The 271,996-nt window shown below is 49.8% G+C and overlaps 14 protein-coding genes, 10 long non-coding RNA genes and 1 pseudogene across 71 annotated transcripts; 11 read left to right on the top strand and 14 right to left on the bottom strand.

Moving 5' to 3' along the window:
* Positions 1 to 2,127: 2,127 nt before the first annotated feature.
* Positions 2,128 to 10,442, bottom strand: ZNF446 (zinc finger protein 446). Of its 5 annotated transcripts, XM_036100051.2 has the most exons (7): positions 8,087 to 10,442; positions 6,430 to 6,810; positions 6,151 to 6,352; positions 5,784 to 5,878; positions 4,102 to 4,186; positions 3,786 to 3,878; positions 2,128 to 3,644 (listed from the first exon to the last, which is right to left on the bottom strand). In XM_036100051.2, the coding sequence occupies exons 1-7, from the start codon at positions 8,123 to 8,125 to the stop codon at positions 3,118 to 3,120; spliced, it is 1,422 nt and encodes a 473-aa protein (XP_035955944.1). In that variant the 5' UTR covers positions 8,126 to 10,442; the 3' UTR covers positions 2,128 to 3,117. The 5 variants fall into 5 exon arrangements, with proteins under 5 accessions (XP_035955944.1, XP_035955942.1, XP_077919041.1 ...); XM_036100049.2 differs by having other exon boundaries at positions 6,430 to 10,442; XM_078062915.1 differs by having other exon boundaries at positions 2,128 to 3,529; positions 6,430 to 10,442.
* Positions 10,443 to 10,563: 121 nt separating this feature from the next.
* On the bottom strand, positions 10,564 to 16,356 carry ZNF324 (zinc finger protein 324). 10 transcript variants are annotated; one of them, XM_078062904.1, is made up of 7 exons: positions 15,916 to 16,355; positions 15,547 to 15,790; positions 14,857 to 14,916; positions 14,280 to 14,406; positions 13,827 to 13,943; positions 13,577 to 13,693; positions 10,564 to 13,311 (listed from the first exon to the last, which is right to left on the bottom strand). In XM_078062904.1, exons 4-7 carry the CDS (start codon positions 14,398 to 14,400, stop codon positions 11,858 to 11,860), a joined length of 1,809 nt encoding a protein of 602 aa, XP_077919030.1. In that variant the 5' UTR covers positions 14,401 to 14,406; positions 14,857 to 14,916; positions 15,547 to 15,790; positions 15,916 to 16,355; the 3' UTR covers positions 10,564 to 11,857. The 10 variants fall into 10 exon arrangements, with proteins under 10 accessions (XP_077919030.1, XP_077919031.1, XP_077919032.1 ...); XM_078062905.1 differs by having other exon boundaries at positions 14,857 to 14,938; positions 15,630 to 15,790; XM_078062906.1 differs by having other exon boundaries at positions 15,630 to 15,790.
* A 15,062-nt stretch (positions 16,357 to 31,418) lies between these two features.
* LOC118527866 (uncharacterized) lies at positions 31,419 to 35,329 on the top strand. The gene is made up of 4 exons (XR_004913323.2): positions 31,419 to 31,616; positions 33,582 to 33,748; positions 33,943 to 34,041; positions 34,899 to 35,329. It is a non-coding gene; the product is annotated as an uncharacterized LOC118527866 (long non-coding RNA).
* A 4,817-nt stretch (positions 35,330 to 40,146) lies between these two features.
* Positions 40,147 to 59,601, bottom strand: LOC144380240 (uncharacterized). The gene is made up of 2 exons (XR_013444209.1): positions 59,235 to 59,601; positions 40,147 to 41,821 (listed from the first exon to the last, which is right to left on the bottom strand). It is a non-coding gene; the product is annotated as an uncharacterized LOC144380240 (long non-coding RNA).
* Positions 41,074 to 47,855, top strand: LOC118524767 (uncharacterized). Its single transcript, XM_036075104.2, has 3 exons — positions 41,074 to 41,200; positions 43,461 to 43,587; positions 44,822 to 47,855. Exons 1-3 carry the CDS (start codon positions 41,162 to 41,164, stop codon positions 46,438 to 46,440), a joined length of 1,785 nt encoding a protein of 594 aa, XP_035930997.2. The 5' UTR covers positions 41,074 to 41,161; the 3' UTR covers positions 46,441 to 47,855.
* A 118-nt stretch (positions 59,602 to 59,719) lies between the features above and the next one.
* On the top strand, positions 59,720 to 67,609 carry ZNF132 (zinc finger protein 132). 3 transcript variants are annotated; one of them, XM_078062899.1, is made up of 4 exons: positions 59,720 to 60,318; positions 61,611 to 61,742; positions 62,749 to 62,917; positions 65,147 to 67,609. In XM_078062899.1, exons 2-4 carry the CDS (start codon positions 61,728 to 61,730, stop codon positions 67,075 to 67,077), a joined length of 2,115 nt encoding a protein of 704 aa, XP_077919025.1. In that variant the 5' UTR covers positions 59,720 to 60,318; positions 61,611 to 61,727; the 3' UTR covers positions 67,078 to 67,609. The 3 variants fall into 3 exon arrangements, with proteins under 3 accessions (XP_077919025.1, XP_077919023.1, XP_077919024.1); XM_078062897.1 differs by having other exon boundaries at positions 61,611 to 61,765; XM_078062898.1 differs by lacking the exon at positions 61,611 to 61,742.
* A 4,603-nt stretch (positions 67,610 to 72,212) lies between these two features.
* ZNF584 (zinc finger protein 584) lies at positions 72,213 to 85,646 on the bottom strand. 4 transcript variants are annotated; one of them, XM_036078649.2, is made up of 4 exons: positions 85,096 to 85,646; positions 84,069 to 84,195; positions 74,420 to 74,542; positions 72,213 to 73,809 (listed from the first exon to the last, which is right to left on the bottom strand). In XM_036078649.2, exons 1-4 carry the CDS (start codon positions 85,132 to 85,134, stop codon positions 72,803 to 72,805), a joined length of 1,296 nt encoding a protein of 431 aa, XP_035934542.1. In that variant the 5' UTR covers positions 85,135 to 85,646; the 3' UTR covers positions 72,213 to 72,802. The 4 variants fall into 4 exon arrangements, with proteins under 4 accessions (XP_035934542.1, XP_077919049.1, XP_035934622.1 ...); XM_078062923.1 differs by having other exon boundaries at positions 85,182 to 85,646; XM_036078729.2 differs by lacking the exon at positions 84,069 to 84,195.
* LOC118527644 (dnaJ homolog subfamily A member 1 pseudogene) lies at positions 74,745 to 78,778 on the top strand (annotated as a pseudogene).
* Positions 85,647 to 88,645: 2,999 nt separating the features above from the next.
* Positions 88,646 to 99,802, bottom strand: LOC118527820 (uncharacterized). Its single transcript, XR_004913286.2, has 3 exons — positions 99,152 to 99,802; positions 96,954 to 97,104; positions 88,646 to 93,268 (listed from the first exon to the last, which is right to left on the bottom strand). It is a non-coding gene; the product is annotated as an uncharacterized LOC118527820 (long non-coding RNA).
* A 3,896-nt stretch (positions 99,803 to 103,698) lies between these two features.
* Positions 103,699 to 108,525, bottom strand: RNF225 (ring finger protein 225). The gene is made up of 2 exons (XM_036079368.2): positions 108,243 to 108,525; positions 103,699 to 107,640 (listed from the first exon to the last, which is right to left on the bottom strand). The coding sequence occupies exon 2, from the start codon at positions 107,627 to 107,629 to the stop codon at positions 106,712 to 106,714; it is 918 nt and encodes a 305-aa protein (XP_035935261.2). The 5' UTR covers positions 107,630 to 107,640; positions 108,243 to 108,525; the 3' UTR covers positions 103,699 to 106,711.
* An 837-nt stretch (positions 108,526 to 109,362) lies between these two features.
* On the bottom strand, positions 109,363 to 115,420 carry RPS5 (ribosomal protein S5). The gene is made up of 6 exons (XM_036079683.2): positions 115,266 to 115,420; positions 114,394 to 114,502; positions 110,556 to 110,765; positions 110,269 to 110,397; positions 109,564 to 109,662; positions 109,363 to 109,482 (listed from the first exon to the last, which is right to left on the bottom strand). Exons 2-6 carry the CDS (start codon positions 114,499 to 114,501, stop codon positions 109,414 to 109,416), a joined length of 615 nt encoding a protein of 204 aa, XP_035935576.1. The 5' UTR covers position 114,502; positions 115,266 to 115,420; the 3' UTR covers positions 109,363 to 109,413.
* A 4,718-nt stretch (positions 115,421 to 120,138) lies between these two features.
* On the bottom strand, positions 120,139 to 123,580 carry LOC118527924 (uncharacterized). Its single transcript, XR_004913366.2, has 2 exons — positions 123,137 to 123,580; positions 120,139 to 120,393 (listed from the first exon to the last, which is right to left on the bottom strand). It is a non-coding gene; the product is annotated as an uncharacterized LOC118527924 (long non-coding RNA).
* A 66-nt stretch (positions 123,581 to 123,646) lies between these two features.
* On the top strand, positions 123,647 to 132,334 carry ZNF837 (zinc finger protein 837). Its single transcript, XM_036075489.2, has 2 exons — positions 123,647 to 123,732; positions 130,545 to 132,334. Exon 2 carries the CDS (start codon positions 130,585 to 130,587, stop codon positions 132,163 to 132,165), a length of 1,581 nt encoding a protein of 526 aa, XP_035931382.2. The 5' UTR covers positions 123,647 to 123,732; positions 130,545 to 130,584; the 3' UTR covers positions 132,166 to 132,334.
* LOC144380236 (uncharacterized) lies at positions 126,835 to 136,152 on the bottom strand. The gene is made up of 2 exons (XR_013444205.1): positions 136,018 to 136,152; positions 126,835 to 129,281 (listed from the first exon to the last, which is right to left on the bottom strand). It is a non-coding gene; the product is annotated as an uncharacterized LOC144380236 (long non-coding RNA).
* Positions 136,153 to 136,217: 65 nt separating this feature from the next.
* Positions 136,218 to 141,201, top strand: LOC118527188 (uncharacterized). The gene is made up of 5 exons (XR_013444200.1): positions 136,218 to 136,329; positions 138,099 to 138,259; positions 139,080 to 139,468; positions 139,784 to 139,880; positions 141,065 to 141,201. It is a non-coding gene; the product is annotated as an uncharacterized LOC118527188 (long non-coding RNA).
* Positions 141,202 to 147,160: 5,959 nt separating this feature from the next.
* A1BG (alpha-1-B glycoprotein) lies at positions 147,161 to 151,589 on the top strand. The gene is made up of 8 exons (XM_036078124.2): positions 147,161 to 147,251; positions 147,335 to 147,370; positions 147,463 to 147,741; positions 148,440 to 148,712; positions 148,984 to 149,277; positions 149,938 to 150,231; positions 150,735 to 151,034; positions 151,420 to 151,589. Exons 1-8 carry the CDS (start codon positions 147,218 to 147,220, stop codon positions 151,425 to 151,427), a joined length of 1,518 nt encoding a protein of 505 aa, XP_035934017.2. The 5' UTR covers positions 147,161 to 147,217; the 3' UTR covers positions 151,428 to 151,589.
* A 3,558-nt stretch (positions 151,590 to 155,147) lies between these two features.
* Positions 155,148 to 167,337, bottom strand: ZSCAN22 (zinc finger and SCAN domain containing 22). 3 transcript variants are annotated; one of them, XM_078062921.1, is made up of 4 exons: positions 167,046 to 167,337; positions 166,464 to 166,641; positions 162,659 to 163,165; positions 155,148 to 159,930 (listed from the first exon to the last, which is right to left on the bottom strand). In XM_078062921.1, exons 3-4 carry the CDS (start codon positions 163,056 to 163,058, stop codon positions 158,855 to 158,857), a joined length of 1,476 nt encoding a protein of 491 aa, XP_077919047.1. In that variant the 5' UTR covers positions 163,059 to 163,165; positions 166,464 to 166,641; positions 167,046 to 167,337; the 3' UTR covers positions 155,148 to 158,854. The 3 variants fall into 3 exon arrangements, with proteins under 3 accessions (XP_077919047.1, XP_035934170.2, XP_077919048.1); XM_036078277.2 differs by having other exon boundaries at positions 162,659 to 163,111; XM_078062922.1 differs by having other exon boundaries at positions 167,076 to 167,337.
* Positions 167,338 to 170,218: 2,881 nt separating this feature from the next.
* On the top strand, positions 170,219 to 175,576 carry LOC118527978 (uncharacterized). The gene is made up of 2 exons (XR_004913398.2): positions 170,219 to 170,646; positions 170,770 to 175,576. It is a non-coding gene; the product is annotated as an uncharacterized LOC118527978 (long non-coding RNA).
* Positions 175,577 to 176,683: 1,107 nt separating this feature from the next.
* Positions 176,684 to 187,971, bottom strand: LOC118526060 (uncharacterized). 11 transcript variants are annotated; one of them, XM_078062879.1, is made up of 6 exons: positions 187,591 to 187,681; positions 186,277 to 186,503; positions 183,309 to 183,385; positions 181,708 to 181,834; positions 181,312 to 181,401; positions 176,684 to 179,502 (listed from the first exon to the last, which is right to left on the bottom strand). In XM_078062879.1, exons 2-6 carry the CDS (start codon positions 186,443 to 186,445, stop codon positions 177,653 to 177,655), a joined length of 2,313 nt encoding a protein of 770 aa, XP_077919005.1. In that variant the 5' UTR covers positions 186,446 to 186,503; positions 187,591 to 187,681; the 3' UTR covers positions 176,684 to 177,652. The 11 variants fall into 11 exon arrangements, with proteins under 11 accessions (XP_077919005.1, XP_077919007.1, XP_077919004.1 ...); XM_078062881.1 differs by having other exon boundaries at positions 181,708 to 181,875; positions 187,560 to 187,646; XM_078062878.1 differs by having other exon boundaries at positions 187,560 to 187,646.
* An 879-nt stretch (positions 187,972 to 188,850) lies between these two features.
* On the bottom strand, positions 188,851 to 199,989 carry ZNF8 (zinc finger protein 8). Of its 3 annotated transcripts, none has more exons than XM_078062917.1 (4): positions 199,810 to 199,989; positions 195,123 to 197,021; positions 194,727 to 194,822; positions 188,851 to 192,989 (listed from the first exon to the last, which is right to left on the bottom strand). In XM_078062917.1, the coding sequence occupies exons 2-4, from the start codon at positions 195,256 to 195,258 to the stop codon at positions 191,548 to 191,550; spliced, it is 1,674 nt and encodes a 557-aa protein (XP_077919043.1). In that variant the 5' UTR covers positions 195,259 to 197,021; positions 199,810 to 199,989; the 3' UTR covers positions 188,851 to 191,547. The 3 variants fall into 3 exon arrangements, with proteins under 3 accessions (XP_077919043.1, XP_077919044.1, XP_035932601.1); XM_078062918.1 differs by having other exon boundaries at positions 195,123 to 195,350; XM_036076708.2 differs by having other exon boundaries at positions 195,123 to 195,249.
* A 32-nt stretch (positions 199,990 to 200,021) lies between these two features.
* On the top strand, positions 200,022 to 202,069 carry LOC118528083 (uncharacterized). The gene is made up of 3 exons (XR_004913454.2): positions 200,022 to 200,494; positions 200,824 to 200,897; positions 201,941 to 202,069. It is a non-coding gene; the product is annotated as an uncharacterized LOC118528083 (long non-coding RNA).
* ZNF544 (zinc finger protein 544) lies at positions 201,825 to 230,849 on the bottom strand. Of its 7 annotated transcripts, none has more exons than XM_036074206.2 (7): positions 230,267 to 230,745; positions 220,738 to 220,830; positions 218,792 to 218,918; positions 218,400 to 218,483; positions 214,971 to 215,158; positions 210,679 to 210,757; positions 201,825 to 202,082 (listed from the first exon to the last, which is right to left on the bottom strand). In XM_036074206.2, exons 2-6 carry the CDS (start codon positions 220,780 to 220,782, stop codon positions 210,722 to 210,724), a joined length of 480 nt encoding a protein of 159 aa, XP_035930099.1. In that variant the 5' UTR covers positions 220,783 to 220,830; positions 230,267 to 230,745; the 3' UTR covers positions 201,825 to 202,082; positions 210,679 to 210,721. The 7 variants fall into 7 exon arrangements, with proteins under 7 accessions (XP_035930099.1, XP_035930235.1, XP_035929589.1 ...); XM_036074342.2 differs by having other exon boundaries at positions 201,825 to 202,064; XM_036073696.2 differs by lacking the exons at positions 201,825 to 202,082; positions 210,679 to 210,757 and adding an exon at positions 225,672 to 225,780 and having other exon boundaries at positions 212,229 to 215,158.
* A 594-nt stretch (positions 230,850 to 231,443) lies between these two features.
* On the top strand, positions 231,444 to 232,747 carry LOC144380238 (uncharacterized). The gene is made up of 2 exons (XR_013444207.1): positions 231,444 to 231,583; positions 231,925 to 232,747. It is a non-coding gene; the product is annotated as an uncharacterized LOC144380238 (long non-coding RNA).
* An 11,208-nt stretch (positions 232,748 to 243,955) lies between these two features.
* Positions 243,956 to 267,629, bottom strand: ZNF274 (zinc finger protein 274). Of its 7 annotated transcripts, none has more exons than XM_036088400.2 (8): positions 267,304 to 267,629; positions 266,754 to 266,825; positions 265,909 to 266,035; positions 265,052 to 265,147; positions 250,243 to 250,725; positions 247,037 to 247,137; positions 245,738 to 245,885; positions 243,956 to 245,280 (listed from the first exon to the last, which is right to left on the bottom strand). In XM_036088400.2, exons 2-8 carry the CDS (start codon positions 266,784 to 266,786, stop codon positions 244,382 to 244,384), a joined length of 1,887 nt encoding a protein of 628 aa, XP_035944293.1. In that variant the 5' UTR covers positions 266,787 to 266,825; positions 267,304 to 267,629; the 3' UTR covers positions 243,956 to 244,381. The 7 variants fall into 7 exon arrangements, with proteins under 7 accessions (XP_035944293.1, XP_035944296.1, XP_077919026.1 ...); XM_036088403.2 differs by having other exon boundaries at positions 245,738 to 245,864; positions 267,304 to 267,627; XM_078062900.1 differs by lacking the exon at positions 267,304 to 267,629 and adding an exon at positions 266,952 to 267,289.
* On the top strand, positions 253,498 to 257,739 carry LOC118533243 (uncharacterized). 4 transcript variants are annotated; one of them, XR_013444202.1, is made up of 5 exons: positions 253,498 to 253,598; positions 253,720 to 253,748; positions 254,368 to 254,556; positions 256,194 to 256,441; positions 257,211 to 257,739. It is a non-coding gene; the product is annotated as an uncharacterized LOC118533243 (long non-coding RNA). The 4 variants fall into 4 exon arrangements; XR_013444204.1 differs by having other exon boundaries at positions 256,354 to 256,441; positions 257,211 to 257,738; XR_013444201.1 differs by lacking the exon at positions 257,211 to 257,739 and having other exon boundaries at positions 256,194 to 256,762.
* Positions 267,630 to 271,996: the final 4,367 nt, after the last annotated feature.

The following is a 271,996-nucleotide window of genomic DNA, read 5'->3' as shown; positions in this document are numbered from 1 at the left end:
CAGGGTTCCTAACCTCCCTCCACCCTCCATTACTGGCCAGCTTCTCACGCAGGGTCTCCTTCTGTGGCAGGCCCCGCCCACAAGTAAAGCACTGCTCAGGTCCCACTGTCTACAAGCCTAGCCCTACCCTACTGGGGCTGGATAGTGCCAGATGTGGGATGCGGGTTTCAAGATTCATTTTCTTTTTTTTTTGAAAGATTTTATTTATTTATTTGAGAGAGAGAGAATGACAGAGAGCACATGAGAGGGGGGAGGGTCAGAGGGAGAAGCAGACTCCCCACTGAGCAGGGAGCCCCATGCGGGACTCGATCCAGGGACTCCAGGATCATGACCTGAGCCGAAGGCAGTCGCTCAACCAACTGAGCCACCCAGGCGCCCAGCAGGTTTCAGACTCAAGTACACACCTCAGTTTGGCAGGAGCTTCCCCTTGGCCCGGGGGTTAGACACAAAGCACGTCTCTGGAAAAATGCTTCCCAGTACAAGGCAGATCGGGTAGAGGCTGAAGGAGGTCCCAGGCAAGGCAGGTACCAGCTGCGGAGGGTTTAGCCCTCCTGACAAGCCTGAGGAAATGAGGAGCCCTTTGGGGTGGGGGAAGGCCAGTAACAGGATCCCATTTATTTTTTTTATTTTTTTATTTTTTTATTTTTTTAAGATTTTATTTATTTGACAGAAAGAGACACAGCGAGAGAGGGGACACAAGCAGGGGGAGCGGGAGAGGGAGAAGCAGGCTTCCCGCGGAGCAGGGAGCCCAATGCGGGGTTCGATCCCAGGACCCTGGGATCATGACCCGAGCCGAAGGCAGACACTTAACAACTGAGCCACCCAGGTGCCCCTTGTTCCTTATTTTTAAAAATGTTATTGAAAAACACCATCACCATTTTATTCCACACTCCAATTCATCACTGGATGCAGCCGAGTTTTATATTTTTGGCCATGAGCAGTACTAAACCCATTAATAATACATGGTTGTATTGAGTTTTCTATGCTGTTTAACAAATTGCCACAAACTTAGTGGATTAAAACATCCATTTATTAGCTCACCGTTCTGTAGGTCAGACATCCGGGAGACATTGGCTGGGTTGTCTGCTCAGAGTATCACAAAGCTGAAATCAAAATGTTGGCTGGGCTAGGCTCTTATCTGGAAGACCTGGGAATTATCTGCTTCCAAGCCCATTCAAGTTGTTGGCAGATTGCAATACTTTGTGGTTGTAGGACTGAGGTCTCCGGTTTCTTTGCTGGCTGTTAGCCAGGGGTTGTTCTTACCTTCCAGAGGCCACAGTGTGACTCCCTCTATCTTCAAAGCCTGCAGTGGTGCATCAAATCTTTCTCATGCTTCAACTTTTTTTTTTACATTTCTTTTTTTTTTTTAATTTTTTTATTGTTATGTTAATCCCCATACATTACATCATTAGTTTTAGATATAGTGTTCCATGATTCATTGTTTGTGCATAACACCCAGTGCTCCATGCAGAACATGCCCTCCTCAATACCCACCACCAGGCTAACCCATCCTCCCACCCCCCTCCCCTCTAGAACCCTCAGTTTGTTTTTCAGAGTCCATTGTCTCTCATGGTTCTTCTCCCCCTCCGATTTCCCCCCCTTCATTTCAACTTTTTTTTTTTAAAAAGATTTTATTTATTTATTTTATTTGAGACAGAGAAAGAGAGAGGGAGAGAGAGCAAGAGCAGGTGGGAGGGGCAGAGGGAGAGGGAGAAGCAGACTCCCCACTGAGCGTGGAGCCCGATGTGGGGCTTGATCCCAGGACCCTGGGATCGTGACCTGAGCTGAAGGCAGACGCTTAACCGGCTGAGCCACCCAGGCGTCCCTAAAAAATATTTTCTGTTGGAGAACTGCTTGGTGTTGTGGGGGGAGGGGAAGACTTGGAATTGGCTCAAGGAATCCAGTGTTGTTTTAAGGCAAAAAGAAAACAAAAGTCCCATGCTCTCTAGATGCAACAATCCTACTTTGGGAGACTTAGTCTAAGGGAAATAGGCAGAGTCCCACCCCAAGTGTATGCCTGGGAGTGTGCATCACTGGTGATGCACTGGGTACCACGGGGGTGAACAATGAACTATCTGGGCTTGGTAGGAAATGACGCCGCTGGACAGAAAATGGAATTTTTACCCAGGCATTAAAATACATTTTTAATAACAGGGAAATGAGTGAGAAGAGCATGATATATACAGTAGCTCCCCAAGAAGATTTATAAAACGCCCCTACGTGTGACTCCTGGAATAGTCACTGGCATGAGACAGTGGAACTCGGGGTCATTTCCCTTACCTTTGCTCTCTTGTATATTTCAAATTTGTCTAAGTGATCACAGACTACTTTTAAATCACATGGCCCCAGTGACATCCGTTTGTGGGCCCTTCCTCAGAGGCCACCCTCCTTGTTCATCCATACTTGCAAAGGAAGTCCCCTTAGTGTCCACTCAAGCTGGGACTCAAGAGCTCAAAGGCCAAAGAGACCAAGGAATGACATGGTGACCGAGGAACAAAGGAGGCCAGGTGGCCAGGACTGCTGGCCCTTCTTGTGGGTCCAGCCGCCAGGCAGGAGTGGCACTGCTGATATTCTGACCAGCAGAAAGCAGAGATCAGAATTCTTATGCAGAAACTTCCCATTATAAAAGTGGAATTTTTAAAAAATCTCAAATGTGGAGGGTCATTAGTTTTCCATCTGCCTGCAAACAGAAGCAAAGCATGCTCTCCTGAGCTTTCAGCACCTTCCACACCAAGACATCAGGCCCAGAAGCTTCAGGAAGGGTGGAAAGGGGCAGTTTCTGAGCACCCACCTGGGGCCACGAAGGTCCCATCCCAGGGGTAGGGAGAGTCCTTGGCCTGTCAGCTTGCACCAGGTCGCAGCTGGGGATCTCAGAGCTGGGACGTCACCAGGCTTAGGCAGTGGGTTCGAAGCCAGGCCCCACCAGGCAGCTTCTTTTACTTACACCCAGGTGGCTGTTTTGGGGAGACTGAAATGGGGCAGGGGACCCTCCTGGGAACTCTGATTCACAGACAGAGGCTGAGCAGCCCCGGGTAGGCGGGAACCAGAGCCCCGGGAACCGTGTCCAGGCCCTGGAGGCTCCAAAGCCCCCAAGATGAGGCCGCCTTCTCGAGCCACTCATGGGGCTTCGGCCCGGTGGCTCTTCCTGTGGATGACCAGCTGGGACTTCCAGTCGAAGCCACGGCCGCAGTCTCCACAGAAGTGGCGCCGCTGGCCCGCGTGGCTCTTGCGGTGGATGACCAGCTGCGACTTCCAGCTGAAGCTGCGCCCACACTCCTCACATGCGTAGCTCCGGGGCCCTGGGAGCACGCGCCGCGGGTGCCGGGCTGTGCCTGGCTCCCGGGAACCCTGTGGCAGCTTCTGAGCACCCCCGATGGCCAGTACCGGGGCCCGTGTGCCCTGTCCATCTGCGTGCGTCCGGTGGTGGATGACAAAGACTGATTTCCAGTCAAAGCCTCGGCCACACAGCTCACAGGTGTAAGGCTTCCTCCGCGGGGCACCAGGCTCCAGCTCTGCTCCCAGCGTTGCTCTGGCAGACACAGAGGCCCCAGACGGGCCCTCCCAGGTGACAGACCCCGGGCCCCGGGGTGGCTGGGCGTCTGGGCAGTGGGGCGGACCCTCGCAGTGGCTCTCACTCTCATCTCCTGGGGGAAGGAGAGGTGGCAGTCCCAGGTAGCCCAGTGCCCTTCACATTGGCCCACCCTCTCCCGCCAGGTGTGTGGGGGCGGACAAGCTCCCACCCCACCAGAGAACAGGTGGCTCAGGTCGCACGGAGAAGCACTCACCTGGGTGGAGGCTTCTTCGACCCTCTGTCCCTGTACGCACGGCCCCTGGCCCCGACTCAGCCCGTGCCTCCGGCGGGGGGGCTGGTATCCCTGCTGGGGTGAGGGACAGTCAGGCAGCAGTCCTGGCATGGGGGTGGGTGAGGGGCTCTTACATACTAGGGGCAGGGTGGGGGCCCTGGTAGGTGACACGGTGCCCCCAGGTAACGAGCGGGACCTCGGGTGAGCACTGGGAGACGTGCACAGGGAAGGGCCGGGCAGTGAGCCCTACAGCCGGTGGCATGCAGACCCCAAAGGAGAGGTCATGGCTGGTCCTCACCCAGGGAGACCACCGTGCCATACTTCTCCAGCATCGCGTCCCAGTACAGTTCCTTCTGTGACGGGTCCAGTAGCCCCCATTCCTCCTGTGGGGATATGGCCCATCACCCTTGGTGCCTGTCCACCCCCCATTCTCCGCCCCGCCCTGCAGTGCCCTACCCTGCCCGTCTCCCCTAGTCACAACCTTACTAATTACTTGAGGGAGCAGGCAGATTACCTAAGGCTCTTTTGCTCGATAAGGATGAAGATGAAAAGGGTGTGTGAAAGTTGGGAAACAGGGCAGAGAGGAGCTGTCTTCCAGCTCACTGGGGGGATGCTGTTAGCACCTGTCCCCCTCAGAAGCCCCACTCCATAGTCTAGCCAGACACACTGGAGCTGAGAACCCCTTGATGGGTTCTGGGGGAAGCCTAGGTGGGGGCCCGATATGATTGTCCCCACCTCCTTGCCTTGAACAGTGTGCTGCATTGACAGCAAAAGGCCTGGGGACCCAAGGGGATCCAGCCACCTCTCCCCAAGCCTCTGGTTACAAAAGTAACAGAGATCCTCCTTGGGGGAGCTGCTGAAGGCCGTCAGCATTCCTAGATGTGGGGACCTAGCTGCGGGGAGGTTGAGGGCAGGAGGACTCACATTAGGAGGTGCAGCCAAGCATCCCAGGGTTCAGATGATGTGTGTGGGTGGGGCGGTGGGCTGGCTCCTGCCTGTTGCCAGAGGGTGAGCTCTGGTGGTCGAAGCAGGACCCTTGTGGACTTTACCAGGGGATCCACTCCCTGTCCCTGGCTTCTGCTCTCCTTGCCTCCCAAAATCCCATCATCTGGGGCTTTGCTGGGGTGGGAAAAATCATCCTGACAGACAAACCACTGGAGGTCCAGGCACAGGGAGGAGACAGCCACATGAAGTTACACCTGGAATGCTGTTGGCTGGAGATCAGGCGGCTTCGGAGGGTGTGGCCTGCCCACCCAGCTGTTTCCCACTGTGCCATCAGACCGTGGAGAGAGCCTGGAGGAATTTTTAGCCTCCAAGCACATCTCAACCAGCTCTTCCACCGGGAACGCTCCCCAGTGGAGTGGCTTAGGAGAAAAACTGCTGGGAGAGGACAGGAGCCCTGCTGTCCACACTCAGGAACCAAGCACTCCAGGTAGCAGGGGCCTCAGTGGAGCTTCCATGCCTCGCTGGCCACAATCCAGGGCTGGTTGGCCTTTGAGGAAAGCCCCAGGAAAGAGGAGGCTGCAGGTTATGGCCTAGCTATCTCCATTCTGATCTCTGGGGGGCTAGGGAGGCCAGACTGCTGTGTGGTGCTCACGCTTTCTTGCCAAGGTTCATCATCTTGACCCCTCCCCACGTGCACATGAGGGTTCAAATCCCCAAGTACCAGTTTAAGACTGCTGGGTGCTTCAAAATCCCCAATTTCTCTGTAAATGAGGAAGCCAACGCCTACCAGTTCCAGTCACTCCAAACCAGATCCCATGGCCTGAGGCCCAAATTTTCCCCCATTTTAGAGAGACCACCAGCCTGTCCCTGTCCTGCAGGACCTGCACGAGGGGCCCTGATACCAACTCCATTTCCAGGCAGCAAAGAGCACAAGAGCTACTAGCCAAGAGGCCTGAAAACCTGACAGAGCAGAGTGGCCACCAAGGACACACCCCTTTTACTGGGTGCCTGCACCTCCCTCCTGGGGCTGCTTACCTGAATCCTGGGTGGGTGGAAGGACGTGGAGGCTGGTTCCCGGTGTCCAGGGTGCCCCTCGCGGGACTGGGCTGGATTTGGGGGGTTGGAAGGTGCTAGGAAATGAGGCAGATGAGGGTCAGGGGCCGCTCCTGTGAGCCATGGCAGGTGAGCTGGTGTTGGTGCTGCAGCCCTGGCCGTCCTCCGCCAGGAGGCAGGAGGCTACTGTGTGTGCCAGTCACACGGCAGGCAGCCCACCAGTGCTTTCCTCCTGCCTCCTGGGGGCCCAGCTCTGCAGTCTGCAGTCCTTCCTGAGTCCCCATCCCATCTGGGGACGTTCACATTCCCTCCGGGAGCCCCCCAGACCTTGTGTGGCTCCCACTCTCACCCATCTCCTGCCCATCAGCATCTGGCTCCTCCTTCACACTGCAGCTAAGCTGGGCAGACTTCTCCATGTGGGTGTCCTGTGAGGCCTCCCCAGAGGTCGCCCTGAGGAGCTCCACTGTCCCTGAAGGGTGGGAGCTCCCCAAGGACTCCTCTGTCTTCTGTGCTGCCGGGAGCACCACTTGCTTCAGGATATGGGCTGTGATCTGAAGGGAAGAGGAAAGTCACAGGGGCTCTACTTTGGCTCCTGACCCTTCAAGAAGTCAACGTTGGCCACACTCACCCAGCCCAGCAGCTGCCCAGGGTCATGCTGCAGGCCCTCGACCAGGGCTACAGCCTCCTCAGGGCTGCCTGGCTGCTGGCCCCGCACCCAGGCCTGGATCTCCGGAGGCAGCGTGCCCAGGAACTGCTCCAGCACCAGCAGCTCCAGCATCTGCTCCTTGGAGTGCGCCTCGGGCCGCAGCCACTGGCAGCACAGCTCCCGGAGCCGGGCCAGGGCCTCCCGGGGACCCGCCACCTCCTGGTAGCAGAAGCCCCGGAAGCGCAGGCGTGCTGCCTCAGGCTCCTCCAGGATAGCCATGGGGTCCACAGAGGGCAGGCGTGGGGGGCCCAGTGGGGATGGCATTGTTGTACTGGGTGTCTTCTTGTAGCCAACAAGAGGGACCTGCAGGAAAGGAAGGGTCAGGGTGCGCGCTAAGAGGCCATGGCCAGAGTAGAGCAGACAGGCCCAGCCCAGGGGGCGGAGGCTGGTTGAGGGAGGACCCTGGCCCAGGGATGCATGAGGCTGGGAACGCTTCCTGGAGGGGTCACAGGAGCTGGCCGCTGACAGGAACTGAAGGCCGAAGGAAGCCTTGTGGATGAATGCTTTGGAGGCAAATTGTCCAGCGGAGCTTCCAGGAAACTGCAGGGGGTGATGAAGAGGTAGGCAAAAGGAGTCATCGCAGGCCTCCAGGGTCTGACTCATGAGCCAGGGAAAGTGACAGGCAGGAGGCCGAGGGACAGGCAGCCAGGGACTGGGTGAGGCCATCACCCCTGGTGAGCGGGGGCAGTGAAGGTGGGAAGAGGCAGCAGTAGGATACGGGGCCATGCTGGGCTATGGTGGGGTGCGGGCCCCATGATCTCCAGGACATCGGGACATGTTGACTCAAGTGGGCACCCGGGGACCCGGCTACAAGTATGAGGCACGTCTGTGCCACGGGTCGAGGCAGGGACTGTGGACGCGCTCGCTGACCACAGCGAACTGTGACTGACTCACACCGCCCGAACCAAGCGTGTGAAAAGCAAAACGAAACACAACAAAACTACGAGTTGCGGACACCGTGGCCCGACCGTCAAGAGGGTCTGGAATGAAACAAGGCCACCTGGGGGGCCCGTCAGAGCGGCTAGACCCGGCCTGAGCCCCCGGAGTCCGTCTCCCAAAAGGGAGGGGCAAGAGCAGCTCTCGCCAGAGGAAAGGGAACGCCGCGCTGGGTGGGAGGAAGGGCCGGGCTGAGGCTAGGAGGTGGAGCGCGCAGGGCACGTCGGGAGGTAGGCGGACACTCCGGAGTGCGGGAGCGCCGAGCGGCCGGGTTCCCGAGGAAGGAAAGAGCCGCGCGCCCCGCCCAGCCGAGCCCGCGCTCACCTCCGCCGCGGCGGGGGCGCCAGGAAGCCCCTCCGGGTAAGGGGCCCCGCCTTCCCGCCCCCCCGCGTTGCCATGGCGACTGCGCCCTGGCCAATCACGCGCCTGCTCGGCAGGACCCGCCCCCTCCCTTCGGACTACGTTTCCCGTGAGACTCAGCACGCAAGGACGGGCGCGGCCTCCGCCAGCGGACGCTCATTTCCAAAGGCCTCTCACGACTGAGAAGAGCTCCGGTCCTCTTAGGGAAATCTGAAGAGTCGCAGAGTTTGGGGGCTCCCTCCCCTCACGGGCGACCGCTCTTTGCATCCGACCCTAGACTCACCAACGGCCGTGATGGACGGTATGTTAGAATCCTGCGCATGTGCACAGTGGACCCGGCGCCTATTGGCAAGTGAGGTGAGGGGGGAGGAGCGTGACCTTACGGCCATTCAGAGCCAGCACCCCACCTAGGCCCCTCCCCAGCGCTCCTCTTGAGGCTTCGTTCTAGGCGCTGAGCAGGCCCCTTGGTAACCGCTAGAGGACGTCCGCCCGCCTCCCTCTGTTTCCAAGGAAACGGCCAGAGCGTCGCCCGGTCCTCCTGGGAGGCCGGAAGTGACGGCCTGTGTAGTGTAGTTCGGCGGAGACTCGCCTCCAGGTGGTCCCAGGAGGAAGCAGGGTCCGGACCCGGAAGTCCGGCCTAATCTGTGGACTTTCTCCGCCAACCCCGGGAAGGATTCCAGCGAGCATGCTGCTGGGGTCCTTCGTTCGACCTCTGCTGAGCGCCCTGCGGACATCGAGAACAAGGACCAGGGTGGGCACTCATTTACACAGGAGGAAACTGTCCCTTGATTTATATCCTCAGAGTCTCAGACATGTTTTCAGACGTCAGTACTGCGAAGTGAGGGATGAAGGTTTTTGTCCAGCTTATGGGACGCTGCTAACCTTTTACACTGGGTACCAGAACTAGTAACAGTTATCTTCAGTTTATCTCAGTAGGCAAGAATCACACTGTGGGAAGGGGTGCTTCGCTTCCAGAAATCAAGTAGCTGAACCGTGGCTCATTCAATCCTAAATTGCATATGCCTGTTTTGATTTCTTGTGATACCTACTAATACCTAGCTGCCAGCACTCAATGAAGAGCAGTGGTCTTACACACTGATTGGAAGCTCTGAGCATCTGCATGGCTGGGGCCTGTCAACTCTTCTATATGTCATCAGACTGAGCTGTTTTGTGTGTGTGCGTGTGGGAGGGGGGAGGACTTAGATCGTTTCTCTGGAACTGTATGGATTCCCCAGAAATGACTCTTCCACCATCCACTCTATGGGGAGAGCTAGTGCTCTAATAGCTTTGGTAGCTCTCCCCAAGTCATCTTTGTTTTAAGTCTCCTCTCCCAGGGGGCTATGCCTTCTGGAGTTCTGCAGTATAAGCCTGGTGGGACCTCAATCCACTTCCCCCAGTGCCAAATCAATATTTGGCTTTCTCTAAATCAGAGATAGATCCCACATCTGCATCTGCTTCCAGTTCCAGAATGCCATTGCTGTGGACCCGTTTCACCATCCTCTTTCTCGTGGGTTCATATTTTTAAACACTTTCATCTCTAGCTTCAGTGGGTTTTTGAACCAAATGAAATGCATGTGTTCACACCACCATCTTGCCCCAAAGAGCTCAAGGGCACTTTTACACTCAGCCTGTTCAGGATCAAGAGAAGGACTAGCCTGACAGGACAAGGCTCAACATGACCACAGAAGTTTAGGGGAGGGCAATGTAAGGCCCAAGAGAGGGGAAAGCAGGTGATTATGGTTACTGTTCTCATAAGACCGGAGTGTGGGCCACTGACCAATCCTAGGTACTGGGAGGGGTGGGTTTGAGAAGGGTAGAGGAAGTGAGGCATAGCAGGGGCCAAGCACACAGGTGAGAAAGAGCTCAATGAAGTGGGGAGGAGACTGGTGGGGAGATGGCATAGGACATCAGACCCAGGTCAAGGGGTCATGAGAGCTCCAGGAGCTTCAGTCCAAGATGCAGAAAAGGTTGTGTATGACTTGAGTACCCACTTGCTGTTTGACAGTTGCCTTTGCTCCTGAATCCCATGGGCTCCCAAGAGCTATCAGAGTGCGGGTTTGTCTGCATTTCACAGCTGTGCAGACTGAGAATGGCACCCTCATGATGCCATTCTAAGGGAAGGTAAGACGGGGGTGAGGCCAGAGTGTGTACCAGAGCAGAGGAGAAAGGATGAGTCCAGGAGGGTGAACAGTGGCTTGGAGACCTGTAGGGGACCAGAAGACCTGGCACAGAGGACCTGCATCTAAGGGTCTTTGGGAGTGGGTTCAGCAAGACTCCTCTCCTTGCAGGATTAGTGAGATTCCAGAATAAAAGAACTCTGGCACTGCTGGGAGGGAGTGAGAATGGGAGGGCGATAGGTCTGTGGGCGTAATGCAGGACACATAGCTGCCAAAGCTTGGGAGGTGGTGAACTAGAAGACCCATCAAACTGGAGTCAGGCTTTCTGGCCACTACTGGTGACCCCTGCCTAGAATCCCTGGCCTGGATGCACAAAGACTCATATCCAGATAGCTAAGTCCTAATTGGGGCCACCCCATGCAATCTACCCTGCCTAGATCTCCTGGGCTGACCGCACACCTCTGGCTGCCAAGGGGAGAACAGGTATCACAGAAAGTCAGTGGGCCTCAGACAGGCTACATATCTACCCTCTGGCCTCAAAGAGACATGGGTCAAAGCCAAGTCCCTGCAGCTCTGTGACAACACACACTGATGGCATGTCTGCAGTGTGCTAAGATGAAACAGGCATCAGACTGTTACCGTGCACGTTTGACAAGTTTTTATCAGGAAGCCTCTCTGGACTGTGCCATTAAACCCTTCTGAACCATGACCTGGAGGCTGGAAGGGGAGGCTGAGGCTGTGGACTTCCACAGTGCTGTGCAAGGATTTACACAATGTGCATCCATTCCAACTTCTAATTTTTGCTCTTTTTTTTTGTTCCCAAGTAAAGAGACCACTAACATCCCTGGGTGTGAGGACTGAGGTCAGGGTGGGCCCTGGTCTGCTCAGGGCCACAGGGAGAACCAAGGAGCCCCATGTGGTCTCCTCCAAACCTGTTGTTACGATCACCTCTCGTCAGGGCAGGGGGGATATAAAGGCTCCTGCAGCGGTACCTTTGGTAACAACGGGACGTGGCCAATGCTGAGGCTTGGATGAGAAACCGAATGAAAGAGCACGGCTCAAGAGCCATCATTCTTGATGTCTGTCTCCCTCTCCCCACCCCAGGGACCTCCACCTCTACTTGGCCCACCCACTGTGGGACCGCCATGTGCGGGCGGCCAGGCCTGGCATCACCCAGCTCTCACACTGGCAGACCCGAGCACAGCTGCCAGAGCCTGGGGGCAGACTGGTGAGCTGTCTGGATGCTGGGCTTGTGGCCTGGATTCGAGTCCTGGCTCTGCTGTGTACAACTCACATCCCCTCTCTCTGCCTCCGTTTCCTCATCTGAGAAGTGGGGATAGCAGTCACAGCAGCCGCCTCACAGGGCTGGCAACTGGCACACGTTGGCCCTTAGCAAGATCCTGCCTGTCAGAATCCCTCTGTAGGCCCGAATCTCTCTCCCTCTCTCGTCTGTTCTTTTCCCCAGAGGTGGAAGCTAAGACAGAGCCCAAGGTCAACACCAGACCCCCACATGACCTCCTACCCACTAGGTCCGCTCCCAGGAGGCCTCGGAGGAAGTGAGGTCTTGGAAGAATATCCTGAGGGTCGGCCTGGCGGCCAGTTTGTGCATGGACAGGGGAAACTCCTAGGACTGCCTCCCCAGCATTCCAGCAGTCCCCCTCCTCACCTGAGCACCCACAGTCATCACAGGCACGAAACGGCACTCTATTGCCAAGTCTCTGCCCTGCCAAAGTCCCAGCATCCAAATGGGGGGAATATCCCCCTGCTATTTCTGCAGCCTGACCACTTAGGGTTGGAGTGAGCCGTGGCTGAAATGGCAAACATCGTCACCGTGTGCAGATGGAACGACAGTGCACACACGGGTCCTTCTCCAAAGCGTGGATATGCAGGGAACGCGGGTGTTTTACGACAAGCCAGGGAAGGTTGGAGCTGTGACCTCAGGCTTCAGCAGGCTTCGAAACTGCGGCTGGACCTGAGGCAGGAGTGGACCCCGCTTCCCTCCCCAGTGAGCCCTCTGATGACACCACCGAAGAAGGCCTGGCCTGGGGGGTCAGGCCTGCCCCACGCCGGGGTCTGCGCACAGGTTTCTCTCCCGTGTGGATCCTCTGGTGGTGGAAGAGGGCCGGGCGCTCGCGGAAGGCGCGGCCACAATGTGCGCACACGAAGGGCTTCTCACCCGTGTGGATGCGTCGGTGGCTGAGCAACACCGCGCCCTTGGCAAAAGCCTTCCCGCAGTCCCCGCAGCGGAAGGGCCGCTCGCCCGTGTGCAGCAGCTGATGCTGCGTGAGGTTAGAGCTGTGGCTGAAGGCGCGGCCACACTGTGCGCAGGCGAAGGGCTTCTCGCCTGTGTGCACACGCTGGTGCTTGAAGAGTGAGGAACCCTGGCTGAAGGCGGCACCACAAAGGGCACAAGTATAAGGCTTCTCACCCGTGTGGGTGCGCTCATGCTGAATGAGGTGTGAGTTGCGGCAGAAACGGCGGCCACACTGGGCACACGCGTAGGGCCGCCCGCCTGCATGGATCTTGCGGTGCTGGCTGAGGTTGGAGCCGTGGCTGAAGGCCTTGCCACACTCACTGCAGCGGAAGGACTTCTCGGCTGTGTGGATGCGCTGGTGCCTCACCAGCGAGGAGCTGTGCCGGAAGGCCTTGCCACAGGCCGGGCACGCGTAGGGCGTCTCCCCGCTGTGGATGCGCTGGTGCTGCGTCAGGTGCGACGTCTGGCTGAAGGCCTTGCCGCACTGTGCGCACTCATACGGCCGCTCTCCGGTGTGCGTGCGCAGGTGCTTGAGCAGGTCCGAGCTCTTCACGAACACTTTGTTGCACGCCCTGCATTCGAAGGGCTTCTCCCCGGGAAGGAGGCCAGGGCCTGTGTGGAGGGCCTTGCCCAGCTGATCCCAGTTTGGGGGCTCCTGGCCAGCAGGGAGTCCATGAGGCTTGTGGCTAGCTGGACTCTTTCCTCCTTCCCCAGAGGTGAGACCAGACTCAAATTCTGGAATTTTGGGGAAAGCGCTTCCAGGCGCCTCCCGCCCATATGGCTTCTGGCCCCCACATGCCCTTAGCTGCTTGCCTGGCATGGGGTGGGTCACAAAGGCCTTCTCCCCCCTAGGTGGGTTGTCCTCGGCCATCCTCAGTGGGGAGGTCAGCCGCAGACTGACACTGGCCTCCCCACTGCCAGGACCTAGCAGGAGCCGTTCCCAGTAGATTACAGACACCCCTGTGGGTTTTTTCTCCTGAGAGGGGGAGGTGCCCCGCCAGCCGTCCAGGCTTCTCCCACGCTCACAGATGCCAGCGAAGGGGACCCTCGGAGGTGCTGGAGGGGAGCCATCATGGAAGGCCCCTGGCGGTTCTGCTTCTCCTGGAACAACCCTGTCGTATGCCAGATGACGGGAACCTGAAGGCACAGAAATGGTAGACCCTGGGTCATGCTGGCCGAGAGGGGATGGCCGGGGCAGGCCTAGTGGTCAGACAAAGGGGATGCCAAGGACTGGGTGTGCGAGCTGGGGAGAAAAGCAGCAGCCAGACCGGTGTATGTCATTCACTTCTGTCTCGGGGGACTCCTCCAGCCTGCTTTTGCTCCTCACACGGATGGCTACCTGCCGCTATAGGCTTTACTCACGAACTCTGTTTCCCCGCTGCCTCTCCCCTAGCATGGTCACCTCCATGAAAGCAGGACCAGGAGCGTCCTGGTAAAGGCTGTGCCCCGGTGCCTGGAATGGGGTCCCACGGGAGCTCCCCCTTGGTGGGCAAGCCAAGGCCAGAGCCTCCAGGAGGCGCTGATGATAGAAGGAGAACGGGAAGGAGTCAGGTGGGAGGCAGGAGATGACAGTGTCCGGGAAGGCAGGGAAAGGGGGACAGAAGCCTGGCCACTGGTGGGCCCAAGCTCACACCCTCTGAGTCCCCTCTCACCAGGGCTGGGCTTCCTGTGAGCAGTCCTGGCTGGTGTTGCAACTGTCCCACTGAGAACCCAGGGCTCCTCGCCACGCTCAAGCTGGACGACTACCCGGGGTCGTGAGGCAGAGAGGCCTGTGAGAAAAGACAAGCAAGTGAGGGGCCAGGCCCAGCCCAACAGAGGGCAGGAGTCAGGACTTTATGGGACGTAGATGGAGTCATCCGCGCACCCAAGAAGACCACACCACAGGGCAGGACTCACAGGAAAAGTGCAATGGTCCCTGTGAGGAATCCCTGTGAGGAGAACCGTGTTGGCAGCAGCAGATGAAAGGGGCCCAGGCTGAACACAGAGGTGCCATGGCGGCCCAGGGACACTCAGCCCGCTGGTGTGAGGCTGCTCATAGGCCAACAGGAGATATGGGCTCGGTGCTGGCAACAGCTGAGCTTCCCGCGGAAAACCCAGGGCCTTACCCAGCGAGGCCACAAGTGCGAAGTTCTCCAGCATCACGTGGCAGTACAAGGCCCTCTGGGCTGTGTCCAGGAGCTCCCACTCCTCGTGGGAGAAGTACACGGCCACATCCTCAAAGGCCATCAGGCCCTACAACAGCGGACAGGGGAAGATGGACACGATCTAAGCTATGGCTCTACGACCCAGGACCCACCTCCCTGTCCCAAAGGCTACCCTTCTCCATGTCCCTCAGAGGCTTACCTTCCTCCCCCTCACCCCCTCCTCCCCCAGGCTCTGCAACTCTGCAGACGAAACTTCCCTCTTCTCCCCTACACCCTACCTGTCCAGGGCACAGATGCCTGCTTGGCCTCCCCACTGGCCACTCACACCAGGCAGCCAGAGCAAGCTCACGGCCTTCAGATGGCTGCCACCCCAAGGGCAGGCCCAGGTGCCCACTCGTGCTCCAGCCTTTGCACAAACTGACCCTCCCCAGACATGCCCTTAACTGTTCCTGTAACGAGCAGTTGTACACAAGTCCCAGCTATGGACCCGCCAGGACCTGCCCAGGCCTGGAGGGACGCCCCCTTCTGCTGAACTTGCCTGACATCCCAAGGCTGCTCCTCCAGCATGAAGGACTGGCTGGCTGATCCCCTCCAGTCACTACAGGAGGGGGCCCAAGGATCTGGTGAGCACACAGGAAGCCAGTTTCCTCCTCCCTCCATAACCACGCCCACCCCACCCCACCCCACCCCCATTTCCCTGGCCAAAACCTTGCCTTAGGCCACTTGACTTCCTCCCAGAGCCCCAGGGGCTACCAGCCTGTCTTCACATCCCTGGAGTGCTACCCATCCCTGGCTGAGTCCGTAAGATTCCTTCCTCCTAAATGTGATTCCCAGGCCCTGCTGGCTCAGAGTATCAGGGCTGTGTCCTTGGACATCTGCAATTCCAGGTCCACGTGATACCTCCACTCCGGGACAGCACAGATTCCCTGATCTTACTCTGAAGCCTGCTTTCCCTTCAAATTCCGCAGTTCTGTTCTTCTGGGTGCTCAGGACAAAAAACTTGGGACTGTGCTCCACTCGGGCCACCCGCTCCCACGCCGCACCTGAGACATCAGATCTCTCCAGAATCCAACCACTTTCCCCATCTCCGCTGGCCCAGTCCCAGTGTGCCGCAGGTGCCGTCTTCGGCCACCCGGGCTGTGGCAGGGCCGGCCCCTGCACACGGCCACCCCCGCCCTGCGTCATTTCTCCGCCAAGCAAACCGTGGGATACTTTTAAAAACCCTAACTTAAAGCACGTCCAGTCTCTGTTCGAATCCTCCCACGGCTCCCGACACAACTCCTCAGCCTGCCATTTCTCTCCCGTGCTCACGTCCGGAAGCTCGGTTCCCGAAGCACCTAGGCTCCGTCTCCCCTCCCAGCTTTTGCACGTGCGGGACCCTCCGCCTGGAACTTCCTTCTACACCTCACTCCCTTGGCTGCCCGAAGCGGGGATCTCACACGCGCACGCTCCACTGGCCTGAACACCGGGGCCTGGAACGAACCGAGAGGGGAGACAAGACGTTCGGGTAAAGTGCCTCCCTGAGCCGAGACTCGGGTCCCTCCCGGAGGGATCTAGGTGGCTGGCGGGGGAGGGGGTCTTACGCTTCCTCTCTCACCTGCGCCGGGTCCGTCAGCGCCGCGGTCGCCATCAGAACCTGTACCTGGGGACGCGCAGAAAGCGACGGATACGCGGACGTCCCGGCTCCGGGCCTCAGTCTCTCCGTCCGACTAGCGCACAGACGCCCAGGACGCCGTCTCCCCTGCCGCCCGGGGGTCGGAGAGCACGTGACGCGGGGCACCGCCCCACAGCCCGCAGGGCGGCCCAGGCTACACCCGGAGAAACCGAGGCTCGGGGGGCGCGACCGTCGCCCGCGACCACGGCGTACGCTAGCGGCCCTCCGCTCGCGCCCTCGTCGCGGCCCTCGCCTCGGGTCTCCAAGGCTCCTGGAAGGCCGACCCGGACCCGCCGCGCTCCAGTCCCCAACACCCGTGCGGCCCCACGCCCCGCAGCAAAGTGACAGTCCCGGACGCCGGAAGTCCAGCCCCCGCAAGCCCTCATTGGCCCAATGCGCGCCGCGGACGCACGCGCGGCGCCTTCTGGGAAGCGTAGTTCCCGCCCGCTCTGCGGCCGGGTGGGCGGAGCCCTTTCCGACGTCCGTGGCAACGGCCAGGCGGCTCCGCGCAGCGCGCTGGGAAATGGAGTCCCGCGGGCGCGCCCCCGCTTTCGTGGGCCTGTGCGCCTGAGGTGGTGAGTCGCCTGGCTGGGCGTCCTGCGCTCGGGGTCCTGGGACCCCGGCCTGCACCCAAGCGGCCCCGAGGCTCAACGCTGGGCTCGCAGAAGCGGAAACCGCTGACGTCCCTGGAGGCGACCCCAGCCTGGGGCTTTAAGGACAAAGCCCAGTGGGAGGGGCGGGCTCAGACGGGTGTCGCTTCGGGAGCGAGCCCGGGAATGCCGACCCCAGCTCCACCTCTGGAGGCCTGTGCTCGGGTTTGGCCTCTCTGTGGCCTGTGAAGGGCTGACATCAGTTTTGCAGCCCCTACACCAAGAGGTGCAGGCCCCCAGCCTCAAGTTCTCTTGAGTCTGAATTGTTCTCTGAGACGTCCCTAAACCACCTGTTTTCCTTGCTAAAGCCGACCGCGCACAATGTACTTTCCCAGATTGGCTTGTCTTGGGTCGTCTGGGTGTTGCTGGCCCATCACGGTATCGACTCCTTCGTCCTTTTTCCCTGGGACAACCTGAGTGTCTGTCACACATAAAAGCCAAAGGAAAGGCAGTCTCAATGCACTCGGACGACCGCTGGCAGAGAATAAGAGTTTCCCTCCGTTGCCCCACGGTGACGGTTTCTGGTTTTTCAGGGTCCTTAATCTTCATACATAGGTGGTACAATAATGTTACCCAGTGCATGTTACCCACTGTTTTAAGGAAATATGGAATTAATTGTGTCAAGTTCGTTCATTCTTTCTGCCTGCCTTCCTCCCTTCCTCCCTCCTTATACATGCACCTATCTCAGCCATAACTGTCCTTAGAATGTGAATCCTCGAGATGCACGAGAGCACATCAATTTTGGAATATTCGTGTGTAAATATTGCTCACTTTGAAAGAAATTAAGAAAATCTAACATTAAACTTGTGATTTAATCAAAAGCTTAGAGACATTAATATTTCAAGCACTGAATGTTTGGAGACAGTTAATTTCTTTTTTTTTTTTTAAAGATTTTATTTATTTGAGAGAGAGAGAGATAGCAAGAGCAGGAACACAAGCAGGGGGAGTGGGAGAGGGAGAAGCAGGCTTCCCGCTGGGCAGGGAGCCCCATGCGGGGCTCGATCCCAGGACCCTGGGATCATGACCCGAGCCGAAGGCAGACACTTAAACGACTGAGCCACCCAGGCGCCCCGAGACACTTAATTTCTTAAAAACTTCTTATTTTAAAATTATCCCTATAATGTGTAATTAGACTAGAGGGATCTTGATTGCCTAATATTTAGAGAAAGGCTAATTGTTTGATAAATTCATAATTTAATGAATTGGAAATGAAATAAAAATGGCAACTTCCTCTGTACACAAAATAGCTCCATACCGCTGGCTGTGATCGCCCCCGAACAAGATTGCACTGCGGGGTGGGGCGTCATGGGGACTTGTGTGGGGTACGTGGTTGGACCCTAACCAACCTTTTGGACCTCTGTGAACCCTGTGTTCATCTGTAAAACAGATAGTAGTAAACACCTGCATTGTGCTGAATTGTGCTGAGCTCCGATCCCTTCCTTGGCTGGGCTGAGCCTACTGATGAGCCCATTGAAGGCACTCTTCATTACTACTAGTGTTTTTTCTTTCTAGCCTTAATTTTTTTTATCTTTCCTTAGATTTTCCATCTCTCTGCTTACATTATCCATCTATTTCTGCATTTTGTCTACTTCTTCCACTAGAGCCCTTAACATCTTTCTTAATCATGGTTATTTTACATCCTGTCTGATAGTTCCAATCTCTGTGTCATATGTGATCATTGTGTCATATGATTATCACTGTGACGATTGCTTTGTGTGTCCTCAGACTGTGTTTTTTCTTGCCTTTTGACATGCCTTGTCATTTGCTGTTGAAAGCCAGACATATGTTTGGTAACAGGAACTAAGGTAAACAGGAGGTTTGTGGGAGGTTTATGATAATATGGATAGGAGTAGGGCTGTACTTAATGTTTGCTGTAGCTATGGATGCTAGGGGCTTCAAATTCCTCTGGTGCCCTAGTTTTTGTCTCTTCTCTAGACTTTGTGCTCTGGTAAGTATTCTTCTTTTTTTTTTTTTTTTTTTTAAAGATTTTATTTATTTATTCGACAGAGAGAGACACAGCGAGAGAGGGAACACAAGCAGGGGGAGTGGGAGAGGGAGAAGCAGGCTTCCCGCTGAGCAGAGAGCCCGATGCGGGGCTCGATCCCAGGACCCTGGGATCATGACCTGAGCCGAAGGCAGACGCTTAACGACTGAGCCACCCAGGCGCCCCTGGTAAGTATTCTTCTTCAGAGACAGTCCATGTCTTGCATCTCCTTTAGCTGTAACCCACTGTTGTTACCCTGGAACTCCACTGATGTGGTGTAAAGGGTGAGAGGGAGAGGAGCATACTAAATCTTCCAATGAAATCTCAGTCTTTAGTGGAACTATGTCTCAGAAGCACATCTCCACTGCTGCAGTTTCCTTTGTTTCCTGACCCCAACTGCCTGCCCTGGCTACAGCATTCTCAATGTATTCCGGAGAAGGCCTAGCCCCTGTTGACTATGACCTCTCTCACTTAGGTGAGAGAAGGCTAGAGGGACCTGGAATGGGAGCAATGTCCTTCACCCAGCTGGAAATGGCTCTAGCAGCTTTACTCCTACTAGTATATGTCTTTGTAGGGAAAAGGCTCTGGGTATATTTCATAATGGTAATCTTTCTGGTCATATGACACCTCTTCTTCCTCTGCTCCATGCTAACAACTGAAAAACAGAGAAATGCCAGTTAACTGAGTGCAAATTGGACACAGCCAGGATGGAGTCCATGGAGTCACTGCCAAGGGGACAGGAATTAGGTTCACTGAGTGCCTCGATAGCCTAGACTGGGGGACCCTGTGCAGTGTGAGTACAAAGTGACATGGTAGGTCTCTTGCTCACTTATCTGTTTGGTAGATTCGGTGCAGCCTTAGCCTCTGGTGACAGGGGAACGCCACGCTGGGTCGCAGGTCTTGGCACTGGTTATACCTGGACTGCAACCCCTTAGAAAAAAACAAATGGCTGTCATCAAATAGCATGTTAACAAGACATTTCAAAGGCATGTGACCGAGTTAGGGCACATTAAGGGGAGTCTGGTATTGGAGGACCTGAGAGAAAGAGATGAGAGATGAGGGGAAAGGGTGAGAGATGAGGCCACAGAAGTTGGGCTGGGAATCAGGAGAGAAAAGGAGAATGGAAGGACATTCTGGAGTGTCCAGTGTTTAAAAAGACACAACAAACCCAAATGGAGTAATTTGCCCCCATCAAGACAGCAAACCAAGACACAATTGAACCAAAGTGCCTAAGTAATATAATATGTATAAGTTCCTTAATGTATATGCAAGCTCCCTGTCCCCATACCCTAATACACTGAATAAAAGTTTCGTAGGGCCTGGGTGGCTCAATCGGTTAAGCGTCTGACTCCTGATCTCGGCTCAGGTCATGATCTCAGGGTTGTGGGACTGAGTCCTGCATCAGGCTCCATGCTCAGCAGGGAGTCCACTTATCCCCCCCCCTCTCTCTCTGCTCCTCCCCTCACTCCTGCGCGCTCTCTCTCAAATTAAAAAAAAAAAAAAAAAAGAAGCTACGTGTACTAACCCCACTGGGAGACAGTGCTTTGAGAGCCATCTCCCTGGTTCCTTACTTGCTAGGAACATGTAATTAAAAGTTCTTTAACACTTCCTTGGGTTGTGTTCAATTTAATGCGCCCCAAGCCATGAACCCCCTCCACTTTGACAAGGGAGCATACTTGTGTACAATCAAACAGTGCAGGTGGGATCTTTGTGAAATGCAGGCAAGCCTCTTATCAGGGGATACGTTCTTACAGGCCTCACCATCCACAGCTAGGGAGATGCACGAATTATTCCCTCCCAACTCTGTGAGAGAAAGGTCTACACTGTTTCAAATTGGCAGCATCAAATGAGATGTTAGTAATTCTTCTGTATCTGGTGTTTCCAACCCACATGCTTCAAACTTGCATAAAATATTGCACATGTCCAGCTGGATGCAGAATGCAACATGGAGGCGCACACCTGGGTGCCTCAGTCAGTTAAGTATCTGACTTCAGCTCAGGTCATGATCTCGGGGGTCCTAGGATCAAGCCCCATGTTGGGCTCCCTTTCCCACTCTTCCTCTCTCTCAAATAAATAAATAAAATCTTTTTTAAAAATGCAACATGGAGGAAGAGGAGTCAGAGCTTAGGCCCAAGGTAGGTCAAGCTGACCTGAGTTTGCAGCTGGGTTCCTCTGACTAACCTGTGTGATCTTGGGCCCCGAGGTCCCCTGTCTGTGATTTAAGTTTCTTCACATCTACAGTACTGGACTCAGAATGCATAGTGTGGGGTTTTTGGGAGTATCAACATTCAGCTCCTGGCCCAGGCTGCCTTGCATTAATGTTGGGCACCTCTGTGACTTGTGGAAAACCCCACACCTGTCTTGGGCCACACCCCTAACAGTGTTACAGCCCTCCATACCTGGGAGTCAGAAAGTGCCTCTAGCCACCAGCATCCTCTCACACTCCATCCTAGCTCAGAGGGTTCATTCTTGACTGCTGCGGGAACCAGAACCTCACTTGCTCCTGCCCTACCTTTCATCTCTCAGGGCAGCTGGTTGTGTATTTCTTGGCTTGAAATTGTCAGGCAGTATTGGAATTTTCCTTCTGGTCACCAAGGATCCTACATTTAGATTCAGAGGGAGGTATAACCCACTGGCACTGTGCTAGTTCCTGCTGAGTACACTGAGGGACTTGAACGCATTTTCCTTCCGCAGGAGGAATTTATAATCACATTACTTCATCTTAGCAAAATAGAATAATGAGAAAGATTTTGCCTTGACGGAATATTGAATTTTGTAGTTCTGCGTAGACTGGTGCAGCTAGCCTCTTAAGCTGTGGCATACCCTCACTGTCTTATGAGGTTCAGTGTCTGCCTATCCTACAACTCAGCAATTCTTTTAGGGATTTATCCACAGGAAATGAAAGCACGTGACCACAAAATCCTGGTACATGAGGGGCACCTGGCTGGCTCAGTTAGCAGAGCATGTGAATCTTCAACTTGAGGTCACATTGGGTATAGAGATCACTTAAAAATAAAATCTTTTAAAAAATCTCTAAAAAATCCTGGTACATAATGTTCATAGCATCTTTATTCATAATAGCTAAGGCTGGAAACAGCTCTGATGGGTAACAACTGGTGAGTGGAATAAACATGTAGTATTTCCTACAATGAGGTACTACTCAGTAATAAATAATGGTATATGTTATAACATTGATGAATCTCCCAAAATTCTGGTGAGTGAAAGACCACACAAAACAGTCCATATGGTATAAATTATTCCATTTATATAATGTGCTAGAAAAGACAAAACTAACCTATGATGGCAGAAAGCAAGTCCTCAGTAGTTGTCTGACACATGGGTTGGAGGTGACTGAGTGGGAAGTAGCCCAAAGTGAACTGTAGATGTGATGAGAATGTTCAATATTTTAAGTGTGGCCATTTCATAGGTGTATACATTTGTAAAACTCACTTACACATTTCAAAGAGCATTTTGGGGCATTGGGCTGGCTTAGTCGGAAGAGCATCTGAATCTTGATCTCCAGGTCATGAGTTTGAGCCACATGTTGGGTGTAGAGATTACTTAAAAAAATTAGGAGCATTTGGGGCGCCTGGGTGGCTCAATCCATTAAGCATCCAACTCTTGATTTCAGTTCAGGTCATGAACTCAAGGTTGTGAGATCCAGCCGTGCATCTGGCTCTGTGCTCAGCAGGGAGTCTGCTGAAGATTCTTCTTCTCCCTCTGCCCATCTATATTGTATGGATGGAGGTTTCTATGATTTGTCCTGCATAACCCACCACCCTGACTTGCACAAACGCAGGCAGGCTAAAGAATGTTGTTTGTGAGACTTGTGCTGCATGAGTAACCTCGGGAGTCTGGGTAGTTGACATTAGCTGGCCTCCAGGTCAGAACTGGCCTTTCCGACCTGGACACTAAGAGCTATAAATTTTGCCTTGTATCTCCTCTGGCTCCGGGCTGGGCTGGCCCCCCAGAATGGAAGCTGGGAAGAGAGACAAGTATATGGCCCAGGCTCCCTGAAGATGTAAAGACATGATAACATAGAAATGCAGCCCACTTCAAACTGCACATAGGCAAACACATGTTTAACTTTAGACCCCATCATTTGCCCTGTAAATATGGCCGATTGGGATGGTCAGTTGAAAGTCTCACCTGAGGGGAGGACGCTCCGCTTAGGCCTCTCAATCGGAACTCCGGCATGGCTGTCTCCACGGGGCTTCCCCAGCTAATGAGGTTGGATGTTGTAAGTACCCAATTTGATGTAATTTGTCTTGTTCTACTTTACTGCTTACTATTGCCCTCATCTATGTGCAGATTTCCCTTCTTTCTGTTTCAATTAGATTTTTATAATATCAATAAAGTGCTTTCCCCCTTTGAAATTGGGAGTATGGCTGCTGTGGACCTTGTTTAGCACATCCTCCCCTCGCTCTCTCAAATAATAAATCTTTTTAAAAAAATTAAAAATTAGAATTTTATTGTATGTAAATTAACAATATTGACATAAATGATGCCAGCATTTATAAAATCAGGAGATTCTACATAAAAACCCATACCTCTGTCTTTTCTTGAACATCTGAATACAGAGCGACTGTGTGTTGATCCATTTCTCTCTTTCTCTATACATTGGGAGGGCCAGTCCTACCTCAGTACCAGGTAGAGCTGGAAAGCAACGGTGGCTACTAGTGCTAGGTCCATGCTCTCAGGCCAGAGTTACTGCCCTTGTGATGGCCACTGAGCAGAAGACTGAGGGAGGCAATGGGAATTTCAGTTATTTCCTCTTTCCTTCTTTCCCTCCCTCCCTCCTCACTCTCCTTTTTTTTCCTTCCTTCCTTTTTTCTTTCCCTTTTTCTTTCTCTTTCCTTCCTTCCTCCTTTTTCTTTCTTCCTTCCTTTTTCTTTCTTTTCTTTCTCTTTTTCCTCTTCTCTTTTCTTTCATAAAGTACACTCTATGTCCAACATGAGGCCTGAACTCACGATCCCAGTACCAAGAGTCACATGCTCTACTGACTGAGCCAGCCAGGTAACCCAGTTCTTTCCTCTTTATACACACAGGTCTACAGGTCCTGGAAGCTCTGCACACCCCATGCAGCACGACCATAGACAATGGAGCAGGTGAGTCCCTTTATTTTTTTAAAAAGATTTTATTTATTTATTTGACAGAGAGAGACAGCAAGAGAGGGAACACAAGCAAGGGGAGTGGGAGAGGGAGAAGCAGGTTTCCCACCGAAAAGGGAGCCCAATGTTGGACTCGATCCCAGGACCCCGGGGTCATGACCTGAGCTGAAGGCAGACGCTTAACCGACTGAGCCACCCAGGTGCCCCAGGTGAGTCGCTTTAAACAGACTATGTCCCCTCTAGTTTTTCAGGGACCCTCATCTCTCTGTAACTTCATGGTGCCCCCCCTTTTTAAAAAGATTATTTATTTCTTTATTTGAGAGAAAAAGAGAGAGAACACAAGCTGGGGGCACAGGGAGAGGGAGAAGCATACTCCCCACTGAGCAGGGAGTCCGATGTGGGGCTTGATCCCAGGATCATGATCTGAGCCGAAGGCAGATGCTTAACTGACTGAGCCACCCAGGCGCCCCTTCATGGTGTTTCTTTATTCACATATCTCACGCACCTGGCCCATGCAGGTCTTATATTGTGATACCTGCACATAGGGGTCCAGCCTCCCAGGGTTATGGGTCCTGGTCATGTCCCAGAAGTCAGCTTCTCCTCACTTCTGGGGAAATGAGAAATGCTCTAACAAGGAACCCACTTCTTTGTCATTTCTGACAATGGATCAACTACCCCCTTTCTCACAAAGAGCTCCAGGTTCCTAAGTCACTCTGACCTAAGGTCACAAATTTCAGCTTGTCGTGCTCTTCATATAGGAGGCCTAGGGGCAGTAATACAGTAATGTCACAACTGGGGAGGCATGCACTGCAATCCGCAGCTCCCCCCGAGGCAGATGTTACGGGGACCCCCAACAACACTTGCTCATTTTCATGCTGGCAGATCTCAATATCTCAACCTCTTCCTCATGATAAATAAAGCAATAGAGATTTTATTTTTTAAGTCATCTCTATATCCAGTGTGGAGCTTGAACTCACAACTCCAAGATCAAGAGTTACATTCTCTACTAACTGAGCCAGCCAGGCACCCGAGCAATGGAGATTTAAAATGATTTTTAAAAATAAGGCATTTATGGGACAGCTGGGTGGCTCAGTCAGTTAAGCTCTGCCTTTGGCTCAGGTCATGATCCCAGGGTCCTGGGATTGAGTCCCGCAGTGCGCTCCTTCCTCAGCAGGGACCCTGCTTCGCCCTCTGCCTGCCGTTCTCCCCTGCTTGTGCTGACAAACAAATAAATAAAATATTTTAAAAAATTAAAAATAAGGCATTTATTATCAGTCAAGAGTAGTCTGAGAAAGCTGGTTTGGGGGCGCCTGGGTGGCTCAGTCGTTAAGCGTCTGCCTTCGGCTCAGGTCATGATCCCAGGGTCCTGGGATCGAGCCCTGCATCAGGCTCCCTGCTCAGCGGGAAGCCTACTTCTCCCTCTCCCACTCCCCCTGCTTGTGTTCCCTCTCTCGCTGTTGTCTCTGTCAAATAAATAAATAAAATCTTTAAAAAAAAAAAAAAAAAAGCCTCTGACTCTTAGATCTCAGTTCAGGTTTTGATCTCAGGGTCCTAAGTTCAAGCCCCACATTGGGCTCCACACTAGGCATGGAGTCTACTAGAAAGAAAAAAGAAGAGAAGAGAAGAGAAAGAAAGGAAGAGGAAGGAAAAAGGAAAGCTTTCTTGTTTGAATGTTAACTCAGGGGAGCATGAAATTCATCACGGTATTACACACGGAGTTGACATCTATGAAGAAAGGAAACTTTCCCCAGAATCCCTCCAGAGACTCCTCAGGTCTCCTTGTCCAGAGCTGGCAGTGTCCATGCCTACCACAATCATGGATGATAGATATGAAACCCCACACCAGCTCAGGACAAGTGGGATTCCCTCCAGGGGAGCTCAGTTTCAGACTTTCCTGAGCAACACAGGCATGACTGCAGCACAATCCAGGTGTCACAGATGCTTGTCCAGATCCTGGCAGATCACAGACAACACAACCAGACAACAGAGGCTTTCCTGCTGCATTAAAGAGTCTGACTCCATTTCTGATGCTTGACTGCTGACTTCTAAACCTCATCTTCTCTTTCCCTTTTGGCTCCTTATATGGACAGGTTGACAGGCAAGTTTGCATGCTCCTTCTCCTTTGGCACTTTAAATGTCACAAATCTCCAGCCTCCATGCAGCAACTTTTCCCCAGCTCCTTCCCTTAGCCACCAAAGTCCAACCCACTCCCCCCGACCTGCTGCTCTGCCCAGTCAGCCTAGACCTGCTTGTGACTGTCCAGATCTCCCCAGGAGTCCTCTGTGTGAATAAACTTTCTCTTAAATTCTCTTGGTATGGGGCGCCTGGGTGGCTCAGTCAGTTAAGCGTCTGCCTTCGGCTCAGGTCATGATCCCAGGGTCCTGGGATCGAGCCCTGCATCAGGCTCCCTGTTCAGCGGGAAGCCTGCTTCTCCCTCTCCCACTCCCCCTGCTTGTGTTCCCTCTGTCACTGTGTGAGTCTAGTAGACTCCATGCCTGTGGGCATGTCAAATAAATAAATAAATAAAATCTTTAAAAATAAATAAATAAGTTCTCTTGGTGTATACAGCATCAGCTTCGGAACTAAATTTTGGTGGGGGTCCATGGCACGTGTGTGGGGTGACCACCAAACATCCACACGTAGATCACTTCCTCAGGGGAGTGGTCTGGTGCATAAGGTTTAACTGCTGCTGACAGTTACCTCATGAACGCTACTCATGCAGGGCTTATCCTAGCTGTGATTCCTTTCATACTGAGTGAAGCCACAGTGGTAAGCCATCCTTTTCTAGATTGACTGCACTCGTATGCCTTCCTCTCACGCACTGGAGCTGAGCAATGTGCCGCTTGGGCTGAAAGCTTTTTGACACTGACTGCACTCCTCAAGGCTTTATCTGGTGTGAACTCTGGTGTTTAATGAAATTAAATCTGTAGCTAAAGGCTTTCCCGCACTCGCTGCACTTGCAAGACCTTTCTTTCATGTGAGCTTTTTCATGGTGAGTAAGGGTGGAGGGCTGGCTAAGTTTGCCCACATTTAGTACACTTGTAAGGGCTTTCTCCAGCATGAACTCTATCATGCAGAACAAAGTAGACACTTTGGCTCAAGGTTTTACCACATTCTAAAAATATATATATATATTTTACTTATTTATTTGAGAGAGAGAGCACAAGCAGGAGAAAGGGGCGGGGGGGGGGCGGAGAAGCAGACTCCCTGCTGAGTAAGGAACCCGACGTGGGGCTCAATCCCAGGACCCTGAGAGCATGACGTGCACTGAAGGCAGATGCTTAACTGACTGAGCCACCCAGGTGCCCCAAGGCTCTGCCATATTTGGTGCACTCACAGGCCTTTCTTGTTTGCAGTATCTGGTGTGGAATTATGCGGAATTGGTGGCTGAAGGCTTTCCCACATTTGCCACATTCACATGGCCTTTCTTTGATGTAAACAATCTGGCGCTGAATAAGGGCTCGGGTTTCAGTAAAAGCTCTCCCACAACGGCTGCATTCATATGGCCCTCCTCCAGTGTGAACCTTCCGGTACTTCCTAAGGTTAGGCATGTGGCCAAGGCTTTCCCACATTGCTACACTCGGGGCCTTCCACCAGCTTGAACCTTCTGCTGCTGATTTAGAGTACAACTTTGGCAGAAAGCTTTTCTGCACTCCATGCACTTGTAAGGCCTTTTCCCAGAGTGAATTTTCTGATACTTTTTCAGTTTACAGGTGTGGCTGAAGGTCTTCCTACTCTCCTGACTTACATAGGATATTTCTCTAGTGTGAATTTTTTGGTGACTAACAAGCACTGATTTCTCCTTGCAGACATCTCTATTTGGTGGGCATCTACATAGCCTCTCTTCAGGGTGAGTCAGGTGGCTAAGGAGGGTGGAGCTCTTCAGGAAGGCTGTCCCCCAGTTGCTGCACTTGAAGGGCTTCTCTGCAGTGTGGACTTTGGGAACTGCCCAATATTGGGGCTGGGTGGGAAGGCCTTCCTGAGCTTGGTGCTCCTTAACGGCTTCCTATTACTGCGGGTGGGTGGGTGTTAGGTCATGGCTGTCTAGGACATCCTTACACGTGCACAGCTTTTCTGTAGTATGCGCTCATCACACGTGGGAGGATTCTCTCCATACTGAAGTCAACTGTTTCAGTTGAAGGTTTAAGTGGAACCAGAATTCTCTCCTGCATGCCCCACATGTGTGCAGTTTCTGCCCAGGTCTGTTTCCATGCTTCTCCAGGGACAAAGTCTCTGAAGACTTAACCACCTGGGTTACAGGGGTGGTGGACCTTCTGGCTAGAAGGACCAGCACTGGGAGTCCAGACCTGTGATACGATTTTTCTAGAGACATCTTGTTCCAACAGTGCCTCCTTATCTTCCCTTCCACATGAATTACCTGAAAATAGGGAAATGCCCTTTCTGTAGGTCATGGTACGTGGGTGAGGATGGATCCATCATTAAGTGGGGGCCAGGATCAGGGGGAAAAGAGCAAGTCCTGTTGGTACAGGCTCTGGCCAGACCAGTGCAAAATATCTCAACAGGGTCAAAGATTCAATGTGGCTGGCAGGATCTGCTGCTCACCCTCTGCAAACACAATGCAGCAGCGATGCTGGGACAGGCAAATGCTGCACAGAAAGAGCCCAGACACGGATGTAACATCCAGTCACTTCTTAGGATTAGGCTTCCAAGGATTATTTACCAATACATGAACATATCCTAACAGCTAAATAGAAGCTAACACTGGAGGACCCAGCATAGGGAGAGTAGTTACAAAATGAAACTTGAGGAAGGAGAGGTAGGAACTAGGCATCAGGAAGAGAAGGCAAGAGGACGGAATGTTCCAAAAGGTGTAAGAAGTTGGACTGAGGTTGGGACAATGACTTTGGCAACAGGACAGTGATGTGGTACAGGACCATGGCCAGCCACAATTCAACCTAGACCAGGCCTCAGCCCATACCTGAATTTCACTCAGCAAGGCCCACCTGTTCTGGGACTCTGTTGTAATGGCTAGAATTGCATCTTCCCAGCTAGATATCCAGGACTCCATGTCATGCTCTGGCAAAATGACCTTGTGGGATGGAGTGGCCACGAGTCCTGTGGAGGACAGGGCAGGTAAAGGGGCCTGCCCTGACTGTTGACCTTTCTGCGGAAGTCAAGAAGCTGGCTTCATCTTTAACATTAGTGAGGAGGAAGCAGGAAGGATGTCACAAAATGAAACTTTGAGAGGGGTTTTTCAGGAATAGCCAGGGGCTGCCCCTGGCCCTTTGTTCGATCTATCCCTTGCAAGGAATGACAACAGGACCCCCAGAGACTGGCAGTGGCAATTCTAAGGAAGTATCTGCTGGAGAAAGAAAGCAGAATCCATGGCACAGAGAGACTCTGTTATGGAGCCAAACCCAATGGCTTGTTGGAAAGATGGAGAGAACCCTGACCTTTCTTTCCAAGCCACCACAAACCTGGGGCAGCAAAGGTGCAGTGGCTCAGGGAGAGCATAAGTGAGTGCCCACAACTCTGAAAAAGAACACATAAAGAGAGGCAGGAGATTCACTCAGTAAGGCTGTGAACGTGAAGTCATCCAACATCACGTCCTGGTACAGGATCCTCTGGGCCAGTGAAGAGTCTCCACTCCTCCTGAGAGGTACATGGCCACATCCTTGGGTCACCAGGCCTTGCAGTGAGGGAGACAGCTGATCCTGCAGGGCACATGAGTGGATATCTTCGAGCCCCAGGCCTAGAACCCAGGGCACCTTGCTCTCTCCCCTGGCAACCCTCTCCCCTATAACACCTCTCAGACATAACCCCTAACTCCTCAGAAAGAACGCTAGTCTACCAACATCAGGGCCTTCTCCTTCTCCCAAGACCCACTGGCCACTGCATTGCAGCCGCTGCATCATAAAGTAGGAGGGGAAATGGTTATCATCCAATCTGTACATGCCCTACTTCCAGATGGTTCCCTGGACGTTCCCCACAGTGTGACCTATGATAAAAATAGCCCCAGGTTCACAAACTTGCCCCTAGGGCCCCAGCACCAAGCCCTTGTACTCACTGTTCTGCCTGACTCATGACAGACTCACCAGTTTGTGACAGCTCCTTTCTCACACCCCTAGGTCCTCTTCTTTCTTCTATGTCCTTGCATCAGCCCTCTCAACTCTCCCCAGGCCACTCTGCACATGGCAGCTAGTGACCCTGGAAATAATAGCCAAGATCCAATTTCCAGTTGATCTTGCAACTAAACCTCCAATGGCACTCGGGGCTAGGGGCTGCCCCTGGCCCTTTGTTCAAGGCCTTCCCCACCTGTCACTGTCCTCTGCTCCATCTCTCAGCTACAAACACCTGGATTCCCAAATACCCGTGGCCCTCTTACAGCTCTGCCTTTGCTTGTCTTAACCCCTTACCAGGTGTGTCCTACCTGTTCCACCACAGGATGGTCCTTCAGGCCCCACTAGCTCCACTATCACTGCGGATAACACATCCTAACCCCTGCACTTGCAGTAGATTGAACCATCATTCTATAGCAGCATGCCTACAAGGCCTGCAGTCCCACTGGGGAGCCTCAGGAGTGTGCGGAACCTCCCTGGACCCTTCCCTGTCACATGCTCTCACAATCTGTCCTCCCTGGGTCCACCATCTTCCAAGTCTGACCCAGAGCTCCCTCCCTGGTCTAGGGCTCATTACATGCCTGGACTATTGCTGAAGCCTCCTCTCTGGCCGCCCTGCTTTTGCCCTGGCCCCTCAGTCTGTTCACACACCAGCCAAAGAAACCAGTTAACAGCAGAGTAAGAATAAAGGGCCAGCGTTGAGTGTCCTTAAAGAAAGCCTAAGCTGCAGCCTGAATTCTCCTATCAGGTTCTCTTTCCTCACAAGATGTAAGAAGGATTTCGGGTTCCCTGAGGGCTCCCAGTTCAAGCTCACAAACAAGCCTCTGCAAGTCTCTGTCTCCAAGCATGAAAAACCCTTTCGAGCCCCTCCCCCTCTTTTTGGCAGCACACTGACCAGTAATGTGGGACACAAAGGCACAAAATGAGAGTGACTCCCATCATCCCAGACAAAGAAATGGAAACGGCAGGAATCCCACGGCACACTCACTCATTCACTAACGCTGGGGCTCCAGGAGCTTGGGGTTAGGGGTACTGCCCGGCTTCTGTAAGCAGGACCCTTCACTCTCCAAAGACTTCCGGTAGCGCCGCTGTTCCCATGGTAACCCGCTAGGGTCCGAGGAGAAGCCGCGCGCGCGCCCGTCAGGAATGGACCGCTGCGGGCAGCCAGCCCTCCGAGCCTCGGTCTCCCGCTCAGTGTGGTGGAAACACGCCCAAGGCGCCTCTCCTGGTCAGGTCACCGGGTTGGACGGGCTCTAGCGGAAATCCCGGCGGACATCCCCGAGGGCGGTCCGTTCTATTTCCGAGAAAACGAGGCTCGAGGAGTTGGGGATGGTTAGCTCGTAGGCCCCGCCCGCAGGCGCAGAGGCCCAGAAAAGAGCCGCCCCCACCTTCCACACTTCGAGCACCTCGAGCCCTGGATGCTGACGCCCTGTAGTTTCCAGAACGCGTCCCCAACCCAGGTTTCAGGGCCTCCGAGCCGGCGCACAGCAAGTCAAGAGAAAAACCTCAGGGCGACGCCGGAAGTTCCGCCCTTGCCCGGCGCGGTGCGCACGGATATGCCCCGCGCAGCGCAGCGTCTTCTGGGTAGTGTAGTTCACACCGTAAATCCTATTTCCGCGGGGACCGAGGTTCCGTGTCACCATGACGAAGACCAAGCGGCACCGCGAGGGATGTCGGGAATTGAGGTCCGGCGGGTAGGTTGGCCTAAGGCACGTCTGAGGCTCGCCAGCGGCATTGTCAGAAAGGACCAGGCCCTAGGCCAGACTGGGCCCATTCCGCCGGGTCCCCGTCCGAGACAGCACTGGTGGACTTGGCATGGGTAAGGGAAGGTCTCCCAAGCTCCGCCTAACGGGATTCCAAGCCCCAATGTCCTAAGAGCGAAACTGAGGGCGTCCTGCCTGGGGTCATCTTTTTCCCTCCAGGCTGGGACAGTGGGTGTGCGCACCCCATTTTTAGCGGTCTTGGAATGAAGCATGGAAGTTGTTCCAGGCAGAGGGACCTGCATGTGCAAAGCCTTGGAGGCCATCCAGAGAGGAAGGCATTAGGGAAACTTGAAGTCCATTACTTCTGGTGGGACCAGAAAGCTCCAGGGGAGGTTTCATGCTAGGCCTTTATTCTGAGGGCCCCATGAGCTGAGAAGATCTGTGAACAGAGGAGGGACCTGATCTAATTTGAGCAGCATACCTTTAGTTTCCATGTGCAGAAGTGATGGGGGACCAGATGGAGGTGGAGGTGGGTGAGGACAGAGGAAGGAGGCACTTGCAATTATGGAGGCAAGCGATGGTGGCAGCATGGACTAGGGTGGTGGTGGCAAAAGATGTAGGAGAAGTAGTCAGATTCTGGATCTCTTCTGCAGGCAGAGCCATCTGGATTTGCTGATGGATCAAAGAGGGGTGAGAAAGAGATGAGAGGTCCAGAAGGACTCCAGGTTTTTAGCCTGAGCAGTTGAAAGAATGGAACTGCCTTCCAGAGAAATGGGAAAGGGGAAAGAGGAGCAGGTCCCAAAGGAAAAGCAGGAGTTGGGATTGTGTCTGAGTTGCCTGGAGACATCTGAGTGGAAAGGTGATGTGGGCAAGACTCAGAGATCTGGTGTTTTTTTTGTTTTTTTTTTTTTTAAGATTTCATTCATTTATTTGACAGAGAGAGACACAGCGAGAGCGGGAACACAAGCAGTGGGAGTGGGAGAGGGAGAAGCGGGCTTCCCGCGGAGCAGGGACCTTGACGTGGGGCTCGATCCCAGGACCTTGGGACGCTTAACAGCTGAGCCACCCAGGTGCCCCGGATCTGGTGTTCTTGAGAAAGGTCTGGCTGGAAGTGTCCAAGGAGTGATGGGCTGAGGGCTTGGGCCAGGGTAAGGCCTGGGGACCAGATTTAGGAAGTAGGATCTAAGGGCCTTGGTTACAGACGACCACTGGATGGAGGGAAGGGACACTGAGGTTAGGACTGGAGAGCTAAGTGAAATTGGGCCCAGAATGGAGATTAAGGGTAATGATCACAGATGCAGTTGGAAGGAGGCTTGGCTTCACATAGATTTGCGGATACCAATTGCCTTTTGCCTACAATCCCTGTGGCTGCTATGTGCAGAGGGATCTCTAAGAAGCCTGGGGAAAAAAACAAAACAAAACATTGGAACAGATGAGGCAGGGCCCCAGGATTTGATAGAAGGACTGTCCAAAACCTATTAGGGCCAGCATAGGGGGCCCAGCATGGGATCAAGCCCTAGTGTGTCTCAGATGTGGAGTCCTGGGGGAATTCATTGAGTGTACTGGGGAGAGATTCCAGGGGGAGTATCAGGGAGGTGGCTGTTAAGACAAGGACTAGAGGCCTGGATCACACACCCAGAACTTACACCATAGTCAACTGCCCACATGCCGTTGTTGCAGGGTTTGGTGACCTTTGATGACATTGCTGTGGCTTCTCTCAGGAGGAGTAGGGGCCCTTGAGGGGCCAGAGGGGCCTGGTCCATGATGTGACTCTAAGGACATTCTTGGGTTCCCTGTGGGGGTGTTTTTGGACTTGGGGCTGGGCACCAGGCTTCGCTTGCTGACCATGATCTTGTTGGTAAATGTCTTTCCAACTCTGTCCAGTGGGTCTGCCTGTTGAGCCCATTGGGACCAAGGCCCTTCTGCATCTGGGTTTTACTCCCCTGACTCCAGTAGGAGGTTCCAGAGACTGTTCCTTGCCAAGCACTCCATACTTTCATGGTCATTGTTTAATGTATAATGTTATTTTTGCAAAATTTTTCTTGGATGTTTTATCTTGTGAGGTTCCATTTTATTTCCAGTCACATCTGTCATGCTTGCCCTGTGACCTGTTGTGGAACTCCAGTAGGGGTAACTGGACTCCTGTGTGGTCATCCAGCTGGAACATTGCAAGGAGCCCTAGCTGCTCACCTGGGTTGATATGACTCCACCATGGCAGGTTCCTGCAGGCATACAGAGTGTGAGCTAGGTATGGGAATGACTTCGGGGCTGGGTTAGGCTGGTGCTTGACCAGTGCGTCTAAGTCCAAAGCTGTATCTCATTCCTACCATCTTCTAGACCCAAACTGCCTCTCATATGACTCCTGAGAATTAGCTGTCTCCCACCCTCCTCGAGCCGAGCCTCCACATCTGACCCATTCTACTTTCCCACTGTTGCTTTCAGGTCCTTCAATTCAGCTTCTCCTTCCTGGTCAGCATAATCAAGCCCTCCCCCCGCCCCCTCCCCCCTTTTCAAGATGCTCACAACTGAATCCCTGAATCTGTGAGTATGTTACTTTATTTGGCAAGAGAGATGTCACACACACACACAAAGATGTTACAGATGTGATTAGATTAAGGATCTGAGAATGGGGATATTATTGTGGACTATTCATGTGGGTCCTAAATGGAATCACAAGCATTCTTAGAAGAGAGAAGCAAGAAGGTCAAAGGAAATCCAACACCTTTTCATGACAAAAACTCTCAGAGAACTAGCAATATAAGGAAATTTCTTCAACATGATAAAGGGCATCTGTGAAAAATCTGTAGCTAACATTGTACTTAATGGTGAAAGACAGAAAGCTTACCCACTAAGATAAGGAATGAAGCAAGGATGCTCACTTTCATCACTGCTATTTGATGTTGTACTGGAAGTTCTTGCCAGAGAAATCAGGTAAGAAACAGAAATAAAAGGCATCCTGATTGGAAAGGAGGAAGTAAAACTATCTCTATACACAAATGACGTGAAAATCCCAAAGAATCCATAAGAAAGCTACTGGAGCTAATAAACAAATTTAGCAAAGTTGTAGGGTACAGGATCAACACATAAAAATCTGTGTGTTCTCCTATATACCAACAATGTACAATCTGAAAAGGAAATTAAGAAAGCTATATTTACAATAACATCTAAAAGAATAAAATAGCTATAAGAATACATTGAAGCAAAGAGATGAAATACGTGTACACTGAAAACTAGAAAACATTACTGAGAGAAACTAAAAATAAAATAAATAAATAAATAAATAAATAAATAAGTGGAAAGTCATCCCATATTAATGGATAGGTAGACTTAATGTTGTTAAAATGTCAATGCTACCCAAAACTACAGATTCAATGCAATCCTCATCAAAATTCCAACAGCCTTCTTTTGCAGAAATGAAAAAAGCTGATCCTCAAATTCATATGAAACTGCAAAGGGACCCGAACAGCCAAAACAAACCTGAAAAAGAACAAAGTTGGAGCGGGGCACCTGGGTGGCTCAGTTGCTGGGCGTCTGCCTTCGGCTCGGGTCATGATCCCAGGGTCCTGGGATCGAGCCCCACGTCGGGCTCCCTGCACAGCAGGAAGCCTGCTTCTCCCTCTCCCCCTGCTTGTGTTCTGTCTCTCACTGTGTCTCTCTCTGTCAAATAAATAAAATCTTAAAAAAAAAAAAAAAAGAAAGTTGGAGCACTCACACTTTCTGATTTCAAAACTTACCACAAAGCTGTAGTAATCAAAACAGTGTGATAGTGGCATACAGATAGACATATACACCAATGGAATAGATTTGAAAATCCAGAAATAAACCTATACAAAACCTATACAACTATTGCTAATTGATTTTTTACAAGGGTGTCAATGCCATCCAATTGGTGTTGAATCTTCAAAAGATGGTGCTGAGACAACTGGATATCCTCATGCAAAATAATGAAGTTGTACCCCTAACTCACACCATATACAAAAAATTAACTAGGGGCGCCTGGGTGGCTCAGTCAGTTAAGCATCTGCCTTTGGCTCGGGTCATGATCCTGGGGTCCTGGGATTGAGCCCCGTGTTGGGCTCCCTGCTCAGCAGGGAGCCTGCTTCTCCCTCTCCCCCCTGCTCATGCTCTCTCTCACACTCCCTCTCCAATAAATAAAATCATTAAAAAAAGTTTTAAAAACAAAAAATTAACTCAAAATGAATCAACAACATAAATATAAGAGCTAAAACCATAAAATTCTTAGAAGAAAACATAAGGATAAATCTCAGTGACCTTTGATACGACCTTGGATTTGTGACACCAAAAGGTAAGTAACAAAATTTAAAAAAATAGATACACTGGGGGCACCTGGGTGGCTTAGTTGGTTAAGTGTCTGACTCTTGATTTTGGAGTAGGTCATGATCTCAGAGTTGTGAGATCGAGCCCCATGTCAGGCTCCACACTGGGCGGAGAGCCTGCTTAAGATTCTCTCTCTCCCTCTCCCTCTGTCCCTCCCCCTCCCTCTCTAAAATAAATTTTAAAAAAGATAAATTGGACTTCATCAAAATTTAAAATGTTTGTACATCAAAGGGTATTCATTACAAACACACTGAAAAACCAACCAATAGAATAGGAGAATATATTGGCAAATCATATATCTGATAAGGCTTACTATCCAGAATACATAAAGAACTTAATAACAACAAGATAAACAACCCAATTAAAAAATGGACAAAGAGGGGCGCCTGGGTGGCTCAGTTGGTTAAGCGACTGCCTTTGGCTCAGGTCATGATCATGGAGTCCCGGGATCGAGTCCCGCATCAGGCTCCCTGCTCAGTGGGGGGTCTGCTTCTCCCTCTGACCCTCTTCCCTCTCGTGCTCTCTGTCTCTCATTCTCTCTCTCTCAAATAAATAAATAAAATCTTAAAAAAAAAATGGACAAAGAACTTGAACAGACATTTCTCTAAACAAGATACTCATATGGCCAATAAGCACATGAAAAGATGCTCGACTCATTAGTCATTAGAGGAATGCAAATCAAAACATGAGATACCATTTCAAACCTACTAGGATTGCTATCATGAAAAAAGAAAAAGAAAAAGAATGGTTAGAATGTGGAAAAATGGGAACCTCATATGCTGCTGGATGGAATGTAAAATGGTGCAGCCATTATGGAAAATAGTTTGGCAGTTTCTCAAAAAGTTAAAGATAGAATTACCATATCACCCAGCAGTTTCACTCCTAGATACATACCCAAAGATTTGAAAACAGGGACTCAAAACAGATATTTGTATGCCAGTGTTCATTGCTCATTAATCATAATAGCTAAAAAGGTAGAAGCAACCCAAGAGTCCATGAGCAGATGAATGGACAAAATGTGTTATGTGCATACAATGGGATACTGTTCACCTATTAAAAGAATGAAGTACTGGTAAGTGTTACAACATGGATGAACCTTGAAAACATTATGCTAAGTGAAATAATCCAGACACAAAAGGACAAGAGTAGTTAAATGAAATCACTAGAATAGGCAAATTCATAGGGGTAGATAGTAGATTAGAAGTTACCAGGGGCCAGGGCAGGGGGGGATGGGGAGTTATTGTTTAATGGGTACAGAGTTGCTGTTTGGGTGATGGAAAACTTTTGGAAATAGGTAGTGGTGATGGTTTTAGAACATTATGAATGTAATTAACGTCATGGGATTGTACAATTAAAAATGGTTAAAATGACAAATATTGTGTTATATATATTTAACCACAATTTAAAAAAAATAGTAGTAATTATAATTTGAAATTACTTCCCCCTAAAAAAAAAAAAAGTTTTAGGTTCCTCTGCTATCTGAAAATTAAATGTCAGTGAAAAACCACATTTTTGTGGAAAAGAAAGTCAAAAGAGGAAGTAGGAGATGCAGCAACAGAAGCAAGAGGTTGTAGTGATTTTTTTTTTTAAATATTTTATTTATTTATTTGACAGAGAGAGAGAGCAAGAGAGGGGACACAAGCAGGGGGAGTGGGAGAGGGAGAAGCAGGCTTCCTGATGAGCAGGGAGCCTGATTCTGGGCTTGATCCCAGGACCCTGGGACCATGACCTGAGCCGAAGGCAGACGCTTAACGACTGAGCCACCCAGGCGCCACCCCCCTTTTTTTTTAAATATTTTATTTATTTATTTGACAGAGAGAGAGAGAGCAAGAGAGGGGACACAAGGAGGGGGAGTGGGAGAGGGAGAAGAGGTTGGAGTGATTGTGAGGAAGGAAGTCAAGAGCCAAGGAATGCATTCTTCCTCAATGAGCTGGAAAAGGTAATGAACAGATTCTCTCCTATAGCCTCAGAAGAAAACAGTATGGTAACACCTTGATTTTAGCCCAGCTAAGTTACTTTCACACTTCTGGCCTCTAGAATTGGAAGAGTAAATTTCTGTTGTTTTAAGCCACTCGGTTGGTTTATGGTAATTTGTTATGGCAGCAATAGGAAACTAGCACATTCCCTGCGTAGCTCATGTATCCTGAAATGCAGGATTTTAGAGGTGGGTGGGCATTTGTCCCCTCTGGGGATTTGGAGCCCTGGTATTACCAGCTTTCCACCCAATTTGGCACTCCTGTCACTAGCACTGAGGCCTGAGAGAATCCCATTTGCAGACAGGCTAGTGGGAGAAGCTGCCTCTCCTTTGCATGCACCTATCCTGTGGATTCGTCCGTGGGCAGGCACCCCTGTGCTGTGGCCTGGCTGGGCTCCCTTCTCACCCAAATATCAGTCTCTTTGCCCTGCCCTGGAGCCCATGGAATCATTCCTGAGTGTGCCAGACACACACTTGTGAAGAAGTACCCAACCCATGCCAAGGTCATCATGAAGCATGGAGTGGAGGAGGGGATGCTATCTGAGCGGAGTTTATCTGTACCACTGGGGTCACAGGCTAGGACCACCAGGCAGCCCTGAAAGCTGGAAAGCCTACCTCAGTGACACACATGCACATGTCTTCAAAGACACCTGGCTACACACCAGGGAAGCACCCTGGATGGAAGCCATGACATGGGTGACATGGGGAGAGGCTCCTAGTTCAGCTTGAGCCTCCACCAGTACTGGAAGCATCACAGTGGAAAGAAATGCTGCAGAAGGGGCGTGGGTGGGCCTCTTCTGATCCCAGCTTGCAGTGCCCACTCATGGAGCTGCCCTTTCCCTGCAGAGCATGGAGGTAAGTCCTCCTGACAGATATGACCTTTCAGCAGGACCCCTCCTCTGATAGGAAGAAGCCATGGGGCCCTAAGTGTATAGTGACCAGGAACTGACTTGCTCTGGCCAAGGAGACCTGCAGTGTGTCTATTGGCAGCTCAGGGAAAGCTGCCCAGCTTCATGGATGTGGTTAGGTCTGCACATGGCACCTGTAATGTTCTAAGGACCACTCCCTTTCTTACCTCAGACTGCTCTGGACTGTGTGAGAATAAAGACCAGGTTAATTACATCACCTTAAAGCTAGGGGTATGGCTGGGGAGGCAGGGAATAGAAATGAGTCACTGCCAGCATGCAGTGGTTCTCAGTGATGATAGCAACATCTGCTTCTGAGGACACAGTGGGAGGGCAGGGGGTGACACTCTGTGGCAGTGACCTTGCCTGCTGGGTTCTGGTCTCTCCATTCTCTATGATCTATACCCTGTCATTCTCACTGTAGGTCTTATGGTGGTGAGCCTGCCTACAGGGATTGTTTTTTCTGGACAGGCATAGAAAGATGGCTTCATCTTAATTCTCTCAATCTCTACTGCCTCCCTGTTCCACTGTTTATAAAATATTTTATTTATTTAGTTATGAGAGAGTGCGCTCGTGCAAGCAGGGAGAAGGGTGGAAGGACACAGGGGGAGGGAGTGGGAAAGGGAGAGAGAATCTTGAGCAGACTCCACGCTGAGCACGGAGCTCGATGTGGGGCTCGATCGCATGACCCCAAGATCATGACCTGAGCTGAAACCAAGAGGCAGATGCTTAACTCGCTGAATCACCCAGGTGCCCCCTCCCTGTTCCACTTTTAAGGACCTTTGTTATTACACTGTCCACCCACCCGCCACCTCAGATAATCCAGAATAATCTCCACATCTCAAGGTCAGCTGATTATCAACTTAATTCCATCTACCATTTAAGTTCCACCTTGCCATGTAATATAACTTATTTACATGTTCTGGAGATTAAGACCTGGACATCTTTAGCGTCATTATATTCTGCCTACCACAGTACAAGAATACACTTTTTAAAAAATTTGAACATTACCTATCAAGGATGAGTGCATTTTATTTTGTTTTATTTTTTATTTTTATTTTTATTTTTTTTAAAGATTTTATTTATTTATTTGACAGAGAGATAGTGACAGCAGGAACACAAGCAAGGGGAGTGGGAGAGGGAGAAGCAGGCTTCCCGCTGAGCAGGGAGCCCGATGCGGAACTCGATCCCAGGACCCTGGGATCACGACCTGAGCCAAAGGCAGATGCTTAACGACTGAGCCACCCAGGCGCCCCAAGGATGAGTGCATTTTATATTTTGATAGATGTCAACAATGATTCTCTAGAGAGGTGTTTCCAATTTACCCTCCCCTGGCAGTGCTGAGAGAGCCTTGGGATGATGATGATGAAGACAACAATAGCTCTCTTATTTATTTAGTAGTGTTAACCTTAAAAATAAAACAGTTACTTTACCAGCAAAAATCGGTTTATTTGGGAATAGGTGAGAATTACAATTCTGGACATGCAAGCTACAGCAAAACTGTAGGCAAGTCTAACAAAGGAGAAGAATGTTATTTTATTGAGAGGAAGGAGGAAGTTAGGAGGGGCTGTTCTGAAGGAAAGTCCATTGGAGAAGAGTTCAGGGTGATTAGTTTCTCATTGGCTGAGTTGCAGGGCCCATTCATTTCTTGTAGGAGATGCAATGTACATCTTTTCCTGTTGGGGCCTGTAATTGAGGATTTCTTTCCTGTTGAAGATTCTTCTGTTGGTAATTCTTGACTTCCAGTGGTACCAAGTGAGAGCTCCCCCTTTCACTCCATTTTAGTGAGGTTCCCCTTTACTAAGTTTCACAGCACTGTGTACCTGGCCCTGTGCTAAACACTTTTCATGAGGAAAGTTGTAGTATTTATCAAATTTCATTACTGGATTTTGAGTTAGAGCTTATTCTGGGAGAGCATCAGAATCCCCAAGAGGGACAAGGCACAGAACGTTCAGGCTCGTCCCAGAGTTTCTGACGGGGGAAAATGCAGACGTGAAGCTGTTCCCCAGGGGCCCCCTCAGGGCTGGTCCCTCTACTCCAGAATGCGGGTCACCCGCATCTCTGAGGGAGGAAATCTGGAGTAGCCCCTAAGAGGAAGCTAAAACACACCACCGCCATTCTTAATCTCGGGCTCCATTTCCCAGTACCCCTTGCGGTGCCACTTGGGCGTTGCCAAGGGGAACTTGCTGGCGCCCCCGGCCCGGCCTATGCGGGGCAGAAACTACATCGACCAGAAGGCTACGGGGAACGGCGGCGACCTATGAGCCAATCACAGCACAGAAGAGCTATTTCCTCCGGCTCCCGGGCTTCCGGCGTTTCCCTTGTGGACGTTCATTTTGCTCTTGACAGGTCGTTAAACAGCGCCCTTGGGGACCTGAGCTCTGGGTCGGGGCCGCTTTCCAGGCGCCTCCTTGGGACCCAGCCGGGGAGGACACTAAGGAGGATGAGATCAACTGCCGCGCTTCGTACCAGCCGATCTCCTGTAAGGGGGTTGTCCTCTTCCTCCGCACTCGCCCTCCGTCCCCGACTGAGGCGCCGATTGCGACGGGCGGCGGGCGGGCACCTGGCCCAGTAGAGGTGTAGGGATCGGCTGAGCACTCAGGGCCTGCCCGGGTCCGATGGCGGCGGCGGCGGCGGCGGGGCTGGTGGACCCGGCGCGGGTGAGTGGAGGGCGCCCGCCGCCCTCACTCACCGGATCCCCATGCACATGGTCCGGGGTCCACGACAGAGGGGAGTAGGGAGTCCCTGGACTCTTTTCCTCCACCTTCACTTCTCTTCCTTTGCTGCTGGGACCCTAGAATCACCCCGAGCCTGAGGTCCTGAGTCCTAGCCAGAGGTTATGTGGGAAGTTTCACAATTCTGGAATCCAGTGGGACAAGACGTGGAAAGCTGTTTCAGGCATAGGGACCGGGATGTGCAAATGCTTAGAGGAGGCTGAGCTGGGGGTATTCAGGGAACTACAGGTCTCCGTTATGTCTGGTGGGCAGGAATCAGGCCTGGAATGGCATCCTGGGGAGCTTGGCCTGAGGGTGGTGGGAGCCATGGAAGGTTTGGAGTAGAGGAGAAAGGTGATCTGACTCAGGTGTTCACAGGCTCCCTTTGGCTGCAGAGTGGAAAAGAGAGGTAGGGTGGGGTAGGGGGTGAGGTTGAGGGGGCAGAAAGGGAGGCCGGTAAGGATGCTCTTTTACTAGATCAGGTGGGTGATGGTGTCTTGGCCTGAGTGGTGACTGGAGTTGGGAAGAGTGGTTGGATTCTGGATCTGTCTTTTAAGCCAGCCAGATTTTATGATGTGCAGAGAAGTGGAAGAGGCAGGGATATCTCCATGGATTTTGGCCTCAGTTACTAGAAGGTGAAATTGAAGTGCGTCGACTGAGATGGGGAGGTTGCTGGGTCGAACAGGTTTCAGAGAAGATCAGGAAGCTGATTTTGACCCTGTCGAGGCTGAGATGTCCTAAAGACTTAGAGTTGGAGGTACTGAATGGGCAGCTGGACATGCAGGTCTAAGTTATGCTGAGGAATTCCGCTTGGAGACATCCAGTCAGCAGTAGTCAGCGTGTGAGCTGAGGTGGAGCTCTGGCTCAGATTGGAGAGGGGACATCTTCAGCTTATGGTGAAGGATGTCCTACAGGGGCAGCTGAGGACTGGGTGGCTGGCCTGGGTACTGGGCAGCGTTGGTGGGTGTCACAAGGTCAGATGAAGGGAGGAGGAGCCGCGAGAGAAGGTGTGTGTGAGAGGAGGGTCCAGAGAGTGACCAAGATCCCTGGGACAGAGGCTGAGGCATACTGGAGATGCAAGTAGCATGACAGCAGAATTGAGGCTCCTGTTTAGTCACCTCTATGGGCTCACCAGCATTTCTTGGCTACCCTCTGTGGGGCCTGAGGGTTTCAGTCAGGATGGCAGATTAGCTCAGTGGCAGTCAGCTGGGAGTGTTCCAGGCCTGGGGTGGGAGGTGGTGGGGCTGGGCTTTGTGCATCAGGAGGAAAGAGGAATGCTGAGGCTGGTGAGGGGGCAGCATGAATAAAGGCAGAGAGACCTGGAGGTCCCAGAAGTCTTTGTGGCCCAGCCTGGATGGCTAAGGGTTAAAGGTAGGAATAGGATCAGTTAGAGACACTGAAGGAAGGCTGGGTGCCACCTCTGGAAGTTGGGACTTCTGGAAGTCTGGGTCAGGGTGGGATCCTGGTTGACCTCATCAAGTTAGCCACATTTTGGACACCCATTTGCAGAGTGGTATGTAGGGTTGCTGGGAGGAAGAATGGGCCATGGGATGGTGGTGGGGTCTGGAGATGTGTGGTACAAAGATGGACGTGCACATGCAGAGGGAGTATGAACTGATGGACTGGAGTCCTGGTCCTGGGGGCCTATGCGAGATGAGCCCCAATTTGGTTGTTCTGGGAGGCAGGATCTGGGAAGCCAGGGGAATTGCCTGGTAGGAGGCAGTGAGGCCCCACAACCAGGCCCAGAACTTGTGGCAACTATCTGCCCACCTCCCTGCTGTGTGAAGGAGGACACAGTGATCAGTGGGACACAAGGAGACAATAGCACCCATGGCATTGGAGCTTAGGGAGAAGGGTGACCTAGGAATGTGTTGGCAGGGGTGATTTGGGGGTTAGAGACTACCCACCAGAAAGGTGGCAGCATGTAGGTCACAGGCCTAGGTCTGGATGGGTTCATCTTTGTATTTTTTTGTTAGTTTTTTTTGCTGCCCTGTGGTCTGGCTGACTTAGCTGTCCTCATCATGACAGGACTGGGGGACCTTTGAGGACGTGGCCGTATACTTCTCCCGTGAGGAGTGGGAGCTCCTTGATGAGACTCAGAGGCACCTGTACCACGATGTGATGCTGGAGAACTTGGCTCTTGTGGCCTCACTGGGTAAGGCCCTCCCACCCCCCTTCCTTTTCTCCCAGAACAGCTCTGTCTTCCTACAGCTGAGCATGGGTGCTGCTTCCTCCTTTGGGCTCTGTGCTGTGTGAGAGCTGGGGCACGGGCAGAGCCTGCTCCTTTCCCTGAGGGGCCCCAATACCTGCTTCCCTTTCTGGGGAAGGGCTCAGCACTGGGGGTCTCAGTCTGGCTGCCTGAGTTTGTCTAGATCAGTGGCACCTCTGTGCCCAGGTTCTTCCCCCCTTATTTATATCAGACATTTCCAGGAGCCTGGCTATGTCATGGACTACAGACACTGACGTGGTTATTACTCGTGGCGACCACTGGGCTCTTCCTGTGAGATGCTCCTCAGAGGCTTATTTTGTAACATTGAGTTTTCTTCCCAGTTGCAAAGATGACGTGAGCTCCCTCTGGTCTGCCACAGGGTAGGTTGCCCTTGGCTGGCCCAGCCACTCACCCACCCTGTCTTTTTCCCAGGACTTAAAACTTTCAACCCTGTGTGGTTGCTCACCCGGAAAAGGACAAAGAAGCCTAACAGGGTGGACATAACTCCATATACTGCAGGAGAGGCTGGGAGGGTGTCTGGCTCTAATGAGTGGGAGCTGGAGCAGAGGTGACATGGGCGCTGGGTTCACACTGTCCTGGGCACCTGCCCTGTATCCACTAGTGTTTGTTGCTGGGGCCAGTAGCCGGACCTTACTCCATTTTCCTTCCTCATTCTAGACACCACATTCTTGCCATTTCTACTTTGTCCCTGGACACTGCTCTGATCTCTGTGTCTTCCTCATTCCCCTCCACTCCTCCCTTTACAGGGATGTCCCACATTAGCCCACAGTCAATGTATTATGAGATGTGCACATATCCTCATATAGGCTTTAAGCACCAGATGCCTGGTTGCAGCTGGATTTTCCTGGGCTCATGCACACCACTCTGTGTCCCCTGTTCCTATCAGAGATCTGGGGCCTGCCTGTACTGGGTCCTGCTGAAAGCTGAGGAATTGCAGTTCCTGCCTCTCCTCCCAGCCGGAACCTTACACCTGTGTTCTCATGTGCTGAATCTTCACTTTCGGTGGTTTTCCTGGGCCCAGTACTGCACCACAAGCTCTACCTCACCCTGACTTGATCCTACAGACTCATTCCTAAATTTGTCAAATCCACATCTGTGAAGGGGCTGCCCACTCCCAACAAAGCCTATATACACTTCACCAGTATTTCTCTGCTTTCAGGTTGTTGGTGTGGAGTAGAGGAAGCCCCTCTTGAACAGAGTGTTTCTGTAGAAGGAGCACTCCATTTCAGGACCCCTAAAGCATGTCCTTCCACCCAGAAGGCCAACACCTGTGACATGTGTGGCCTGGTCTTGAAAGACATATTACACCTGGCTATGCATCAGGGAATATACCCTAGGCAGAAACCGTACAAGTGTGCGACATGCGGGAGAGGCTTCTGGCTCAGTACAAACTCTCACCAGCGCCAGAAGGAGCACAGTGGAGAAAAACGCTTCACAAGTAGCGAACGTGCTAAGGATGTCCTGGACAGCCATGACCTCCTGCAGCATCCGGCCACCCACAGCACACGGAAGCCACACAGGAGCACCACGCACAAGGAGGCCTTCCACCCCAACTCTAGCTTCCAGCAGCAGCAGAGAGTCCACGCCACGCAGAACCCCTTCAAGTGTAGCAACTGTGGGAAAGGCTTTCTAAAGGCCTTCATGCTCCTAGACCACCTGCTCACTCACTCCAAAGAGAGACCCTGCAGATGCCCAACACGGGGAAATGCCCCTAAAGAGAACTCCACCGTTGTTCATCCCCAAAAAAATCACACTGGAGAAACATCCCATGTGTGTACGGAATGTGGGAAGGCCTTCAGCCACCTTTTTAAACTGAGTACACATCAGAAAGCTCATGCTGGAAAACCGCATCACAGTTGCAGTGAATGCGGGAAAGCCTTCACCCGAAAACACTCCCTTGTTCAGCACCAGCGAGTTCACACTGGAGAACGGCCTTATGAGTGTGGCCAGTGTGGGAAGGCCTTCACTCGCAGCTTCCATGTTGTTCGGCATCAGAAAGTTCACAACACAGAGAGGCCTTACGAGTGCAGACAGTGCCGGAGAGTCTTTAGCTGCATCGCCAATTTTGTTGAGCACCAGAAAATACACACTGGGGAAAGGCCTTATGCGTGCACTGAATGTGGGAAAGCCTTCATTAACAGCTCTCATCTTGTTCGGCATCAGAAAGTTCACAACACAGAGAGGCCTTTTGAGTGCAGCGAATGTGGAAAAGCCTTCCGGCAAACATCCAAACTTATTCTGCATCAAAGGAGTCATACGGGAGAAAGGCCTTATAAATGCAAGCAGTGTGGGAAAGCCTTCAGTTGCCCCTCCAACCTTGTTCCACACCAGCGAATTCATACTGGAGAAAAGCCTTATGAGTGCTTGGAATGTGGAAAAGCCTTTAGTCAAAGCTCTGCCCTCATTCAGCACCAGAAGGTTCACACCAGAGAAAGGCCTTATGAGTGCAGTGAATGTGGAAAAGCCTTCAGCTATAGCTCGAACCTTGTTAAACACCAGAAAGTTCACACTGGAGAAAGGCCTTATGGGTGCAGCCAGTGTGGGAAAGCTTTCAGTGAGAGCTCCATCCTCAGTCAGCACCAGAGAGTTCACACTGGAGAAAAGCCTTATGAGTGTAACAAGTGTGGGAAAACTTTCCGCTACAGCTCAAACCTCTCTAAGCACCAGAAAGTTCATACTGGAGAAGAGCCACCTGAGTGCAGTGGACATAGGAATGCCTTCAGCCAGAGTTCCAGCCTCACTCGGCACCATGAAGGTCATACCAAAGAGAGGCCTTAGGAGTGTGGCAAATGTGGAAAACCACTAACTAACTGGGGCATTTTCTTGTTCACCTTAATAGAGTTCACTCCTGAGAAAACTTCTGTGAAAGGAACCTTTGTGAAGAAGCCATAAGCCAAAAATTGAAAAATACCCTAACACCCCTACCAGGAGATTGCCAGATACATGGGAAGCTTTCAGAAGCTACATCACACTTTCTAATCTGTCCAGGTGCTTTGCCAGATTATGTCACTGCCAGATGCCATCTCACTTCTACCAGCTGGCAGGTCCCCCCACAGCCTGTCATCTCAGCATACTCAGGGAAGGCTGATTTTGTGCTCTCTCATTCCCTGGAGGGAGACATGAGTGATGGGAGCTCTTTGGGGTGGCCTCATTTTCCATTTCTGCCCTGTCCCCAGTGGTTCAGGCATAGCCCTGACCTCTTTCTCTCCAGGGGGATCTGAATGGAGTCTGAGGACTTGCAGAAGTAGTTCCCTCTTTTGTGGGTATTGGGGTTTTTTTTGTTTTTTTAAGGTTTTATTTATTTATTTGACAGAGCAAGCACAAGTAGGGGGAGCAGCAGGCTCCCCTCTAAGCGGGGAGTGCAATGTGGGGCTCGATCCCATGACCCTGGGATCATGACCTGAGCTGAAGGCAGACGTCTCCAAATCACCCAACCCTGGAACTGCCTGTCCCCAGAGTGTGATAAAAAAGGAAGGCCTTCCCGTTGAAGCCATCTTTAATCTCCATCGTGTGCAGGGGGAGATGGAGAACAGAATTGGGCTCTAACAGGATAAAGAGGGAAAAAGGCCTTAGTGGGAGACCTCAACTTCACCAGCAAGATGGCACACAAGAGCTTGCAGTCTAGGCCCAAGGCCTTCTGGGACAGGCTGAAAGTCTCTGGGTTAAATCTTGTGTCCTGGATGCCAGAACGATCTGATAGGCCCAGAGCTTTGGACATTGGGTATTGCAATCTCTAGTCCTTCCTGGGCAGCAGGGGTTGGGTTCTTTGTTCCTGGGAATGTCCCACATTCTCCAGTAGAGTTGAAGGGCCACTGTCTCCTGGGACCTATCCATGAGTAAGGCCCCTGATGTCCAGGTTATCGCTGGATGTAAGATCTTCAGGGGCCAGGTAGAACCATAAGTGGGTACAGAAACACTGGTTTTGAAGTGAGGGAGTCAGTGAGACTGGCAAACAGAGGAGATGCTATGCTTCAGCCACATCATACCCACTCACAAGAATTGTGTTCAACTCCACATTCAGTAACAATCACATCAATGGCTTTCAATCAGCCATGGTAGAATTTATACCACAAAAAAATGAACAAACAATAGTTCTTTGAAAACAAACAAAAAACAACTGGAAAAAAAAAAAAAACACCCTGATATAGAGTGTTTGCCAAGTTTGTTGACACTGACTTTGGCCATAGGAGAAACTCAGCTCTGCAGATCTTAGGAAGTCCTGCATACTCCCATCTTGTCCTCTAGCACGAGTACACTGACCCTTTACGATGAGTATGCTGCTCACTGCTGGAGCAAATAACCTAACCTAATGGTGATGTGGATTCCTGTAGTCTCCCTGCGCTGGTCACTTCAAGGCCATCAATGTACAGGCAGGAACCCTGGGACTATAGTCCAGGACTTTTGTAGCTCAGCCAGTATTCTAGGTCAGTGTGGTGTCCATGGTCTTCATCATCTGCTGTTTTTTGCTGCCACTGAGACAAGGCTATCCCTGGGTACAGGGATCAGAGAGGATAGAATCAACATTTGATTTGCCCCCATTTTCTGGTTTTCCAAGAGTGAGAGATCCATATGCTTATGTGAAGCCTTTTGATTTTATAAATGTTGAAAACTTCTATACAAAATTTATAGGTATATAAGCAACCTATATATATGGGCTACACATGTGTTCCTGGTCCAACACTTGAAACAGTCAGAAAATAAGCAAATCAGCTGTCAGGAGCCCAGGGGTCCCCAGATATGAAGGCTTTTGGCACAGTGTTTACCCCACAGCATGTGGCAGGGGAGGTGGCACTGCTGATGCTACTCCACTCAGGACCCCCCAGTTCCCCGAGGCTGACCATGTGAGGGATGGCAGGATCCCAGGCAGGCTTGTGGTCAGCCAAGCATGTGGCAGGTCTGCCTAAGTGCTCCCTGCATCCCAAGGTATCATGGCACCCCCTGGACCTTCTGGGTATAATAATTGCCTTCCATTAACATGGGGGGCTTGGAGTTAGAACCAAAGTCCATTTGAACCTTGGGGTATCAGGCTTCCAAGAAAAGGGATCATGGATCATCAAGAGCTCAACTCCTTATACCCATGTGGCCAGATGTGGTTAGACAGACCTCAAAACACTGCTCCCAGTGCATGAATGAAGTCTTCTGTCTCCTACTCTCCTCACCAGGGATCTGCACACACCAACCAACTTATTGGAACCTCAGTATTTCCCTGGTGGTACCAGAACATAGCAAACAAAGGTCTGTTGGTTCTGAGTGTTTCATCTCTCCACAGTACCAACTTATGTGAAGCTCAAGTCCTCCCAGCTTGATGAAGTATACAGGGGTCCTCGGCCTGCTCAGGCTCTCCCTCCTGAGTGTAACAACTGCCTTGCACCAACATGGAAGGCCTGCTTGGGATTAGAGTTCAAGTCCAGCTGAGCCATGTGGAGCTCAGGCCTGCAAGCAAAGTAGAGCAGACACTCATCATGAGAACTCAATCCCTTTTATCCTGAATGGTCACCTGTGTGTAGACCTTGTAAAATGAATTCTTTTGGCAAAGAGTCCTTGATTTGGTGAAATGGCCCTGACTTGAACCTGACTTCTGCTCTCCCCATCAGGGCTCTGTGCAAGGCAGCTGGCTTGCTGTGTGTATGTACGTGTGTCTGTGTAGCTGGGCGTGGGCGTGTGCATGTGCTGGAGCATCTAAAACAAAGCCCTTGTGGCTCAGCGTCTATAAACTGGGGCTACTAATGTTCATCTTGATTCTACAGGAGGATTGTCCTGTGAACCAGCCACGGAAGAAGGCAGTGTAGAGTGATGGTCAGAAGCAGCCCTTCTGATCATTTGAGCCCTAGATCCACTTAGTCCCTGAAGCCAGATGCCAAGTGTACTTTTGGGTTCCATGTACCAAAATAGGCCAAGGCAATTCAATAGGGAAAAAGATAATCTTTTCAACCAATAGTGCTGGAACAACTGGATAGCCACATGTAACAAACCTCTAAGTTACCTCAAGTCATATGCAAAAGCTAACTCAAAATTCATCATAGACATAAAACTTAATAAAACTTCCAGAAGCACAGTAACCCTGGATTTGGTGGATTTCTTAAATATAACAAAAAGCATGACAAGAAAAAGATGAATCAATTGGATTTGATCAAAATTTTTAATTTTTGCTTTTCAATAGTCACATCAACAAAATGAAAATGCAAGCCACAGACTGGGAAAACTGTCTGCAAAAAAATTCTGACAAAGGACCTGAATCTAGAATATATGAAAAATTCATACACCTAATAAGACAACCCAATTTTTAAAAATGGGCAAAAGTGACTTGAACACTCACTTCACTAAAGAAGATATATGAATGGCAAATAAGCACATGCCTTCTATGTAAAAGGTGTTATTATTTTTTTTAAGATTTTATTTTTAAGTAATCTCCACACCCAACCTGGGGCTTGAACTTAAAACCTTGAGATCAAGAGTCACATACTCTGGGGCGCCTGGGTGGCTCAGTCGTTAAGCGGCTGCCTTCGGCTCGGGTCATGATCCCAGGGTCCTGGGATCCAGTCCTGTACCAGGCTCCCTGCTCGGCGGGAAGCCTGCTTCTCCCTCTCCCACTCCCCCTGCTTGTGTTCCTGCTCTCGCTGTCTCTCTCTGTCAAATAAATAAATAAAATCTTTAAAAAAAAAAAAAAGAGTCACAAACTCTACAGGTAGAGCCAGCCAGGTGCCCCTAAAATGTGTCCTTTTATTTGAAGTTCACAACACTCCCACAGGTGTTCTACAGACAGTGAGGTGGTGAAGAGTACAGACCGTGGGGCTACGTACGGTACATTTATGTACCAGCTGACAATTAGCTGTATGCTCTTGGACAAGCTACAGAGTCTCTGTCATTCAGTTTTCCCTATATTTAATTGATAGTTTGTATGGCTGTGGCAGATACGAAGGTTTGCAGGTCCTGAGAAACTCTGTACAACATCACCCCACACGGACACGGTCATCAAAGCAGAGTCATGGTGCCCCATAGACAAAGCACAGGCACTCCAGGTTGCCAGTCTCCAATCCCTGTTTCCTCAGACCCAGTGATTATCACTTAATATACCCACCTAGTTCTTATATGAATGCAGGAGGTAACCCTGCCTAACAGGGTCTGGTGCCTAGAGGGCATGTCTTTTTAGCCCGGGAGAAGAGCTTCCTACCATTGTTGCAGGGGGTATGCTATGAAATATGAAACATCCTCTAGAACAAGAGATCAGCAGTTTCTTCTGCATCACTATAAGGTTTTTAGAACCACTTCTCCCTTCCCCAGGTGAGCGTTTGGTATCTGAGTTAAAAGACTTAGAGCAGAGAATCTTTCAGCCTTTCCCAGGAGGGCATAGGATAGAAATGCAAATTAGGATATACATTGGAAAGGAAGAAGTTAAAGTGTCTTTTTTTTTTTTTTAAAGATTTTATTTATTTGTCAGAAAGAGAGACAGTGAGAGCACAAGCAGGGGGAGCGGCAGGCAGAGGGAGAAGCAGGCTCCCCACTGAGCAAGGAGCCTGATGCAGGACTCAATCCCAGAACCTTGGGATCATGACCTCAGCCCAAGGCAGATGCTTAACCGACTGAGCCACCCAGGTGTACCTGAAGTTAAAGTCTCTTGATTTTGGCTCAGGTCATGATGTCAGGGTCGTGGGATCAAGCCCTGCGTCCAGGCTCCAAGCTCAGCGTGGAATCTGCTTGAGATTCTCTTCCTCTCCCTCTATGCCCCTGCTCCCTCTCCCCCTCTATCTCTATCTCCCTCTCTAAAAAATATATATGTATATGCAAATATATGCAATATATATATATATATATGCAACAAACAAAAACAAAGCAGAGCTGCTCAGTTTCCCATACAAATCATCAAATGAAATTAATGAAGCAATTCCATTCACAGTAGCCTGAAAAAGAATGAAACAGGAATAAGTTTAACAAAAGAAGTGCAATTCTCTGAAAGTACTCTGAAAGCTATAAAACAGTGCTAAGAGAAATTGGTGAGAAACATTCCACGTTAATGGATTAGCTGATTCGTTTTAAGATGACAGTGTTCTCCAAATTGATATACAGATTCCATGCAATCCCTATCAAAACCACAGCTGACATTTTCAGTAGAAACTAACGAGATGATCCTAAATTCATATAGATAAAGACTTACAACAGCCAAAACGATTTTGACAAGGAACAAAGTTGGATTTACCTTACCTAATTTCAAAAGTTTCTATAAAGCTACAGTAATCAAGACAATGTGGCACCGGCATAAAGACAGACGTACAGATCTGCAGAACAGACTTGAGAGTACCGAAATAACTTCACTCAATTGATTTTCAACAAAGGTACAATGTGGAAAGATGGCCTTTTCAACAAACAGTTCTTGGAAAATTAGATATCTACATGCAAAAAGATGAATTTAGACCCTTACCTAACACTATACATAAAAGTTACCATGGAATGGATCATAAATGGAAATATAAGAGCTAAAACTATAAAGCTGATAGAAGAAAAATAGGAGAAACATGTTTACTTTGGGTTAGGCAAATAATTTTTTAGATATGAAACCAGGAGGCAATATGTAAAAGGAAAAACTAATAAATTAGACTGTGGTGTCTAAATGGGGTGTCTCCCGATCAGATGGGGAACCCCAAATGTGGGGCGAAGATCAGGTGGAAATCGGTGGCACAGAAGGTGAAAGGAGTCACCTGAGGCAGAATAAAGGAGATAGAAGTTTACTGACTACACCACAAGGAAGGGTGGGCAGGTCAGCACCGACAGGGGCAGGAGCTGTTTTTAAAGGAGGAAGATAAGGACAGTGGTGACATATGGAATTCACCTTTTTGGTAACTGTGGCTAGGTGTAAGTAGCCTACTATGGAATCTTTTTTTCAAGATTTATTTATTTAAGAGAGAGAACACACATGTGCACATGTGAGTGGTGGCGGGGGGGGGGGCGGTGGCAAGGGTGAGAGAAAGGGAGAGAATCCTGAGCAGACTCCCCCTGAGTGCAGAGCCCCGTCGCAGGGCTCAATTCCACGACCCTGAGATCATGACCTGCGCTGAAATCAGGAGTCTGATGCTCAACCGACTGAGCCACCCAGGCCTCCTGGGCCTATGGATATTTTGTGGTGGGCCGCCTGATGGGCCTGTCCTTATTCAGCCAGGGGGTCACTATGGGCTCTTTCTACATTCCCTTGCTTAGGCCTGTTTGCCTAAAAGCAGCCTCTACATAGACTTCATCAAAATGTAAAATATTGCTCTTCAAGGGGCACCTGGCTGACTCAACTGGTAGAGCAAGCGACTCTTGGATCTCAGGGTTGTGAGTTCAAGCCCCATGTTGGCCTCAAAGCTTACATTAAAGAAAAAGTAAAATATTGCTCTTCAAAAGATGTCATTAAGAAAATTAAAACAAGCCACAGACCAAGAGGAAATAAACACCTGTACATAAATATGGGGTCTTGATACAGAATAAATAAAGAATTTGTACAACTCAATAAGAAGACAACCCAAGTAGGGATGCCTGGGTGGCTCAGTCGGTTAAGCGTCTGCCTTCGGCTCAGGTCATGATCCCAGGGTCCTGGGATCGAGTCCCGCATCGGGCTCCCTGCTCTGCGGGGAGCCTGCTTCTCCCTCTGCCTCTGCCTCTCTCTCTCTCTCTCTCATGAATAAATAAATAAAATCTTTAAAAAAAAATTAAAAAAAATAAAAAAAAAAAAGAAGACAACCCAAGTAAAAATGAACAAAAGATTTGAATAGACATTTTATCAAAGAAGATAAATAGTTAAAAAGCACATGAAAAGATGCCTGACATCATTATTAATTAGGAAAATATAAATTAAAAACCCCTTGAGATTATTATTTGTTGGGTGTAGAGTTTTAGTTTAGGATAATGAAAAAGTTGTAAACATGTATAGCGGTGACAGTTGTACAACTGTGTGAATTAATGTCACTGAACTGTACACTTAAAAATAGAAGTTTTATGTATATTTTACCACAATTAAAAAAAATCCTTTGAGATACCATTTCACACTCACTAGGATGGCAACACCAAGTATTGGCAGGAAGGTGGAGAAAACGGAACAGTCCTACAGTATTGGTGGGAATATAAAATGGTAGAGACACTTTGGAAAACAGCTTGGCAGTAAAGAGACAAACATGAACTTAACATATGACTCAGCAGTCCCACTCCTAGGAATTGTCAGGCAGGAAGACCTTACTCTGCCCTATGGTCCTTCTAACTGGACTTAGAATCAAATTGACATGATACAGATTAACAGGAGAAAATCAAATTTAATGGGCATACATACAGGGAATCAACAGACATGAAATTCCAAAGACAGTGAGGCAACATGAAGCTTACATGAGCTAAGGGTAGAAGTCTAAGGATAGGGGAGAAAGCCCCTTAGCAAGAAGTTGAAAGGAAAGGTTTGGAAACACAAGGTTGCTCTATTATGCAGGTAAGTCCCTTAAGTAAAGGGCAATCTCTGTTAATAACTCTCTTCCTATTACAGGATCTCCTTTCCAATGTAAATTAAGCAGTTGTGAGAAAGGCAGAGAGCTTTTCCTACATCTGCTGGGGTTTGTTTTGTTTTGTTTTGTTTTTGTTGTTTTTTTTTTTTAAAAAAGGGCCAAGACCTGAGCCTAAGGCAGCTGTTCAACCAACTGAGGCAGCCAGGGTTTTGATTACTTTTTTTTTTTTTAAGTAGGCTCCACACCCAGTGCAGAGCCCAAATGCCTCACGACCAGAGATCAAGACCTGAGCTGAGATCAAGAGTCAGACGCCTAACTGAGCCACACAGGCGCCCCTTGATAACTTTTAAATCTAAAAAATCTTTATGCTAAAGTGGCCCATCTTGAGGCAGCCTGCCCTTGGCTCCTATAGAATCTACCCAAGCAAAACAAAAACATATGTCTACACAAAGATTTGGAAGCAAATGTGCCTACTACCATTATTTATATTAGCCAAGAACTGGAAACAATTCAAAATCTATCAATTAATGACGGATAAACTGTGGTATATCCATACAAGGGAATAAAATGGAATAAAATACTGATATATACAAATAACATGAATAACCTCAAGAACATTATGCTAAGTGATAGAAACAAGACACAGGGCGCCTGGGTGGCTCAGTTGGTTAAGCGACTGCCTCTGGCTCAGGTGATGATCCTGGAGTCCTGGGATCGAGTCCCGCATCGGACTCCCTGCTCAGCAGGGAGTCTGCTTCTCCCTCTGACCCTCCCCCCTCTCATGCTCTCTGTCTCTCATTCTCTCTCTCTCAAATAAATAAATAAAATCTTTAAAAAAAAAAAAAAAAGAAACAAGACACAAAGAGCTACATATTATATGATTCCATTGATACGAAATATCCAGAAAAGGCAAAAGTATAGATACATAATGTAGATTAGTGGTTGCCAGGGGCTGGGGACGGGAGTGGGTTTTGGCTGTAAAAGTGTCCAAAGGAACATTCTAGGGCAATGGGAATGGGGTAAGATAATAATGGTTGTACAACTCTATAAATCTACTAAAAGTCATTAATTATGCACTTATAATGGGTATATTTTATAATATGTAAATTACACTTCAATAAAGCCACTTAACAAACAGGACTATGGGCTATTCTTTCTCACAGTCCTGGAGTTCCTGACCACATGGTGATAACCAAAAGTATCCAGCCCACTAAGAGATGACAGGAATGCATAAAACACTGGTTAGGAGTACAGCTCTGGGAGACATACAGATCCTAAGACCCTCTGCAAACCTTCATCCTGCAAGGGCCCAGACATCAAAATGGTGTGCCAGGCTCCCCCATGTCCTATTTTCCTCACACTCAGTTTTCTTTACCCATTAACAGTACTCATTTCATTCTTATACAAACACAAGTGGGTGATATATTACTAGGATCTGGCCTTCAGGGTGCTCCCTTTCAACATTGCTGAGGTGGGAAAGACACTCCCTGAAACACAGAACATCATCTTGCTTCTTCCAGACCCATCACTACCTTTTCTAGGTGAACTCCAGGTCCGAAGCTTCAGAAACACACAGGCTTCATTCTTTGCCAGGGAACACGGGGTACGAATGTAAACTGAGTCACATCTGGACAGAGATGCGCCATGCCTTGCTGCTGTGCCCTCTGTGAGGTGCTATAGGGACCCTGATGACCAATCTAAGAACACCTCTGTCATGTTCTCAACGCACTCCTGCTAAACAGGACTCTAATATCAAAGGTGAATTAACTGGTGATATATTCATTATCAAATGGTCCAGAGCAGTGTGAGGTCATGGTACCAGAGCTGGGTGATGACAGGAATGCATAAAAACTGTTAGGAGTACCTGAAGAAGCTCAATGAAGGCACCATGGATGTCAGAAGCAGATTTCACAAGGCCCATAAACAATGGGAAACTTACCCAGAAGCCCTCCAAAAACTATTCCATCAGGCCCCTTGCTTAGAACAGGAGTCATGTCCATGTCAAACTCAGTCATGGGTGAGCACCATGATACCACTTCAATGGGTGCAGGGCCACCACCATCCCCCCAGGGGAAGGCAAGCAGGGAACAGGCACTGCTTATGCTGAGCAAGAAGAGGTGACCATCAAACACAGGAGGGCTTTTCCACAGCACCCAGCAGTGCAACAAGTGGTCACAAAGTACAACGTGGCCCCTACAGGCTTCCCCCCACACAGGGCAGTCATGGAGTGAGTGTCTCCCCAGGTGAGGTTCTTCTATATGAGGTCCAACTTGTGACTGAAGGCTACTCGTGTAGGGTCGTTCTCAGTTATTAATTCTTTTATATTGAATGAAGTTTTTAAAATAGGCTGATTATTTAAAATGTTAAAAAAAAGAAAAGAGCAGCTGAAGACTTTACCACATTCACTGCTCTCAAATGGATTTTTTCTAGTGAAGCTGTTGGTGTTGGCAGGGCAGGAGCTGTGGCCACCTGTTCTCCCAGGCTGGCTGTACACACAGGAGCTTTCTCCAGTGTTAGTATTTCTATGCAGAACATGGCAGGAGCCGCAGCTTTTTGCTCTCCTACTCACTATACTCACAATGCAGTAACTTGCTGCAAAATTGGATTAAATCTGTGACAGAAGGCTTTCCAACATCAGCTGTACTCATTATGCCTTTCTCCAATGGGGATTGTGTGAAACAGGTTTAATATTTTCTTGAAAGTTACTGCATTTGTACAACTGTTCTCTGATACGAATCCTTTGGTGCTAAAAAGAATGGAGCTCTGGAGCAGATGCCCACATTCTCTGCACTTGAGTCCTTTAGTGCAGGGGGAAGCAAAATTTTGCTCAAGGCTGGGCCATACTCCCTGCCTTTATAAAGGCTTTCTCAAGGAAAACATTCTGGTGCTCAAAAGGAATAGAGCTCTGGCTGGAGGCTTTCTCGTGTTACTACACTCACAATATTTGAAGATATGAATGTCCTCCTGCTTTCTCAGGATGGAGGCAAAGGTGATGACCTCCCCACCCTCCCAACGTACTTGGGATTTTTTTTTTCCCATTCTGAAATGTTTTTGGTGACTGAACACCTCTCCAGGTAACATGTGTTTACTGGGTGTCTCTTCAGTGTCAGTTCTCTGTGGGTTCTGCAAAATGTCGAGTTGGCAGGGCCTGGTGATAGGCAAGAGCTGTGCAGTGAGGGTGGTCCAGCCAGTGACACTGTGTCCACTTTCCTTTGAGGGAACAAGCAGTCTCATGGAGGAACAAATTTTCAAGAACTACTTAAAGATATGTATCAGCTCAGGACATGTTAAGGGGAGGCTACTGGTGAGGGACCTGGCCAGAAGAGGGGAGAAGGAGAAAGGCTGTAAGGCAAAGGACACAGAGGGATCAGCCAGGGGACAAGAGTCAAGGGAAAGTAGAATGGAGTGTCAGAAAGGGGTGAGAATGATAGAAAAGAGGCATGGCTACTCACTTTGGCACCAGGGGAACGGAGGGCATAGGTCAGGCACCCCACGAGAGATCAGCCCTGCAAGCCCTCCCATACCAGTTTTGTGCTGACCAGGACTGGTCCTCCAGGGGCCTCTCTGGTCAAGATACGATTCAAGCTGCCCTGTTCAGGTCTCCTTGCCAAGTTCAACTTGGGTGACCACATTTAGGGTAGTACAGACAGTCATTCTTATGGGGGATCAAGTGGTTTGTGACAGAGCAAGGTAGGTGAGGATCACCAATGCATCTGGAGAACTGAAGCTCACAAAATGAAGAACCAGGCAAGATCTCAGCAGAAAAGCTCACTGTCCCCACAATCAATGACCATGTTGGTGCTCATGTGCCATCACAGGGGCTGACAAGAAAACCTGCTGGAGGGGTTTTTTCCTGACAGAAAAGCAACAGGCCCTGATGGGGTTTCTTGGCCAGAAAATAACCTGGCTGGATGTGATCGCCTCTGCGGGTTGTGATATTTTTGACCCTTGACCATGATAAAAAGGTCCCGAGGCAAAAGGAGTTGGGGTTGCTCATGCAGCAGTCTGGGAGAAGAGGTGTCAAACATGGGCCAGCAGCAAATCCCACGGGGAACGCACTGGCCTAACCTGCTGAGGACAGGACCATGCCTGTACCGCCACTGCGCCTTATGAAGGAGCCCCACTTTTTCTAAAAGACATACGTATCCTTCTCCTTAAAGGTCAATGGGCTCTGCAATACCAGGCCAGGGAGCAGATGGCTGTGATCTAAGCACTGGGCATGGGACCTGGGGCCCCAGTCTGTCCTGCCAGCCACCTCCCCTTATGTGTCCCAAACCCTGTCCCCTGACATGCCTGCTCACCCTCGGAGGGTGGGCCCTCCTGGATGTGCACTCTCCCCAGATCCATTGGTGTTTGGACAGTGCTTCTCTTTTTCTGCACCAATCTCCTCCACCTAGCCACTGGGCCTTTGTCTGGACGCCCCACATTCACCTCAGGGCCATTCATCTGTAACCACAATTTAAGACTCTCCTTCCAAAATGCCATTCTCAGGCCCTTCCTTGGACTGCAGCCTGGACATCCGAAGCGAAACCAGAACTCCCTGTGTGTTCACAGGTACATGTGTCACCCCCACTCAGAGGTCTCCAGACAGTTCGGACTCTACATCTACAAAATCTAACTGCTAATCTTCCCCAAAACATCCTCCTCCTGCCAACCTCCCATCTCAATGAGCAGTAGTACCTGATCCCTCGTAAACCCTTGGGATGATCCTTTATCCACCACTTACATTCACTCCTCACATGTAGCACAAAATCCCATCAATTCCATCTTGAAAATCTAACCGAAATCTGATCACTTCTCTGACCTCTCCTGCTTGTGCTCTGGACAGGCCACCACCATAACTGTCCCAACGAATACTGCAGCAGCATCCTCATGAATCTCCCTGTTTTCAGCCTGGCCACAACCCCTCTCCCACCAGTGTGTTCACTCAGTATGTTTACTGGGTATTCATTGGGATACTTTCAAAATCCTAAATCATTTCATGGACATCCCTCTTCTATTAAAAAATTTCTATGACTCCCAGGACCCGGGAATAGAGGCAGGGCTCCTCTCATGCTCCTGGTTCCCTGCAATGGAAGACAAGAAATTTCCTGAGTGTTCTCAGGTCAGTCTCACCTCTGGGTCTTTGCGCATGCAGCTCCCTCTGCCTGTACCCTCTACATCTTAACATACTGGATTCTGGAATGAAGACTCGGCACCTGCGCACGCTCCATTGTCCTCAACATCGAGGCTGGAGCTCAGTCGGGGACTTAGGACGCTGGGACTCAGAGTCCAGTCGGTGGGGCCCAGGATACGATGCTTCTGCCGGGACTAGTCGATCCGCTCACTCATCACGCCCACAGGCCCGCGGAGCCTCCCGGACACAGTCCACGGGCTGGCAGCAAGGTCCCTCGGCCAATTCGGATAAAACGGCAAACTGCCAAAGAAATGGCCGGATACCGGAAGTGGCGACCACAGGACCGCGGCCGTCCCGGAAGCGCCCCTCCCCTAGCCCCTCATTGGCCAGAGTCCAGCCGGGGCGCTCGGAAACGCCCCTCCCCGGGCGCTTACCGGGATACCCCGAGCGGACGCTCGGTGAGGGGCTTTCTGGGTAATGTAGTTTGCGTCGCGTAAGTAGCGACGCGGCGGGCGCCAGTCCTGATCACCTAGGCAACGACCCAGCGGCACCGCGACTGGCTCAGGGACCTAGTGTCGTGTGGGCTGCGGGCCTCGAGCCGCCGCTTGCTCAGAGTCCGGCCGTTTCTGCGAGAGCAGCGGAGGATGGGGCGGGACTTCCGCGTCGCCAATGCACTCTTCACTTCGCGGTTGGTGGGTTGCTTGGCAGGTGGCCGCTGGGACCAGAGATGCGGGTAGGGAAGTGCCGGGACTGTCACCGCATCACTGCACGCACTTTCCCCCCTCCGCTAATGGCTCCTTCTTCCTGAGCCTTGGTTTCCCCAGATGTAGAACGGAGGTAACGAGCCACCACACACCGCCTTCGTCCCACGGCCCCGGGATGCAGCTCCCAGGTCCTTCGGTGCATTCTGTACTGGGGAAGACTGAGGCCCTTAGTGTGACCGTCAGCCCGCGGTCACCCCGGGCAGTGGGGGTTTGAGGGTTTGGATGAGCCCTCATTGTTTGTCACTGTCGCCGCCTCGCACGGTCCCGCCCAACCCACAGACTGAGCAGGCCAGCAGCGTCGCTGATGGACCCGGGGCAGGTGAGTGGAGGGTGCCCCAGCCCCTCACCCGCTGGGATCCCTGTCCTCCTGATCCTGGAGCCCCTGTACGGGACTCTTCACCTACACTTGCGTCTGGAGCCCAGAGAATCACTTTTCCTAGCGTCCGGAATCCAGGCCGGAGGTTATATGGAGGGGTTCACTGTTAGTTGGCAACCTCCTCGGGAGCTTCCCTGGTGTAATCTGACACCGACCCCGTAGGTGGAGGGCAGGGAGAAAGTGAAGAAAGAGGCAGGTCACTCCAGATTAGTAGGTGGCAGGTTTAATAAGCAAGGGCAGGTACACAGCAAGCTTGCCTTGGACAGCCACAAGAAGAGTAGACCACATCAGCCCACTGAATCTTAAGTTTATACAGAGACCTTAACTTGGTTCAGTCACGTATATCATCCAGATGGTTTCAGCACCACATCACAATCTCAAGGCTATGTCCCTGGGGGGAATTTCTGGGAGTGGGGAAGAATACACATTCCAAGGACTGGAGGTGATGACAAGCCTCCCATTGCCCAGGTCCAGCTCATACATGGGTCAGCTGACAGTCACATCCTCTTGATAACCTCCCCCTTACATTCACATTTCCGGAATCCTATGGGATAAGGTCTGGAAGGGTGTCCCAAGCACAGGGACCAGCATGTGCAAATTTCTTGGAGGTGAGTATAAGATGAAAGTGTTCAGGGAACTGCAGGTCTGTATTTTGTCTGGTGGACGTAGAGAGCAGGGGACAGATACTGGTCTGGAATGGCAAGCTGAGGAGCTGGGTCTCTATTCTGAGTGTGGTGGGAGTGTGGAAAGTTTAGAGCAGAGAAGGGAGGTGATCTGATGCAGGTCTTTTTTTTAAATTGATTATTTATTTTTTAAAAGATTTTATTTATTTATTTGACAGAGAGAGACACAGCGAGAGAGTGACTCGGGTCTTAATAAACTCCCTCTGGATGCCGAGTGGAGAACAGATTTGGTCAGGGGGTGGTAGAGGTGAGGTTGGAGGCAGGAAGACCACTGAGTCTTTCATTGAGTGACTGGAATAGTTCAGGTGTTTGTGCTTTTGGACCAAAGGTGGAAGTAGGAGAAATTGTTGGCTCTTTAACTTTTTAACTAGAGTGGACTAGATTTCCTGATGTGAAGCAGTGGGTTGGACCCAGATAGGTTTTTCAGATGTGGAAGTTAGAGTGAGTTGATATCAGGGGGAAGGCAAAGATTTGGGTTTTGGCCATATTGTATTTGATGTATCCTACAGACGGCCAAATTGAGGTACCAAGTATGCTTTATATCAAGTCCAGGCTGGAGACATCCAAGGGATGAAGACTTGTGTGTGGACATTATGTGTGGCTGTGGGTTGACCAGAATGGTGATCAAGCCTCTGACCAGAGACTAGACCTGGGATGAAAAAATGAAGCATGAAAGTAACAGAGGTAGGATGACAGTGGGGCCTGAGGTGAGACCAGTTTACCTCTCTATAGCTCACCGGGTTTTTGTGGCCATCCTCCTTGGGGACTGGGGTGGGGGAGGGAGTGGGTGTCAGGCTGGAGAATAATCAGGGGTAGAAAGGGTCAGTCTAAGCTAAGAGTCCCCAAGCCAATGGTGGGGGGGCAGTAGATCTGGGATTTGTCTAGTAGGAAGAGTGAGAACAGCTATGACTGGTGAGAGGACGGCATGTATAAGGATAGAGGTGGAAGAGAGCAGCGGTGTTTAAGATCTACTCATGGTTCTGGAGAACTGAAGGCTGAAGCAACAGGGCCAGGAGGGGAGGCATTAACTAGAAGTGAAGGTTGTTTCTGGCAGTTGTGGTTTTTGGAGATGTGAGGCAAGCCAGGCTCAGTGTTGGATCCTGGTTGCCTTTGTTGGGTAGGCCATGTGCATAGTGGGATATAGAGACTAATAGATGCCTGTGGTGTGGACAGGGAGGGGGTGGGGGCTGGGGGGGTAGATATGATGATGGTATAGTCCAAAGAGTGACATGTACAAGGTAAGGGAATGTGAACCATTGTGCTCGGGGCCCTGATACTAGAGGCTTAAGGGAGAAAAGAGAGTCTGAATTTTTTTATACTTGGGAGGTGTGATCTGGAGAGATGAGAAACACAACACAAGAGAGCTTGTTTAGTGTGGGGAGGGGTTCCTGGCCAGCCCAGAGCTCAGACAGCATCTGTCTGCCCACCTGCTTTTTGTTCCTCTGGATTGTGTTGGCCTGGATGCAGTGACCAGTGGGACTACAAGGAGAGAGGGACACCAGTGGTGCCAGGGCCTCTTATCTCCTCTGAGATGGGGGCCTGAGGAGGAGGAGGAGCTGCAAGTGAGTAAGGGAAGGATGGACTGAGGGGGTCACAAGAAGGGGAGATGCCAGTGGTAGATGTAGCAGAACTCTGAGCCATACATCAAGGGCCTGGATGACTCCATTTAACTATTTTGTTTGTTTTTCAGCCCATCCGTTGGCCCCCTGGCTTAGCTGTCTCGTCATCGCAGAGCCCAGTGGCCTTTGAAGATGTGGCTGTGTATTTTTCCAAGGAGGAGTGGGGGCTTCTTGATGCAAGCCAGAGGCACCTGTACCACAATGTGATGCTGGAGAACTTGGAGCTCATGACCTCACTTGGTAAGGCCTTTCTGCCGCACCCCAGCATGGTGACCAGCTTCTGCCCTTTTGCCTTCTTCCCACAGAAAGTTTTCTGTTCATCCCAAAGCTGGACCCCAGGCACTGGTTCTTACCAGATTTCCTGTTATAGGTGTTGTGGGTGCTGGGACTGGGCTGTGTGCATTCTCCATGTCTCTCAACAGCCTCATGAATAGTCCCAATAGCTGTTGCCCAGGGGCCTTGTGGGAGGAGAGGTTGGGGATCAGGCACCTATCATCTGCCTGATGGATCCCACTAAGCTTGACCAGTTCATGGCTGGGTGACCCGGTATGGGGCCATGCCTAGATTCTGTCCCTTCTCCCATGAGACTTTTTTTTTTTTTTTTTAAGATTTTATTGATTTATTTGAGAGAGGGAGAATGAGAGACAGAGAGCATGAGAGGGGGGAGGGTCAGAGGGAGAAGCAGACTCCCTACCGAGCAGGGAGCCCGATGCGGGACTCGATCCCGGGACTCCAGGATCATGACCTGAGCCGAAGGCAGTCGCTTAACTAACTGAGCCACCCAGGCGCCCTCCCATGAGACTTTTTTTAAAAAAATAATTTTATTGAGTATACCACAAAGTTCATAAAGTGTATAATTCAGTGATTTTTAGTGTATTTGCACAGTTGTATAAATACTACCATAATCTAATTTTATTATTATTGTTATTATTTTTTAAAGATTTTATTTATTTATTTGACAGACAGAGACACAGCGAGAGAGGGAACACAGGTTGAGGGAGTGGGAGAGGGAGAAGCAGGCCTCCCGCAGAGCAGGGAGTCCGATGTGGGGCTCGATCCCAGGACCCTGGGATTATGACCTGAGCCGAAGGCAGATGCTTAACAACTGAGCCACCCAGGTGCCCCACCATAATCTAATTTTAGAACATTTTTATCACCTAAAGAGAAACTGTACCCATTAACAGTCATTCCCCATCCTCCCTCATCCCTTCTCCCTTAGCCTTAGGCAATTGCTAATATACTTTATGACTATGTATATTTGCTTATTTAGACATTTCATATAAATGGAATCACAGTATGTTTTTCTGTGAATGGCTTTCATTTAGCATAATATATTTGAGGTTTATCCATGTTGTAGCACATATCAGGGCTTCATTCCTTTTTATGGCCAAATAATATTCTATTGTGTAGATATACCACAGTTTGTTTATTCATTCATCAGTTGATTGGGTATTTGTCTTGTTTCCACTTTTTGGGTGTTATGAAAAATGTTGCTATGAATATTCAAGTACAGGTTTTTGCATAAGTATGTTTTCATTTCTTTTGGGTAAATAAATAGAAATGGAATTGCCAAACTGTTTTCCAGATTGGCAGCACCATTCTGTATTTCCACAGCAGTGTATGAGTATTCCAATTTTTCTACTTCCTTATCAACACTTATTATTGTCTGTTTTCCCATAGGTACCCTAGTGGGTGTGAAGTGGTATCTCACTGTAGTTTTGTTTTTTGTGTTTTTTTTGTTTGTTTTTTTTTAAAGATTTTATTTATTTATTTGAGAGAGAGAGAATGAGAGAGAGCACATGAGAGGGGGGAGGGTCAGAGGGAGAAGCAGACTCCCTGCCGAGCAGGGAGCCCGATGCGGGACTCGATCCAGGGACTCCAGGATCATGACCTGAGCCGAAGGCAGTCGCTTAATCAACTGAGCCACCCAGGCGCCCTCTCACTGTAGTTTTGATTTGCATTTCTTTAATGACTGATGATGTTGAGCAACTTTTTTTTTTTTCTAAAGATTTTATTTATTTATTTGACAGAGAGAGACACAGCAAGAGAGGGAACACAAGCAGGGGGAGTGGGAGAGGGAGAAGCAGGCTCCCCGCCGAGCAGGGAGCCTGATGCGGGGCTCGATCCCAGGACCCTGGGATCATGACCTGAGCCGAAGGCAGACACTTAACGACTGAACCACCCAGGCGCCCCTTGAGCAACTTTTCATGTGCTTATTGGCACACACACACACACACACACACAAGTCCTTTGTCCTTCTCTTTGTCCTTGCCTCTAGTAAGGCCTCCTTTATTCTGTAGCTTGGCTAGGCCCTGTCCTGCACAGTAGGCTCTTCATTCTTATTCTGGACCCTTGGCCTGTCACCATCCCTTGGACCCATTCCTGTATATGTCAGCCACACATTTCTAATGAAGTCATCCTTTTCACCAAGTAGAACACTCAGTTTGCCAGAAACTTCTCTGCTTTCAGGTTGTTGGCATGGAGTGGAAGATGAGGGGGCCCATTCCAAGCAGAATACTTCTGTAGAAGGGATGTCACAGATCAGGATGCCCAGTGCAAATCCTTCCACCCAGAAGGCTGACACCTGTGATATGTGTGGCCCATTCTTGAAAGACATTTTGCACCTGAATGAACATCAAAGAATATATCCTGAGGAGACCCTCTACACATGTGGAACATGTGGAAGAGAATTTTGGTTCAGTACAAACCTTCACCAGCACCAGAAGGAGCTCAGTGGAGAAAAGCCCTTCAGATGGGACAAGGACGAGGATTCATTTGTGGAAAATCTTACAGTTCACCTGTCAGAGAAGCTCTTCACTTGTGGGGAAGGTGGTAAGGATGCCTTGGACAGCGATGACCTCTTCCAGCACCCAGCCATTGACAGCGGCAGGAAGCCACAAAGGAGCACAGAGTGCAGGGAGACCTTTTCACACAGCTCTAATCTTGAGCAGCTCACAAAAGTCCATACCACACAGAAGCTATTTAAGTGCAGCAACTGTGGAAAAGCCTTTCAGAAGACCTCCACCCTCCTCAACCACCTGAGAACTCACTCTAAAGAGACACCATTTAGATGCCCAACAGTTGGAAATTCCTTAGAGGAGAAATCAACCCTTGTTAATCACCAAAAAAGTCATGATCGAGAAACATGCCATGTGTGTAAAGCATGTGGGAAGACCTTCACTCACGCTTCTAAACTGAGGAAGCACCAGAAATTTCACACTGGAGTAAAATATTATGAGTGCAGTGATTGTCGGAAAACCTTCAACCACAAACTCACACTTGTTCATCACCAGAGAATTCACACAGGAGAAAGGCCTTATAAGTGCAGTGAATGTGGGAAAGCCTTTAATAACAGGTCACACCTCACTCGGCATGAGAAAGTTCACACTGGAGAAAGGCCTTTTGAGTGCAGCAAATGTGGAAGAGCCTTCAGCCAAAGCTCCAATTTCCTTCGGCACCAGAAAGTTCACACTCAAGTGAGACCTTATGAGTGCAATCAGTGTGGTAAAGCCTTCAGCCGCAGCTCTGCCCTCATTCAGCACTGGAGAGTTCACACTGGAGAAAGGCCTTATGAGTGCAGTGAGTGTGGAAGAGCTTTTAACAATAACTCCAACCTTGCTCAGCACCAGAAAGTTCACACTGGAGAACGGCCTTTTGAGTGCAGTGAATGTGGAAGAGACTTCAGCCAAAGCTCCCACCTCCTTCGACATCAGAAAGTTCACACTGGAGAACGGCCTTTTGAGTGTACCGAATGTGGGAAAGCCTTCAGCAATAGCTCCACCCTCATTCAGCACCAGAAAGTACATACTGGGCAAAGGCCTTATGAATGCAGTGAATGTAGAAAGGCTTTCAGCCGCAGCTCCAGCCTGATTCAGCACTGGAGAATTCACACCGGGGAAAGGCCTTATGAGTGCAGTGAATGTGGGAAAGCCTTTGCACACAGTTCCAGTCTCATTGAGCACTGGAGAGTTCACACAAGAGAAAGGCCTTATGAGTGCAGTGAATGTGGGAAATTCTTTAGCCAGAACTCCATTCTCATTAAACATCAGAAAGTTCACACTGGAGAAAGACCTTATGAGTGCAGTGAATGTGGGAAATTCTTTAGCCGGAAGTCCAGCCTCATTTATCACTGGAGAGTTCACACTGGAGAAAGGCCTTATGAATGCAGTGAATGTGGGAGAGCCTTTAGCAATAACTCTCACCTGGTTCGTCACCAGAGAGTTCACACACAAGAAAGGCCCTATGAGTGCAGCCAATGTGGGAAAGCCTTTAGTGAAAGATCTACACTTGTTCGACACCAGATAGTTCACACCAGAGAAAGGACTTATGAGTGTGACCACTGTGGGAAAATCTTCAGCCGCCTCTGCAATCTTGCTCAGCATAAAAGGATTCATACCTGAATGTAGCCTTACAGAGATGGTCCTTCTGAGATCTTCAGTCAAGTCAAACTTCATGCAGAATACCCACAGAAAAGTTACCTGCATGTACCACTACTGTGGAGAAGGCTTCAGAAGGTAGTCTGCCCTTTCTGAGCAGCCCAGGGCTGAGCTCTCTCCCCTCTGGAGCGTAAAGCCCTTTCCAGCCTGCCTGGGTCCAAATATTTGCAGCAGTCATCTACATATGTAGGGAGAAAACAGCTCCCTGTGCCTCCCTTCCCCTTTCCTGGAGGGAAACAGGATTGTCCTGGGCCCACTAGAATGACTTCATTCCCATTGTCTCTAAAATGGTTAGGAAGTGAACTAACCCCATGCTGGTCGAGGGGCCTTGAGGGATGTCCAGTTTGGGCTTCTCAGATACACATTGCTCATGGATGTTGTCTTGTCTGCATGTAACCCCAATTATGTATCCAATGAGCTCACACATCACCCTCCCCTGGAACCACTTATCTTGGTGTTCTCTATTCTGCATGATAATAAAGACCTTAGTAATCAAGTCTTTTTTTTTTTTTAGAGAGGAATGGAAGGGGCAGAAGGAGAGAGAGAATCCTAAGCAGGCTCCATGCCCAGCGTGGAGCCTGACCCAGGGCTCAGAATCACCACCCTGAGATCATGACCTGAGCTGAAATCAAGAGTCGGATGCTTAACTAAGTGAGCTACCCAGGAGCCCTGATCAAGACACCTTTATTTATTTATTTTAGATTTTATTTATCTGACACAGAGAGAGAGCACAAGCTGGGGGCGTGGCAGGCAGAGGGAGAGGGAGAAGCAGGCTCTCTGCTGAACAGAGAGCCTAATGTGGGGCTGGATCACAGGACCCTGGGATCATGACCTGAGCTGAAGGCAGATGCTTAACCAACTGAGCCACCCAGGCATCCCTCACGTCACCTTTAATCTTGGGGGTTTTGGTGGGGTAGGTTGAAAAAAGAAGTGGGTAGAGTGAGGGATGGCTGAGACAGGGCACCTAACAACATCTTCCTCGGGGTATAGAAGGAACATAGGGTTAGGGTTTGCAGTGCATCTGAAGGACTGGGAAAAACTGAAAGGCTCATAAAGTGAACATAGTGGCCTGTGTTTCAGAGTTATCTGAAGGCCCAGAGCTCACCCTGAAGAAGGAGGATGCTAGTCTGCAACATTAGAATGGTCTGTTGGATTAGGAGGCAGGTCCCTAATTCCTAGAGAGATGTCTGGGTTTCCCCATCTGAGGAGAAGCTGTCTTCTGGTTCCTAATAAGGATATATGATCCTAGGAGGCGGGTAGAGGCCCAGTGGATAGAGAAACAATGGGTGTGAGGTAAGAGGGAGTTGGGAGGAATTTACAGCACTGCCATTAGGGACAAAGGAGCACCACAGTTCTCCATTAGCTGAGGCTCTGCAGGGTAAGGCACGTATAACTTAATCTGAGATCTACAGGGGCCATCTGGGAGCCAGAAACACTGGGTTTGGAGCAGACTGGTAAACTAAAGGGAACTTGGCTATTCTAAAGGTACATCAAAAACTTCCAGATTGGGGTGCCCGGCTGGCTCAGTTGGTAGAGCATGCAACTCTTGTTCTTGAGGTTGTGAGATTGAGCCCCAAGGTGGATGCAGAGATTACTTAAAAATAAAATCTTTATAAAGAAAAAAAAAACCGGGGCGCCTGGGTGGCTCAGTCGTTAAGCGTCTGCCTTCGGCTCAGGTCATTATCCCAGGGTCCTGGGATCGAGCCCCGCATCGGGCTCCCTGCTCCGCGGGAAGCCTGCTTCTCCCTCTCCCACTCCCCCTGCTTGTGTTCCCTCTCTCGCTGTGTCTCTGTCAAATAAATAAATAAATTTAAAAAAAAGAAAAAAAAACCTTCCAGGTGACTCTGGCCAAGTGAGATAAGAGTGAATAACTCAAGACCTGCAGACCTGTGTATCACTCGTAATGGAAATCCAAACAAATGTTTTATGAATTCCTGTATTCTCCCTGAGCTCTTCACCTCATGGCTGTCACCACACAGGAACCTCATCATCAAGAGGATAGAGCTCGGGGCACCTGGGTGGCTCAGTCGTTAAGCATCTGCCTTCGACTCAGGTCATGATCCCAGGGTCCTGGGATTGAGCCCCATATCGGGCTCCCTGCTCTGCGGGAGGCCTGCTTCTCCCCCTCCCACACTCTGTGCTTGTGTTCCCTCTCTCGCTGTGTCTCTCTCTGTCAAATAAATAAAAATCTTTAAAAAAAGAAAAAAGAGGATAGAGCTCATGGTCAGGAGAATGGTTTATGTGAGTAGCCAGAGTTTTAGAGAATCACATAGCCATGGCATTCATTACTCCACTTCTGGTAGCCACCAAGGAAGTCTGTCCTTTTTAAGGGGTGGGGAGACAACATGGTGGAGTTAATATGAGTTTCCCGGATCTCTTGGCTTTCTGGGAAGAGACAGATATTCAGATTTTTATGTGGCTTTTGATTTTATGTTAGAAGCCGTTTCAAAAAACATTTTGTACAGTACAAAGGCAGTTTACCAAAACCTGTGGGTGAGCCATATATGTTCCCCTGGGCCCTTCCATGAGACCTGGGGGAAGAAAGACCAAGAGTTTTCTGACATGAGAGGCTTCGGTGTGCAGTGTCCATCCATACTGCATGGTGGGTGGGAAGGCAGTGCTACTGCCACCTCTTCTCAGGGTGACTTTTCCCAAAAGCCCAGCAGAGACAAGGAATGATAGCCACATTAGAGGTGGAACCCAAGATGGGCTTGCAGTAATCAGATTACAGCAGGGCTGCTCAAGTACTCCCTAGCACAATGAGATGTTTGGGGGAATCCCCCACCCTGCTCAGGCCTCCCTTCCTGGATGTAATGTCTTTTACCAACATGGAGGACTCATGTGGGATCAGAGATAAAGGCCAACTGAGCCACTGAGGATCAAGCCTTCTAAGCAAATGGGGTAGGATAGACACTGGTCATCACAGCTCAATTCTTTGTACAGTGTGGATGGCTGGTTAGACCTCATTAAATGGCCCCCAGCTCATGGTTGAAGAATCTTCTGTGCTTTCCTTGAATAGGCCTGGTCTTCCACTGGGGCTCAGTACACAGCAACAAGTCTGTTGGGGAAGGAAGATGTTTGCCAGCGATGCCAGAACATGCCAGGCAAAGGTCTCATGACTCTGACCTCTGAGCTGTTCTGGATACCAGCCTCTGTGGGGCTCAGTAGTTCCAACACTTCCAGCTCACTCAATCCAGCAGGCCGGTGCCTACAGGGTTTTGACGTGGTCTTTATACTGACACTGCCCATTCTGCCCTCACTAATGATCGTTCTCTGAGCTCCATCCAACAGGAGTTCCCTGCACTTGGACCTTGGCCTGTGACCTCCCCCATGAGGGACACTCTCCACTGTCTTCTCAACCTTTCCCCACTTTGCCACTCCTCCAATTCTGCTGCATTGTTCTCTCCAAGTTGGTGTCAGTTTCTCTCTTCTCTTTGATGCCTGAACCTTTGGCCTGATGCCAGGCCTCTGCTACACACACACACACACACACACACACACACACACACACACGGCCAATAAGCACATGAAAAGTTGCTCAACATCACTAGTCATTAAAGAAATGCAAGTCAAAACTACAGTGAGATACCACTTCACACCCACTAGGGTACCTATGGGAAAACAGACAATAATAAGTGTTGATAAGGAAGTAGAAAAATTGGAATACTCATACACTGCTGTGGAAATATAAAATGGTGCTGCCAATCTGGAAAACAGTTTGGCAATTCCATTTCTATTTATCTACCCAAAAGAAATGAAAACATACTTACGCAAAAACTTGTACTTGAATATTCATAGCAACGTTTTTCATAATACCCAAAAAGTGGAAACAAGAATAATGCCCGGGGCGCCTGGGTGGCTCAGTCGTTAAGTGTCTGCCTTCGGCTCAGGTCATGATCCCAGGGTCCTGGGATCGAGCCCCGCATCAGGCTCTCTGCTCCACAGGAAGCCTGCTTCTACCTCTCACCCACTCCCCCTGCTTGTGTTTCCTCTCTCGCTGTGTCTCTGTCAAATAAATAAATAAAATCTTAAAAAAAAAAGACAAATGCCCAATCAACTGATGAATGAATAAACAAACTGTGGTATATCTACACAATAGAATATTATTTGGCCATAAAAAGGAATGAAGTCCTGATATGTGCTACAACACAGATGAACCTCAAAAATATATTATGCTAGGGGCGCCTGGGTGGCTCAGATGGTTAAGCATCTGCCTTCGGCTCAGGTCATGATCTCAGGGTCCTGGGATTGAGTCCTGCATCGGGCTCCCTGCTCCTTGGAAGCCTGCTTCTCCCTCTGCCTCTCTCTCTCTGTCTCTAATGAATAAATAAAATCTTTTAAAAATATATATATATATTATGCTAAGTGAAAGCCATTCACAGAAAAACATATACTGTGTGATTCCATTTATATGAAATGTCTAAATAAGCAAATATACATAGTCAGACACTTAACTGACTGAGCCACCGAGACACACAAGTTCCCTGACTTTTTAAGCCTGCCTGGGGTTTCTACCCTGTGTGGTCATCACCTCTCCCACCATTGGGGGCGAGGGTGGGGGATCGGGAAGAACCAGTTACAGAAGGCAATAGTGGTTTCCAACCCCAACACATGGCTGAGCACTGTGGTTCAAAGCCCCTCAAGTCTAGGGTCACAGTTCTCTCTCTAAACATGCCTCCAAGTTCTCTTCTTGACAGGAAGCATAATTTTTGGACCAGGGACACATCTACAAACAACACACAAGTTTTGCTGAACTGATATCTTATTGAACTTTTGGGAAATTAGTTTCCAAAATTTTTAAAATCAAAAGACCCCAAAAAACAGAGGATATGGATACATATGTTCATTCAACCACTTCTCTCCCTTGGCAGCAAAAACAATGAAGGCCATGGTGTGCACAGATGCCAGGGGCATTGGCCACATCCCAGGACTGCAGGGTCTTCATTTTAGGACCAGGGTAATGGCCATGAGATGAACATCCTGCTATCCCCAGTAAGGCAACAAAAGTCAGGGACCCCTCCCCACAGAAGCCAGTCCCTCTCTTCAGGGCCCAGTTTTGTTCTCAATCCCTCCACACACAGTGATCAGAACCCCCAATATTAAAAGTGGCTTAAACAATAAAGCTTTTATTACCATACATTCCAGGGAAGTGTGTGACAGTCAGTCCCAGGGGTGGATAAATCCATGACAGGTACCATGTGCGGTGTCAACCGTGTCCATGGAAATGATTAACCTTCTCTGGAAGCCCCCATTAGACACAGCTCAGCTACTCTTGACCAGAGCCTGGTCACAGACATACCTAAACCAGTTGGAGGGGCGGAATGAGGCCCATTCTGGGTTCCACCACTCATGATTCTTTCCTATACAGAGTGGGGACTAAGAGGTCTGCTGTTCCAGAGCACGTTGAGATGACTGATGCACATCTTGAGCACCTGCCAGGTGGTGGAAGTGGGATGGCTTCTATCACAGAAACCAGCAGTGACTTAACGCTGCCAACAACCTGGGCAGGCTGGAGTGCAACCTCGCTCCTGAAAGCTTCCTACACACCTGCCACCCCAGGGCACGTGCTGGGGTAAGCTAGGTGTAGCTTTCAAATGGCTACTCTCCTCAGTCTCCTTTCTGGAGTGAGGCCTTTCATGTTGAACAAGGTGCCCAGCCCTGGCTACAGGCTTTCCAACACCCTGTCTTCTTACGGCCTTTCTCCAGTGTGGACTTTCTTGTGCTGAAGGAGGGTAGAACTGTGTTTGAAGGCTTTCCCACATTCTGTACATTCATAGGCTCTCCCTTCAGTGTGGAACTGCTGGTGCCGATTGCGGTAGGACCTGGTGGTGAAGGTCTTCCCACACAGGCTGCACTCATAGGGCCGTTCTCCAGTGTGAACTTTCCAGTGCTGATACAGGCCAGAGCGGGTCACGTAAGTTTTCCCACATTGCTTGCACTCATAAGGCCTTTCTCCAGTGTGAACTCTCTGGTGAAGAATGAAGCTATGGTTGTATTTAAAGAACTTCCCACATTCCCTGCACTCGTAGGGCCTTTCTCCAATGTGAACTTTCCGGTGCCGAATAAGAGTAGACAGAACGCTGAAGGCTTTCCCACATTCGCTGCACTCATAAGGCCTTTCTCCAGTGTGAATTCTCTGGTGCAGAACAAGTGCATCTTTACGGTTGAAGGTTTTGCCACACTCATCACACTTGAAAGGTTTTATGCCCGTGTGAACCTTCTGGTGCTTCCTCAGTTTAGATGGATAACTGAAGACCTTTCCACACTCATTACACACATGGGATGTTTCTCCAGTGTGAATTTTTTGGTAATTAACATGGGTGGATTTCTCCTTGGGGGCATTTCCAACTTTCAGGCATCTAAAGGGTCTCTCTTTGGGGTGAGTTATCAGATGGTCGAGGAGTGCAAAAGCCTTCAGGAAGGCTTTCCCACAGTCACTGCACTTGAAGGCCTTCTGTGTGGTGTGGAGGCCCTGCTGCTGCTGGCAACTGGAGCTGGGTTGGAAGGCCTCCCCAGGCTTGGTGCTCTTGTGTAGCTTCTCCTTGCTGTGGGTGGCCTGGTGCTGGAGGAGGCCTAAGGTGGTAGGGACGTCCTTTCCAGACTCCCCACACAGAAGGGGCTTCTCTGATAGGTAGACTTTGTAGCTCTTGATCTGCTCTGGAGAGGCTTCCTCATCTTCCAGTCTACATGGACAACCTGAAACAGAGAAAAGCCAGTTACTGAGAGCTGGATTAGAGGGAGGAGACACCTTCATCACAAATACATGTCAGACATACCAAAAAGGAGTCCACAGAATTGCCAGGAGGTTGCTAGGAAAAGTCTGGGTGAGAAAGGGCTGGCCCAGCAGAACAGGGCTCTGCCAGATCACAGAATAGCAAGGACCTCAGTGGGGACGAGGACACAAGATGGGAGCAATGCAGGGAGAAGAGGTGGGATCTCCAAGTCACTCCTTGCAATGGTTTCAAGCAGGGCCTCAGCCGCTGGTGACAGGGAGCACTATGAAGAGGATGTGTTTGCTCCAATGAAAAGACAACTGTAACAGAGTAGCTGGTGTTCAAGTATTATTTAAGGGTATGTACACATCTCAAGTCACCAGTGGACAGCTCTACACTGGCAGAGGCCAGGGACACATAGGTCCTGAGAGTCATGGTAGAGATGGCAAGATCACACAGTGTGTTCAGAAGGGAGAGGAAAGGTGGGAATAGTGTGTGGTCACTGGCCTCAGCACCAAAATGCCAGTGCACACAGACACCCAGCATGCTGTGAGCTCATCACTGAAACCAAGTCATCGCCTAGCCCTACTCACCAGGACCAGGACCCTTCCTGACCTCTGCTCTGCTGCCCAGTGTCAAGTCCACCATGTTGGGCACCCAGAGCTCTTCTTCACTCTCCAGTTGGGCAACCACATGGGACCTTGAAGGTGCAAATCCTAGGAGAGAGAAAGGTAATAAGAGGCCAGCCCAAGCCAAGCCTTGCCCACCTCCCCCCCCCACCAGGAAGCTCATGTCATCATGCCAACCATGAAGGAAACGGAGTATTAGAAAATAAACCTCCTCTGCACATTTAAAAATTTGTTAAGCAGGTAGACCCCATGTTGTGTTTTACCACAATTTATTTTGAAAGAAACTTACATGAAGGTAAACTGACATAAATGAAGTAAAAAGATAGACAAACAATAATAGTTGGAGATTTCAACTTCTAACTTTCAATAATGGACAGAACCACTAGGCAGAAAACAAACAAGCACACAGCACTTGACTAACACTAGAAATCAACTAGACTTAACAGACATCTATATAGCCTGCCACATAACAACAACAGAATATGTATTCTCACATTCTCACGTGCACAGGGAACATTCCCCAGAACAGACCATTTGCTAGGACATAAAAAAGGTCTCAATATATTTCAGAGGACTGAAATCACACAAAGTCTATTCTCTGACCACAAACGAATTAAAATAGCAATCAACAACAGAAAGAAATTTGGGAAACTCACAAATTTATGGAATTTAAATAAAACACTTCTAAATAACCACGAAGAAAACTACAAAGCACTTTGAGATGAATGAAAATGAAAACACAACATACCAAAAGTAATGGGACATAGCAGTTCTTGGAGGGAAAATCAGAGCTAAAAGAACTCCATGCTGTTTTACTCATAACACTTCTTTTTTTTTTTTTTTAAGATTTTGTTTATTTGAGAGAGACAGCAGAAGCAGGGGGAGAGGGAGAGGGAGAAGCAGACTCCATGCTGAGCAGGGAGTCTGACGTGGGGCTCCATCCCAGGACCCTGGGATCATGACCTCAGCCAAAGGCAGATGCTTAACCGACTGAGCCACCCAGGCGCCCCTACTCATAACACCAAATGTGGGTAAGGTGTAGGGCGGATGTTCCACACCACTTCTCCAACTCTCAGACACCAACGTGCTGTCCAAGGATTCAATTAAATTCTGATACTAACTACCTGGAATCAGCATCAGATCCCGCAGGTTAAGGGCTCAGTCTCACAAGACTGCCCCTACTTCAGACAACAGTTGGATGTCCCAGACTCCCATTCTTCTGACCAACTGGCTATAAATCAGGGATTCCCACAATTATTGATCCCTTCTCAAGCTCACAGAACTGAGGAAAAGAGTTTACTTAGTATTACCAGATTATTATAAAGTATACAACTCAGGAACAGCCCAATGGAAGAGATGCAAAGGGCAAAGTATAACAGGGGTGGAGATGGGAGTGGGGGGTGAGGAAGCAGAGGGTAAGACGGCATCCATGCCCTCAAATGGCACCACTTTCTCAGCAACCTAGAAGCTCTCTGAACCCTGTTATTTAGGAGTTTCTATGGAGATTTCATTATGATGTATAATTAGTTAAATCATTGGCCACTGGTGATTGGTTCAGTCTCCAGCCCCTCTACTCTCCCCAGAGGCTGGGGAGACTGGGGGACTGGAAGGATGGGGGTGGGGGTAGCTCAAAATCCAACCTTCCTATCATGCCCTGGTGTTTTTGGTGGCCACTTCCTATCCTGAAGCTATCTAGGAGCTCCCACCCACCAGTCATTCCATTAGCACACAAAAGACACTCTTACCACTTCAGAGACTCCAAGTGTTTTAGGAGCTGTGCTAGGAATTGGGGATAAAGACAAAATATTTATTTCTTATTATGTCACAGCACCCATATTTAAAAAGATCTCAAACCAATAGCCTAACTTTAGGCCTCAAGAAATAGGAAAAAGAAAAGCGACTAAACTCAAAGCTAGCAGAATGAAGGAAATGATAACGAGCAGAGATAAATGAAATAGAGATTAGAAAAGGAGAATCAATAAAACCAAAATTAGGATCTTTGAAAAGATCAACAAAATTGAAAAACTGCTACCTAGACTGACAAGAAAAAAATAGAAGAATCAATTTATTAAAAACAGGAATGAAAAAGGGGACATCACTAACTAAGAGAAAGGATTGTAAGGAAATACTATGAACAACTGTACATATGCCCACAAATTAGGTAACTTAGATAAAATGGACAAATTACTGGGAACTTTCCAGAACGCTCGGTGAGACGCAGAGGAGCGGCGGCTGCCTGAGCTGCGCCCAGCAACGCGCTCCTTCCCACTTCCCCACACCGGCCTCGGCCCTCTCACCAGCTGTAGAAAATGTGAAAGAAACCACTTACTACGATGTTTTGGGGGTCAAACCCAATGCCACCCAAGAGGAATTGCAAAAGGCCTACAGGAAACTGGCCTTGAAGTACCACCCTGATAAGAATCCAAATGAAGGAGAGAAGTTTAAGATTTCTCAAGCTTACGAAGTACTCTCTGATGCAAAGAAAAGGGAATTATATGACAAAGGAGAACAGGCAATTAAAGAAGGTGGAGCTGGTGGTGGTTTTGGCTCCCCCATGGGCATCTTTGATATGTTTTTTGGAGGAGGAGGAAGGATGCAGAGATAAAGGAGAGGTAAAAATATTGTGTATCAGTTCTCAGTAACCTTAGAAGATTTATATAATGGTGCAACAAGAAAACTAGCTTTGCAAAAGAATGTGATTTGCAATAAATGTGAAGGCCGAGGTGGTAAGAAAGGAGCAGTCGAATGTTGTCCCAGTTGCCAAGGTACTGGAATGCAAATAAGAATTCATCAGATAGGACCTGGAATGGTTCAGCAAATTCAATCTGTGTGCATGGATTGCCAGGTCCATGGGGAACGGATCAGTCCCAAAGATAGATGTAAAAGCTGCAATGCAAGGAAGACAGTTCAAGAGAAGAAGATTCTAGAAGTTCATATTGACAACGGCATGAAGGATGGCCAGAAGATAACATTCCATGGAGAAGGAGACCAAGAACCACGACTGGAACCAGGAGATATTATCATTATTTTAGATCAGAAGGACCACGCTGTTTTTACTTGGCAAGGAGAAGACCTTTTCATGTGTATGGACATACAGCTGGTTGAAGCACTGTGTGGCTTTCAAAAGCCAATATCTACTCTTTTTTTTTTTTTTTAAGATTTTATTTATTTATTTGACAGAGGGAGACACAGCGAGAGAGGGAACACAAGCAGGGGGAGTGGGAGAGGGAGAAGCAGGCTTCCCGCTGAGCAGGGAGACCGATGTGGGGCTCGATCCCAGGACTCTGGGATCATGACATGAGCCGAAGGCAGACGCTTAACAGGCTCCCCGCCAATATCTACTCTTGACAACCGAACCATCGTCATCACCTCTCTCCCAGGTCAAATTGTCAAGCATGGAGACATCAAGTGTGTGCTAAATGAAGGCATGCCAATTTATCATAGACCATATGAGAAGGGTCGCCTAATCATCGAATTTAAGGTAAACTTTCCTGAGAATGGCTTTCTCTCTCCTGACAAACTCTCTTTGCTGGAAAAACTCCTACCTGAGAGGAAGGAAGTAGAAGAGATTGATGAAATGGACCAGGTAGAACTGGTGGACTTCGATCCAAATCAGGAAAGACGACACCATTAAAATGGGGAAGCCTGTGAGGAGATGAACATCATCCTGGGGTGGTGTTCAGTGTCAGACCTCTTAATGAGGCCAGTGAATAACACTGCTGGCATTTTATATGCAGTAGTGAATGAGTGAAGGACTATAATCATAGCTGACTACTTGCTATTGTTTTTGTTTTAATATTCAACTATAGTAGTGTTTTAAAAGTTAAATGAAGAATAATCTCAGGGCGCCTGGGTGGCTCAGTCGTTAAGCGTCTGCCTTCGGCTCAGGTCATGATCCCGGGGTCCTGGGATCGAGTCCCACATCGGGCTCCCTGCTCTGCGGGAAGCCTGCTTCTCCCTCTCCCACTCCCCCTGCTTGTGTTCCTGCTCTCGCTATGTCTCTCTCTGTCAAAAAAATAAATAAAATCTTTAAAAAAAAAAAAAAAAAAAAAAAAAAGAATAATCTCAAATATAAAAGCTCAAAAAAAAAAAGGACAAATTACTAAAAAAGACACAAACTACCAAAATTGACTCTCAAGAAGAAATAGAAAGTCTAATTATACTTAAAAACAAACAAAACAAAAAAAACTTCCCCCCACAGGAGTGAAAAAAAAAAAAAAAAAAAAAAAGATTAGACCCAGAAGGGTTTCACTGATGAATATTAACACTGAAATAAGAATTAGCACAAATACTTCACACGCTCTTCCAGAAAACAGAAGAAAAGGGAACATTTCCCAACTCATCCATTGAGGCCAAAATTACCCTCATGCTCAATCGAAATAAAGACATTATGAGAAAACTATACATTGATAGCTCTTATGAATATAGATGCAAAACTCAACAAAATACTAGTAAACCAAATCCAGAAATACATAAAAGGGTTATAAACTATGACAGAGTGGAATTTGTCTTAGTAATGCAAGGTTGAACATATGAAAACCAATTAAGGTAATATACGGTGTTAACAGAATAGAGGATAAAAATCACATGACCATTTCAATAGATACGGGAAAGCACTAGACAAAATCTAATGATCTTTCATGATTAATGCACTCAACAAACTAAGAAAAGAAGGGAACTTCCTCACCTATAAAGGGCAACTGCAAAAAACCTACAGCTAACATCATACTTACTAGTGAAAGACTAAATGCTTTTCTCATAAGACTGGGAAGAAGACAAGGATGTCTACTCTCACCAATTCTATTCAGTAAGTACTGAAGGTTCTAACCAGGTCAGTTAAGCAAAGGAAGAGGTAAAAATATATGTATTTGCAGATGACATGATGTCATGTATATGGACAGTTATCAAGGAGTCCACAAAAAAAACAAAACAAAACTATTAGAGCTATCCATCCCAAAGCTACAGAATACACATTCTTCTCTAGTGCACATGGAACATTCTACAGAATAGATCACATCCTGGGTCACAAATTAGGTCTCAACCGGTAAAAAGATTGGGATCATTCCCTGTATATTTTCAGACCACAATGCTTTGAAACTCAAACTCAATCACAAGAGGAAAGTTGGAAAGAACTCAAATACATGGAGGCTAAAGAGCATCCTACTAAAGAATGAATGAGTCAACCAGGAAATTAAAGAAGAATTTTAAAAATTCATGGAAACAAATGAAAATGAAAACACAACTGTTCAAAATCTTTGGGATGCAGCAGAGGTGGTCCTAAGAGGGACGTATATAGCAATACAAGCCTTTCTCAAGAAACAAGAAAGATCTCAAATACACAACCTAACTCTACACCTAAAGGAGCTGGAGAAAGAAAAGCAGATAAAGCCTAAACCCAGCAGGAGAAGAGAAATAATAAAGATCAGAGCAGAAATCAATGAAACAGAAACCAAAAGAACAGTAGAGCAGATCAACAAAACTAGGAGCTGGTTCTTTGAAAGAATTAATAAGATTGATAAACCCCTGGCCAGACTTATCAAAAATAAAAGAGAAAGGACCCAAATAAATAAAATCATGAATGAAAGAGGAGAGATCACAACCAACACCAAAGAAATACAAACAATTATAAGAACATATTATGAGCAACTATATGCCAACAAATTAGACAATCTGGAAGAAATGGATGCATTCCTAGAGACATATAAGCTACCAAAACTGAACCAGGAAGAAATAGAAAACCTCAACAGACCCATAACCAGCAAGGAAATTGAAGCAGTAATCAAAAATCTCCCAAAAGGGACGCCTGGGTGGCTCAGATGGTTAGGCGTCTGCCTTCAGCTCAGGTCCTGGGATCGAGCCCCACATCGGGCTCCTGACTCGGCGGGGAGCCTGCTTCTCCCTCTCCCTCTGCTTCTCCTCTTGCTCATGCTCTCTCTCTCTCTGTGTCTCTGTGTCTCAAATGAATAAATAAAATCTTAAAAAAAAAAAAAAAAAAAAAGCTCCCAACAAACAAGAGCCCAGGGCCAGATGGCTTCCCAGGGGAATTCTACCAAACATTTAAAGAAGATTTAATACCCATTCTTCTGAAACTGTTCCAAAAAATAGAAATGGAAGGAAATCTTCCACACTCATTTTATGAGGCCAGCATTACCTTGATCCCAAAACCAGACAAAGACCCCACCAAAAGGAGAGTTACAGACCAATATCCCTGATGAACATGGATGCAAAAATTCTCACCAAAATACTAGCCAATAGGATCCAACAGTACATTAAAAGGATTATTCACCACGATCAAGTGGGATTTATTCTTGGGTGCAAAGCTGGTTCAACATTAGCAAATCAGTCAATGATATACACTACATTAATAAAAGAAAGCACAAGAACCATAGGATACTCTCAATAGATGCAGAAAAAGCATTTGACAAAATACAGCATACTTTCTTGATTAAAACTCTTCACAGTGTAGCAATAAAGGGTACATACCTCAATATCATAAAAGCCATCTATGAAAAACCCACAGCGAAGATCATTCTCAATGGGGAAAAACTGAGAGCTTTCCCACTAAGGTCAGGAACACGGCAGGGACGTCCACTATCACCACTGCTATTCAACATAGTATTAGAAGGCCTAGCCTCAGCAATTAGACAACAAAAAGAAATAAAAGGCATCCGAATCGACAAAGAAGTCGAACTCTCATTCTTTGCAGATGATATGATACTTTATGTGGAAAACCAAAAAGACTCCACCCCCAAACTGCTAGAACTCATACAGGAATTCAATAAAGTGGCAGGATATAAAATCAATGCACAGAAATCAGTGGCATTTCTATACACCACCACCGAGACAGAAGAAAGAGAAATTAAGGAGTCGATCCCATTTACCATTGCACCCAAAACCGTAAGATACCTAGGAATAAGTCTAACCACAGAGGCAAAGAATCTGTACTCAGAAAACTATGGAATACTCATGAAAGAAATTGAGGAAGACACAAAGAAATGGAAAAACATTCCATGCTCACGGATTTGAAGAATACTGTGAAAATGAAAATGTCTATGCTACCTACAGCAATCTACACATTCAATGCAATCCCTATCAAAATACCATCAACTTTTTTCAGAGAAATGGAACAAATAATCCTAAAATTTGTATGGAACCAGAAAAGACCCCAAATAGCCAGAGGAATGTTGAAAAAGAAAACCAAAGCTGGTGGCATCACAATTCCGGACTTCCAGCTCTATTACAAAGTTGTAATCATCAAGACAGTATGATACTGGCATAAAAACAGACACATAGATCAACGGAACAGAATAGAGAACTCAGAAATGGACTCTCAACTCTACGGTTAACTAATCTTCGACAAAGCAGTAAAGAATATCCAATGGAAAAAAGACAGTTTCTTCAACAAATGGTGTTGGGAATATTGGACAGCCACATGCAGAAGAACGAAATTGGACCATTTCCTTACACCACACACAAAAATAGACTCAAAATGGATGAAAGACCTAAATGTGAGACAGGAATCCATCAAAATCCTTGAGGAGAACACAGGCAGCGACCTCTTTGACCTCGGCTGTGCAACTTCTTCCTGGACACATCACCAAAGGCAAGGGAAGCAAGGGTAAAAATGAACTATTGGGACTTCATCAAGATAAAAAGCTTTTGCACAGCAAAGGAAACAGTCAACAAAACCAAAAGACAACTGGCAGAACGGGAGAAGATACTTGCAAATGACATAACAGAAAAAGGGCTAGTACCCAAAATCTATAAATAACTTACCAAACTCAACACCCAAGGAACAAATAATGCAAACAAGTAATGGGCAGAAGACATGCACAGACATTTCTCCAAAGAAGACATCAAAATGGACAATAGACATATAGTGCTCAACAGCACTCAGTATCAGGGAAATACAAACCAAAACCACAATGAGATACCACCTCACACCAGTCAGAATGGCTAAAATTAGCAAGTCAGGAAACGACAGAGGTTGGCAAGGATTCAGAGAAAGGAGAACCCTCCTACACTGTTGGTGGGAATGCAAGCTGGTGTGGCCTCTCTGGGAAACAGTATGGAGGTTCCTCAAAAAGTTGAAAATAGAGCTACCCTATGACCCACCAATTGCACTACTGGGTATTTACCCCAAAGATACAAATGTAGTGATCTGAAGGGGCACCTGCACCCCAATGTTTATAACAGCAATGTCCACAAAGCCAAACTATGGAAAGAGTCCAGATGTCCATCGACAGATGAATGGATAAAGAAGATGTGGTATATATATACAATGGAATATTATGCAGCCATCAAAAAAATGAAACCTTACCATTTGCAACGATGTGGATGGAACTAGAGGGTATTATGCTAAGCGAAATAAATTAATCAGAGAAAGACAATTATCATACAATCTCATGGATATGTGGAATTTGAGAAACAAGGCAGAGGATCATAGGGGAAGAGAGGAAAAAATGAAACAAGAAGAAACCAGAGAGGGAAACAAACCATAAGAGACTCTTAATCTCAGCAAACAAACTGAGGGTTGCTGGAGTAGAGGGGGGTGGGAGGGATGGGGTGGCTGCGTGATGGACATTGGGGAGGGTATGTGTTGTGGTGAGCGATGTGTATTGTGTAAGACTGATGAATCACAGACCTGTACTCCTGAAATAAATAATACATTATATGTTAATAATAATTAAAAAATGAAATATGACTTTAAAAAAACTATTAGAACTGGGTGCCTGGGTGGCTCAGTTGGTTAAGCGACTGCCTTCGGCTCAGGTCATGATCCTGGAGTCCCTGGATCGAATCCCGCATCGGGCTCCCTGCTCGGTGGGGAGCCTGCTTCTCCCTCTGACCCTCCCCCATCTCATGTGCTCTCTCTCATTCTCTCTGTCTCAAATAAATAAATAAAATCTTTAAAAAAAAAAAAAAAAAAAACTATTAGAACTAATAAATGAGTTTAGCAAGGTTATAGGACACAAAAATCAGTATACAAAAATCTCTATTTTTATATACTAGCACTGAAAAATCTAAAATGAAATTAAGACAACAATTCCACTTAAAATTGCATCAAAAGGAATAATCTACCTAGGAATAAATTTAGGCTTGTACGCTGAAAACTACAAAACGTTGAAAAAACTTAAAGAAGACTAAATAAATGGAAAGATATCTCATGTTCATGAATTGAAAGATATTAAGATAACAATACTCCCCAAATTGATCTACTAATTCGAATTCATGGGTCAAGTTTGGCCCAGGGAGAGCCCTATAAAAATCTCCTTTGAAGGAAGGCAACACCCAGAGCACAGAGGGGCCATGACTTCAGCAGAGTCACAGAGAGAAGGAGGGTTGAGTGGAATCTGTTGGGCAAACTGTAAATACCTGCATCCCAAGCCCTACTCCGGGAGGCTATAGTGCAACAGCTGTTGAGGCTGCTAACAAGGCTGCTAAGAAGGAGGCAGAGGAAGAACACACAGCCCAATGCCAGTACCCATAGCTCCAACCACAGGGAACCTGGGAAGGAAACAGCCTCTGTGGTGGGGCTTTAGGATGCACACACCTTCCTATGGGGAAAAGGCAGAGGTGGTCAGTCTGCTGCGGAAGAGTGTGAGAGACTTACCCAGCGAGCCAATAAGTGCAAAGTTCTCTAGCATCACATCACGGTACAGGCTCCTCTGGGTCAGATTAAGGAGCCCCCACTCCTCCCGGGAGAAATACACAGCCACATCCTCAAAGGTCACCAAGCCCTGTAATGATTGATTCAACTGAGCCTTAGGGGTCAACAGTGGGCAGAAGAGCCAACCAAAACATGGACAAAGGAACACATCCATGCCCTTGATCAGTGTCTCGGGGTCCTGCCACATGTCTCACTGACATCATCTTTCCCTCTGAGCCCTAAACCCCCATTCCCACTCGAGGCAAACCCTCTACCTCCCTCCTCTTAAGACCCTTACCTCAGAGGACTGCCAGGGCCCCAGTTCCGTTGGTGCCTCTCCTCAGTTACTACTGGACTCTGCATCCTGCCCAGAGCAATAGGCTGGTGACCAGACAGATGCCATCTCTGTTCCAGCCAGACACACAGGTCCCACCCTACCTCCTATCAGCCAATTCCCTCTATGGCTCAGAGATCACCTCCCAGTGGCAACCGCACCTATGCTCACCCTTCTCTCTTACACCCCAGTACCTGGTCCCAGACCTTCCAGTTTGCCCTCCTGCCTGACATGCACGTGAGTCTTTGTACCACAGCACGTTACAGCTCCACACCCCCAGCCCAGTCTCACCGGTTCACCCCATTGGCAACTCACTGGAACCCCTCACATGCTCGTTCTGCACACGGTGTCTCCAGAGTGACACCACTGAGAGCGGCCACAATCCCATCCTGCCCCAGTCGAGCCCCACTCCTTCATGGTCATTGCTACGAGCATCCCCTTAGCACTGTAGCTCTGTACTGAAGACCTCCCCACCCGGACCTGTTCCTGCTTCAGCCCTCAGCTGGCCAAAGCACACACGGACCTCCGAGACCCCGGGCCCTCTCCCACCTCTGCTTCACCTGCCACAGCCTTCCCCGCTTCTCCTGAGCTCATTCAGAACCCGGACCCACTGGGTGGGGACCGGGGTTCTCAGAGCCTGGGGCACCTTCCACTCACCGGCGCCTCCTCGGCCAAAGGAAGCTGTGGGCGGAGCATGGCCGCGGCAGGCGCCGAATTTCGGCCTATTCAGCTGAACTCCGTACCTCCCACCCGCTTTGGGCGCAGGAGCCTCCGGCCGACCGTGGAACCTTCGAAGCTAGGACTAAAATGTGCCCAAGGACCAGGAAGCCGCCCGTGGGAGGCCCAGACCCTCCGGCGCCCGTTCCGCAGGGGGCAACACCGAGTCTCAGGCAGAGGGGGTCAGTCCGGGCAGTCACAGCGCGTGCACAGGCGCGACGGGGGTCCCGCCCCTGTCCTCCGCGGAGCGGCCTCTAAAGCAAATCGGCCCGCCGCGCAGCTCTGGAGATACTCGTCCCGACCCACAGCGGCAAAAGGAGCACCTCGAGGGCAACGCCGGAAGTCCGGCCGCCTCAGCTACCTCCATTAACTTAGCCGCCGCGTCACTTTAGGACCTCATTTCCCAGCTCCCCTCGCGGTGCCGCTTGCTCGTTGCCAAGGCGACGGGGGAGGGCGCGGCTGGGCGCTCGTGCCGATGGAACCAATGACGGCCCAAGACAGGAGCGCTGTGGCGAGCCGCGCCGATGGAGGAGGGACTTCCGGCGCCGGACTCCTCCCTCGGAGCCACACCCGGGGGACGGAGCGCGTCGCTGCGTGGTGGTCGGAGTCTGAGAGGCTCCTGGGAGCCGAGGAAGCGGGAGTAGGGGGGTGTGAGAGTGAGCACCGCACTGTGTGCGCGCCGTGAGCGCAGCAAGTGCTCCGAGCCTGGTGTCCCAGGCCGTAGAGAGGTGACACCTTCGGGCCTCACCTCCGTCAAAGCCCGTCGTGCGCGCGACCGCCCGTGAGTCATCCCGCTTGACGCTGTGTCTGCTTCACAGAGCAGGAGACGGAGCTCGGAAAACACTCTCCAGGGGCGTCTGGGCGGCTCAGTCGTTAAGCGTCTGCCTTCAATTCAGGTCATGATCTCAGAGTCCTGGGATCGAGACCCGCATCGGGCTCCCTGCTCCGCGGGAAGCCTGCTTCTCCCTCTCCCCCTCCCCCTGCTTGTCTTCCCCCTCTCGCTGTGTCTCTCTCTGTCAAATAAATAAATAAAATCTTTAAAAAATAATAAATAAAATAAAAATAAAAAAGGAAAGACTCTCCAGCCTGAGTTCAGTGAGCAGCTGGGGGCGGCCAAGGGACCTTGTCACGAGGGGGGTTGGTGTCGGGGAAGATAAGCAGTGGGAATTTGGAAGTGTTGAGTCTTCAGTGCCTGGGCTGCTGGACTCAGGCAGGTCTCGGGTGCTGGGGATGGGTCTGGCACATGTTCAGAGGACAGTAGGCTGGTAGCCTGCCCCCTGTCAAGCCATGGTGCCAACTCAAGTAGGGGGCCTTGTGGAGGAGGGTGAGCGTGTTGTTGAGGATGTCAGGGGGAAAGGTCCTGGGCGCATCCAGCGAGGAGGCTGGCAGGAGAACTCAGCCCCTGGATGTCTTGCACTGAATTCAGATGCACTCATCCTGGAGGATGTGGTACTGAGTCTCCTAGGAAGAGCAGAGCACTTAGGCGAGCCCCAGAGAAGCCTACCCCAGCGTGATGCTTGAGAACTTTGTCCTGGTGGCTTCTCTGGGTCAGGCCACTGGCTTCGCACTCCCACAACCAGAGAACTGTTTGCTCTGCTCTTGCTATGTTCCCCTTGAAAACTACTTTTGGTCCTGGAGCTCAGGCCCAGGCCATGCTACCTCCTCTCCCAGGCTGCTGTGAGCACCCCCACACATTCTACCAAGGGGCCATGAGCAGCTGAGATCAGCAATCAGAAGCCTGTAAATCTTTGCAGCAGGTTATGTCCAGCTCAGTCCCTTTGTGTAAGATCCCCAGCATTTCATGCACTGATGTGGTCATTGTTTGTGGGGCCACTGGGCTCTTTCTTGGAGACCTTCCCTGGAGGTTCAGGTTGTGAACATCAGTGTTGTTCATGTACAGATGATCCTCAGGGGCTATAGTCTCTTAAGGGGGGTTGACCTCTCCTGGGGTGGATTCTCACAAACCTCATCAGCCCCCATGGCTCTAGTGGCTTCCACATTCCCTGTGGTTACCCTACTAGAATTGGTGAGGAGACCAGCCCTGGTGACTGCCTGAGGTGGGCTATTCTCACACCTGGTGTCTGACCCATGTTGTCTCAGATCCTGGAGCCTCCCTGACCCCCTACTGTTTTTCACCCTCTTTTTTTTTTTAAGATTTTATTTGACAGAGAGACACAGCAAGAGAAGGAACACAAGCTGGGGGAGTGGGAGAGGGAGAAGCAGGCTCCCCGCAGGGAGCCCGACACGGGGCTCAATCCCAGGACCCTGAGATCATGACCTGAGCCGAAGGCATACACTTAACCAACCAGGTGCCCCTAAAATACTCTTTATTTTTAAGTAGTTTGAAAGAAGTTGCAAAAGAGTTCCCATGTACCCTTCATCCAGCTTCCCTCAATGATAATGTTCTACATAACCACAGTACATTGTCAAAACCAGGAAAATATACTAATACAATACTTTTAACTCAACTACAGACCTTATTCAGATTACACCAATTTTCACATATACTCTTTATGTAGTTCTGTGAAATTTTATCACATGTGTAGATTCATGTTACCACCACCACCACAGTCCGATACAGAGCTGTTCCAGTCCACAAGGGAACTTCTTTTTTTTTTTTTACATGGTACAAGTTTTTTAATATACAATTTGTACTTATACAATGGCGTACTATTATACTATGAGAATGGGATAATGCACAATCTTTTCTATTTCTCCTCTTAACAACCAAATTAATATAAATGTTGCACAGCTCCAAGAGCCTGCATATCAATGATCAATTTCTCTGACATGCTGGTTTTAAAATACAATAATCCTAACACATTTACAATGAAAACATTTATATTATACTGTGACACTCAATACATCTAGAAATATTAAATGTTTAAAAATAAATATTTCACTTGCCCATTATTTACAAAGTTGTCATATTGCCATATAACAGATGAACATAGAATTTTGTAATTTAGATTCTATAAAATGTTCTTTAGAAAAATGAATTTTGGGACGCCTGGGTGGCTCAGTCGTTAAGCGTCTGCCTTCAGCTCAGGTCATGATCCCAGGGTCCTGGGATCAAGCCCCGCATCGGGCTCCCTGCTCGGCGGGGGGCCTGCTTCTCCCTCTCCCTCTGCCTCTGCTTGTGTTCCCTCTCTCACTGTGTCTCTCTCTGTCAAATAAATAAATAAAATCTTAAAAAAAAAAAAAAAGAAAAAAGAAAAATGAATTTCATCAACGTAAGTATATCTGAGAAAATAAGATATACATACATGCCCACAAGGGAACTTCTTTTTTTTTTTTTTTTTTTAAAGATTTTATTTATTTATTTGAGAGAGAGAGAGAGAGAGCACATGAGAGGGGGGATGGTCAGAGGGAGAAGCAGACTCCCTGCTGAGCAGGGAGCCCGATGTGGGACTTGATCCCGGGACTCCAGGATCATGACCTGAGCCGAAGGCAGTCGCTTAACCAACTGAGCCACCCAGGCGCCCCCACAAGGGAACTTCTAACTAACCCTTAGGTCATACCCTCTCCCAATCCTGACCACCACTGATCTGTCCTCCATCACTAGAATGTGCCACTTCACAAATGTCACATAAAGGAAATCCTATAGCATGGATGGGCTATACTGTGGGCTTTTATCACTCAGCATAATGCATTTGAGATCCATCCAAGGTGTGTGTATCAGTAACTTGCTCCTTTTTATTGCTAAGTAGTATCGCATTATCTAGATATACCACAGTTTGTTTATCCTTTCACCTATTGAGGGACATTTGGGCTGTCTACATTATTATTATTATTACTATTATCATCATCATTGTTAGCTATCACAAATAACACTGCCATGAACATTTGTATTCAGTTTCCTATGAACATGTTTTCACTTTTGTATGGACATGAGTTTTCATTGTTGTGTGTGTCAAGGAGGTGATAAATGCCCAAGAATGCAATTGTAGAGTTGTACAGTAAGTGTATGCTAAACTACCAAATTGTTTTCCAGAGTAGCTGCACCATCTTACAGTCCCACCAGTAATAGCTATTGAACATGTTTTCATGCATATATTTGCTATCCATATATCCGCTTTAGAGAAATATCTGCTCAAGTTTTTGCCCATTTTCCAACTGGACTTTTTTAGTCAACTTTATTAATGTATAACATATATAACAGGGACGCCTGGGTGGCTCAGTTGGTTAAGCGACTGCCTTCGGCTCAGGTCATGATCCTGGAGTCCCGGGATCGAGTCCCGCATCAGGCTCCCTGCTCGGCAGGGAGTCTGCTTCTCCCTCTGACCCTCCTCCCTCTCATGCTCTCTGTCTCTCATTCTCTCTCTCTCAAATAAATAAATAAAATCTTTAAAAAAAATAAAATAAAAATAAAATAAAAATAAAATAAAAAAACATATATAACAAAATGCACTCATTTCAAGTGCAAAATTAGATGAGGTTGGACAAATAAATAAACCCATGTATTGAATTTGAGATACTCTCTGTAGTCATTTCCTTAAGCCAATATAGCTATGTCCACCTACCTCCATTGTGCGGCTAATGGCAAGTATATTTCTGTTTGTTATAGGTCAAACAGTACAATTATGTATATGGTTTTATATAGTTGCTTTTATAATAAGTTTAAAAAAGAAATAGCATTTATACTTTCTTATGCATAATTACTGGTGCTTTTTGTTTTTTTGTGTGGATTCACAGCATTGTCTGGGATCACATACTTCCAGCCTTTAGTACTTCTTGGGTTGGTTGACACTGGACAAGGAGATAACTCCAAGTCCCTGCTCATCAGGAGCAGAGAAGAGAGAGTGGGAACATCCAGGTCACTGAGATGCAAGCCTCAGTTGGGACTCTGTCCATTCTTTAACAAGCACATGATGTTTTCTGCTTATCAAAGAATGTTTATTAGCATATTTGCTGATTATAAATGTAATCATTTTCAGTGCCAACATTTTTTAATGGAGATACCCTAATTATTTCCAGTAGTGCCCTATTGTTAGACACTTTGACCTCAAAACAGTGCAGCTCTTAAGTTCATTGTATGACTCTCCTTGAGCCTGCCATGTTTTAAATTTGAATAGACACTGCCTAAAACTGGCCCACTATACTCCAAGTAGCCCAGTACGAACTACACATGAAAATCACATGATTTTCCCAATGACTGTCTCTAGTCTGGCTCATTTTTTAAATTTCTGACATTTATTTATCAATATTACTCTAGTTTTTATTAATATACATTATTTTTAGAGCACTAAGTTTTAGGTTTATGGGAAATTGAGCTGATAGTACAGAGTTCCCATACTCCTGGTCTCTCCCTACAGTTTCCCCTACTGTTAACATCTTTAGTGTGGTATATTTGTTATAACTGATGAACCCATATTGATACATTATTATTAAATAAAGTCTATAGTTCACATTAGAGTTGTACCTAATATGGGTTTTGACAAATACATAATGTCACATGTGTCAGTCATTACAGTATCATACAGAATAGTTTTGCTGCATGAAAAACCCCCTGTGCTTCCCCTATTCATCCCTCCCTCCCCCAAGTCCCCAACAACCACTACTTCACTGTCTCTAAGTTTTGCCTTTCCCAGAACGTCATAAAGCTGGAATTATACGGTGGGTGCCTTCTTCAGACTGACTTCTTCACTTAGCAATACGCATTTAAGATTCCTCCATGCCTCTCTGTGGCTTGACAACTCGGTTGTTTTTATTGCTGAATAATATTCCATTGTATGGATGTGCCACGATTTCTTTATCCACTTACCTATTGAAGAACATCTCAGTTGATTCCTGTTCTGAGCAATTACAAACATTTGTGTGCCTTGCTGGATGACATGGTAGCACTATATTTAACTTTGCCAGAAACTATCAAACTCTTCCAAAGTGGCTGTACCATTTTGCGTTCTCCCCAGCAGTGAATGAGATTTCTGGTTCCTCCTGTTATATTTTGGATTTTAGCCATTCTAATACATATGTAATGATATTGTTTTAACTTGCAATTCCCTAATAGCAGACAATCTTGAGCATATTTTTTTATGCTTATTTGCCACCTGTGTATCTTCTTTCCTGAGGTGTCCAGATTTTTTGCCCTTTTAAAGTCATGGTAGGCAGGGACACCTGAGTGGCTCAGATGGTTAAGCATCTGCCTTTAGCTTGGATCATGATCTCTGGGTCCTGGGATCGAGCTCCATGTCAGGCTCCTGGCTCAGCGGGAAGTCTGCTTCTCCCTGTGTCTCCCCCCTGCTCATGCTTGCTCTCTCTCCCTCCTTCTCTCTCTCAAATGAATAAATAAAATCTTAAGAAAAAAAAAAAAGGATGGTAGGCAGAATTCTAAGATGACCCCAAGATTTTTCCATTGTAGGGCAACCCTCTAGGGTCCCCACCCATCTTAAAAAAAAAAAAAAAAAAAAAAAAGATTTTTCCATCGTAATCCATGAGACTGGATGGATTTTTTTCCCCAGAACCTCCAGACAAGAACTCAGTGTAGCCAGCACCTTCATTCTAGTAGGAGCAGAGAACTTAGCCATGTTGTGCTAGAATTCTGACCTCAGTGCTGTGAAATAATAAATGGATGTTTTGGTAATTGTAATTTGTTACACAGAAACAGAAAACTATTACAAGGCTGGACTTCTGGCAGTGGCTCCCTCACAAAGTCTTCTCTCTGACATGAGGCTGAACAAGGTGATAGCCATGGCTAGAGGCTTTTGCACTTTATGGTACTCCTAAGGCCTTCAGTGTGAACTTTCTGGAGTGAAATAAGATTGGAGCTGCAGCTGAAGACTCTCCCACCACCTGGGTGGCTCAGTTGGTTGAGCGACTGCCTTCAGCTCAGGTCATGATCCCGGAGTCCCAGGATCGAGTCCCGCATCGGGCTCCCTGCTCAACAGGGCATCTGCTGCTCCCGCTGACCCTCCCCGCTCTCACACTTTCTCTCTCTTTCTCTCTCTCAAATAAATAAATAAATAAAATCTTCAAAAAAAAAAAAAAGACTTTCCCACATTAGTTGGACTGAAGAGGATATTCTGTGGTATGGAAGCTTGCATGTAGAACAAGCTTGGTGCTTTGGGGTAAAGATTTCCCACACTGACTGCATTTAACGTCCTTTGGGGTCATGATCTTTCTGGTACTGAACGAGCTTAAGGCTGTGTCTAAAGGCTTTCCTATAATTCCTGGTGTTAAATGAGAAGCAGATAAGGTGCAACATGTGCTGCACTCATGGGCCTTTATGTGTTGAGAACTTGGGAGGTACCAACACCCGTGGCTATTTCAATGCAGACTTTCCCACACCAGCAGCCCTCGTATGGCCTTTCTCTCACGTGAACCTTCTGGTGCTGATTGAGACAACAGATTCTGCTGTAGGCTTTCCCACATTCAACGCACCCATAAGGTGAGCACTCTGGTGCCAAATGAGGTTGGAGTTTGGCTAAAGAATTTCCCATATTCAGTGCATTTATAGGGCATTTCCCCAGTGTGAACTTTCTGGTGCCGAATAAGGGTAGATGCGAGGCTGAAGTCTCCCACATTCACTGCACTTATAAGGCCTTTCCCCTGGATGAATTCTCTGGTGCTGAACAAGTGTGGATTTGTGGTTGAACGTTTTCCCACGTTCACTGCACTTGTAACAGTTTATTTCAGTATGAACTTTATGATGTGTGCTCAATTTAGATGGGTGGCTGAGGGCCTTCCCATACTCTTTACACAGACAGGACGTTCCTCCAGTGTGGATTTTAATCTGCGTAATAAGAATTGGTTTCTCCTTAAGGCATTTCCACCTGTTGAGCATCTGTAGGATCTCAGTTCAGTGTAAGTTCTTAGGTGGTTGAGGGGGGCAGAACTCTCCAGGGAAGATTTCCCACAGTTGCTGCACTTGAAGGGTTTCTGTCCGGTGTGGACTCCTGGGTGCTGCCTGAGACTGGAGCTGTGAGGGAAGGTCTCCCTGGTGCTGCTTGGGAGCTTCCCCATACTGTGAGCGGCCTGTTGCTGTCTGAGGCCAAAGCTGGCCTGCAAGTCCACGCCACACTCCCCACACATGAAGGGGTGTTCTGATGAGCGGGCCCTACAGCTCTTCACCTGCTCGAGGGGTCCTCCTCCTCTTCCACTTGACACAGACAACCTGAAAGCAGAGAAATGTCAGTTAGCTGAATGCTAGGATGGGAGGAGGAGGCACCTTCGTCACCCGTGCATGTCAACATACTCAGGAAGGAGTCCAGGGGATCGCTGGAAGGTTCTGTGAAGCTGGGGCGGGGGGTTCTGGATGGAAGGGCTGACCCTGCAGGCTAGGACCCAGCCAGATGACAGAATGTGAAAGATCTCAACAGAGATGAGAACACAAAGAGGGAGCAGAAGAAGGAGAGAGCTATGGTCTCCGTCACTTCTCTGCAAAGGGTTTCGGCAGGGCCTTGGCTACTGGTGACAGAAAGCACTGTGAAGAGGCATGTGTCCAGTCCTGTGAAAAAGTCATTGCAGCACAGTAGCTGGTTCAAGTGTGACACAGAGGATGCCTCATGTCATGTGTAGAATAGGTCCATGTCGCACAGCTATGCATAGGTTACTGGGCTGGTTATCACCTGACTGTCTCTCAGCTCCAAATTCACCCATTTGCCTGCTCTGTGCAAATGGATTCTTTAAATATTTTTCTTTGCAAGCCTGCATGATGTTAGCCTTTTTTTTTTTTTAAGATTTTATTTATTTATTTGACAGACAGAGAGACACAGCGAGAGAGGGAACACAAGCAGGGGGAGTGGGAGAGGGAGAAGCAGGCTTCCCGCCGAGCAGGGCGCCCGATGCGGGGCTCGCTCCCAGGGCCCTGGCATCATGACCGGAGCCGAAGGCAGACGCCTGAGTGAGCCACCCAGGCGCCCCGGATGTTAACCTTTGCTAGCAGAGGGCATTGGGAAGAAACTGCAGGATGAACAGGGTTTTTTTCCCACTTGCTGTGCGCTCCCTCGGTGGCCTGCTGCTGTCTGTGCAACTTTTTCACGAGCGCTCACACCTTCTCCAGTACCCCGCCCCTCTACTCACTCCAATCCCCTGGTGATGTTAATAATACTTTATTTTGAATCTTCCCTGTTCAAAGCACTGTGCGGTTTCTCTCTGCTGACGGAACCCAAATTGGTACAGAACTGGTACTGGGAATGGTTCCAGGAGATAGCCTGCAAAAATGGAATTTGAAGACTGACTTAGTTGTGTTTGGGACATGAGCACAACGCAGAGCTCCCTGACAAATAGGATGACAGTAACCCAGGGCATGCAGTGGTATCAATTAAACAAGCTACGACCTTGTGCCTTGGGAGCCCAAGTGGCTCCTGCACTTCACTTTTATGGCAGTAATGACAATTGCAAGGACTATGGTGTGGGACCAAGGGTCCTGAGTGCCCCGGACCACTTACAGAAAGAACATAATACATTCAGGTTCTTTTTTTTTTTTTTTTTTTTTTTAAAGATTTTATTTATTTATTTGACAGAGAGAGACACAGCGAGAGCAGGAACACAAGCAGGGGGAGTGGGAGAGGGAGAAGCAGGCTTCCCAAGGAACAGGGAGCCTGATGTGGGGCTCGATCCCAGGACCCTGGGATCATGACCTGAGCTGAAGGCAGACGCTTAACCGACTGAGCCACCCAGGTGCCCTACATTCAGGTTCTTAAACTACCCGCTCAAGCCACAGTCTGAGAAATAGATGGATTCCATGACCTCCCTCCGAGAATCTGATTTCTTACAGCTGCAGGGCTGATGATGCTAAAAACCAAACAAAACTCAGTTGTGCAGGTGACTGATTTGTATCATTTGAAATCACAATCTTGCCACATTTCTCATGTGAAAATTAGGGCACTGATTGGTAATGAATGGGACAATAAAACATTTGTTTTTTGTGTGTGTATTTGTGCTGCATTAAACTGCTAAATTTGTAGTAATCTGTTATAGCAGCAATAAAAATTACAACACCATCTCCCACTATGTTCCACAAAAAGACACAGAAGACATTCCCTTCACTAAAATAATTGAGAAATATATTAGTGAGAGGATTGAAAATCTCTGTGGTTGCTCTCTTTTGTAAGCCAGTTATGACTGTAGGAGATGCTGCCGTTGAGATGGGCTCCTCTGCTTTCTCGGGGATGATCCCAGGGGTAGCAGAGGCCAAGTGGCCGCACTTAGGTACCAAATACAAGGTGGGCACATCCGCCGTAGCAGGCAGCAGGGATGTCCAGGCGACAGAATGCCTTGGCCTGAGGAGGTCTTGGGCAGTGAGTAACTGAGTACAGCGTTGCCCATACTTGGGGGTACAGGTCATTATGCTAAGGAGGGCTAAATGCAAGCCCCTGAAGCTTTCACTCCCTGCCAGGGTAGAAAACCAAAAGCAATACTGCATCCCTGGAGGAGCTGCAGAGTCTAATGCCACCACCAGCGATATGAAAGAAGCGTCACATGCCATTTAACTCACTAGTCTGGCCTGAGCAGAAGTCAGATGGATCTTGGAGAACGACTGTGGACCGTCCATCCTAAATGTAATGTGATGCCTCTGACTGTGGCTGCTCTTCCAGAGGAAGAACCAGGCACTTGGCTTGCATCCAAGGAACCGGCTGGCGCCTTCTCTTCCATACAATTTACAAGTGACACCAGAAACCATTTGCATTTATCTGCTCAAACCAAACCACAGTTTGGTTCACATTGTTGCCTCAGGATGACATCAATTCTGCTCTGTCTTGATATTGCATAAACATCACATCGGTCCACTTCATTATGACATGCTGTGTGGATCTGATGAGCAAGAGGTAGCAACTACTTTAGATATCGTGGTAAGAAATATGCAAACAAAAGGGTGGGAAACAAAACCTACAAAAATTCAGGGGCCTGCCACCTCAGTGAAGCTCTCAGGAGTTCAACTGCCTGAGTGGGTTGAGATATCCATTTAGTTGTTGCACCTCGCACAATCAACCACCAAAAAGCATTTGGTAGGACTTTTTGGATTTTGGAGGTAACCGATACAACATCTAAATCTACTGCTTTGGACCATCTACCAAGTCAGCCACCAGGCTTCCTGTTTTAAGTGGAACCAGAAAGAGAGAAGGCTCTGAAGCAGCTTCAGGCTGCTCAAGCACCCAGGCCTTATGACGCAGCAGACTCAGTGATACTGGAAGTGTCTGGCAGATCAGGACACTGTGTAGAGCCCGTGGCAAGCAGCTGTAAGAGAATCACAGCACAGACTCTAGGATTTTGAAGCCAGTCTACAGCTTATGCAGATAACTACTCTACTTCAGAGAAACAGTTTCTAGTTTGCTAATGGGCCTTCGGCAAAGACTGAATGCTTAACCAGGGGATGCCAGGTCACATGTGACCTGAGCTTCCCATCATGAACTGGTATTGTCTGACCCACATAGCCAGAAATCTAACATTAAATGGAAATAGTATATAAGATCAAGCTTGGCCCAAGACTTGGGCGGTCCTGCACAAAGACTTGCAGAGGAAGAGGGCACATGTGTAGCAAAAAGGGGCCATGACTCCAGCGGGGTCACCAAGCTGGAGACAGGCTGAGATTGGTGGGATCAGTTGGATACCTGTGAAAGACCTGGACCCCAAACTCTACCCTATGAAGTCTTGAGGTAATACCTACTGGGGGCTACTCACAGGGCTGCTCGAAGAGCGGAGGGAGAGTACGCCCACCCCAGTCACAGCACCCACAGCACCCACCATAGGGAACCTGGGAAGCAAGCAGCCCCTGGTCCAGCTTTGGGATAGACAGAACTTCCCATGGGAAAAGGCAGAGGGTAGTCAGTACACTGTGGGAGGGTGTAGGGACTTACCCAGAGAGCCGATGAGCTCAAAGTTCTCCTATATCACATCATGGTATAGATGCCTCTGCGTTACGTTAAGGAGCCTCCGCTCCTCCTGGGAGAAATACACGGCCACATCCTCAAATGTCACCTGATCCTGCAGTGATGGGTTCAGCTGATCCTAGGGGTTGATGATTGGGCAGAAAAACCAACCAAAGGGACACATCCAAGCCTTTGACACGGAAGGGTACTCTCCTCTCTCTCACTGACAGGCTCAACACCCCACCACCACCACCACCACATCCTGATGCTTCCTTTTCCCTCCAGAACTCTACCTCAGAGAGAATACCAAGGTCACAATGCCATTGATGCCTTTCTCGTCATGTTACTATTAGATTCTGTATCCATCCCACAGCAACAACAGGATGGATGCCATCTATGTTCTGGTCCAGGCACACAGGCCTCACCCTTTCTCCTCCCAGCCCATTCTCTCTGTGTCCCTCACATCACACCTCTCAGATGCAACTAAACCCTCACTTACCATTCTTCCTTAGGGCCAGATGCCTGCTCCCAAGGCCCTTCAGTTGGCCCTCCCACCTATCAGGCACATAACATACTCAGCATCCTCATACTTCTGCACCCACACCATTCCAGTACAACCTCACCAGTTCACTCCATTGACAACTCCCTGGCTTCCCCACATGCCACTCTCCATGTGGTGTCCTGAGAGTGCATGGCATCGCAACCGCAATCCTATCCTGCTCCAGCCTGCCTGCACTTCCAATGGCCCACTGCCATTGCACCTCACACCATCAACCCCCAAAAAACACTTGGTAGGACTTTTTGGATTTTGGAGGTAACCTGGCCCTGTTCTAGCTTCAATATTCAGCCACTCAGAACTACAATTGGATCTCTGAGATGCTGGACTTCCCTCACAGGCTGTGCTCTCACTTGCCGTGATCCTCCTCTCCCATTCTGAGGCATACTCAGAGTCCAGCCCGCTGGGCCTGGGGCACTGCCTGTCGCCCAGGTGACCTCCATCTACCACTGAATGCCTCTGCAACCCTGAATGAAAACCCTCAGGCCCCAGAGAGGGCAGATATAAAAGCCTGGTCAGCCTGCAAACAGGTGCATCAGCCCAGCCCCAAGCCCATTTACCCCCTACATCCATCACTGCCATGCCACAGGCTGCACCCCAGGTCCACCTGCCGATCAGGAGCCTTGGCTCCCTGACACTCCCCCTCTTCATTCCCTGCTAACATAGGCCCAGACTTCACAGTGCCTTAGTGACACCTGCCACCACCTTCCAACTGCACAGTCTGAGCATCCGGTCCTCCTTGGCCCCCAGCCTCCCTTCCCACAACTGGTCCGGGCGTTCATCACCGTCCTTCATCCCACATTGTTCCCAGGCCCACTCTCTAGCCCCACCCTTTGGATCTTTCCAGCCCTGACCCTGCAGAATTCCAGAGCTGCACATTCAGGTGCCTGCAAGGTGCCTCCATTCCTGGATATATCACACTTAAAATCTCCAAAACCACACTCCAGATCTTGTCCCTGGAACATGCTCTAGCCACCAACTTCCACAACTGTTGGTAGATCTTCCATCCATCAAACCACTGAGTCCAAACACCTAGGCTACTCCTTGATAGGTCAGTGTCTCTCACCGCCTCACATCCAGCAGTTGGGCTGGTGCTACTGAAATAACAGATACAGAGTCCCAGCACCTCTGCCATCTCCATTGCCACCACCCTGGTGCAGCCACCCATCAGCAGTAGCCTCTCACGTGCCTTCTTCCGGCACAGTCCGTAGCCAGGGGGAGTCCCCCAACACCTGAGTCAGATCACCTCCCTCCCCTGCCCTAAATCTCCAATGCTCCCGGCACCCTCAGAACAGAAGTCTAGGTCCCTTCCAGGCCTGACTCCTGCCCCTGCTCTCTGTTCTCACAAGACCTAGGTGGGCTCTGGGTTCCCTGGACACTCCCAGCTCGGCCTCCCTAAAGCACTTGCGGGCTTCTGCGTCTTTAGCGCTTTCCGTATCACACCCCGTTGACTGACAGAAAGGGGAACCCTTCTGCGTAAGCGCCGGATTATGGGCCAGGCGCGCTCCCAAAGCCCAAGTGGGCAGGGCAGGGAGGTGAAGGCGGCGGGGAGGAGTACAAGTCCCACGACACCAACATCCCCGATACGGGGGTCTGAGTGAGCGGGGTCGAGGGGGCACCCTCGACTCACCTGCGCCGCCCGCCGACCCCGGCGCCGGAGCTGCGCACTGCAAGGCGGACACCCGGCCTGGGTCCCACAGGTCCGCCGACCCGACCCCAGCCCCGCCCACGGAGGGATGACCTCGGGCTGACCGTCGCAGTCCGGGCCTCAGTCCCCACCCACTCCTGCGTGAAATGCCTGCGGGGCCAGGGTGCCACCTGCCGGGGCGGCGGGGGCCGAGGACCGGTGAGGAGGCTCGGGAGAGCGCGCGGCCCGGGCGGATCCCTCCGTGAGAGGCGGGCGGTCCCACAGTCGGGACGAGTCTCAGAGAGTCTCAGTACTGGGAGCTCACGGCTCGGCGAAGATACGACGACGGACCCTGCCCTCCTGTAGCTTGTGTAGTAGCACCCAGAGGACTCAGCCCTGCCAGCGCGCGGGGCCTCGCGGCGGGAACTACACTACCCAGAAGACACTGCGACGACGTCTCGGGGCTGACCAATGAGGGCCCAGGACAGGGCGTTTCTGGGAGGGCTGCTGGGGCGGGACTTCCGCCGTCCGCCTCTGAAGGTTGTAGAGCTCCAGTTCTGACAGCCTTTCGCTTCGCTAGCGAAGCGGCCCGGGAGGGCGTCCGTTGGGCTCCCCGAGGCGGCGGAAACGGGAGCGGGGACGGCACGAGAGTCGAGGAGGGGGGAGGGTCCGGCCACGCCATGTATGCGCTTTTACCGCGGAGAGTGTCCCTCCTCGTGGACTCCCGGCGTCCCCCACCGTAGTGGGACGGCCCCGGGGTGTGCAGCCGAATCGCGCGGGGTGTCCTCCGTGGCCTCCGCAGAAGCCGGCACGTGCCCGGGGCCGCCCCCGAGTCGTCCCGGACTAACGGCCTTGAGACCTCGGCTGGAGGAAAAGGAGGTGTGGGGAGGAAAATCGGCAGTTGGCTGTGGGCAGAGGTGTGGATGGGCCCGGGCCCTTCCCCCTGCCGGGGATGTGCCTGTCTCTGGCCCTGAGACCTAGACAGCCCCTTTTGCAGAACATCCTGAGAGTGGACGCCGAAGACCCTCTAGATCCATCCATGTTGTTGCAAATGGCAAGACCCCATTCTTTTTCATGGCTGAGGAACACTCCAGCATGTATACACCACATCTTTTTTATCCATGAATCTATTGATGGACACTTGGGTTGCTTCATATCTTGGCTATTGGAAATAATGCTGCAATAAACACAAGGGTGCATATATATTTTCAAATTGTTTTCAAGAAGAAGTTTTACGTCTACTTTTACGTTTTTGGGGAACCCCCATACTGTTTTCCACAGCAGTTGTACCGGTTCACATTCCCACCAACAGTGCACAAGTGTTCCTTTTTCTCCACATCCTTGCCAATACTAGCTGTTTCTTGTAATTAGATACTAGCCACTACACTGACAGTTGAGTAGTGACTAGAAACTGCACAGCCCACAAAGGTGAAAATATTTATGGTCTGACCCTTTACACAAAACGTTTTCTGGCTCCTGATTAAGAAGTTACAGAGGTGGGGTGCCTGGCTGGCTCAGTCAGTAAAGCTCATGACTGTTCATCGGGGGTCATCAGTTTGAGCCCCACATTGGGCACAGAGATTACTTAAAACTTTTTTTTTTTTTTTTAAGTTACAGAGCTGAAGAATTTAACCAGAGCTTGGCAAAAGCTGTATGTAAAACAAAAGTGGATGGAAGGAATTTGCTAGAGAGGGAAATGGTAGAGGTAGAGGTGGCCATACATAACAGCTGCGGTGTGACCGGCCCAGCACTGGCTGCGAGTGAAGATGGCTGGGGTGCCCTTCCAGTCACAGGTCAGCAGGGGGCAGGAGGCGGCTGTGCCAAGCCCTGCAGGATAGCCAGGGGTTGCCTCAGAGCCTTCCATTTTGAAGATTGACTAGGAGGATTCACAGACTCAGAAAATCTGTTATATTCTTAGTTGCAGTTTTTTTTTTTTTTAAGATTTTATTTGAGAGAGAGTGCGCGTGAGCACACATGAGTGGGGGGGGCGAAGGGAGAAGCAGACACCCTGCTGAGCAGGAGAGCAGGAGCCTGGCTCAGGACTCGATCCTAGGACCCCAGGATCATGACCTGAGCTGAAGGCAGCCACTTAACTGCTGAACCACCCAGGCGCCCCTTATTTACAGTTTATTGCAGTGAAAAGATATAATTTAAAATCCGGCAAAGGAAAGAGGCATATAGAACAGGGACTATAGGATAGATGAGGCACAAGCTTTCGGGTGTCCTCTCCCAGTGGAGTCACATGCAGCACTCACTTGTCCCTGAATATATATGACAACACGTATGGAATGTTGCCACCGGTGCACTCACCTAAGTCTTGGTGCCCAGGCTTTTCACTGGGAAATAGTAACGAGGTCGTGCAGCACCCATGTAACTGACCTTATTACTCAGTCTCTGGCTCCCCCAGAGACCAAACTGGTGCAGCATGGCCTAAAGCCCCCACCACAAATTACACTGTTGGCATAGATGACTTGGTGTGGGTCGAGGCTCCAGGCACACAAAGACACTCTTATTTGGTGGAACAGTGGGCAGGGCTGACCGCAGTGGCTCACCGAGGCTGTAGGACAGGGTAGATCCTGGGATGAGTCATGCTTCCGCTACGAAACAATTAAGCTGCCTTGGTGCCTCACTAGGCCCCTGAATCCGTGCCAGCTGGTTCCGGACAGCATGGAGTGAGGGCAGCATATCCAGCTTCCTGCACAGATCTCTGATCTCAGACACATTCCTCAACAGGCCAGCTGGTCCCTAGCACCCTCGCCACCTGCTGCCCCCCTGCGTCCCCTCCCCCAGCGGTGACGTGCAAACACTACAGATGGCAGCAGGAAGGTGCTTAGTCCAGGTCTGAACCACTACAATGCTTCACTCCCACTCCTCCAACATTGGAGGGCAAGGGGCCTGGAAGAGTCAGCTGTTCTAATGCCACCACCCTCGACCCCCCCACCCCACCCCGCCAACACCCACAGTTCCATGTTTCCTCCCTCCCTTAAGATATGGGAGCCTGGAGACAGGTAAGAACGAAGCCAAACACTCTTCCCTTTCTCTCCTTGGTTCTGCCACACTCCCTACTTGGTGCTACTGTGGCTGGCACTGGCTTCTCCCTTCCCTCACCGACACTCACAGAAAGGGTGACAGGGTCATCACCCTAAGGATTCAGCCTGAACCAAACACCTGGGACTCTCTCACCGGAGAGCAGGTCCAAGGGAGTGGCACGGGCCTGCTTGGCTAAAGAAGACAGAGGACTGTGCTGGTGACTCCACTTTAGGTAGAGGGCTGGCCTCCAAAATGACCACCATGAGTCTCATTGTCTTGTATTCACATGCTCACTTAGTTCCCTTCCATAGTGAATAGGGTACCCAATCGCATATGGGGGAGATGACAGAATGTGACTTCTGAGGTCATAAAAGACACTGTGGCTTCTTTGGCTTTGTTCTCTCTTGGCTCACTTGCTCTGAGGGAAGCCAATCGCCATGTTGTGAGGACACTCAAGTAGCCCCCAGCCAGGATTGCTAGAAGTTCCCTCAAGCCCCCCTGGTTTGTGTGCAGGTGTTACTGAGGAGGGAAGCCTCCAAGTATGGAGAGAGAACTTTGATTGCAGGATGGGGGGAAAGTGGGGGGAAAGACCAAGGCTACCCTACCAGGGTGTGGAATTGAGGGGAGAAGGTGTTTTGCAGAAAGCTCTCTGGTCCCAGTCCGAATCCATACCCTGCCCAGCCCGACAGCCTCAGTTTCCCCATACGTCAGTCTGGATACTGCCCTTCTCGGTCCAGTGGGGGCCCTCCGTGGCCCTTGTTCTCTTGGCCTCAAGAAGATGACCCGAGGGGCGCCTGGGTGGCTCAGTCGTTAAGCGTCTGCCTTCGGCTCGGGTCATGGTCCTGGGGTCCTGGGATCGAGCCCCGCATCGGGCTCCCTGCTCCGCGGGAAGCCTGCTTCTCCCTCTCCCACTCCCCCTGCTTGTGTTCCCTCTCTCGCTGTGTCTCTCTCTGTCAAATAAATAAAATCTTAAAAAAAAAAAAAAGGGGGGGGCGCCTGGGTGGCTCAGTCGTTAAGCGTCTGCCTTCGGCTCAGGTCATGATCCCAGGGTCCTGGGATTGAGCCCCACATCGGGCTCCCTGCTCTGCGGGAAGCCTGCTTCTCCCTCTCCCACTCCCCCTGCTTGTGTTCCTGCTCTCACTATGTCTCTCTCTGTCAAATAAATAAATAAAATCTTTAAAAAAAAAAAGAAGATGACCCGATGGCTGGTGACGGGTGAGGTGTGGGCAGGGGCCTCTTTGACTCTCATGAGGAGAGACTGGCCAGATCCCTGTAGAATGGAGCACTTGGCGTCCCTCCGGGGGCAAAGGGAGCAGAGCCGGGGGAGAACCTGGGAAAGGTTTGGGGAACTGGGGACTCCACGAGCTTGACAGGGAAGGCAGTGTGGCCAAGTTGCTGGCTCCTCTGCTCAGCTTTCTGGATGTCATGTGCCGTGTGCGGGCCCTCCTTGCTCCTGAGGTGTCCCCAGTGCACCCTTGGTATGCAGCAGGTGCTCAATAAATACTTGTAGATTAACTCATTTTCCCTGCAAGTAAGGTGTTTATTGTCACCCATTTTACAGAAGAGAGAACCAAGGTCTGGCATCTCTGGCACCATGCCAGGCACTGAGATTGACTCCCCCTCTCTGGGTATTCACAGGCACCAGGACCTAGGAGGAGGAGCAAGCCCACGGCAGGTGGTTATGCAGCAGGGCTGAAGTAGGCAGAGGGAGGGCAGGGAGGGTGGCCCCAGAGGCTGGTAGGCAAGGATGGGGAGGAGGCCCCCATCACCCTGGCCCCAGGGTGGTTTTCGGCAACCCCTTTGCTCGTGGGCAGTGGGTGGGCAGGCATCGAGGTAGTAATTAGCAGACAGGAATGTTCAGGACCCCTGGGATCTATCATCAGCCTCATTTTAAGGGAGGAGAGACTGGGGCCTCAGTCTCCCAGTTGGGAGAATGGAGAAGCCATACTTTCCCTAGCCCCTAGGAGGAAGCTAGTCAGGACAAGGGGAGGGGTCAGCCCTGCCCACTGCCCTCAGCCACCCCCTTACTGCCCCAGGTCCCTCTCCTTGATGCCAGCTATTTCGAAGGTACAGGTCTCCTTCCAGGAAGCCTTTCTTGAACACCCTCAGGCAGGGAGCATTTTCTTTCCCCCCTTCTGTGCACCACCAGCTAAGGGCCCCTTTCTGACTCCCCTGGCTGGGCCCAACTTCTGCCCCTCCCCGCTCTCCCAGCCTGGGGTGGAGGAAGGAAGGGGCGAGAAGAGGAATATCTGAGACCCCATGGTAAGCTGAATAATGGCCCCCAAAGATCGCCAGATCCTAATCCCCAGAATCTGTGAATCTGCTACCTAAAATGGCAGAATGGACTCTGCAGATGTGATTAAATTAAGCTGTCGATCTGGGGAAATTATCCTGGATTATCGGGGCAGGCTCAATGTTGTCACAGTATCCTTATAAGTGAAAGAGGGAGGCAGGACAGTCAGAGCTTTGAAGATGCGATGCTGCTGCCTTTGAAGATAGAGGAAGACAGGGTGCCTGGTCGGCTCAGTCAGTAGAGCATGGGACTCCTGATCTTGGGATTGTGAGTTTGAGCCCCATATGGGGCGTAGAGATTACTTTAAAAAATGAAACAAAATATGAAGGAAGAGGAAGAAGCCAAGGAACGTAGCTCTAAAAGATGAAAAGCTAAGGAAATTCTCTCCTGGACTCTCCAGAGGAGTTAGCCCTGAGGACACTTGACTTTAGCGGTAAAAATGATTTCAAGACTCCTGGCCTGCAGAACTATAAGATAATTAGTGTTGTTCTAAGGAACTCAGTTATTTGTTGCAGCAGTCAGCGAAAACTAATCTAGACCACCAACCCTGCTCCGGCCTGACCAAGTCGTCCCCCCTTTGATGTCCTGATGGTCCCCCTCTGGCTTCCCAACCGGAGGCAGTGCCTCCCATCCAAAGGAGCTCCACTGACATGCCTAGATCAGGGTGGCCATGAGCTAGTTGAGCCTGGAGGGCCCACAGGCATCCCCAGGCTGCCTCTGGGTCACCTGCAAGGCTGTCACTCCCCAGAAAACTATCTGGCACCCCTGTATGCCAGGCACTGAGGACACACATATAAACAAATCAACAAGAGCCTCCAGTCCCACAGAAGTCACATTTCTCTCTGGAAAATGCCCCATTCCCACCCACAAAACACAGAACCCTGACCCTGGGTGAAGTGAGACAGGATGTGGGCTCCAGAGCCTGGGGGGATACAGAAGGCCTGTGTTCAGTTTGTGTAGAGGGTGGCCGCCATCTGCCTGTGATGACTAACCCAGGAAGGCTTCTGAGAGGAGGAGGACAGGAACCCAAGAGCCGCCCTCCCTGTAGGCTGCTGTCCAGGGCTGAGGCTTCACCTAGGGGAATAACAGCGATGCCAAAAAAGGTTGATGGAGCTCTGGAGGAGGAGGTGTCATAACTGGCCCCCAGAAATTGATGAGTGGAAAAGGGGGTGATGGGGGTTCTAGCACCTAGGGAGAGGCCAGGATGTCTCCTAGCAGGCCAGGGAGATCCAGGAGCAGCCACCCCCAAAATCATGTGGCGCTGACCCAGAGGCAACCTTGTCTTTGAGCCTTGGTGACCACAGCTGCCCCACAGCGTGTCAGGAGGATCCCAGAAGCCACGACCCACGGCAGTAGTTGAGGCTTCCATTCGCAAATTGGTGCTCAGGACTAAGTCGGAGCTAATCTTAGAGGCTCAGGCCCTATGTGTCCCTCCTCAGCCCTGGCCAGGCCACCCCTGCCCCTTCAAGCCCAAGCCCCAGCCATGTGTGCAGAGAGACAACCCAAGACCAGCATGGAAACAGCTGGATCCCACCCAGACCCAACCTGCATGCAGCAGAGGGAAAATAAACTCCACAGCCTTGGTGGGGGTGGGGAGGACTGCAATGGGCCAGGCGGGGGGGTATGACCAGAGACCAACAGCAGTAGCAGCTTTGCCACCAAACATAGGGGCCTCCAGCCACCTGCAGTGCGCCCACAGGGTGAGTAAATCAGAGCCTTCAGCCCTAGCTGCTAGCTGAGGATGCTCCCCAGGGGTCTGATGATGACTGCGGGTGCACTCAGCAGGACCCTCCGTAGGGGCTGATGGGGCCCCTAGCAGGGTACCTGCACGCTGTTGGTCAGAGGGGCTCCCTAGCTGGACTCCCACGGAGACGAGGTTTAGGAGTGCCTCCCAGAAGGACCTTTTCAAAGATGGGGGTCAGGGCAGCCTCAGCTGGATGCCCACAGTGACTGGGATCACGGGTGCTCCCAGAGGGCCCTGTGGGAATGAAGGCAGGGGTTGCTCCTTGAGAGGGTCCCTGCTCCGTGGTGATGATGCCTGGAACGATCCCACTAGGCCTCCCCTCGGAGAAATGGGTAATTTCCATGCACCTTGCTAAGGCCTCCCCTAGGATCAAGGCAAGTGATCCTGGCAGGGCCCCCCCAGGACACGGAGGTCCCCAGGCCTGGAGAGAGGACGTGCAGCACAGATGCATTTACCGTGGCCCCCACACGGTCCTCCCACCCCGTCCCCGCGGAGCTCAGCCCGGGCCAGCCTCTGCCCCCCACATGCCCTCCGGGGGCCTGTCCAGCATCCCCTCGGCCTCCGCTGTGTCCCCCGCAGCCCCTGGCAGGGCGCTGTCCTGGTCGGGGCCCGTGGGGCGCGGCGCCCAGGGTGTCCCCGCTGCGGGCCGTGGCGGGAACCAGGAGAAGCCGGGCGCCGGGGCGAGCGCCACGAGCTGGGGCCGCCCGGGGCCGGAGGAGGCGGCGTGCGGGATGAGGAAGAAGATGTAGACGCCCGAGACGACGAGGCCCGCGGCCACGAGCACCGCCAGCGCCACTGCCGCGTTGAAGGCCCAGGCCGGGCTGGAGAAGGAAAGGCGGCGGGACAGCGGGCGGCCGAGGCGCAGCGGCGGCGGCGGCGGCGGCGGGCGCGCGGCGCGGCCCTTGCGCGGCCCGGGCGGGGGCGGCGGCGGCCGCAGGTAGAGCAGGCCGCGGCGGCGGTCGAAGCGCACCGAGCCCTGGGGCCGCAGCGGCGCGCGCGCGTCGCGGGGCAGCAGGCCGGGCTGCGTGGGCAGCGCGGGCAGCCCTCGGCGCGGGGCCAGGCGCGTGGGCGCGCGGCACACGGGGCAGGCCACCGCGTCGCCGCCACCCGCCGTGGCCAGGGACAGGCGAGCCAGGCACTCGAGGCAGAAGACGTGGCCGCAGTCCAGGCGCTTGGGCAGCTTGAAAACGCCGTCGAAGGGTGACACGCAAATGAGACAGTCCCCGGGGGACGCGGGGGTCAGGATGGGGCCGGAGCCCGGGCTGCCGTCCCCTTCCTCCTCCTCCTCGCCGCCGTCGTCTCCGCCCTCCTCCGTGCCGGGGGAGCGGGGCGCAGAGAGCGAGCTCGGGGAGCTGGGACCTGAGCCCTGAGGGGCCCGAGCACGGCGGAGCCAGGGAGGCCGAGGGCACGGCATCCGGACCGGACCTGAGGGGAGAGGCGGGCCGTCAGCCAGGGAAGCAGGCGGAGGAAGAATGGAGGAGGGTCTGTGGAGGGTCAGGGACTGGACTCTGGAGGGGATGGCCCAACACAGAGCAGGGGCATCCGAAGAAGGCGGTGTAGAGCCAAGGAACAGAGAGAATAGGAACAGTAAGCGACTCGCGGGGTAGAAGCAGAAAGGGTGTCCAAGTAGAAAGTCCAGGAAGCATCAGGACTTGAGGAGGGGGCGGGGAATAGATGGGAGGGCAGAGGATTGGGGACAGGGACAGACCCAGGGGGCACAATAGGTCCTAAGCTAGACGGGCAGGGAAGGGGCAGAGAGGAAAGCTGAGGACCCATCACCAGGAAGGACCCCAGATGAGCAATGGGGAGGATCCAACATGGAGAGGAGCAGAAGATAGGGACCTCTAAGAGAACTAGTTCGACTCTAGGGGGTCCATTCAAGACTCCAGGAGGGGCAGATGAGGAAAAGAGGACACCCAAGCCTCAGGATTGGAGCCCAGCAGCACAGAGCAATGATGGAAGCCCAGGACAAGTGCCAGAGGTTCCCCACCAGGACAGACACCAGCTGGCCTTTGGGCTCTTCCTACCTGTTGGTGCCTCCTCCCTCTGGCTGGCACGTCCCTGCCAGTTCTGACCCCAGTCCTCTGCCTACCCCCAGCTGCATTCTAGGTGCCCCTCCCTGCAGGAGGGTGCTGTCTTGGTACCACTCCCTCCAGATCCCAGGTTCCCAGGGTACCTGTCAGACTTGTCTGACTGCCTGGCCCGCCCCCAAGACAGGTGCCTCCAGGATGAACACCAAGCCTGACCTTGGCCGGATGTTGGGGGCGGCAGGAAGGTAATGAATGGCACAGGCAGACAGGCCATTGACAGTCTGGCCCAGTGGGTGGGCAATAACCCCCCACCCAAGTCTTCCATCACCTCATGAATCCACTTTCAAGAACCTGGTGTGGCAGTGGCCCTGTGGGCACCCAGGGTTAGGCTGCAGTCATGACTACACAAAATGTGGAGGCAGGGGCGCCTGGGCAGCTCAGTCGTTGAGCATCTGCCTTTGCTCAGGTCATGATCCCAGGGTCCCGGGATAGAGCCCTGCACTGGGCTCCCTGCTCACAGGGAAGCCTGCTTCTCCCTCTCCCACTCCCGATTGTGTTCCCTCTCTTGCTGTCAAATAAATAAAAAATCTTAAAAAAAAAAAAAAAAAAATGCAGAGGCAGCCTGGAGCCCCTGGGGTAACCTGGCCGGAACAAAGAGGAACCTCTGGAGTCCTGGAGTGGAAGGTGGGCGGACCCCACAGTGCACTGGACAGGGCTGGCCCCTGCCAAACCCGCAGACGGGGCTGGAAATGGTGGCCCAGACCACTAGCCTTGGAGACCTCTTCCTGGGGCTGCTTGCAGGCAACATGCCTCTCAGGATGGTAGGATGCCACCCAGATCTCATGGATAAACACCAAGCCCTTCCCCAGACCAGAGTGACATCTATGCCAGGACAACCCCACCCCTCTCATTTCCAACACTCCAGGTGGCCAGGCCTGCACTCCGGGGTGCCATGGTTCTGAGTCAGTGGTGCTTCCTGAGCAGAGTTATTCCCCTGGTGAACCCGGGTCCCCACACACCAAAAGACAGGTCAGAAATGTGGGCAGCTCCTCAGGACACTGGGGCCATCCCCACTCCAGCACCCAGAGCCCCCCCAGGACAGACACTGGCACAGGTGGGTGAGGCTGCCCCCAAAGCAGACAGGTTTATTGAAGCCACAGCCAGGTGATCAACGGTTGGACTTGGCCACACGTTCCAGCTCGTCCTTCTTCTTGATAGCATAGGAATTGGAAGAGCCCTGCAAGGAGATAGATGGTTAGTTCTGAATACTGGAGCAGCTTCCCCTTGAACTGGCTGCCACCCCAGTGTCCTCACTCACCTTGGCTGCATTGATGAGCTCATCTGCTAGGCACTCCGCAATAGTCTTGATGTTCCGGAAGGCGGCCTCACGGGCACCTGTGCACAGCAGCCAGATGGCCTAGGGAGCACAGGGGTCAGCTAAGCCTGGGGGCAGGGGATGCCCCCAAACCAGAGAGGCCATCGTCCTCCAGTACCCTAGGCCCACCAACAAATGCTGGCTACCATACTGCCACGCACTGGCCCAGTGAGACTGAGACAAGACACAGGAAGAGCCCACAGGCAGCACCAGGTGAAATGCAATGCAGTGTGTGCTCCTGACCGGGACCCTTGATTGAAAACGGACAGCTGGAGAGGGTGTACTGGGGACAGCTGCAGTGACGGAACATGAAACAATTCTGTTAAATTCCTTGAGTGATGGTGGGGACAGAGTATCCTTGTTCTTAGGAGACACCCACTAAAATGTTAAGGGGGAAATGGTTAGAAAGCCTGCAACTGATTCTCAAATGGTCTGTGGAAAAAAAAAATACACACCCGCACACAGTATGTAAAAATATACTCGAATGAAACTGTGCCTCAGGCAAATGTTGCTCAAGAGGTGCCAGAACTAGTATCTGCCCTGAATGTGATGGAAATGCAGGAAGGCTTCCTGGAGGAAAGGACACTCCAGGTAAAACACACAGGCAGGACAAACCTTCCCACCTGCCAATTTCTGCCCCAAGCCCACCTGATTCACACGGCGCAGGGGGGACACGTCGACAGCCTGACGCCTCACTGTTCCGGCTCGCCCAATGCGGGTTGAGTCCTCCCGGGGACCGCTGTTAATAATTGCATTCACCAGGACCTGCAGGGGGTTCTAGGAGAAGGCAGCCATGAACCTGACATCCAGTCCACATCCCTCCCCCATCTCCTCACCCCTAAAACCTGGTGGACCCTGGCATGCACGCCATGGGGCAGCTGTTGGCTTTAGGGTGTACTAAGGGCATTCAGCCTCATCAGGTCTCACAGTCCTACCTCACCAGTGAGCAGATGGATGATCTCGAAGGCATGCTTGACAATGCGCACGGTCATGAGCTTCTTGCCATTGTTACGGCCATGCATCATCATTGAGTTGGTGAGACGCTCGACAATGGGGCACTGTGCCTTACGGAAGCGCTTGGCCGCGTATCGCCCTGCACTGTGGGGCAGGTACTTGGCATACTTCTCCTTCACTGCAATGTAATCCTGGGGCAGCAGGGAGAGGGGATGGCAGGACCATGGTCAGGAGTAGGATGGTCAGGAACCAGAGGGACTGAGCATCCACTCGGGGTAGCCCTCACCCACCTGTGGTGGCTTGACTGTGAGGGCCCTGCCTGCCACAAAAAAAGTAAAACCCTAACAAGTGACTATTAAGTCACTAAAAAAAGCACTTCCTTGGGACACCTGGGTGGCTCAGTCAGTTAAGCGTCTGCCTTCGGCTCAGGTCACGATCTCAGGGTCCTGGGATGGAGCCCTACATTGGGCTCCCTGGCCAGTGGGAGTCTGCTTCTCCCTCTGCCTGTGCTCTCTCTCTCATATAACTAAATAAAATCTTAAAAAAAAAAAAAGAACACTTCCATTATAATGGGAGGGAGGGGGATGGAGAACCAAGAAGATCACAACTTACCATCTCAGTTTTGTTTTGTTTTTTTAAGATTTTATTTATTTATTTGAGAGAGAGCATGAACAGCGGAGAGGGGCAGAGGGAGAGGGAGCAGCAGACTTCCCGCTGCAGAGCAGGGGTCCTGACATGGGACTCCATCGCAGGACCCTGGGATCATGACCTGAGCTGAAGGCAGACACTTAACCTACTAAGCCACCCAGGTGCCCCACGATCTCATTTTTAAGTGTTCCTCAAACTCTGCACTATGAATATTTTATTTATTTATTTGACAGAGAGAGACACAGCGAGAGAGGGAACACAAGCAGGGGGAGTGGGAGAGGGAGAAGCAGGCCTCCTGCGGAGCAGGGCGCCCGATGCAGGGCTCGATCCCAGGACCCTGGGATCATGACCTGAGCCGAAGGCAGACGTGTAACGACTGAGCCACCCAGGCGCCCTCTGCACTATGGACGTTTTAAATCAATTAACTCTCGTTGTGGGGGCTGTCCTGTGCACCACAGAATATTTAGCAGCATCCAGTATGCTGGCAGCACCCCTCTCAATCTTAGCAACTGAAAATGTATCCAGACATTGCCAAGTGTCACCTAAAAGCGGTGGGGGAAAATCACTCCAGAGAACCACTGTTTTAGTAAAATTATCCAACAATCCTTCCTATACACGCATACATCATTTCCCAAGAAAATGTCTAGAAAATACCAAAATGTTAGAGGGCGTTCAAATCAGAGGAACTACACGTATGTGAAGAGAACTACTGTCAACTGTTCCACTGCGAAATACACCCAAACGTCATTCTATCACTTAACGCGTGAGAGGCCCCACACACATCATATTTCTGTAGACACAAGGCATAACAGAAAAAGAACACGGAATTCGGACACTAGAATGACAGTCTTGTGTCTACCTGGAGAGAAGCACCCGCACAAATAGGCAAGTAGACAGGTCTCCATGCAGGGCTTTACACTGGGCAAAAAAACCCACAAACACCAAATGTCTTGGCAGGGCTTGGTTAAAATGTCCAGCTCTACAGTAGAGCCTTGCACATCTTTCAAGACAAGAGCATTCTGGCATGACATTGACTTCTGCTTCCCCAGCCCCTAAGAGAGCACTAGGGAAAAGTGAGAAATTGTTTTTATATTTTTAAAAATATTTTATTTATTTATTATATTTAAAAGATCTTATTTACTTGTCAGAGAGAGCAAGCACTAGCAGGGAGAACAGCAGGCAGAGGGAGAAGCAGGCTCCCTGCTGAGCAAGGAGCCTGATGGGGGACTCTGGGATCATGACCTGAGCTGAAGGCAGACCCTTAACCGAGTGAGCTACCCAGGCATCCCTGTTTTCACATTTTTAAAAGGATGCACAAAAAAAAACAAGGACGCAAACACATGTGACAGAAACCACATGTGACCTACAAAGACTAAAATACTCACTATCTGGCCCTTTAAGTTTGTGGACCTCGGGGCGCCTGGGTGGCTCAGTTGGTTAAGCGACTGCCTTCGGCTCAGGTCATGATCCTGGAGTCCCTGGATCGAGTCCCACATCGGGCTCCCTGCTCGGCAGGGAGTCTGCTTTGCCCTCTGACCCTATCCCCTCTCATGTGTTCTTTCTCTCTCATTCTCTCTCTCTCAAATAAATAAAATCTTAAAAAAAAAAAAGTTTGTGGACCTCGCTGAATAAAGCCATGAAGGGAAACAGTTCTACAAAACATCCAGGGTGAAAAACAGGACTGAATCCTCCATTAGGCATAGTGCCTAGATCCCATGATATATTCTTTTTTTTTTTTTTTTAAAGGTTTTATTTATTTTTTGAGAGAGAGACACAGCGAGAGAGAGAACACAAGCGGGGGGGGGGGGGGGTGGGAGAGGGAGAAGCAGGCTTCCCGCAAAGCAGGGAGCCCGATGCGGGGCTCGATCCCAGGACCCTGGGATCGTGACCTGAGCCGAAGGTGGACGCTCAACGACTGAGCCACCCAGGCGCCCCCCATGATATGTTCTGACACAACAAAAGGTGTTTTAATTTCTTTTAAAATGAAAAAAGAAATCAAATCCGAACTTTTGTCTTTATACGAATGCAGTCACAAAATATAGTTTCTTTTTAATGAAGGGCCCACAAAAGTCCTAGTGAGGCCCAGTGTAAAACAGTATGAGGCTTAAGATAAACTGGGAGGACTCCCAATGATTTCCTGATTTCAAAACCTATTAAAAAGCTACAGTAAATCAAGACAGTGTGGTACTGACTTACGGATAGATTTACAGACCAATGGAAAAGAATTCAGAGTCCAGAAATAAACCCATATATCTGTGCTCAACTTCTTTTTTTGAAAGATTTTATTTATTCATTTGAGACACAGAGATACAGAGAGCATGAGCAGGGGGAGAGGCATAGGGAGAGGGAGAAGGAGGCTCCCACTGAGCCAGGAGCCCAATGTAGGGCTCGATCCCAGGACCCTGGGATCATGACCTGAGCCGAAGGCAGACGCTTAACCATCTGAGCCACCCAGGCACCCCATGTTCGCTCAACTTATTTTCAACAAGGATGCCAAGACCATTCAATAGGGGAAATAATCTTTTCAACAAATGGTGGTGCTGACATATATTTATACGATGTACAAAAGAGATTTAAGTTAAGACAGCATATAGCCTAAATCTGCTAAATAAAACACACAAAACTCCAAGAACAAAAATCAAATAGGGCCGGGATAACTGCATTTCCACATGCAAAAGAATGATCTGAGACAAAACAACCCCAAACTAGGGTGCGTGGGTGGCTCAGCCGGTTAAGCCTCTTGCTCTTGGGTTCAGCTCAGGTCAAGATCTCATGGGTTGTGGGATCAGGCTCCTCTCCCATCGGGAAAGCCTGTTTGAAGACTCCCTATGCCCCTGCCCACACTCCTTCTCTCACGTAAATAAATAAACCTTAACAAAAACAAACAAACAGCAATAAAAACACAAAGAAAAAGAGAACCAAAACATGCACACAAAAACCCTGTGGGATGTGATGCTATCCCTGAGAAAGGAACCATCTCGTGTAGCAACCGATTAACAAAACACAAGGGAAAAACAGACAAATGGTGGGTGTGGTGGTCCAGGAACCCCTCCTTTACCTGTCATGTCTTCAATTCTACAGCAACAAGTTTCAAGTCACCCCTCCTGAAAGATTCCCTGTGTGCCCCTAAACCCCTAACTGGGGAGAGCACAACCACCATACCCCCCTCACCTGCAAGGAAATGTCATTGATCTGAACATCATCGGTGCTCCATTTCCCAAAGAGCTTGATGTCCGGGGTCTCCGCCACTGCAGGTGCAGCTGTCTCCCACTCGGTCATCCTAGGAACACAAACTGTCAGAGCCCAGACACACCCACCACTGTGAGGCTGGCCCGCACGCTGTAAATCGGGAAGTTATATGGAACCAAGAAAGGCTGTAAACATCGGGGTCCATCTTTCTGAGTCCTAGAAAAACCACTTAGCTGTCATGTAAGCAAGAAGCATCTCTCTCTCACCAAGGACCCCGGGAACCAAGAGCTGGCAGGCCCGGGTCAACAGCTGCTGCACGGACCATTATCTGGAAGGGAGATGCCAAATACCCTGACACTGCCTCCGCTCGAGTTCAAACCCCAGCCACGTCACTAACGAGCTCTGCCACGCTGGGAGAGTCAAACTGCTTTAGACTCTGCTTCCTCTTGAATTAAATGGAAACGTTAATCTGCCATCAAGGATCACTACACGAATTCTGCACCTTACCAAGGCAAAGGCTCAAGGACGTACTAGGACCTGCTACTAAAGAGAAAACCGCGTACATGCCGGAGAGTGCATCATGTATCTAAGAATAACGGAAACCTCCTATCTCAACTCACCACTGCAGGGGCCAAACCAATATTCCCGAGCCCCGCCGCGGGGCAAAGGTACGGAGGTGGCGCGACACCAAGGAAAGCGTAACTTTCCTGCGCCTCCGCGTTCCTCAGCACGTTTTCCGGAGAAAGAGAGGAAACCCCACACCCAAGGAAAGCCCCAAGCCTCGGGGGTCGCTCATGGCTCCTCGGAAAATCCTGAATCATTCCTCGGACCCCCGGACCCGGCGGCGGCCTCACCTGAGGGCGCAGCCGGGGCGTCACAAACGACTAGCGTGCACCACGCGCCGCCCTGGCACAGACAGGAAGAGAGCGCGAACCGCGGGCCGAAGCTTTTAAAGGGGGTGAAAACTTCCGGGTCAGTGGGGACGACGCGTGTGCAAAAAAGACACCGTATACCCATGGACCAATCCGGAACAAGAATGTAAAGGCGCCCTCTGGACCAAACGGAATACGTAAATCCCCTGCGCAAGCGCACTTGCAGAAGTGGCCCCACAAGCGTGCCTGGCGGATGTTCTAACATCCAGTACTTGCCCGTTCTTGGGGGCCCTTGCACAAGCGCAGAGATCTCCCTGAGGCCAAGGCCGCCATGTCTAATGAGGGCAAAAGTCAGGCTCGCGCTCTTCGCCCTCCTGGGCCGCTGACTTCACGCTCCACCTGACGCCGGTTTCGAGTGCGGTAGCCCTTTCGGCACCTCTCATTCTTCGTCCAGGTCACGGCGGCTTCACAGACAAGCGCAGCTGTAGGCTCGGGGAGGAGGAGTGGGCCTGGTGGTCACGACTGCCCTCCGCTGGTCCTGGCTTCCACGTGCATGCCCGAGTTCCTCTAGCGGGTCGGCCTTCCCCCCACGCACGCTCGGGTTGCTGCGGGCCTGAGCCTCGTAGAGGGGACCCTTTCCGGCTTGACCTCTCTTCATCCCATGCCAGGGTACCCCCATCATCTCTCTACGCCCCCTGCAATTCCTGCCGCCTTTCATCGCGTGCGGGCGGAGGTTGGGGAGGAGCCCTGGACCTGGGGCCAGGGGCTGTGCCCAGCAGGTGAACTGGGGGGACAGCCTGCACTCTGTTTGATGCATCTGGGTCCTGTGTTGATTCCGAGGTCACTGGACGGGTGCAGCCCCACCCATTGACCAGGTGGCTAGCGTGAAGAGTTTGTGCCTGCTGGGGCGCCTGGGTGGCTCAGTCGTTAAGCGTCTGCCTTCCGCTCGGGTCATGGGATCGAGCCCCGCATCGGGCTCCCTGCTCGGCGGGAAGCCTGCTTCTCCCTCTCCCACTCCCCCTGCTTGTGTTTCCTCTCTTGCTGCGTCTCTCTCTGTCAAATAAATAAATAAAATCTGTAAAAGAAAAAAGTTTGTGCCTGCAACTTCACACACCCCGCCTGTTTGGCGACTCCTCAGCCTACTCCCTGGAATGGAGCTGGGACCCGGACTAAGTCCAGGTGGGCTCCGCAGAGGCAGGGACCGCTGTGGTTGCTCACCCACGCTGGCTGGCAGGAGGACAATGTGGCGGCATCTGGTGGAGTTTTTCTCCAGGGCTGCATGGGGCTCCTCACCTCCTGGTGCCTACCTCTGCCTCCAAGGGGATGCTCCCCCTAGCCAGACCCCAAGGAGCGCAGCCACTTGACTTAAGTCCTCTGTATATCCCCAGTGACCCCATTTGCCCACTCTCTGAGCATGCCCATAGCAGCTGCTCAGCATCTGCCTTGTTTACTGATTGACTGATTTTAAGGGCTAGCCCCTGCCCCTACCCCAATTTCAGGAGTGTTTCAGACCAGAGACTCTGGGCCCCATTGGACTGGTTTTTTTTGTTTGGGTTTTGGTTTGGTTTGGTTTTGGTGCAAATTGGTGGTTTTATTAAAGCACGGGGACAGGACCCATGGGCAGAAGGAGCTGCTGCCCCCCAACCTGTCCCACTCCCCCCCCCCCCCCCCGGCCCTGGACTTAGAAGGACACACCCTGAAGCTGGCTTGAGCATGGGGTTAGATCCTGGGCTGCCTTGGGGGCACAGGAACTGCATCTGGACACCAAGACCCCCAGCCCCTGCAACCTGTGGCCCTTATCCCTGCACTCTGCCCTGTTATGTGCAAAGAGCAGCCTTGGGCCTACCACTGGGGTCTGTGGGGGATGGCGAAGGGGTAAGTGGGCTCTTCCCTGGTCCTGGCAGGACCCTCTCTGATCCTTGGGGGCCCTCACTGGTCCTGGGGGAGGTCCCTGGGAAGGTGCTAACTGGGGGAAAGCAGGGAAGCCGAGAGAGGCAGAGGCACCAGTTACCCCCACACTCAGCAGGATCCAAAGGGAGGCTCCCAACCCTGCTTCTTTCTCCTGAAAAGCTGAGAGGGCCCCACCCCCCTGAACCTCAGTTTCCCCCTTCAGTATAGAAATGAGAACAGAATCAGGGGTGCGGGGCTGGCTCAGTTGGTAGAGCATGCGACTCTAGATCTTAGGGTCATGAGTTTGAGCCCCTTGTTGGGCATGGAGCCTACTAAAAAAACAACAAAACAAAAACAGGAAAAAAAGAATGAGACAAGGCTAGTTTGGATCCTATGCCCTGGGCTACTGTCACTTGATAATCTTTTTTTTTTCTTAAGATTTATTAATTTATTTTAGAGAGCGTGACTGAGTGGGGGGAGGGGCAGAGGGAGAGAGAGAGAGACTCCACAAGGAGACTCCCCACTGAGCGGGGAGCCTGTTGTAGGACTTGATCCCAGGGCCCTGAGATTATGACCTGAGCCAAAATCAAGTTGCCCACTTAACTGACTGAGCCACCCAGGCGCCCCAGATAATAGACACCTTTATAGACCTGCTGTGCATTGGAGAGCAGGAGAGTTCCTGCAGTAAAACCCCATAGTGTGAGAAGGGGGGGTGTAACCTTGCAAACCTAAGATTCACATACCTCTTGCCAGGCGTGGGGTGGTCCAGCCTCCCCATCTCCAGGACACAGTGCAGGAGATCTGAAGCCTGACCCATCCATAGGTCTATGGATGTTGGCGCTGTGTTCTTCAGCCTGAAGGGTGGAAAGTCTCTGCAGAGGCCACCTTCACTTCCTGGTGTATCATTTCCACTCTGGGCCCACCAGCCCTCACCATCTCTTCCGCCCTGTTTGTCTAACTGCTCTATGAAGGTAGACTGGCTTATTCCCTGCTGTCTCCCCAGCTGCAAGCACTGAGCCTGGCACACAGTATCTGCCCATAAGTAACTTGAATAAATGATGGATGGGGGCGCCTGGGTGGCTCAGTAGTTAAGCGTCTGCCTTCGGCTCAGGTCATGATCCCAGGGTCCTGGGATCGAGCCCCATGTCGGGCTCCCTGCTCAGCGGGAAGCCTGCTTCTCCCTCTCCCACTCCCCCTGCTTGTGTTCCCTCTCTCGCTGTGTCTCTCTCTCTCAAATAAATAAATAAAATCTTTAAAAAAAAATAAATGATGGACGGATAGGCCAGTCTTCCCTAGTCCCTCATACACTCAGTGCTCCCACTCTGGGCTTCAGGCAGACATGGAGTGGCTGGTCCTCCCTCCACCAGACACCAATTCCAGACCCAGGACTTTTAGTCATATTCAGAAGACCTGTTCAGAAGATCTCCTTACCTTGGTCTGCCCCTCTTCCTGGCCACCTCACAGTTGAGGTAAGTCCAGGGAAGCTGCTCCCTGACCCCAGGCTCCCAGGTGGGCATTAGGAGTCCAAGAATCCGATCTTACTCTTCAGAGCAACTGTATTAGGTGGGTTCCCCCATTTTATACATAGTCATGGAGGCCCAGAGAGGTACAACAAGCATATTTATTGCTTCTCCAACTGCTGCAGTGCTGTTTCCTTCTCCCACGGCTCCTTGGCACACAAGAAGTTGATCTTTCCCACTGTCCTGGCCACCAACCAGCATGTGTAAAGCTGCGCTTACAAGGGTAGGTGGCTTGGCTGGGGTGCTGGTTACAAGAGTGAGAATTCTTAGGGCGCCTGGGTGGCTCAGTCATTAAGCGTCTGCCTTTGGCTCAGGTCATGGTCCCCGGGTCCTGGGATCGAGCCCCACATCGGGCTCCTTGCTCTCCCACTAGCCCTGTATGTGTTCCCTCTCTTGCTGTCTCGCTGCAAATAAATAAAATCTTAAAAAAAAAAAAAAAAAAAGAGTGGGAATTCTAGACTTTAAGGTAGGGGCAGGTGCTTGGGCCAGTCCCCTTGGCCAGGTGCTGGGTGGGCTAGCCTAAGCCCCTTCCCTAGTTTCAATTTGCTCAGCTGCAAATTAGAACCACATATTCAGGGTGGCTCTGTGGAATTGTAGGTGGGGATGGGGCAACAGGGCGGAATGTGTAGGGCTGGGATGGCAGTACTGGATCAGATCCAGACCTGTCCCCTCACCCGGGGCACTTGGGTGTAAAGAATAGAGGAGATGAGGTTTACCGGGAAACAAGTCTTCACCTCGCCCTCAAGTAAAGGCTGGGTAGGCAAGTAGGTTTGGCGCTCACCATGATAACCATGATGCTCAGTCCTAATCTTAAGAGCCCGCTTATTCCTCCCCGGCCCCATTCTCCACCCAAGAAGGACCCGACTGAGAGTCCGGCTCTGATCGCGGGCGGAACTACATTTCCCTCAAGACTCCACGTTGGCTCCTAGAGGCCTTTCCGACCGGTTCTTTCAAGCCCAAAACGGCGGGAAGAAGGCGCTGTGCCCCGGCCTCCTCTGGAGGTCGCTTAGAGGGGAAAGGGATGCCGACCGCCGCGCCAGCTTGGAGAAGCACCGAGCTGGTCGTCCTCCAGCCCCACAGTGGCCCACTCGGCGCCCCCGGGGGACGAGCTGGCCTCCGTGCGCTTAAGGTCCGGGTGGGGCAGCGGAGGGGGGAGAGCTCGGATTCTGGCGGTTGCCGGGGTGGGCGCTGGCCTAGGGAGGACGAGCGGCTGGGGCAACTTACTGTGTCGGAGCCCCGGGTGCGCTCAGAGGGCCGGCGAGGGCTCCCGAGGAGCCGCTTAATTCCCCGGGGCCGCCCAGCGCCCGGGCACTTGGCAGAAGGCCTCCCCTTCAGCCCATCTGTGATGGGGGCGGGGGCGGAGGGGTGTCGCGTTGCTTCTGCGACAGGCAGGGCAGGTGAGGGGTTAGGACGAAGTCGCGCACTTGACTGAGACTGAGACCGGCTGCACTGGTTCAGCCCGGGATGCGTGGCTTTATTCCCTGGGCCTCAGTTTCCACACCTGGAAAGTTGTGAATAACACGAGCAACCACCTCACGGGGAGTTTGTGAGGTCCAGTCTTTTTCCCGGTGACTCTGGGTCTGCATTAAAGCCCTGCAGTGATTCTGAGCTCTCAAATTTGCAGATTCCTGAAGATCTGAAGGCTAAGAATTTGGTCCATACCTGGCTGCTTCTTTCTGAGCCCTCGAGGATTTCTCCATCTGTAAAATGGACGGGATATCGCCTCCTTTTAGACGTGGAGTGACGACTGAATGAGCCAATCTGTGTAACATTTTTTTTTTTTTTTAAGATTTTATTTATTTGACAGAGAGAGATACAACGAGAGGAGGAACACAAGCAGGGGGAGTGGGAGAGGGAGAAGCAGGCTTCCCGCCAAGCAAGGAGCTCGATGTGGGGCTCGATCCCAGGATCCTGGAACCATGACCTGAGCCGAAGGCAGACGCTTAACGACTGAGCCACCCAGGGCCCTCCGTGTAACATTCTTAACACAGGGCTAGATGGTGCCTAACAGGCACTCTGAAAATTGTGGCTGCTTTTAACTAATTTATAAAATGGGTTGTCCATTTAGTGGACATTTATAGAACTCTGTTGTGTGCCAGGCTCCAGATGCTGCCCCAGCCATCTCCAGCTTTGGAGCTACCCGACTTGAGGCCCTAGTTCCTATAAAACACTGCCCAAATCCTGGTCTCCACATACAGCATAATAAAATGTTTTTGGGGTGTTCTGTTACTCAGCAATAGATAACTCAGCCCAGGTGTTAGAGCAAGGGGATCGCTGATAGGTTGTACCGGCAAAAACGTGATGATGCACAGTATACTGTGAAGTCTGCTTTCTGTTTGGGTCTGGTCATTTTATAGAAATGGAATACTAGAGGGGCGCCTGGGTGGCTCAGTTGGTTGAGCGACTGCCTTCGGCTCAGGTCATGATCCTGGAGTCCCGGGATCGAGCCCCGCATTGGGCTCCCTGCTCGGCGGGGAGTCTGCTTCTCCCTCTGACCCTCCCCCCCTCATGCTCTCTATCTCATTCTCTCTCAGATAAATAAATAAAATCTTTAAAAAAAAAAAAAGAAATGGAATACTAGAATATGTGGCCTTTTACGTCTAGCTTTTTTCACGTAGCTCCCCATGCCTAGTCCCACTTTCCCCAAACAACCTTGCCTCTTGTATGTACCATCTGTACTTCATGGTTTTCTTTACACTAGGGTTTCTTCACTTCAGCACTACTGACATTTTTGTCAAGGGGTGGGCGGTGGGGCTGTCCTGTGCATTTTACCACATGTTTAGCAGCATCCCTGGCTTCCAACCACTCCATGCTAGTAGCACCCCAACCCCAGTTATGACAACTAAAAATGTCTCCAGACATTGCCAAGTATTCCCCAGGGGGCAAAACTCTCAGTTTGAGAACCACTGATTTATATCAACTCACTTGTTTTTGCTTAGATCCACTTATTGATAGGGAAACTTGACAACATCGACTAAAAATGTAAAACCAGCCAGAAGAAGAAGGGAACTCCATGTGTAAATACCTGAACAGACTACTGTGGTTAAGTTGTGCTTGATGATGTTGAAGACAGAGGCTCTGGGCTTGCCCTCACTCTGACAAAAGAGATGGCTTAGAAAAATGTCAAAGATCTCCCAGGCCTTATGGAGACTGGTCCTTTCCTGCTTGCTGCCATAACAAATTACCACTAACTTAGTGGTTTAAAACAATAGATACTTATTATCTTACAGCTCTGGAGATCAGAACTCCACAGTGAGACTTAGGAGCTAAAATCAAGGTGTAGGCAGGGCTGAGTTCCTTCTAGAGACTCCAGGGGAGAATCTAGGTTCTCTGTTTTCCAAGTTCTAAAGGCTGCTCACATTCCCTGTCTTGTGACCACACTACTCTGACCTCTGCTTCTATCATCACATCTCCTTCTCTGACTCTGAGCATCCCTCTTATAAGGACTACTGTGATTATATTGGACCCACCTGAATAATCTAGGATAATCTCCCTATCTCATGATTTTTTTTTTTAAAGATTTTATTTATTTGACAGAGAGAGAGACAGCGAGAGAGGGAACACAAGCAGGGGGAGTGGGAGAGGGAGAAGCAGGCTTCCCGCGGAGCAGGGAGCCCGATGCGGGGCTCGATCCCAGGACCCTGGGATCATGACCTGAGCCGAAGGCAGACGCCTAACGACTGAGCCACCCAGGCGCCCCTCTCATGATTTTTAATCACATCTGCAAAGTCCCTTTTGCCATATGAGGTAACATATTCACAGGTAGTGGGGATTAGAATGTGGACATCTTTGGGGGTCCATTATTCTGTCTACCACACACATACATTGGACTCTAGACCCAGGTCAGCAACAGTTCCCATCATGAGGCTGGCGCAGCCACCAAACAGCTAGCGTTGGGTGTGGCTTGTCAGATGGACAGTCCGGAAGTATGTACGGGGCAGCTGGTAATGAGGATAGGTCAGAGAGAGGCAAAAATCAGTAGGGGGCCAGTGGTCAGACAGGTGAGAGAGACAGAGGGGAGAGGAGGAACCCAGCCCAGAGAGACAAAGAGGTGACCCACCCCAGATCACCTCACCCACTGAGCCGGCTGCCTTCAGTTCCTGCTGAAATTCCTTTATGTCTCTCACCTTCTAACAGCTTTCGAGACTCTAGGAAATCTGCCCAAGCCATCCAGCGTCCCTCGGCTGCTGGGGTTTTCTTTCATGACTTCTGGCACGCTTTCCCCTCCTGGGAACTGCCTGTCTCTCCATTTCTCTTTGGCGCTTCCAGATCTTGCTGTTAGGATTCTGAATCGAAGGCCAGACCCAGGATGGAGGCTCCAGCCCAGGGTGCTGAGCAGGGAACAGTCCCTGGGGCTGATTCCCAGTGAACTGCCTTGGGACTTCAGGAGAAACCTGACGTGAAGCCAAGGTCCCTGGCGGAGGACAGTGCTGGGATACTCACCTCTCAGGAGAGGGACCTCTGTGAAGCGGTGGCAGGTGGCCGGACAATTTTCTAGGGCGCCGGCTCCCAGAGCTGTGGCTTTGGCATGAGCCCCAGTCCAGCGACCTGACAATTCGAGGGAGCTGGATTCCTCGTGTGAGAGTCCCGCTTCCTGTCCGGTGCCCTGCATGACCCGGGTCTCACTCCTGAAGCCCCCTGTACCTGACCCATGAGTGTAGGGAGGTGCTTTCCTAGTGCGGCTCCCGGCATCAGCCCCCCTCTTCCTCTCTAGAGATGGGAACGGCAGCTCATTTCCGGGTCGGACACGCGGCACTGCCCCAGTCAGTCCCGCACGCCGTCTCCTTGGCGACAACGCAAAGTCATACCGCGCCTCCTGGGTGGAGAGGGCCGCGGTTGCCGTGACAACCGGTGTCCTGGGGTTGGCCTACTGGGCGCGGCGGGACTACGTTTCCCAGCAGGCCTCGCGAGGGCTCCGGCTCTCTCCTGCGGGGACACTAATCCCTCAGTGCCGCGGTGGCCCGAAGGAGGAGCGTGGAAGGCTCCGCGCTGCGTGCGGGGCGGGGACCAGGGGACCCGTGCGGGCCGCCCCCGAGCGAGTAAGTGGCATTCGGCGCGTACCCGCGACTCCAGCCTGCGAGGCGGGAGCCTCCGGGCGCTGAGCGCGCCTTCCCCGCTATCCTCCTGCCCACCCCCTACCTTCAGCGCGCGGGCTCGGGGCGGAGGCCTCCCTCGCGCGTTTCCGGTCCTCTTGCCCAGCGTCCGGGCTGGCCCCGGCGGGTCGGGCCGTCAGTTCCGGGCGGGCCTGTCGGCTCTACTTCCGGCCGCCGCGCACCCCATCTTGAGCGTGGAGACTGAGCCCCACGTGGGGAGGCACCAGGCCCCGCACCCACCGTCGCGGCTGTCAGAGTCAAGCTCATACCCTCCCGTTGGCCGACACTGGCCTCCCTGTTGTCGCCTGTGGTCCCGCCTCCCGGCCTTTGCTTGGGTTCAGACACCGGCTCCCCTTCAGTCCCAGTCCCACTGTCCCTTTCGCGAGGAGGCCGAAGAAGCCGCTCTTTGCCACGCTCTCACGCTGCCCCGCGTTTGTTCTTCACCGCACTAACTTCAAGTTTCTCCTTGTTCATTACTTCTTGCCTGCGCTCCTCTCATTCACTGCCCGTGAGAGTCCCCTGTTCGGCTCCGCCGCGTGCCCCGACCCTGACACCGATGGTGGCCAGAGGGCCAGGCCCATGACGGCGGAGGCTTCATGGGGAGGACGGGCGCAGAGCGGAGTTGTGCCCGCCCTCGGGGCGCTCCTGCCCTACCGGGCTGTGCCCTGCCCGTCCAGCTGCACAGTGTAGGACAGGACAGATGGTTATCAGCCTCAGTGGGGTGTGTCCAAGCCCTGAGGACGGCCAGCCTCACTAACCTTTTCCCCATGTGCTGTTGTCACGTAGTTCTGCAGGGCTCAGCCTGGGACGCGTTCGCCTCTCAGCCCCTGCTTGCCCGAAGGTGGCTGCTTCGTGTCCTGCTCCCATCCACCAGCAGCCCCGGAGAGCGTTAGAAAGGCTGGGAGAACACTCAGGGTGCAGGGCATGCTCACCCAGGGCAGATGGGAGGTCACTGTGAGAACATCTGGGACAGCTGCAGTGCAGGGTTGGAGAGAGGCTCCCAGGAGCCCTTGCCGAGCTCAGCCTCAGATCCCAGGTCGATGACTGGAAGGTCATCCAGGTACAGACAGGTAGGGTAGTTTGAAGGTGCAGGCTGGGAGCGGGGCAAGAGAGGCAGGGAGACTCAGCCATGGTCTGCAGCTTCCACTTGCTGTGTCTGATGCTGGGAGGCAGGTTTCTGTCACGGTAGATGGGCAGAGGAAGCCACCTACGGGAGCATGGTGTCTGGGGACAGTCTGGAGATGCCCTGTGCACATGGCTAATGGTGACCCTTGGTCCCCACATTCTGTGAGTTCAGGGTTTCTTCCTGCTAGGTGGGAGCTGCTGGTCTTTCCTGGGACCACCCAGTCTTACCTGACCCTTTGCACGGAGCAGTGACCTGACTCCACATCACCAGGGATCAGGAGAGCCCCCACACATAAACCCATTCATCCTATGAAGGGTGCTGGACCAGTCTCTATTAATTTTCTGTGGCTGTTATAACAAATTACTACCAACCGGGTGGCTTAAAACAGCAGAAATTTATTCTCAGTTCTGGAGGCCAGAAGTCTGAAATAAGACATCATCAGGGCTCCAGTCTCTGAAAGCTCTGAGGCAGAAACCATCCCATGCAACTGTCCTAGCTTCTGCTGGTTTCAGATGTAACTTGGGTTGTGGCTTCATCACTCCAGTAGTGGCCTCCACCTCTTCTCTCTTGCTCTGTCTTTCTCTTATAAGGATTCTTGTTATTGGATTTAGGGCCTACCCAGGGAATTCAGGATGATCTCATTTCAAGATCCTTAACTACATCTGCAAATATCCTTTCCCAACTAAGGTCACCTCCACAGGTTCTGGGGGTTAGGGTGTATATGTATCTTTGGGCGGGGGGCACCATTCAGTCCACTACAACTTCCTTCAGTAGAACCTGCCCAGTCCTGGGTGACATCACACTCTAGGCCACCCATCCTCTGGCCTGTCCACTGATTCCATGGTGATTGGCTGTCCCGGGTTGGCCAGGCTGCCCCAGATGTGTTCTCCCACCCTGGTGGGTCCTTGACCTCTGGATCCCTGAGGTTCCAGGAGGTCATGCTGGATGCTGGCCTGGGGCCCTGCTCTGGCCACCAGCTGTTGTGCAAACCAGGATATGAGGCCAGCAACCATAACCCTGCAGGCACAACATTTACTGGAAGCCCTGGGGCAGAAGCATGGCAGGCACCTAGGTCCTGTTTTCCCTCACACCTGGGGCATAGCAACCTGGTATCATGCCAGAGGGACTTGGATCCTGGCTATGGGGCTTCCAAAAAGTACAGTTGTAGAAGTCCTGGTTCCTCCCCAGGATTGATGCACAGAAATATGGGTGCCTGCCTTCCTGCTGCTCAATAGTCACTGGGGGCCCCCTCCTCTCTGTGAGCGGCCAGAGTTCACCCTGGAGTTACAATTGTATGAGGAGGAAAGGAATGATCGTCCCCATATCAGTGCTTATGGCTTCCCCAACAGCTCTGTACCTGGCCCCCTGCAAGGGGTCACCCCAGCTTTTGGGAGGCAGACAAGGAACCCTGCAGAACCTGCATGCCTAGAGGCAGAGGCTGGGGGTGGGGGGGTGGTGCAGGGGAGGCTTGGGAGGTGGATGGGATGGGCTTCCCTTGCACAGCTCTCTGTGACTGGCAGTCACCCACTAGAGGGCAAAGCCCACAAAGAGAGGCAAAAGGTGAATGCTGTGGATGGTGGTGGAGAGCCAGGGGCTAGCCTGGGTGTGGAGGACAGGGCTCCGAGGTCAGACAGAACGGGGTGTGAGCTCCCTTTCCAAGTCACAGCTCTTGCCTTTGCCAAGTCACAGCTTCCCACCTGTAAATCAGTGATGCCAGTGCCCTGGGGCTTGAGACACCACAAAGCATCTCCCTATGTCCCAGCTTGTTGCCCATTAGGTACAGCAGTGTGTCCAGCTTCCTACCAAGAGTTTTCTTCTTGAGATGAGTGGATTAAGGGGCACTTGGTTGAAGAGAAGTCTGGGACCTGGGGAGAATGCTGTTAACATAGAGGTTAACTTCTGATGTGAACTCTGCTTGGGCATGTGGGAGAAGTTAATATTTTATTTTTACCTAGCAATTTTGAAGACCTTGTTTTTCTCGTTACAAAAGCGTTGTTAAACACACACACACACACACCCCTCCGTCCCATGCATTACTGTCCCTATGGCTGGGGCTCAGATGACGTCCCGGATGTTGAGGGCGGACTCACCTCGGCTACTCCACAGCAGACAGCTGGGCACGCTGAAGGCAGGAACACTTCGTGCCATGGGCGCATTCCTTTGTTGTTTTTTGAGATACAGTTCATATAACGTAAATGAACCATTTCGAAATGTACAATTCAGGTTGGTTATTAGTGCAATTTTTAGTTTTTAATATATTTACTATGTTGTGCAACCACTGTCTAATTCCAGAACATTTCCAGCACCCCAAAATGAAATTGCATACTCATTAAACAATTAGTCCCCATTCTTCCTTCCCTCAGCCCCTGGCAGTCACCAGTCTACCCTTTGTCTCTATGGATTTGCCTATTCTGGATTTTTCACATAAATGGAATTATACAATGTGGTCTTTTTGTGTCTGGCTTCTTTAACTGAGCATAATGTTTTCTGAGGTCCATCCATGTATTACTATTTCATTCTGTTTTATTGCTGAGTAATATTCACTTGTTTGGATAAACCACATTTTGTGTATCCATTCCTCCGTTGATGGACATTTGAGTTATTTCTACCTTTTGGCTGTTATGAATAATGCTATAATGAACATCTGTATGCAAGTTTTTGCTTGACTGCCTGTTTTCATTTCTCTCGGATAGATACCTAGGAGTGGAACTGCTGTGTCACGTGGTACCACCATGTTTAACCTTCTGGGGAACTGCTAGGCTGTTTTCCCCTGTAGCTGGTTGCATCATTTTCCATTCCCACCAGCTGTGTGAGAGTGCATTGTGCAATTGCTTTTTTTCTGCCAGATCTTCCTGCCCATCTGTCCTCATTCAGACAAAGTCTGAGTGTGGAGAGTTCGCTGGAAGAGGCTAATCAGTCCACCTGCAGTGGGTCCATGCAGTACAACAGCTTTGCCAGTCCCAATGTACAAGTGACACTTTTTGAAACTTGGACGCCCAGCTTGTCTCTTTTATTTGCACAGCAAGCTCCACATTCCAGAGAAGCCAGGTCCCTTGGCCTTGCCTAGGTGGGGCCTGTGAGGACTCTGCAGGAGTTATGGCCACTGAGCCTGGGTCCATCAGCCCTGGGCATGGTGTCCATTGCAGGTTAGATTCCTGTCCATCTACTGTTAGGGTGGTCAGCAGTGGTGGGCAGGTGGTGCCCACAGCTGCTTGCTCCCCCAGTTAGCCCATGTCAGTCCCCACACCTGCTTTTGGAGAGCTGCATAGTCAGTATCTCAAGGCAGACAGGCATAAACACAATAACAGGGTAGGAGAGTAGCCTTTTCCCACCTGGAAAGAATATCCTCGGACTCAAATCCACAAGTGTTTGGGAAAAGAGATGTGTCCCTCACATCCTCCTGCTGCCTCACTCTGTAAGGGCCCCACGGACAGTCTGGCACTGGGGTACAATATGCCATTGTTCAGTGTCACCCAGATGTCCTCCTGCCTTCTTGAAGTCTGCTCTAGGGGCTCCGAGCACCTCTGCTTGGGTCTCAAGCTCTAGGTGGCTAAATTGTCAGGTGGAGAAACAAAGGCACAAAGTGGTAGTTGCCACAATGGGGAAGGTGTGGGAGTTCCAAGGTATTAGCCCCCATCAGTGCCACCCACGGGAGAGAGAGCCAGCAGGGATCAGTATCCTTATGGGCCCGAGTGTAGCCTCATGAAATCTTAGTCAACCCAGACACTAAGTGGCTTTGAGGTACAGATGGAGAAAGGTGGCCTCATCTGTCGGGTTGAAGGCCGGACTCACACAGGCCTGGAAGTTACAGGAGGGTTGGTAGTTATCACGTGACTGGAGTGAGGCCTGTTTGAGAAACCTCAGGTCACGGTGTGGTCCTGTCCTTATTGCCACCTTTGTTTCTTTAGAAAATGCCCCAGACTGTTTACTTGCTGAACATGTGACCAGACAAACCACCCTTAATGTGGGCCCTTCAGCTTCCCACGCTCCAGCAAGCAGCCTCCTGAAGAGCGGAGCACTGACGGCGGAGCAGCTTCTCTGACCCCCCGTGATCTGGGGAACGTGTCCAACTCTGCAATTTTCACTTTTAACCAATTCAGTATGTCTAATTTTCACTCCCAAAACAGTTTCCTCCAGAGCACTAACCATCAACCTATTTCTGCCATTGTGGTTGTGATGTCCAAGGGCAAAATAATCCACCAGGGATGGTTGGCAGCAGCGTCCTGAAAAGAACCACATCCAGTTGCTCTGAAGTTTCGTTGGCTGAAAACGTGTAGAGAGACTTGGTTAAATGCTTCCTGATTCTTTTTAGTTCCAAGTCATGTTATTTCAAGCCACTGGTGCCCCCAGGCACGTGCTTGTTAGAAATCTGCAAAAATGACAGAAAAGCAAAAGCCGGTCAAGGGAGAGTTGGTGAAAACCATTTCACGAAATAGACTCAAATTTCTAGAACTTTTTTTTTTTTTTTAAAGAGGGAGAGAGGTGGGGAGGGCCAGAGGGAGAGAGAGAGTCTTAAACAGGCTCCATGCCCAGCACTGAGCCCCACGCGGGGCTCAGTCTCACAAGCCTGAGATCATGACCTGAGTCAAAATCAAGAGTCAGATGCTTAACCAACTGAGCCACCCAGGTGCCCAAAATTTCTGGAACTTTTGATAAAGGGATATCTGCCTTGTACAGAAAAGGGAACAGAGTAAAAAGACAAGAACCTGAGCCCTCATGCTCAGTGAGGTGTTGATTTACTGTGGTCCCATATTCATACCCCAAAGGCTGTGCTGGGCAGGTCCATATTTGTTCTGGAAGTAACAAGAACATAGGAAGAATTCTCATTCTTACCATGGCCTCTTTAACAGGTCAGTCCTCTGTTAGTGACTGTCATTGATCAGTAACCTAATCGACATGCAAGTCTTCCTTTCTTTTTTTTTTTTTTAAGATTTTATTTATTTATTTGACAGAGACAGTGAGAGAAGGAACACAAGCAGGGGGAGTGGGAGAGGGAGAAGCAGGCTCCCCACTGAGCAGGGAGCCCGATGCGGGACTCCATCCCAGGACCCTGGGATCATGACCTGAGCCAAAGGCAGACGCTTAACCGACTGAGCCACTCAGGTGCCCCTTGTGCTTTTCCCTTCTATATTCCTACCCAAGAGGTAGGCCTTCTCTCCCTGATGTCTCCATATATGTTCGCTGCACATCAGAGTCACCCTGACTGATGGCAGGTGAATAGGGTTGGGCCAGGTCAAGGCAGGGAGTCAGAAGGGCATGCTGCCAGGAAGCTGGTGGTTCCTGGAGTGGAGATGTGATTCTGGGGAGTGGGCAGTTGAGCAACTGGGGTATGTCTTGCTAAAGGGAGGGGCTGCTGAGGTCCCAAGCCAAGGATGATGATGCTCCAGCAACTGGTAAAGAGGAAGGATGATGCTCTCTGGGGCCTCAGTGACATTCTAGACCTTGGCAGGTGTCAGGAGTCAGGGCAGGGGGCTCCAGGGTTCTCACTGCCTGATGTCATTCCTTCTCTTCTTGCCCTGGGCTATGGAAAGCTGGGGGCAACCCCATCAGTCCTGGCGTCATCATTCTTTGGCAGTTCTCCCCTCTCCCCTCCTGGGAACTGCCAACCTCCATTTCTCCTCTGCTCTTCCAGATCCTACAGCCAGGACACTGTGTTGGGGGCTGGCCCCAGGATGGAGGCTCGGGCCCAGAACTCCAGGCAGGGAGGCATCCCCAAGGCAGATCTCCAGGGAGCCGACAGGGGCCAGGAGGAGAGGCCCAAGATGGAGCTGAGGCCCCTGGCAGAGGACCCAGCTAAGAGACACCCCTCTCAGGAGGGAGACCTACATGGAGGGACAGCAGGCGGCAAGATGGCTCCCCAAGGCAGGGGCTCCTGGAGCTGGGGCCTCGGTGTGAGCCCCAGTCCAGGGACCCACCCAAGTGCAGGAGCAGGACCCCTGGTACAAGAGCCATGTGGCCCCACCTCCTCTCAGGACCCTGACCTAGTCACTCCCCAGGGGCCACATGCTGGGGAGGGCCCCTATTGGTGCCCAGTCGGTACCAGGGCCTCCAGCCATAACTGCTGCCTGAGGCAGCGTCTCAGAACACCCCCTGAGGAAAAGTCCCTGGTGTGTGATCACTGTGGAGGCCAGGTGTTGTGCTGGTGCTGCCCCAGGACCCAGCTGTCCGAGATCCACACAGAGGATGGGTCACATGACCAGCGCACAGGCACCCAGACCTTCCCAAAGACCCTGCAAGTGACCCTCCTCCAGCAGAACCCCTTGGAGGACTGCAGTTGCAGCGAGGACTTTACCCGGAGGGCCCGGCTGGCCCCGCAGGAAACGACGCAGATGGCAAAGGAGCCCCTCCTGTGTGCGCGCTGCGGAAAGCGCTTTGGCTCCAACAAGCAGCAGCAGATGGCTGAGGGCCCCTTAACGTGTCCTCAGTGTGGCCAGGCCCCTGGCCCCCCGGCCCAGCGGCTCTACGTCTGTGACCAGTGCGGCAAGGCCTTCACGCGCACCTCGAGCCTGCTGCAGCACGAGCGCATCCACACCGGGGAGCGACCCTATGAGTGCGCCGAGTGCGGCAAGGCCTTTGTGCGCTGCTCCGGCCTCTACCGCCACCAGAAGACACACTCGGCCGAGCGCCACCGCCGCAGCCTGGCCCTGGCCCGGAGGTCCTTCCTCGTGGGGTGCCCGCCCTGTGGGGACTGTGGCGAGGGGGCCCAGGGGCCCCCACGGGTGCCCGTTGCCGGGGAGAAGCCACACGAGTGCGCCGAGTGCACCAAGGCCTTCGCCCTGTTCTCGCACCTCGTGGAGCACCGGCGCGTGCACACGGGTGAGAAGCCCTACGCGTGCCCGGAGTGTGGCAAGGCCTTCAAGCAGCGCTCGAACCTGAGCCGGCATCAGCGCACGCACAGCAGCGCCAAGCCCTACGCCTGCCCGCTGTGCGAGAAGGCCTTCAAGGGCCGCTCGGGCCTGGTGCAGCACCAGCGCGCGCACACCGGCGAACGGCCCTATGGCTGCCCCGAGTGCGGCAAGACCTTCCGGGGCTGCTCCGAGCTGCGCCAGCACGAGCGCCTGCACTCGGGCGAGAAGCCCTACATCTGCCGGGACTGCGGCAAGGCCTTCGTGCGCAACTGCAGTCTGGTCCGCCACCGGCGCACGCACACGGGCGAGCGGCCCTACGCATGCGCCGAGTGCGGCCGCGCCTTCAGCCAGCGCTCCAACCTCAACGAGCACCGGAAGCGGCACGCGGGCCGCGCGGCCTCGTGAGCGCGCGCGCCTCCGGAAGCCTGAGAAAGCGGTTCTCGTCTTTCTTCAACCTCACTCGGTACTCACTGCGTCCGCAGGCTTCCCCGACTCAAGTTCTATTTGACCCTTTCAAGTGGGCGCATAGTAATGGGTTCTGGCGAAGTGCTAATAAACACAGGAATGAAGCACTCATGTGACCCAGCGGCTTCGTGGGCTATCGGAAGTCTTGCTCCGCCTCCCTCGGTGGGCTGGAGAGTGGGGAAGCGGGGCTGGGGGGAGTGACTCCCCGGGGGCACAGGCAGAAAATGGTGGAAGTAACATTCGAACCCAGGACCTCTCATTGCACCTTCCTAGGGGCCTTCATTAGCCCTTGGTACCCTCTGGGTGTTTGCACACCCGTTAGCGTAGCTAGACCCCGCCTCCTCCCTTCGGTCTTCAAGATATTTCCTCTGGCCTCCCTGGGCCTCGGGAGGGGGACTCGGCATACCTTGTGACCCTCCCGGGGCCGAAGGCCACGGGCTTCATGGGCAGGGCCTCTGCCTGCCCTGCCCCCGGGTGGCTCCTAGTCACTATGCAGAGGGCTCCCCTTGGAAGGAAGAGGGATTCCCTGGCAGCCTTGGTCTGGTTTGTGGTTGCCAGCTGGGGACCTCATCATGTTATGTCAAAGCAAGGTGGTCCAGCCAGAGCTCCTCTTCTGTCAGAGGACTCCAGGCTGGATGCCATCTCCTGCTGCATGGGAGGAATCAAGGAGTGAGACCCAAATGCGCGGCCATGTTCCCTGGGGCCACCACATAGGTGGGAGTCCACCAGAGGCCTGGAGCAAGTAGCATGGTTCTTTCATAGCAGTATGTATAGTTATGTATGTATATGATTCCAATTTCCTCCCCACTCCATCCTCCACACTAGTTCCAAAGTGACACGTGGCTCTGCACTTTGGGTGCACTTACTACATGTCAGGCACCGTGCTGGGCACTCTACCGTTAATCACCCCATTTGATCCTTGCCCTAACTGGGAGAGGAGGGACAACTCTGGCCCCGTATCAAAGAGCCCCACAGAGGCCATGTGGCCCAGCCAGAGCCACCTGGAGGGAGGGCAGAGCTGGGCTCATCACTGAGTCCAGGGATGGGCCTCATATACTTCCAAAGTGTTCCCAGGTAAGGCTTTTTGATCCGGCAGCAAATTCCCTGCAAATCACCCTTCACTTTGTGTCTCCCATTCGGGAGCTCCTGTCCACCTTGGGAAGGGCAAGATGCACAGGCCCCGTGGGGTAAGGAAGCTTTTGGCTCTCCATTCCCAGGCACAGCTTGCAGGGCACTATTACAGCTAGGGCTGGGCACTTTACATCTGCTGCACTCTGCAGTGCTAGAGATACTGTGGAGATGGGTGCCATCCCACATCCCAGATGTAGGAGGGATGGGCACTGCATCTGCTTCATCTGCCCTTGCCTCCCTGGGCAAGGAGTTGAGTGGCTACTGGTAAGGCTAGGAGTATAGGAGCCTCTGAGCCCAGTCAAAACCAGGGACTTCGTGCTGGGGAGAACTCTTGAGTGTGTAAGGGGTATGAGGAGGCCCTTGGGAGAGTTCAATCCAAATATGATGGACTATACTGGACCCTGAGTGCTGCCAAGATGAACCTCAATATATAGGGCATATTGTGGGTCCTATGGTACAGATGGACTAAAATGCCCCATAATCCCCTTTTCTCTTCCTGCATCCACAAACACATTTCTCAGGCTTCCTGCAGTTACACGGAGCCATGCGATTGAGTTCTGGCTAATGGAATATGGACAGAAGTGATGGATAACATAAAATGGCCTACAACATCTTTTTTGCTTGTTTCATCAGCCAGCTGGACAGAGGAGATTCAGCAGAAAATTCTGAGGAGGACATAAAGTAAGGAATAGCAAAGACCCAAGATAGAAGGAGCCTGGGTCCCTGAATCAAGGACAGCCTTCTGGGAGGGTCACTTGACCACTTCACACTGTGACATGAGCAAAAAAGACATTTGTATTGTGTTGATCCATTGAGATCCTGGGAGTGTTTGTTTCTGCAGTTATAGTTACCTGCTGTTAAAGGATACATCTTTTTTTTTTTTTTTTAAGATTGATTTGAGAGAGAGAGAGAGCAAGTGTGTGTGGGGGGGAGCAGAGGGAGCGGGGGAAAGAAACTCAAACAGATCCATGCTGAGCAAAGAGCCCGATGTGGGGCTTGATCCCAGAACCCTGCTGAAACCAAGAGTCAGACACTTAACTGTCTGAGCCACCCAGGTGCCCCAGGATAAATCTTTTTTAAAAACTGAAATCGTGACTCCGTGCAAATATAAAATGAACTTGTGTCAAAGATTTTATTAGTGAGATGTTACAACCAGTTTTTTGAAGATGGAAAAGGGACCATAAGCAAGGAATACAAAGAATGCAGTTATAGATGCTGAAAAAGGCAAAGATACGGATTCCCCCCTAGGACCTCCAGAAGGACATCAGCCCTGCTGACACTTTGATTTCAGCTCAGTGATACTGATTTCAGACTTCTGGCACGCAGAACTGTGGAAGAAGACATTTCCGTTGTTTTAAGCCATAAGTTTGTGGTAATTTGTTACAGGAGCTATAGGGAACTAATACGCTGTCCTTCATTCTGCTTCTCATATGGGCTCCATTGTCGGCAAGTTCTCCCTTCATGGGGACAGAAAGGCTGCAGCTGTACTAGCCGATAGCTGTTCACGGTTTAAAGTTCCACAGAAAATAGAAGCCCTAATAGTTCAGAAAAAAACTTCCTGCCCCGTGAAGTTCCTCATATATCGATCCTGAATCAATCATGAGGGCCAAGGGGAATGGACTGTGGTATGCCCGAGTCCCGCATCCACACTTGTCCAAACCCCCTGGATTGAGAGTGGGGGCAACTGAGAAACTTTTATACAGCAAATAGCGATTCCAGCTTGGACGCGTTGTCCCCAAGGAAGTTGCCGCTGGACCAGCGCGTAGGTATGTGAGATGCGCACCCCCTCCCTGCCAGGCCCCTACTGGACAAGGTCCGTGGGGTTGTAAAGAGGACTTGGTGGCCAGAGAGTGGACAGGGGTGAGGAGTGTGCATCCTTCTGGCTGCAGAACAGTTCTTTCTCCAGATCTGCTTCCTGTGTCCGAGATCCTGCCGACCTTGAGCGTCGGGGTGTGTGTGTGTGTGTGTGTCCCCGTCCCTCTGGGTGTGTAAATGAGGCAGGGAGGGGCTAAGGAAAAGGGCGGCGCGTATCCATGGCAACGGAGGACCCTACAGCGTTCCAGGGGCCCCCGGACCATCCCTACAGGAACCGAAGGACGCGGGCCTGCGACTGGGGACGAACTACGCAGCTGCGCAGACGCAGTGGGGAGTACCGCGAGGCGCAAGGGCGCGCCAGGGGACGCGACAGCACCTCCGCGGACACCCTGCGCTCAGCCCCACCCCCACCCAGTTCCCCGCGGCCTGAGCCCGGATGCTGACCCGGGCGCTGTCCTAGCCCGGCCGCGCCAGGTGGACGCCGGGGCAGGTCGAGGGCGGTGAGTGAGGCGAGCGGCGGCCGTGCGGCCGGGTTCTAACGCGTGCCCGAGGCGCCCACCGCAGCGCCGCGCAGGCGCAGCGCGGGCCGGAGCCGGGCGCGCTCTGGGACCACCGAGCGCGAGGCCTTCGCGCCGCCCAGAGGGCCCCGGAAGTGGCTCTGCCGACTAGGGTCGGGGCGGAAGCGCGGGCGCGTGCGAGTCGGGGGGCGTCATTTACTTCTGTAGCACCCCACCTCCTGCTCGTTCATTCGTTCTCGTGTTTACTCACCCCCCTGCCTTCTGATTCCGCCCTTGGTACCCTGAGCGGCGCGATCACCCGTCCCCGATTTGTTGTCCATCCACTTACTCATTCATTCGTTCATTGCTCCTGCTCTCCAGTCCCGCCCTTCGTTCCCTAGGCCGCGCCATCGTTCCTTCCTCCATTCGTTCTTCATTCACTCGGACCTCCTCCCGGCGCTGCTTCAGGGCACGCCGGGCTGCTTCCCGCTTCCGAGCCTTTGCACGTGCCTTCTCGGCGCGAGCATCCAGCCTGCGCTCTCGCTTGCCCGCTGTGCTCCGAGCCCGGCGCTTCCTGAGACCAGAACCCCCGTGGGGCATCTCCCGCGCAGCGTCCCTGCCCTTCTTCCACTCAAGTAGTTTTTCATCCAGCCCCCAAGAGGTGAGAGCCCAGGCCTTGGGGGCTGGGGAGAGACACAAATAGTCACTTGTGACCCGTCGGGTATGAGAGCCAATTGTTGGCGTGGGAGATGGGGCCTGGCTGGGGCGGTGGCCACAAACCTTGGTGAGCAGGCATTCTGAGGGAAAAAGTGGAGGACAAGGCTTTCAGGCAGAAAAAGGGGACACACGGTCTGTGTGAGGACGGTGGGGAGGCTGGAGCAGTGAAGGCAACCGGGAACGACCTTCAGGGATTTGGATACTACCCCAAGATGGGCAGACTCCCAAGCAGGGAGGCCCAGTTAGAGGGGACAGAGGACTGCGCAGCTCCGAAGATAGGTCTTGGCTGGAGGGATATCCCTGCTAGGCTCCATCCTTAGAAACATGGGACTCCTGAAGGCAGGTCTTCTGATCTTTCAAGAAACAAATAAGGGGGCGCCTGGGTGGCTCAGTCGTTAAGCATCTGGCTTCGGCTCGGGTCATGATCCCAGGGTCCTGCAATCGAGCCCCGCATCGGGCTCCCTGCTCGGCGGGAGGCCTGCTTCTCCCTCTCCCACTCCCCCTGCTTGTGTTCCCTCTCTCGCTGTGTCTCTGTCAAATAAATAAATAAAATCTTTAAAAAACAAAACAAAAAACAAATAAGGATTTTTATTGAATTCTGATAACTTGTAAAAAAAACTTTTTTTGAGATAATTATAAACACATCTGTAAGAAATAATACAAATAGATCCCATGTACGCTTTACCCAGTTTTGTCCAGTGGTAGCATTTTGCAAAACTACAGTATGATAACCAAGATACTCAAATGGGAGTCAGGATACTGAGTATCTCCACCACCCACGATTCCTCCTGTTGCCATTTTAGCCACACCTACTTCCCTCCCGCCTCCACCCCCTCCTTAACCCTTGGTTTTCTGTTTTCTATTTCTACAATTTTGTCATTTCAAGAATGTTATATACGTGTAATCATATAATAAGTAATCTTTTGAAATTGGCTGATGACTTTTTTTAAATTAACCCTTTTAATGTGTACAGTCACTTTTTTTTAGTAAATTCACATTTTGTGCAACCATCACCACAGTCTAATTCCAGGACATTTTCATCACCCTAAAAGAAACTCTATACCCATTAATCAAACTCCCCATTCCTTCTTCCCCAGCTCCTGGCAGCCACTAATCTACTTCCTGTTTCTTACAGATTTGCCTATCCTGGACATTTCAGATAAATAGAATCATACAGTGTGAAGTCTTTTGTGTCTTGATTCTTTCATTTAGCATACTGCTTTTTTTTTTTTTTTTTAAGATTTTATTTATTTCCTTGACAGAGAGAGACACAGCGAGAGAGGGAACACAAGCAGGGGGAGTGGGAGAGGGAGAAGCAGGCTTCCCGCCGAGCAGGGAGCCCGATGGGGGGCTCGATCCCGGGACCCTGGGACCATGACCTGAGCCGAAGGCAGACGCTTAACGACTGAGCCACCCAGGCGCCCCTAGCATAGTGTTTTCAAGGTTCATGTATCTTATAGGATGTATCTGTGTTTCATTCCGTTTTATGGCAGAATAATGTTTGATTGTAGGTATCCACCACATTTTGTTTATCCATTCATCAGTTGATGGTCATGGGCCTATTATCACTTTTTGGCTATTATGGTAATTATATATTACACATATATATGTATTATATATATTATAGTAATACTGCTATGACATTCATGTGCAAACTTTTGCATGGATACTTTTTTTTTCTCAACTTCTTGATATATTTAAAACTTTGACCAGGAGAAAGAAAGAGGAAGAGAGAAAAAGAAATGGGGAAAAGCTCAAATTCTCCTTAGCAACAGTTTCCTCACCCCTAGTACTGGCACAGATCTGTATTTTAAAAAAATTTGAAAATACACACAAGATTAAGGAGGAAAAAAATGGAAAAAGGATACCCCAAGGTAAGTTGTATAGCTCTTTGTTTTCATTTGTGTGCAAAAAAGCTGCCTGGACACATTTTCATTTTTTTGCCGGCGGGGGGGGGGGTAGATACCTAAGAGTAGAATTCCTGGGTCACTTGGGAACTCTGTGTTTAACTATTTAAGGAACTGTGTTAACCATTTAAGGAACTGCCAGAGTGTTTTCCACATAGGCCACACCATTTTACATTCCCACCAGCATCTGGTTACTTTTTAACATTGGAAACTCATTTAAATTTTTATTTTATTTATTTTTTTGAAGATTTTATTTATTTATTTGACAGAGAGAGACACAGCGAGAGCAGGAACACAAGCAGGGGGAGTGGGAGAGGGAGAAGCAGGCTTCCCGCTGAGCAGGGAGCCCGATGTGGGGCCTGATCCCAGGACCCTGGGATCATGACCTGAGCCGAAGGCAGACGCTTAACAACTGAGCCACCCAGGCGCCCCTCATTTAAATTTTTAAAAAAGCGTGTTGGAAGGGGGCAGTCAAGTAAGATCTGTCTGTTAGCCAAATCTGGCTGTCCAGTTTGCAGACTTTAGTGTTCTGTGTGGGGGATGAATGGAGCCAAGTAGTTGAAGAAGCCAGGGCAGAGGCCCCTGAGAAAAGCAGGGAGGGGGGAGGGACCACAGACTGGGCACCTCCGTATATCTCTCCAACACATGGACACACAGGTGGGGACACTTCTGGACTCGCTGATAGACACAATCACCCCGACCCGCAGACCCCACTTATTCTCAGAGGGTCCTCTGGAGGGGCCTTCATGGCCTGGCTGTGCTCACAGGCTCCCCTTTGTGTCTCCAGGTCCAGAGGAAGTGCCCAGGGACATGTGGCTGCCCTGCCTGGGAAGGGGCATGATGGCTGCCCAGATGAGGAAGGCATCAGCTCTGGCCCCTGGGGTCCTTCAGAGCACACCAGCCCCAGTGGTGGGTGAGCCCAGCTCTGAGACCCCTGGCCAGCGCTTCTGGGGGTTCCGCTATGAGGAGGAAGAGGGTCCCCGTGAGGCCCTGGCCCGGCTCCGGGAGCGCACTCCAAGGAGCAGATGCTGGAGCTCCTAGTGCTGGAGCAGTTCCTGTGCGCACTGCCCCCCTGAGATCCAGGCCCGTGTGGAGGGACAGCGGCCAGGCAGCCCTGAGGAGGCCGCTGCCCTGGTCCAGGGGCTGCGCCAGGAGCTGGCCAGGCCAGAACTCCAGGTGAGGGCCAGCTGGGTCGGGGCTGGGGCTGCTTCCTCCTGAGCCTGGCTTACAGTCCCTAGCTAGTGCTTGTGGAGTGGGGGCGCTGTGGGAGAAGGATGGTGGGAGCTTCGTGGTCTTGGCTCAGACTCCAGAGTTAGACTGATGCCCTCAAGTTCACACCTGGGTTTGTTCTCAGCACTGTGCTCAGGTCCTCAGAACGTAGGGAGGTGGGGGACACCAAGAAGGATAGAGAGTGCCATTGCGTGCCCCTTGTTTTCTCTGGATCTGTCTGGCCCAACACTCTGCCTGTCCTGCCTGTCTTCCTGTCCCCAGGTCCCAGCCCCGAGTCCCCAAGAGGTGCTGGTCCCCAAGACAGAGGAGGGAGGGGAGCAGGAGGCTCCCCAAGGCCCTTTCCAAGCCCTAGTTCCAGGTACAGCGCCTACCCATGCACTTCTACCTCATCCTGGCAGCTGACCTAGGCAGCCTGGGGATGATGGGTGCCCCTGGGTTTTGCCTCGCTCTGGAGTGGGTGGATTGGAGCCCCTGGGCTCCTTGACAATTCCAGTGTATGCAGAGTGAGAGCACCAGCTGGGCTACAGGCTCCACAAAGGACAATAAGGTGGTCAGGGGCAAGTGGGGATGGGCTTTGCTTGCTGTGGAGACATGGGGGGAAGGAGCAGCTGAAGTCGCAAGTGTGGCCTCAGGGCCAATGAAGTCCCTCTACCCTCCTGCCCTCAGCTCTCCCCCAGGGATCTGGTTGCACAGCCACCCCACTTTCTGGGTTTAGGCAGCTGGACCAGCCTGGTTGGACTGAGGCAGAGGCCTGATGTGGCCTAACATTGCCTGGCAGCCACTGGCCAGGCTACCTATTGAATGGAGGGGACTGCTAGGGGTCAGGGCAGTGGTGAGGTGGGCAAGGAAGACCGACTCAGCCAGGGCTTGGGTCAGGCGGTCACCACAAGCCTTCTGGAGTGGAGATAGTTCATTTCTAGTGTTTCTACAAGTGACCAGGTCCATTTTCATCCTCCTAAACAGGTGTCCTCACTTCTCTGGTGCTTTATGACCCCAAGGGGGAGCAAGGAGATAAAAGCCAGGTCCTGGAGCTGCTTTGTGCAGAGTTGGAGACCAAGGCCCTGCGGGAAGCTAGTGCACATAAGGCAGGTGGCTTCTGAATCTTTCCACAATCCTGGCACCCACTTCCACACCTCCCAGCACCCTGCTGCCCAGTCAGGTGCAGGGATGTGTGGGAAGTGACCACAGAGGCAGGCACAGTGGTCTCCTAGCACGCCCCCATCATAGGCTGGGTTGTCAAAGCTCAACAAGGCCACGGTTTGACTCAGAGTTGGCCTGGGATGCTGCCTCTATGGGGAAAGTTGGAGCATCTCTAGGCCTACCTGCCCTGTTTCCCTGTTCCAGGCTGAAGAGGGGCCAGGGGCACCAGCTCAGGAAAGGTGAGGGTGATGGCCATGCCCCAATACAGCCAGCCCCAAGCTTTGCCCCTGCTCTAGATCTGTCAAAATCACATCATTCCTGAGACCCACTCGTCCCCTCTACCCCATTTCCCAAAGTTCTTTGAGCTCTCAGGCATTTGCTTTCTCTCTCTCCCCATTTCAGAGGACAGAAGCAAGGTCGAGTCCCCAGGACAGAGGGCCCAGCAGGTGGCTCTAGGGAAAGGCGACACTCCCTGGATTGTGCTGAAGACTGACACAACAGACCCTTCTGAGGGGGCTGCATCTGGAGGCCTGGGGGCCTGGGAAGACCCCACAGAGGCAGAGGACCGGGGGGCCTCCAGAGGGGAGCTGGAGCCCGCAGACCGTGGGAGAGACTGGGTCGGGCCCAGAAGCATCCGAGAAGACCTGGTGCCAAGCCCCTGGCCTCTCCCCAGGAAGCCGGCCTGCCGGTGCAGTGAGTGGCAAGGCGTTCAGCCAGAGTTCCTACCTGGTGCAGGCGAGTGCACACGGGCGAGAAGCCATACATGTGCACCGAGTGTGGCAAGGCCTTCGCCTGGAGCTGCAACCTCAGCCAGCACCGGCGCATCCACACGGGCGAGAGGCCCTACGCGTGCCGGGAGCGTGGCAAGGCCCTCCGCGCGCACTCGCAGCTCATCCACCACCAGGAGACGCACAGCGGCGTGAAGCCCTTCCGCGGCCCAGACCGTGGCAAGGCCTTCGGCCGCAGCACTACCCTGGTTCCGCATCGGCGCACGCACACGGGTGAGAAGCCCTGTGAACGCCCCGAGTGCGGCAAAGCCTTCAGCTGGAGCTCCAACTCCCTGGAGCACCGGCGTGTGCACATGGGTGCACGGCCCCACACCCGCTCTGCCTGCGGCCAGGCCTTCAGCCAGCGCTCCGATCTGGCCGAGTACCAGCGCGTACACCCCGCGAGGAGCCCCACGTGTGCGCCCAGTGTGGCCAGGCCTTCAGCCAGCGCTCCGATCTGGCGGAGCACCTGAAGACCCACGCGGGCACACGGGCGAGGCCCTTCGAGTGTGCGGAGTGCTGCCAGGCCTTCATCATGGGCTCCGATCTGGCCGAGCACCAGCGCGCACGCCGGGGAGAAGCCGTCCGTCGGCGCCGATTGCCGCGAGGCTTTTGTGCGCAACCCCGAGCTCGGGAGGCACCCGCGCACGCACACGGGCGAGCGGCCCTCTGTGTGTAGGGTGCGCAGCAAGCCCGTCCGTCACCGCTCCGACCTCAGCGAACACCAGAAGCGACACGCGGGCGGTGCCGCGCCCTGACTCTGGGATGCCCCTGGGAGATGGTGAGGCTGGGCCAGCTCGGTGGCGCGCGAGGCACGGGACGTGGCCATCGTGGATCAGGATGAGCAGCGTCGTGTAAAATCGCCATCCCCCCCCCCCCCCCCCGGTGTGGGCTGCGTGCTGGAGCGCAGGGGCAGCGACAATTGGGACAGAGGATTACGCCGTTAAAACAGCCCCGGGGACGATGGGAGTCTCACCTGGTGGCCCCTGGGGCCTGGCTGCGGATGCGTGGCGGGGAGGTGGTTCACAGGGTAAAGGCAGTGAATTTCGGTGCTGGGAGGGGTGCATCCGTGCAGAGACTGGAGGCCGCCGCAGGCGTGGTGGATCCCCAGGAACGAGGGCTGGATGAGTCCCCTCCCCTGCTTTCCCTCCGCCTCCGCTGGATCTGAGGTTGCACAGGATTTTTTGTTTGAAGCCAAGGGCCAGGTCAGAGGCCTTGCTCTGGGGCCCTGGTGAGCAGCAGGAGGCCTAGGGCAACGGGGAAGAGTGGGGGTGGTTCTGCCATCCGCCCCTCCCGGGTGCTCCCGCCCACTGCCCCTCCCTCCTGTTCCCCCCACAGTGTGGCGTCCACTGCACTGTCCTCCCGGGGGTGAGCACCCGCTGCATCTAGCACCCTCAGCGGAGCCTCTCTGGAAGGCGGTGGGGGACAGGCTCAGTCCGCACAGGACCGCTTCTCTGGCCTGGCCACCACCACCCTTCTCGCTTCCCATGCCAGGATTGTCCTGGCCTGCCCCACTGCGTGCTCTGGGGTCTCCCCTGGCGTCTGCGGGTTAGACGGCCTTCCCGCCTCCACCACCATTTTAGGGAGCCTCTTTCTGCCCTCGGCTGCCACTGGATGTGCTGTGCTTCCTTCTGCTCCTGGGTCTGGGATCGGCAGCCTCCAGCATAAGCGTGTGAGAGAAGCAGGGAGAGGGAATGCGTGGAGCTACAACCCTGATCAGTGAAACCTTTGTAGCTTGGAAAGTTCCTTCTCACCTTGTCTCCAGAGCGGAGCCCCAGAGGGGACCAGATAGGCCTGAGGACTCGCAGCTGATGAGGACCCTATTTGGCTGTCTGCTGGGGTAGCAATTTCTGTCACAAAGGTCACTGAGCATCCGTATCCAGTGCTTTGCAGGGACTTCTCCACCTGCACCCTGAGTGCGGAGTTGGGAGGCTTCAAGCCGGCCCCCGGCGAGGGGAGAAGAGGCTGGTACAGACAGCCCGAACCTGACCACTGGTATCTCCCTGCAACAGGGCGGGAGGAGCATCCGGCCCACTTGATGGGTGGGAGGTGGGCCAGAAGGGGGCTGTCTCAGGTGGGAGGCAGGCTGCTAAATCACCCTCCCTCGGGATTTTGAGGGAATTGATTAGTTAGCTTTGTAAGGCTGAAGGAACACAAGTGAATACTGAAAACCCAGAGATGGATAACCATAGAGCACTTACTACCTCTAGGGCTGGGGTGCAAAAGAGAAGGGCTGGATTTACAAGGGCCTAGGGGCTGGGGGAGGGGCTTGGGCCTCTCCCAAGGCTGGACCATGGCTATTGCTGGAACTTTGAGGGTGTGCAGGAGAGACTGCTTCGAAACTAGCATTATATTCTGTTCTATCCAGTGGCATCATTGGATCTTCTGGGTAATAGGGCCCAAGGGCCAGAGCAGCCTGCTTTGTACCCAGGACCTGCTGCGTGGGCCCCACACAAAACTGCAGTTGAAAACAGACTGGAGCAGCACACTGAGATATATATGTTGTGTCCAGGGCCTCCTGTATTGTATTTTTATTTTTTTTAAGATTTTATTTATTTATCTGAGAGAGAACACACAAGCAGGGAGAGCAGGAGAGGGAGAAACAGACTCGCCGCTGAGCAGGGAGCCCGATGTGGGCTCGATCCCATGACACCAGGATTAAGACCTGGGCCAAAGGCAGCTGCTTAACCCACTGAGCCACCCAGGCGCCCACAACTCTTGATGTTAGGGGTGTGAGTTCAAGCCCCACGTTGGGTATACAGATTACTTAAAAGTAAAAATAAAAATCTTTCAAAAAAATTCTCTGTCTCCTGTCTTTTCCTCTGGGTGCCTTGTAGCCCTCTGGAAGAAGAGCAGGCAGTGGGTTGGGCATTGGTTCTGGTGCTTGTGCTTGGAGGAGCGGGTGTGGATTTAGGATTTCTAGAGTCTGCCTATTTCCTCCTCCTTTTCCTCATTATCCTGACCATTGGGAAGGGGGTCAGGTGTCTTAAATTTTTGTTCATCTGTACCTCTTTGGACCATCAATGTGGTTCCTTCCTATGATGCATCTTTATTATGGAGTAACATAAAAGTCTGAATGTAGGAAATTTTACCCCAGATCATGTGAACTTGAAAAGCATTTGGGTTACTTTTTATCCTTTTGAGTTTTAAAATGCGCAATTTTCACAAGCACTTGCCTTTAAACCAATTAAATAGAGCTCCTCTACAAGTTAGTTTTAGCAATACCATCCAGGGATAGAGAAAATACCTCATATTTATAACACACATAGATACATGTACACAAACAAGATGCAAACAAAATTTAGCCTTTGTTTCACTATTATTTGTGCAGAGGACATTAAAGACCCAATTTCCAAATATCCCTTTTTTATTAAATCTAATTGTAAGATAGCATTATAATTTATGGATCCATTTATTAGTTATTTTCCATTTCCAGTTAGAACATGGCCAGTTGTGTGCAGATACCAAAAGCTGTAGCAACAAACAAACCAAAAAAAGCTCAGAGTACCTCTGGGATTGCTGGTTCTTCCCCAAAAGCTGGGGACTTCACTGACTCAACCAAATGGCTTCCGAGTTTCTGGTTACTTAGTCTTATAGTTGGCTTTCTTCAATTGTGCACACAAAAAAACTAATTCAGACATGCCAAAAGAACCCCACTGGGCCGTCTGAGACTCCGGTTATCCTTACCTTTTCCCACTGAAGCAAGCACTTGCAAGTATAGGCTCTGTATGTATGGATGGATAGCCTGCCTGAATTTCCCATGGGGGGTTATTGGTTTTCTGGGTGTTGTTCTGGCTTTTGAAGCACAGTTCCCCCATTCCTTTTAGTTTTGGTTTTATTTTTAGAATAAGGCTTGAATAAGACCGAAGGATATTAGGAGTGGTGGATCAAGAGGGTGCTGCTTGTGAGTGTTACTTCCAAATGGCCGTAATACACTCTGTGTCTCGGTTTCTCCTTGTAAGGTCTAGGACCATTGAGGGGCTTGGAACACTGCATGATCAATCCTTATGTGTGCATCCCTGGATGAGCCCATCATTAATCACCTTATGAGATGGGAAATTCTTACGGGACTGCTGCATGTCTGAGGAATATCTTCAGACACTTCTGCTAGGCTTTCATTCACCTGAAAGCACCATTTAACTCGAAGGAGTAAGCGTCCCTTCTCTTTGGAGCTGAGTTATTCACTCTCCCATATTTCTATCGAGAAAATTTACTCAAGCCTTATATATTAATAACATCCATTAGTATAATGCCAAATTAAAACAACCAACCCATCAACTTCCCCCCCCCCCTCCCAGGTTGTTCCCACCTAAAGAACATTACCGGTAACCTTTAACAGTTCAAATAAAAATCAGGACTGTTCACTCAAATTGAAGAGGTCCAGGTATCAGGACCTCACCAGATGCACCTGTGAGGTGCTGAGGAGCTGGAGGGGCACAGAGGGTCCGTGCTCGTACCAAGCGCTGAGTTCTAGATGATCCCCAGGTGTTCTCAGGCAAGTTGCTCTGATATCCTGTTGACTACGCCAAGAAATGATGCAAAACGAACAAACCCTTTAAAATTTTTTAAAGAGAAAGGAAAAGAGTTTTATTCGAGCCCAAGTTAGGGCAGGTGCCCAGGACACAGTCTGCACAAAGAAGAGAGTGCTCTGGGGAAGGAACATTTGGCTCAGGGATATATATGTTTTTTACAAAAAGACTTACGGGGCACCTGGGTGGTTCAGTCAGTTAAGTGTCTGCCTTCGGCTCAGGCCTGATCCCAGGGTCCTTGGATAAGCCCAGAGTGCCCTCAGCGGGGAGTCTGCTTCTCCCTCTGCCTCTCCCCCCACTGGTGTGTGCTCTTTCTCTCTCTCAATCTCTCTCTCTCTCTTTTTAAAAAGATTTTATTTATTTATTTGAGAGAGAGAATGAGATAGAGAGAGAGCATGAGAGGGGGAGGGTCAGAGGGAGAAGCAGACTCCCTGCTGAGCAGGGAGCCCGATGTGGCTCTCTATCCCGGGACTCCAGGAGCATGACCTGAGCTGAAGGCAGTCGCTTAACTAACTGAGCCTCCCAGGCGCCCTCAATCTCTCTCTTAAATAAGTAAATAAAATCTTTAAAAAAAAATGAGTTACAAATCATCATGATGAAGGACATTCCAGAAAGTTTCAGACTTTATCTTATGTTTTTAGTATGTGCAAGTCTGTATGACTTTAATCTCATGGGACCCAGGGAGGTTTTTTGTTTTTCTTATCTTTATGTTTGGAATGCTCTTTTTTTTGTCGTTGTTGTTGTTTTAATGAAGCAGACATACAGTGTGTGCTCAGGGCAGAAGTAGAGCCCATGCTTTGAGGTTTTGTGTGGTCATTTTGATCTTAGTAAATGTTAAAGTATAGCTTCCCTGGGAGCCCTGGAGCAGGGCCGGCAAACATTAAAAATTGAAAATTTCCTTGATCAGTTAGTATTTATTACATTATTTTAATTTTTATTTTAAAATTGCATTTCTCATATTTTAAGTCATTTCACTTGCTAATGTTATTGTTTGCTATTTTATATTATTTTTAAAATTATCATTTTTATTATTTATTGCTTAGTTTATTAATTACACATAATTATTGATTATGGTTATTGATGAGGCTCCCAAAGGCCTTGGAGTTTTGCCCTTTGTCCCTACCCCCTGCAGGCCCCCCCCCCGGGAAGGACAAATAATAGGGAAGAGGTCATTGCCCCTTGCTGCCCCTTTGCCGCCCTCACCCTCGCTTGGGCTTTATCACCCCAGACACTCACCGACTGGAGCAAGGCTGGCCATCATGTCTATACTGGGGGCCTTCCTGATGCTCTGGGGTGAGGTTGCTGGGGCCAGGATCCCTCGGGGCAGGAGGGAGGAGGACGGAGGAATGGGGGCCTCACAGCTGCCGTCTCTACAGGTCTCTCCCTGGGCCCAGCAACCGAGGGAGCCGTAGGTGAGTCCGGGTTGGCTCTTGGGGGAAGGTGGGCACCTGCAGAGGTGAGCCCCTGTCCTGGGGCCCAGCACTGCCCTCCACCTGCCACGCAGCATTCGAGACCCGGCCGAACCTGTGGGCAGAGGCTGAATCGCTGCTGGAGCCCTGGGCCAACTTGACGCTGACATGCCAGGCCCGCCTGATGACCCCGGATTTTGAGCTGTTCAAGGACGGGGTAACCCAGGAACTTGTGCACCTTGATTTACCTGCCATGGAGCACCAGTTCCCGCTAGGAGCAGTGACAAGTGACACCCGGGGCCTCTACCGCTGCCGCTCTGGCTTGGACAGCGGATGGACCCAGTTGAGCAACCTCCTGGAGGTGACTGGAGCAGGTGAGCAGGGGCCTTAACGGAGCCACAAGACAGGGGGGAGAGGGCTGCTCGAGAGGCCTGACTTCCTCCCTTCCTCCTCCTCACTCTCCTGGTCCTACTTTTCTGACATGGGGGTGTGGGTGGCTGGGGTGGGGGTGGGGTCCCTGAGCAGCTAGGTGGCCTTTGGCAAGTCATCTGACATCTCTGATCTTGTTTCCTCATCTGTAAAATGAGGATGATGTTTGCACTGATCCCAGAAGGTTGTGAGGAATAAATGACTGAATCCCCAGAAAGCCTAGCACATTTCCCTTAACATATCCTCTTCTTGTTTAATGCCCCTGTCTCCTCCTGTCCCTGCCTCCCTTTCCTTTATCAATGTCTTCCATTTCCCTGGCTCCCTCATATTTCCTTCCTTCCTTCTTTCTTTCTTTGTTTCTTTCAGATTTATTTATTTTAGAGAGAGAGAGAGAGCGCTGCATGGAGGGGGGGAGGAGCAGAGGGAGAGGGAGAGAGAGAATCCTTAAGCAGACTCCCCACTGAGCACAGAGGCCCCCCCGCCATCATGACCTGAGCCAAATCAGGAGTCCGAAGCTCAACTGACTGAGCCGCCCAGGCGCCCCTCCCTCCCATTTTCATGAGTGTGGAGATCCTAGTCTGGCTGGGTCTTGCATGTCTCCCAAGTCATTCAGAATGACCCATCAAACCTGCTCCACCCACAGAGTCCCTACCCCCACCTTTGCTCTCAACTGAGCCCGTGTCCTGGATCACACCGGGTCTGAAGATCAAACTGCTGTGCCATGGGGGATTTCGTGGTGTGACCTTCCTGCTGAGGCGGGAAGGCGATGATCAGTTTTTAGGTGTGGCTGAGGCCCCTAAAGATGCAGAGGCTACCTTCTCAGTCCATCAGCCTGGCAATTACAGCTGCAGCTACAGGACCCACGAAGCAGGTGCACCCTCTGAGCCCAGTGCTACTGTGACAGTCGAGGAGCTGGGTGAGTGTGTTGACCATCCCAGAGGGCTTTCTGGGGTAGGAGGTTCCTGGAGGACAGAGCTGCATCTACCTTGATCCCCAACCCTGAATACCCTTGCCCAGGATTAGGTCTGGGAAACAGTGGTCACACAGTTGGGTGGATCGCACCTGACCTGAACAGCGGCAGCTCGGGGGTGGGGGTCGGGGGCCTGGCTGACCGTAACTTTCTCGGGAACAGTCCCACAGCGGGGGTATCCGGGACTCTAGCCCCAGCGACCCTCCCTGCCTTGCAGAAGCACCGTTGCCACCCACGCTGAGTTTCCAGGGAGAGTCTGCAGGTGTCCTGCCCCGGGGGGCCAACGCGACCCTCCTTTGCGTGGCGCCCCTGAGCGGCGTGGAATTCCAGCTGCGGCGGGGCGAGGAGGAGCTGCGGGGACCCAGGAGCTCCACCAGCCCAGACCACATCCTCTTTCACCTGAACGCGGCGGCTCTAGGGAACGGCGGTCTCTACACCTGCCGCTATCGGCTGCGTGGCGAGCAAACCTGGTCCTCTGACAGCGCGCCTGCCGAGCTGCTGCTGAGCGACGGTAAGCCTGGCAGCCACAGGCTGGGACGTGGGCATGGGGCTGGGAGGGCGACAGCGCTCTGCTCCCCGGGCGGGGAGCGGGAGGCGGGGCCCAGGGAAGGGTTCCCCGGAATTGCAGGGCTCTGGTTGGGGCCCAATCCCAACTCATCCGCCCGGCCTCAGTTTCCCCAACTGAGAATGGGACAATGAGCTCAGCATCCCCAAGGCTCCAATAACTGGGTCAACATGCAAGTCTGGCACAGGCCGTGCAGGCGCCCGCCCCCTGCCGGGCGTCCCCTCCTGTCTCCCGGGTGTGGGTGGGCGCCCGAGGCCCGTTTGTTGGAGGGAACCAGGCTGGGGCTGTGGAAGGGAGCCAGGCCTGTTGCAGGGCCTGCCAAGGACCGGGAGCGACGACCCCAAGAGAGGATCCCAGCCATCTGCAACCGCATGTCCTGGGCTTGGTGACAAAACTCGACGCCTTCCCCACGTCTGTTTTTATGGACAAACTAATAAGGAATAGTTTTGGACTGTGTGTGAGGGATCCGGCGAGGTCTGGAGGGTGGTACGGTTTTAAGCGCAGGGGGGCCGGCGGACCCTTTCAGGCAGAAGGCGCGAGGCTGGATCGCATGAGAGGCCCAAGCCTTCCCCTCCGCGCCCGGGTCAGCCAGTGTTCTCCCCGTAGAGACGCTCCCCGCGCCGGAGCTCTCGGCGCACCCCGCGACTCGGAACCCCGCGCCAGGCACCCTGGTGCAGCTGCGGTGCCGGGCTCCCCGGGCCGGCCTGCGCTTCGCCCTGGTGCGCGAGGACGCCAAGCGCCAAGTGCACCGTGTCCTGAGCCCCGCGGGGACAGAGGCCACCTTCGAGCTGCGGGACGTCTCGGTGGTGGACTCCGCCAACTACAGCTGCGTCTATGTGGACACAGCGCCACCCTTCGAGGGCTCGGCGCCCAGCGCGCACCTGGAGCTGCGCGTAGACGGTGAGCGGGGGGGGCTCCCAGCCGTGAGCAGATGAGGGTGCGGAAGGGAAGTGCACCGGGCCTTGGTCCTGTCCGCACAGCAAACCCTTCGGGCCAATGGAGTTTCGGCCGCCGATGGTCTGGGGGACACCTCGCATTTGGCTTATTTCCTGTGCTCTCTGCCGGGAACACCGTTTCCCTTGGCCATTTCCTCCTCTCCCACACCTGTCCTGAGGCCCTGACTGCCAAATGCTGGGTACTCCGGGAAGTCTCAGAGCAGGCCCGGGTCTAGGGAACTTGCAAGGTCTTGGGGAAGAGGGTGACCCGTAGGATAGGAGGAGGAACCGTGTCTGTTCAGGACCAGGAAAAGGAGGAAAGTTGTGCGAGGACAAAGGGTAGCATCCTGGAGGGATGGAGCAGCCAGCAGGCCTGGGTTTAGTGGGAGGCAGGAAGGCGGAGGGGGGCTGGGGCAGCTACTACCTGAGGGGAGGACCTCACTTAACTGACCCGGCTGCTCCGCCCAGAACCCCCCCCCAGGCCCCGGCTCTGGCCCCTGTCGCGTGGGGCGGTGGTTCCCGGCCATGATGCGGTCCTGCGCTGCGAGAGCCAGGTGCCCAGCGTCGTGCCCACGGTCATCTTCGAGCTGCTGCGAGCAGACGAAGAGGAGCCTTCAACCAAGCTCTGGACCAGCCACCCCTCAGCCGACCTTGTACTGACCTATGTGGGGCCCCAGCACGCAGGCAACTACAGCTGCCGATACCGCTCATGGTTGCCCAAACCCTTCGTGTCTGAGCTCAGCGACCCGGTGGAGCTCCAGGTGGCAGGTGAGCCTTTCCTCTGGTTCTGTGAGCTGGGTTCCTCTTTCTGGCCTTTGCCCAGATTGTGCCCTCTACCAGGAGGGCCCCTTCCCTGCACCTCCTCCCAGCACATTGGTTAGTGTGCCTAGTCTGCTGGGGTTATGATGGAAATTACAGGCAGGGAAAGGACACATGAAAAGGCCCTGGAGCAGATTGTGGTTTGGTCAGGTAGACACCTGGACGGAGGCCTAGGTGTGTTCCGGGGGGGTGGGGGGGGAGGGGTCTTGGCTGGCAGCTGACCAAGCTACTTCCTTCCTGAGGGGCCTCAGTGAGGTCTGCCCTGATTTCACCAGGGAGGAGGACACATGATGCTTCCCTCCCCTAACATTTCTCTTTTGTCAAATTTGTCTAGGAAGTTGATCCAGCTGCAGACTCAGGCCGCTAATGGTATCTTTGGCAAATAGTTTCTCCAGTGTGGCTCTGATCCCTCATGCTGCAGCTAGAGGCTGGACTCCCCCTGAAAGTGCTGGACTGTCCCTCATTCCTCCTGGAAATTAATAAAAATGTGAAGAGACTTTAAAAGCTGTCCTTGACTAATGGCAGCCCTGGTGCAGGGGGCTGTACTTCCAGGGCTGAGGGAAGTGGGCTGGGATCTTGTGTCCTAAAGGTGGACGGGCTCTGGGTTGGAACCTGAGGATATAGGGGCCAAGGATTGGCTACTTGGGACCACATTTTTCAAGATTGCCTTTTGGTTTCTTCAAGCCGCCTCCTACTCCCCAGGCACCTCTGCCTGGTCCCCAGCAGGTCTGGGTAGGTAGCTCTCCAGACATACCCAACCCCACCTTGACCAAATTGGTCCCCACACTGGGAGGCACTTCAGAGAGGCTGCATTTTGTAGTTTTGTTTTCTGGACTGAGTGGCCACCAGCTGGTGTGCTGAGTCTGTCCCCAAAGGCTAGGTCTCTCACACTGGAGATTGAAACTGTTGTAGGGTTGAGACTCCTCTTTATTCTTTCCCACTTCCCCACAGATCTAAGGCCCTTTGCCCCACCCAGTATCCCACTGGACATTTCATTGCCCAGTCCAGTTAGAGCTTGGTTCTCAAGGTACAGGCATACCAGTAGGTGTGTATCAGCATTATCAACTAATACTTGATAAATTTTGTTTAAGGAATTTGCCTATTTCATCTGTTTGGTCTGATTTACTGGTATAGAGTTGCTTACAACATTCCTTTATTCATTTAATGCCTACAGGGTCTGTAGTGATGTCACCTCTTTCATGCTTGATATTGTGTCCCTTCTACCCCCCCTCCCCACCCACTTCTTCCCCTCTGTCAGTCTAGCTAGGGGTTTATCAATAAAGAACTAATTTACTTTTGGATTTGTTCATTTTTTCTATGGTCTCTTTTCTTTTTTTTTTTTTTTTTTAAAGATTTTATTTATTTATTTGACAGAGAAAGACACAGCGAGAGAGGGAACACAAGCAGGGGGAGTGGGGGAGGGAGAAGCAGGCTTCCCGCGGAGCAGGGAGCCCGATGCGGGGCTCGATCCCAGGACCCTGGGATCATGACCTGAGCCGAAGGCAGACGCTTAACGACTGAGCCACCCAGGCGCCCCCTATGGTCTCTTTTCTACTTTGTGGATCTCTACTTGTATCATTATTATTCTCTTTCTTCTACTTCTGAATTAATTTGTTCTTCTTCACTTTCTTCAGGAAACACAGATCATTGATTTCTTGGGGGTAAACATCAGTAACAGCTCATTATTAGGCTTAAAAACAAGTTTGTATTAGTTTAAATAACAGGAAATTACTTCTTTGTGGATAAAAAATAATTGGCAATATTTAAATACTGGCAACTTCATTAATTATATCCATTTGGTAGGTGGTGTTTAGTTCTTCTGTATCCTGATTTCCTATCTACTTGTTTTGTTGATTTTAGAAAGAGGAGTGTAGAAGTCTCCAATTATAATTATGAATTTATTATTTTCTTCCAGTTCTGTTAGTTTTTGCTTCCTATATTTCAGGGCTTTGTTGGTAGATGCATACATATTTAGAATTGTTATGTCTTCTTGGTGGATTGACCTTTATCATTATGTAATGTCCCTCTTTATCCCTGGTAATTTTCCTTGTTCTGAAGTCTACTTGGTATGATATTAAAATAGTCACTCTAGCATTCTTTGGTTAATTTTTGTATTATATATCTTTCTCCACCCTTTTATTTTTTCAGTTAATTTTTTTGTGTATAGTTGACATACGTTACATTAGTTTCAGGTGTACAACAGTGATTTGACAAGTTTATACATTATGCTCTGCTCACAAGTATAGCTACCATCTGTCACCACACAACACTATTACAATGTCATTGACTATATTCTTTATGCTGTGCCTTTTATTCCTGTGACTTATTCATTCCATAACTGGAAGACTGCATCTCCCATTCCCCTTTAAAACTTACCTATATCATTATATTTAAAGTGGGTTTATTTTTTAAGAAAATTCATTCTGGAAAACTCTTTTAATTGGTGTGTTTAGATCATTTACATGTAATATAATTACTGATATATTTGGATTTGGGTCCACCTTTTGCTTTTATTTTCTTTGTTCCTTCTGTTATCCCTCTGTTTCCCTTTACCTGCCTTCTTTTGGGTTAGTTAAATGTTTTCTAGAGCTGTTTTATTTTATTTATTTAAAAAAGATTTTATTTGACAGAGAGAGAGAGAGATATCGAGAGCATCAGTGGGGAGGGGGGGAGGTTGCAGAGGGAGAGGGAGAAGCAGCCTCCCAGCTGAGCAGGGAGACAAACATGGGGCTGGATCCCAGGACCCTGGGATCATGACCTGAGCCAAAGCTGATGCTCAACTGACTGAGCCACCAGGTGCCCCTTATTTTATTTTTTAAAAGATTTTATTTATTTGAGAGAGAGAGTGTGAGAGAACACAAGCAGGGGGAGCGGCAGAGGCAGAGGGAGAAGCAGGCTCCCCACCGAGCAGGGAGCCCAATGTGGGGCTCAATCCCAATACCCTGGGATCATGACTTGAGCCGAAGGCAGACGCTTAACCAACTAAGCCACTCAGGCGCCCCTAGAGCTCCATTTTAATTCATGTATTGGGTTTATCTCTTTGTATAGTGTGTGTGTGTGTGCGTGTGTGTGTGTGTGTGTGTGTGTGTGTGTGACATTTCTCTAGGGATTAAGATATGCATACCTCACTCTTCATAGTCTACATAGAATTAATATTATACCACTTAAAGTGAAATGTAGAAACCTTATCACTGATAGGTCTCTTTACTCTCCCCCTCTAATTTCTTTTTTAAATTTTGTACACTAATGGTTCTTCTTTGAGATATAATATATATGCATTAAAATATACAAATCTCAAATATATTACTGAATGAATTTTGATACTCTCTCCTCTTTATGTTGTAGTCATATATACTACATCAACATACGTTGAAAACTCTACAAATGTTATAAATCTTGTTTTCAAGTCATGTATGCCTTTTTTTTTTTAACACTCATGTATATCTTAAAGATCAAATATTTGCAATGTGTTACTCTTTCTTCATTACCAAAGTTCCAATTTTCCTTCTGCTATCACTTCCCTTCTATCAAAACAACCCTTTTAGCCTGCTGGCAAGATTGTTAGTTTTGCATCATTTGAAAATGTTTTTATTTTGCTCCCCTTCTTGATGTGTATTTTCATTGGATATAGAATTTTGGATTGACAGGGTTTTTTTTCCCCAGCACTTTAAATATGTTGTTTCTCTGCCTTCTGGCTTTCACTATTTCTGAAAAGAAACCCATAATCTTTTGCATTGATCTTTATAGGATGCATAGTTTTTCACAGACTGTTTTCAAAATTTTAAAATTTGTTTTGTTTTCAGCAGTTCAATTATGATGTGTCTAGGCATGAATTTGAGATTATGCTGTTTTGGGTTCACTGAGCTTTCTGAACCTGTAAATTGAGACCTTTTGCCAAATTTGGTAAGTTTCCAGTAATTATTTCTTCAAATATTCTCTCTGCTATTATTACAAAGAATGTGGTAGCATTTCCAACTACATGTAAGGTCTTATCAGTTTCTGTGATTCTGTTCCCTAATAAGGATGTCATGAGTTGTCTGGTTCCAAACTATCACATCTTCCTTGTGCATTGTTCCTTTTTATTTTTTAAAGATTTTATTTATTTATTTGACAGAGACACAGTGAGAGAGGGAACACAAGCAGGGGGAGCGGGAGAAGGAGAAGCAGGCTTCCAGCTGATTAGGGAGCCCAATGCGGGGCTTGATCCCAGGACCCTGGGATCATGACCTGAGCCGAAGGCAGACGCTTAACGACTGAGCCACCCAGGCGCCCCCATTGTTCCTTTTTATAAAAAATAAAACAAAACATAGTGATCCTATGACCCTAATAATGCTTTTCCGTGTCAACATCTATTTTGTTGAAATAATATAGCTCTGTTGTCTTTCTTCAGATTCATGTCTGTCTTATATATCCTTTGTCATTCCTTTACCCTCAACTTTCCCATTTTATTTTATTTTAAAGATTTTATTTATTTATTTGACAGAGAGAGAGATAGCGAGAGCAGGAACACAAGCAGGGGGAGTGGGAGAGGGAGAAGCAGGCTTCCCGCCGAGCAGGGAGCCCGATGTGGGACTCGATCCCAGGACCCTGGGATCATGACCTGAGCCGAAGGCAGACGCTTAACGACTGAGCCACCCAGGCGCCCTCAACTTTCCCATTTTAGATGTGTTTCTTCTAAAGAACATATGTCTGGATTTGAAAGAAATCCAATGTTAGTATTTGTCTTACTTAGTTTGTTGAATATAGTTGTGCTTATTGAAATTGCTGACATATTTGGATAGGCTTTCAAATCTCAGTGCTTCCAGTTTCTGGCAGTATAAACTTGGCCACGTCCCTTCCTCTATAAAATGGGGATGGTCATTCTGCCCTCAGAGTGTTGTGAGATGATGTACATAAATTATTTGGCAGACTGAACAACACATGTAGATCCTTTTTTTTACACATGTAGATCCTTAATAAAGATTCCTTTTCCCCCTGACTTCCTCCCCCTTTAGACAAACATGGGAAAACACATATCTCATGACAAAATGGGTGCTGGAGATGCTCAGAGCACCAGGGGGTGGAGATTCAGCTCTTCAGTGCCAAAGACCAGGAAAGTGGGGGCAGAAAGAGGTGGAGATGGATACTACAAGCCTGTGGCCAGGCCCTGGGTTGGGTGTTACACAAGGCAGGTCATCTAATCCCTGCTTTACAGATGAGTAGGTCACTGAGGTTCAGGGAAGTCACTTATCCGAGGTCCCAAAAGCAGCCTGGGGAGGAGTGGGGCTCTGCAGACTGACTTTAGGCCTACATCTTTTTCCCTGCCTGCAGGCTTGTTGGAGGCCTGTGTGATCATTTCACTAGGAATGTGTATCTCTCATCTCTGAGCTTTTCCCTATGTCTGTCAACTTTTCTGAGTCTCTCAGCCCTGGTCTCACAATGAGTGGCTGTCTGCCTGTGTGTCTATATATCTGGGACTTTGTCAGAGATATTGACACAAGATCTCTGTTTCCCTGGGTCTCAACCTTCCTCTTCTGAACCTCACTCCTTGGTCTGTGTGACTCTGTTTACTTGTGACACAGAGGGAATGAGTTCAAGACACAGGGAGAAACACAGAGATGGTGACAATGAACAGTACAAAACAGTATGGTAGGTCAGATGGTTAACATGTGATGGGATCATCAGAGAAAAAGAGGAAGACTGACACCCTGATAGTTAAAAACAGAGGCTGTGACATCCAGTTACAGACATGGACCCTGAAAGAGGGCCAGGGATACAGAACTGTGAGAGAAGGTCAGAGAGAGCACTGACAGCATGCTGGCAACCACTGAGTCCAGGGGGATTCTGGGGTGATAGAAAGGGCAGACTCAATATGGTGACATTTTATTGAGGCCACTGTATGCCAGGCTTGTCTGAGTACTGGGGCTCTGGGAAAATCAGATTGTTCTTGCCCTGCTGGGTGTTGGGGAGACAGCAATATAGACCTACATCAGGTTGCAGGGTGGAGCATGGTGACTGCCTCCAGGAAGGCACCAGTCACAGTATATTCATTCAACAGACACTGGTCAGAGCCTATTGCATCCTGTGCTATGGATATTTAGAATAAGACACGGCCCCTGCTCTTGGAAGCTCACAGTGTCTTTGGGAAACAGACTGCAAGCTCTGCAAGTAGTAAATACAACATGGTAGGAAGTTAAAGAGAAGTTAAGGAGGTGCTCTGGAAGCAGAGAAGGCAAGCTGAAATCTGCTCAAGGAAGTAGGGGAGGCGGGCGCCTGGGTGGCTAAGATGGTTAAGCGTCTGTCTTCGGCTCAGGTCATGATCCCAGGGTCCTGGGATCGAGCCCCACATCAGGCTCCTGGCTCAACGGGGAGCCTGCTTCTCCCTCTCCCTCTGCCTTTCTCCCTGCTCATGCTCTCTCTCTCCCTCTCTGTATCTCTGTGTCTCAAGTGAATAAATAAAATCTTAAAAAAAAAAAAAAAGAAAAAGAAAATATTAAAAAAAAGAAAGGAAGTAGGGGAGGCTTTGTTAGGGAGGGATATGTGAAACACGTGGGAGGAAAGAGGAGAGGAGGTTTCCAGGCACAGGTACAGAGGCACACAGGTGGGAAAAATATGGCTTCTTCAGGAACCACAAGTAGTTCCACATGGCTGGTGTGTGGAAGGTGGGGCTACTACAGTAGGAGATGAGGCTGGGGCCAGGTCACAAATGATCATGAATGGCAGGTGAAGGAGTTTGACATATATCCCACAGGGCAGTACTTTGAAACCATTTTTCACATCACTGCACCCACAGAAAAAATGACAATATTCACACGCACATACAAGGGTACCTGGAGAGGTTATTTGGGGCCAAGACTTATGTCTTGGCATAGTTGTAACCCATTCAGGAAGCTTTGCCGCAGAAGGTGATACACTGGAGAGCTTTCCACTATGGGGTGACACAATCAGGTTTGGATTGCAGGAAGAGCCCTCTGGAGGCTGGTGTGGAGAATGAAACAGTGGGGGAGGTCAGGGAGAGAATGAAGGCAGGGGACCCCAGCTAGAATCCAGATGAGAGGTGATGAGGGCTCAAAGACGGTGAGAATGGTAAAGACAGATTAGAGGTGAGTTTTTGATAAAACCAACAGGGCTGATGGCTGGTGCGATGTAGGAGAAGGCAAGGAGAAACAGATGCTGGGCAAGCATCATGCCACACCCTTGATTCAGGAGAATGTGAGAGAGACTGAGGGCCTGGAGAAGGCCTCATAGAAGAGGCAGCCTCACAGGTTGGCCTTGGAGTTAGACAAGAATAGATGGAGCGAGAGTAGGTGTGAAGGCATGGAGGTGGGCATGGGCTGGCATCCCTCCTGGGCGAAGCGGGAGAGGAAAAGACAAGGAGAGCAGCTACAGGGGAACATGAAGCTGAAGCGTTTTCATCCAGAGCATCTTGGGACCATTGACTCCCAACAGAAACTTCACCCCAATTGACCTGCCTCTGAAGACCAATCCAAGTCCTCAGCTCAGCTGTCCTTTCTCTGAGATGGGCCTGAGTGGGGTATGGAGGGAAGCAGGATTCTTCTGGAAGCTTCTCCAGCTAGCCTGAATAGCTTTGTGTTCATCAGGCACCTCCATCTGGGTCTCTAAATGCAGAGTTGTTCCCAGACAGCCCCAGAGTCTGTCCTGAAGCACCTTATCACTTTAGGGTACTATCAATCACCTACCCTGATCTTTGTTCTTTTGGAACTTAGAGTTTCTCTTAGATGTTGAGCCTCTGAGGGGAAGTTGTTCTGTGTCCCAAGGGCTTTCTTTGGTTACTGCAGTACTGTAATGTGGATCCTCAGGTGAACCATGAGGGCTGAGCTGCGGCTAAAGGCCTTCCCACAGTCACTGCACTTGTATGGCTTCTCTCCTGTGTGGATCCTCTGGTGCTCAATGAGGGAGGAGCTCTGTGCAAAGGCCTTCGGACAAATCTTACATTGATATGGCTTCTCTCCGGAGTGGATTCTCAGGTGGCGGATTAGAGCTGAGCAGTCACTGAAGGCTCTCCCACAAGCATCACACTTGTAGGGCTTCTCCCCAGTGTGGATGCGCTGGTGCTGAGTCAGGTGGGTGCTCTGGCTGAAGGCCTTCCCACACTCATCACACTCATAGGGCCTCTCCCCTGTGTGCACCCGCTGGTGTTGAGTGAGATGGGTACTGCGGCTGAATGTTTTGCCACATTCCCCGCACTTGTAGGGTTTTTCTCCAGTGTGGATCCTCTGGTGCTGAGTTAGGTGGGTGACCCGGCTGAAGGCCTTCCCACACTCTTTACACTCATGGGGCTTTGCCCCCGTATGGATGACTTGATGCTGGGCCAAGTGAGTGCTCCGGCTGAAGGCTTTCCCACACTCACTACAGGTGTAGGGTGTCTTCCGAGAATGGCTCTTCTGGTGTGTCTCGAGGGCTGAGGGGCTCTGGAATGTTTTCCCACATTCACTACACTTGGAAGACTTCCTCCCTGAGTAAATGCATGGAGGCTCTGTCCTATCAGCATCCACTGGATCAAATTTCTCTTCTGGTGTCTTCTCTTGTGAGGTGAAATTTGGCCACACATTGGGACTATTCCCCAAGACACCAAATTCACAGCTGGGCTGGTCGGTGGGAACATCCTTGTGAGGCTCTGAAGTTTTCCTGAAATCCATCTCTTGGGGGACAGACTTTGTCCAGGCTTCCTCCGAGAGTCCTGCCTGCCTCTCTGAGCTGCCCTCAGGTTCACAAGCACCACCAAAAGTGGGTCCCTGGGAAATACCTCTCATGAGGGTTTCAGTAGCCCTGTCTAATGGCTCTGACTCTTTCAAATCACTCTGCTTGCAGCTTGCCTCTGACAGCTTGGCTCCCGGGTCCCATCCTGAAATAATCCAAACCACAGCATCACCACTCTTTTCACACAGGGCTCCCCCACTTGGCCTGGGTCCTGGTCTCATTCTGTAAGGGGAGACATAGCCACTCCTGACATTTGGCCCCATTTCCAAAGGAAAGTTTCTCGTTTGGTGTCCTGGATGACAAAAGGGCATAGGGCTGTCCTCCCACACCATTGAAAACTGGATCACAGGTTTCAATCCTCCCCCTCCCCAAACTCTCCATTCTTCAAGGCTGCTGATTTTGGCTCAAGTGTCAGAAGGAAGACCCCGAGGTTGAACTGAACTGAAACACTGAGAGTGAGAGCAAGTAAGCACGCACAGGGGTTTGTCCTTGCCAAGTGTCTGCGTACTCACTCCCCCTGGGCAGGCTCCAGCTCTCGGTGCCTTCCCCCTGGACCTAGACAGCCTACTGAGCATTTTCTGCAGGTGCTCAGTAAATACTGGCTGAATGAGGGAATCAATTCTAGTTGCTGACAACTGTGCAATTTTCTACAGTAGACTCTACCTTGAGCCCTAAGTAGACAACTGCTGCTGAGGGTGAGTGGGTGACACGCCTACCTGGCCTCCCTAAGACCCCGGGAGGCCTGAGGCCCACTCTTTCTAAATGGCTGTGAAGGCAGAGTGTGGTTAAAAGGTAGCTAGAGACTGGGTTGTGTCTGACGTAGCAGTGTGCCTGAACTGACCTTTGAACTGAACTGACCCTTGATGGGTGCACAGGGCACCTGGGGACACTTAAGAGCATCCTGTACTGGACAGATTCCAGGAAGAGATGGGGACAGGCAAACAGCTGCTGCTTGAGTCCACAGTGGGGCCCCAGCTCTGCCACTAGCCAGCTCCAGGGCCTTGGGCAATCTAGCCTTTGTCTGCACCTGCTTCCCCACCTGTATGAGAGGGACACTATACTGCTCGTCTGCCAGGGCTGCTGGCCATTCTGAGGCTCTTGTTACGTGCTAGTCTCCAAGTACAGTTGGTCATTTCCATGTCTCATTTCAGCTTCAATCCGCTCTCACAAGGACATACTGCAACTACTGCACCTCACACAAGGAAACTGAGGCCCAGCTGAAGGAAGGTCTTGAGTAACTAACTGGTACAAGATCACACAGTTAGTTAGTGGCCAAGTTGAGATTTCAGCTGTAGATTTCAGCTTTCCTCCTCTAAGCCCACAGATGTCCTCCTAACTCCCCAGCTTCCCCAGCCACATGCTTGGTCCCACATCCCCCTTTCTTCCTCTGTTCTAGAAACATCGCACAACCTGCTTTTCCTAGAATGCAATGGTCCATATCATACCACTGGGCCTTCACCCCCACCATTCCCTCTGCCTGGACTGCTAGCTCCTTCTCCTTGTCTCAGTGCCATATTGCCTTTTCTCTGAAAACCTCGACCTTGCAGGAGGATGGGGCCACTGCCCCCTCTCCCTGTCCCCATGACCTCTGCCTGGGCATAGTTGATGAGGCCAAGGGAAGGCACATGACCAACCTCTCCAGAAAGGTCTGTTTCTCAAGGAGCTAAAAAATCATCCTAACAGCCACAGTTTCCACTGTGTTTAATCTGTGCCAGGCACTGACATTGAGGAAGGCATATGACTGCAATTCCTATTTTATTGACAGGGAAACAGAGGCACAAGAAAGTCACAGGAGGAAGAGGAGCAGTGGTTGGATCTACCAAGCCTTAATCATATTTCTGTTCCGCCTACCCACAGCATGTCTCCTCCCTGGTCCTGGCATACACACACTATCTGCCACTATCAAGCCAGGCCGGGCCAGGCCGGGCCCTTCCGGGAGGAGCCTTCACTCCCTGCTCTCGACTCTCCTAGGGCTGCATCCTCCCTGCATCCTATAGGACCTTCCTGGGCTGGGACATTTTTGTGGATCCCCCAGAGCCACAGTGCTGACTCTGGCTAAGGGCAGGTCTGACTCACCCAGATCCTATAGGGCCAGCAGACAGAGGATTCAGAGGGGACACATGGAGACACCTGGCATTTCTGTCACCCCCACCCCCACAGGCTTCCAGCCCACAGCAGCCTGGTTTTCCTTGCTCATGTTAGTCCCTGGGATCTGGTCAGCCATAAGACAAGCACAAGACCCCAACCAGTTCAGTGGGCCTCAGCCCAGGAACCTTTTACTGTTCTCCCCCGGGGTTTCTACACTGATAAGACATAAGCCTGGGTTGCTGAGCCAATTTTGTCTCTAATGAGGATAGAAGCTCCTTAAGAGTAAAGCTAGGTGCGCCTGGGTGGCTCAGTTGGTTAAGTGTCTGCCTTCGGCTTGGGTCATGATCTCAGGGCCCTAGGATTGAGCCCCCCATCAGGCTACCTGCTCAGTGGTGAGTCTGCTTCTCCCTCTTCCCCTCCCCCTCCCCCCCCCACCCGCTTCTGTGCACTCTCTCTGAAAAAAAAAAAAAAAAAAAGAGCAAAGCTAATGTAGGAAAACCCAACTGAGAACTGAGAAACAGAATGAGAAAAAAAGAGTCCTGATACCATCAACTAAGCTCCTGATATAGCCACAAAGCCTCCCTACTTTGCTTCAGTCAGTTTGACCTGGGTTTTTGGTCATTAGCAATCAAAACATATCTGCTTTGTACATTGTGTGAAAGTTTGGGTACAAAGGTGACAAGTACATGTGTGAGCGACCCCAAGCCCAAACCCTGCACGCCCACATTCCAGTCCAGGCTCTGCCCACAGTGTGCTGTGAACAGTTACCAGTTGCTCCCCCTCACCTCTCTTGTCGAGTGCCCGAGTCAGACCTTCCACCAGCATGGCAGCCTCCTCACCACTCTTGGGGAACTGGGCACCCACCCAGGACTGGATCTTGGGGGGCAGTACACCCAGGAACTGCTCCAGCACCAGCAGCTCCAGCATCTGCTCCTTGGAGTGCGCCTCGGGCCGCAGCCACTGGCGGCACAGCTCCCGGAGCCGGGCCAGGGCCTCATGTGGGTTGGAAGCCTCCTCATAGCAGAAGCGCCGGAAACGAAGACGTGCAGCCTCAGGGTGGGCAGTGTGGCCAGAGCTAGATTCCTGGATCTCAGAGAGGCTGGCCTCCTCATCCTCCACCTTCACGCGTAGAAAGCCATCCCGTTCCCAGGGCACTGGGCTCAGAGGGCTCTTGGGGATGGCCATCAAGGAGCAGTACAAAAGTGAGGCACAGGATGGCTGGAGTGTTGGAACTGGGTCTGCAGGAATGCCAGAACTTTGTCATCATGTGGAACTTGGGACTCTGCTCATACCTGTAGAGCAGGGCAGATGCAGACTTGGGGCCTGTGAGATGTAACTCATTCTCACAGGACACAGATGCTCAAAATAATCAGGTGCTAAGCACCATTATAAACGTTTGCATACAGTAACTCATTTAAAACTCACAAAAACTCAGGAGGTAGGAACTTCCTTTCCATTTTACGGATATGAAAACAGATACAGAGGAGGAGAAGATTTGCGCAAAGTTTCCCAGATACTGAAGGGATGGGGAGTTGCTGAGCTACAAACCAAGGCAGCCTCAGCCCATGGCCAGTCTGCTTACAGTGTTCCCCCCACACAGAACCAGGTCTCCCTCCTATCTCACACACACTCCCCAGGTAGCTACATGGTCATTCCCTCACTTTATTTGCTAATTATTTTGTAGCTTCTGAGATGGATACTTATATAATTGACGTTCAGCCTTTCTTTCTTTCCTCTTTTCTAATACATGTACTTAAGGCTATAAATTTCCTTCTAAACACAGCTTTAGCTGCACACCCACAAGTTTGATGCTGCATCTTCATTATCATTTAATGAGTTCAAAATATTTTCTAAATTCTGTTGTGATTTCTTCCTGATCCATGGGTTTTTTAGAAATCTGCTCTTTCATTTCCAAATAACTGGGGTTTTCTAGTTGTCTTTTTATTATTGATTTCCAGATTAAGACTGTTGTGCTCAGAAAATGTGCTTTAGTCAATTTTAATCCTTTCAAATTTGCTGAGACTTGGTTTGTGACCCAGGGTACAGTTAATTTTGGTCAGTATTCTGCATAAACTTAAAAATAATGCAAAAAATTAAAAACAGAAGTACCATATAATCCAGCAATTCCATTTCTGGGCATTTATTTGAAGAAAATAAAAACACTAACACTAGGGGCGCCTGGGTGGCTCAGTCATTAAGCATCTGCCTTTGGCTCAGGTCATGATCCCAGGGTCCTGGGATCAAGCCCCGTATCGGGCTCCCTGCTCAGTGGGAAGCCTGCTTCTCCCTCTCCCACTCCCCCTGCTTGTGTTCCCTCTCTCACTGTGTCTCTCTCTGTCTAATAAATAAATAAATCTTTAAAAACAACAACAACAACAAAAAATGCTAACACTAAAGTGAAAAGATATATTCATCCCTATATTCATTGCAGCATTATTTATAATAGCCAAGATATGGAAGCAACCTGTCTGTCAATAGATGAATGGATAAAGAAAATGCGGCACATATATATATAGGAATATTACTCAGCCATAAAAAAGAATAAAATCTTGGGGCGCCTGGGTGGCACAGTCGTTAAGCATCTGCCTTTGGCTCAGGTCATGATCCCAGGACCCTGGGATCGAGTCCCGCATTGGGCTCTCTGCTCGTCGGGAAGCCTGCTTCTCCCTCTCCCACTCCCCCTGCTTGTGTTCCCTCTGTCACTGTGTCCCTCTCTGTCAAATAAATAAAATCTTTAAAAAAAATAAATAAATAAAAAGAAGCTACACTTGATTAAAAAAAAAAAAAAAAGAATAAAATCTTGCCATTTATGACAACATGGATGGACCCTGAGGGTATTATGCTAAGTGAAATAAGTCAGACAGAGAAAGACAGATACCATTTCATTTCACTTAAATGTGGAATCTAAAAAACAAATGGACATACAAAACAAAACTAGATTCATGGATACAGAGAACAGACTGACGGCTGCCAGAGGAGAAGGGGGTTTGGGACTGGGTGAAAGGGATTAAGAGGTACAAACTTCCAGTTATAAAATAAATAGGTTATGGGGATGTAATGTATAACACACAGAATATAGATAAAGATATTGTATTAACTTCGTATGGTAAGAAATGGTAACTAGACTTATTGTGATCATTTTGTACTGTATATAACTGTTGAATCACTATGTTGTACAGCTGAAACCAATATAATATTGTATGTTAACTATACTTCAGGGGCGCCTGGGTGGCTCAGTTGGTTAGGCGACTGCCTTCAGCTCAGGTCATGATCCTGGAGTCCCGGGATTGAGTCCCTCATCGCGCTCCCTGCTCAGCAGGGAGTCTGCTTCTCCCTCTGACCGTCCTTCCTCTCATGCTCTAGGTCTCTCATTCTCTCTCTCTCAGATAAATAAATAAAATCTTTAAAAAAAAACCCAAAAAACTATACTTCAATTAAAAAAAATGCAAAGCCTTCCTGGATAAATGATGAAAGATAAAGTAGATAAACAACTTCATCAAAATTAAAAACTTTCATGATTTGAAGGATACCATCAAGAAAGCAAAAAGGCAACCTACAACATGGCAGGAAATATTTGCAAATTATATACCTGATAAGGAACCCGTATCTAAAGAACTCCATAATAAAAAGACAAATAATCTAGTTAAAGAATGGGCAAAGGTTTTGACTAAACATTTCTTCAAAGAAGATATACAAATAGCCAATAGGCGACATGAAAAGATGCTCAACATCATGGTTACCAGAGAAATGCAAATCAAACCCCCAATGATATACCACTTTACACCTGCTAAGGAGGTTAAAATAAAAAAGAGATAACAAATGTTGGTTGGCACTTGAGCCATGGCCCTGGGCACAGGGAGAAGCAAACATTAGTAAAATAAGACCCCAATCCTGAAACCTTTCAGTGGCAGCTGGCAACTTCTGGCAAAACTGTGTTCTAGCCCTAACTCCACCATGAAGCTCACTTGGACCTCTTGTCACCTTGTCCTTGCCATTATCCCCAATCCCCATCTTTTCAGCCTTGTCCCTGTTATTCTCGTGTTCTAAAATCTCTCTCTGCACCTAATTTCTCCTAGTCCTCCAAACTGCACGTTACCTGCCATTTTCTCCAAGAGCTGTCCAAGCACTTGGGAGCAAGCTAAGTACCCTTCTGAGTGCCCCGCGTCTCTCTTTTCCCAGCTCTGGCTATAACCACACGTTGCCTCAGAGAGATTGGGCATGCTGGAGCGACAGTGCCCAGGGCACGGCCTATGTCAGGTGCATAGTAACAGGTGCTGAGCAAATGGAGGGACCAGGAAAGGCTGAGCACGGTCATCCACGGATGTGGGGAATCACTGCACAGGGAAGGGGCAGCAGGAACGGCAGGGATGACAGTAAGTGCAGCAAGATTCCCAGCTCTCTTTTATAGCCCTGGAGCTCCCGTTCTGGAAAACCCCTGATGACAGTCTCTGAGACACACGTACACGGACCTGCCTTAGCCCACCCCGCTGTGGCTGACCTCACATCAGGTCAAGGCCCCCAGTCCACGAGTGTTTAACCAACTGAAGAGAGTGGTCCTTCCGTGTGGCCGTCCTAGTAACTGGCACCTACCTCAGGGCTGCTGTGAGGTTACCCCAGGCGATCCGTGACAAACGTCCAGCACAGCGCGAACACGTGGTGAACAACCAGTCCGCGGACTCCACAGCGTCCCGCGGGACTCAAGCACACAGAAGGTGCTGGGGGACAGAGCCACAAGCCCAGACGGGTGGCCGCTGTCAAACAACGCCGGCTGCAGACGGGGCAAAGCACAGTCTCCATCACATGCTCGGTCAGCTCTGCAAACCACCCACGTTTCAGCAGGCCTGACAAAGTCTTAGTCACGTAGTCAAACGCACACGCCCGCTCTCAGGCACAGTGTCGGCCGTACCCCAGAACACACCCAGGCACACAGAATTTCTCAGCGTCCCCCACAGTGCAGTCATCACAGGCCCTCCCAGCGACGCCGTCACCCCGCCGAACTCCGACAGTCGTTCATAGTCTCCGAGCCGCCGTCTCAGCCGGTCAGTCAGTCAGACGGCAGAGGCTCGCGGTCACACCTCCAGCCACACGACCGGCCACACCCCAACCCTCTCATTCATAACATCGCACAACACCCCTCGGAAGCTCAAGCCACCGTCTTCGTCGGCCACACACCACAACAGGCTGTCGGCGAGAAGCGCACACCCGCTCAGGCTGCATCCCAGTCAGCCGGTCCCACACTCGATCAGGGAGTTCTACACCCGGCTGGGGCGTCCGTCAGTCGGCCCGCCAGTCGCGCCGCTCGTGGTCAGCGCCTCAGTCCCCGTCCGAGGGTCGGTCCCGCACGCCTTGCACAGGCCGCCGCAGGCGCCGGCGGCTTCGGGGCCTGGAGCGCTCCTCTCCGGCCGCGAGCCCAGCGGACCGCGCCCAGACCCACCTGACCCGCGCGGCGCCGGCCACTTCCGGGAGCTCGCTCGGAGGCGCCCGCTCGCCGGGACCACGACTCCCAGAATGCGCCGCGCGGTCCAGCAGGCGCGCCCGCTCGCCGGGACCACAATTCCCAGAATGCGCCTTGCTGTCCAACGGGCGCGCGCGCGCTCGCCAGCACCACAGCGCTCAGGAGGTCTCGCGTCCCGAGCTCCACGGCCCGCACGCGGCGCTCCCGTCCTCCTGGGTTATAATCCGCAGAAGGCCCGGGGTCCCCTCCTGCGCACCCTGGGGGCACGCCGGGAGTTGTAGTCTGGGCGGGCAGTGGGCAGAAGGCTGGCCCGTTGTGGGGTTGTGGAGGAGGTGAACGGAGAGGTGCGCCGGGGCTGTGCGGGCGGCGGAACCGTGCATGGTGCGTGGGGGCGTGCGTCGTGGGTAGTGTGTGTTGCTTTTTGAGACTGTATACAGGGGATGCCACCTGTTTGTCCTGTATGACTGTAGGTGCCCCGGAGGCTAGGCTGAGTGTGTCATTCTCTGTGACCACGTGTGTGGGTGGTCTTGTGTGCGTAACTGTGTGTGTGGCCTCTGTTAGTCGCCGTATGTGATAATCCTGCAGCACCGTGTGGCTGTCACATTGTGTGATGTCCGGTGGTGCCCAGGAAGGCCTGATACAGCAGGAAGGTCCCAGACTGGGTATGATTACCGTATGTTGCTGCAGTGACTGTGACTGTGATCTTGGATGTGATGGTGTGATAGTGTGGATGCCTGGATGTGAGAATATGTCCTCCGTGTGTGCATGTGGGTGTGTGAGAGTTTGAGCAGAAGACTCCAGCTGGGGGCCCAGGACAGGGAGGGTGGTGGCCCAGCCTGTGTGCGGGTGAGGCTTTGAGGTTGGCCTCGCCCATGCTTATTGACCCCAGCCTGTGATCATGTCTCCTGCAGCTCATCAGACCTTTGCCTGCAGCCAGCCTTCCACAGATGCGTCCTGAGCAGTAAGGGCCAGTGCCATTCCAGATGGGACACTGCAGTGAAGACGACAGGCACCGCCTGCCTCTGTGGAGCTGATGTTATTGGGAAGGCAGGCAGTAATCAAAGAAACAAAAACTTGTTTCTTTCTTTCTTTTTTTTTTAAGATTTTATTTGACAGAGAGAGACAGCGAGAGAGGGAACAAAAGCAGGGGGAGTGGGAGAGGGAGAAGCAGGCCTCCCACAGAGTAGGGCTCGATCCCAGGACCCGGGGATCACGACCCGAGCCGAAGGCAGACGCTTAACGACTGAGCCACCCAGGCGCCCCAAAAACTTGTTTCTGAGGAGTTGGCATCTCAACTGATCCTGAATAGAGGGAAGGGACAGAGAGAATGTTTCAGTAGATGGAATGCAAATCCCAAGACCCCGAGGTGGGTACAGGCAAGGAGGCCCAGCTGGAGTGGATCGAGGGAAGGAGACAGCAAAGGATAGGGACAGAATGGGGAGGCCCATGGGCGCAGATGGTGCAGGGCTCATGGACCATGTGTGGACTTTGATGTCTACCCTGAGAGAGGTGGGCGCCATGGGAAGCCTTTGGGCAGAGGACTGTGCTGTGACTTAGCTCTTTGTAGGATTCCTGTGGCTGTTACAGGGGAAGACTGTTGGGGTGAGGGTAGAGGCAGGGAGACGTAGGAGGTGAATGCTGCTGGAATCCCGGGGAGCAGGGTAGGTCAGATCAGGATGGTGGAGGCAGAGGTGTTGATAAGTGGTCAGATACAGGTCTGTTCTGAAGATGGAGCAGACAGGGTTGATGGGTTGAAGTGCAGCATCCAAGGGGAGAGCAAGGCTGGCTCAGGAGCCTGAGAGTGTATTCGTTTGCTACAGCTGCCATAACTAAATACCACAGACTGAGGGGCTTAAACAATAGACGTTTATTTTCTCACAGTTCTGGAAGCTGGAAGTTCAGGATCAAAGTGTTGGCAGGGTTGGTTTCTCCTGAGGCTTCTCTCCTTGGTTTGTAGATGGCCACGTTCTTGCTCTGTCCTCTCATGGCCTTTCCTTATTAGCATACCCCTGGTATCTCTCCCTCCCAGTCACTGGATTAGGGCCCCATATGACTTCATTTAATATTAATTATCTCTTTAAAGGTCCTATCTCCAAATACAGTCACATTCTGGGACATACTGGGGGTTAGGTTAGGATGTTAACATGTGAATTTGGGCGGGACACAGTTCAGCCCATAATGGGATGAAGGCATTGTTATGAGTGTGGGGATACTTTCTGGGAGGCTTCTGAGGAGACGGGAGAGAGGGCAACAGCCAGAGGAGACCCAGGTGCCAGGGAGTAACGATCCTGGATTGACAGTAGGTGTGGGGTGACCTGGAAAGTCGATGGAAGCTTTCCTCAGGGCCTTCCTCTCTGTCCAGATTGGGAGTCTGTGCTGTTAGAGCTGAGAGGAGTCCTGCCCTTTCTATGACCTGAGGCCAGGGCATCCTTGGTGCTTAGCACAGGTCAGAGTCCCAAGAAGAGTTGAATGAATGAATGAATGAATGGCAGACTGACAATGTTCCCTTGCTTGAAGCTGCTTAACTGGATTCCCACTTACTTTCAATACCCACCATGGCCCTTCCACTCCATACCCCAGACTTTCAGACACCTTTTATGCTTATTCTCTGATTATTGGACCAGTGCTCTAGGCCTCTGGGTTTTCCTGAATAGACTCTCTCTTTTCCTCTCTGCCTCTGTCTCTTTTTCATCCTCTCCCCAGAATTCAAACCCCATCTTTTTCAGAGAGTATTCATTTTTTTTTTTTAAAGATTTTATTTATTTATTTGACAGAGACACAGTGAGAGAGGGAACACAAGCAGGGGGAGTGGGAGAGGGAGAAGCAGGCTTCCTGCCGAGCAGGAAGCCCGATGCGGGGCTCGATCCCAGGACCCTGGGATCATGACCTGAGCCAAAGGCAGACGCTTAACCGACTGAGCCACCCAGGTGCCCCCAGAGAGTATTCATTTTAATTTGGCAGTTATATCAGTCAGTTATTGCTCTGTAATGAATAGTTAGTTACAACAGTTCAGTGACTGACAGCAGTAAGCACTTACTTCTCTCCTGAGTCTAAGAATTGGCTAATCTGGTCTGGGCTTGGCTCCAGGCTGTAGGTTAGGTCCATTTCTGCTGCACTTGTCTTGTAGGGCTCATAGGGCAAATTTGCCTCATGGTGATGGCAGAGATGCCTGCAGGCTTGAGGCCTAGGCTCAGAACTAACATACTAGCAGTTCCACTCAGACTCTATTGACCAAGACAAGTCACATGGCCACACCCAAAGTCAAGGAAGAGGTATCCATGCTGCCTTTCGTGGAAGGAATGACATATATGGCCAAGGGTATGTACACAAGGAGGAGTGAAAAATTGCTCTAGAAATTCCATCCACTTCATCAATCCTTTTGATTTTTTTTCTGTTTAGAAAGTCAACAAAGTTAACATTTATGATCTTGGTTTCTTTCAGATCAAGGAAGGTGACCACAGAGCATATTCAAAGACCTGCTGCAGTTCCTCATGGGGGTAATAATGGAGGTCATCAGAAAAGAGATTTCATGGGGTTCTGCCTTCAAAGACATTGACACTCCTGAGGCCTACTCAGGGAACCAGAACAGAGATCCTACTGAGGATCCTTTTTCAGGCAAGAAGATTTTAAGCAAAGGTCATTCCCCAACATGGAAACTCCTAGTGTGGGGGGAGGTTATAGGCAGTAAAGTTGTGAGGAGTGTCAGGATACCTTCCAGCCCTATAAAACAAGAGAGTATTGCTGTGGAAAGGAAACCACACATGTTAGTTGCACATGGAGGAAGCTTTGAGCAGGTTCCAGAGCCAGCTGTGTTGTAGGCAGCCTGTGTGGACAGGAAACCCTGCAGGTGCGCCTTGTGTGGGAAGAGTTCCAAGCAGCACTTGGCCCTCTCTGTGCATGAGAGGACTCACACTGGGGAAAAGCCCTATCCATATAGCACCTGTGGGAAAGTCTTTCGGTGCCAGTCTAACCTTATTGATCACCAGAGGATCCATACTGAAGCCAAACCCTATGAATGCCGTGAGTGTAGAGAAGTCTTCCTTTTCTGGTATAGTATACTAAAAAGTACACCAGAGGCCCCACACCGGGGGGAAGTGGTACAAAGGCAGGTAGTGTGGCAAAGCCTTCCCAGACCTGCAGAAGCACAACATTCACACAGGGGAGAAGCCCTACCAGTGTGGGGATCCCGGGAAAGCCTGCAGCTGGAGCTCACCCTGATCCACCATCAGAGGACACACGGCGGCGAGAAGCCGTATGAGCGCATTGAGTGTGGCAAGGCCTTTGGGCAGAGTTCCACGCTCACTGAGCATCACAAAATCCACACAGATGAGAAGCCCTGAGAGTACCTGGACTGCGGCAAAGCCTTCAAGGGCACTGCAGACTTTAGCCAGCACCAGTGGATCCACACGGGGGGAGGCCCTACACGTGCAGTGAGTGTGACAAGGCCTTCTGCTACAGTTCATACCTACTCCCGCACCGGAAGCTCCACACCAGGGAATAGCCCTGGTGGCCACGCTCTCTCCACGCCCCACGTTACCTCCCATCGTCCTGAAGGCCTGAGGCATCTCATCGCCCTCATCTTACACCTCATAGACTCCCATTGCTTCTCTCCCTGTTGCCAGAGTTTGCCCCTTTACCTGGTCGTCTTTCCATACTCCTTCCCCTTTAAAAATTAACTCTTTTCTTTTTAAGCTATAGTTCACATACCTTAAGTTCACCCTTCTAAAGTGTACAGTTCACTTTTTATTATATTCACAAGGTTGTGCAAAGATCACCACCGTCCAATTCCAGAAGGTTTTCATCACTCCAAAAACAAACCCCATAACCATGAGCAGTCACTCCCTATTCCCCTTGCCCCCAGCCTCTGACAGCCATTAATCTGCCTTCTGCCTCCATGGATTTGCCTGCTCTTATATTTTGTGTAAATGGCCCCTTTGCATTTTCTGACCACTGGTAGACACACCACAGGGGTCCTAATCCAAGGAATCCTTTGCTTTTCCCCCTCAAGACCCATCTCACCTGTCAAGCACTGAACTGGGCTTTGGCCTGTGGGTGGCACTGGTTGCCCTCATCTCCTTGGGTCTTCTTGGCCTCTCCTTGTGGTTTTCTGCCTTTTGTTGTCAAAGGAACAACCCCAAGATGCTCACCCCCAATAATCCTAACAGACCACATCTTTATTGGGCCCCTTTTGTGCACCAGGCACTCTGGGCAGTGTCAGTTAGTCCCGTGTCCCAACTCTGCTGTGACCATCTCTTCTGCACCACCGAAGGCTTTATCTCTGGTGGCTCCTGTTTTCCAGCTCCCAGCCCTGCCTTCTCTGCCCAGCCCAGCTTCACATCACTGCCTCTCTGCCTCCAGGCAGAACTTGCCTTTCTATCCACCTACCAGTGAAGGGAGCCCCACATTTTTCCTGGTTTCTATTTTATCACTTCTATGAACCATCATCCCTGTTTTTCTCCCCACCCAGGTACAATTGGCTCTGCTCCACTGGTCTGGTTTGTGTCTAGAGAGGCTGTATTGGTTTCCTGTTGTTGCTCTAACAAATTACCACAAACATAGTGGCTTATAACAACAAAAATCTATTACCTTACATTTCTGGAGGTCAGAAGTCCAAAATGGGTCTCATGGGGCTAAAATTGCCCTGGTGGCAGGGCCAGTTCCTTCTAGAGGCTCCAGGTGAAAACCTATTTCCTTGCCTCTTCCACTTTCTTGTTTCATGTCTGCTTCACTGTCGTCTTATTTCCTTCTCTGACTCTGACCCTCTTTGCCTCTCTCTTTCACTTATAAGGATCTTGTGATGACATCGGATCCACCTGGTGACCCAGGATACCCTTCCCCATCTGCAAATTCTCTTCTGTCATGTATCGTATTCACAGGTTCTGGGGATTAGGGTGTGGGCAGCTTTAAGTGGGGAGAGGAGGCATTACTCTGTCTACCACAGATCCAAATTTCACTGGTTTGGGGTTTGGCTTGGGCATCCAGATTTTTATGCAGGCAATTCTCATGTGTAGGCAAGGCTGAGAACCACTGGCTAAGGAGCAGGGTGATACAATAGGAGTATAGCCTACAGAGAGGGACCTAGCTGATCTCAGCTCCCAGTTGTGCTTCTTACTCTCTCCTGCTCAGGCAGATGATTTTACATCTCTGGGTCTCTACTTTCTCCATAGCATGGAGATAATAAACCTGACTTTGTAACATGGAGAAGTGGAGATAAGAAACTCTCACCTCGGGGCACCTGGGTAGCTCAGTCGTTAAGCGTCTGCCTTTGGCTCGGGTCATCATCCCAGGGTCCTGGGATCCGGCCCCGCATCAGGCTCCCTGCTCCGCGGGGAGCCTGCTTCTCCCTCTCCCTCTGCTGCTCCCCTCAGGGGTAAGCGGTATCTAACAGGATTCTCGCTGAAGGCAGGCTGGGATGGTCAGACATCACCGGGGGGAGGGGGAGGATGAGGAACCCAAGTAGACACATTTGGAGGGTGGGAGATTCTTACTAAACTGACCTGGCTAGACTCTATAATGAAGGCCACAGGAGCTTGAAGTTTGAGGCCTCATCAAAAACTGCTCAGAAGAGCCTGACTCAAGTTTGGTCACAGACAGAGTGTTTTGTCAGTGTGTGAGCATGCGATGCTTCGTGAGGGTGTGTTCAAGGGCAGATGCACACCATCCAAGGGGTGAAGTGAGAGCCTTGAGGCCCCATGGACTCCCCCTGCCTCCTGCCCCAGGACGGTCTGGCTGGGCCTGGATGCCCAGCCTCTGCCTCCTGCAGCCGGTGCCCACAGCTCCCCTGCCCTCTGCACAGTGTCTGGACAGCTCTTTGCAGACAGACGTTTGGTAGGAGACACACGCATTTGAGCCATCAGTAGGAACGGGCAAAGAACCTGGAGACTGGCCTTGTGAGAAGAATGCATCGCCTCAGGGCCTTCTGTGGATATGACCCTACTCCTGTGTGGTCCTGTGCCAGCCTCTGCCCTGACCATCAGATGCCAGAAAGGCTCGGGGGTTCCCATCTGCAAGCCCGTGCCCCTACAAGTGCCGGCCCTCCCCCTGGCCAGCCAGGCTCCTGCAGGGCCGTTCGTGCTGGCTGTTGGCTGCACTCCTTCTCATCGCCCAACCGCAGCCAGTCGGGGACCATCACTGACCTGCCTCCGGCGGAAACCGCTTCCTGGTGGAACAGCACTCACCCTGGACGTACTCCTCTTCAAGTTAACGTGTTAAGTCCTTGCGGGGAGGGGGTCACCCTCCCCAGTTTACAGACAAGGAACATGAGGCAGAGAGTAAAGACCCAGAGCGCATCTGGGTAGTGCTGGACTTCAAACCCACGAGCTGGATTTAGCTGGTTCTTGGGCCCGACCACCCTGCAGGACGGAAGCACACTATGTGGAGGGCTGGCACTGTCACATGGCTCCCTCCTCATCTCTCCACCTGCTGCCAGACACGAGGCTGAGTGGGTGGCCCGTGGCAAGCCTGCCCCGTCTGTGCCGCGTGGTGCCTCAGAGACTCACCAGCTGCCCAGTTCTTCCTGCCTCGCAGCCTGGTCCCTGCGGCTCACGTGGGATGCTCTCCTGAAGGTGCAGCCCCTGAAGCAGTCTTGTCCCTACAAAACCAAGCTGTCTCTTCCTCTGGGAGAATCCTTATCATCCCAACCCACACTGCGTCCAGTTGGCTGATGCCTCTTCTCTCTTTGGTGCTGCTAGTAGCTGTGGCACTTGGCTGGGTGAGGGGGCATCACTGTCCCCAGCTGTGCTGGGTCATTGTGCAGCAAAGAGAACTCAGTAGACCTGGGGTGTCCAAACTGCACATTATAAAGAATGGATTGGCCCTTGGGACTGGCCCCTGACAGAACCTCTAAGCCCTTGGAATAGCGTGCCTGGTAAGAGGGTCTTTCCTTACTGGGGGCCCTAGGCTATGCCACATAGTCTGCATGATTTATGATGGGGACCTTGAGTCACACTCTATCAGCTCATCTCTGAGACAGCTGGAGGCTCAGGAACTAAGGTCAGTCATGCAGGCACTCTGCATCTATGGGGCCACCCCCCAGTAAATGCCACCAGGCTTGGGTCACCTTCCCTGGCTGCCAATACTCCACGTGTACTGTCACTCCTAGTGGGGAGTACTAAGGAGTCTGTATGCTACACTGAGGACAAATGGAAGCTTGTACCTGGATTCCAGTTTATCCACCTTCTACTTTGTGGTTGTAATTTGTATCCTTTTCACTGTAATAAACCCTCAGCCTGTTCTGAGTTCTAGGAGTCCTAATGAGTCACTGAGCCTGAAGGTGGTCTTGGGGACTCCCTTGCAGTCATTTTGTATTCAGTATCTCACTGGTTCACTCACTCATTCCCTCTCAATTTTGGCCCTGCCATGTGCCAGGGGATGGGTCTAGAGAGGCACAAGAGACAGGTGTATGCTAAAGGGGCTGTGGGTCCAGACTGGGCTCTGAACAAGGACATGGACAATGACAACACAATGTTCATACTGCCATGGGGGACAAGAGGGGAAGACAGGCTGCTTGTGATTCAGCCAGTGAGGAGGTGCCCTGGAGCTGATGCTGAGGACAGGAGACCAACAAGCTGGGCCTGGACAACACAGGGATGACTGGAAATGAACCTGGAAGGATGGGCTATGCTGGGTGAGTGCAGGGGCTTCGAGGCCAGACCACATCCTGATGGCCACAGAGAACCCCTGAGTGAAGCTGTGCGGGAAAGTGAAAGGCTCACACCTGTGATGGAACAAAGGAATGGCTCCACCAGGCACGTAACCAACATCTAGACTGAGCAATGGCTTCCCAGCTCCTACTTTTTGCCTTTGCCTAGGTCAGCCAGATGGCTCAATCCGCTTCTTCAGGCATGATCCAATCATCCCACCATCTCCCAGTCTCAAGAGAACATTAAATTCTAGAGCTGCCTCCTTACAGTAAATACCCCTTGCATATGCTGAAAGGGATGGAGGGACTGTTGCCACCCTGTCTCCATCTGCTAACTCTAGTATTTTTATCCTGAAAAGTGAGTGGCTTCTAGCTGGGGGCCTCAGGCAAGTGGTTTAACCTCTCAAAATCTCAGCTCCTTGGGACACCTGGGTGGCTCAGTCGGTTAAGCATCTGACTCTTGGTTTCAGCTCAGGTCATGGTCTCAGGGTTGTAAGACTGGGCCCTGCGTCAGGCTCCATGCTCAGCGCAGAGTCTGCTTGGGATTCTCTCTCTTCTACCCCTTCCCCCCTCAAATAAGTAGGCCTTAAAAAAAAATGTCAGCTCCTTGTCTATGAAGTGGGGATAAAAATATCTGCATCCCGGGGGTGCTGAGAGGATGAAACAGAACAATGTGTAGAAGTGCTTACAAAGTGCTAAGGTCTTACATGAATGTCACTGGCTCAACTGATTTTAATGAATCCTCATGCCGAGGCTGATGAATGACATATAAAGTCTTTTTAAAGACTGGGACTGGGGCGCCTGGGTGGCTCAAATGGTTAAGCATCTGCCTTCGGCTCAGGTCATGATCCCACGGTCCTGGGATTGAGCCCCGCATCGGGCTCCCTGCTCGGCGGGGAGCCTGCTTCGCCCTCTCCCACTCCCCCTGCTTGTGCTCTCTCTCGCAAATAAATAAAATAAAATAAAAGACAGTGGCTTTGTGACACACCACAGTTCAGCATTATTAACCTTACTTTCTGGGAGAGGAACAAAACAAAACCATAAGGCTTGAGTTAATACAAGGCACAAACAACTGAGAAGACATCTTTTTTTATTTTTTAAAGATTTATTTACCCATTTTAGAGAGAGTGCACGAGCAGGGGGTAGGGGCAGAGGGAAAGAGAGAGAGGGAAGCAGACTCCCTGCTGCAGGGCTCATTCCCAGAACCCTGAGATCATGACCTGCACCAAAACAAAGAACTGGACGCTCAACAGACTGAGCTACCCAGGTGCCCCGAAAAAGCATCTTTTTTTTTTTTTTTTTTAAATTTCATTTTTGCCTTGGCAAAAACTGAAATGAGCTCTGTTCAGGCCTGCCGAGAAGACCGTCCACACCTGTGGATCTCTCCTCCCACCTGGTGGATATCTGTGGGAACCTGTATGATGGAAAATGGGAGGGGCTGTTGCTCCCTTGAAGGCTCACTCTGGCTCTCTCACCCAGCCGGGTGACCCTGCAGAGAGAAGTGTATGATGGGTAAGGGGGCTGCTCTGCACGGCCCCGGGTTCCTGACACTCACAGGGCCCTCCGCTGGATGAAGAGCACCACACCGAGGACAGGCAGGTCTCTGCCATGTTTGGCAGACCCCCAGTTCACTGACGGATGAGAACCAAACAGCTGCCGAGGGTTTTCCGATACTCGCTGCAGTCATGGTGTCCCCTGGGAATGAATCTTCCGATGCTGGACCAGAGATCTGCTCTGGCTGAAGTTTTTCTCACACTCGTGACACTCAAAGGGCTTCTGTCCAGCGTGAACCCTCTGATGCACAACGAGGGCCGCAGCCTCGCGGAAGGCCTTCCGGCACAGGCTGCACGTGAAGGGCCCGGCGCCCGCGTGGACGCGCCGGTGCTGCGTGAGGTGCGTGCCGCGGCTGAAGGCCTTGCTGCACATGTCGCACACGTAGGGCCGCTCCCCCGTGTGCAGCCGGTAATGCTCCGTGAGGTGCGACATCTGGATGTAAGCCTTGCCGCACTCGTTGCACTTGTAAGGCTTCTCCCCAGTGTGTGTCCTGAGGTGGAGGGTGAGGGAGGAGCTCTGCACGAAGGCCCGTCCACAGTCGCCACACACAAAGGGCTTCTCCCCAGTGTGGATCCTCTCGTGCTGGGTGAGGAACTTGCTCTGGCTGAAGGTCTTCCCGCATTTTCCACACGTGTAGGGCCGCTCGCCCGTGTGCACCCGCTGGTGCAGGACTAGGGCTGAAGAATCGCCGAAGGGTTTCCTGCACTCACCGCATATGAATGGCTTCTCGCCGCTGTGGCTCTTGAGGTGCTGGCTCAGGTAGGAGCCCTGGCTGAAGGTCTTCCCGCATTCTCTACACGCGTAGGGCCGCTCGCCCGTGTGCACCCGCTGGTGCTTGGCCAGGGAGGAACTCTGGCTGAAAGCACGGCCACAGTGCCCGCACGCGTACGGCTGCTCACCCGTGTGTGTCCTCAGGTGCTTGCTGAGGGATGAGCTCTGGCCGAAGGCTTTCCCACATTCCCGGCACGCGTACGGCTTCTCTCCCGTGTGGCAGCGCTCGTGCTCGGCCAGCGATGAGCTGAGGCTGAACGCCTTGCGGCACGTGCGGCACTCGTACGGCCTCTCTCCCGTGTGGCTTCTGTGGTGGAGCAGGAGGGCTGAGGAGTCGGCAAAGGCTCTGCCACACTCACCACAGGCGAACGGCTTCTCCCCGGTGTGGACTCGCTGGTGCTGCACGAGGTGAGTGCTCTGGCTGAAGGCGCGCCCACACTCACCACAGGCGTACGGCTTCTCGCCCGTGTGCACCCGCTGGTGTTTGGCCAGGGAGGAGTTCTCTCGGAAGTGCTTGCTGCAGCGGCTGCACGCGTAGGGCCTCTCGCCTGTGTGGATGCGCTGGTGCTTAACCAGGGACGAGTTCTTGCTGAAGGCCCGTCCACACTCCCGGCACGCGTACGGCTTCTCACCAGTGTGGGTTCTCTGGTGTTGAACGAGATGTGTGCTCTGTCCAAAGGCCTTCCCACACTCCTCGCACGTGTAGGGCTTCCGTTTATCGGGAATCTGTTGACAGCCCACAAGGCATGTGTTCTTGCCAAAGGCATCTCCCCACCCACCACACACCAATGTGTCCCCCGCAACGTGAGCTCCTTGTGGGTGACTAAGGTCTGGAAGAGAGCTGAGGGCTTCCATACACAGTCTCTCTTCTTGGCAGGGGTGCCCCTGATCTAGGACTGAAATGCAGGTGAGGCCCTTTTTGCCAACGTGGCTTGTGGGAGCTTGAGCCCTTGGAGGATTGCACTGATGCTCAGTGAAGAATGGGCGCCAGGAGAAAGTTCCTGCAAAGCTCCACTCTGGGCTCTTCTTCCCCTGGCTGAGTGTCACTGCTTGGCATTGTCTCTCTGCCACCTGGCCTTCATGTTCTGTGACTTCTTTCTGGATGGTGTGCCAGAAATCCTGCCCTGAGAGTCCCATTGTCATCTGCCCCTGAGGCAGAGCACCCTTCTCTAGAGGCAGCCATGCAGCTCGGGGCTCAGGCTCTGAGTCTGAAAAATAAGCAAAGAAACATGCTAAAGCCCTAACCTGAATGTGCACTGCTAATCTGAGGGGGATGGACAGAACCTCAGCAGTCAGACTGGACAACACAGGCCTGCGGCTTTCAGTGGGAGTCCTGCAGCTGAGGACAGAAGAGTGAATGGACCAGGGTCCAGAAGACCACTGCAGGCTTGGTGATTCCCTACGACTTATGGGACTCGAGGGGCGCCTGGGTGGCTCAGTGGTTAAGCGTCTGCCTTCGGCTCAGGTCATGATCCCAGGGTCCTGGGATCGAGCCCCGCATCGGGCTCTCTGCTCAGTGGGAAGCCTGCTTCTCCCTCTCCCACTCCCCCTGCTTGTGTTCCCTCTCTCGCTGTGTCTCTCTCTGTCAAATAAGTAAAATCTTAAAAAAAAAAAAAAAGGACTCAACAAAGAGTCATACTCATGGCTGTGACTGATTAGAGCAAAAGGACACCAGGCAAAATCAGCAAAGGGAAAAGGCGCAGGGGGCAGAGTCGTCTCCCAGTGGAGCCACACAGCTGCACCAAACCCCTCCAGAGCTGGATTCTGATACATGAAGTGTAGTCTACAGTTTGTTAGAGACTCAGTGACCAGGGTGTGACTGGGGGCTGGCCACGTATGCACCCACTGTGTAGCATGAGCCAAAATTCCAGACTCCCAGAAGAAAAGGAGGCATTTAGTATAAACCACACTGTTTGTACAAATGGTTTAGGTGCAGTGAGCCACTCTTAATCATTTAAGGAATGGTGGGAATCCTCCACAATCCAAGTTCCCAGACACCAGCCAAAGGCCAACCCTGCACCAGGCTTTCCAAGAATGGCGGCCACAGGCCCGCTGTCAAGCCTCGTCCGCACAGTGGGGAAGGAAAGTGGGAGAATGGAACACAGAAAGGCGTGGGCCAAGGCCACCGAGAGCCAGCCCACCTGTCAGCTGCCACTGGGGTTGTTTCACAACCACGCCCTTACCGCGACAGGGCCTGGTCAACAGAATGGAAAACAGATACTCAAACAAAAACCTGCTCGTGAGTGTTCATAGAGCACTATTCCCAGAGGGTAGAAGCCAGACACAAGAAGACCACGTAGAGTATGCCTGTATCCATGTGAAAAGTAAATGAATACATTTATATAAACTCCATTTACATGAAAGGTCAGAACAGGCAAATCAGAGACAGAGGCAGATTAGTGGCTGTCGGGTCTGGGGAAGTGACCACTGGAGGACCGTCGGGTTTGTTTTCAGGCTCCTGTACCTACTAGCTCTTCTGTCGGATGCACATTGCACCCCCTTGCCCCAGGAGGAGAAATAAGCTGATCTGAAGCATGGTGACTAGTTACAATACTGTACTGCATACCTCAAATTTCCTACAGGAGTCGATTGTAAGCGTTCTCACCACAGAAAAAATATTGCAACTATGTGAGCTGATGGATATATAAATTAGCTTGATAGTGGTGATCATTTCATATGTATACGTGTATCAAAACACCATGTTGTACACTTTAAATACATACAATTTTTTTTTTTTTTTTTTTAAAGATTTTATTTATTTATTCATGAGAGACAGAGAGAGAGACAGAGGCAGAGGCAGAAGCAGGCTTTCCGCCGAGCAAGGAGCCCGATGCGGGACTCGATCCCAGGACCCTGGGATCATGACCTGAGCCGAAGGCAGACACTTAAGCGACTGAGCCACCCAGGCGTCCTAAATACATACAATTTTTATCTGTCAATTATACGTCAAGAAAAGCTGGGGGGAGGACGATTAATTTTATAAAACACCTGATCTGACAGACCCTTACTTCACTCACCTGGACCTCTTGGAACATCTCTCTTCACAGTCCAGGGGTCTTCCCACTGCTCCAGCTTGGAGATCACATCTGGTTTGCAATCGGGAAGTCCTGCCCATAGTCAGAAAGTAGGAGGAAAATGTTGACACTGTTGCCCCAGGCAGCCACGCCCCAACAGGCCCAATAGTGCAGTACGTGTGCCCCAGGCACGGGAGAGGTCTCTCTCTGGTGACGTGGGGTGGGGTGTCCACTCTGCACAGAGGGGACCCAACTGGGGGACACAGGTCAGAGCAAGGACATACCTGGGTGTGGGTTACTGGTGACAAGGCAGGGGATAAATATGCACATGTATGTGTGAGCACACACAGAAACACACACACACGGGACATGGATGAAGAGGTGACAGGAAGGTCTCACCCAGGGACACCAAGTTGCTGTAGTTCCTCAGCATCACGTCACGGTAGAGGATCCTCTGTGTGGGGCCCAGCAGCCCCCATTCCTCCTGTGTGAAGTCTACGGCCACGTCCTGAAATGTCACAGGCTTCTGAAACATCCCACATGCGCTGGCTCAGCCATGGGCCCTCTCTGAGCAGGGCCAGCCCCATGGGAAACAGCAGGATGTGAATGTTCTGGGAAACACCCTATTGTCATGGGGGGAAGGGTGTGGCTCACACTGTGAGTGGCATTATCATCACCTTGACACTGGGTACTGCAGTTCCACCTGAATAATTGTGTCTTCTCCAAATTCCTGTTAAAGCTTTACCCCTCAGTGTGAAGGTATTTAGAAGTGGGGCCTTTGGGGGGATTAGGTTTAGATGAGGTCATGAGGATGGGGCCCCAGATGGGACTAGTGCCCTCATAAGAAGGAGAGACCGGGGACACCGGGTGGCTCATTGGTTAGGCCTCTGCCTTCGGCTCAGGTCGTGATCCCAGGATTCTGGGATCGAGTCCCGCATCGGGCTCCTTGCTCAGTCGGGAGCCTGCTTCTCCCTCTGTCTGCTGCTTCCCCTGCTTATGTGTTCTCGCTCTCTCTGACAAATAAAAATAAATAAAATCTTAAAGAAAAAAAGAAGAGGGAGAGACCAAAGCACGTGTGCTCTCGTCTCCTTGCCCAGTGTGTGAGGACACAGAGAGAAGGCGGTTCGTGGGCAAGCCAGGAAGAGGGCTCTCACCAGAACCCAGCCCTGCTGGCACCCTTGTCTTGGACTTCCAGTCTCCAAAACTGTGAGGAATAAATTTGTTGATTAAGCCACAGTTCATGGTATTTTGCTTTGGGAGCCTGAGCAGATTAAGACACGATGATTCCTCATCACTCCCCAAAGCACTCAGCTTTATGGCCCCCAGAGACAGCCGGACAGCCCGTCAGCCCCCCACAAAGCCATTGTCACACCTGCGTGGTCTGCCTCCCCTTTAGGGCTGGGCAGGGGAGGCCTGGAGGACGTGATGGCATGCGACACCAGCCACATGTGCTCTGGGACCAGTAAGTGTCCCCAACATGGAGTTTCTGCCCCCCAGCAGCACCCCAAGGCTGCGGCAACAATCCCTCTGCCTGTGTGTGGCTGCTCCTTGGGGACCCACGAGGAAAGGGCCTGTCAGCAAGCACCATCAGTTTCAGAGTAACTACTCACCATTAACACCCAAAGCCCCCAACCACCTTCCTAAATGCTGCTCAGTACCACCATTCACTCGTATGCCAGGCCCTGCTCTGTCCTTTTCCTGGATATTGGCCGATAAACAGGGTGACCATAAAGAGCCTGTGTCCCAGATCGGCCAGGCATGGGATCTCCTCCAAGGTGCCCTAGACTGACAGGGTCACTAAGCCCCACCCTTGAGTGAAGGGAGAAGAAAGAAGAGGAAGAGGAAGAAGAGTGGCCAGGGCAGAGGAAGGGGCCCTGCCCCAGGACTCATGCTCCTTAGGGACTGTGGCTCCATTCCAGTGGCGAGGGGTAGAAGCACCACAGAAGCAAGAACAGAAAGGAGTATGCCTGCTGAGACTGCTGGCATTTTTGGAAACTCACGTGGAAGGCATCTGCTGGGAATGCAGCATCCTGGGCCTTGGGCTTGTCTTCCTTGATGCTCCCCTGAGAAGGAAGAGCTGGGGGAGGGGAGGGGATGTGAGGGAGGCCAGATCTGCCCTCAGGCCCCAGAGACCCAAGCCCCAAAGTCCCCTCACCTCACATCCCTCCCCTTGCCAGCCACTAGACTCTTTCCCAGGGGCCCTGACCCTCCCAGTCCAGACCCTCCCACAGGTGTTTCCTCCTGCACTGCTCACCCTGGGTCTGCTCTCTCCTGCTTATCCTCCAGGGCTTGGCAGAACCACAGCCCTCAACATTTACTATGTGCCAGTCATGATGCTTGATCCTCATTCTGTCCCTATGAGGGATAGTTAGGACCAACACTACCGGACCCATTTTACAGGAAGGAAACTGAGGCATCAAGGAGGAAGATGCTTGCTTGAGTTGAGCTTTTGCATGGAAGCACTCCCACTCTTGTCCCCACCCCTGACCAGCCAAGACAGTGGGTCCTGTGGAGAAGGCTGTGTCCACATAGACAGATGGGGTGACCCACACCCCCCAGAATTAGTCTGGGGATGTGACAGCCCACCTGGACTCTCGTAAAGGGGTCTACACAGCCACCATGGATCCAGGGTGACCTAGAGGATGACAAATACTTGGAGTAGGAAACCCTGGACCCACAGGTCCACTGCGTGCCACTAACTGGCCATATCATTGCTCTAGGCCTATTTCTTCCTGGGTACAGAAAGGACAGGCTCCTGGGAGAACAGATAGCATTATGTCTTAGAAAGTCTTTGTGAAATGAAACCTAACACAGGAACACCTCATGGTGTCCTTGCTGCCAGAAGCCACACCACCTTTACATCCTCCATCCCGTCCTGGCTCCCACGCTGGGCAGGGGGTCACTGAGCCCAGGGATCCACGAAAAGCCCTATGATTTGATACTTGGAGGCTGGGCCTCAGACCCCTGCCTCTAAAACAGGGAACTATCCATGAGTGGAGGCCGAGTCCCCGAGGGCAGCTGCAGCTGCCTGTGTTGCAACTCAATGCCATCCCCAGGGCGCAAACTTCTCAAGGGCTTGCTGTGCGATTCTGGCCAAGTTCCCTAACACAAGGAAAAAGAGGTACTATCATCACTCTGTTATACAGGGAGGGAGAGGGGGCCAGAGAGAGGTTAAATCAAAGATATGAAGCATGTGATGGGTTGGGATCTGAACCCACACAGTCAGACTTGAGTCTGTGCTTTCAAAAATATATATTTTTAATAGAGGTATGAGTGCTCAGTTCAATGAGTTTTGACCATGCACACACCTACATAGCCACTGTCCAGATCAAGCTCTAGAACTTTCTGTGAGGATGGAAATGTTCTGGAGCTGGGCTGTCCAATTCATCAGCCATCAGCTCCATGTGGCTCCCGAACAGTAGACACACAGGTGGTGTGACTGAGAAACTGGATGTGTAATTTGAAGTTTAACTGATTCACATTTTAGTATCTCCATGTGGCTCTTAGCTACCATTTCGGACACCTCAGCACTAGGGCTTTCAGCACCACGGACAGCTCCCGACAGGCGCCCCTTCCAGGCGAGGCTCTCCCTGGCCCCGGTGTGACTGCTGCTGAGATTCTGACAGCACACAAGTTGTGCCTATTCTTGAACTTCATACAAAGTAAATTATATGCTGTGTAACAGTCTCTGCCCCATGCTATCAGGTTTACGGACATCACTGGCAGCAGGACGGTTTGGGGACAAAGTGAGATACCAGGTAGGCAAGTGCTCTGAGGGAAAAGCAATAGTCTCAGCTGTCCTGAATTCAGATCCTATGATACTCCCAGGAGTGAAGGGCTGATGTGGGGCTTTTTGCCCCTCCCCACAGGGGCAAGAGTGGCAAGCTGATCCCTGGGGCCCTGATGTACCAAGTGCCCATACCTTCTTCCCAGTGTCATTCCTAGGGTGAACGTGAGGGATAAGTGGAGTCTGTCAGACTTAGGATCAAATCCACCTTACCACTCTGCTGAGTGACCTTGGGTTGCTCAATTCACCTAAGGCCTGGGTTTTCTATCTGTAAAACTGGGTAACAGTGCCTTTTGCAGAAGGGTGTCTGTTCACTCATTCATTTAACAGATACCCCATGGACTGTGCACCACATCATGAAACTCATAGTCTATGATAAATGGGAACAAGTATAAAGTCTTCGAATGTGGTTAAGTGCTAAAAAACATAATGTAGATGTGTGTGGCACCTGTTTTGAGTCAGGTGGCCAGGGAGGGCCTCTGAGGTAATATCTAAGCTTAAATGCTATTCAGTGGCCAGGGGGGCTGGGCAAAGGGAGACCTGTAGGGTGAGGCCTGAAAACAGGCAGAAATCAGGTCATGCTGGGCCCAGAAGGCATGGGAAGAAGTGTGGATTTGGTCACATCAGGGGTCAGCAAACTCAGCCCCACTGCCTATTTCTGTACAGACTGTGAGCTAAGAAGAGTTTTTCCATTTTTAAGTGGTTGGGAGGGAAAAATCATCAGAAGATTAATGTTACATGAAATTCAGATTTCAGCGCTGGATAAAGTTCTGGATTTCACTGGGGAAATAAACATGTGGGTATGTGTTTTCTCTCTTGTTAGGTAAGCACCTACCTGACATCTTTGGTTTTGCCTCTTGGCCTACAAAGCTGAAAACATTTGCTACCTGGTGCTTTACAGGGAGAGTCTGCCAACCCCGCTGTGACAACCAGGGCAGGGATGGAAGGTTTCAGGGAGAGGTAGCCTCACCGTTCAGGGTTTAAAGACCCCTCCGGTGCGGTGTGGATAGCAATGGTGGGAGGAAGGGGAGGCAGGAGACCTGTGAAGAGGCGGTAGTCTGGACTAGGCTGAGGATGGCAGGGCACTAGAGTGAAGGCAGCAGGAGCAGGGCCTGTTCTGAGGAAAATCTGGCTTCTGAAAATGTCCAGCCCTATGACCACCACCCTGACATGTGCCTCACCTGGCTCCTCAGGCTCCATTGCCTGCCACTCTGCTCTGTCTTTGGGCTGTTTGACCTCAGCAGCTACAGGATAGGGGGCATGTGGTCTCAGTCCGAGACAGAGATCCCAGGTTGTGGGTGAGTCTTGCAGGGAAGGATTCCAGTTCCCAGAGCCACTGCCTCCTCCCATCTACTCCCATACAGCGGTCAGGCTCCTGGCTTTCACTTCGGGGCTCAGGGCTGGGATTCTGGAAAACGAAATACTGCCGGATGAGCAAAGGCAACAGGGAGCAGGTGTGGTCATACACATGAGCTTCCCTGGGACAGACCCAACTACCTCCTTCCTCCAAACTGAAAACACAGGTCCACACAAAAACCTGTATGTGAGTGTTCACAGTGGCACTATCTGGGTATATCCACACAACGGATTATTATTCAGCTATAGAAATGAGCGACGTACTGAGACATGGCACAACATGGACTTTAAAAACATTATGCTCAGGGAAAGAAGCCAGACACAAAAAAGCCACCTACTGTATGATCCCACTTACATCGCATGTCCAGAACAGAGACAGATTAATCAACGGAAAGTAGATTAATGGCTGCCAGGGGCTGGAGAAAAGGGGAATGGGAGTGATGGCTGAAGGCTACAGGCCATAGGTACAGACACAAAGGGCTGTCACACACACAAAACATCCCTTGCCCACAAACATGCATGGTGACACACCTGACCATCACACGCACCTGAGGTCTCATCTGCACACCCAAGTGGTGTCAACACGCAACACACTCCTTCCTTTGGACGTGCACCAGGGGTTACACACCCAGTCAAATGCACATGCCGAGGTCACATCTGCACAGAGGCCCTGCCACACACACCTGCTGGCTCATCTGCACGCACAGTGCTGTCTCGCCAGCAAGACACCCTTTCCCTCCGAAACGCACACGTGGTGACACTCAGCCACATGCACACACCTGAGGTTACACCTGCACACAAACGCTGACGCACCGGGTCCCCACACACACCTGAGGCCTCCTATGCACACGCAGGTGGCACCTCACCTGCAAAACACCCCTGCTCTCTGACACGCACACGTGCAGTGTCACATTCGGCCACACTCAGCTGAGGCCCCACGGGCACGCACAGATCTCTCCTTCACGTCCTTCGGCACGCGCAAGCGCCCACGGTCCCGCCTTTCTCCCCGCCCCCCATCCCCGGGTCCGCGCTGCCCTCCGGGCCCCACCCGGCCACTCAGTCACTACCACCGCACGCACACACGGGCCTCGTCGTCCCTCACACTCACATAAGCCCTCAGGCCGGAACGGCGGACTCACCACCACGCCGACCCCTCACAGAGCGGGGAGGGCCGTCAGCCGCCGAAGTGCGCACGCTCGCCACAGGCACTTCCGGTCCGCGTTTCCGCCGATGGCCCGAACGCTGAGTTCGGGACTTTATCTCCCAGAGGGCCCTGCCCGCTGCGTGCCCGGAACCGGCCGGGCGCAGGACGAATGGTCTTCTGGGAAATGAAGTCCACAGGGCGACGGCGCGGGGAGGGGGTCGTGGGAACGTGGTTGCTCTGCGCCGCTGGCGTGCGGGACCAGACGGATGCCGACTCGCGTAGGCTAGGTAAACATACAGCGTACTTTTTTCTTTTCGCGCACACGTACATCCATACATGTCTCTGTAGTTTGGGGACTTTTCTCCCCTGAACCCCGTTTTCCTGTAACGTTTCAGCAGATGTCCTCTAAGAACCAGTACATTCTTCCGCCTACCCAAGAAACGACATTGAAACCCACGGTTACCTACTCCGTAGTCTGTATGCTAATTTCTCCCAATGACGTCCTACGTACCTTTTTGTTTTCATCTTTTACTCAAGCCCCAATAAAAAACCACGCACTGCACTCTGCTGACTCCTGATGTGCAGGCTGGCCTTCTCTACTCTTTAGTCAGTTGATCACAAGGGAAATTTAAAAAAAATCCTCTCAGCCACTTACCTTCGACCCAGCATTGTGCAAAACAACTTTCTAGAGATGAGGGGGATGTTCTATTTGTAACTAGTGAGCAGTTGAAATGTGGTTGATGTGATTGAGGAACTCAATTTTTAATTTTGGGTGAATTTAAAATTACATTTAAATAGCTACATGTGGTTAGTGACTACCAACGTTGGACAACTTGGAACATCTGGAAGATGTTCACCTTGGACCTCCTTACAAGAGACCTATAGGAGACTTCCTCAGACTGGATGGAGATTTCTTCCCAGTTACCTTTTGCACAAACGACTTGAATATCTCTGAAGATGTACAAGGAGATACTGAAAATGGGCAACTTGGCTCATTCATGTATGGGCTCTCATAATTTGGGCTGGATACAGGGAATTTAATAAAATAACTTGAAAATTTATGTGCTACTAAAATGTATGTGCTAGTTTATAGCTTGCGGGAAAATTCATGGAGTCAAAGCTATTCTACACTTAACTGGTTCCATTAACTCAATGCTCAGATATGTGTGCACTGAGTTAGTTTGTAGCTTAGTGTGGCTAAGAATTTAGTGTGTGTGCAGGTGCAACAGAAAATGAAGCCAATGATCAAACTTACTTTAATTTGCAACAGTTGAGATTTTTAATTTATTTTATGAACTGGTAATACTTTTACATGTTTCAAAATTCTAAAAATATCAAAAGATATAGAGTGAAAATTATTCCTCATCCCTCTCCCCCCAGTTCTCCTCCCCAATAGCACCTAGTATGCCTGGTTACTTTGTACCCTTAGGAGTGTGTGTGTATGTGTGTATAAGCCAATGTTTTTTTACACAAATAGAAACATACTTTACACACTGTTTTATACCTCTTCATTTAACAATGTATCTTGGAGCTCTTTCCCATATTATTACATAAAGACAATCCCCATTTTTAAAGCTGTGTAGTTCTCCATTCCAGCGTAAATCTCTAGCCCAGTTCCCCATGGTGGACACTGAGGTTGTTTACAAATTTTTACTTCTGAAAGCAATACCATAGTGAGACCATGTACAAACAGTCTACAACATACAAATAAATCTGTTGGATTCACTCCCAGCAACAGGTTTACTGAGACAAAGAGTTGTGTGTTTCTAATCTTAGATAGCAACTAATAAATCGTCCTTCACAGAGGCCGTATCAATTTATACTCCCCTTGAAAATGTGTAGGAAACCTTCCCCCCTACCACCACCCTTTTGGATAAAAGTCAAGGCTGATAAAATGCTAGGTGGTCACATTGCTACAATCCTCCTGAAAGGTAATTTAAAAAGCTACATGAAATTGTCAGAGGAAGATGCTCAAAATATAGTAAGAAGCATGTGTTACAAGAGAACTAGAAAGAATTCCAATTTTCTAAACACAATACTATAAATATATTTGTGTGTGTGTATAAGATCTAGTGTACACTATATGTATACATATATTTTTTTAAGAAAAAATTACAGGAAAATTAACAAAATCTTAATGGTAGTGACCATCTCTGAATAGGTGTATGAGGAATTAAATTTTACTTTTGTGCATTTTCCACATTTGCAGTAAAGAATTTACATTACTTTTATAAACTGATAAAACCATGTATTCTGTAGTTAATAGTAACCTCTCCTGAGGAGTTTATCTGACTGTTTCAAAATATCTATAAGGAAATGAGTAGGAATATTATGCCTAGAAAACATGACCTGAAATGAGAAATAGAAAATTTGTAAAGATCTCTGTTGTCTGGAGAGGAAGGCAAGTGACGAGCTTGTTCTCAGCTTACCCACTGAGGCCCACCCAGCAAATACTGAGACTGTGGAAACAAGACCCTTCAGAAGCTGCCATTTGGGGGGCTGAGGAGGAGGGAAAGGGGCACTGTAAGCCTGGCTTCTAGAGCTGTCTAGAACCATGAAGTTACTGGGTGTCCCCTCCCCAGAGGGCACTGATAGGTGGAACACTCCCAAATCTGCACCCCACAGGGCAGGCAGGAGGAATGGTCAAAAGTGGGGCTTATCCATGTTTTACAATGTCCACGATAAAATGCTAAAATTTAGATTACTCAGAAAAATAAGTAGATTCTCTTCCTTTTCTCACACCAATTAGGAATGCTGCAAAATGGTCAAAAAAATTACTAGGAAACATTTGTGTATAAAACAGTTAATGATATCACTTGTTACAATCAAAGCTATAGGACTGTTAGTATAGCCCTCATCAATTTAGAATCTTTCTGGAAAAAGTTGGTTGTAGTGCTGGGTATGGTTTCTCTACCCCGGCATATTTGTGGCTAGATAATTCTTTGTTGAGGGGGCTGCCTTGGGCATTACAGGATGCTTAGCAGCATCCTCTACCCACTAGCTGCCAAGTGGCACCCCTCTGTTCTGCCCGTTATGACAACCAAAAATGTCTCTAAACATCACCAAATGTCTCCTGGAGGACAAATCTACCCCAACTGAGAACCTCTGGCTTAAGCAACACTAACCGTTTCAAGGCAATGGCTTTCAGTAGAAGCTGTGACACTCCCAGGGAATGTAGTAGAATTTCATGGGGGCTTTCTTGTCATTTGATCTGGACATGAATGTGGCTGACATGTGGGTGGGGGCCAAGTGTGCTCTAATGACTGTGAAGTGCAGAACAGGCCCCTGTGGACCATGTATGAATGTATGTGTGAAACAACCAGTTTGTAATGTATGAACTGAGAGCCTAAGTCAACTTCACATATAAACACAAATTAACTCCTGCATGCTTAGAATTTTATACAGAATTTTCCAGAAATGCAGCGGTCTTCTGTTTTGTTCAAAACTTTTGCAAGAGTTAGTCACCACTTGAGAAAATCACGTCTCATACAGGAATGCCCCTCACAGTATTTCCATGGCCAACACTGTTTCCCATATACCAGATGACAACAGCCAATGCCCCAGGTGTCCAGCCATAATGGCCCAGTCACATGGAGAGATACCACACCCACTTAGTATACACATTACTTTACTATAAATTACTTTTGTTTTAATTATGCTTTACAAAAAGGGGCCATATATTGATTTTTTTACAGTACACATGTGTGTAGGTTACATTACCTGTAAATTCATTTTGGAGTAATAGAAGGAATAGCACAAAACACCTGTGAAAGGGGGCACTGAGCTTGACAGATCTGAGAACCATCAATCTCAGGTATTTGGAAAGCACCATTTCCTTATGAAATCAGAGGTCACCTTAGGCATTTCTACCCCCAGTCCCCCTTTCCATGAATGCACTCTGTGGACTTACCACATTTTTGTACCTGTGGTTCAAAAGTCATCTGTGGTTTCTCTATGAGGATTCTCTTATGTCGAATAACACGGAAGCACCCATGGAAGACTCTTCAACCCCAATAACGTGAACTGGGTTTTTCTCTTGCATGATTTCATGGATGTCAAACAGGGCAAGCGCCCGGCTCGCAGGCTGTCCTGCCTTTGTCCCGCCCCCAGGGTTCTCACTTGAGTGTGTGTGCTGATGGCGGCCAAGGTGTGAGCTCCGGCCAAAGGACTGCTCAAGCCGTCGCCGGTTCCGTCCCTGGGGCTCCTCTCTGGTGTGAGTTATCTGGTGTCGGATGAGGTGTGAGCTCTGAATAAAACATTTCCCACAATGATTACACTTAAAAGGCCTGTCGCTCCGGTGAGCTCTCTCATCCGGATTCAAAGGTGGGTCACAGCCGAGGGCTTCTGTCCATTCATGCTTTGTTAGAGCTGGTGTCTGCTCAAAGATTAGCCTCTGGCGGCACTCGTAGGGCTTCTCCCCAGCATGCTTTCGCTGATGCTGGGCCAGAGAGGAGCTGTGCCTGAAGCCCTTCCCACAGTGGTTGCACTCATAGGGCCTCTCCTCTGTGTGCGTCCTCAGATGCAGGAACAGGCAAGTGGTCCGTGAGAAGGATTTCCCACACACGCTACACGTGTACGGCTTCTCTCCAGTGTGTGTCCGCTTGTGCCGACCCAGGGATGAATTCTGGTTAAAGGCCCGCCCACAGTCCTGACATTCATAGGGTTTCTCTCCGGTGTGAATTCTCCGATGGACTGTAAGGTGTGTGCTATGGCAGAAAGACTTCCCACACTCGGCACATTTATAGGGCTTGTCTCCTGTGTGGATTCGCTCATGCTGAACCAGGGAGGAGTTCTGGCTGAAGGCTTTCCCACATTCTTTGCACATGTAAGGTCTTTCTCCCGTGTGAATCCTCTTATGCACTGTGAGATGCGCGTTGTGGTTAAACGACTTCCCGCAGTCCGTACACTTGTAGGGCTTATCCTGTACCTGGCTTCGTGTGAGTTCCGTGATCGGAACGGCCTGACTAGGAGTTCTGCTACAGTCACTGCTGTCACATGGCTCCTTTCCTGAGGAGCCTGTCCGCTGGCTGACTAAGCTTGAGTTACATTCTGAGTTTATAACCTGTGAGTCGTAACCACAGAGATAGTCTCTCTTAGAAGTCTCCGGGAATGGATTTAGGTTTGAGCTCAGGACACCATTTTCCCCAAGCCTGAGACTTTCATAGCTTTTATCTTGAATTGGTGCTTCCTCGAGGCTAAATTCCGATTGCCTCAAATTATTCTGTTCCTTCTCAGGCAACTTCACCTGGCCCTCACATTCCCAGTCTTCCCCTAGTATGGTGGAACAGGGAGCATCCCTCAGGAAGCCTTCCCTTTCAGTGACACGGGATGTCTCCACCTCAGGAAGGCCATGCTCCTTGGGTGGCGCTTGGCTTTCAGGTCCAGGCTCCTGGCCTAAAAGAATACCAAAGAGCTCTGAGGGAGTTGGTGCAAAAAACACAGAGAGGGTGACAGGCCCTCCTTTCCAGCTGCCCTAGTGGCTGGGGAAGGAAGGTGGATGTGACCCAGTCCCGACCAAGGAGACCTCAATGGATGAAATCTGGAGTTCTGATAAAAGGGGACAATGTGGGCGCCTGGGTGGCTCAGTTGGTTGGGCGACTGCCTTCAGCTCAGGTCATGATCCTGGAGTCCCAGGATCGAGTCCCGCATCGGGCTCCCTGCTCAGCAGGGAGTCTGCTTCTCCCTCTGACTCTCCCCCCTCTCATGTGCTCTCTCTCTCTCATTCTCTCTCTCAAATAAATAAATAAAATCTTTAAAAAAAAAAGGGGGGGGACAATGTGACTGCCACTATTCTTCCTACTTCCCTCTCCCTCTGCCTGAAGCACTGATGCAATGGCCAGAGCTGCTGCATCCATGCCGTAACCCAAGGAAAAGCCAGAAGAATCAGAACCATCAGCCCTGGCATCACTGGAATACTGAGCCAGAGGCAGCAGTGGCTGCTTTGTGGAAAAAAAAAAAAAAGCTTCTTTTTTTGAGCTGCTCTAGCCCAGTTTTCAGATATTTACAGAGGAACACAATCCTTTTTGCTAAGAGAAGAGATGGATGTGGAGAACAGGTTTACAGAATCTGGACATGAAAGAATAAAACGGAGAAGATGGAGGGCAAGTTCACACATTAGAAATGATCCTGTGGAGGGGCACCTGCCTGGCTCAGTCTGTAGAGCATGCGACTCTTGATCTCAAGGTTGTGAGTTCAAGCCCTACGCTGGGGGTAGAGATTACTTAAAAATAACATCTCAGGGGCGCCTGGGTGGCTCAGTTGGTTAAGCAGCTGCCTTCAGCTCAGGTCATGATCCCAGGGTCCTGGGATCGAGCCCCGCATCAGGCTCCCTGCTCAGCGGGGAGCCTGCTTCTCCCTCTCCCACTCCCTCTGCCTGCCGCTCCCCCTGCTTGTGTTCCCTCTCTCTCTGTCAAATAAATAAATAAAATCTTAAAAAAAAAAAAAAAAATCTTAAAGAAAAATAAAGAAAAAGAAATGATCCTGTGGAAAGGGCATGCTCAGACGGCTGTTGAGAGCGAGCGTGAGAGGGAGGAAGGGGTGGGATTCTGACCACTGGAGAAGAGGCAGATGGGGAGCTTGGATGAGGAAAACAGGGAGCACAGGAGCAGTGCGCAGACCTTCTGTGCAGGAAAGAGGCTGCCATCCTTAGAAAGGCCAGCTTTTGCACTTGGCCCTGGGAATCTGGACTTCAGGAGCGTTCCCACCACCCTAACTGATAAGAGTAGCTCACCGTGCCCAAACTGTGCCAACAACATGGTTTATGGTGAACACCCGCTTTCCCCTGGGAGTCTAGAATCTTGGTCCATGTCAGGCACAGGGTGCCTATGGCCAGCACCAATGAAACCCCTGGCATTGAGCCTCTAACAAGCTTCCCTGGTAGCTCAGATTTCTCACGTGTTGTCACAACTCATGGCTGGGGGAACTAAGCATGTCCCAGGTACTCTGCTGGGAGAGACCTCTGGAGTCTTGGCTGGCTTCTGGATTTCACCCCGTCAGCATTTTCTTCTTGCTGACTCTCCTCTATATTCTTTCACTGGATCTCTGGGTGGTCTTGGGGACCCTGACACACCACTCTACAAGCAGCACATCTGCAGTCACCTGTTGGGCTGCTCCCATTAGGCAGCATCTCACCTGGACAGTAGCCCTGGGCAATTCCTCTCTCTGCTGCCCATAGCTCAGCCCCTTGCTCCAGCTGGGAGATGACTTCAGGTTTTGGAAGCTCAGGCCCTGGAAAAAGGGAAAGACACAGGATGTGTGGATCTGCTACAGAGAGAAAGAACCAGCTCAGGATCCAGCCCTAGACTCCTGATAGGGCACGAGGATATCTCACAATAAGGTGAAAACTTTGCATTGGGACAGAAAAGGGCAGAAACCCCCCTGCCCATTTGTTCCACAGGGAATGAGAATGCAAGATCTCTAATCCCCAGCCTAAGGTCAAGTCCTCATACCAGAGGCCCTATGACCTATAACCCATGAAGAATAAGTCACTGCAGGAATCTGATCATCAGCTGGGGAAGCAGGCCTTACCCACAGAGAGCAGATGCCCAAAGGTCTCCAACATCACGTCACGATACAGGGTTCTCTGGGCAGGGCCCAGCTGCCCCCACTCTTCCTGGGTGAAGTCCACCGCCACATCCCGGAAGGTCACCGGCTCCTGAAACATCACACACACTCTTGAACAGCTCAACTGTCTCCATCAGTGCTCCCAGGAAGAGGAGGAGGAATGGGGATGCAGAGGACAGGCAGGCCAGTGTCCTGAGAGAGTGCATGTTCTGAGTAATGCGAGTCGGGTCTCACTGGGGGCATGTGAAAGTATCCAAGCAAGATCAAAGCTAACCACAGCTGATCTACAATTGATCTCAGACAGGTGCAGAGACTGCTGACTTGCAGATGTGTGGAATAAAGAAATGGCTACTGGTTTAAGCCACTAAGTTTTGGGATAGTTTGTTACCCAGTAACATCTAACTGATATGCTAAATAATCCTCTGATTCATTCAAACCAAGGCTCGTTATCCTCCCTGAAAAGAGTCAGAAACTCACCTACCTTTAGGGACCAGGCAGGCTCATCAGTGACTGAAATGGGCTACTGTAAGAGCCTACAAGGGTACGTAATCTGTGAGAGGTGACACTGAAGGTGATGGGTAACATGTGCCCTGTTTGAAGGGGCAGCTGGGACTCAGAACCAACTGATCATGGGGAAATGCAGGGCTCATATGGTCAGAATTGCCAATCTGTAGTGAGTAGCTGGAAATTTGGTCAAATCTTTAAATGAACACTTTAAATTTTTGTAAGTTGGTGCAATGTATTTAAAACCTATCCCACAAATCAAACCCTTCTGTGGGCTGTGTGTGGCCGCGGTCGAAAGCTAGATATTTCTGGATCCGAGTTTTGACTCTGCCACTTCCCCCTCAAGACGTACACGCAGGCACCCACTTCTACTTCCCTGTTTCCACGTCTACAGAGAATCACTCCTTGGGGGCTGCGATGGGGAATAAGCCGCTGTAAAACACTTTCTACAGGACAACATGCAAAAGAATAAAGTCGGTCCCTTACCTCACAGCATATAAAAAGTTAATTCAAAATGGATAAAAGACAAAATATAAGAGCTAGGACTATTAAACTCTTAGAAGAAAACACAGTGATAAATCTTCACAATCTTGGATTGGCAAAGGTTTTTAGATATGACAGCAAAAGCACAAGCAACAAAATAAAAAATAAATAAGCTGGACTTCATCAAAATTAAAAACTTTTGTGCTCCAAAGGACACTATCAAGAAAGTGAAAAAAAAAAAAAAAGTGACAAGACATCCACATACTGGGAGATAACAATAGCAAATCACACATCTGGTAAATGACTTGTATCCAGATAAGACACCTCCTACAACTCAATAATAGCAACAACCCAATTAAAATGGGCAAAGGATCTAAATAGGTATTTCTTCAAAGAAAATATAAAATATACAAATACTGAAAAAACACATGAAAAGATGCTCAGCATCATTAGCCACCAGGGAAATGCAAATCAAAATCAATTACTAAATACCTCAATTATAAAAGGGTATTTTCTTTTAAGAAAAACAAAAGTATATTTTAAAATATTAAAGAAATTATAGTATAGGTGGCATATGGCTGAAAAAATTGTGCAGGACGCATGAAGAACCCTTTGGTTGGGAACAGAGGTCTCTGTTCCTGTCCCCATGTCACCACCTCCCAGTCAGAAGGTCCTCAAACCCTGATACATGCTCCCTGTGCCTCCCGCCTCCCCCACTCTGCCCCCTCAAGCATCACCCACTCTGCATGGGTTGACAGCCCGGGCACCAGGTCCACTGAGTGCTGATCTCTCCAGGCCGTAAGACCTCTCAGTAGCAGCACATGGATCCTTCATGTCTCGTCCTGAAATTCTAGCAGGAGCCCATTCCTTGTCCTTCTAAGGGGAGAGTGGAGGGAGACTTAACTATAGAAGACAAAAGGCAATGTGACCACTAAAGCAAGATGCCATGCTGCCGGCCTTGACAAAGGGCCACTGCCATTAGCCAAGGAACACAAGATCTACAGCTGTAATAGTTAGAAAAGACAAGAAAACCGATTCTCCCCTAGATCCTCCACAGGAAGGGTGGCTCTGCCCACACCTTGATTTCAGCCCAGTGAAAATGACTTCAGACTTCTTACCCCCAGAACTTTAAGAATAAATGTGCATTGCTTTAAGCCACCAAATCTGTGGTGCTCTGTTATAGCAGCCACAGGAAGCTTACACTGGACCTCAAAACCCTCTGCTTCCTTGCCTTGTGTGGTGGCCAGCCTCCAAGACACCTCCCAATGATCCCCAGCCCTTGTGTCGTCGTACAGTCCCCTCCTATTCTGTGCATGTTTGACCTGTGTAACCAACAGGATATTGTGCAAATGACAGTGTGTAAATTCTGACCCCAGAGCACAAAAGGCACTGGGGCTTCTACCTTGCCCTCTCCTGGATCATTCACTCTTTGGGAAGCCAGATGCCAAGTTGTGAGGACAGCCAAGCAGCTCCACAGAGAGGCCCACATGGGAAGGAACTATTCAGTGCCATGTGAGAGAGCCATCTTGGAGATGGATCCTCTAGCCCCAGTCAAGTCCCAGATGACAACAGTCCAGACTGACATCTTAATCATAGCCTCATGCGCCCAGGCCAGAACCACCAGCTAAATCATTTGAGGACTTCTATCATCAAAAACTGAAGTAATATTTATTGTTGTTTTGGACCACTAAGTTTTGGGTTATTTGTTACACAGCAACAGATAACTAATACACTTTCTCTTACTGCTAACAAAGACTCTCTCCTCTGAACCTTCTTCTCAACTAGGTCTTGACCTCTGGACTTCTGTGTCCATTTTGCATCACCCAGATTCATAAAGAGTTGGTTTAGCCAGAATCCCCACCCACCATATCTGATCACTCTCCATATCTTTTCAAAGTCCTCATCCCCCACAATCCTCCAGATAATATCTGATCACTTGGCCTGCTTCGACAAGAATCCTGTTAGAGTGGTGCCTGGGTGGCTCAGTCGTTAAGCATCTGCCTTCGGCTCGGGTCATGATCCCGGTCTCCTTGCTCTGTGGGAGGCCTGCTTCTTCCTCTCCCACTCCCCCTGCTTGTGTTCCCTCTCTCCCTGTGTCTCTCTCTGTCAAATAAATAAAATCTTAAAAAAAAAAAAAAAAAGAGGGCGCCTGGGTGGCTCAGTTGGTTAAGCAACTGCCTTCGGCTCAGGTCATGATCCTGGAGTCCCGGGATCGAGTCCCACATCGGGCTCCCTGCTCGGCAGGGAGTCTGCTTCTCCCTCTGACCCTCCTACCCCTCATGCTCTCTGTCTCTCATTCTCTCTTTCTCAAATAAATAAATAAAATCTTAAAAAAAAAAAAAAAAAAAGAATCCTGTTAGGTCATGGGGGGCATGAGTGGCTCAGTCAGTTAAGCATCTTACTCTTGGTTTCAGCTCAGGTCATGATCTCAGGGTCATGAGATCAAGCCCTACATTGGGCTCCGTGCTCAGCGTGGAGTCTGCTGGAGATTCTCTCCCCAACCCCTGCCCCGCTCATGTGCTTCTAAAATAAATAAAATCTTAAAAATAATAATAACAGTAACAATAACAATAATAATAAAGGATCCTGTTAGGTCAGTTTAGCAAGAATTACACCCACCCCGACCCCAGGTATAAATTCCCACCTTTACTTGTATTTGGAATCGAGTCCAGTTCCATACTGAAGTCTCTTTCCCCCATTCCAAAAGTTTCTGAATAAAATCTCTTTTGACTGCTTTAATTACTATCCAGCTGTTTTACTTTGACAATGCTCATTCCCTGCCACACCCCAACCACAGCAAAAGCAAAATAAAGGGTGGTTGCACTATTAATGCGCATCTGAAAACATGCAAATCTAAGGTTATCAATAGTCTCATTTGGCATGCTAAATATGAAATAATGCAAATCCTTGTAAACAACAACAAAAGACAGTAAGTGCAGAATTTCAAAGATGTGGCGCTTCAGGAATTATGAATTATTTTTGGTTTCTGCCACGTGGAGACGGCACTTTAAGGAGAACACAGGCAGCGGCCCCTTTGCCTAGAAATGCTGGAGCTCTGAATCGGGCACCTTCCCAGATGGCCTCGCAAGCACGCACCGCCCAGTGCTGCGGAGCCCCCACAGCCCCCGCGGGGAATGTGGGACGGGGCGCCCGGGCAGTCGCTCCCGCCCCACTGATGCGGTGCGTGGTGACCTGTCCGTACCCCAGAGGTTGGGCCGGGGGCCTCGCGGAGCAGGGCTCTCGGTGGGTGTCCCATGAATTAAGTCATCTCTGCTCGGTTAATACCTGCCATCTCGGCGCTCCACTGACCCCAGTTACCATTACCCGTCACGCAGCAGCTGGCCTTCGGGGCGCGGGGAAGGCCATCCGCCGGGCCGCGCCAGCGCTGTCCCAGGCTACGCGCCTAAGCCCGGTCCCAGAACCGGGGAGGAGGAGTACCAGCGGACATGCGCACTCGGGGGCCAGACGGCCGGGTTCGAGTCCCAGCTCCACCCTTAGCAGTCGGGCCAGTCGGCGCGCCCCGACCTGCGCCTCAGCTTCCTCCTGCGTCAAGAGCGGTAAGGCCCGGGCCCTGCTCACCGTGCGCCGCGAGGGTTAAAGGGTCGATACCTGCGGGAGACGCTCGGCCCGCTGCCATCGTTGTTATTATTATTATTATTGTTACCTGAAGCCACTCCGCTGGCAGCCCCGTAGTCATCGCCAGTACTGTCGCTTCCTCTTCGGGGTTCATCCAGGACCGATAGGTCGAGCAGAGGAGCCCGAAGCGGCCGTAAACCCGAGAGCAGCCCCGGCCTCAGGGACCACTCCACTCGCCGCCCGCCGGACAATGGCGGCCGCACTGGTGACGCTGCGACTACAACTCCCAGCAGACAGTGCGGCGCGCCGCAGCGCCCGACCAATGGAAACCTTTGTTCGTCGAGCCTCCCACCAATGAGAGCCTTTTGGCTTCATGTCAATGGGACCGTCCGTCCGTTGGGCCTCCGGGCACTGGGGGCGCTCCTGCCACAGACCCGGCGAGGCGGTGCTGGGCGGGTGGCTGCGGGTGGCTGCGGGTGGTGACTCTGGGCTGCGGCGCACGCCGGGGTGCTGGGCAACCGGGCGTCTCCGTGCCCGGTGCGGGGGTGGGGGGCGCGCACGGGCTGCGAAGGAACCCGGGTCATGGGGGATCGCCCTCCCAGCCTGGCCTTGGGGGTTCGCGTCTGCGCGGGGCCGCGGCCCGCAGTCTTTGCCCTTGCGGCCCCACGTGAAGCTGCCCCTCTGTCCGCGCTGGAACGGGGAGCCCTGCTTCGAAACCCGGGCCCGAGCGTCCTAGCTGGCATGCTCTACTCTTTGGAGTATATACTGCCATGGTACTTAGAACCTATTTCTTTCTTTCTTTCTTTTTTAAGATTTTATTTAGTTTTTGACAGACAGCGAGAAAGGGAACACAAGCAGGGGGAGCGGGAGAGGGAGAAGCAGGCTTCCCGCGGAGCAGGGAGCCCGATGCGGGGCTCGATCCCAGGACCCTGGGACCATGACCTGAGCCGAAGGGAGACACCCAATGACTGAGCCACCCAGGTGCCCCTTTCCCCCTGGTTCTAATGGTGCTGAATCTTCAATGCATGATGTTTACCTGTTGTTTTAATTTTGAATTTTCTACTTCTCGTAGTTTTGTTTTCTCCTTGATTATATTATACAGGGTTTGTCTATTGCAATAGTTCTCAGTGTGGGCGAGGAACACCTGGAGTTTCCTGAGCCCCTTCCTCTGAGTTGGTGAGTTCAAAACTAAGTGCATAATAGTAGCCCCCCCCCCCCCAACTTCCATTCTCTCACAAATGTACATTAGAGTTTTCTGGAGGCTTCTGGATGAGTAATATTGCAACGGATTGAAAAGTGTTAAAGATAAAACGGTTAAAAACAGATTTTATTCAGTAACTGCTGACAATAGGGGAAGGCACTGAGCTCCATTTGCATTTGTGCAGAGGTGATTGGACCTTTTAAAGATAATGAGAGAATTAGAAGGGGTAGAGAGCAGGGCTCATGTGGAAAATTATAAAGTGTTGGTCAGTGTAAATATGTTGAAGTCAGCCATGGCGTGGCACCAGCTGGTAATTATCAAAGTTAGGATTCTGTCTTCCTACAGAGATTGGAGACAGCAGCCCTTTCCTTCCTGATGATACTATTTCAAAGGAATGGCTTTCAGGTCCTTGAGAAAGATCCTTCTGAGTTGTAGGATATACACAGACATCTCAAAGAGATGTCTAAGCTCTTTTTAGTAAATGCAGTAAGAAAGGGAGGTCAGGAGCCTATCCTTGGGTGTTGGCTAGAACAAACAGCAATTTCTCCTGGCAGCATTTCTCAGGGAGGCATTAGGCAGGCATTTTAAGGGGAGGCTGCGGACACAGCATTATGCTGCTAGAAGCCTTGTTAGAGTTTGGTTGTCTCTTAATGTAGAGGTTTGGGCTGAGTTCTCCAGTGCTGAGTTCTGCAGTTCTGAAGGGCTTTCCATCAAGCCGGACATTAAAGGGATTTGCAAAAATATAATGCAGTGCTACTCTTTTCACTAATATTTATTTGTTTTGGAAAATGTAGTTATTTCCCATTAAGTAGGGGTTTTTTTGTTTGTTTTTTTTTAAACAAAACAAAATGTTGTATTCATTTGTTAGGGCTGCCATAACAAAGTACCACAAACTGGGCGACTTAAAGAACAGAAATTTATTGTCTCAATTATGGAGATTAGAAGTCCGAGATCAAGGTTTTTATATGGTTTGCTTGTTCAGAGGGCCTGAGAGACTGCTGTCTTCCTCTTTTCTCAGCTTCTGGTGGTTTCCTGGCACTCTTTGGCATCCCTTGGCCTGTAGATCTCAGCCTTCATCTTCACGTGACTTCTCCCTGTGTGCATGTCTGTTTCCAATTTTCCTTCCCCTGCTTGTGCTCTTTCTGTCAAATAAATAAAATCTTAAAAGAAAAAAAAAGAATCCCAGCTGAGCTCACCGTTGGCAGCCAGCATTAACTGCCAGTTTGTCAGTGCATCATCTTCGTTCTGAGCCTTCAAATGAATCCAGCTCCCGTTGCATCTACCTGAAACTGCACTAGAGGCCGTAAGTGAAACCACCCAGTTGATCCCAACCAACTTATGGAATGGTGAGAAATTAAAGAAAGCATTGTTTTAAACCACTGTTTGGGATGTTTGTTATGTAGTATTAGAAAAGTGAATCTGTGGCTTGTGGATTTTTCTCTCCTAAAAATCTCTCCTGCTCCTTCCTTCCTATTTCCACCCCAAGGACATTAGTTCAGGCTCTCATCATCGTTTTAAAAAATGTAAAAAATATCTTTTTTTTTAACAAGTAATACATTCTCATGGCTTGAAATTCGGAAGGTACAATTGGGTATCTGGTGAGATCTTCCTCTGTCCCTTGACTCCTACCACCAACTTCCCTCCTCATTAGCAACTACTATTTTTAGTTTCTTGGAGGTCTTTCTGTAGATATATTATGCATTCACAAGTAAATATGTATAAATATTTTTTCACTCTTTTACACATGTGGTGGGCTACCACATATTGAATTTTTCCTTGCTTTTATTCATTTAACAATATTCTGGAAATCTTTCCATACAAGCATGTAAGGCCCTTCCTTATTATTTTTAACAACTTTATTGAGATATTAGTCTCATTTCATCCATTTAAAGTGGGGTCCAATTGGAGCATAGGGAATTTCTGGGGCTGAAAAAACGACTTTCAAGTTAAGAACCTTTGTGGAATGGAGGAGGATGTCTGTAGAGAACCACAGAAGAAATAGCTCATGACAGGGGCGCCTGGGTGGCTCAGTCGTTAAGCATCTGCCTTCGGCTCAGGTCATGATCCCAGGATTCTGGGATCGAGCCCCGCATCGGGCTCCCTGATCCGCGGGAAGCCTGCTTCTCCCTCTCCCACTACCCCTGTTTGTGTTCCCTCTCTCGCTGTGTCTCTCTCTGTCAAATAAATAAAATCTTAAAAAAAGAAAAAAAAGAAATAGCTCATGACAGGACAAAAATATAAAGAAATGGGAATCTTGATGGAAAAGATAATAGCCCAGGGGCACCTGGGTGGCTCAGTTGGTTAAGGGTCTGCCTTTGGCTCAGGTCATGATCTCAGGGTCCTGGGATCGTGAGCCCTGTGTTGGGCTCCCTACACTGTGGGGAGTCTGCTTCTCCCTCTGCCCCTCCCCTTCCCACTTGTGCTCTCTCTCATATAAGTAAAATCTCTAAAAAAAAAAAGATAATAGCCCTGGTAGACAGATCCAGAAGACCTCATGGATGAATGATGGGGACTCCGGATGGAGAAAGAGGGACAGAGAGAGAAGCTAATGATCAAGACACCCACTGAGGAAAGTTTTCTGATGTGAAAAACTTGTCAGGACACAGAAAGCTCACCAAGCTCTTGACAGGAATAATGTATTAAACTGTTTGAAAACCTAGTTAGTCACAAATGTGTGTGTGTGTGTTTTATGAGTGTGTGAATATAACTATTGTGACCGTTATGTCAAGCTTGTTAATCATTTCACAGCAAATCACTTATCTACTTAAACAGCCATTTTTTTAATGAGAGAAATATATTAAAGTTTCCCAAATGACTAGATTTATCCATTTTCCTGGTATTTCTACCATTTTTTTTCAGTTGGACTATTTCTAAAGGTTCATGGTCATTTATTTATTTATTTATTTTTTAAGATTTTATTTATTCATTTGACAGAGATAGATACAGTGAGAGAGGGAACACAAGCAGGGGGAGTGGGAGAGGGAGAAGCAGGCTTCCCGCGGAGCTGGGAGCCCCATGCGGGGCTCGATCCTCGGACCCTGGGATCATGACCTGAGCCGAAGGCAGACGCCTAACGTCTGAGCCACCCAGGCGCCCTGGTTCATGGTCATTTAAAATCTTTGTATATTTTAACTTTACTAACATAAATTAACCCCCTGCAGAACAGGTTATTGAATCAAGTGGTCTGAAACCCTGTAATGCTCTTCATATCCCAGTGTCTTTCCAGAAACTATACCCCTCGACACCTCTCCATCAGTGCATCTTCCTCACCAACCCCTGATATATGGGCTTTACAATTTTAAAAGAATCCTTGCAAAGCCAGTGGCATGGAACAGTGACTAGTCTTTTAAATTTGCATCTCCCTAGGTTAGATCTCTCTACCTGCTGCTAGGCTATGTTTGAATCATTTCTTCTAAGCACTCTGGATTGTCTTAGCTTTACTTTTACCAGCTAATTTCAGACCATTTGCTTACCTTGCCATATGGTCATTATGTGTTAGTTCATCCAGTGTTTATTGGGTGCCCTCTCTGCTCTGGACTCTCTGGAGCCCTCTGGGCCCTCTGCCTGACAGCTAGGAACAGCTCCCTTGTCCTCACATTTCAGGGGAGAAAGATGCTGGGTTTCTATGAGCATCTTCCCAGGATGCTTAGCACAGCTGTGGCCAAACACCAGGAAGACTGCTGGGGAAGGCAACCCCATTGGAGCAGAGCATTTCCAAGGTCAGGATACAGGGTGACTGGAATCCCCAGACCTACGAGGGAAAGGTCCTGTTGTGAAGCAGCCAGATGTAGAATCCTCAAATTTGCACTGATGCACAAGCTGTTTTCTACCTAGGATGGCTAGATGTGTGGCCTCAATGTGCAGTAGGCAAAGGGTGATCCATTGCCACTCTCTCTGAGGGCAGCAATGTGGGAACGGTTTCTCCATGTGCAGGAGACACTGAAGCCACCATCAAGCTATTACATCTTCTCCAACTGGAAGGCTTCTTTCCACATGTTCCGTGCCCCATCCCGTGTCTGAGAACACAGTTGGGCGTGGCTCTTTGTTTTGAAGTGATGCTTCATTTTCCCCTCCAGAGATCCTAGTTCCAGCCTAGACTTGACCACCAACTCAGTCTGTGTCCCTGAATCCCCTCACAGGATGACTGCTTGATTCCCATCCCCTGAGAGAGTAAGATTAACACCTCCTGTGTCAACCTCTTCTCTGGTAGTCACAGATTGGTCCCAGCCTGCACAGTAGGTAATGGGACCTGGAGAACATCCATCATCTAAGGGGAGGGGACTGAGGAACAGAGAGGTGAGCATAAGTGACCCCCAGGTCACACAGCACATTCATTAGGGAAAACTCACTGAATATGACTAATGAGTCTTTAATCTTGTCCAGTTCCTCCCCAAATCTGCCCCTCTCTATTGCCTCCATCATCCGTCCAGTGCTCAAGTAAAAATAAAATAATATAAAATAAAATAAAACTATTCTGCAACATTTCTTCAACAAAGAATGGTAATTATATAGCAGGAACTGTTTGGCAGTGAAGAAAATAAAAGCCCTACCCTCATGAGCTGACATTTGTGTGTGTGTGAGAGGTGGGGTGGGTGGGTTAGAATTATTTTTTTAAACTACCTTTTTTTTATGTTAGATGGCATCAGTCAGGATGGACTAAGTTCTGTTGATGTAACAGACAAACCCTGATTTTCAGTGACCCAAGTCTGGTTACAGTTGATTTAATATTTACAGTCTCTGTCCACTGGGGTTGGCAGTTGGGTGGGTGGGGAAGGGGGTGTTGTCCAGCTAATCATAACCATAATGGATGTTGCTGATTACCCAAGCCTCCTTGTCTTGACTCCCTCTCCACCTCCTGCAGCAACAATCACTTGTACAGCGTGGGTGAGTTGCTCTCTGTGAGATCTGCAACCACCCACCTCAGTTGTGTGGGGGAGCAGGTGACAGATGCAAGTGCTGAGATGATGATTATAAGTTCCCTGTGATTTCCACATTGAGAACTTGAAGAAGACCAAAAAGGAGCACAGTGAGCTGGGCCGATGAGGAAGACGACTCTGATACTTATGTGGAGGGCAAGCAGGTTCATAATCTGTCCTCTTGGCCCAGTTTCATAATCTGTAAGATGATTGGGCCAAGAGGACAGATTATGAAAACAGAATATACAATCTGAAAGTGGAACAAGGGGATGCCTGGGTGGCTCAGTCAGTTAAGCAGCTTTGGCTCAGGTCATGATCCTAGGGTCCTGGGATTGAGTTCCGCATCGGGCTCCTTGCTCAGTGGGGAGCCTGCTTCTCCTTCTGCCTGCAGCTCCCCCTGTTTGTGCTCTCTCTCTCTGACAAATAAATATTTTTTTAAAAAGTGGAACAAGGACCTAAGTATCCAGAAACTCCTCCATCACATTTCTTACATGAATGAATATGAATAGTATAAATAATTCTTGGGTAATATTATATACACAGAGCACATTGTTTGATAGCCAATTGGCAAAATTCATATAGCCTTAGTATTATATCCTCAAGAGCTAAGATGCTAACAGCTGATGATGTTGAAAGAAAACCAGAAGCTTCCACAGCCCCCAGAAAGACAAAAGTACAATTAGTGGATCTCAGAGTCCTCTTAGGTCAATACCATTCTGCTCATGCTGTCTTCATTAACTACCATGATGTGACATGCCTGCCTAGTAAATAAAAGTTCCAGCTAGTAAACTCGACCTGAACATTACTACGAATGTTTAACACACCGGGGCACCTAGTTGGCTCAGTTGGTAGAGCATTTGACTCTTGAACTCGAGTCATGAGTTCAAACCCCACATTTTTAATGTAAGCATAGAGCTCACATTAAAAAAAAAAATGTTTAACACACAAGTGCACATTTTATGTTTAGGGTATTTATAAGAGAAAAAAAAACCAGCATCATTTTTCGTTCTCTTCTCAGGGTACTCTGGCTTTCAAGCTAAGCCTGGAGCCGTACAAATGGGGCTCACGTCTACAAAATGGAATCATGGCGAGGAACCTCAAGTCTGAGGTGCAGAGGTGTGACTCTGAAAACCAGTCTCAAGTAGGAATTATGTGAACCATGTGCTTTACCCACTCGGGCAGCTAGAGGTGCAGTCTAAACAGTTTAATGGAACAGGTATTGTGAATACTGCTAAATATATTCATGTTTGAAGAGGTATGAAAGCTTGCACAGAAAGGATTAACACAGCAGGCCCAAGGCTTCAACTGTTACAAGGTCCTGTTTGCAAGGTTGGCCTTTGGCTGGCATCTGGCAACTTGGCTGTTATTTATTTATTTTTTTAAAGATCTTATTTATTTATTTGACAGAGAGAGACACAGCGAGAGAGGGAACACAAGCAGGGGGAGTGGGAGAGGGAGAAGCAGGCTTCCCGCCGAGCAGGGAGCCCGATGCGGGGCTCGATCCCAGGACCCTGGGATCATGCCTGAGCCGAAGGCAGATGCTTAACGACTGAGCCACCCAGGCACCCCTGGCAACTTGGCATTTAGAGTGTTGTCTGTACCCCAACTGAATAAAGACGTCTCCCTGTACCTAGACTATGCAAACAATGTGATTTGCACCGAGCACCTGCTTTTCTCCAGGAGTCTGGAATTTGCTACATGCTAGACAGAAGTGCCTACTTGCCTGGTCCTCAGTGAGCTCTGTACGACCCTCAGGGGAGGGACAGCATTGGAAACCTGCACATAGATTCCCCCACACTTCACCTGTCTTTCCCCTTACGGTCCAACTGTGTATCCTTGCTGCATCACTCTCATAAATCTTAGCTGTGAGTACAATGATATGCTGAGTCCCATGAATTTGTCTAGAAATCTCTGGATGTGGGGGTGGCCTTGTGGGCCCCCAACAATTCCACTGCTAGTTGTTCAAAATTATGCATAGGATTATTTTGATACCTGTATTCTGAAAAGGGGGAGGAGGATGGATTTCTGTTTCTTGCTAAAAGGAGCCTCTGGGGGCGCCTGGGTGGCTCAGTCGTTAAGCGTCTGCCTTCGGCTCAGGTCATGATCCCAGGGTCCTGGGATCGAGCCCCGCATCAGGCTCCCTGCTCAGCGGGAAGCCTGCTTCTCCCTCTCCCACTCCCCCTGCTTGTGTTCTCTCTCTCGCTGTGTCTCTGTCAGATAAATAAAAAAATAAAAAAATAAAAAATAAAAATAATAAAAGGAGCCTCTGGGTCACATGTAATAGATGTGGTATCACTTAGAGTTTTTTTAAGAAAAAAAAAAGCCACAAATTTAAATGAAACCAACAAAGATAAAACAGATACAAGGATATACAATTTTGAGATTACTCTTTACAAAATGTTAAGAAAAAAATAGGGGTGCCTCTGTGGCTCAGTTGGTGGAGCATGCGACTCTTGAGCTCGGGGTTGTGTTTGAGCCCATTGGGTATAGAGATTACTTTAAAATCTTTAAAAGACAAAACAAAACACACACACACACAAAAACCACCACAATGTTAAGAAAAAAATAGAAAGTTGGGCGCCTGGGTGGCTCAGTCGTTAAGCGTCTGCCTTCAGCTCAGGTCATGATCCCAGGGTCCTGGGATCGAGCCCCACATCGGGCTCCCTGCTCCGCGGGAAGCCTGCTTCTCCTTCCCACTCCCCCTGCTTGTGTTCCCTCTCGCGCTGTGTCTCTCTCTGTCAAATAAATAAAATCTTAAAAAAAAAAAAAAAAAAGAAAAGAAAAAAATAGAAAGTGTATTTGAACTATGCAAATATCTAGAAACCACCTGAGCCTGACCAAGGGGACTCTCTGAAGATGGGCCCAGAACGTGCAGTTCTAACTGCTCCTCTCAGGTGGGTCTTACGCGTGTTTCAGCCAGAAACCACTGGCCTCTGGGTATGGGAATCATTCGGGTGGAAAGGTCTCAGGTTCTTCTTTCTTTTTTTGAGATTTTATTTATTTATTTGACAGAACGAGACACAGCGAGAGAGGGAACACAAGCAGGGGGAACTGGAGCAGGAGAAGCAGGCTTCCCGTGGAGCAGGAAGCCCGATGCGGGGCTCGATCCCAGGACCCTGGGATCATGACCTGAGCCAAAGATATGCTTAACGACTGAGCCACCCAGGCGCCCCTCAGGTTCCTATTTCAAATGAGCCCACTTCTCGGGTCCCCGATGAGCCTCAGGTTTCTCACTGAGGAGGAGGCAGAACACCTATCAGAGCAGGGCCTATGCACTGGTTGCATAGATAGCAGCAGCTGCATCCTTCCTTTCCCTATCCCTTCATCTCCATCTTCTTCCAATTCCCACTGGGCGTAGTCTCTAGGCGCACATAACCACTAAGCCTGTGCGTGGAGTCCCCACTATGGACAGAGGGACTTGAGGACACTGTGGCATCACACATCCGTACCTGAGTCTCTAGCAGTGCCTTCATTGAATGGAGGCTACATTCATGACTTGCTGAATGCAGACACCTCTCAGATGTTTGGTCAACAAGAATTGTCAAACAACGTGCACTTTGCTGGATCTGTTGGGCAGGTTCTCCCTCCCATGCTCTGGCATCTCTTGAGAGCTATGCAAGAACACTGGTGCAGGCAGCAAGCAGGACCAACTATCCAATCAGGAAGCTAAGTCCCCACCTGTTCTGTGCGGGCTGCCCTAGCCAAGACATTTTCCATCTCAACCTCAGGGTCTCATACGAATCACGAGAGCTATATTACTTAAAGGGTTTTATGACAGATACCAGGTAACTGCCAGAGTGACCTTGGGGGAAGTACGTTCAGTACTTGGTTATGCAAACTCACACAACTGTCTTGCTCCATCTTGTCTCAGGATACCAGCACCTCTCCAGGTCCCCACTCTTGGGGGCCTTCTGACTGGTATTAAGGCTTCTGGAAAATCAAGTCTTAAAAGACTAAGCCACCCCCCTTTGATACCAGGGACTTCTAAGAAATCAAGGAGCCTTCCTGCCCTTCTGGATAAAGTCTAATTGGCCAAATAGAAAAGTCTGACATCGTTTTTTTGTGCTCTTGTTTTTTAAATTGTCAATCTATTATAGCAACACCGAATCAAAAGAAAGAAAACTGTATATAATCCCACAAATCAATTGTAGATGTCCTCATGTACTATTGTTTTGCTCACCTATAGGTACATATTGGAAATAATTTGTTACCCAAATAAGTAGTGTACCACCAGGGAATGAGTTACTATGGAAGGTATAAAAAGGAAACCAGTGATCTCCTGCCCCACCCTACCCAACAGTCACACATCCCATCAACAACTTTTAACTGTTTCTATTCCAGTTCTTCCTGAGGCCATCTGTGTCATTCTGATCTTTTTTTTTTTTTTTAAGATTTTCTTTCTTTATTTGACACAGAGAGAGAGACAGCGAGAGAGGGAACACAAGCAGGGGGAGTGGGAGAGGGAGAAGCAGGCTTCCCGCGGAGCAGGGAGCCCGACGCGGGGCTCGATCCCAGGACCCTGGGATCATGACCTGAGCCGAAGGCAGATGCTTAACGACTGAGCCACCCAGGCGCCCCTGTAATTCTGATCTTTTATGGCCTATAGACTTTACTGACTTCCTGCTCTGATAAGGAATGTAGATTTGGCTCACACTGTTGCTCCTCTATTTGCTTCCAATTTCTGGTATTATTACCGTTTTATGCTCTAATTTTGGTCTCCTAAATAACCTATGTATCATATTATAGTCAAGAGGCTGCTTCCTAAGATGAGGATACAGGGATACTCCTCTCCCCACTATGTCTCTTTCCCCTTCTACTTTACAACAGCCAGAGACCATACCATTACTGTTAGTCACAGTGCTGGGAACATCATACTCTTGCCATTATGAAATCCTCCTGTCACAGCTCTGGCTTTCTTCCTTAAAAAAAGCAAAAAACAAAAACAGAAACTCAGTACCTACTGTTTATATCGTATCTATGCAAATACTGTTCAGTGAAGGGCCAATCAGAACAATCTGATTATATATCCCCCCCCTTTTATTCCAATTTCATGAGTCCTCTGCCTATTCTAAGTATTAGCATCAGGGTCAAATACATGGATCTTGGGGTACCTGGGTGGCTCAATTGGTCAAGCATCTGACTCTTGGTTTCAGCTCAAGTCGTTATCTCAGGGTCGTGAGATCAAGCCCGGCATTGGGCTCTGCACTCAGCACGGAGTCTGCTTGAGACTGTCTCTCCCTCTCCCTCTGCCTCTCCCCCCTCTTGCTCTCTCGCTAAAAAAAATCCATCTTAAAAAGAGCATCTTTATTTTTCACTTGCAATTATTTTTTGACTCACTCTTAGAATAAAACTTTCACATATTTAGTTCCCCAAATATCTGTTCTCTTTGGGCCTGGCTTCTGTTTTATCTTACATATTTTTTTTTTCTTTCATGTTGAAGGCTTTCTTCATCTTTCACATCTTGGATCCCATCCATATTGAAGAGGCTATCAAAGAAGATAGTGGTGGGTGAGACCTGTTTAATGGCATGCTTTTCTAGAGGATGAAAAGTACAAGAACCAGCTGTTAGGGTGAAGGTCCTCAGGATGCTCAAATAAGGCAGTCCTTGTTCTGGAACATAATCCACCAAATTCTCTAGTCCCCCAGACTATTTTTAGTACATAACTTCCTTCCTACTTTATTTTCTGCTTACCAACAGCCAGATACTCACTGTAAGACAAGAAAAATAGGAGAGAAGGGAGAAAATTTGGAGTTTCACAGACAGATCTTCAATTAACCCCATTTTTCTCCCCCACCTCTTGGTGTACAGCTCTGCTAGGGAGGTGTGGCGTCGACCGCTGTAGCCCTCTCTTCACATGATCCTAGCTTCAGCCTTTCCACTCTGCATCTCCAGGTGATGCTCTCATACCTTCTTTCACCTTGCTCAAATTTGCAGGTAAGGCCTCTCCCACTTTCTTCACCACTGTTGATTTGCACTTCAGCCTTTGTTTTGAAACATGCTGCTGAGCTTTTTTTTTTTTTAAAGATTTTATTTATTTGACAGAGAGAGACACAGTGAGAGAGGGAACACAAGCAGGGGGAGTGGGAGAGGGAGAAGCAGGCTTCCTGCGGAGCAGGGAGCCCGATGCGGGGCTCAATCCCAGGACCCTGGGATCATGGCCTGAGCCGAAGGCAGATGCTTAACGACTGAGCCACCCAGGCGCCCCTGAGCTGACTTTCTTAACCATCTGTGTACATGTTTTTTATGTGGTTATAACATTTTGTGTACATACTACATTGGGTTCTGTTTTCACTTCACTTGATATTTTCCATATTGCTATATCCCCAGCTCTGATTATAGTCAACCTAACTGAGCAACAAAGTTAAATTAGAGCACAATGGAGTCCTTGATATATTCAGAGTCTACTTTTAATTCCAATTAGAACCATTTCAGAAGACTTTCCATCCTCAGTCCTCCTCCAATTTGTTAACTGCTGTTTTACATTGGCTGGCTTCAGATTTCATCACTCAACACCAACTTCGTCATGCAAAGATTTCTTCTTAGATTGAGTGTTCGCGGCTTTGCATCAAGAATATCTTCCAGTACAAAAAAATAAAATAAAAAAAGAGAATATCTTCCAGTCCACTATTTCTAGGAATGTGTTACAGGAACAATGTCTGATTAAAGTTTGGGTAGTTGTTTACACTAAAAAGATTATTTGGTGGGTATAGCTACATACTGAATTTCCTAACTCCTGCTGAGAGCTTGACAAAATTTTAAATCAGTGGTATGTTCATAGCTTCTCATCTAAATGCAGACATAAACACATTTTAATGTATATACAAATTACTTGTGCTCCTTTTGGGAACTGCAGGCTCCTGGGTTTTACTGCCAGAGAATCTGATTTAGTAGATCAAGGTAAGCTTGGTAATATGCAGTTTCAAGAACACTCAGAGCAAATCTGATGCATGTGATCATCAGACCACACTGAGAGTCATACCTTTGTCAGCTGATGTCTAATGAAGGTTTGGCAGTGAGCTTCTCCATCTTTAGTATTCAACTTTCTCCCATGAGTTTTTTAATTTTGTATTGTTATGTTAATCACCATACATTACATCATTAGTTTTTGATGTAGTGTTCCATGATTCATTGTTTGTGCATAACACCCAGTGCTCCATGCAGAACGTGCCCTCTTTAATACCCATCACCAGGCTGACCCATCCTCCCACCCCCCTCCCCTCTAGAACCCTCAGTTTGTTTTTCAGAGTCCATCATCTCTCATGGTTTGTCTCCCCCTCTGATTTCCCCCCCTTCATTCTTCCCCTCCTGCTATCTTCTTTTTCTTCTTCTTTTTTTTCTTAACATATATTGCATTATTTGTTTCAGAGGTATCTCCCATGAGTTTTTTCATGTTGAATAAGGGATGTATTATAACTGAAAACCTTCCCACATTCATTACATTCATAGGGTTTTTCTCCAGTATGAATTCTCCGATGCCTAGTAAGCTGAGATCGCTGACTAAAGGCCTTTTCACAATGATTACATTCATAAGGTTTCTCGCCAGTGTGTGTTCTCTCGTGTTTTGTAAGTGTTGACCGATCATTAAAGGCTTTTCCACAGTCAATGCATTCATAGGGCTTTTCTCCAGTATGTGTTCTCTGATGTTCAATAAGGCGTGACCTCTGACTGAAGGCTTTAACACATATGTTACACTGATAGGGCTTGTCTCCAATGTGTGTTCTTTGATGCACAACGAGGGGAGACCTCTGGGTGAAAGCTTTTCCACAATGACTGCACTCATAAGGCTTCTCTCCAGTATGGGTTCGCTGATGCACAACAAGCTGTGATCGCTGCCGAAAAGATTTCCCGCAGTTATTACATTCATATGGTTTCTCTCCAGAATGAATTCTCTGATGTGAAAGAAGGTGAGAGCTCCCAGTAAAGGCTTTCCCACACTGATTACATTCAAAAGGTTTCTCTCCGGTATGAGTTCTCTGATGCTCAATAAGGTGAGAGCTCCCAGTGAAAGCTTTATCACACTGATTGCATTTATATGGCTTCTCTCCAGTGTGAATTCGCAGATGCCTAATAAGTTGAGTGCTTCGAATGAAGGACTTTCCACACTGGTTACATTTATAGGGTTTCTCTCCAGTGTGAGTCCTTTTATGTGAAACAAAGTCAGAGCTCTGGCTGAAGGACTTTCCACAATGAGTACACTCATAAGGTTTCTCTCCAGTATGAATTCTTTGATGTACAATAAGGTTAGAGTTCCACCCGAAAGATTTTCCACATTCATGACACTTATATGGTTTTTCTCCAGTGTGAGTTCGCTGATGCCTGGTAAGTTTGGAACTCTGGGTGAAGCATTTCCCACACTGGTTACATTCATAGGGCTTTTCTCCAGTGTGGGTTCTCTGATGTACGACGAGGTCATAGCTCTGGCTGAAAGACTTCCCACACTGAGTACATTCATAGGGCTTTTCTCCAGTGTGTGTTCTCTGGTGTACAACAAGCTTAGAGGCACAGCTGAAAGATTTTCCACACTGACTGCATGCATGTGGCTTCTTTCCTGTCTGAATGATGTCACAGTCAGTAAAAGATGAGGCTGTGTGGAAGGCATTACGTTCCTCCTCACATCTAAATGGTGCTTCTCTAGGATCACTTATTTCGGTTTGTACAAGGCATTCATCACGCTCATCCTGACATTCTCTAAAATGCATCGGCTTGTGTTCATTTGGAGACATGCGATGATGAACAAGGTTTCCATAGTCTGCACCGTTGCTGTTGTTCTCTGCTGAAAAAAGTCGATTATGAAATCGAAGGGAGGTACCACAGTTGAAAGAGTCACTACTGACAGTATATTCGTAAGGCTTTTTATTTCTCATTTCAACGTTTCCAAGTTTTTTCAAATAAATGCTCTGACAGAAGTCTCTAGCACTTTGGTGATTTTCATAGGGCTTCCGATCAGCCCAGCCTTTCTCATGATTAATGAAACCTGAATTCTGTTCCAACTTTTTAACATGTGAGTCAAGAGTATGGACATGTGCTCTTGTGGGTACTATTGGAGGTAGAAGGCTTATACTCAAGTAACTTCCCCCAAGGTCATGCTCACAATGTTCCCCTTGAGCAAACAGTGTCTCTGAGGTAAGTACCATTTGACTCAAAGAGTCCTCCTGGTGCTCCCTTAGCTGGTTCCTCCAATCCTGCCTTTCTCCTAATGACACCAACCAGGGGCCTTCCTCCCGTATGCAGTGTTTCATTGCTATGTGATGGAATGGTTCTTCCACAGCAAAATCCTCTTTGGAAGCTGACTCTTTCTTTTCAAATGTATTCTTCCAGTCTGAAAGAAATCCAATATACCTGAATTACTGGAGATGCATTAGAGGGGGAGGATGGGATGAAGGAGACCACCAAGTATGAGAGGTATCTCTGGGTTTGTTTCTAATCCATGGATTGTAATTTCATGCAGGATATAAAAAAAAAGGAGATGGATCAGTAAACAGGGTATCAGTGATAAAGTATAAAAAAAAGGAAAGATAATGAAGAGGTGACCCAGGAGGACTGGTCCCCAAAGAGGGAGAAGAGGAGTAAGAATAAGCAGGTAGAGATTAAAGCAGGGATCCACAAAAGAATTGGACCTAAAGATATACAGCCTTCGATAATCACAAAGATATCTACATTCTAATTGCTGGTACCTGTGAATACGGTACCTGATTTGGAAAAAGGGTCTTCGCAGGTGCAAAAATTAAGGAAATTGAGATAGGGAGAGTATCTGTGTGGGCCCCAAATGTCACCAGAAGTGTCCTTACAAGTGGGAGGTAGAGATTTGATACAGAGGTGATATGAACACGGAACACAGAGACTTGAAGATGCTGGCCTTAGAGACTGAAGTGATGTGGGCACGAGCCAAGGAATGCTGCAGCTACCAGCAGCTGGAAGAGGCAAGGAACACATTTCCTCCTGGACCCTTCCAAGGGAGCCTGACTCTATACCTTGATTTCAGCCCAACGGTATTGATTTCAGGTTTCTGGCCTCCAGAACTGTGGGAGAATCAATTCATGTTGTTTTATGCCACCCAACTGGAAATGTTACAGCAGCCACAGGAAATTAATACAGGAGCCTAACTGGTACCTCAACCTAGACTACTGACCCCAATTCTTAATCTATTTTCTGATTCTGGATCTTCAAACAGGATCCCAAACACCAACACTGACTTAATATTCTTTACACACCATTTCTACTATTTCTTCAGGCTACCCACAGAAGAAAAGCTCTTTAACCACTCTGTAACCAATGCCACAGACTTCCCAGAAAGGACTGTAGTACTTGAAGCAGCAGTTGGCCAGGCTGGGCTGCAACTGGGCTTCACTAACTGGCAACTTCCAAAGCTCATTTTCCTTGACGGTAAGCCAGGAACAAAAGTCCTTGGCTTACAAGGTTTACTTTGATGCACAAATGAACCGATGTATGAGTCCCACAGGGGGCCTGGCCTGCAGTGCACTGTTAGCACAGGTACCACTGATATGGCCACCCTTGTTATTGTTCTAACAGGGATTCCTCCCTCTGTTGAAATATTGGGCCTCTAACGAGTGGTACAGGTTCCCAGCTCAGGACCGTGCCTGGATCCTCCAAGATTCCCCCTTTACTTGTCACTCTTCCCATTTCAGTCACATAGCCACCCACGTCTAGTACTATCGAGGCCTCTGATCAAGTCCCCATGCTTCACTCTCCATGTCTGCTAAGGAGACAAGGATCCTCCATTTGGTAAAATATTAACTACACTCTGTGGCTCTCCTTTGACTTCCAGGGGGACATTTCCCTCTTGGACAAAGTCCTTATCAGAGCCCAACACCCCCCACGACCAACACTGTTCTCCTTCCCAAGATTCTGCTGTGTTCCTTTTTGGTGTTGCCTTGGAATCCCTGATGATGAGAACTTTTTCGAATGAAACAATGGCACAATGACAGGGAGTGAAAGGGTATTTGGAGACAGGAAGAAGGAAAGAAGTCTTTGGGTGGCTAAGATGTGTCCAAGATGTGCCTGGTCATTGGAAACTGGGCAAAGGAGGTCAGACATTTTATACAGTGTCTCCGTCAAAATTGCAAAATGAGGAAAACAGACTGTATGGGTCAGTTAGAAAGTAGTATCTATGATAGATGAGAAGAAAGACACTGCCCATAAACTGAATCAGAATGGCATCATTTGAAGGACCAGGGACAAGTAAAATTAGGTGACACTTCAGAGGAAAAAAATAACAGAGGCTGTGGGTGAGAGTTACAGGGTAAGAGCGAGCAGGAACACACAAGATAAACCGAACACCTCTGGCTAGGGGAATGTCAGAAGGTGGTGTGAAGGACACACATGATGTTTACCGCTCACTGAAAGCAGCCAGTTAAGAAAGGCCACATACTGCATGATTCCAACTACAGGACATTCTGGAAAAGGTAAAACTAGAAAGAGCAAAATAACCAGTGGTTTCCATGAGTTAGGGTGGAGGGACGGAAAAACAGGTGGAACACAAAGGATATTTAGGGCAATGGAACTACCTTGCATGATACTATAATGATGGAGATATGGCATTATACATTTACCCAAACCCGCAGAATGTACAACACCAAGAGTGAACCTAACGTAAACTATTGATCTCTATTGGTAATGTGTGGATACAGCTTCACCCATTGTAAGAAATATACCACAGAATACAAGATATTAATAACAGAGGAAACTGTGTGTGTGTGGTGGGTAAGGGTGATTATAGGAACTCTGTACTTTCTGCTCAACTTTCAGTAAACATAAAAGTGCTCTAATAAATAAAATTTATTAATTAAAACAAAACAACAACAACAAAATCAGAAGCAGCCCAATTAGTTGGGGTGATGAACATGTTCTAAAATTGATTAATGTGATAGATGCACATGCTGTGAATATACTAAAATCCTTTGTGTACTTTAAATGAGTGAATCGTATGGCATGTGAATTGTATCTCGATACAGCTATTAAAGAAAAAAAAAAAAAGAGTTCCAATCAGGCTGAGGACATATAAGGAGGTGGACCTATGGGATGGGAAGAGGTGGGAAAACAAGTCCAAGAACTGATTTAGTAGGAATTCTTTTGGAAGGAATAGGTCCTTGCCATTTCCTAGGATGCACAAGTTCTCACCACACCTCTGGATCATCTAGAAGTTGTAGGAATGTCCAACATAGACAAGGGATGGACACCCAAGTACAGGGGAAAGACCAGGTGTGACGGAGAGATCTGAGGAGCTGCTGCCCTGGGTGGAAGTCAGGGTGAGGGACCAAAGAAAAGAGAGGGCCCAAGGACCTGGGAATAGATGGAGAAGCTGAGGGGTGAAGATCAAAGGGAAGATGGGAACAGAAATGAACCCACACACGAGAAATGTTGGGACAACAGTGACATGTGTTTTTCATGGATTGGGGGCAGAGGGACAGGCCTATGTGGATGAGAATGTGGTTGCCTTGGATGCAAGGAAGCTCTGTGCTCCTCCTCCCCTCCTCAGACCCAGGGTTCTGCAGGAAACAATCTCACCATGTTAACTCACCAGGTCTCTGGCCTGCACTCACCTCGGGGAGGTCCCTGTCCTGCCCTCCATGGGTCTTGTCCTTGTTCCAGCCAGCTGATCACATCCGGTTTGGAAAGCAGAAGCCCTGGTCAATGGGGGAAAAACACAGGACTTTGTGCTCTGCCTAGAGGAGGAGGACTGTGTCCTCTGGCCCAGCCCTCAGTCCCTGGAGTCAGATGTGGATGGATTAGGAGGGCCCTCCACATCCCAAGGAAACTCCCAGCAAAACGCTTGGCTCCTTTCAGACAGAATGAGTGGCAATACTCAGGATCTGTATCTCGAAGGAATCCATTTCTGGAACGCTCTGATGCAGCCCAGGCATACCCTTAAGAAGAGCCAGAGCTTTGAGTCCCTGAAGCAGAAAACTGCTGTGATGGGCAGAGTTTGTCTTACCCAGAGAGACCAGGTGGCTGCAGGTCTCGAGAGTCACGTTGCGGTACAGTCTCCTCTGGGCCAGATCCAGCTGTCCCCATTCCTCCTGCGTGAAGGTCACAGCCACGTCCTTGAAGCTCACAGGTGGCTGAAACATCACCCGTGTTACCATGGGGCTCCGCCTCCCCAGCGTGGAGGTCGGGTCAGGGGGATAGGGAAGCACTGGGAGGGAGCGGACATGGGCTCAAGATGACATCTGTGAGCACTCATGGGGTTCCCACCTTTGGGATCAGACACAGACCCAGGCCCATGGTGTTTTCACTTCTCCCTGATGTCTCATCTATCACTGGTCACACTAGTGCTTCTGATTTTTTGTAGTAGGAAACAATAGGAACCCCACTCGGAGATCCCCACCCATAGCTTCTCTACAAAAATCACAGATTTGAAGTCAAGGAGCTTGTTCTAAATCAGGGATCAGCAACCTTTGGCCCACAGGACAAATCAGGGCTATGGGCGTGTGTGTATGTGTGTGTATGTGTGTGTGTGTGTGTGTGTGTAATTTATTTATTTATTTGACAGAGGGAGAGAGAGACAGCAAGAGAGGGAACACAAGCAGGGGGTGTGGGAGAGGGAGAAGCAGGCTTCCCGCTGAGCAGGGAGCCCGATGCGGGGCTCGATCCCAGGACCCTGGGATCATGACCTGAGCTGAAGGCAGACGCTTAACGACTGAGCCACCCAGGTGCCCCAAGGGCTATGGTATGTTTTTAGAAGGCTAATGCCATGAGCTGAATTGTTTCCCCTCAACCTCACATGTTGAGGGCCTACCCCCCAAAGTGACTGTATTTGGAGACAGGGAATTTATAGAAGTAATTAAGGCTAATGGAGGTCATAAGGGCAGGGCTCTCATGCGATGAAATTGGTATCCTTATAAGCAGAAGAGGTGACACCAGGGGCCTCGCTCCCTATCGTGTGAGGATCCAGAGAAGGTGCCATCTGCAGGTCAGGAAGAGAGTCCCCACTAGAAAGCAACACTGCTGGCACCTTGATCTTGGATTTCCAGTTTCCAAAATTTTGAGAAGATAAATGTCTGTTGCTTAATACCACCCAGTGGTATTTTGTTATGGCAGCACGAATGGACTAACACAGGTAAGAATTGAATTTTACATTTTTAAACGACTATGTGAATAAAGAATGAGACAAAGACTGTGTGTGGCCCACAGAGCCTAAAACAGTTCCTACCTGGCCCTTTACAGAAAGCGCTGGGTCAAGCCTGCTCTCAAAGAAGGCTGAGAGGCAAATAGCCATGTGTCCTGGCCTTGGGGGGCCAGGCCTGAGTTGGCATCTCAGCTTCACGACTTACTTGATGGACACATGGACACATCCCTGAACTCCTCTGGCATGAGTTGCCCTCCCTCATGAAGACAGCCCCCTGCATCGGGGAGTCTCACAGGACATGAGGGGAAGTAACCCCCTGGCACCCAGGAAGCACAAAGACAATGTGTGTGGTGTTGTGACGCTACATGAGGTCAGGGACCCGCCCCTTGCCCCACTATGTGCTGCACTGTGAGCCATCTAAGGGCAACTGTGGCACTTTAAGGGGACACTCTGGGCTGCCCTCATGAGTAGTCTTAGTGAGGGTCAAGGGCCCAGGGTGGCTGAATGGGGTATGGACGCTTAGTTCTGCCCATCCTCAAGAGCCTGCTGTGCAGCCATCACAAAGTCTGAGCCCGAGACCTGTCCCAGGGAACCAGGTGTGGAAGACGCATGTTCAGTCTGGTCCTAGGAGCTCCTGGTTCATCCATACAGGGTAGGTGCTTTATCTACAGAGAGCCTTTGGCTTTCACATGAAGGCACAGGGCAGCATTACAGTGCCCTCATGTGCTGGCCTGAGGAGGTGGGTGCTATTCCTGGACCCATTTTTATAGCTAAGGAGACTGAGGCAAAGAGAGAAAAGGTCTCTAACTCACCTGCGATGGGACCACGTTGAGAATGTGCTTCCATTTCCTCCTCATACCTGAAGAAGCTGTCGTGAGCAGGGCAGAGGTCCTCAGGAGGCAGGGCTGGTGAAGCAGGGAACAATTAGGAATTCAGCCCCACCTCAGTAAGCCCACATGACTGAGCCCACTCTCAACCCCTGACAAAGGAGAGGGCTGCCAGCGCCATCTGAGGAACATTCCCTTAGAGTATGAGGAGTTGGGAGACAGGGCTCTGACCAAGTGCCTTAAGAAGTCCAAGGCTCTGAGGTCAGCTGTGGCAGCCAAGCCAGTTTTCCAGATGTGGAATGGGCCAGCCTGCCCAGATCTGAGCCTAGGGATGGACCTGGGCTATCCCAGGCTCAAGGAAGATGCCCAGGCACATGTGCGTATATCTGAACTGTGAGCCCACAGATACACAGCCATCCCTCAACACCCAGATAATGGACTGGCCAGTTTTTCCTGTCATTTCAAGAGACTAAATCGGGGGAGGTAGAAGCAGAGTTAAGACAACGGTACAATTTTAAAATATCCCAATGAACCATCAGCTAATCTCTCAAGAAAACTGTACAATTTTTGAATACCAGTGAAACATAAGCTGGCTTCCAAAAAAAAAAAAAAAGATGCACAATTTTTTAAGTATCCCAGTAAAACATCAGCTGGTTTCCAAAAATGGGGTTGGAGGGGATGGGGACAAGGAGGATGAAAATCCCCAAGAGGACAGCTAAGAGCACTCTGTTGGGGGGTGCTGTCCCAGGTGCGCACTCCCCAAAGCCACTCTGAAGGTGCAGGATGCTGCCCCATTGTGTGTGGGGGGGCACACCTATCATCTGATACTTTACTGGACTTTGTCATTGCTTCCCACGCTCTACTTATCTAATAGCTTGGCTGCAGTCCTGTCACTGTCCCACTGAGACAGCCAGGCAAAAATCCTGCCACATCCTGCCTTAAACCCTTCCCCGTATTTACCTCCTGCTCACCCACTTGTATCAAAAGCACATCTACACCTGTGTGCACACACACCATCTATCTAGTCACTGGTCACTCCAGACGAACCAACATTCCAGAAATGTATGCTGCGTTCGTGCATTTGTTCACACGGAGCTACTGCTCATTCTGCCAGACAGCATCTTTCATTTGTATGGTGCCATCCAGGTCACAGAGAACCTGGGACCCTCACCCCTTTGAAACAGAACAGGTATCATCTGGGCTGGAAGCCCAGGGAAATCCAGGCCTCTCATTCGTTGCTTCCAGGAGGCAGACACTTGCTATTCTCCCAGGACTGAATGCTGGCATTTTTCTTATTCCACTTTCTCTGTAAAACTCATTTCCCTGGAGAATCAAGAATCAAGTCACATATCAGGGCAAGTGCGCTCTCTCCATGCCTCACGTTTTTGGCAGTTCTCACCTTTGCCTTCAAATGTTTGGGTCAGTTCCTCAACCAGTGTCATCTCTTTGAGCTTGTCCAGGTGCTGGGGTTTCTCTTAGGTCCTGAGCTCCCGGGAGAGCGTGCTGGGGGCCACTCCTGGCCAGAGCCAGCAGGCGCACGGTGCCTACAGATGGGCGGGGACCTCAACACCTGCAGCTGCTAAAACCACAAAAGCCCCAGAGGCAGCTTCCCACTGTGCTCTCTCGTTTCCAAGACAATCTGTTTTGAGAACTCTACTGCTTCCAACACAGCTGGGGTCTGAGAACTCCTTTCCCACACTTAATTCTGCAGACACTCTTTTCTGGCCATCACCTTCATGGTGGGTCCCAACCTCTCTTTGTCACACAAACCTAATATCCTTCAGGCAAAACGAGCACTCAAGTCCTCTGAGAATCACTACAGAAAGGAGAGTGCTGGGCTACCTGAGTGGCTCAGTCAGTTAAGCGTCCTACTCTTGATTTCAGTTCAGGTCATGATCTCAGGGTCGTGAGACTGAGCACCGCGTCAAGCCTATGTGTTGGGCTCTGCGCTGGGTGTGGAGCCTGCTTAAGATTCTTTCTCTCCCTCACCCTCTGTTCCCTCCCCTCCCTCCCCCTGCATGCACTCTCTAAAAATAAATAAATAAATAAACTTTTAAGCAAGCAAGCAAATAAATAAACAAATAAATAAATAGAGGAAAGTGCTGAGTAGCCAGTTCACTACTGAAGCAGAAGACAATGGCTTCAAAATGCAGGGTTGTCTCTTAGCTTGGCACTCAGGCCAGTACAGACAAGGCAGCAATAACCATGCAAGAAATGGAATGCCAGAATGATTCGAACAGCTGTCAAATAAGAAATTTTTGGGGGGGGGGGAACATTTGTATCCCACTAAAAAACGTTTAAGGCAGAACATAAGTCTGTGACAAAATGTTCAACTTTCAACTTTTAGAGCTGGTGTACACATTTACCTGACTCCCAGCATTAACTTAAAAGAACAGAACCACCCCCATACCAAAAAAGGTAAAAGTTCCATCCATCCACAATGACGCTGGAATGTCCACACTGTCCACAGCACACACCTAACATATGAGCGTGCACAACAGGTCAACCCAGCAGGCCTGGGTGGTCCATGCCCCACACATTCCAAAGGAAGGCCTGTTCCCTGACCAGCTGCTGGGAGGTAACCTCTGAGCCCCTGGGGAGATCCTACCTGATAAAATGTCTGTTTGCCTGGGGACACCCCTACAAAGTGAGTCTCAGGCTCAACTAAAGGACCCACAAAGAGAAACATCTCCAGGAAGTGTGAGAAAGTTGGCCCTTTCTGGACAGCAGTGGTTCTCAACTGGGGGCAGATCTGCCCTCAAGGGACATCTGGGAACGTCTGAAGACATGTGGTTGTCACAACTTGCAGAGGCCTGAGTAGAAGTAAGAGGCAGTACTCAACATTTCCCCTACCAGAGGATGACTCCGCTTCCAACATCAACACTGCCAAGGCTGAGAAGCCGCTCTACAAGGGCAAGGCCGCGTCCCAGGAGCACCAGGACTCCAGCTCTGGGCCGATCTCACAGATTAGCAGAGCTGCAGGAAATCTGGCTCACTCAGCCCTCCTTATTTTCATCATCTTCTCTTCCTGAGTAAGATGGAAAACTCAGAAGCTACTCAGGACAGAAATGACAGCAAACTTTGAGGACACTCACCTCTCACTCACCGGAAGGAGAACCCACACAAAAGGCTGTCGCACACCAGAATGCCACTAAACCTGTGTCCACACCATCCTTTCCTCGTCTGCCCGTGGCACAGGGCACCTGTCTCACCTGATCCCCCTTTGCACACTGATTAGGGTTTTGCAAAATTTTTGACCATGTCTGTGGTTGGCTGACTAATGGCCCCCAAAAGATTTCCATGTGCTAGTCCCCAGATCTTGTGAATATGTTACCATGCAGGCAAAAGTGACTCTGGAAACATGATTTAGTTCAGAATCTTGAAATGGGGAGATTCTCCCGGATTTTCTGGTGGGCCTGATGTCAACACAATGATCCTGATAAAGAGGGAGGTAGGAGGGTCAGGGACGGAGGAGAGGTGATGGCAAAAGTAGAGCTCCTGGGCCACAAACCTACACATGGTCTCTACCTGATGCACTGCAGACCACTCACGTATGTACTTCCTAACCTGGAAATGTTTGACTCTCTGATCTTCACATGTGTATTGAAAATACAGGAGGTTGAGCTGGGACACCTGAAGTCCTTCTTGACCCCTCCTTCACTCTCACTTGTCACATTCAGTTAGTTACAAAGACCCAGGGTCCCCACGTTTCAAATATCATGTGCCTCTCCACACCCTTGGTCTCTGATGTCTGGCCTAGCCATTGCTTTTTGCTTGGCTTACTGGAGAAGATCCGACTGGGTCCTATGGCCTGTCTTTCCCCTTTCTCCCAGCAAGCCAGAGGGACCACGGTAGATTGCAGCTTCTGTCACTGTGTGGCAGCTTCCCACTGTCCTCAGGTTAAAGTTCAAATTCCTCCACAAGCTCTGGAAGTTACTTTCTGGATTAAAAGTACACACATGGAGCGCTGGTTCAGACAATGAGTTGGGAAAAACCCAGTCTTTTCTCCTGAGTTTCTCCTTTACTCCAATATTCCTAACACTTCTGACCCTTCTGCTCACCAAATGTGTGGGTTTTTTCCTCATACCAAACACTTCTCTGTGACACCAGCAGATCATATCTCACTGGTTAAGGGCTCACTTCCACAAGACAGCCCCACCCACTTCAGATGCCAATCACAAGGAGCAGGTCCCCAGGTTACCCACAACTTCTGACTTAGCTACAAAGTGAAGATTCCCATGACCTCCTCTTCCTTGGATCCAATTATTTGCTGGAGTGGCTCACAGAACTCAAGGGAACATATACACCTGCCAGTCTATTAAAGTATATGATAAAGGATACAGACGAACAACTAGATAAAGAGATACATGGGGTGAGGTCCGGGAGTTTCCCGAGTGTAGGAGTTGGGGTGTCACCTTCCAGGAGTGTAGACGTCCCTCTGCCCCTCCCTCAACTCATGCTTGTTCTCTCCCTCTCTCACTCATATAAATAAATAGAATCTTTTTTTTTTTTAAAGATTTATTTATTTATTTGACAGAGAGAGAGACAGCGAGAGAAGGAACACAGCAGGGGGAGTGGGAGAGGAGAAGCAGGCTCCCCGCTGAGCCGGGAGCCCGATGGAGGGCTCGATCCCAGGACCCTGGGACCATGACCTGAGCCAAAGGCAGACGCTTAACGACTGAGCCACCCAGGCGCCCCTAAATAAATAAAATCTTAAAACAAAACAAAACAAAACATGCAAGAGACACAGCAGGGACAAAAAGCAGCACTGGTATCTCTATGAATGAGCAGAAAGTAAAGCAAAGTGTTGGTGGATGTGGGGTCTGGTTTCTGCAGCATCGGAGGATGAGCCATGCTCTAGGCTGGGCTTTGCCAGAGCAATGGCCTTAATCTTAAACCAGAGCCACAGTCCCCCTTACCTTACTTGCTGACAAATCGGCTGACAAACCCTTCCACGGATGAGCAAGCTGCTTGCCTGGTGTATTAGTTTCCTGTGGCTGCTGTAACAACCTGCCACAAGCACAGTACCTTAAAACAACAGAAATTTATTCTCTTACAGTTCTGGAGGCCACAAGCTTTTCTGCTGCCGCTTTTCTTATTTATTGCTTTTTATCTCTGTGATTTGTTCTGAGAAGTGGGTAAGCTGAGACTTTAAAACCTCTAGGAGGGCCTTCTTAAGTCATCATTTTCTTTTAAAAAGTCACCAACAGATAAATGCAAAGAGTCTGAATAGCTAAGGCACAAACAAGGGAACAAACATTCAGGAAGCTGTCCAGCCTCACCAGAAAGGAAGACTGAAGTGTGGTGACAAGAGCTATTGTGAAGGGAATTTGTTACAAATGCAAAGCAATGCATAACAACAGGCAATGCATAACAACAGGCAATGCATAACAACAGTCTGAATTATCAAGAGCCTGATTACAGGAATCCCACCATCAAAAAGACAGAACAGGGGCGCCTGGGTGGCTCAGATGGTTAAGCGTCTGCCTTTGCCTCAGGTCATGATCCCAGACCCTGCTCAGCGGGAAGCCTGCTTCTCCCTCTCCCACTCCCCCTGCTTGTGTTCCCTCTCTCGCTGTGTCTCTCTGTCAAATAAATAAATAAAAATATTAAAAAAAAAAAAGACAGAACAAGTTTTAAGTATAAAGATATTGATAAAATGATAGTAAAAAAAAAAAAAAAGGATGTGGCCTAAACTTTAGTGCAATATCACTAAGAGAAAGACATTTTTTAGGGATAAAAGTTGGGCTGTAGGCTGGGCGCCTGGGTGGCTCAGTTGGTTGGGCAACTGCCTTCGGCTCAGGTCATGACCCTCCCCCCTCTCATGTACTCGCTCTCTCTCATTCTCTCTCTCTCAAATAAATAAATAAAATCTTAAAAAAAAAAAAAAAAAGTTGGGCTGTAGGAAGATATAATAATCTTGACCATTCATCTGCCCAACAGATACTATAGCAAAAATATAAAGCAAAAACTTGGTAACATAAAGATGAAAAAACCACATGGGAAACGTCAACCTACATTTTATTTTTTTTAATTTATTTATTTGTCAGAGAGAGAGAGAGAAAGCATAGCAGGGGAAGCAGCAGGCAGAGGGAGAAGCAGGCTCCCTGCTGAGCAAGGAGCCCGATGCGGGACTCGATCCCAGGACCCTGGGATCATGACCTGAGCCGAAGGCAGACGCTTAACCGACTGAGCCACCCAGGTGTCCCACGTCAACCTACATTTTAGAATTTGACTGATTAAGAAGACAAATTAGAATATAAAATAAAATTTATATAAATTTAAATTATTTAAAATATAATGTCAAGCTGAATTGTATATACAGTTTTTTATTTACACACTTGTGTGCTAGATAGAACTGCTTGGTTTGCCCAGGGAAAATAAACCGTATTGTCCCCATTTTGTGGATGAGGCAACTGAGGCAGAAAGAGCTTGAATAAAACTTAGTCAAGGCCTCATGGCTGAGGACGAGGAAGCCAGGAGCTCTACAGCCCACTGCCTTGAGCACACTGCCATCCTGGTTCTCTGCCTCTCCCTCTGGGACACCCTTGCCCAGCCCACTGCCCCTGCCCTCTTCCTTGAATCCTCCATCAAGGACCCACCTCTCAGCCTCTCTCACTCAGGAGCTCTGCACGATCTGCCTCAGGCTACGGGCCACCCTCTCTGCCTGACCCTGATGGTTTCTGAGTCCTGGGTGGTATGAGACTGTCTCTATTGCACCCACAGCAACCAATCCATGTTCACACTCACCCTTCCCGCCCCTCTCACTATTATCTGATCTGTGCAGATAACACTGCCTCTTAATTCACTCCAATCAGTGGCCGTAGACCTCACCACCTTCCTGGCACACAGACTCCTCTAAGCCCACACCGTCCCAAATGGCTCCCTTCAATTTCTCAGGGGAGAGACTTTCCTTCTGATCGAGTAAACTCCTGCATCCCAGTGCCCCCCCCAGCTACTTCCATGCTCCTGTTCCTCACAGCTAGGCCCTCAGAGCAGCCAACACTCCAGTCCCCCCGTCTTCACCCTGTCCATCCTCTCTCTGCCCTCTCACTCCTAAACACACACACTACAAATGTACACCACACGCAAGGAAGCTGACCAAGATCCTGTATCCATCCGTCTTGTTCCGACACTCCTGCCCATCCCTGGGCAGTCTCCTACTGCCTGTGACCATTTCCACCCTCCCAGCCTCTCCTTCCTTGTCTGGAGGAATCTGAGGGCAAGGGCTGGGAAAGCTACTCTGCAGTCACACTGCCTGCTTTCCAAGTCCCAGCTCCACCACTTGCCTCTGTAATTCCTAGTTCTTAAACAGACCTCCTTAACCTCCCTAGGCCTCAGTTTCTTCTTCTGTAGACATCTGGGAGAATAGCTGGTCTTGTGTCATGGTGCTGCTGCGATTAAATGAGTCGCATTTATAGAGCTTAATGTCATACTGACACACAGGACACAGCAGACTTAGTCACATCGATTATACTTGAACATAAAAGCCCCCTTCTATTCCTCATGCTGGACCTGAGAAGGGGCTGGTGTGGCAGAGTCCCTCGGTCTGCAGGGCTGGGGCGGAGGCTGCTTTCTCCTTCCTTTTCCAGTTTGCTCTTTCCCTGCCTGTGGGGTGGGGTCTCAAGTGCTGCCCCAGGCTTCATGTTCAGCCCAGACCTCCCTGCCCCTGCCATTTCCTCCTCTATTTCCAGTCCTACATCCCATAGACGCCTCAACTCAACACATCTGGGTGACCAGGAATTCTCTCTGTGACCTCCATCCTAGTTCCTCACTAGAAATGGAAACTCAGAGTCCTCCTCAGCTATTCCCACTCCCTTTGCACTCTCTCTTGCACTGAGTCATTTCTACAGCCAGATGCTTCTACTCTGAGGCTCTTTGAAATCCAACTCCAAGCCCTTACGCACAGGACAGCTTCACGTCCCGGCTCTTTACACCTCCAGCCCCTCTCTCACCCAGCCCCTAACACGGGGGCTCTTTACACCTCCAGCCCCTCTCTCACCCAGCCCCTAACACGGGGGCTCTTTACACCTCCAGCCCCTCTCTCACCCAGCCCCTAACACGGGGGCTCTTACACCTCCAGCCCCTCTCTCACCCAGCCCCTAACACGGGGGCTCTTTACACCTCCAGCCCCTCTCTCACCCAGCCCCTAACACGGGGGCTCTTTACACCTCCAGCCCCTCTCTCACCCAGCCCCTAACACGGGGGCTCTTTACACCTCCAGCCCCTCTCTCACCCAGCCCCTAACACGGGGGCTCTTTACACCTCCAGCCCCTCTCTCACCCAGCCCCTAACACGGGGGCTCTTTACACCTCCAGCCCCTCTCTCACCCAGCCCCTAACACGGGGGCTCTTTACACCTCCAGCCCCTCTCTCACCCAGCCCCTAACACGGGGGCTCTTACACCTCCAGCCCCTCTCTCACCCAGCCCCTAACACGGGGGCTCTTACACCTCCAGCCCCTCTCTCACCCAGCCCCTAACACGGGGGCTCTTACACCTCCAGCCCCTCTCTCACCCAGCCCCTAACACGGGGGCTCTTACACCTCCAGCCCCTCTCTCACCCAGCCCCTAACACGGGGGCTCTTACACCTCCAGCCCCTCTCTCACCCAGCCCCTAACACGGGGGCTCTTTACACCTCCAGCCCCTCTCTCACCCAGCCCCTAACACGGGGGCTCTTTACACCTCCAGCCCCTCTCTCACCCAGCCCCTAACACGGGGGCTCTTACACCTCCAGCCCCTCTCTCACCCAGCCCCTAACACGGGGGCTCTTTACACCTCCAGCCCCTCTCTCACCCAGCCCCTAACACGGGGGCTCTTTACACCTCCAGCCCCTCTCTCACCCAGCCCCTAACACGGGGGCTCTTTACACCTCCAGCCCCTCTCTCACCCAGCCCCTAACACGGGGGCTCTTTACACCTCCAGCCCCTCTCTCACCCAGCCCCTAACACGGGGGCTCTTTACACCTCCAGCCCCTCTCTCACCCAGCCCCTAACACGGGGGCTCTTTACACCTCCAGCCCCTCTCTCACCCAGCCCCTAACACGGGGGCTCTTTACACCTCCAGCCCCTCTCTCACCCAGCCCCTAACACGGGGGCTCTTACACCTCCAGCCCCTCTCTCACCCAGCCCCTAACACGGGGGCTCTTTACACCTCCAGCCCCTCTCTCACCCAGCCCCTAACACGGGGGCTCTTTACACCTCCAGCCCCTCTCTCACCCAGCCCCTAACACGGGGGCTCTTTACACCTCCAGCCCCTCTCTCACCCAGCCCCTAACACGGGGGCTCTTTACACCTCCAGCCCCTCTCTCACCCAGCCCCTAACACGGGGGCTCTTTACACCTCCAGCCCCTCTCTCACCCAGCCCCTAACACGGGGTATCAACGAACACAACCAATACCGGCACCTCAACACCGCAGACGCAGAGTTTGCTGGTGCTCTACCTGGACTGCCTCTAATTCTTTGTTCCCTCGGAAAACATGCACTTTGTCTTCAAACTGAGTCCAAGATCACGTACCAGTGGAAGAAAACGTGTCCAAGTTCTAGGCTGGGCTGGACGCTGGGGAAAAGAAAGCCTCACTTGCCGGGGCCGCTGCCAGCAGGCTCTGGGCTACCAGCTGCCGCACGGAGCGCCTCCGGGGTAGGCGGCGTTAACGAGCCGAGGGAGGAAAAAAAGACGCGTCTGGGTGGGCAGGCCCCAGATTCCCATATGCCGGCCTGAAACCCCCAACAGCTGGCCTCCTTTGCAGCAGGAGGGCTTCCGTCCCGGAGTAGGAGAACCTCAGACAAGGTCCCATCCAGCCGCGCTCAGCTGCAGGGGGGTCCTGGCTGCACAAGCTTCCTCCCGGTCTCTGCAGCCGGAGGGACTCGCATGTGACAGGCCCATGCGCAGCCCGGCGGGAGAAGGGACCTCCTCCGGCGCGGCGCAGGTCACCGCGGCCCGCCCTGGCCCCGCCCAGCCGGCAGCTGCGCCTCCACGCCCGTCCCGGGTTTCAGGCTCACCTGAGCGCGCGGGGCAATGGCGGTGCTTCCGGTGGGCGGCGGAAGTGCGCGCGCTCGGCGCAACCAACTGCAAGTCCCAGAAGGCAGCGCGGCGGCGGCGGCGGCCGTTTCTCCCTGACTGCGTCGGGGGCGGGGTGTCTCGTCCCCGGCGGCGGCCTGACACTCGTTATAGCGGCTCGTGTTATGGTGCAGACGGTTGTTCTTCTTAGGCTGTGCTCCGTGGAGTGCCTCTCCCCGCAGCCCGGGTTCACGACGCGACTCACTCTCCGAGGCCGCGACGCCAGAATGGCCGGCGTCGGCGACCCGCGTCGAGGCCTGGGTTCGTGTCGGAACTGCGCTCGGCCGCACCCTTTCCTGCTCGGCCTTTCAGTCACCTCGACCCGCTGTGGGAGTGAACGCAGACGCCTTGAAGGGGGCTAGGAACGGCTGTCGGCGCAGAACCCGCTACAGCGAGGCAGTCCGCAGCCATCCAGGGGAGCGGCCGGTGTCGAGTGTGGAAGCCGAGAGCGGCTAGCTATGAGCGGGCCTCCTGGGTTTAGGGTTGCTTAGGGGAGAATTATTTTGCTTTCTCCGGTTGGCCCTAAGTGGGACGGGCAAAAAATAAAAAATAGGGGAGCTGGCAGTTAGTGACCAAGTCCTGTTCGGGCCCTCTTGCTGCAGAGGTTATGGGTCCGTCCTGTTCCATGTGGTCTGTTGCTGAGTGTGCTGTCTCACTGCGTTGTGGGGTCAGAGTCTGAGACCCGCCAGCAGCTGACCCACCCCGGCTCTCAGAAGGGAGACCACAGGAACCTTCCCGGGCCGGCGGAAGCCACTCTGGATCTGCGCAAACCTCGTAAGCTCCTCAGTTGTTGTTCCCTTGTGTCTGGGGTGCTCCTGTGACCAGCCCTCCTTGCTTGGACTCTTCCTGGGGCTGACCCAACGGCCGTCATCTTCTTAAGTACTTCATGCTTGTTAGCAGCACCCTGCCATTTGTAGATTCTTCAGGAAGTCTGGAATATAGCTTCCAAAGGGAGAACCTTGACGAGTGGGCTCGTGCCTCTTGCCGTGTTACTGAATTAGGCAAGGGCATTCTGGCCAAGGAGAAGTGACACATCTGCTGGGGGCTCCTGGGGAAGTTCCCTTCAAAAATGGCCATAAGACACTAGTATGTCCTCTTTGATTGTCTCTGGACAGTGTTGTCTGCGTATCATGTGTAGAACAGTACTGCCATGTCAGCACTTGAGGAGGCCCAAGAGGCAACGTCGACATGCTGAGAATGGCAGAGCAGAAAGATGGAAAGAACCAGAGTTGGTAATGGGATCCTCTTGGAGTCACTGCGTCAATTAATATTGCCTGTGTCCACCCTGGGACTTTTCCTTATGACATCATAAATGACCTTGGTTTTATTATGGGAAAAAAAAATTTTTTTTTTTAACAAAAAAGATTTTATTTATTTGACAGAGAGCACAAGCAGGGGGCGCCACAGGCAGAGGGAGAAGCAGGCATCCCGCTGAGCAGAGAGCCCGATGCGGGCCTCGATCCCAGGCCCTGGGATCGTGACCTGAGCCAAAGGCAGACGCATAACCAACTAAGCCACCCAGGAATCCCAATTATGGAAAATTTCAAACATATAAGAGTAAGGCAAATAGTGTGATTAAAACCCATGCTTCCCTCCATGCATTTATCCAACTTCATTTACTGTCATCATTCGGCTTTTTAAATTTAATCTTATCCCCACTTGCTCCCAGCCACCACCGGGTTATTTTGAAGCAAATCCCGTATCATTTCACTCATAAATACCTAAGATTCTATCTGTAAAAGAGAATGATTTTTGGTAGAATAGGAAAATCCATAGAGAAAGTAAATAAGTGGTTGCCTAGGGCTGGGGAAGTCTGAGGGAAAACATGAGTGATTGCTACATGGATATCAGTTTTTTTGGGGGGTGACGAAAATGTTCTAAAGTTGATGGTAGTGATGGTAAAACTATATTAAAAACCATTGAATTGTACACTTTAAATGGGTGTATGTGAATTATGTCTCACTAAGACTAAAAATCAGTACATATGGGGGTGGGAAGATGGGTTAGCCTGGTGATGGGTATTGAGGAGGGCACGTTCTGCAGGGAGCACTGGGTATTATGCACAAACAATGAATCATGGGACACTACATCAAAAACTAATGATGTAATGTACGGTGATTAACATAACAATTAAAAAAAAGAAAAAAAGAAAAATCAGTACATAAAGGGGCACCTGGGTGGCTCAGCCAGTTAAAGCATCTGCCTTCTGCTCAGGTCATGATCCCAGGGCCCTGGGATTGAGCCCCATGTGGAGCCCCCTGTTGAGATCCCTGAGTGGGGCTTCCTGCTCAGCGGGGAATCTGCTTCTCCCTCTGCCCCCTGCTCATGCTCTCTCTTGCTATCTCTCTCTCAAATGATTAAATCTTAAAAAAAAATAAAATCAGTACATAAGGGTGCCAATATCTATTGGGGAAAAAAAGATACAACGGGGAAGAAGATGACTTTTAAATACATAACTACAGTCATTAACACACCTAAAAATATTAGCAATAATTCCTTAATACCAAATATCCAGTGTTTACCCCACGTGTGTCCATTTTTTTACATTTTGTTTATTTAAATTAGGATCTGAACAAGGTTCACACTTTGCGTTTGGTTAATGTGTGCTTAAGTCTTGTAATTTATGGATTTCCCCCACATGTACTTTTTCCTTTTGTTTCTGTTTGTTGAAAGCAGGTAAATTTTTCCCATAGGATTTACTACATTCTGGATTTTGGTAATGGTATCCTTATGATGTCATTTCTTGTTGCCTTGTTTTTCCTGTAAACTGGTAGTTGGATCTAGAGGCTTAATCGGATTCAAGTTTGTATATTTGACAATCCGAAGTGTTGCATGTGTGTTCTTTTGTATCATATCACAAAGCGCGTAGAGGCATCTGGGTGGCTCAGTTGTTGGTTAAGCGTCTGCCTTCCAGCTCAGGTCATGATCCCAGGGTCCTGGGATCGAGCCCCGAGTCAGGGAGCCCACTTCTCCCTCTCTTCCCTGCTCGTGCTCTCTCTCTCAAATGAATAAATAAAATCTTTAAAAAAGAAAGAAAAAGAAAGAAGAAAGGAAGGAAGAAAGCGAAAGCACAATGTCTGGTGCACTTCTGTGATGTTTATTTTGATGAAGTGTTGACAGCCTGATTCACCTATCATAGAATTGTCCAGCATTTTTGGCAGAATGGTTTTAGCAGTCATTGCTTATACCTGCTATTTCATTAGGAGTTATAAAATGGTAGTTTTCTAATTATATCATTTCTTTTGCATCTTTTTGCTGGAATTCTTCCATAAGAAAAAACTTTCCCTTAACTAATTTTTTGGTTACCCTGAGGAGGTAGAGTTTGTTCAGGAAAAACAGGATAAATGCTTCATTCTTTGCCTTTGCTTTGAGAAAACAGATGTGCTAGCAATCTCCAAAGGTAGCCAGTGAGTATGTTTTATATACATAGATTTTTAACGTATTCTGTGTGTTTTAATCTGCTGCAGTGAATAATTAGATGCTTCGGTTGTCCAAATGGTGGCCACGAGCAGCTCCCTCAAGCTGGCTTCTGTGTTCTTTTGACATGATCTGAGTAGGTTTTGATAACTTTGCTTTCTAGTCAGAGAAGATGTCGCAAGGCTCATTCTGTAAATTTCCTGCCCCTGCCCTGGAATTAGCTACTTCTCTGAGGAACCCTGGTTCTTTGTAGCGGGAAATGTGTTTTAGAGATCTGGGCACTAGGAATACCATTACTACTAGGGTAGTTATTGTTATAAACCTCTTCAGTGGACAAAGTTGGGATATACATTTTCAAGAGAAAACACATTTTGGATTTATCTTGATAATTCTAATTCAAATTTAGGAATTACTGGGCTTTAATTTTTTATTATTGCTGAAATCTTGGTTCCTAATTACATCAGGAGAATTACTTGGTTTATGTTTCAAATTATCTTCAATATTATTAGGGAGAATTCAAGATTTCTGTGCAATTCTTTTTGTCCTTAGACTATATCTCCACAGTGAGATTACTGTGTTCTAAAGTTACTGGAAATAATTATTATCAATGCGGTAACCTTTTCACTGAATACTTTGTTTTTAGCGATCACTTTATTATTATTTTTTAAGATTTTATTTGGGGCACCTGGGTGGCTCAGTCAGTTAAGCATCTGCCTTTGACTCAGGTCGTGATCCCAGGGTCCTGGTGTCGAGCCCCACGTTGGGCTCCTTACTCAGTGGGGAGCCTGCCTCTTCTCCTTCTGCCTGCCGCTCCCCCTGCTTGTGCTTGCTCTCTCTGTCAAATAAATAAAGTCTTTTTTTTAAAGATTTTATTTATTTGACAGAGAGATAGAGAGCACAAGTAGGCAGAGTGGCAGGCAGAGGGAGAGGGAGAAGCAGGCTCTCCGCTGAGCAGGGAGCCGGACGTGGGGCTCGATCCCAGGACCCCAGGATCATGACCTGAGCCGAAGGCAGCCGCTTAACCGACTGAGCCACCCAGGCGCTCCAATAAATAAAATCTTAAAAAAAAGAAAGACTACCTCTAATTATTAAAAAAAATATATATTTTGTTTATTTGAGACAGCACAAGGAAGAGGGCAGAGGGAGAAGCAGACTGAGCCCGATTCGAGGCTTGATCCCAGGACCCCGAGGTCATGACCTGAGCTGAAGGCAGACGCTTAACCGACTGAGCCACCCAGGCACCCCTAGAGATCGCTGTAAAGAAACCTAATTTGGGGCACCTGGGTGACTCAGTTATGTGTCTGCCTTCGGCTCAGATCATGATCCTGGGGTCCTGGATCAAGCCCGGCATCTCGATCCCTCTCCCCTCCCCCGACTTGGGTGCTCGCTCTCTTAAATAAATAAAATCTTAAAAAATTTTTTTAAAAAAACCTAATTTATATTAATACAAAACACTTTTATGGCTCCAAAGTGAAAACTACAAAACCAGCATATACTCAGAGAAGCCTAGCCTCTATGCCTGCTCTTCCCTCTATTCCTGCTCTCCTCCACTGGTAACCATTTATATAAGTTTTGGATTATCCTTCCATTTTATTTTTTTCCCCTTCCCTGCCCCCCACTTCTTCCATTAAAAATAAAAATATATGTATATGCAAACAACATGCTGCTTGTGTATTCTACCCCCTTCCTTGGGTAAAGGTCCTATACCACACAGAGTCCTATAATGTACTTTGTTGTTCCCACCTCACCATCTGGCTGTTACCTTATATGGATGGCAAAAGGACCTGGCGCAGATACGATCAAGCTAAGGATCCTGAGATGGAGAGATTGTCTTGGATTATTCTGGTGGGCTCAATGCAATCATGGGGTCCTTATAAGTGAAAGGAGGAGGCAGGAGAGTGAGAGTCAGAAACAGGTGTGACAAAGGAAGCTGAGATTGGACTGATAAAATTACTGACGGGGGCCACAAGTCAGGGGAGGCAGACAGGCTCTAGAAGCTGGAAAGGCAAAAAACCATTCTCTCCTAGAGCCTCCAGAAGGAATGCAATCCTGCTGACTGCTTCATCTTAGCACAGTGAAACCCATTTTAGACTTCTGACCTCCAGAACTGTATGATAACAAATTTGTATTGTTTTAACCCACAAAAGTTTGTGGTAAACTTGTAAATATAATTTACAAATAATTTAAAAAATATGCAACATTTGTAAACAATATGGGATTCCTGGGCATGGGTCCCAGCATGTATTTTTCAAGGACTGCAAGTGATTTCCAATGTGCAATCAGGGTTGAGCGCCTCTGCAAACATCTAAGAGAGCTGGTAAATTAATGCTGGCAGAATTCTGCATTCTTTTAAATACTAAATGCATACACTAAATATTTTGATACCCACAATACTTTGTGAGCTACGTTTTATTTTCTTCAGTCTAAATGCAAAGAGATTGAATCCAGAGAGAGCAAGTTCAAAATCAACCAATTAGGAAGTGTTGCTGACAGGATTTGAACTCAAGCCTTTTTGCCTTGCCGCACTGAGTCTTAACTCCATCATACTGCTGCTGCTGCTACTACTCCTGTCAAATTGAGAGACTTTATTTTTTAGAGCAGTTTGTTACTGCTTGAGGAATGCTTTTGGTTTCCATCATGGGATGCTTTGCCCCTTGGGTCTTTTTTTTTTTTTTTAAGATCTTATTTATTTATTTGACAGAGAGAGACACAGCGAGAGAGGGAACACAAGCAGGGGGAGTGGGAGAGGGAGAAGCAGGCTTCCCACTGAGCAGGGAGCGCGATGTGGGGCTCGATCCCAGGACCCTGGGATCATGACCTGAGCCAAAGGCAGACGCTTAATGACTGAGCCACCCAGGCACCCGCCCCTTAGGTCTTTTGCCTAAGAGATGAGCTGGAAAGACGAGCTAAAGGAAAAATGTGGAATAAAGGTCGGTGCATACAAGCAGGTGAGCAGTAAAGGTCAGATCTTGGGGTCTAGCTGGTGACAGTTTCACAGCCTTCTTTGGATCCTTGCTGGCACCTAAATGTTTACAGATATCAAGTCACCTCTTGACTCCAACTCCTCCCAATTCCTCCTCTTCCTAACATAAAAATGAAAGAGGACCTCGGCTCCCTCCATTTTGACCTCAAACTTTCTAGTTGGGTTCTTCTTTCCACTTGTCTCTTGGCTCAAGTGGAAGAACCTGAGGGCAAAGCATCCCCTGAAGGAACCAAAGCTACCCCCTCAAATAAGAAGGACTGCCCTGAGCCAGCAAGACCCCACCTGTGACTGACTCCAAGACAGTGACTGATTTGACCCTCGGTGCCTACCTTCACATACCCACCCACCTTTGCCCCACATTTTCCTTTTATAAATATGGAAGTATTTTCAGCACTTTGGAAATAGTCTTTGAGACATTAGTCCACTGTCTTCCTGGGGTTGGCCTCACTGAAATAAATTTCTTTCTTGTTTCACCACCACCTGTCTCTCTGCCTTTGGATTTTGTCGGCATTGAGTGGGCGAACCTGGTCTGTTAGGACCACCCAAGAGCTTGGGCTACAAAAGAAGCTCAAATTTCATGCTAAGTTAAGATGGTTCATTAGGACATAGTCCATCACCTTCTCAGTCTGCTGGATTCCTGAATAAAGTCACTTTCCTTACCCCAACATCTTGCCTCTCCACTTATTGACCTGTTCCACTATGAGTGGAACAAGCTTGGACTTGGTTACATCACCACTTTCCCTCCAGAGCTGGATGTTCTCTTAGGGCCTGACCCCTTCTTCCCCAAGAACAACTTATTTTAACTTGGGCTTTCTTCCCCAGTCTTTCTACTCAGAAAGATTTGAGATGGAAGGACAATGGAACCTTAGTCTTGGACCATGGCCCTGTTTCAGGTGGATAAAGTAATGAAGATAATGGCAATCATATTCAACTAAAAAAAAAAAAATCCTGTGGGGCCCCTGGGTGGCTCAGTCGGTTAAGCGGCTGCCTTTGGCTCAGGTCATGATCCCAATGTCCTGGGATCAAGCCCCACTTTGGGCTCCCTGCTCAGCAGGGAGTCTGCTTCTCCTTCCCCCTGCTCTTGTGCTTTTGCTTGTTCTCTCTCCCTCTCAAATAAATAAAATCTTTTTAAAAAATCCTGTATAGGGGCGCCTGGGTGGCTCAGTCGTTGAGTGTCTGCCTTCGGCTCAGGTCATGATCCCAGAGTCCTGGGATCAAGCTCTGCATCGGGCTCCCTGCTCAGCGGGAAGCCTGCTTCTCCCTCTCCAACTCAACCTGCTTGTGTTCCCTCTCTCGCTGTGTCTCTGTCAAAAAAATAAATAAAATCTTAAAAAAAAAAAAATCCTGTATAACATCAAATTGCTACTTTTAAATTTTGCTCCAGTATTAACAACACTGGATTTATCCCACTCTGTCCACCCACTCCCTGGCCCTTTAAGGTAGGGTAAAGCTAGCTGGCGTACATTGACTACATTTATAGGGATTCTGTCCAATACGAGTTCTTTGATATTCAATAAAGTGAGAATTCTAGTTGAAAGATTTTGCACAATTGTGACACTCATGAGATTGCTCTCCAGTGTGAGTTCTCTATGCCTGATAAGTAAAGAACTCCAGCTGAAAGATTTTCCACACTGAGGATACTCATGCAGTTTCTCTTCAGTATGAATTCTCTGGTGAGTAACAAAGTGAGAACTCCGACTGAAGTATTTCCCACACTGAATATATCCATAAGGCTTCTCTTCAATGTGAGTTCTCTGCTGTGAAATAAAGCCAGAGCTCTGAAAGAAAGATCTCCTATATTGACTATACTCATAAGGCTTCCCTCTATTATGCCTTCTTTGATAAATATTAAAAAAATCAAAGATGTGACTGAAAGATTTCCCAAACGAATTACAACAGAATAGTTTCTCTTCAGTGTGAGTTTTCTGATGCCTAATTAGTTGAGATGTCCTACCAAAAGCGCTACCACATTCATGACATTCATGGGGTCCCTCTCCAATATGAATTATAGAATGTCTAACAGGGAAGTCCAGCTGAAAGGCATCCCATGTTGATTATTCATAGTTTTTCTTGGGGATGAGTTCTTTAGACTGTTGAATAAACTTTATTGATAAATTTTCTGAACTTGAAGCATTCTTGTATTCCTGAAATAAACTGGTCATAGTGTTTTGCTTTAGATACACTGCTGGTTTGATTAAATACTTTCTTTTCTCTCTTTTTAAAATATTTTATTTTTAACATATATTTATATTCGTAGATGAGTCTGGATGATAAATTTCTTTGTTATACCATCTATCAGATGTGGGTATTATGTTATCTTCATTTAATATTGTGTGAAGCTGTCCATTTTGTTTTGATGTGGAATTATTTAACAATTTGGAATAGTTAATGTTAGATTTAAAGTCAGCTATAAAGTCTCCTGGGCTTTGTGTCCATGTCACTTCCATGATAATTATTCTATTTGAGTTTTCTGCTGCTTCTTGGGTCACTTTTGTTTATTTATATTAGGAAAATGTCCATATAGTTCTGTGTAAGGTCTTATAATTCATCTTTTCTGTACCTGAGGTTATCTTTTTTCTCATTTATAATACTTTTGTTTCCTGAATCAGGCTTGTGAGGGGTTTATCTATTATCTTAACCTTTCCTTTCTCTTCATTCTCCATTTCATTAACTTTGGCTTTAATCTCAATTAACTTGATAAATTTCTGTTTCATTTTTGGTTTATTATTACTGTTTTTCCAATTCCTTAAAGTAAAATATTCTTTTTGATAATTCTACTTTAATAATACAACCAAGGCCATAATTTTTCCTGTTATACAGCTTAGCTGTGCACCATTTATTTTGTTGTGTTCTCATTTTTATTATTTAAAAAAATATTTATTTATTTGAGAGAGAGAGTACGCACATGCATGCACGAGCGCCGGGGAAGGAGCAGAGAGGAAGAGAGAAATCTCAAGCATACCCTCTACTGATCGCAGAGCCTGATGCAGGGCTTGATCCCACAACCCTGAGATCATGACCTGAGCTGAAATCAAGAGTCAGATGCCCAACGGACTAAGCCACCCAGGAACTCCATGTTCTCTTTTTTAAGGTAGTTTATAATCTGATTTTATTTTCTCTTTGGTTCAAGGATTAGTTTGGAAGTTATTTCTTAATGCTCAGGAAATTAAGATAATTTTATAATCTTTTTATTATTTACCTATACTTTTTTATTATTTACTCATACTTCTGTTAATTTATGATCAGATAATGTCACCTATAAAAATTTATACTTTAATATTAAAGTTTTTTGTGATTAAGCACACATATATTCTTGAAACCATAGGGTATAAAAATCCTACATACACCTATTAAATTGAACTTATTAATTTTTATTCAATTTTTCATTATGTTTATTTCATATACTAGATATGTCTGATTCCAAAGGCAACATATTAAATTCCTTCTCCACAATTGCTTTTTCTTTTCTTTGCTCTAATCAAGTTCTCCTTGTATCTCAAATTGATTTTTGTTTTAAGTGCCATTTTTTAGTTGCATATAGGTTTTAAATTATCATTTCTTCTTTTACAGTACCTTGCTCACACCGAAATGTCTTTGTTCTCTTCAAACTTTTTTTTTTTTTTTAATTTTACTTATTTGAGAGAGGGAGCGAGAGAGAGAGCACAAGCGGGGGTGAGGGGGAGGCAGAGGGAAAAGCAGACTCCCCACTGAGCAGGGACCCCAACACAGGGCATGATCCCATGACCTGAGCCGAAGGCAGATGCTTAACCAACTGGGCTACCCAGGTGCCCTTCTTTTATGATCTTCCATTGGCCATATTTTTCTAAGTATAATTGAAGCCCCTATGAGCGGGTGGATGATTCTCATGTGGCCTTTGAATTGTTTTCTCCATTCAAGGACTGCTTGTTGAGCAAGTGACCCAAAGCATGTACATCTCCCAGCTCTGCCACTTCTACTTCTGTCCCTTTGCACAACTTGCTGAGTTTCCTTCTGTTCACCCACAAATCAGGAAGAATACTGCTGGCCTGAGAAGGTTATTGTGCGCACTAAGATACTGAAATGAAGCAGGGGCTCTGATGGTTGTCCAGATTGTTGGCTGTCATTAAATGCCAGCTTTGAAGAGTAATAAGGGGGGTTGTTTCTGTGTTCTGTGATCCAAGGCTCTGAGGAAAGCCAGGTCTCAGCTTGTGAACTGGGCCATTTTCTCCAGCCTTCAGATGACTCATAATTCTACCTCATCCATTTCTACAAGTGCAGCTGCCTCTCCCCCAGATGTTACATTTGCATCCTTTTCTAGCAGACAACAGTCCTTGTCTCAAGCTCACAAAAAAAGTCTGAGCATCCTCCTCATCCAGACTGTTAATCTCCACATTTCTGTGAGAACTGAGATTCATTCCACCAGAATCAAACCACTAGTTCCCTTTAGGTTGCCAACCCCAGGCACAGGGTCTGCCCCCGTACCCTCCAGCAGATCCAGTGCTTCCCATTGAGATACACCATCCCTTATGGCACAGATCAGCACCCACTGGTAGAAACTTGCAAATCATGTATAACCCATGCTTTAGTTTGCTATCAATGCAGAAACAAATTACCACAAAGTTAGTGGCTTGAACAATACGGATTTGTCACTTTACCATCCTGGAGGTCAGAAGTCTATCACTGGGCTGAAATCAAGGTGTCTCCAGGACTGTGTTCATTCTGAAGGCTCTAGAAAATGAGTCCATTTCCTTGCCTTTACCAGCCTTTAGAAGCCACTCACATTCCTTGGCTTATGGCCCTGCATCACTCCAATCCCTGCTTTTGTCATCATATCTTCCTCTTACTCATACCCTTCTGTCTCCCTCTTAATAATGACCTTTGTGATGACACTGGGCCCATGGGGATAATCCAGGATGATCTCCCTGTTTCAAAATCCTAACATAATTGATCACAACTGCAAAGTCCCTCTGGCCATGTGAAGCACCATTTTCACAGGTTCTGGGGACCAGCAGTGGACATCTGTGGGGCCGTCACTGTGCCTCCCATGATCCCCCAGATTCAAAGACACTGAGCCCTGATGGCAAACTCGTGAATGTAATGGTGGGTGCTGCTGATATGAATTTTGAGTGGGTGGGGAAAGACGGGAAACCACCAGCTGCATATATTCAAATCCTGCATCATCTCAACCTACTTTAAGGGAAGTGGGAACTCTTCACTTCAGAGATGAACTTCTCTGGCCTTCTAAAGCAGTCAACTGGATTTCAAATTTGGTCACTTTCAGTAAATGCCCCAAACCTCAGGGGCCCTGGATGAGCTGCTAGGCCAGCTCACCGTCATCTGCTCACCCCCTTAGGGGATGATTTCTCCTCTCCTCATTCACCACCCAACATCACGTAGCCTTGTCACAGTTTCAGCTGATAACACCACTTCCATTTCCCTGAGGAAACAGAAAACCCCAGCATCCTTAATGACCTCATCTCATGGGAGTTACACAGCTTGACTTCTGCCAACCCTATGGATGGAAGCAGTCACAAGCCCAGCCAGATTCTAGGAATGGAGGAAAGGCAAAGCATTTGTGGCCATATTTGAAACCACCACAGATGTGAAAGCAGTCAGCTCACCTCCTTCAGTGACTATCTTCTGGCAACAAATCAGTGGATGACGTTTCAGGATGAACTGACCTCGTTTGAGGACATGGCTGCGGCCTTCACTAGTGGGCACTGGGCATCGTTGTGAGGTCACTCCCAAGGCGAATAGACATCCCTACATCATGACTTGGAAAAGGAACTGCTGATGTTCTCATTCAAAACTGCTCTGTCTCCCCTGGAAAGGTCTCCCAACTGTGTAGTGGGAGGGCAGCAGGCCCTGGTAAGTTCTTCGCCCCCAGATGTTTAATCTCTCAAAGAAGTTGGCACGTGAAGATGTTTAAATGTGGCACAGCAGCCCTGCGCCCTGCGCCTGATGCAGGATTCAGGCAAGAGGACAGCTGGTGTACCACCAACATTCTCCAGGCACCCGGCCTCCTGGCTCCTCTAGCCTGTCTGCAGGGGCTCTTCACTCTGTACAGAAAGGAGTGAGACGCTCTCACTCCAGAAGGCATGACTGTGCCTCACCCCTGTCCGCATGAGCCCAAGGGCTCTTAAGAGGCGTGCTCAGCGCATTCACCCAATATCTGATGAGCATAAGTTCAATATCTGACCCAGAGTTTTAGAACACGTTTTGAAATATTATGCACAACTCAAGAGAGCAGAGGTGACGTTGTGGAGCAAGGGGTGGGATGGGCTGCAGGTTATAGGCTGTGTGACGGGAGAAATGATTTTAGTCTGTCCTTTCACGTAAAAAAATGAAATGCGGGCATCAAACACATGCCCTAACGCTGCCAGTTTCCTGCTGCTTAACTTGGTGATGAGCATCCAGCCAGGGTAGTTCCTTCCCTTGAAGGAGTCCTGTAGGAAAAGTGGAAATGTGAATCGAATGAACATTCCCGGGAATTTCCCACGCTGGCCTGGGGTTTCCTTCCCTCTAGATCTCCAATGGTTGTTCAAGATTCCCATTCCCTGAACCGAACATTCCCTGCATGTTGATGATGTTCTAAGGATCAGAAAGAGCCACTCATCCTAACTCATTTGGAATCTTGGGCCGGAGGGTCTGCAGCCTTGCATGGAGTCTTCTAGAACTGGTCTGACAATCTGTTTTGTTTTAATGCTGCTTACTTTAAATACCAAATTATTAATGAAAAGATATTTAATAGGTGGTAAAAACACAGATTCTATCACAGAAATAGTTTATTTATCCTTGTTCTCTTTTAGTCCTTGTCCATACGCATAAATACTTTACCACAAATATAATATCAGTGCACAGACTTTTTGGTACCTGGCTTTTAAACTTACATTATAAGCATTTTCAGGTTTCACTAGTATCATTTTTAATGACCAAATGAGCAATTAATAGCAAATCAAGTGAGTGAAAAATTAAATGTTTTTCCAACCTATATTCATTAGCAACAACTCCCCACCAATTTGCTTATTTACTCATGTGCAGGGTGGTCTCCCTGGTTGTCCTTTGGTCTTGAGAACATCATCACTCAATGCTGCTTTTCACATTCAGTTCTGAATGCCAACCAGGTCTGTTCGTGTTACGTTGCAGGATCAGGCTGAAAAGGCATTGTCTCTTCAACTGGCTCAGCCGGAGGGCTATGAGGTAGGCTGTTTCTTCTTGCATTTCACCCCACTGTGTGTCTTCTGATGCCCGATGAGGTGTGAGCTCTGGGTGAAGGCCTTTCCGCATTTGCTGCACGTGTAGGGGCGCTCCCCGGTGTGCGTCCTCTGGTGCCTGATGAGATGCGAGCTCTGGCGGAAGGCTTTCCCGCAGTCCTGGCACGGGTAGGGCTTGGCTCCGGTGTGAGTCCGCAGGTGCTGGGAGATGGCCGAGCGGTCATTGAAGGTCCGGCCACACTCATGACACTCAAATGGCCTCTCTCCTGTGTGGACTCTCTGATGCTGTGTGAGGGAGGAGCTCTGAACGAATGCCTTCCCGCAGTCCTGACACACGTACGGCTTCTCTCCCGTGTGGATTTTTTTATGGACAGAGAAGTACCTTGGGTTTCGGAAAGTTTTGCCGCATTCGCTGCATCTGCAAACTTGGCTCCCTTTGTGGATTCTCGTGAATGTGATCTGCGGAGCGCTCCGGCTGAAGGCTCTCCCACAACCACTGTTTTCTCTGGTTTCCCCTTTGTGGCCCTTCTGATGAACTTTTACACATGGACCGCGCGTCACCTTCTTAACCTGCAAGCCACGCTTGCGCAAGCGTTTTCTAGGGAGAGTTTTCTGGAGTGAAATATGGCTTTTGACAAGGCTAGTGTTTCCCCGGGATGGGGGGCTTTTCTGAGGGAGGGTTTCTTCCTGAGTTGGCCCCACCTGCTTCAGTGCTGTGTCCAAGACTTCCTGGGCCTCACCTTCTGAGACGTCTCTTGACGTAGGGGACCAGGTGTCATCCCTTGAGAATTCTTCCATTTTCAGGTCGTGGGCTGGTTCTTTCTCAGGAATGTCAGACTTTGGAGTTAACTCTTTACTTTCCAGTGTAGTCTCCCACCCTGAAAGTACCCAAAAGGTGTGGATATAGTAGACAGAAACTGCTAAATGGGCTGACAGTATGACATAACCAAAGATTCAAAAGTTGTTTTTTTTTTCCAAGTACAGTCATACAACCTGGGGGAACTATGAAAAGCAGTGAAGCAACAGAGAGGAACATGAGCTTGGCAATCGGGGATAGGGCTAGAACTGGGAGCACTCTCCTGGCTCTCCGACTCCTCTTATGCCTTCAAGGTGGGCAGCAAGTCAGTCCTTCACTGGACCTGAGGCTGCTGCCGTCCACACAATGCCCACCCCTCTAGGTCCACAGGGCCGGCTGAAGGCATGGACCGTGCAAGGAACATTCGAGGGCATGCCCAGTTCTCACACTAGGCCCAGAGAAGGCAAGAGCCCCAACTCAGGGCGTCTGGTGCTCCCAGAACTGGAAGGATGGAATGGCCAGCATGGGCACAGCCTTACCCACAGACACCAGGTGTCCAAAGGTTTCCAACATCACATCGTGGTACTCGGTCCTCTGCGTCGGGTCCAGCAGCCCCCACTCTTCCTTGCTGAAGTCCACGGCCACATCCAGGAAGGTCACTGGTTCCTGTAATGCCACAATCTGGGCCTGCTCAGCAGGAGGGTCATTGACAGGGACAGAAGGAAGGACGACTGGGGCCTCCCAACAGAGTCCGCTGTGCTGAGGACGCTCCTGCTCTGGGGTTTGCTTAGAAACACTGACTTGGGCCGTAAGAGGCCCAGAGAGTCCATTCTCACAAAATCAGAGGCCGGGGCCCAGGCTGGAGGCAGGTCCTTGCTTCGCTAGGAGTTACAAGTGCCGCAGGCAGGCTGCCTCCACTCTACCCAACCCTGTATGCAGCTCACTCTTTCCCTGCAACTTCCCACAGAAGACTGCCCCCGAGACAAGCCCCCTCCTAGGCACACCCCGTTCTCCTGGGAACAGTCCCTCCACATGTGGGAGAACCAGCCCCTGCCTTTGTGGACTGGGGCTGCTTCGGGGTGGGGTGGCCGGAGGCCGCACTGAGATCAGTCCTTTCTGGGCAGCTGGCCAGAACTCTGGCATGAAGAGGGCTCCCAGTGGCACTCTGCCTGGATCTGGGAGGCCTTTTGCCCATGAGGGGCACAGCCTGCTTCGGAAGGAAGGAGAGAAAGCAGAACCATTAGACCAGGACTAGACAGGCGTTCCTCTCTCTCATCACCTGGAAGCCCCTGAATACAGCCTTGCCTAAAGCCTACCTCAGACCACTGAGTATGTGAGCGCCAATAAGGTCACCTTAGGCTTGAGCCAGCTGCAGGCCACTTGCAGAGAGAATCCTGAGAATGCCACGCACGGCATCATTCGGTCGCACTCTCTGACCTCCACAGTTAGCAAGACAGGGGCACTGCTGTTTCATCTGTGCCCTGGCTCTGGGCTATTTCTGAAGCAAATCCCAGACATTTTTTCTGTCATAAACACCTAAATATGCATTTCTGAAGGACAAGGGCTCCCTTGTTCTCACCCAGATCCAGACATGGTCTGCATGCCCCTGCCTGGGGCTCCAAGTGTCTATAAACACTTGGCCCCTTCCTTTTGCTTCCAAATTTCTTGACTTCCAGTCACTGTGCCCCTTCTCGGTCTCCGTGGTGGCAGCAAGGCAGTCCAGCCCTTCATGCTCAGAAACTCTGAAAGGCCTGGCTGGTGGAAGATGGGGTATGGGGGAGGTCACCTCACAGGGGATGCTACGACCAGACAAGGAAGGGGTGGCACTGCGCACTCACCTCAGGTGGTGCCTTCGCTGGCCAGGGAGTCATGTGCTCCTCCTTCTCTTCCTGAGGAGCTGTGGTCTGGGCAGAGCAGGCGGGGTCCTGGGCGGGTAATGCTGGGAGGAGACATGAGCACAGAGTCAGCCAGCTGTGGTGCTACATCCAGGACAGGGCAATGACAGCCATGTTTCTCTCTGGGACCCGTGGGGCCAGCACACACGTCGTATCCTGCTGTTGCTGTGAGGGCTTCTGTGCCCACCCTTCTCCTCACCAGCTCAGGTCCCCACTCTGGCTCCTCTTCACAGCCCATGGCCCCAACCCCCACACTTGGATAGCTCAGGGTGCATCACCCCATGTGACTATAGGGCACTGGTGTCCCCACTGCTGAGACCTCGATCTCACTCCCTCCCCCTCCAAGAACTGCTCTGGACCCAGTCCCTCTTCCGAGGCAGCTGCCTCATCTCCCCATTCGCCTCAGCAGCTGGCCTCACACCTGTCCTCAGAAGCAAAGACCCCATTTCTGGCCTCCAAGTACTCCACACTCTTCCTCTTTCCCTCTTTTCCATGGAGATTGGGACTTCCTCTGATTCCCAGGACTGGACCTATTCTTGTAACACACGCCCATCTTGATGAGAATTTTATCAAGTTTCCTCCACCTCGGAAAACAGTTCTACCTGGCCTACGGCCCCCTTTCAATCACAGCTCCTTCATGCCTGACTCTTCATCTGTCCCCAACTGGTCCATGGGCTTCTATAATGATGACTCCACACCCACTATCAAGGGGAACACATGACGTGACCCAGGCTGGCCCACCAGGCTGCTGCTTCCTTCTGGCCACAATGATTAGATCATGGATGAATACAGGGCCCACAGCTAGACAATCAGAGCCAAAGAGGCTTTTGTTGGAACACTTAGGAAAGAGAACTCTGTGCAGGGAGCCCCCACATGGAGACAGCTTGCCTGTGAGTGAAGATGACAGACGCCAGCAGAACTATGATAGAGGAGAGAAGACGAGTCCTGAGGACACTACAGGAGCTCCTGGGTCCAGCCATGCCTAAAGCTTGTAGATCGCCCTGGGACTTTTTCAGTAAATTCTCCTCCCTTGCCAATCACAACCAAGAGTCCCAACTAACTTGCTGATCACAAATGCAGGATTCTCAGAGTTCTCTGGAAAGCCTCTTCCCACCGTCCTCTGTGATATTAACTGATTTCCCATCCACCCCCAAGTGTAAAATGTAAGACCGACTGGCTTTCATCTCATGAGCTCTACAACTGTCTCCTTGGCATCTCTATCAGTTTCCTATTGCTGCAACAACTTGCCACAATAGTGGCTAAAAATAATGCAAATTTGATTTCTTATGATTACAGAGATTAGAAGTCTGACACCAGCCTCACTGGGCTAAAATCAAGGTGTTCGCAGGGCTACCTCCCTTTTGGAGGCTCTGGGGGAAAATATATTCCTCACCTTTTCCAGTTTCTGGAGGACACCTAAAATACTTGGCTTCTGGCCCTTCCTTGTGACACCCTGCTTCAGGGTCACGTGTCTTCTCCACCTCTAATGTTCATGACTGCCTCTTTGTAGGTACCCTTGTGATTACATTTGGGCCCACCCAAATAATCCAGGATAATCTCCCCATCTCGAGATCCTCAATTTAATCAATGGCATCTGAAAAGTCACTTTCACTGTGTGAGGTTACATATTCGGGTAAGCAAGGAAGCAGTGTCCGTGTTCCATGGAACTCAGCCTGACAGAAATCAAGTTTCATGCAATCTCACCCCCCAAATGCACCCTACACATACACTCCCATCTCAGCTCCCCACCACTGTCACTCCTGCCCTAGCCACACCTCGTGGAGGGCATGGTGACAACTCTGGGTGGCCAATCTGCTTCTCGTTTTGACCCTGTTCTCCGTCCACCATCCAGAGCAAGCTGCACCCTGGTAAATCTTTAAAGCTGAATCAGAGTATGTCACATACCTCTAGGGAGGGCTCATGGATCGGTTCCCACTGCTTTAGAATAACACTTCTCATTGCTTTAGAACATGAAAATCTCTTCAAGGGCCCTGCCAGCCCTGCCCCTGCTCCCTTCTACTAGAGACCTACCCAATTTCTCTCTGATTTTGGAGTATACTGTTATTGCTCCCATTTTGGGCCTTCACAGGTGATGCTCCCCTGCTTGGCACATCCTTCCTGCCCACTTCTTCTTCTTCTTTTTTTTTAAGATTTATGTATTTGCAAGAGAGAGAACACGCATGTGCATAATTGGGGGAGGGGTAGAGGGGAGCTGGAGAGGGAGAGAAGCAGACTCTCGGCTCAGCATGGAGCCTGCCTTGGGGCTCAATCTCATGATCTGAGCCGAAATCAAGAGTCAGCCACTTAACCGACTGAGCCACCCAGGCGCCCCCTTCCTGCCCACTTCTGAGTTCCACTCCACACCAAGTGTTGGCTACAGCAACTTGCCTCCAGGAGCCCCGCCAGCACCCTTGAGTTCTTCTCAACCCCACCATTGTCACATGCATATTTGTTTGTCAAATTCCCATCATTCCTGCTGGACCTAAGGTTTGTTGAGCTCATGAGTCTAAGTCTTGACTGTCTTGGTCACCACTGTACCCACATCCCCCACCAAGTGCAAGACATCAGAAGGCACTCTGGGAGGGGCGCCTGGCTGGCTCAATTGGTAGAGCATGTGACTCTTGATCTTGGGGTTGTAAGTTTGAACCCCACGTTGGGTGTAGAAATTACCTGAAAAAATAAAATCTTAAAGAAAAAAAAGAATGCATTCTGAGAATATGCCTAAGTGACTAAAATCATGTTTTCTATTAGTTGTAGTGCAGCAGGGATCCCAAAAGGGTGTAAACAAAGGATTTAAACGTAAGCTTCTCTCAGAAGCCTGGGGAGGGCTGGTTAAAGTGTAGTCCCAGACCCTACCCAAAGGTTTCAGTAGCTGTGAGGTGTGGCCTGAAACTTTCCATTTCCAGAGACAGGTCCAGGGATAAGACCATTCTCAGATCCCCTGACCTAGAGACAATGGTAGGTACTTCAGCAAGGAAGTATCTAAAGTTCTGACTCAGGAACATGTTCAGGAGGCAGATGCCCTTGGCCTAAATGGAGAGAGCACGACCCTTCCCCGACCTCTCCCAGGAAGCCTTAATTCTTCCTTCCCCCATCCTCCAAGATGCCCCCAACAGGAGTGTCTCTCACCACCCGTCCATTGCACTTACTTTCCTCCTCAGATATCCAGGTTACATCCTCCACCAGGGACACTGCCTCCTGACAGTCCTCTGGGTGCTGCGACTCCACCCACATCCGGAGCTTCCTGGGCAGCGCACCCAGGAACTGCTCCAGCACCAGCAGCTCCAGCATCTGCTCCTTGGAGTGCGCCTCGGGCCGCAGCCACTGACGGCACAGCTCCCGGAGCCGGGCCAGGGCCTCCCGGGGACCCGCCACTTCCTCAAAGCAGAAGCCCCGGAACCTCTGGTGCGCGGCTTCAGGGTCAGCCGGATGCTTGCCTAGCTGTTGAGTGGGCTCCCCAAGCACATCTGGGCTCAGGCCCTCATCTTCAGCATAGAGGGCCCGGATCTGGGCGTTTCGGGGACGAGCTATCTCTTGGTTCAGTGTGAGGACTTCAACGACTTTGATCTTCATCAGGGGATTCCCAGCAGGAAGAGGATCCAATTGAGGGTCCAACTGAGCTGCAGGATACTCTGTAAGTCAAAAGCACAGCCAGACAGATGGCCAACAAGCACATGAAGACGGTCAACATTATTTGCCCCAGAGAAATGTCAATCAAAATCACTGTGAGATACTACCTCATACTCACTAGGATGACTATTACCAAAGACAGACGGTAACAACTATTAGTGATGATGTGGAGAAACTGCTGTTGGTGGGAATACAGAATGCTGCACCATTTTGCACAACAGTCTGACAGCTCCTCAAAAACTTAAACATAGACTTATATTATGACCCAGGAACTCTCCTTGGTATGCATCCCAGATAAACGAAAATAGATGTCAACACCAACACTTGTACAGGGATGTTCATAGCAGCATTATGCATAAGAGCCAAAAAGAGAAACAACTCAAAATGTCCATCAAATGAAGGGTGGATAAATTAAATGCGGTCTACCCACACAATGGAATATTATTTGGCAGTAAAAAGGAATGAAGTACTGACCCACGCTACAGTACGACTAAACCCTGACAAGAAGTCAAACACCAGAGGTTATTTGTGGTATGATTCCATTTACATGAAATGTCCAAAAGAGACCAATATAGACACAAAGTAGATCAGTGGTTGCAGGAGATAGAGCACTGAGGCAATTGGGGGTGCTGGCTAATAAAAATGAAGTTTTTTTGGAGGGTGATAAAAATGTTCTGAAATTAGATTGCAGTGATGGCTACACAACCTTGTAAATATAATAAAAACCACTGAACTGTACACTCTCAACAGGTGAACTTTATAAATTATATTTCAAAACAGAGGGGAAGAAAAGAAGAGGCAAGGAGGATCAAGAAGAGACCTATGATGCTGTATAGGTCTGCAGCCACACACACGGAATAGAACCTGATCCTGCCTCCATGGGGGCCAAGAAGATGACTGGGAAAGTCAGGGGCTCTGTGTCAGGAGAGCATCTGCTGAACACAACCCCAGAATGGCCCCAAAATGCTAAGGAGGACACACAAACCAACAGGACATGGGAAAGCTCTTTACAACTCCAAGAAGAAATGCTAATTGACTAAATGACTTAAAAGCTTTAAAAACAGTAAACAGAAAAAAATGTAACCACGGATTATAGTTTACTTCCAATTAGATGTTGATTTATAAACACAGAAATGGCAGGGCTGATGTCTGTCAAGAACAAATGTACCCTCTCAACCTTGCTGTTTCGAATATACATGATTAGCACAATTCTACCTGGAAGGGAATTTGCAGCATGAACTCAGAGCCTTAGCAACGAATGCCCAGGGAAATATCGGGGGGCTTTGACCTCGTGGTCGGGGAGCTCTCCGAAGGGGACACGGATGTAAACACACCAAGGGAAGTATTCGGAGACAAAGGCCCGGCCACAGATGACGGTAGAACTCTGACACTGAAACCTGCGGCAACAAGCCCAGACCATCAGAACTGGTTGAACGACTGCCAGTCTCTCTTTTTCACCCCGCAAGTCAGTAACCCCCGTGAGAACGTTCCTGTTTTTCGCTGTAACTCCTCCCAGTCCCTGCCTCCCCTGCTGCGGTGGGCTCCCACCAGACGGCCTCTGCCTATCCTCATTTGGGTGGTCTTTTTTCCACGACACTTTGCTGAGCAACGAATGGCATATGATGGAGCAAAACTGGGAAACAGGCGGGCGCCTGGGTGGCTCAGTCGTCAAGCGTCTGCCTTCGGCTCAGGTCATGCTCCCAGGGTCCTGGGATCGAGCCCCGCATCGGGCTCCCTGCTCCGCGGGAAGCCTGCTTCTCCCTCTCCCGCTCCCCCTGCTTGTGTTCCCTCTCTCGCTGCGTGTCTCTCTGTCAAATAAATAAATAAAATCTTAAAAAAAAAAAAACAAAACTGGGAAACAGGCAGTGTTAAAACACGGCTCAAGAAAATTGTGAAGGATTCATATGTCAGCATTAAAAATAACGTTGTTTTTGGTGTGATTATTACAACGCAGCAAAGCTCCTGCCACGTGAAGCAAAGAAGCGGAGCAGGAAATGACTGGTGTGGAGTCACTGCAGCTGTGTTTTCCAAACCAAACAAAACACACACCACCCCAGCCGTAAAGACACGAAGCACAGCCGCTGCCCGCCTAAGCCGCGCCGGGTTTTCCTCCTCCGTGCCCATCCTTCCGGGCGCCTGCGGATTAAATCGGCCGCCACGCAGTTTTCTAAGCGGCGCTCGGCGGCTGGGCTTACAGAAGCGCGGCGTTGCCGGGGAAGCGGCTCGGGCGGAGGCCGCAGCCACAAGCACACGTTTCCGCTCGCGTTCGGGAAACTGAAGCAAGCCTCCGTCCCCCTCCCCCCGGGGAAATGGGGCGACACCGCCCAAGTCCCCACAGCCAAGCCCGGATCCCCCAGTCCCCAAGAGCGCAGGCCGCCACTTCCGGCCGGGCCAAGAGCGTCACGCGCCCGACACAGACGCACTACAACTCCCAGGAACCTCCGCGACGCACACTTCCGGTGCCGCCATGTTGAGGCTCTGGGTCCGGCCCAGGCCCTGACCAGACGGCGGCCCCTTGGCTAGTTGCTGGGCCCTGAGCTGCGGCCTCTTCCGCTCTCGTTCCCGCCCCCGACCCCCCGCGACGGCGGACGCGCCCTGGGGCGGCGCGGCCGCAGCCGGAACTTCCACACCCACCTTGCTCATCTGCAAGTTTTCTTTGGGCAAGTGCGGGGCGGGGGGGAGCGCGGTCGCTTCCCCCTGAGGCAGCGATTCTCCCGGATTCCTAGTCCATCTTCGTGCCCCCGATTCGAAATCCTCCCCCCGTTCCCGTAATCCCAAATCTCCAGATTACAAACCTTGGCTCGGATGTGGTTTCCTCGGGTGACGGTCTCATAAACCTGACTAGTGCTGGGACTGCTGGCGCGCTACCCGAGAAGTGAGTCAGCTCGGGGTCAGGAGTCGCCCGCGATGGGTGGGGCCGCCCCGCCGCCCCGGACGGGCCTTGGGCGCTCGGGGTTGCAAAACGCGTCCTGGCCACAGCCACACTCCTTTCCTAGGTTTGAAGTGACTGTTTTCCTTGATAAAAGTAACTGCAGCGTTGATCTCCATTTCCGACCTCTTCCCCTAAACCTCTGTACTAATCTCACGTGAGGGCTTCCCTTCCCAACTCGTTTGTATCTGCCGTTGTAGTTAGCATTTAATTCCCTCCTGTTCCTTAGGACTTCCGGGGGTTCATCCCCCCATTCTTGATTGGAAAGCAAAGTTCATGTATTCCCTTTCAATTAGAGCTCTTAGAGCTGGAAATTTCCGAGTAACTCAGGAAGCCAGGGAGGGCAGTTTCCTCAATTCCCAGGGGAATTCCGAGGGGAGGTAGCGCTCCCTAGTGGCTCCTTGCTGGGCCACGGGTACCATGTTGAGCAATAATCCTGCAGGACACTAAAACTTTTAATTCTCCACAATGCTTCCCAGCTTTCTAATTTCTAAAACTTGTTTTTTATTCCTTGGTTAATCACAGAGATTATTTAGTACTTTATCTCTTAAGAAATTAACTGTAGGTTCATTTTATTCCACTCCATCCCCCTTATTTCTCCTTCAATCCTGATCATGTATTTTGTTCCTCCTCTTATTCTTGGGGGCACCAGGGCAATTTCTCAAAATCTTGAACTGAATACTCATTCAAAAATATTAACTCTTACCGTTTTAAGTTTTAGAGCCTCTGTAGGTTTGGTTGTTGGGAACTCTGATCATTGTGGTGCTGAGAGGCTCAGTGGATCTGCAGTCTGGCTCTCCCTGCTGTTAGCAGCCCTTCAGGACAACACACATTCTGCAGGGTAATCGTAAAGCATCGACTGGGTGCTATGCAACGAGATGGCTCACAAGCCTGGAAGCCACTGGTAAGTGTCATTCTAGGCACTGCAGTCCTCTAAATCTCTTACTCTTTGGACCATCCCCCAACCACTGTCTGTGCCAGCAAGTATTCACCCCACTTCACAAAGAAGGTGAAACCTCTTAAGTTTACCAGCTGGCAGAGTTGGAAATGGATCCTCAACTCATGGGGCACAGCTGGGACTGACTGACCCACTCATCTGCAGGGAGCTACACAAAATAATCTCTATCAACTGCAGCTCCAAGTCCTGGTTTTCAATCCACCAACTGAATGATCTGGGGTAGGAAAAGCTGATAGGAGTTGCTGTTTTCTTCCTCCTCTTAGTTTTCTTCTCTCATGTTGTCTCTGCTGCTTCCCTTCCAGGGTAAACCATCTCTCCCTCAGTGCTCAATAGTTCATGACTAACCAGGTATACTAAGGCTACCAGTCCACAAATGTAACAGTAACTAATAATAGTGACTTTTCACGATCTTGTTGTGGGCCAGGGTCAGGAAGAGTGCTTATCTCAGCTCCCCGCATCCCTGTGTACACTCCCTTGTGCCTTTTTTCTCCTTGTCCAGAATGCCCCCAGCTCTTCACCCTTTCTCCTCCTCTCCCCATCACGCACTCTTCAGCTCTGCAGGCACCCCATGGCATCACCTTCTAAGTTTTTTTACTCCACTGGACTGCTGAGGATGTCAGCTGGGTCTTGTACATTCGAAACCCTAAAGCCAGGCCCAGAGGAGGATCTGTCAAAGGTGTTGATGATCATCTTTACATCAAAGTCTTTGAATAGTAGTAGTTACTGTTACGTGAAGGCCCCCCAAGACCTGGGCTTTACACACCACAGTCCCACTAAGCAATAGCATCCATCCTTCACACAAAGGAAATCCATGCTGGGAGAGCCTAGGAGCCCTGCACAGGCCACAATGGGGAACACAGCAGCTGGGATCCAAACCCTGTTCTTTTATGCCCTTTACACCAAAGGGTGCCTCTCACAGCCACTACCTTAATTTTCCTCAAATGTGCCAAAGTGTGCCTTGCCTATAGGTATTTGTACTCCCCTCACCCCTGCCTCGTAGTATTTCCCCTAACATCTTCACCTGGTATCCCCTTCCAGCTCTAAATTCAAGTATCACCTCCTCAGAACTGTCTTCCTGCCCAGTTCTAAACTAGTATTGCCCACCCATGTCACTGCCCTCTAGCATATTCCATTGTTTCATTTTTCCTCAGGGCACTCACTGCCATTTCAAAGTATCTGCTTCATTATCACTCTCTACCTTCTCTACAGCACTGCCCAATGGAGCTCTCTTCGTTTAAAGAGATGTTCCAGATACACCGTCCAACATAGTTGTCTTTAGCTGCAGGTGACCAGTGACCATCTGAAAGATGGCCAATGTGACTAAGGAACTGAACTGTTTTAAGTTCATTTTAGTCTGTTTAAATGTAATCAGCCACATGCTAGTGGCTGCTCCGGAATAAATACAGGCCCAGTGAGACAGACAGGGGGCCTTACTACCCTGCTCAACACTGTGACCCACCCCTGTAACAGTATGTGGCATTTTGGCAGGTGCTCAAGCAGTATTTATTGACTCAACACAGCTTCAAAGAGTGACTTGAGTGTTTTAACTGTCTGGATTTTCCCGTATTTCTGTCATATTACAGGGAATCTCACTAGCATTTTAGTTGTGTCCCACCTGTAAATTATAATGGGAGGACTGCTGTTGCTACAAAGTTCCCTTCTACTTGAGAGCCAGAGCAGGATGGGAGTGTAGGCCACCAAGTAAGAAGACACCTGGTCTATACTCACCCTGCTTCTTCCCAGACCAGCCAGGTCAGAGACTTGCATTTCTGCTTCTGCTGGTAGAATGGCTACATCAACACTTCTCTAGAGGCTGCTGGCTGGAATGATGGTAGGACTTAAGAATGGGACTTCGTGGGCACCTGGGTGGCTCAGATGGTTAAGCGTCTGCCTTCGGCTCAGGTCATGATCCCAGGCTCCTGGGATCGAGTCCTGCATTGGGCTCTCTGCTCCTTGGGAGCCTCCTTCTCCCTCTGCCTCTCTCTCTCATGAATAAATAAATAAAATCTTTAAAAAAAAAAAAAGAATGGGACTTCGTAACACTTCTAGCCTTTTTAAGTCCTCAAAAAGAAGTCACTGCACTCTACCTCTGAAACTAATGATTAAAAAAAAAAGTCACTGCTTCTACTTATTCTATATCCAACTTACAATTTTTTCAAATAGAAATTCCTTAATACTTTATTCCTTAAAAATTCCTAATCATTTCTTAAATAATTTATTCTTAGGGCGCCTGGGTGGCTCAGATGGTTAAGCGTCTGCCTTCGGCTCAGGTCATGATCCCAGGGTCCTGGGATCGAGCCCCGCATCAGGCTCCCTGCTCCTTGGGAGCCTGCTTCTCCCTCTGCCTGTCTCTCATGAATAAATAAATCTTAAAAAAATAATACTAATAATTTATTCTTAGATCCCATTTCAAACACCTATTAACAAAATCTTTCCTGTTAAATTGGCTACTCCTGGTATAAGCCAAAGCTATTAGTCTCTGTATTATTTTGTAATTTGTCACACTGATGAACAATTTCAGAGGATTCGTTTTTTTAAAGTGGTTAATTGTTAAGTTACAAATATTTCCTTTTTAATATTTTTCTTATTTTGTGCTTGAGTGAGAACAATGCTATGTATACTTTGCAAAGTCTGTCAACATTCCAGCCTGTTCTGTCATTGAACTGCTCATGTTCCATGGAAATTGTCTTTTAACAAGAAGTTGGAAAATATTCACTGTCCAGGTCAGTAACAGGCAGATAGCCACTTTGTTCTAGAAAAGTTAACTTTAGTATTTTTCTGTGACCCACTTTTGACAACCTTACACTTTTCCAGAAATCTTTCCATTTTATTGTTTGCTCATTCTTACACTCAAGAAGTAATTACTGGGCACCTATACTGTGTCAGGGACTTGTAACACAGCAGGAAAAAGATAGCAGTTTCCAATTTATCAGCATGGTTATGGGCAACACTTCTTAAAATGCAAAGTTACCCACCCACCCAGTTTCCTTCTCAGGAAGTCCTTACAGCCTATCAGCTTCTATATTCAGTGATAACCAACTGACACACACATTTGTGTTTGTGTATTTTTTTTTTTAAAAGACACTGATATTACGTGCATCTATGTATCTTTATACATCTTAAACAATTTATTTTTAAGAAATACATATATCTTGGAGACTTTCACATCAGTACATAGACCTGGCTCATTCTTTGTTACAGTTGTACAAAGTATTATAAACTACACGTGTTGCTGAATGTGTGTGTACTGCTGTTTCCCTGTGTAGGTTTTTAATTTGCCTTTTGTCCTTCCAGAAAATTAGCTCTTGGGTTCTTTTTCTTCTTCTCCATTTTTGATTCATTTATTTGAACTGTATTTATCTTTCCTCTTTCCTTAGGACTTTTGGAGTCAAATGCTTCTTAGTTCATTTGTTTTCCTTTTTTTTTTTTAAGCAATCTCTTCACCCAACATGGAGCTTGAATTCAAGACCCCAAGGTCAAGAGTCACATGCTCGTCCTACCGAGCCAGCCTTGTGCCCCTATTTTCCTTCTTATTCAATTAAAAGGCATTTTCAGGCCTTGAAATTACCCCAGGGATTACATCTGGACACGAAGCAGAGCAGCTTCCAGATAAAAGGATCAAGATTACATGGGTCCGGGGTGCCTGGGTGGCTCAGCCAGTTAAGCCTCTGCCTTCGGCTCAGGTCATGATCCCAGGGTCCTGGGATCGAGTCCCGCATCGGGCTCCCTGCTCTGTGGGGAGCCTACTTCTCCCTCACCTCCCCACTTGTGCTCTCTCACAAATAAAATCTAAAAAAAAAAAGGATTACATGGGTCCAAAAGAGCAAATATATGGAAGGTGACAGAGAATGTATTCTTGAATAAAGGTTGCACAGTATGTGACCACACTCCGCTAGGCTGGATTCTTGCCAAACATGTTTTGATAGTCACTCGAGAGTGTAACTCTTGGCCCACTCTCCAGGATGTGAGCCTTTCAGAGTTCTTAATAGCACTATGTATCTCAAGATTTCCCCTTATCATCCCTTACCCACCCTCTAGTCTGAGAGCCTGGCATTGTCTTCAAAATCTCTTTGAAGACATCGTTTTTTAGTTTCTTCAACCATTCATTCACCCAACAGTTTCCTGGGCTAGAGATTGAGTCATTGTCTTAGCAACTGGGAACATACACAGGAAACTGAAATAAAGACTGCTCTCATGTTGTTTAATATTTGTTCTAGGGTGCCTGGGTGGCTCAGTCGTTGAGCGTTTGCCTTCAGCTCAGGTCACGATCCCAGGGTCCTGGGATCGAGCCCCACATTGGGCTCCCTGCTCGGTGGGAAGCCTGCTTCTCCCTCTCCCACTCCCCCTGCTTGTGTTCCCTCTCTCGCTGTGTCTGTCAAAGAAATAAAAAATCTTAAAAAAAAAAAAATTTGTTCTAGGTGTTCAGGTCAGGTAACAGAACAAGTTGGAAAAATACATGATCTGTTTTCCTACATTTGTATATATTTATATGATCAAAGTTTTATTTCAAGTTTTCCTTCTGTATGATTATCTCATATAAAATAGGATGAGACATTTCATTTTTATTCTTCAATGTGGTTCTCTCCAGTATAAGTTTTTTGTTTTGTTGTTGCTGTTCTGTCAAATAAGGTGGGAACTAAGGCTGATGATTACACACAGATTACACTGAGGGTCTGCTCTCATATGAGTCCTCTGATGTTGAATACAATGAGGACTCCTACTGAAGGACTTCTTGCCAGTGGGTTCTGTGCCTCCTGAAGCCTTCCTAACACTGATTACATTCTCAGGTGTTTCCCAGTATGATTGCTGTGATGCTGAGTAAGAGAGCTATGCATGAAATCCTATCTACAGCAGTCACACTCCCTTGGCTTTGGAGTTCTCAGAGGTAATTATTTGGTGTGATAACTTTTCCACATTTAATACAATTGGTTTTTTTTGTTTTTATTTTTTCCAGTATGAGCTTTCTCAAGTCAGACCAGAGTGAATCAGGCCAGAAGCCTTTCCAGCTATGATCATATTCCTGGGCTTTCTTCCCTGTTTGAGTTCTCATGTCAAAAAAACTCATGAAAAGAACTTCCTCCATTCAGGGTCTTAGCATGTTAGTCTCCCATGTGAGCCTTTCCTTAAAGCCTGAGCTTAAAATAGGCTTTCTCACACTAAACACATTTATTCAGTCTTGTTCTTAAATAAATTATCCTTTGTATAAAACAACTGATTTCCTACATCCACTACACATTTGCTTTATAGCCCGTGTGAGTCCTCTCAGGCTACACAAAGGGTGAAATATAGAAAAGGATTCCTTCTCTTCCTCCCCAAAAATAATCTCCTTGTAGAAGTTATTTTTTTCTGCTAAAGCTTGCACTAATTTGTGTTGCTACATTCATATTTGTAGGGCTCATCTCTCCTGCTTCATTCCTTGACAAGTGAAGAATTAAATGTCCTGCAGGCTTTCCTATAATCATGACCTTCAAAATAGTGTCTTTACTCCATTGCTTTCCTATGGATTAAATCCAGATTGTATCAAGTTTTCCACCCAAACCACCCATGTGGCAATACTTTCTTGAAAGGACAGAGTGATGGCTAAAGATCTGAGTGCCATCAAATAGTTGTCCACATTCCTTATCTTCACAGCATCTTCCCAAATCAGTGCCTTCTTAAAGATGAATGCCATGTCTTAAGTGCTTATTACTCAGTGTCCCTTCTACTTCAGCCAATGACCGTGCTGCCATTTTTGCTGTCAGGGAGAGCTGGAGAGCCACACAAAATGAGTTGCCTCAGAAAGGCTGAGCTTTCCACTTAAACCTAGTCCCTTGCATTGGGAAGAGTCACCACTACACCAATGATGGCAGAGAACACTGTTGGAGATGATGGTCTCATCTTATAGTAAATAAAGCATGCCATTCCAAACACTAATGATTCCCAAGTTTTTATGCCCCACCAGGACTCCTGAAGTCCAGAGAGGTGCATTCCACTGGCTTCACAAACCCCTACCTGGATGTCTCTTAAGTCCCTTCTCATTCACACTTCATTAACAGAACCAGTCAAGACCTGGGACAGTTCCACAAACTTGAATCTAGGTGAAAGCTGTAAGGGAGTTCTTTTTACTATTCATGTAACTCTCTTTAAAATTACTTCAACTAGGTAAAACAAAACCAAACCTCTATTTCTACTCTTCAAAAGTTTATGCCAGATTTCCTCATGTCACTGACTAAAACCAAAAATTCAGGAGTAGTGATTTTTCTCCTTTATTACGCTCCTTTCAAAGTTAGATGCTGGGGCGCCTGGGTGGCCCAGTTGGTTAGGTGTCTGCCTTCAGCTCAGGTCATGATCCCAGGATCCTGGGATCGAGCCCCGCATCGGGCTTCCTGCTCAGCAGAGAACCTGCTTCTCCCACTCCCTCTGCTGCTCTCCCTGCTTGTGCATTCTCTCTCTCTCTCAAATAAATAAAATCTTTTAAAGTTAAATGTTGATACATACAAAAAGAATGTATGTGGTAAACACATACGTTACAAATAGTCACAGGAAATCCCTGAAACCTTCGCCTCTGAGGGATTCTTGGCAGCTTCCTTTCCTTTGGTCATTACTCACCTGACCCCAGTGAACCCACTTATGAACTGGGAGAAGGCCATGCTGGCTTCTCCCCAATCCCCCTGCTACTCTCAGGCCAGGTAGTATCACCTCTTCCCTAGATGCTACCTACCACAGCTCCCTGGCCTGCTTCCACCTGGGCCCTACTAGAGTTCTTTCTTCTTAAGCACCTAAAGTGTGCTTGAAAAGCCGTACCACACACCTGCCTGATAAAAATCAAAACTCTCCTCAGAGTGAAGGCCCTGTGTGCACTGCCAAACCTAGCTTGCATGTCAGTATACCTCAGTTACCTCCTCCCAGCCCATTCAGTGGCTGTTTTCTGAATGTGCCAAGGTTGTTCCATTCTCATGGTCACCCCAGATGCTGTCTCCACGCCTGGAAGCTCTCTTTACCACCACTCCTATGTCTGTAGAATTTTCTTTGGCAATTGGCTTAAAATTTCACTCCTGCAGTGCCCCCCCACCAACCACCTCCTCTAGAGTAGTAATTTCCCATTATCCCCCACATTACATCACATTCTTTTTCGTCTCAGTACTTACCACTACTTATCTGTTCACAGAGTTGTATCTGGGGAACTTGTTTGTAAAAGCCATAATCTTTTAGACTACAAAGTCCACAGTGGCAAGGATCATGTTAGGTCTTTGGTTCACTACCCAAGTGTTTAGTGTACTACATGGGATGCAAGAGGACTTCCACAAGTATTTGTGAGGTGTAACAAGGGGAGGCAGTGGAGGGAAAACAACACGTAAAGGACTCTCTATGACAGAGCGGAGAGGAGTCCGGCAACTATTACCTCAGGCACACTCTGTAATGAAGTGTCCTGATAAGCCTCCCTGCGCATGGTCTCTTGCTCTGGGACATCACCTCAGAATCTCCTGTCACCTGTTAAGCCAGTTCTCCCAAGATGTGCAGAACCACAGGTGCCCCAAATCCCTCATGGCAGCTAAGTTCAGGGAACTACTAGATCATCCAGAAGTGCAAGGCTGGAAGGTCTGCCAACACAGGACTTGAGCCCCGGGAGCATGAGACACAGACCTGCCACAACCAGAGCCACCACGCAGGAAGGGACTTCGGATGGCTGGACCAAGGGGAACCACCAGGAACGATACCACGGTGGGTGGACACGAAGCGCTTGTGTTGCTGGGGACCTTTCAAGTGAGCTAGTTTAGTGACCTGTGCTAGTGGTTGAAAGGGAGGTTTTCAAGGTAGGGAATGAAAGGAATGACTCTGAATATGGAATAGAAAAAAACATTAATGCTGAGCCATCAAACTGAATCCAGAAAAGGGGGGCAGAGAGTCACAGAGATGCCAGTCTATGCTGTGGCAAACAGAAAAGCATCATCAAAGACGGGTACCAGGTGCAGATTTCATAGCTGAATACTGCTAGAAGCAGTAGTTCCAATGTCACTTGCATTAGAACACAGAACAAAGGGAAGGAAGAGCATCCAAAGTTTTCTTCACAAAGTCAGCACACTCTGATATAAAAGTTGATTAAGATAAAAAACACAAAAAAGAAATCCACCCACCTCCCCGACCTAATTTATGAACACCGATGTGTGAGTGGATGCCAGCAGCAAGCTACAACAAAGGCACCTCTACGTTTATTAGGTCACCGTGTTAACTGTTCAGAGGAGAAAATCACTGTGATCACCTGGGAAGGCTATGAGGGAAAACCAGGGCTATTACTGATTATCATTTATTAGGAAGGGCTAGATGACAATTTCTTTATCCAGATAAAACTGATTTGAATCAAAGCAGAATCCAGCCCCATGCTCATCAAAGCTGTTTAGATCAGACATTCACTTTTCACTCTCTCAGCTTCAGTGTTTTGCAAGTACCAGCTGCGATGAATGTCATTACGGAATTGGGCAAAAGAAATAAAAAAAATACTAATACAGTTGCCTTCTTTATACTTGCTGGTAAAATGACTGTACTGAGAAAATGAGAACCTAATAAGATCACTAGTAAGAGAATTTAGCAGCATACCAGGCTCATCTGGATCAACTCTGAGACTGCAAAGGAAGACTAACATGAGCAGATTAACAGCAACCGCAGTGAAAGCCCAACAGCACTCAGAAGGCCTGACACAGCCAACGAGGAGAGCAGATCTTTGTACACTCGTGTCAGAACCTGACTAGACAGACCAATTCTGCGTCAAGGAATTCTAAATCCAATCATTCTAACAGCATTTTCTCAATGAATCCCAGACAAGCTGATGCTAAGTGTGCATCCGGCAAACCACGTGGCTGAGAACAGCTAAGAATTTTTTACAAAATGAGAGGAACTCCCATTTATCCAAGTTTGTTATAAAACTACCATACAGCAATATGGTGTTTACTCACACTGAGATCAAGGAAGCAGAAGGGACCAAGACGGAGGCCTGCACCCGATGAGGACTATGGGAATTTAGTCTATGATAAAGATGGTGTTTCTGATAAGTGGAAGAATCTAGTCAGAAAATACGTTGAAAGAATTCATGCTCCATGCCACAAAAATAAATTCCATAGAAGTGCAGCAATTAAACAAACAAAAAAAAAGTACTGAAACACAAGTATTTATAAAATCTTCCTATCTATGATACGAGTAAGAATAAAAACAGATTTGAAAGGAAAAATACCTGAATCATAAAGCTTAATGGAGACTAAATTTAAAGGGAGATGATAAATGTTGGTCTGGGATATTTGTATTACTAATACCCATAATTAATATAGAGTTGCCAGCAAAATACCCCACCCAAAAATAAAAACCAACAGAAAAAAACAATGGGGGGGTGCCTGGGTGGTTCAGTCGTTAAGTGTCTGCCTTCGGCTCAGGTCAGGATCCTAGGGTCCTGGGATCCAGTCCCGCATCGGGCTCCCTGCTAGGCGGGGAGCCTGCTTCTCCCTCTGCCTCTGCCCCTCTCTCTCTCTCTGACTCTCATGAATAAATAAAACATTTAAAAAAAAAAAGAAAAAGGATCCCAGGGTCCTGGGATCGAGCCCCACGACGGGCTCCCTGCTCAGCAGGAATCTTGCTTCTCCCTCCCACACTTCCCCTGCTTATGTTCCCTCTCTCACTGTGTCTCTGTCAAATAAATAAAATCTTAAAAAAAAAAAAAAAGGGAAAGTATATGAACTCACAAAAGAAAAAATATAAATGGTCTGTAAACTTGTAAAAATATGTGTAACTTCATGAGGGAAATGTGAACTACACTCAACATACTATCAGATCTGCAAACCTTAAAAAGATCATTATAAATCTCTGGTAAGGGGAAAAGCTCTCATGTAATTGAGCAGCTACACGGATTTTAAAGGACTTTAGAGAGCAGTCTGTTGCTACCAGATTATCAGCTTCTATCTCAGTTGATTCTGAAGTTCTATCTCAACAAATCCTACCTACAAAGAACAAAACAAAACAAAAAAAAACTTGAAAGTGCAAAAAAATGTATGCAACAACCTGAAAGTCTATCGAGGAAAAATCAAATGTGGACTACACAGTATCTGTTAAAATGAATGAAACATGCCTGTTTGTATCCAGTAGAACACCCCCCAGTCATAAACATATATTTATATACATACATGCAAACATCTATAAAGTCTGGACAGACACACCAATTACTGGTGATTACATGAAAGAACAGAACAGATGAGCCCCTACGGCCAACCTGCCACTGGCAACAAGTTCACGTTCAACCAGGCGGTACACCCCTGACTCTGAGACCAGAGGAAAACAGTCTGATTCAGCATATCTGCAGCTACTCATCATACCACCCCATCTGGGGTTTTCCCCTGTCCGTCTTCTTTTCTAAGACACCAGTCCCTGACTAACCAGTCAGCCCATTCCCTGCCAGGACTCCCGTGAGCCTGGTTCTCACCTGAAAAGGTGTCTTGAGGAATTCCTCTCTCCACCGACCAGAGCGCTTCCTCCTCCTCTAACTGAGATACCACATCTGGCTTGGAAAGCTGATGTTCTGCCCAAGGGAAAAGAGACAGGGCTTGGGGGTCTGTGTTCGGGAGAAAATGCGTTTCTGCTGTGGCACATGCTGTCCCTGAATTCCTCCCTGCAAGGGCATGACTTCTGGTTTACCGCGGGGATGATAACCCAATCCATTCCCTTTGTCAGCTACTTGCCTTCCTAGACTCCCTTGCCAGTAAAAGTAGCAGTGGGACCCAGTTCTCGCTGGCAAGATACAAAGAAAAATATGTCAGCTGGGGACCTTAGGGCTTTTCTTTTCTTGCTAAATATGGGAGGTGCGAAAAGAGAACCAGCCAGGGCTGCCCCCCCCCCCTTCTCTCTGTCTCGAATATGAACATGATGCTGGGTGCCACAGCCATGCAGCCACTAACCTAAGAGTGGAAAAGTTCACAATAACCACAAAGAAATGGAGAGGATCAGTCTTCAGTGATACTCCTGAACTGCTGGAACACTGACCCCACATCCCATGAAATTCTTGTTACATAAATGAGCATCCAGTGCTGTCAGCTACATCCCTGACAGACCTACCTCCCTAGCATTCAAGGCCTCTAGGATGGACCGTAGGTGGCTTCAGAAGTCATATGTGAAGTTGCCCTTCCCCTACAGGTACAAATTAAAGCCTTCTCCCTCAGGCTCCAGGGCCTTGACAATTGCACTCTCATCCCTGCAACCTGAGCCCAAGCAGACACACACTTCAGAGGCACCACATTCGTGCTGCAAAGCGCAGATCTTTATTGACAGGGAGACCATCCTTACCCACTGAGACCAGGTTCCTGTAGTTCTCCAGCATCACCTCCCTGTACAGGGACTTCTGTTCGAGGTCCAGCAGTCCCCATTCCTCTGAGGTAAAACCCAGGGTCACATCTTCAAAGGTCACTGGTTCCTAAAACCCACAGGTTTCTGTTCAGCCACGGTCTGTCGTCACCCACACTGACAGGAGGGGGAAGGCTGACCCAGCACATGAGGGTACAGTCTACAAGATGACCCAAGGGCATTCCAGGTGGCTCATGTGTTCCTGAAATTGTCTGAACCTGAGCAAACCCAAGCTTGATCCTATTCAGGTCACAGCAAGGAGGACAACATGTGAGGCCAGAGAGGGCTCTTCTTCCCCTGGACCTCTCCGTTTTTTATTGACTTGGGGATTCCGTACTGCCTCTACACCTAGTAGGTAATTCTGTGAGCTGAACCATCACACCCGAGCCTTCAGCCCCCACCCACTGCCTGCGCTGCCTCTGCTCCCTTCCCGTGTCAAGGATCCATCCTCCTGTCTTCTCTTGATGACTGCGCTCACGTCCCCTCTAGCGTCGATGCCAAAGTAGCTGTGAACTACAAATGTGAGTCTAACCCCTGTCTGAACCTATCAATGTCCATCTCCAACATAAAGGATAAATCGGAGCCCCCAGAGCCCAGCCTGTACCCTACCCATTCCCTCGGGAAGCTAAGCAGCCTGCGGCTCATCTGTTCTGCGGCGTCCCTCAATCCTCCCCAAGATGCTCTGGGCCCGAAGTCATCTCAAGGGAAGGTGGCGTCCCACTCTCATCCGGCTACCCCACACCCAGATCCAGGGGTAGGCTCAGAAACTCAAAGAAGCCTCTACTCACACGGAACCAGGCCGTCGGAAGCCCGGAGGTCATACCTTCCTTCTCGACGTTACCTCGTGGGAGTGGGCAGGCCTGAGAAGGTCGAATTTGGGAGGTAGAAGGGGTGTGAGGGCTACGCAGAAGGGGGGGCTCCTCTGCCCAGCAGCGGCCCTATCAACGTGAAATAAGTCCACCCCCAACCTAGGAAAACGCACTTACAGGGTCGTCTCCACCTACTCCCCGATACCTAGAGGGCCGGTTTCCCCTAGTCAAGAGGAGACCCTCCTCATACCGCTCCACCCAGAGGGAGTTACTCCCCTCTCCAGTCCGCACACGCCCCGAGCGGGTCGGCCCGCCTTAAGCCCCACGCCCGGAGGGAGTTGTCTTTCCTCTGGGCCCCGAGTCCCCTACCACACCGCCCCTTCCGGCCCCGCGGCGGGAAGACGCCAGGCCAGGCCGGCCTCCGGCTGCTGAGCTTGGCGGGGAAGGCCCTGAGGCTGCACACCCCGAAGAGCGGCTGTGGGACGATTCCGCACAGCCCCGACGGGAGCAGATTTCGCGCCACACTCACCCAGCGCGCGGCGCACAATGGCGACCGTCAGCCCGCGGCGAAATGCGTCAGCGCGTCGGCCTGGACTACAACTCCCAGCCACCCCTGCGGCGTGCCCGCCTGACCTCGCCCAGGCGGCGGCCATCTTGGCTGGCCATCTCGGGTGGCCGGCGAAGCCCGGGCCGCCCGGAAGAGGTCCCTCGCCGGCGACCCTCGGTGGTCCAGCTGGATTGGGGGAGGGCTCAAGGCGGGTACGCCAGGCCACGGGGCCTCCACACTTTTCCAAGTAGCACCACAGGCCAGGACATTGTCGTGCTCCGCCACGAGGGCGATCACTCGTGGGATGAGCCGGAAGTTAGGAAGGGAAGGAGTGCAGAAGGGGTGGGCCGGAAGTTGGTTAAAGTTGGGTCGGGGGTTTGGCGGGACGGATTACTACGTCCCTGCGCGGAGGAGGAAGAGCGGGTCGGACGGAAGCGTAGAGGGCTGGGGCTATCTGCTACTCCTACCCGATGCGGAGGAAGGAGGGGTGGGAACGGGGCGGGCGGGAAGCGTGTAGGGGGCGGAGCTGACGTCCGGCCAAGCTCGAGGGAGGAGGAGGGACGGGCGAGTAATGTGGGGGGCGGAGCTAAAGTCCACCCAAGTTCCGGGAAGAGGCAGTGAGAGGATGGACGGAAGTGAGTGGGGGCGGTGCTGAGTGTGGATCCTTGTCTAAGGGGAGGAAGAAGGGGCGGAAGGGGGGGGGCTAAGATCACCTCTGATTTCTGAGAGGAAAGGCGAGTAGGGCCTGCTCAGAACGCGCAAATGGCGGGGTTCTGTGCCCTCCGTGGGGAGGGGGAGAGGGTGGGAGGAGGGCCAGGCAGGAACGTCCACTCAAGTTGTGGGGAGAAGGGCGGGGTTAATTGTGCGCTAAGCACGGGTGTGGGGGTGCGTTGTCAAAACCGGAACTAGGCAAGTTAAAACTGTGGAAACAGATTTTATCCACAAAAATGTCAGGGGAAGAGACACTGCAGTACAGAGCTGGGCTCAGTTCTGAATACAAGTAGATCAAGTGGGGATTTATAGCTAAGAAGCAAGTTGGAGCGCGTGTCGGGCGGTGGGGGTTGTTGGTTGGTAGGAAATTACGCTGGGGGCTTCTGGCTGAGCCAGCCTGGTAAGATGCTTGCCAAGGCAGGCCAGGGTGACCAGACACCGCCGGGGCGACAGAGGGGGTGAGATTGAAGGTAGAGAAGTCTTGTTAAACTGACTTACTAGGATTCTTGCTAAAACTGGATTCTAGGAGGAAGTGCATGGATGGGCCTCGTAGGGAGAGGGTTCGGGGAGCCTGACTAGAGTTTGGGTGAGCAAAGAATCTTTCTCGGAGGAGGAGTGAGCCGGGTAGGCTCCTCTGCCCAGCGTCCTCCTGTGTGGGCCGAGGTGCCCGTGTCTAGGAAATGAGAAGTCTGTCGCTGCCCAGGATCTGGTGTGTGCTCTCACTGGGGCCCGGTGTGTTCTCATCTTCCTTGGGAGCCAGGGACTAAATAGTCTCTTACCTTCCTCAGAGTCCAGTGTCCGGTATTCTCACTCTCTCATCTTCCGTAGGTCCCAGGGCCTGCTGTGGTCTTGTCTTCCTCAGGGCCCAGGCTCTGACGTTCTTGGGGCTCTCCTAACATTCTCGGGCCCGGGACCTGGTGTACTCTGCTCTTGGAGTTTCCTGGCAGGTTTTAGCAGCCCTGTGCATCCCTTTGGGTCGTCCTGCCCACGGCCTGCCAAACTTGTTCCAGGAGTCGTTAATTTTTATGGTCACTGTGGAGAGCGTCCACCTGCAGGCTGCGCGTTGTTCATCTTATTTGTTGCAATTAGTCTTGATTTTGATTAGTATTTACTCAGAGACCATACAGATGTCTTTCATTTTAATAGTATTTCCTTGGATTTTTTGTGGCCACTGTAGATAAAACACTATCCCCATTCCATAAGTAATTTGGCTTCTTCCTTTTCCATGTTTTGACTTTAAAAAATTGATGTTACATAGCCCTAGGTAGTGCAGCAGAGTCACATTAATTAGTCGTGTTGTTATTGCTTCATTTTGGATGTGACTGGGGATGCTTGTAGTGGTTTGCCATCAAATTTGAAGGAGAACTTTAACAACTTTAGGAAACAAGCCGCCTTGTAAGTTCTTTCAGTTATTTATTTCTGTTTATAGGGTATGGGATAAAAACATGATTTTTAGTTAAAAGGTAATTTTCAATAAGTATATTACTGAAGATTGATTCATGAAATCCACTTTAATATAACTTTTAACAATATCATGTCCTTTTCCTCATTTAGCAAACTAAGCATGCTACTTAATTTACTGTAATTTGATTAGGTTAAAATATTTTTGAACAAATGTTAACTATTATGCATGTAAAATATCAAAAATGTTATGCATCCTGTTTGCACACAGGGCCCCAATCCTTCATTAAAGCCTTCAGGGCCAGAACTATTTTGGAATCCACAAGTGTTTGGATTTTAGCAGGATAGTAAGGTGCATATACCACACAGTATGTAACTTCCTGAACGGGTCTGAGGCAACATCTGGCCATATATGCATATATCTGTAGCAAAATACATGAAGAGTCACACTAGGTTGGAGAAAGACAATATGTAAATAGCGTGGTTATTTCTGGTAAATTTGGCAGATACATAATAGGGGAGGAAACTTGATTAGAAAAGGTTTGGGAATTTAGAACTGCAGAAGAGGCATTGTGGATCACGTAAAAATGGCTAGATTAGCAGTACTACTTGTTTCATTCCTCTGCAAATTTTAATTTGTACTTTTCCTCTCTTCATATACTTCATATAGTCAAAGACGTGTTTATGGAGGTACTGAATTGTTGAAATATATTAACATTATTCCATATGCTTCCTTTAATATTCCACTGATTTAATTTGAACAACATATGACTAAGAATAAGAGATATAAAACTGTATATTGGCCAAATCACTATGGCAGCTGGTGGCATTCAGTTGAGTCCTAAACCTGCCGTGAGACTCAATCATGGACCTGATTTGATTTCCACTCACCACTCTCTATTCTTATTTCATCACAGAGCATCTCAGATTGTTTCATGTGAAGGGGAACACAAATTTAAAAGTCACTTAAAAAAAGAAGAAAGGCGTATCTTTTTGTCTTTAAAACACAGGCCTGGGCGCCTGGGTGGCTCAGTCGTTAAGCGTCTGCCTTCGGCCCAGATCATGATTCCCGGGTCCTGGGATCGAGCCCCACATCGGGCTCCCTGCTCGGCGGGAAGCCTGCTTCTCCCTCTCCCACTCCCCCTGCTTGTGTTCCCTCTCGCTATGTCTCTATCTGTCAAATAAATAAATAAAATCTTAAAAAAAAAAAAAAGATAAGTTTAAAAAAACAAAAACAACAACAATAACAACAAAAAAAAACACAGGCCTCTAGGACACTTCTCAGAACTCCTCAGACCTTTAGAAATTCAAGTTGGAGAAGCAGGAATAAATCAGCATTTTACCTATAAATTATTGCTATATAAATAGTAATACTATGTAAATAAATATACATAAAATATCTGGGATTAATTTGTTGGGAAATTCAGGGGACCTACATGAAAAGTTTCTGGAAAGAGTTACAAGTAAACTTGCATAAATAAAAATGCTTATCATGTTCCAGGATGGGAAGTCCAATTGTAAATCCCAAATGATCACTAGGTTCAATTCAAGAGAAAACAGGATTATAGCAGGGTCCTTTGGGATTCTGGACCTTGGACTTTACTCTGTATTTCCTTCTTCCTCAAAATGTGAGGAAAGGAACTGACTAGTTTTTCACAAGAACGATCAAGACTGGTGCGCATGGGTGGTACAGTCAGTTAAGCATCCGACTCTGGGTTTCTGCTCAGGTCGTGATCTCAGGGTCATGGGATCAAGCCCTGCGTCGAGCCCCAAGTTGGGCTCTAAGCTCAGAGTGGAGTCTGCTTCAGACTCTCCCTTTCCCTCTGCCCCTCCCCACCCACTCTCTCTCTCAAATAAATAAATAAATCTTAAAAAAAAAAAAATAGAACAATCAAGATGGATTCAAACTCATCTTAAGAAGAAATGGTCCCAGAAACTACTACAAAAATGTCCCTTGTTTTTTTGCCAATAAGTTTAGACTTCATCCATAGCATACAGTTAGAACATTTTTTTATGGTGGTGGTGGGAGACTCATTTTGTGGTTCAGCAAATTGGCACATTTTTTAGATAGAGGTGTGTGGTTTGTTTCAAGCACTCTTATGTCACCTACTATGAAGAGGGACTTGAGGGAGAGACTGTACCCATGTCTGCGTGTGTAATTTGTTGAAGGCACCATCTTGCCTTGGTCCCACTCTGTGTTTTCACATCATGCCCTTGGTCTCTGAAATGTCTCTCTGCCTTCTCTGCAGCCCCTTGACTGTGCCTCTGAGATTGCAGCTGAGATGACTTGGCTCTTCCTGCTGATTGCAGTGGATCTGTGCTCTTTGTGGGGTGTCCACCTCCCAAGGATTGGCTCTAAATCAAGTGAGCAAAGGTCAGCCTGAGCCTGCAGAACTTGGTTACCTGTGATGGCTACTTCCCTCCCTAAATCATGGTTCACCATGACTAAGGAAGAGACTTGAAAGTAGAAGCTGGTTGGGAGCAAGAAAGGGTTATAATTCAAGAAATTTGTGGTCCCCGCCACCAAGTAACAAAATATGCCACCATTCATTATCTGACACTG

This window comes from Halichoerus grypus, chromosome 15 (assembly GCF_964656455.1).
Source record: "Halichoerus grypus chromosome 15, mHalGry1.hap1.1, whole genome shotgun sequence".
NCBI classification, from domain to species: Eukaryota; Metazoa; Chordata; class Mammalia; order Carnivora; family Phocidae; genus Halichoerus; species Halichoerus grypus.
The sequence above is the reverse complement of the archived record's forward strand: the minus strand, read 5'-3'. Positions and strand labels throughout refer to the sequence as shown.

Bases quoted from the DNA above. Each gene is read 5' to 3' on its own strand.
- ZNF446 (XM_036100049.2), bottom strand. From the start codon at position 7,233: ATGGCCCCGTATCCTACTGCTGCCTCTTCCCACCTTCACTGCCCCCGC. The intron at 6,353-6,429 runs GTGAGTGTGGCC...TCTTCCCTTCAG, and splicing joins CTGGGCAGCTGCTGGGCTGG to ATCACAGCCCATATCCTGAA. The intron at 4,187-5,783 runs GTAAGCAGCCCC...ATATCCCCACAG, and splicing joins TCCACCCACCCAGGATTCAG to GAGGAATGGGGGCTACTGGA.
- ZNF324 (XM_078062903.1), bottom strand. From the start codon at position 15,948: ATGGCGACCGCGGCGCTGACGGACCCGGCGCAG. The intron at 13,944-14,279 runs GTAAGGCCCTGG...CTTTTCTCACAG, and splicing joins CGCACTTGTGGCCTCGCTGG to GCCTCTCTGCCTCACGACCC. The intron at 13,312-13,576 runs GTGACCATGCTA...CTGTGCCTTCAG, and splicing joins CTGGTCCTGCTTTCATGGAG to GTTCCCGTCATCTGGCATAC.
- LOC118524767 (XM_036075104.2), top strand. From the start codon at position 41,162: ATGAGATCAACTGCCGCGCTTCGTACCAGCCGATCTCCT. The intron at 41,201-43,460 runs GTAAGGGGGTTG...TCATCATGACAG, and splicing joins TTCGTACCAGCCGATCTCCT to GACTGGGGGACCTTTGAGGA. The intron at 43,588-44,821 runs GTAAGGCCCTCC...CTCTGCTTTCAG, and splicing joins GGCTCTTGTGGCCTCACTGG to GTTGTTGGTGTGGAGTAGAG.
- ZNF132 (XM_078062897.1), top strand. From the start codon at position 61,721: ATGAAGCATGAAAGTAACAGAGGTAGGATGACAGTGGGGCCTGAG. The intron at 61,766-62,748 runs GTGAGACCAGTT...TTTGTTTTTCAG, and splicing joins GGATGACAGTGGGGCCTGAG to CCCATCCGTTGGCCCCCTGG. The intron at 62,918-65,146 runs GTAAGGCCTTTC...CTCTGCTTTCAG, and splicing joins GGAGCTCATGACCTCACTTG to GTTGTTGGCATGGAGTGGAA.
- ZNF584 (XM_036078649.2), bottom strand. From the start codon at position 85,134: ATGCTCCGCCCACAGCTTCCTTTGGCCGAGGAGGCGCCG. The intron at 84,196-85,095 runs GTGAGTGGAAGG...CAATCATTACAG, and splicing joins CTTTGGCCGAGGAGGCGCCG to GGCTTGGTGACCTTTGAGGA. The intron at 74,543-84,068 runs GTAAGTCTCTCA...TCTCTCTCCTAG, and splicing joins TGCACTTATTGGCTCGCTGG to GATTTGCACCTTCAAGGTCC.
- RNF225 (XM_036079368.2), bottom strand. From the start codon at position 107,629: ATGCCGTGCCCTCGGCCTCCCTGGCTCCGCCGTGCTCGGGCCCCTCAG.
- RPS5 (XM_036079683.2), bottom strand. From the start codon at position 114,501: ATGACCGAGTGGGAGACAGCTGCACCTGCAGTGGCGGAGACCCCGGAC. The intron at 110,766-114,393 runs GTGAGGGGGGTA...CTGCTGCCCCAG, and splicing joins TCAATGACATTTCCTTGCAG to GATTACATTGCAGTGAAGGA. The intron at 110,398-110,555 runs GTAGGACTGTGA...GCCTTCTCCTAG, and splicing joins TCCATCTGCTCACTGGTGAG to AACCCCCTGCAGGTCCTGGT.
- ZNF837 (XM_036075489.2), top strand. From the start codon at position 130,585: ATGGAGGCTCGGGCCCAGAACTCCAGGCAGGGAGGCATCCCCAAGGCA.
- A1BG (XM_036078124.2), top strand. From the start codon at position 147,218: ATGTCTATACTGGGGGCCTTCCTGATGCTCTGGG. The intron at 148,713-148,983 runs GTGAGTGTGTTG...CCTGCCTTGCAG, and splicing joins TGTGACAGTCGAGGAGCTGG to AAGCACCGTTGCCACCCACG. The intron at 150,232-150,734 runs GTGAGCGGGGGG...TGCTCCGCCCAG, and splicing joins CCTGGAGCTGCGCGTAGACG to AACCCCCCCCCAGGCCCCGG.
- ZSCAN22 (XM_078062921.1), bottom strand. From the start codon at position 163,058: ATGGCCATCCCCAAGAGCCCTCTGAGCCCAGTGCCCTGGGAACGGGAT. The intron at 159,931-162,658 runs GTGAGGGGGAGC...GGATTATTTCAG, and splicing joins TCGGGCACTCGACAAGAGAG to GATGGGACCCGGGAGCCAAG.
- LOC118526060 (XM_036077068.2), bottom strand. From the start codon at position 187,933: ATGTATGGATGTACGTGTGCGCGAAAAGAAAAAAGTACGCTGTATGTT. The intron at 181,835-183,308 runs GTGAGTTTCCAA...GGGATGTTTCAG, and splicing joins TCCCAGCAGATGCCTTCCAC to AAGCCTGTGACATTTCAGGA. The intron at 181,402-181,707 runs GTGAGACCTTCC...GACTATGGGCAG, and splicing joins CAGCAACTTGGTGTCCCTGG to GACTTCCCGATTGCAAACCA.
- ZNF8 (XM_036076708.2), bottom strand. From the start codon at position 199,875: ATGAACCCCGAAGAGGAAGCGACAGTACTGGCGATGACTACGGGGCTG. The intron at 194,823-195,122 runs GTAAGGCCTGCT...CCCTTTTTCCAG, and splicing joins TGGGCATCTGCTCTCTGTGG to GGCCTGAGCTTCCAAAACCT. The intron at 192,990-194,726 runs GTGAGATGCTGC...GTATTCTTTTAG, and splicing joins TGCCCAGGGCTACTGTCCAG to GCCAGGAGCCTGGACCTGAA.
- ZNF544 (XM_078062896.1), bottom strand. From the start codon at position 220,782: ATGAGGAGGAAATGGAAGCACATTCTCAACGTGGTCCCATCGCAG. The intron at 218,919-220,737 runs GTGAGTTAGAGA...GTGATGTTTCAG, and splicing joins TCAACGTGGTCCCATCGCAG to CCACCTGTGAGCTTCAAGGA. The intron at 215,159-218,399 runs GTGAGTGCAGGC...GATTTCTTTCAG, and splicing joins AGGACAGGGACCTCCCCGAG to ACTGGAAGAATACATTTGAA.
- ZNF274 (XM_036088400.2), bottom strand. From the start codon at position 266,786: ATGACCTCCGGGCTTCCGACGGCCTGGTTCCGT. The intron at 265,148-265,908 runs GTAAGGATGGTC...TCCCTTGGGCAG, and splicing joins CAGGAACCTGGTCTCAGTGG to AACATCAGCTTTCCAAGCCA. The intron at 247,138-250,242 runs GTAAGTGCAATG...GTCTCCTCCCAG, and splicing joins CTGGATATCTGAGGAGGAAA to CATTACCCGCCCAGGACCCC.